Here is a 206,909-nt window from a genome sequence, read left to right as displayed (position 1 = left end):
ATGCTGGAATCCTGAAATCTGGGAGCGGTTTCCGATGGTGACAGTATTATGTGTGGTCCTGGGGGGAGTCACTGGCTGAGGTTGCGGGGCAGGACTTCCTCACTGGCTCTGAAGAAGTCCAGACCAGGGAGGTTGGGAGGTTGGCGCGGAGAGGGCCTCTTGAATTCCCAGAAGGATGGTGGTAATGGGGGAGGGGCTGAAAACCGTGAGGGAGGAGCCTAAGGCTTTATTCCTGATGGGGAACATCTAAAAGTGGGAGGTGAAGCCAAGAGGAGTGATTGAAGAGGATGGCAGAGCAGTCAGTGTGAACTTAATGGGGCAGGACTTTTACATGAAGAGTGAAGAGTGATGGGGAAACCATAAAGAAATACACATAAGAGAAATTATGGCCATGTTGAGTTCATGTATTATTTTACCATCTCATTCCAAAAAAGAGACTTGAGACAGGGCTTATTAGCCAGTGCTGTGACACTCTCTGTGGACGTTCACCAGATGGCAAAGGGCCCCCCTCTGCTGCTCCTGGCCTGTCATACAGGGCTGATCAGAGGCTGCCCAGCTGGCTTCAACAGTGGGGTCAGTGGACCTGGGTTCACCATCCCAGTTCACCACTTTGGCTGTGTTATCTTGGACATCCGTCTGTTTCCTGTGAGCGACAGCTTCCTCATCTGTAAAACAGGGATAATCAGAGTTCCTCCATCTTGGGGTTTTCCCAGAGATGAAGTTACCATGTGCCTATAAACTGACTTAACACAGAGCCTGGCACAGGCCACACCCTTAACAGATGGCTGCCTGTGTCTCCCTCCCCAGCTGCTTGGACAGGTCCCCCAAGGGGCGGCCAGGCCCGGTTCTCATGTGATTGCTGGATGCTTGGGCCTCTGGCTGTGAGAGCCCTGGCCTGGCCTGCTGCACCCTGTGGGGGTAGAGTGCTGTGCAGAGGAGGAAGCCAGGGCTACATCCAGGAACAACACAGTCCTCACCTTGGTTCCCTCTCTGCTCCCCTCTGTCTAGTGACACCCTCTATCTCCCTCCTTCCTCCACTGATGGAAGCTTGGCACTGGCTTAGCCTCTGCCAGAGTGTCTGACAGTAACTGTGTCTGGTGTGCACAGAGCTTGGTGAAGTAGGTGCCTGTTTAATCCAAGAAACATTTCTTGACAACTGGTGCTCATTCAGCCAAATATTAACAGATGCTTCATTGTCAAGATGTTCACTGCACAGATTTGTGGGTCATTACAAGAGCCATGAAACCCTCCTGGCCTTAACCAAGCCCCTCTCACTCTCTTATTTTTAATAGCTGAGTAATATTCCACTGTATATATGCACCATGTCTTTATCTATTACTCTCAGTGGACATTCAGGTTGCTTCCATGACCTGGCTGTTGTAAATAATGCAGCGATGAACATTGAGGTGCAGGTATCGTTTTTTTTTTTTTTGTAGCCCTAGGTTATTTTTATTTATTTATGTTTGCTTCTTTTTAAAAAATTATTTATTTTTATTTTTTATTTTAATTGGAGGCTAATTACAATTGAATTCGGAGAAGGCAATGGCACCCCACTCCAGTACTTTTGCCTAGAAAATCCCATGGACGGAGGAGCCTGGTAGGCTGCAGTCCATGGGGTCGCTAGAGTCGGACACGACTGAGCGACTTCACTTTCACTTTTCACTTTCATGCATTGGAGAAGGAAATGGCAACCCACTCCAGTGTTCTTGCCTGGAGAATCCCAGGGACGGGGAAGCCTGGTGGGCTGCCGTCTATGGGGTCTCACAGAGTCAGACACGACTGAGGTGACTTAGCAGTAGCAGCAGTAGCAGGATTGTTGGATCATATGACAGTTCTGTTTTTAGTTTTAAAAAACCTCTATGCTGTTCTCCATAATGATTATACCAATTTACATTCTTACCAACAATGTGGGGGAGTTCCCTTTTCTTTACACCTTCCCTAGCATTTATTTCTTGTAAATTCTTTGATAATGTCCATTTTGACCTTCTGACTGGCGTGAGGTGATACCTCATTGTAGTTTTGATTTGCATTTCTCTAATAATTAGTGGTCTTGAGTGTGTTTTCATGTGCTTTTTGGCCACCTATATGTCTTCTTTGAACAAAGGTCTATTTAGATCTTCTGCCCACTTTGATTGTTTTTTGTTTGTTTGTTTGTTTTGACAATGAGCTACATGAACTGTTCGTATAGTTTAGAAATTAATCTCCTGTTGGTTGCTTCATTTGCAAATATTTCCCCTCATTCTTTATGTTGTGTTTTTGTTTGGTTTATGGTTTCCTTTGCTGTGCAGAGCTGTGAAGTTAAATTAGATCTCATTTGTTAATTTTTGTTTTTATTTTCATTGTTCTAGGAGGTGAATTGAAAAAGATTGGTTCAACTTATGTCAGAGTGTCCTGCCTATTTTCCTCTAAGAGTTTTATAGTATCCAGCCTTAAATTTATGTTTATAATCCATTTTGAGTTTAATTTTGTGTATTAGAGAGTATTCTGATTTTATTCTCTTACATGTAGATATCTACTTTCCCAGCACCACTTAATAAAGAGACTGTCTTTTCTCCATTGTGTATTCTTGCCTCCTTTGTCATAGATTAATTGACTATAGGTGCAAATCTTCATGTTTTAATCTTCCAGTATCCACAGGCTTCCCTGGTTCTTGAGTTAGACAGGCCCCGCAGTCATGTGGCTATGACTCTTTAGAATGGGCCTTTGTGGTGCCAAATTAGAATTTTAAAATGGGGGACCATGTAGTAACCTCTAATACATTCTTTCCTAGAGCATTAATTGCAGAGTGAAAGCTCACAGTTCTAATCTGGAGAACAGATGCGTTTGCTAGTCCTACACAGGTGTTTTTTTTAAAGAAAATTATCTGCTAGCATTTGAAACCTAATGACTTTTTACGTGAATAAAGGTCTTGGCAGAGGGAGCATTGGTGGGAATGCTATAAGCTAGTTGAGAATCTAGCAGGAGCTGCACAGGTGCTTGAAGCAGGCAGCCTAGGTAAGGCCTCACCAGGAAGTTCCTGAGTGGAGGATGGAAACTGTCTAGGGGAGAGCCGTCTGAGGATGGCACATGCATAGAAGGTACAGCCATTCTGGAGGCTGATGGATTAGAAAGTGAATGGAAAGACAAAGACACCTGCCAAGAGGAACATTTGGCAGGAGTTGCACGAGTGAAAGAATATCCATTCTGTGGTAAGACCTGGAAGGCTATGCATGAGTGTAGGGAGCATCTAACCTACAGAAGACTTCTAAACTGTGCAGGCATCAGGGCAAAACAGCATGATGATGTAGTCAACACAAAGTGTAGTAGTGGTGGATGTAGTTAACCTTGGGCTTCAGTAGTTGTGGTACATGGGCTTAGTTGCCCTGTGGCATGTGGAATCTTCCTGGACCAGGGATTGAACCTGTGTCTTCTGCATTGGCAGGTGGATTCTTAACCACTGGACCACCAGGGAAGCCTTTGCACAAGGTTCTTGAGTGGAGGGTGTAGATACCCTTCAGTAAGGTCCTCCAGGAAATGCCAGGGAGGAAGGACTATTCAGAGGAGTAAGACTCAGTAGGACATAAACAGTGGCTGGAACATCAACCCAAGGGGAAGATGCAGAAGGAAGTGTGTGGAAAGGCATAGCACTTAGTCAATGGGAGGAGTGGACAGGAGGGTGCATGGGTGAAATAGCCCTCCTAGGCAAGGATCCTGTAAGATTGTGTAAGTCAAGGATTCAGACAGCCTGAGGGAACAGTCAGCAAGAGAGGTGTTAGAGGGGAGTGTACAGAGAAGCTGGGGGCTCTGATAGGGAATGTGTGGTCTGTAGGGCCATGCAGCTCAGGGGTGTTCTCAGAAGGAGGTTCCTGAGTAGCAGGCTGTAATAATTTAAAAACTATTTTTTTTAATATTTTTCCAATTGCTGATCAACATCTTGGAATCCTTAGGCTGTGCCAGTGGCCCCAGGTAGTTGACATCTCACCTCCCCAGGGCTTTTGTGAGCGTGAAGGAATCTTATTACAAGTCTTCAACCACAAGCTGCAGCCTGTTTCACTTCCTGCCCAGTAGGAGTGTCCCCCTCTAGTTACTTCTCACTTATGAAGTGATAACAGTCCCAGGTCCTCTCTTACTCTCTCTCAACTTCTCCCTGAACATGACATTGTGTGCCATCGGGCCTCCTGTTCACTGGGGAACTCTGAGTACATGTCTTTTTCAAAAGGGAGTTGTCTCCATGTCTGTTCCCTTACCAAAATGTGATCAAAACAAACCTTGAGTGTATTTTAAAACAGATGGTACAGTGAGCAGGTTGATATGGTGACAGGGGTAACGTGGTGTTTGGGTTTACTAACTGAATTCATCAGATGGCAGATACTGTGTGGAAAGGCACTGCTGGCTGTTGGCCAGCTTGTGCTTCAGTGGCTTTGTGTTGCGTTGTGTTGGTCTGGTATCTCTCTGGTTCTTCAGTTTGTGTTGTAGCAGAGGTCAGAAAGCTGAGTCGTCCCTGAGCAGCTCCCTAGCTCAGGATGCTGTGGTCTGGGCAGAGTGGTCTTCAGTTGGCTCCTCAACTCTCTTTTCTTAGTTTATTTTTTATCGAAGTAGAAGGCAAAGAAGAACTAAAGAGCCTCCTGATGAAAGTGAAAGAAGAGAGGGAACAAGTTGGCTTAAAGCTCAACATTCAGAAAACTAAGATCATGGCATCCGGTCCCATCACTTCATGGCAAATAGATGGGGAAACAGTGGAAACAGTGACAGGCTTTAATTTTTGGGGGGCTCCAAACTGTCAGGAGTGAACAAGAAATTGAGATAGAGAGTTGAAGTTTCATAAGGGTAGAAATGGGCTTCTCTGGTGGCTCAGATGGTAAAGATTCTGCCTGCAATGCAGGAGACCTGGGTTCGATCCCTGGCTCAGGAAGATCCCCTGGAGAAGAAAATGGCAACCCACTCCAGTATTCTTTCCTGGAGAATTTCATGAACAGAGGAGCTAGAAATACAAACCATCTTAAAGGACTTTGTACAGAGCCTTCAGGAAAAGGGCACATACTGGCTTAGTAAGAGTCTTTACTACAGGCCCCACACTCTGGCTCATAGTCTAAGAAATGAGGCAGTCAGTGGGAATAACTAGAGGTCCTCAGGTTCTCTGAGATAAGTTTTGACTTCAAGTTGGACTCCTCACCTCTCTAGATAGATTCGCCCCTGTACTCAGCACACCTGTCAAATAGATAAAAGTGCCACTGGTCAGCCAGATCAGAAGAGCTCCTAGAAAATGACTGTGTGAAATGAACCTCTGCTATTACTACAGTGGACTTTTATAGCCTGGGAATGGGCTCACTCTAGCATAGCCACAATCCCTGATGACCAATGATAAATGGCAAACAGCAGAAGAAGGCAAAGCATTATTACACAAAATTGGCATGGTTGGGTGGCTTTATTACTTTGTCGAAAACTCTGACCCTGCAGATCATAAAGCCATTTCAAATCCAGAGTCTGCCCTCCTTGACCCACAATCCAAGGAACTTATCCCCTCTTGGAAAGCTGCCTTTCTTTCTCTCATGGCTAAGCCCACACAGTTCAGGAAGCCTGGGAGGGAATAGCTGTCCCAGTTGACTTGAGAGCAGCTAACCCACCAACAAGCAAGTTTTAGTTGATCAGAGCCTGGACTGGCTTGACCCGCTATGCCAGTTTTTCCTCTGGGCAACCTCCTCTGCTTCCTGAGCGTCTCCCTCAGGGACCCCCATCTGCATCTCTCTTTGGGTATCAGTGAGTAATGGTAGTTCACCAAGATCTCATAGCTGGATGGCCAGTTCAAAAACTGAAACTCCAGAAAGGAAGCATTTCTTTTCTTTTTTAAGAAAAATTACTTTATTGAAGTACAGTTGATTTCCACTGTTGTGTTAATTTCTGCTGTACAGCAGAGTGATTCAGTTATACACATACATACATTCATTCTCATATTCTCTCCACTATGGTTTATCACAGGATATTGAATATAGTTCCCTGTGCTATACAGTAGGATATTATTGTTTATCCATCCTATATATAATAGTTCACATATGCTAATCCCAAAGTCCCACTCCATCCTTCTCCCACACCTCTTCCCACCTTGGCAACCACAAGTCTGTTTTCTGTTTGTGAGTCTGTTTTTCAGATAGGTTCACTTGTGTTATATTTCAGATTCCACATATAAGTGGTATCATGCAGTATTTGTCTTTCTCTTTCTGAATTATTTCACTTAGTCTGATCATCTCAAAGTCCATCCATGTTATTCCCATTGGTATTATTTCATTCTTTTTATGGCTGAGTAATATTCCATCGTATATGTGTATCACATCTTCCTTATCCATTCATCTGTTGAGGGACATTTAGATTGTCTCCATGTCTTGGCTATTGTGAATAGTGCTGATATGAACCTTGGGGTGAATGTATCTTTTTGAATTGTAATTTTGTTCTGTTATATATGCCCAGGAGTGGGATCGCTGGATCATATGCTAACTCTATTTTTAGTTTCTTGGGGAACCTCCATTCTGTTTTCTATAGTGGCTGCACCAATTTACATGCCCATCAACAGTGTAGAAGGGTTTCTTTTCCTAGGAAAGGAGGCATTTTCTTTTCTTTTTTTTTTTCCTTTTTGGGCTGTGCTGCACAGCTTATGGGATCTTAGTTCCACAACCAGAGATTGAACCCAGGCCCACGGCAGTGAAAGCACTGAGTCTTAACCACTGGACCACCAGGGAATTCTCAAGGAGGCATTTCTTAATTTAGGACCTTTTCCTAATTCACAGTCAGCTTCTGCAGAGAAACCTTGAGCCTCTCAAGTATCGTCCCCAGACAATCCTATCTATTGGCAACTTGTTCCATCTATAAAATTCAACAATTAAAAAAACCTGCTAGATGTCTTAGGCACTCACATAGGAATGAGTTCCCTTTGTTGGATGGATAGAGGAGGCCACACTCAACCAGAGGGAGACACCATCATTTCCTAGTTCTAGGGCCCCTTATGTCCCACTCCCTGCTCTCACCTGACCTTCTGCAGTAGCAGTCACCTAAGTACCTCCCCTAGAATGATGGCAACTCTCTGGAGCTTGTCCCACTGCCTAGGGCTTGTCACACATAAACTGCTCTGAGGGACCACTGGATCCTGTAAAATAACCAACTTTCCTGGCCCTTTTTGATACTGGGATCATAGTTATTCCTCCCATTTCAAAAACTAATGTGACTCAGTTAAATCAAGGGCATATCAAATGTGGGGTACATAGGTCCCACTTGATGTTATGATCAGGTCTATCATATTAACTACATTTCCAATGCTAGTCACCACCTCTGTCTCTGGTCCGTCTAGTCATAGGTATGGACACCATTATGGGAAGTTTCTTAAAGTGGAACAAGGGAAAATCGGCAGTACTTCCATTGGGACTTGCTTGCTGGGAGCCTGTGGACTTTCCACCTCATTAAGATTATCAGTATGCCTCAGGACAAGCTACAGCTAGGTCTGGCTGGAGATAGGCCGCCGTTACTTCAGGTCTTTTTAAGGCTGACACTGTGGTTCCTATCATCTGCCCTGTTAATAGCCCTGTCTGGCCAGAGTTAATGGCAGACAAATTAAGATGTATGACTACTCATTCTAGATGACCTACATCTCAATGCAGTTGTTCTGTTCATCAAGGCACCTTTTTTTTTTTAATCATTGTTGCAATTATGAATGACATGAAGACTACATATAGTGATCCCTCCACAGGGCAGACAGGAAGACTAGTTGGAGTGGGCATTGTGAAGGGGGCAAAGAAGAACCTTTCGCCCTCAGTGTAGTGGAGCAACGACATGATGTGAACAGGGCAAGGAGGATGACTGGCCATCCATCAGTGCACTGGTTTATCCTGGCAGTGAAAATGAATAGGGGACGTGCCCCATGAGTGCAGTGGGGTAAGAAAGAAAGCAATATGTATGAACAGGACAAAGAGGAGTCGTGGCAATTAGTGCCCTGGGGCTCGTGCCCCATGAGTGCAGTGGGGTAAGAAAGAAAGCAATATGTATGAACGGGACAAAGAGGAGTCGTTGCAATTAGTGCCCTGGGGCTCGTTGGTAGATGTGACTGGGAGAAATGGAGCTTGCACAATCAGTGTACTGGTTTTGTAGTTAAAGGATGCAAACAGAGCAAAGAAAGGAGCTGTGTGTTGCAAGGGAGACGGAATGTGAACAAGGCCAAGAGGAGGTGCCCCATGGGGAGAGAGCAGGCCCGTGCTTTCAGTCCCAGAGGAGGAACTAGGTAGGAGCACGTGACCAGGCCAATGAGGAGGACTCCCTGCACTGTCAGAGCATTAATGGGGCAGATTGTGAATGAGGCGAAAAGAAATTGAACAGGGTATATGAGCAAGGCAGTGAAGATGGGTCTCTCATATCCCTGCAGTGATGCACTTGGCTGGGGATATAAAAAGGGCCAAGGAAAAGGGGCTCCCATCGTCAGTTCATTGGAGCAACTGGACAGAGGCTACGCATGCAGTCAGTAGGAGTAGTACTGTTCCGTAAATACAATGGGTCTCCAGCCTGGGCGTGTGTGTGAGTAGGATAGAGAGGAGAAGCCCCACCCCAGATGCATTGGTGAAGTGAATCCACGGAGAGGTGCTTCCCTGATTGTTTGGAGAACTGCACCTGGGCAGGAGGAGAGATGATCGGGCCAGTCAGTAAGATGCCTGTACTGTCAATGCAATGGAGTAACTGCAGAGGATGTGGACAGGCAAGGAGGAAGAACCCTGCTCTGTCAGAGCAGTGAGGTGATGGGGAATGGAGGAGGGTCTGCAATTAATCAGTGATGCGATGTCACTTGAGAAACTTTCTGAAAGGGAAAGAGATGAGAAGCCCCAAATATGGGCGTGGCATCAGGGACACCTGCACCATATCAGTTCCTGGATGGAAGAGGTGTACAGGAAGTGAGACACATGCTCATACCAGCAGTATGGGGGTGACTCTGAACAGGGAACGTGACCATGGCAAAGAAAACAGGCCCAGCATCATCCGTGTGGTGGTGTAAGTGATGAAGCATGTGATGGGCACAAGGAGAATGAAGCTCCCTCTCCCATCAGTACTGAATACTGTGCAGAGTGTGCTAACGGGGTCATGGAGAAGAACTCTGGATCACTGCATCAGTGCGATGGTGTAAATGCACAGGATATGGGATTGGGGCAAAGCGAATAGGGCCTGCAGCTACAGACGATGATGCAAGTTTATAGGCGATGTGAGAAAGACCCAGCATCTCTCACAAGAGGGGAGTGGGAACAGGGCCCAGGGCACAGCAGTGTGAGCTGGGCATAGAGGATGAGCCCCGACCCATAACCAGTGGTGTGACTTGGCCAAGAATATTAATGAGGCAATAGAGGAACCCCTACCCACTGTAGAGGGTTAGCTGGACCGGGGATGTGACCTGGGGATGTGATGCATTCTGGCTTCATCAGTACAGTGATGTCATTGAGCAGAGTATTCTCATGGAGCAAAGAAGGAGCCCTGCCCCATCCCTGTGCTGCTGTAACTCACCAGAGTTTTCTGTGTAAAGAACAGTAGCCCTGTATACTATAACTGTAATAGCATCAGTGGACAGAGGAAGTGAACAGGACAAAGACGATCAGGAACCACCCACGAGTACCATGAAGTACCTGGGCAGGAATGTGAACATGGCAAATAGAAAGAGCCCCACACACTTGGTGCAGTGGGATGACTGAACTACAAAAGTGAACAGGGAAAGAGAATGATCTCTGGTCTGTCAGTGCAGAAATGGGACACACGAGGGAAGTGAGAACGGCAGAGAGGAGAAGAGGAGGTCCTCGCTTCCTCTGTGAGGATGTGAACAGACCACACAGGAGAATCTTCACACCCTTAGTACCAAGGTGGAAGTTGACAGGCTCTGAACAGAGCAAACCACGAGTTCACTGATGAAATGGGGCAGGGCTGTGTGAACGAGGTCAGGAGGAGGAGCCCTGCAAACCTAGCACACTGGTTTCACTACACGGGCTGTAAGCAGGAGAAAACCAGTGTGTAGTGTTTCCTGGGCTGGTGATGTGAACAGGGTGGAGGAAAGCATGGCCACTGCCACGGGGTGAGTGCCCAGTTGGTCCCATTAAGCAAAGAGCAATCCTCCCAGCATCATCACCTTGGAGTGCTCAGACGGGGTGTAGGAACGAAGGAGGTGCTCCACACTTCAGTGTAACTGGCCGGGGTGTGAACAGGTAAGAGGAGACCCTGGCACACAGGGAAGGGAGGCTAGGATAAGCATCCCCATGTCCTCTGAGCAACTGTGTGAATGAATGAGCAAGGAGTGTGAAGAGAGCAAAGGGCGAGAGCCCGCCCCCCACCAACTCAGGCACTGGGCTTAGTCAGAAGGGAGACCAGGGCATGACCAGCCCTGATTGCGATGGTGGGTCCAGACCTGGTGTGATCAGGGCACAGAGGATGGGGTGCCCTCAGTGCACGGGGGACCAATCCTGGGTAAAACCCGCACAACCGCTGCCCTTAAGTACCACCCTGGGGCGTGAGTGAGGTGCACGTGAGGAGGTGGACCACCAGGGCTGTGTGTAACTTCGGAGGGGAGGTGACAGTGCAAAGAGGAGGACCTGGAGGCATCAATGCCGGGGTCTTGACAGGGAACACTTACGGGGCAATAGGAGCGCCTTAATGTCAGTACCATGGGGAGACAGGGCTGGGTATGGAAGCAAGCAGCCAGGAGGAGCCCCACCTGTCTGCGCATGCGGAGGAGTCACTGGGAGGCACCTACCCACCCGCTCTGACCTGCCGGATCCTGCCCTTGGACCCCCAGACTCCTGGGAGGAAGCCGGGATATGAGGCTGATGCAGGCAGGGCAATCCCCTCCTGATTCAGTAAGGGCTGCAGTGCTGCTCTGTGGTTCCCCCCAGGAATTACAAGTTCGCCTTCCAGACGGTGAGATTTACAGTCACACTGTCAGAAAGCGTTTCATCTGCAGGTGATCTGACCTACACCACTGAGATAGTTCATGAAAACCATTCTCCTGCCGCCCTGCTCAGAGCCTGTCATGAATCTCCTAACGTATAGCACTGAACACTCTGAAAGCTGAGCTCTTAAATCGTCAAACCTGGGAACTGTCCAAGATACATACCCTGATACAAACAAGCACCATGGTTACACTCTGGAATACTAGGTAACTAACGTGGGAACCAAGTCAGTGACCCACAGCTAATCCAGCCAAGTGATAAAGCTCCATCCTGGACTTTCTGGCAGCCTTGACAAACTGCTTCAGCAGAAAAGAGACTGGATCACCAGGCAACTCTGCCCACAGCTGGCACCTTACTGACATTTCTGCAGCTGTGGCCAGGAACTCAATGGGCTGTGAACACGGATTATCCCCTCACCCCAGAAGCGATCCCTGTGGGCCGAGCTGCAGGAGGTTAGCGGAATGATACGTGGAAAGTACCCCATTCCTGGCTGCTGCTCCATGTGCTGTGGGGCTGGAGTGGCTGCCTTGAGGTCAAGGTTGTGGACCTGACACTGGGGAGAAGCACCGCATTCTCCATGGAGCCCGCTCTTTGGCCAGCTGTCTGGCCAGCTGTACTGAGAGTACATGGCTGTGCTACATTAAATGTGCCAAAGTTAAATTGGAAAGAATAAGCCAAATCAATTGCAGTGCCTGGAAACGCTAATCTTTTAAACATATTTCCAGGGTGGGGGAAGTTCAGTGAGGAAAGGAGAATTAGTTTGGGGGATGGAGTGGGTTAACTCTAAGGAGTGTGGGCAGGGCCCCCTGGAACAGTTGTGCAGTTTGTGGGCTTCACAGAGTGGTCGGTCATGGGGGTGAGGTGGGGACACTGACATCTACCCTTGATGCTCCTCTCCTCGTGCAAACCCCCCCAGCCCCCCTGCATGTGCCTGAGTGGACACTGCTTTCTGAGTCCTCTTCTCATGAGGGGAAATGCTGTTGAGTGAGGTGGGAGCTTTTCCTGTTCATTCTTCTACAGACAAGATGCTTAGGCACCGAAACAGAGGCTGGGCTGGCCCTTCAGCTGTCTGCTCCAGCTGCCCTCCCTGGGTCCTCCCACCATGACCACCTCTCACTGAGGCCACAGGGAGCCACGTGCACCCCAACCCTGCAAAACAGCAGCCTCTCACCTCTGGGCTTCTGCCCATGCCTACCCCTGTGGGCTCTGTGACATCACCGGCCCTTGAGGACGTTCTGTAGTAGCAGAGCCCACTCCATGCGGTCAGGCATCTGGAGAGCTGGAGGGGTTGGTCCTGGGCAGCTGCCCTCAGCCGTCCCCGGGCAGAGAGACCTCCAAGGTGCCCACGCCACACTGGCTCCCTGGGGTCCCAGCGGGACGGAGCTCTGTAGCTTCGTGGTCCATCCTCATGTGGCTGGTCACGTTCAGTCAAAAACTGCAGGAGGTACACTCCTCCTTCTGGTGCACAGCCATCCTGGTGGTCCTGGCACCCTGAAGGGCCACACTCAACAACCCCACAAAACGAGGAGCGCTGGCTTCAGAGGTCTTCCCAGGGCAGAAGGCTGGTCACACTCTCAGGGAACAACTCTCTTCGAACAACTGCTCTCTGCAGCCCACTGACGTCTGTGTACAAACCCATCATGATCAGACAGAGACTTCTCTCTCATCAGTGCTTTTCAGTCCCACTCTTCAGGCCTGACAGACTTGAGGAACTTAAATAAAAGCCAGACCAGGAAACACTACTTAGAGAGAAGTTGACCTTCACCTGTGTATACTTTGCCTCATGACTTCCCTTTCATCCTTTAAGTAAGTTGAGTTACTTTTCCCCCCAACTCATCTTATTGTCTGTCTAATTACAGGTACAGTCAGTTCACACTACAGAACCGCTTCCAGAAGACTTTGGATTTCGTAAGAGGTACCACCAGTGGGGACCTTTGGGAAACTTGTAATTTCCCAGGTAAGTTCTATTCATTTATAAATTGATAGTACAAACATGTGTGAAGTATTTAATATGTACCAGGCACTGTTCAAGGTATCATGCATGATTCACAGACACAATCCCTTTATGAAGTTTATACTCAGGTAAGAGTTAGACCTTAATAAATAACTCTACTTGCGTCACAGTGCACATCATAAATTAGAGAAATAAAGTTAAAATCTCAACTTGATGAAAGATCCTTGATGTTTTACTGCAAACCACAGTCAACCTTTTCAAATGTTTGTTTTCAGCATATATTTGGAAAGGAGGGACTGTTGAACCAAAGTATTTTTTTAAATTATTTTTCAAAACTGAAATACGTTGAAATTTGAATTGCTAACGTTTGCAGTATTTTTAAACCATATCTACAGTAATTATTCAGATTTACTTATATTTAGTTGATTTCCACATTCACCTTCAGGAATTCTACTATGTACTTCTATTTCAAAGGTTTTATTTTGATTAAATTTTTGAATGTTGATGAGTCCTTTCAGAGAGGGTGGAATCTTCAGAGTGTATATATAATTAAATTGATTTCTGTGGCTTTCACATAAGACTTGATATGGAGTTACTGAGTCAAACACAACTTTTTCCCTTTACCGGTATTACGTTCTATTCTTTTATTTCCTGTTACTCTGACTTTCAGGAGAAGCCTGATTTTGTGCCTTTAAGGCAAATACTCTCTTTTCTTCCCTGAAAGTCCATGGCATTCTTAATGTTTGAAATTCAAAATGCCAACCATTCATATTCAGATATTGAACAAGTTTTGTTAATTTTGTTTTGATCCTGACAAGACCTTTTCATCTGAAGATTAACATTTTTCTTCAGCTTCTGAAAACTCTATTGTCTTCTCTAAATATTGCTGTTACATTTGTTCAGGAATTTTCTTTCAAGCATGCCAATAATCCATATATTAGATCTCCATTATCTGTATTTAATGTCTTTAAGACTCTCATGCTCTACTGACTGAGGTAGCCGTGCGGCTTGTATGTAATAGCTTTAATTCTCTGCTTTTACTATCTGGTTTTTGTTTTCTGCTACTGCATAGCTTATAGGATAAACATGTGTGTTTATACTTTGAATAGTCACGTGTATGCTATGAAGATAGCCATGGTGCATCACTGCTCAGTGAAATTTCTTGCCTTTGTTCAAGATTTCTTCAGTTGATAAATGGCTCACAAGAATGACTCTTTGAAGTACAGTGAGTGCCCTGGTAAAAGCAGGAGTATCCAAAGCAGTTAATGTGATGAGCAGCCATCTTTCCCTCCTTCCTCATGTGCAATCCCAGAAAAATTTGGGCACCTCAGAAAAAGAGACAATGTTTCCTAGTTCTCTTATTTTGTACAACTATGGCAGTGCCAACCAAATTTCCTTTGATGTGAAACTAAGTTGCTTCCGATGGAGATGGCTGAGCATAAAGCTGCTGTGGAAAGTGAATAAGTTACTGAAAGTAAAATACTTGGGACAAAGCCTGATGCCTGATGAGCACTCTGCGTTCTCAGAAGGCAGATTCTCCATCCTGTCACAATGGGTAGACTTTGTGGGAAGCACTTGATGACTGTGAAGCATGGAAAACCAGAGAACGCTTCATTCATGTCATGGCTTGGGCCTGCAGGGTGAGGGCCAAACCGCCTGAGTGTTGTCCCCTCTAAGTCACTTTCTGACTGTGTGGCCCCGGGGAGGTTAGTTGTCATGTCTGGACTCTGTATGAACCCAGAGGCTTCATACACATGGATCTGCTCTGTAAACCTGAGTTCTCATTCTCAAGTTCCTGTGGTTCCAAATCCTCTTCCATGAGAACTTGCTACCCTGTAGTCCACGACCTTGACCCTGCCTGACAGATGAGCTGTGGTTCTCGCAGGCAGCACTTGAAAGAGGGCCTTTTTGAATTGTGACCTCGTGGTCATGAACTGTGTGAGTCCTGTAGCGACCAGGTGTCAGGTTTACATGGAGGTGCTCTTGCAAGCACAGGAGTGGGGCAGTTCTCATCAGGTGCCAGCTTGTTACAGGTGCTCGGGCCTGGTGGTGACATGATAACTTAGGGGCCATCTGGTCACTGCAGGGACATAGCAGCAGTACACCCGCCTCATCCAAGTTCTTTCAGCCTACTTTTTGTTTTTAAACTAATAGACTTTATTCTTTTGAACAGATTGAGATTTACAGATAAATTGAGCAGAAAGTAGAGTCCCATATACCCTCCTAACACAATCCTCAGTTTCCTTAAACGGTGTGCATTGATGCGGTACATTTGTTAAAATTGATAAGCCAATATTGATGCATTATTAGCTAAATCCATAGTTTACACTAGGGTTGTCTTTATGTGCAAAATTCTCTGCATTTTGACAGATGTATAATGACATGTGTCTACCATTATATTATCTTACAGAATAGTTTCATTGCCTTAAAAATCCTTGGCGCTCTGCCTTTTTATCCCACCCCTGGATGAACTTTTTTTTTTTTTTTGGCTATCTCCATAGTTTTGTGTTTTCTACAGTGTCATTTAGTTGGAATAATTCAGTACATAGCCTTTTCAGATTATTTTTTCACTATATACAATAATATATGTTTAAGCTTCCTCCATGTCTTTTCATGGCTTGATCACTCATTTCCTTTTTTGCTGAATAATACTCCATCCAAACTGTGGACACACCACAGTTTATTCATACATTTCATTTATTAAAGGAAATCTTGATTACTTTGAAGTGTGCAGTACCGTATTATTTGTAGGCACTATGTGATAAATAGCCTCGATGAATAAGTTCTAGAGATCTATTGTACATCTTAGCAATGTCTTTTGCAGGGTGCTCAAACTCTAGGGTGGTACTTATCAGGAGCTAGAGGAGGACGCAAAAGGGAGTTGCTCAATGAGTATAGCGTTTCACTTTTTTAAGATAAAAAATTTCCGGATGTCTGTTCCACAACAGTATAGATTTAACACTACTGAATTGTACACTTAAAACAGGTTAAGATGGTTAACTTCATGATATATTTTACCACAATAAAAGTAAACTTGCCAGAATTGCATTGAATCTGTAAATCAAATTGGAAAGAGCTAATATCTTGACAGTATCAAGTGTTCCTTCTCATATACCTACGTTTTTCCATTTGCTTAGATCTTCTTTATCACGGATTTGTAGTTTTCCTCACATAGATCTTGTACACATTTTGTTAAATTTATACTTAAGCATTTATTTTTATTTCATGCTAAAATAAAAATCTTGCATCCTGAAACCTTATTCTAATCACTTAATACTTCCAGGAGTTTTTGTTGTTTTTGATTCTTTGGAATTTTTTACATAGAAAAGCATGTCATCTACAAATAGTCACAGTTATCTCTTCCCAAATCTATACAATTTTATTGTGTTGGCTTCCCTGGTGGCTCAGTGGTAAAGAACCTGCCTGCAGTTCAGGAGATGCAGGGGGTTCAATCCCTGGGTGGGGAAGATTCCCTGGAGGAGGAAATGGCAACCCACTCCAGTATTCTTGCCTGGGAAATCCCATGGACAGAGGAGCCTGGCGGGCTACAGTCCATGCATGGGGTCACAAAGAGTTGGATACGACTTAGGGACTGAAAAACAACATTCCAACGTTAAGAGTGCCTTTTCATGTTTTATTCTAGCGTGATCTATGACTTCTAGTACAATGATCAATAGGAGTAATAAAAGTAGACCTTCTTGCCTTGATGCTTGATCTTAGTTGGGAAGCAACTAGTTTCTCACCACTCAGTGTCCTGTTAGTTGTAGTTTTTAATAGATGATATCTTTAAAGCTAGACAATATTAGTTTTCAGAGGTTTTTTTTTTTTTTCATCAAGAGGGTGTTGAGGTTTTGTCAGATGCTTTTTCTGCATCTATTGATACAATCATATAATTTTTCTTCTTGAGCCTCTTGATTTAGTGAATTATGTTAACTACTTATTGAGCAGAGATGTATCAACATGTCTTTTGTTACCTGAACATTATTGACCAGAGACTTTTCAGTATTAACTTATGTAGGAAATCACTGGCCACAGGCATTAGTTTCTACAAAAATCCCACAGTCAACAATGTGTTACAGATTATCAAATATTGAACCAGCCTTGTATACCAGGAGTAAGTTCTACTTAGTCATGGTGTATAACACTTTTTATTCATTGTTGGATTTGATTTGCTAGTGTTTTGTAGAGGAACTTTGAATGTACATTCATGAGAGAGATTAGATTATAGTTATTCCTTTCTTGTAATATCTTTGCTTTTATCTTTTTATCTTTTAGGATAATTCTGGCATCAGAATGAGTTACAAAGCATTTCCTCTGTTTCTATCTTCTGAAAAGGGCTTTTAGAGACTTGGAATAATTTCTTCCTTAAATGTTTGTTACGATTCATCAATGAAACCATCTGGCTCTAGTGCTTTCTGTTTGGGAAGGTTATTGATTGATTATTATTGATTCCTTTTCTTATACAAACACACACACACACACACATATAACTATTCAGATTATATGTTTCTCTTTGTGTGAATTTTGGTGGATTGTGTCTTCCAAGAAATTTTTGCATATCACCTAGGCTATCAAATTTGTGGGTATAAAATTGTTCATAATATTCTTAACTATCCTTTTAATGTTCATAAGATCAATAATGATGTCATCTATTTACTTTTTAATAATAGGAATTTGTATCTTATCTTTTTTCTTAGTCAATCGGTCTAAAGTGTTATTAATCTTAGTGATCTTTTCAAATATTAATAGATGGTCATCTTCTCACTGAGTCCTCACAATGGTGGAAGGTCTGAGGGAGATCTCTGTGATCTGTTTTATAAAGGCCCTGATCTCATTTATGAAAGATTCATCCTCGTGATCTAATCACCCCTAAGGCCCTTTGTTGTTCATTTGTCAAGTCATGTTTGACTCTCTGAGACCTCATGGACTGTAGCCCTCCAGGTTACTGTCCTTCACTATCTCCCAGGGTTTGGTCAAACTCATGTCCATTGAGTTGAAGGCCCTACATGCTAATAACTGTCACTTTAGGGCTCAGGATTTCAACATATGAATATGGGGATATTATAAGCATTCAGTCTGTAATAGGGGGTTTCCAGCTATCTTTCTGTTATTGATTTCTAGCCTAATTCCATTATGATCTGATAGCATACTTCGTATAGTTTTTAGTCTTTTAAATTTGTTCAGGTGTTTATGCAATCAAATGCATCTTGATGAGTGTTCTATGTGATTGAGAGGAATATATAAAGGCATACCTCATCTTATTGTGCTTTGCTTTATTGTACTTCCTATATATTGCATGTATTACAAACTGATGGTTTGTACCAGCCCTGTGTTATGCAAGTCTATCATTTTTCCAATAACATTTGCTCACTGTATGTCAGTGTCACATACTGGTATTCTCACAAGATTTCCTATGTTTTTGTTATATGTTATGGTAATCTGGGATCTTTGATATTACTGTTGCAAAAAGATTTTGACTTACTGAAGGCTAAGATAATGGTTAGCATTTTTTATCAATAAAGCATTTTTAAATCAGGGTACGTACATTATTCTGACATAATACTATTGCACACTTATTAATAGATTACAGTATATTGTAAACATAACTTTTATGTGCACTGGGAAACCAAAAAATTAATGTGACTCATTTTCTTAAGATATTCATTTTATTTTGGTGGTTTGATTCTGAATCCACGGTATCTCCAAGGTATGCCGGAGATTTGCTGTTGCTGGATGAAGTATTGTATAAATGTCAGTCAGATCCAGTGTATTAATGAAGTTGTGCACGTCATTAATTATTGTGTGTCTTCCTGGTGGACCTGTCCATTTCTGATAGAGTAGTATTGAAGTCTCCAACTATAATTGTGGATTCATGTATTTCTCCTTGCAGTTCTATCATTTTCTTTGCCTCATGTGTTTTGATGCTCTGTTGTTAGGCAGATATTTATATATTTTTGTAGAACTGAGTCCTTTATCAATGTGTGAAAGTGAAGTTGCCCAGTCGTGTCTGACTCTTTGTGACCCCATGGACTGTAGCCTGCCAGGCTCCTCTGTCCACGGGATTCTCCAGGCAAGAATACTGGAGTGGGGTGCCAATTCTTTCTCCGGGGATCTTTCAGACCCGACTCTAATGCCTCTCTTTATCCCTCATAACATCCCTTACTCTTGCGAAGACTAGCAAAGTAATCTTCTCCCTTCTCGGCTCGGCTCGGCTCGGCTCGGCCCCGCCCCGCCCCGCCCGGCCCGGCCCCGCCCCGCCCGGCCCCGCCCCGCCCCTCTCGGCCCCGCCCGGCCCCGCCCGGCCCCGCCCGGCCCCTCTGGGCCCCGCCCCTCGGCCCCGCTCGGCCCCTCTGGGCCCCGCTCGGCCCCGCCCCTCGGCCCCGCTCGGCCCCGCCCTTCGGTCCCGCCCCGCGGCCCAACTCGGCCCCGCCCCGCTCGGCCGCGCTTCGGCCCGGCCTCTCTCGGCCCCGCTCGTCTCGGCCCCGCCCCGCCCCTCTCGGCCCGGCCCCGCCCCGCCCCTCTCCGCCCGGCCCCGCCCGGCCCCGCTCGGTTCGGCCTCTCTCGGCCCCGCCCCGCCCCACCCCGCCCCCCCCCGCTCGGCCCGGCTCGGCCCCGCCCGGCCCCGCCCCTCTCGGCCCCCGCCGGGCCCGGCCCCGCTCGGCCCCTCTGGACCCCGGTCGGCTCGGCCCCGGTCGGCTCGGCCCCGCTCGGCCCCGCTCGGCCTCTCTCGGCCCGGCCCGGCTCGGCCCGGTTCGGCTTCTCTCGGCCCCGCCCCGCTCGGCCCCGCTCGGCCTTTCTCGGCCCCGCCCCGCCTCTCTCGGCCCCGCCCCGCCTCTCTCGGCCCCGCTCGGCCTCTCTCGGCCCCGCCCCTCCCGGCCCCGCCCCGCCCCGCTCGGCCCGGCCCCGCTCGGTTCGGCCTCTCTCGGCCCCGCCCCGCTCGTCTCGGCCCCGCTCGGCCCCGCCCGGCCCCGCCCGGCCCCGCTCGGCCCCTCTGGACCCCGGTCGGCTCGGCCCCGCCCCGCTCGGCCCCGCTCGGCCCCGCCCCGCTCGGCCCCGCTCGGCCTCTCTCGGCCCTGCCCCGCCCGGCCCGGCCCGGCCCGGCTTCTCTCGGCCTCGCTCGGCCTTTCTCGGCCCCGCCCCGCCGCTCGGCCCCGCTCGGCCTCTCTCGGCCCCGCCCCACCCGGCCCCGCCCCGCCCCGCTCGGCCCCGCCCCGCTCGGTTCGGCCTCTCTCGGCCCCGCCCCGCTCGTCTCGGCCCCGCTCGGCCCCGCCCGGCCTTTCTCGGCCCGGCCCGGCCCCGCTCGGCCCCGCTCGGCCCCGCTCGGCCCCGCTGGGCCCCGCTCGGCCCCGCTCGGCCTCTCTCGGCCCCGCCCCGCCCGGCCCCGCCCAGCCCCGCCCAGCCCCGCCCGGCCCCGCCCAGCCCCGCCCGGCCCCTCTAGGCCCCGCCCCGCTCGGCCCCGCTCGGCCCCTCTAGGCCCCGCTCCTCGGCCCCGCTCGGCCCCGCCCCGCCTCTCTCGGCCTCTCTCGGCCCGGCCCCGTTCGGCCCGGCTCGGCCTCTCTCGGCCCCGCCCCTCTAGGCCCCGCCCGACCCGGCCCCGCCCGGCCCCTCTAGGCCCCGCCCCGCTCGGCCCCGCTCGGCCCCGCTCGGCCCCGCTCGGCCCCGCTCGGCCCCGCCCGGCCCCGCCCGGCCCCGCCCCTCTCGGGCCCTCTTGGCCCCTCTTGACCCCTCAAGAAAATTCAAATGCTAGACCACTAAGCTAAGGAAACAGGGACCTTAGTGAACACGATAAACTTATAGTCGTTACAGGAGTAGTTTAGAAAAGTCACTATACATACTATAAACCACTATAAATGTGAAGTTGCTCAGTCGTGTCCGACTCTTTGCGACCTCATGGACTGTCGCCTACCAGGCTTCTCTGTCCATGGGGTTTTCCAGGCAAGAGTTCTGGAGTGGTTTGCCATTTCCTTCTCCAGGGAATCTTCCCATCCCAGGGATCGAACCCAGGTCTCACGCATTGTAAGCAGATGCTTTACCATCTGAGCCACCAGGGATGATCCCATAAATCACTATGCTGCTGCTGCTGCTAAGTCGCTTCAGTCGTGTCCGACTCTGTGCAACACTGTGGACTGCAGCCTGCCAGGCTCCTCTGTCCATGGAATTCTCCCGGTGAGAATACTGGAGCGGGTTGCCATGCCCTTCTCCAGGTGATCTCCCGACCCAGGCATAGAACTCAGATCTCTTACATCTAGCTTCATTGGCAGGCGTTAGCAGGTGGGTTCTTTACCACTAACTAGCACCACCTGGGAAGCCCATATATGTGTGCTTAGTCACTCAGTCGTGTCTGACTCTGTGACCCCATGGACAGCAGCCCGCCAGGGTCCTCTGTCCATGGGATTCTCCAGGCAAGAATACTGGAATGGGTTGCCATGCCCTTTTCCAGGGGATCTTCCCAACCCAGGGATTGAACCCAGGTCTCCCATATTGCAGGTGGATCCTTTGCTGTCTGAGCCACCAGGGAAGCCCAAATACTAATTTTTTAAAAATAGTGCTCGATCATTTAAAATCTTTAAGAATCCATAAGTAATTTCAAAATTGGTAAAAGTTGCCTAATCAATATATTAAAATGTGCCAGAAGTTATCTTCTGTCAACTCAAACAGATATCCAGTGTTAGATATGTTTGATATATCATGTATATCAAATTGGAGAAGGCAATGGCACCCCACTCCAGTACTCTTGCCTGGAAAATCCCATGGACGGAGGAGCCTGGAAGGCTGCAGTCCATGGGGTCGCTGAGGGTCGGACACGACTTCACTTTCACTTTCACTTTTCACTTTCATGCATTGGAGAAGAAAATGGCAACCCACTCCAGTGTTCTTGCCTGGAGAATCCCAGGGACGGGGGAGCCTGGTGGGCTGCCGTCTATGGGGTCGCCCAGAGTCAGACATGACTGAAGTGACTTAGTAGTAGTAGTAGTATATCAAATGATTCATAAAGCACAGATATTAATAGAGTTTCCTGAAGAACCTGAAACACCAAGAAACATGAAGAAATCTAACAAATATTTTATCCCTGTTATGAGCCTAAAAAATAAAACTGTCCCAGTTTTAAATGGATATGCATAAAAATTCTAAAATGGTGATGATTATGTGCCACATGAAAAACAAGCAGTTTGGTTAATAATAACAGCAAAAATAAGTCACACATAAAATAGTATGTACATGGATCACAACAATACAATAAGCTACATGCATTTCTCTTAAAACTAGAAAAGAATAGACAACTGTCATTCTTATAAAATGATGCTTTTACAGTATCACCAAAAAATAAAAAAAATTAAAGTAAATGAGTAGTAAAGTTTTTCCGGGTTTCAGAGACAAAAATTTTGATATTTTCGTATCTTATGGAAATTTTTTTTGGCCATGCCACAGGCTTGTGGAATCTTAGTTCCCTGACCAGGGACTAAACCCAGGCCACGGCAGTGAAAGCTCTGAGTCCCAACCACTGGACTGCCAAGGAATTCTCTTATGGGATTTTGAAAACTTATGTTCAATAAAATGCTCCATTGATGCAGATATAAACTATGCAATTCATTCAGATACCAGTTACTAATTTCTGACTACGTGCCAAGCACTTTTACCTATGGAAATGCAAGTAGAAAGATGAGTAAGATATGGACTCTGTATGATAAAATTTTAATGATCTTAAAAAGCAGTTATACAACAGAAAGTAATTATTTGAAGGATAAAGAATTTAGCCTTATGCTTGAAGATGGTAGAATGCTAATTCTCTATCAAATGTTTAATAAAAACTCAAGTACGTCTGGTCCTATTTAAATCATTTGGAGATATTATGTTTGTTTTACCTCCAGGTCACAAAGAATAAGCTTTTATATAGTGTATTGCTCCTATAATAGTTTAAACTTCAAGTTGTTCCTACTTGAACAACTGCATGGTGGGGTCACAGTATAATAAACCAAGAGGAAGAGAAGGCTGCTCTTCGACAGAAGTTGGGAGATGGTATTATTCCTTTGCAGATTTAAAAGCTCATGCAGCTGATTACATTGTTATTATCAGTGTAACCAAGACAGACTATCTTGTGTTTGGCTTATTTTTGTTATCACTTCATTATATAATTATATGTATTAGTATTTCCCTAAGGAGAAATGAATACAATGCTCCCCAAACCCACTGTACCTTTTTCATGGTTATATTGTCAGCAACTGCTATGATTCCCAGTATATAATTCAGTAACTACTCACTGAATGAATAGCAAGTCAGTAATAAAATTCAGAATCCTGCCTCAATGTTTCACACTATATTTTCTGGGGGAAAATAGTGTAGTCAAGTGAAGAGTAGAAGTAATGTAAAATACTCATATTTTAAAAGCCCATATATAGTAGTATGTATATGTTAATCCCAACCTCCTAATTTATCCCTCCCACTCTCCTTTCCCTTTGGTTGCCACAAAGGAAAACATCACCACCTGTCCCAACACTGCAAGAACACCAGCTGTTTGGGCCAGTTTATCCAGTTACTCTTTTAGGACTTGACTTCCCGTTTAGATGCTGTGACACATGACACAATTGGGTGAGAGATAGTTGGCCTCTTTGCTCTACCCCAGCCCCATTTGTATGAACTCAGTTAACAGAGAAGGGGGAATCAGTGAATGGTCATCGGCGATATCATAAAGAATGGTATTAACTAAGGAGATGTTAGCCAAGAGATGTCTTTCGGCTCTAAGATGCTGTTTTCATTCAGCTGTTGTCTGCTTCACTGATCATGTGGTAGACCCTTTTGGGCCCTTTGGCATCCTGTTAAGAATGTTGCTTCATGACATTCAGGAGCAACAAAGCAGACATAGGACCCACTGACAGGCTAGGAGGCACAAGTAGATTACTCCTATCAGCTTCATTTCTACTGTTAGCATAGGCCCCTTGCTCTTTTTGCCAGAGTTGCATGAATAATTTTGCTTTACTTAACCACAGTGAAAAACCTCCTGGTTTTATTTTTTTAACTATATAATAATTTTAATTATTTATTTTTAATTGGAGGATAATTACTTTACAATGTTGGGTTGGTTCTTGATGAAAGCAAAAGAGGAGAGTGAAAAAGTTGGTTTAAAACTCAGCATTCAGAAAACTAAGATCATGGCATCTGGTCCCATCACTTCATGGCAAATAGATGTGGGAAAAATGGAAACAGTGACAGACTTTATTTTTGGGGGCTCCAAAACCACTGCAGATGGTGACTGCAGCCATGAAATTAAAAGACGCTTGCTCCTTCAAAGAAAAGTTATGACCAACCTAGACAGCATATTATAATGCAGAGACATTACTGTACCAACAAAGGTCTGTCTAGTCAAAGCTATGGTTTTTCCAGTGGTCATGTATGAATGTGACAGTTGGACTATAAAGAAAGCTGAGTGCCGAAGAATTGATATTTTTGAACTGTAGTGTTGGAGAAGACTTTTGGGAGTCCCTTGGACTGCAAGGAGATCCAACCAGTCAATCATAAAGGAAATCATTCCTGAATATTCATTGGAAGGACCACTGCTGAAGCTGAAACTCCAGTACTTTGACCACCTGATGCAAAGAACTGAGTCATTGAAAAAGACCCTGATGCTGGGAAAGATTGAAGGCGGGAGAAGGGGATGACAGGATGAGATGGTTGGATGGCGTCACTGACTCAATGGACATGAGTTTGAGTGAACTCCGGGAGTTGGTGATGGACAGGGAAGCCTGGTGTGCTGCAGTCCATGGGGTCGCAAAGAGTCGGACGTGACTGAGTGACTGAACTGAACTGATTGTGTTGGTTTCAGCCATATATCAACATGAATCAACCATAGGTATATGCATGTCCCCTCCGTCTTGAACCTCCCTCCCACCTCCCACCCCTCTGTGTTGTTACAGAGCATCGGGTTTGAGCTCCCTGCGTCCTACAGCAAATTTCCACTGGCTGTCTAATATTATACATGGTAATGCATATGTTTCAGTGCTACTCTCTCAATTCGTCCCACCCTCTCCTTCCCCCACTGAGTCTACAAGTCTCTTCTCTGTCTGCCTCTCCATTGCTGTCTTGCAGATAAATTAATCAGTGCCGTCTTTCTAGATTCCATATATATATATACACATACATACATACATACACACACGTTAATATGCAATATTTGTCTTTCTCTTTCTGACTTGCTTCTCTGTGTATAGTAGGCTTTAGGTTCATCCACCTCATTAGAACTGACTCAGATACATTCCTTTTTATGACTGAGTAGTATTCCAATGTGTATATGTATCACAACTTCCTTATACATTCATTTGTTGATAGACATCTACATTGCTTCCTTGTCCTGGCTATTGTAAATAGTGCTGCAATGAACAAGTGTCTCACTGGTAAAGAACACACATGCTAATGCAGGAGGTGCAGGAGACACAGGTTTGATCCCTGAGTCAGCAAGATCTCCTGGAGGAGGAAATGGCAACCCACTCCAGTATTCTTGCTTGGGGAATGGCATAGACAGAGGAGTGTGGTGGGCTACAGCCCATGGGATCACAGAGAATCAAACAGGACTGAGCACACACACATGCACACACACAGACACAGAAAATTGGGGTACACGTGTCTTTTTAAATTATCATTTCCTTGGTATATGCTCAGTAGCAGGATTGTTGGGTAGTATGGTAGTTTAATTCCTAGTTTTTTAAGGAATCTCCATACTCTTCTCCATGGTGACCATGTCAATTTGCATTCTCATCAACATTGCAAGAGGGTTCCCTTTCTTCCACACCCTCTCCAGCATTTGTTGTTTCTGACTGATTTTTTTAAATGTACTATTCACTGTTAAAAAAAAAAAAATGTACTATTCAAATTAGGTTTAAAGAAAAGGCAGAGTGCATATTTGCCAAAATCTGCAACAGATGAATGATAGATAATGGATGATGTTTATGAAGTCTGTGTTATGTGTGTGAATCTTCACTTGTGCCAATATAGTTTCCACTTTGCACATTCCTTAATTGCCTGTCTTGTGTGGCATAGCAAACCAATAGAAGGTAAGAGGCTAGTAACATATGTACTTTTAAAAACCTGACAATATTAACTGTGTAGACAGTAAGACTGTAGAAATTTTGCTTCAGATTAGGACAAACTTCCAATATTTGTGTGATTTCATTTCTTGGAGCCATTTTATTAATAGAGTATGTCTCTAGGACCCACAGTGCTTTTTCAGAACTCATTAGCCAAAGAAGAATGCATTTCACTCACAGCCCTAGGGAATCCTGTCTGTGTTCTGTGACACTTCAAGTGCATTATTGTCCTGTCACCTTAGGTGTCTGTTGCCAAATTCCTTAATCTTCAATTGATCAATTGCTGAAGAAAAAAAATGTGTTACGCAGGCCCTGTGGTTGAGGAATGGAGACATTAGATCAGACAGAAGCAGTGTGTTTGAAATGTTGTTTTCTTTGTTCAGAAATTTTAAATGCCAATTCCAGAAACAAAATGAAGTGAAGTCAAAGAAAATTAAACCATGATGCTCGTGATGTAACTTGGGGCGTTTTGAGCCCATGATCCTGTGATATGGCCTTGTTTTATGAGTCCAACTGCATTGATACTACCATGCTGCTGCTTTCAAAAACCACTCTTTCTTTTCCTTTATAATTGTAGCATATTGAGACCTAAGGTGAGGAGTATACGGGTTTAAGGTATAATTTTACACAGGTGAGCCTCCTGCTTTTTCCTTTTTGGCCTACTGGTTTGCTACATTTTCCTTTTAATTAATTTACAGATTTCAAGATGTGTTTTGTTTATTAGCAACAGATCCCAATTTGTATTGTGTACCCTACAGGCCAACAGTCCAGTGCAAACCAGTACAAGGGCCTGTAATTCATTCCACCTCTTATTGTGCTCATGTCCTGCGTGGCTGTGTCTAGAGTCCTTTAGCACCAACGCAACTCATCTACACTGTCCACTAACACAAGTGCACCAGCCTCTTCTCCCTGCTAATGTATCAGCCCCAAGGACAGGTGAATTCTAATTAAGTTGAACATTCCTTCCTAGCATGAGCCTCTAAATCCTCCAGCACAGAAGCTGAGGCATGAAATAGACAGAAGTGATGAAATAGACAGGTGGTTTAATGTGGTCCACTGGAGAAGGGAATGGCAAACCACTTCAGTGTTCTTGCCTTGAGAACCCCATGAACAGTATGAAAAGGCAAAATGATAGGATACTGAAAGAGAAACTCCCCAGGTCAGTAGGTGCCCAATATGCTACTGGAGATCAGTGGAGAAATAACTCCAGAAAGAATGAAGGGATGCAGCCAAAGCAAAAAAATACCCAGCTGTGGATGTGACTGGTGATAGAAGCAAGGTCTGATGCTGTAAAGAGCAATATTGCATAGGAACCTAGAATGTCAGGTCCATGAATCAAGGCAAATTGGAAGTGGTCAAACAAGAGAGGGCAAGAGTGAATGTTGACATTCTAGGAATCAGCGAACTGAAATGGACTGGAATGGGTGAATTTAACTCAGATGACCATTATATCTACTACTGCGGGCAGGAATCCCTCAGAAGAAATGGAGTGGCCATTATGGTCAACAAAAGAGTCTGAAATGCAGTACTTGGATGCAGTCTCAAAAACGACAGAATGATCTCTGTTCGTTTCCAAGGCAAACCATTCAGTATCACAGTAATCCAAGTCTATGGCCCAACCAGTAACACTGAAGAAGCTGACGTTGAACAGTTCTATGAAGACCTACAAGACCTTTTAGAACTAACACCCAAAATAGATGTCCTTTTCATTATAGGGGACTGGAATGCAAAAGTACGAAGTCAAGAAACACCTGGAGTAACAGGCAAATTTGGCCTTGGAATACAGAATGAAGCAGGGCAAAGACTAATAGAGTTTTGCCAAGAAAATGCACTGGTCATAATAAACACCCTCTTCCAACAACACAAGAGAAGACTCTATACATGGACATCACCAGATGGTCAACACCGAAATCAGATTGATTATATTCTTTGCAGCCAAAGATAGAGAAGCTCTATACAGTCAGCAAAAACAAGACCAGGAGCTGACTGTGGCTCAGACCATGAACTCCTTATTGCCAAATTCAGACTTAAATTGAAGAAAGTGGAGAAAACCACTAGACCATTCAGGTATCACCTAAATCAAATCCCTTGTGATTATACAGTGGAAGTGAGAAATAGATTTAAGGGCCTAGATCTGATAGATAAAGTGCCTGATGAACTATGGATTGAGGTTCGTGACATTGTACAGGAGACAGGGATCAAGACCATTCCCATAGAAAAGAAATGCAAAAAAAGCAAAATGGCTGTCTGGGGAGGCCTTACAAATAGCTGTGAAAAGAAGAGAAGCGAAAAGCAAAGGAGAAAAGGAAAGATATAAACATCTGAATGCAGAGTTCCAAAGAATAGCAAGGAGAGATAAGAAAGCCTTCTTCAGAGATCAGTGCAAAGAAATAGAGGAAAACAACAGAATGGGAAAGACTAGGGATCTCTTCAAGAAAATCAGAGATACCAAAGGAACATTTCATGCAAAGATGGGCTTGATAAAGGACAGAAATGGTATGGACCTAACAGAAGCAGAAGATATTAAGAAGAGATGGCAAGAATACACAGAAGAACTGTACAAAAAAGATCTTCACGACCCAGATAATCACGATGGTGTGATCACTGACCTAGAACCAGACATCCTGGAATGTGAAGTCAAGTGGGCCTTAGAAAGCATCACTACGAACAAAGCTAGTGGAGGTGATGGAATTCCAGTTGAGCTATTTCAAATCCTGAAAGATGATGCTGTGAAAGTGCTGCATTCAATATGCCAGCAAATTTGGAAAACTCAGCAGTGGCCACAGGACTGGAAGAAGTCAGTTTTCATTCCAATTCCAAAGAAAGGCAATGCCAAAGAATGCTCAAACTACCGCACAATTGCACTCATCTCACACGCTAGTAAAGTAATGCTCAAAATTATCCAAGCCAGGCTTCAGCAATATGTGAACCGTGAACTTCCTGATGTTCAAGCTGGTTTTAGAAAAGGCAGAGGAACCAGAGATCATATTGCCAACATCTGCTGGATCATAGAAAAAGCAAGAGAGTTCCAGATAAACATCTATTTCTGCTTTATTGACTATGCCAAAGCCTTTGACTGTGTGGATCACAATAAACTGTGGAAATTTCTGAAAGAGATGGGAATACCAGACCACCTGATCTGCCTCTTGAGAAATGTGTATGCAGGTCAGGAAGCAACAGTTAGAACTGGACATGGAACAATAGACTGGTTCCAAATAGAAAAAGGAGTTTGTCAAGGCTGTATATTGTCACTCTGTTTATTTAACTTCTATGCAGAGTACATCATGAGAAACACTGGACTGGAAGAAGCACAAGCTGGAATCAAGATTGCCCGGAGAAATATCAATAACCTCAGATATGCAGATGACACCACCCTTATGGCAGAAAGTGAAGAGGAACTTAAAAGCCTCCTGATGAAAGTGAAAGTGGAGAGTGAAAAAGTTGGCTTAAAGCTCAACATTCAGAAAACAAAGATCATGGCATCCGGTCCCACCACTTCATGGGAAATAGATGGGGAAACAGTGGAAACAGTGTCAGACTTAATTTTCTGGGCTCCAAAATCACTACAGATGGTGACTGCAGCCATGAAATTAAAAGACGCTTACTCCTTGGAAGGAAAGTTATGACCAACCTAGACAGTATATTCAAAAGCAGAGACATTACTTTGCCAACAAAGGTTCATCTAGTCAAGGCTATGGTTTTTCCTGTGGTCATGTATGGATGTGAGAGTTGGACTGTGAAGAAGGCTGAGTGCCAAAGAATTGATTCTTTTGAACTGTGGTATTGGAGAAGACTCTTGAGAGTCCCTTGGACTGCAAGGAGATGCAACCAGTCCATTCTGAAGGAGATCAGCCCTGGGATTTCTTTGGAAGGAATGATGCTAAAGCTGACATTCCAGTACTTTGGCCACCTCATGCGAAGAGTTGACTCATTGGAAAAGACTCTGATGCTTGGAGGGACTGGGAGCAAGAGGAGAAGGGGACGACAGAGGATGAGATGGCTGGATGGCATCGCTGACTCGATGGATGTGAGTCTGGATGAACTCCGGGAGTTGGTGATGGACAGGGAGCCCTGGTGTGCTGCGATTCATGGGGTCGCAAAGAGTTGGACACGACTGAGTGACTGATCTGATCTGATCTTATATGCTAAGCTGTGTGCAACTCTTGTGACCCCATGGACTGTGGCCCACCAGGCTCCTCAGTCCATGAGATTTTCCAGGCAAGGATATTGGAGTGGGCTGCCATTTCCTTCTCCTGGGGATCTTTCCCACCCAGGGACCGATCCTGCATCTCCTGCATTGCGGGTAGTCTATAGCATTGCAAATGGATTCTTTACTGCTGAGCCACCTGGGAAGCCCATGATACATATTGTTGACCAAATATCTAAGCTGGGAAATACGGCAGTTGTATTGATCCCAAGAACTTGAGTAAGGTGTTCTTAGTGGTTTGTGACTGTAGGACAGAGAATAAGTGTTAATTGTCATTTGTTTGCTGAAGATTTATCTTGAACAACAACATTAGAGTGAGGGAGAGCAGCTTACTATGCTTTTCATTGATCTGCATAATAAATATCAAGTATAAGCAGTTTGAATGGTTTTTGGATAGTACAGAACTCTGATTTAGTCTTAAAATTATTCTTCTTGCTGTTAATATTGAGTAAATCAGGTATTACATTCCCCTGTTACTATCTCTTGCCCAGTCCTAGATTCCATTTGAACCATTTGTCATATCCATGATCTAAGTGACCCTTCTTTGCATTTCAAGTGCGAACATTTTCATAGGGTTTTAAGGCTCTACCCTTCCCCTATGAAGAGCTGCTAGACAGTGGCAATTAATTAGTCTCTGAACATCAAGCGTCCTGAAAACAGGATGCAGTCTTCGTGCAATTCCTGGTAAATGCAGAGTTAGAAAGGCCAAACTGCTTGACCTCAAAGCACTTTCTGTGGCCTTGTGGCTCCAGCTAAATAGACAGTCCCCATTTGTAAAGCACAAGCTGAGGGTAAAACCTCCAGTCACTGTTTCAGTTGCTTAGACATCAAGCACTGCAATATGGGCCTGATTCTCTTCTACTTTTAGTAGGTGTCAGCACCAAAGAGACCTCTGACACCCTTCCCCAGACCCCTGCAATCACAGCAGAGAATTTAGTTGTTGTTTCCGTATCTAAGTAGAAAACCCATGGAGACCTACAAATCAGGGATAGAGAAACTCTCTAAGTGGAGCCTTCCTTCCTGCATTTTTACCCGAGTCAAGACAGTAGGAGTGATTGAGGCAAACCATACACACTCATTCAGAATGTTCTCCCAATTTTGTAGTTTCAGTGTTTAATGTCAGTCCAGAGGTGTGGCTTAACTGTTTGATTAAAAAGAACATAAAGTTTTAACAATTACAAATCAAAAGAAGAGTGATTAGCTTAAGCTGTTCCAATGGTACTGACAGATGACAGTATATAAAAATGGATTTATGACTTCCAGTTTTGGTTGTAGGTCTTTAGTGATTTCTCTTCAATTCAGTTAGTAGCACTAAAACCCTCTTTTGTGTACAAGCCAGATGCTATCCTTGTCACTTCCCCACTAGTTGACAAGTTCCCTTTAACAGTGAAGCCTGTACTTGGTGACATTTCCCAATAATTCCCCATTAAAGCCAGCTGACACCTGTCTTTTTTTCCCTTAGATTTGACTGTTGGTTGTCTTTAGAACTGTGCTGCATTTGCGCTCTGTCTGGTTGGTGGTCCATTTATAATGCAAAGCAATGTTCTTGACTTTCTATGAAGCATGAATATAAAGAGGGAGAAGATGCTGTGAAGAGGCTGAGAGGAAAGAGAGGAAGTAGCTTTCAGGGAGAGAGAAGCTGGGGATCCTGCTTGCTTGAAGCCCTATGGCTCTGAACTTCCTGAAGCAAATGTACAGCATATAATCAAGTGTGATTTCTCCCGATTCTCTCAGAAGTAATTAGGCAGTACCTCCTTACCCAAGACCTCTACTTAATTATAGAAGTGTCTGGTAAGGAGGTATTTGCATATCTTCAGGTCATATTATGTCATGAGGACATTTGAACTGATGAAAACTGACATTTACTAGGAAATAAAAATGCATCACATTGAAACCAGGAGTCATGAGAAACTCACAGCTGCAAGTTTGGGCACCTATTTTAATTGATGAGACACAGCGGCTCTGCCTTGTGAAGCAAATCAGAGTGTGAAGTAGGAATATAAATATGCAGAGGTCAGAACATCGCCGCAGAGGCAAAGCTCCCGACACTGGTTCAGGTCCCCTGACTGCCGGCTCCAGATTTTGTCTTCTCTTTACTCTTCTCTCATCCCTCGGGATTTATGAATCAGGATTTAGAGGAAAAGACTTCTTTCACTATCTGTCTCTTGCTCTCTTGCTCTTCGCTGTTTTACTTTTGCTGTGTCACTTCTGTTACTAGAGAAGTACCACCAAGTGGTTACAGTGGCAGTGATTTTTGGACAGAAGAGAGGCACAGAGAAAGAAGCCATGGTGCAATTCTCAGGAACATACTATCATTTCACGTGACTGTGTTTGCCTTCCAGTAATTAGTAAGAGTAGCTGTTACAATTACAGTAATAACCGCTGTTCACTGTACGCCAAGCATTGTCCTGTGCCCTTGACATGAGTTCATTCATCTGATCCTTACAGAAATGCTCTGAAGTAGATGCTCTTTTTATGTCCATATTAATGCTTAGGGAACAGGGCCTAAGTGATGGAATAAGTTGTTCAAGATTACCCAGTTTGTAAATCGAATTCAGAGTTTGAAATTAACCAACCTAATTGCAGAGGCTGAGCTCTAAAGAGTGAACTTTTGTTGTTGTTACTTCTCCTTTATGTTATTTGTGCACACATTATCATAAATCTGTACCATTATATGTGTTTCTTTGGTGGTGGTGAATTTAAAGTGTCTCTAGTCAATAAATAAGGCAATGGCAACCCACTCCAGTACTCTTGCCTGGAAAATCTCATGGACGGAGGAGCCTGGTAGGCTGCAGTCCATGGGGTCGCTAAGAGTCAGGCACGACTGAGCGACTTCACTTTGACTTTTCACTTTCATGCATTGGAGAAGGAAATGGCAACCCACTCCAGTGTTCTTACCTGGAGAATCCCAGGGACGGGGGAGCCTGGTGGGCTGCTGTCTATGGAGTCACACAGAGTCGGACACGACTGAACCGACTTAGCAACAGCAGCAGTCAATAAATAAAAGTAACTATAAATTTCTCTGGGATAAAGATGGGTACAGTTAGTAATTTAAATTAAACATCACAAAGAACCTTTTCCTACTGTTCTCTCTACTTTTATTGGTCATATGTAAAGTGTTTTTAAGTGTTCCGATTTAGAGCTCCGGGCTTCCCAGGTGGCACTAGTGGTAAAGAACCTGCCTGCCAGTGCAGGAGACAGAGATGTGGGTTCAGTCCCTGGGTTGGGAAGACCCCTGAAGAAGGAAATGGCAACCCACTCCAGTATTTTGCCTAGAAATTCCCATGAACAGAGGAGCCTGCTGGGTTACAGTCCATGGGGTTGCAAAGAGTGAGACATGACTGAGCAACTAACAGTTTTCCATTGTCAACTTTCCTTTTGGATTCTAACCATCTGTATGTCACAGTAGTGTCCAGAACAGGTGCATGAAAGATATGCTTTCCTGCAGTGCTGATGAGAGTCATACAGCCTATCTGGACTGGGAAGAGCAGCCAGCCAGGAAAACACCCACCATTTGCTGCTTAAACTACTGCACAATTGCATTCATCTCACACACTAGTAAAGTAATGCTTAAAATTCTCCAAGCCAGGCTTCAGCAATATGTGAACTGTGAACTTCCTGATGTTCAAGCTGGTTTTAGAAAAGGCAAAGGAACCAGAGATCAAATTGCCAACATCTGCTGGACCATCGAAAAAGCAAGAGAGTTCCAGAAAAACATGTATTTCTGCTTTATTGACTATGCCAAAGCCTTTGACTGTGTGGATCACCAGAAACTGTGGAAATTTCTGAAAGAGATGGGAATACCAGACCACCTGACCTGCCTCTTGAGAAATTTGTATGCAGGTCAGGAAGCAACAGTTAGAACTGGACATGGAACAACAGACTGGTTCCAAATAGGAAAAGGAGTTCGTCAAGGCTGTATATTGTCACCCTGTTTATTTAACTTATATGCAGAGCACATCATGAGAAACGCTGGGCTGGAAGAAACACAAGCTGGAATCAAGATTGCCGGGAGAAATATCAATAACCTCAGATACGCAGATGACACCACCCTTATGGCAGAAAGTGAAGAGGAAGTAAAAAGCCTCTTGATGAAGGTGAAAGTGGAGAGTGAAAAAGTTGGCTTAAAGCTCAACATTCGGAAAACAAAGATCATGGCATCCGGTCCCATCACTTCATGGGAAATAGATGGGGAAACAGTGTCAAACTTTATTTTTCTGGCCTCCAAAATCACTGCAGATGGTGACTGCAGCCATGAAATTAAAAGACGCTTACTCCTTGGAAGGAAAGTTATGACCAACCTAGATAGCATATTCAAAAGCAGAGACATTACTTTGCCAACAAAGGTTCATCTAGTCAAAGCTATGGTTTTTCCTGTGGTCATGTATGGATGTGAGAGTTGGACTGTGAAGAAGGCTGAGCGCCGAACTATTGATGCTTTTGAACTGTGGTGTTGGAGAAGACTCTTGAGAGTCCCTTGGACTGCAAGGAGATGCAACCAGTCCATTCTGAAGGAGATCAGCCCTGGGATTTCTTTGGAAGGAGTGATGCTAAAGCTGAAACTCCAGTACTTTGGCCACCTCATGTGAAGAGTTGACTCATTGGAAAAGACTCTGATGCTGGGAGGGATTGGGGGCAGGAGGAGAAGGGGACGACAGAGGATGAGATGGCTGGATGGCATCACTGACTCAATGGACGTGAGTCTGAGTGAACTCCGGGAGTTGGTGATGGACAGGGAGGCCTGGTGTGCTGCGATTCATGGGGTCGCAAAGAGTCGGACACGACTGAGTGACTGATCTGATCAGCATTTCCCTACATGTCCCAGCAGTCACCCTCTTCCTCTGTTGTATTTGCACATGCAGACGTATACATTTTCTCCAGGTGTATCCAGCTAATTTGCATGGTGACTTTTCCAAATTGTCTTCTCTGCGTTAATGTTAACTGGTGCAAAGGGTTCTTTGAGAATCCGTCCCATGTGTGATCAAATTTCTCTTTGGGGGGACATACCTACATTAAGATGCCTGGCAAAGGAAGAAGGTGAATAAGCCTTGGGCAAACACGTTAGTAACTAGTGACATTCATGGATCAAGCTTTTGGTAGTTTTAAAAATATTCAATTTAATGTCAAAGACAAATGTCCAGTTTCTTGCTAATCTTAACTGTGACTATGTGAATAAAAAACCTTACTTTTTCTTTAAAAATAGACTTTAAAATCAATTTTACGTTCATAGCAAGATTGAGCAGAAGGTAGAGTTTTCCTATATACTCAGATTTCCACAAATGCAGAGCCTCCTCATTGTCAACATGCCCCAGCAGAGGGGCACATGATGAACTTACATTGACACATCATCATCCAGAGTTTATAGTTTACATTAGCATTTGCTCCTTGTGTTGTGAATTCTATAAATTTGCACAAGTGAATTATGAATCCACCATTATAGCATCATGCCAAGTAGTTTCATGGCCTTAACCTAAAAATTTTCAGTGCTCTGCCTTTTCAATATTTTCTCCCTCCTAAACCCTGGCAACCACTGATCATTTTACTGTCTCTACTTTTGTGTCTTTTCCAGCATGTCAGAGTTGGAATCATACAGTATGTACCCTGCTCAGAGTGACTTCTTTCACTTAGCAATTGGCAGCTAAGGTTCTTCCTTGTCTTCCTGGATTGATAACTCATTGCTTTTCAGTACTGAATCATATTCCATTATTGGTGATGCAGCACAGTATCCATTCACCTGCTGAAGGACATCTTTATTGTTTTCCAAGTTTGGGTAATTATGTATAAAACTGTTATATCCATGTATGTGTAGTCTTTTGTATGAACAAGATTTTTCAGCAACTTTGGGTAAATACTAAGGAATGTGATTGCTGGATCCTGTGGTAAGATATGTTTAATTTTGTAAGAAACTGCCAAACTGTCTTCCAACAGCAATGAATGAGAGCTACTGTTTTGTTCCATATCCTCCCAAGCATCAGTTCAGTCTCAGTTGTGTCCGACTCTTTGTGACCCCATGGACTGCAGCACTCCAGGCCTCCTTGTCCATCACCAACTCCCGGAGTTTACTCAGACTCATGTCCATTGAATCCATGATGCCATCCAACCATCTCATCCTCTGTCATCTCCTGCTTCTCCCACCTTCAATCTTTCTCAGCATCAGGGTCTTTTCTAATGAGTCAGTTCTTTGCATCAGGTTGCCAAAGTATTGGAGTTTAAGCTTCAGCATCAGTTCTTCCAGTGAATATTCTGGACTGATTTCCTTTAGGATGGACTGGCTGGATCTCTTTGCAGTCCAAGGGACTCTCAAGAGTCTTCTCCAGCACCACCATTCAAAAGCTTCAATTCTTCTGCACTCAGCTTTCTTTATAGTCCAACTCTCACATGCATACATGACTACTGGAAAAACCATAGCTTTGACTAGACAGACCTTTGTTGGCAAAGTCATGTCTCTGGTTTTTAATAGGCTGTCTAGGTTGGTCATAGCTTTCCTTCCAAGGAGTAAGCGTCTTTTCATTTCATGGCGGCAATCACCATCTGCAGTGATTTTTGGAGCTCAAAAAAATAAAGTCTGTCATAACTATAAATATTTTAGTTATGATAAAATATATATAACATTCAGTTTACCAACTTAATCATTTAAGTATGCAGTTGAGTGGTGTTAAGTGTACGTTCATTTTGTGAGTTAATTACAGTTAATGTCCAACACTCTTTCATCTTGTAAAACTAAAAAATCTGTATCTTTCTTTCCTTGATTCTGGTTTAATTTCATTGTGGTTTGAGAGCAGGTATTGGTTTCTATTTTTAAAACTTTGTTATGGTGTGTTTTGTGACTGAGAATGTGGTGTATTTTGGTGACTATTCAGTTTGAGCTTGAGAAGGTGATTCTTCTGTTGTCGGATCTGTAGTAATCTGTGGATGTCCCTGCTGTGCATTTGACTGATGGTGTTTGTTGAGTTAACCATGTCCTCACTGCTTTTCTGCCTGTTGGATTGGCCAGTTCTAGTGCAGGGGTGTAGAAATGTCGGATTAGAACCATAGTGTCATCTATTTCTCCTTGTAGTTCTATCAGTTTTTGCTTTCTGTATTTTGATGCAGTGTGCTCTTGTTAGGGCATAGACACCAATGGTTGTTATGTCTTTTGGGAGAATTGCCCCCTTAATCATTATTAGTGCCCCTCTATAGCCCTGATAACTTTGTTCTGAAGCCTGCTCTTTCTGAAACTAGTACAGCTCTTCCCATTTTGTTTTGATTAGTAGCTGCATGGTATATCTTTCTCCATCGATTTCTTTTTTCTGCCCAGCTTTATTACGATATGACTGGAAAATAAAAACATAAAGTTATGTATATTTAAGGCATATGGAATGACATCAACAAGATGATGAAATAGGAAGCACTTTACTCGTGTTCTCCCACAGCAGCAATAATTTGGCAGCCAGAGACAGGCGCACTGACTTCAGCCTGATTGTAGAGTCTGTGGTAGCCCTGTGGCTTGGTTCCAGCCCTGCCCAGCTATGTTCTAGGAGCAGTCCTGCCCACCCAGGGACCTGAGGGGAGACATGTCTGTCAGTGCCCCTAGGAGTCGGCTCACTGACCTCCCATTACAGCTGCGGAGCCTGAAGTGGCTCTGGGACTTCACTTGGGCCTGTCTCAACTACAGTGTGGGAGCAGCCCTGCTGTCCCAGGGTCTGGATGGGAGACAAGCCTCTCTAGGCTTCCGGAGGCAGGGGTACCTGTTAGGTCTCCCTGCAGATCCTGACGAGCCTTGTGTTCTGGCTCCATCTCACTGAACAGTGCGATGGTCAGCCCTGCCCAGCCACGAACCTAGTAGGAGGCATGTGTGTCTATGCGACTGGGAGCAGGCCTGCCCGTCTCTGCCCCAGCTGTGGATCCTGCAGCAGCCCTGTGACTTGGTTCCAGCCCCTGTAGTCCAGGCTGGTCCTGTCTCCCTGAGGACATGCTCAGTTCTCCAGAGGGAGCCCCTCAGGGCACCAGTGAGAGACATATATTATTCACACACCTGGTAACAGGCCTGTCATCTGCAGACACCACTGTGGGTCCTGAACAGGACACTGTCCCAGTGCCAGCTCTTCTGACCAAGTTTCTGCAGGGAGAGCTGCTTGCATTGGGGCCAGGCAAGATCCCCATAAGCGGAAGTCCCTAGTTACAGGCCCACTAGTGGTGGATCCCACTATAGGCTAAGTGAACCAGCTCCAGTCCCATTCGACTGTGATCCTGGAACCAGGTTCGATACCCCAGGGTCCAATAAGAGAAGGTCTTTACCTACTGGAACCAGTCTGTACATTCTAGAAGAGATGATTGCAACTTCAGATGCACACATAACAATGTGAGACTACACGGATCAAAAAGAAACAGGTAGACATGACTACAGTCGAGCTAATTAACATATCCATCATGTCATATGGTTATCATCTCTTTTCTTTTGTAGTGAGGACACCTGAGATCTACTTTCTTAGAAAATTTCACTTATACAGTACAGTACTATTATTTATATCCATTATGCTCCACAGTAGATCTTCAGAAGCTAGCATCCTTCATAACTGAAACTTTAAATCCTTTGCCTGACATCTCACCATCTCTCCCACTGCTAGACCCTGGCATCTGTCCATTTACTTTTATTGAACATGTGTCTTTATATTTAAAGTAGGTTTCCTGTAGCCAAAATATAGTTGAATCTTGTTTCTTCTTCTGCTCTGACATCTGTCTTTTAATTGATACATTTAGACGTGGATATTCAAAGAGATTGATTTAATTGCACACTTATCACCTACTTACTTGCTACTGTCTCCTATTTTTGCCTTCTACTGTTTTTCTGCCCTTTGTGGTTTTAATGGAGCATTTTATGTGATTCCAGTTTCTCCCCTTTGTTAGCATATCAGCTTTACTTCTTTTACTTTTTTAAAGTGGGTTTCCTAGACTTTGAAGTGTATGTTTACAATTAATTTATATCCACTTTCAAATAATATCATACCATTTCATGGGTGGTTTGCGTACCTTATAAAAACACGAAAATCCTAATTCCTCCCTACCGTCCTGAGTATCATTGCTGTCAATTCAGTTTACTTATGTAGAAGCCTACATACTCAGAGACATTGTTGCTCTTGTTATTTTGAACAAATTGTTACTTATTAGCACAACTAAGGATAATAAAACTTGAAATTTTAATTTTACCTTCACTTATTCCTTCTCTGATGTTCTTCCTTTTTTATGTAGATCTGAGTTTTTGCCCTGTGTTACTGTTATTCTCCTTCTCTCTAAAGAACTTCTTTAATATTTCTTGGAAGGCAACAGATGCCCTCAGGTTTTGTTTGTTTGAAAAAATCTTTATTTTCTTCACTTTTGAAGGATGTTTTCTCAGGGTACAACATTCTAGGTTGATGAGTTTGTTTTTTTTTTTTTTTTCTATAAACACTTTAAATATTTCACCCTACTCTTTTCCTTGTTTGCACAGTTTCTGAGAAGAAGTCAGATATAACTCATATTTTTGTTCCTCTGGAGGCAAAGATATTTTCATCACCTCTGGATTCCTTGAGGACTTTTTTCTTTATTTTTTATTTTCTGTAGTTAAAGATACACATAAAGGGGTTGTGAATTTAGCAGAAAATGTCATCCAGCAAAAATCCCTCATGATGACTATATCATGTCTTTTTACCAGTATCTGCTCTGTAGTCTCTACTTTCATAAAAAAACTAATTTGTGTTTTCTCTGCTAAAAACACATGCCTATACGTTTTAAAATTACATTGCTGGCCAGGCATTTTTAATATTCTTTCATTTATTCAATCAGTGTTTATTATACAGTTTCGTATTCCTAGATGAAGGGTAAACCTTGCCCTTTATTTCCCACTCTGGGGTGTAAAGTCAAGAGACAGTGGATTTTTATACCAAGATATACTCCTTAGAGTTATTTAGGCCAGAAGTGTTCAATAAATATTCTCTTAATGAATAAATATACCAAAATCTATTCTGATCACAGGAAACATTCTAATTTTTTCCTAAATTTATGTAATCCATATCCTGTTTAAGTAGACTTCCTCAAATATAATTCATAATTCAGAGACTTTCTTACATATAAATAGGGGATTCTAACTGAACTCAGGAAATAACAAATAGAAATGAGAATGAAATGTTGCCAAGATTTTCTTTGAATTGAGATGTCTGAAGAGGTAGACATTAACTTAGTCAGGTGCTGAATACTTTAGAAAAGGGAATAAAGTCTCTAAAGTGTGTTGAGTTTCATTGTCCCCTAAAGAATAAAAACTTTATATTCTCTCTTCCTGTACTTCTCCTGCCATTTGCAACTTGGTGGTTTCTAACACTGATTAGTGTAGCAGAGAGGACTAAGCACTCATAATTGTTTAAACAGTTAGAATGGCCCAGCAGATGTGATTAGTGTGTGGACACAATTTCCTTTGTTAACAGTTTTGCAAAGAGTTCCAGTGGCTCTCAGGGTGCTGGCACTCCATCTTCCTAATTAACAAGGGCCAGCAGCCTAATGTCTCACATGACAATAGGAAGGCCTGGTGAAATATGCTAGGTTTTCTACTAATCAGCATTTTAGACAAAAAATAAAATGGTAATAGAGAATGTTTCACTGGTTTATTCTAAAGGTGTATATTAATATTTGTAATAAGATAATCAGACCCTTTGGAAAGATAAAGCCACAATAAACAGTGCTGGAAATTGAAGCCACTTCCAAAACAGTATGGTAGTCAAGATGCAGTTATGTTTCTTGGGGAAAAGTGCAAGCTTTAAGGAATAATGTAAAATTGTTTTAAAAATTGTATTAAGGGAAATCAATGTTGAGTAGGTAAAGCCGAGATTGTTCATGAAAAAGAGGTGCAGCCTAAACTGTTGTTCAAACTACCCAGTGTGAAAGAGGTCACATCAGACCTCCAGCTCACCTGAGATATATGTGTGCTTCCTCAAATTAAACACCTCCCCAAACAAAAGCTATAAATAAAAAAGCTTTCAGGATATGTATTGCAGGAGCATGGCAGTGGAATTTGATCTTTTCTATTTGAAGTGTGTGCACTTTCACATACACGAGCTATTTGAGGAAAGGCATTTTACACTAGATCTGTTTAAACTGCCCTTGCCTTCTACAATCCATTAGACCTGAATTACATAGGCTTTCAATCATTTGATGACTGAGTTTTGTATGAGGAAATGGCTGATGTCAAAAGGAGAGTGATAGGGACAGTTTTTATAACCTGTTTTAGAAGAAGAAATGTGGTTAATTTGAAGCTGCAAAAAGACTTCCTCTGACAGAGTGCAAATTGCATCCAATTGAAGTAAATACCCTGTATACACAGTGAAAAAGGAAAGTAAATGGGAAATTGTAGCCTGGGCACTTAACCGTATCCAAAAGAAACCACCAGTCTTTAGAAAGAGCTATTTAGTCAAGCAATTCCAAAGGCTGTAATTTTCTTCTTGTTTTGTTTGCTACCTTTAGCTAAGATCCTCTGGAAAATAAACGAAAGGGAATTTTAGAGAGCACTTCCCTAGGTGTTCCTAAGAGAAGAACTACCTTCTCTAAGTTCTCTGTAAACATCATAGAATAAAGCATATGTCTTTTCATCATCTCAGAATGATGTTCAATTTGATCTTTTCTGTCTTTATTAAAACTGTGTGATATTTGCCATCACTGTGTAGGTCTGGTCATGTGAGGTTCACACCTCAGAAATGGTTTATTTACTTTCAAATACCGTATCCATGGGGCTTCACTGGTGGCTCAGATGGTAAAGACTCTGCCCACAATACGGGAGGCTCGGGTTTGATCCCTGGGTCAGGAAGATCTCCTGGAGGAGGAAATGGCAAACCACTCCAGTATTCTTGCCTGGGAAATCCCATGGACAGAGAAGCTTGGTGGGCTACAATCCATGGGGTCGCTAAGAGTTGGACATAACTGAGCAAATAGCATACACACATACAGTATCTATAATTTAAGGAGCTGAGTGGAATTAGTGCCTCAGTAAACTAAGATTTCTGTATCATCTAGTAGAACCTAATTCAGTCAATCATGCTTTTTAGTACTCATTATAAAAATATTGAATGCATAATGTTCATCTCTCCTGGGCTGCCCTGAGGTCCTTCATCAGTTTTACCCCCTTCTCCCACACATGAGCCAGATGTACAGTGGAGCAGTTCCCTCTGAAAGAGATCTAGAAACTAGCCGAAAACCTACACATAGGCCACTGAGGAAATACCCACGCTGAAATGGATAAGAAAGGCTGACATAAACTCTGGCCATAAACCCCACCTCCTGCACATGCCATACAATCAGAGGGAACCCCTAACTCCCAGCTTCTACCTGAGAAGCAATGAATTTGGACCCCACATGTAGCCCTCCACCTTTTTAGACTGCTGCCTAAAGGCTGCGCCCTCAAAACACCCAGTTCTGAAAGTGAATGGAGCTTGTGTCCATGAGACTGCAAGGCTATACCCAATAATGAAGCAGTTCTTAGTGGCCGAGAGAACACTCACCATGTTTCTGTCTTTGGGGCACAGTGCAGAGGGAGCAGACAAAAAAAAGCCTATCTCCCAGTCTTTGCCTGAAAGAAATAAAGGCTGCTGCCTGAGTGTCAGACTTCTTATTTAGCATTCATCTAGGAGCTAGCCATGATCTTTCATGGAGACCAGAGAAGCCCCGGACACATCCCCTACCTTCTTGCTCCAGCCCACTTCAAATTACCAAAGTTTGTACCCTACCTTTTGTATCTACTGCCCAAAGGGTGAGTCCCTGTATCACTTGGCTCTGATCGCCAAGCTGGCTTGCATTTAAGAGTCCCACAGGACAGTAGCAAATAAGAAGTTCTTAATGGGTGAAGGAGACACCCCCACCCATGTCTATAAACCTAGGCAGAGAACAGAAGGAACAGGCAAAAAAACCCATCTCCCAGTGTCTCCCTGGAAGGGGGTGACTTTCATACTTTCCCAGCTGCTGCTTGAGAGTCTTGCTTCTAATCAACCTGTATCTAGGTGCTGACTCTGATCCCCTCCTTTGAGGTGCTAACAAGCCTTGGCACAGCATCAGCTATAAGAAACCACCACAACCAAGAAGGTGGCTGGTACAGTCACAAGGGTTGGGACTGGAATTCTATCACCTCTACCAGCTTTGTTTGTAGTGATGCTTTCTACAAAGACACAAAGCTGTGTTCTCGGGCTGAGCTGATTGATCAAGTTCATCTTCTACATGAGACCATGCTGGCAAGACTATTTTATCTAATGCACAGAAACCAACAAAGAATGAAAACGAAGGGATGGAAAAAAAATATTTCATCCAAGTGAAAATCAAAAGAATGCAGAAATAGCTATACTTACATCAAATAATATAGACTTTAAGTCTCAGACTGTAACAACAGACAAAGAGTGTCATTATTGTGATAAAGAGATCAGTTTGTCAAGAGGATATAAAATTTTAAAATATTTATGCTGTGTACCAAACAGGTGGCTCAGATGGTAAAGAATCCACCTGCTGTGCGGGAGACCTGAGTTCAATCCCTGGGTTGGGAAAGTCCCCTGGAGAAGGGAATGGCAACACACTCCAGTATTCTTGCCTGGAGAATCGCATGGACAGAGGAGTCTGGTGGGCTACAATCCATGGGATTGCAAAGAGTTGGGCACAACTGAGCAACTAACACAAATATAGAAACAAGTATATTAAGCAAATATTAACAGATCCTAAGGGAAAAAGATGTCCTTTTCATTATAGGGGACTGGAATGCAAAAGTAGGAAGTCAAGAAACACCTGGAATAACAGGCAAATTTGGCGTTTGGAGTACAGAATGAAGGAGGGCAAAAGCTAATACCATTCTGCCAAGAGAATGGACTGGTCATAGCAAACACCCTCTTCCAACAACACAAGAGAAGACTCTACACATGAACATCACCAGATAGTCGACACTGAAATCAGATTGATTATATTCTTTGCAGCCAAAGATGGAGAAGCTCTATACAGTCAGCAAAAACAAGATCGGGAGTTGATTGTGGCTCAGATCATGAATTCCTTATTGCCAAATTCAGACTGAAATTGAAGAAAGTAGAGAAAACCACTAGACCATTCAGGTATGACCTAAATCAAATCCTTTATGATTATACAGTGGAAGTAAGAAATACATTTAAGGGACTAGATCTGATAGAGTGCTTGATGAACTATGGACAGAGGTTCGTGACATTGTACATGAGACAGGAATCAAGACAATCCCCAAGAAAAAGAAATGCAAAAAAGCAAAATGGCTGTCTGAGGCCATTTTCACAAATAGCTGTGAAAACAAGGGAAGCAGAAAGCAAATGGGAAAAGGAAAGATATACCCATTTGAATGCAGAGTTCCAAAGGATAGCAAGGAGAGATAAGAAAGCCTTTCTCAGCAATCAATGCAAAGAAATAGAGGAAAACAACAGAATGGGAAAGACTAGAGATCTCTTCAAGAAAACTAGAGATACCAAGGGAACATTTTATGCCAAAATGGGCTCAATAAAGGACAGAAATGGTAGGGACCTAACAGAAGCAGAAGATATTAAGAAGAGGTGGCAAGAATACATAGAAGAACTGTACAAAAAAGATCTTCATGACCAAGATAAGCACGATGGTGTGATCACTCACCTAGAGCCAGACATCCTGGAGTGTGAAGTCAAGTGGGCCTTAGAAAGCATCACTACAAACAAAGCTGGTAGAGGTGATGGAATTCCATTTGAACTATTTCAAATCCTAAAAGATAATGCTGTGAAAGTGTTACACTCAGTATGCCAGCAAATTTGGAAAAGTCAGCAGTGGCCACAGGACTGGAAAAAGGTCAGTTTTCATTCCAATCCCAAAGAAAGGCAATGCCAAAGAATGCTCAAACTACTGCACAGTTGCACTCATCTCACATGCTAGTAAAGTAATGCTTAAAATTCTCCAAGCCAGGCTTCAGCAATATGTGAACTGTGAACTTCCAGATGTTCAAGCTGGTTTTAGAAAAGGCAGAGGAACCAGAGATCATATTGCCAACATCCTCTGGATCATCGAAAAAGCAAGAGAGTTCCAGAAAAACATCTATCTCTGCTTTATTGACTATGCCTAAGCCTTTGACTGTGTGGATCACAATAAACTGTGGAAAATTCTGAAAGAGATGGGCATACCAGACCACCTGATCTGCTTCCTGAGAAATGTGTATGCAGGTCAGGAACAGATCAGAAACAGTTAGAACTGGACATGGAACAACAGACTGGTTCCAAATAGGGAAAGGTGTACGTCAAGGCTGTATATCGTCACCCTGCTTATTTAACTTCTATGCAGAGTACATCATGAGAAATGTGTATGCAGGTCAGGAACAGGTCAGAAACAGTTAGAACTGGACATGGAACAACAGACTGGTTCCAAATAGGGAAAGGTGTACGTCAAGGCTGTATATCGTCACCCTGCTTATTTAACTTATATGCAGAGTACATCATGAGAAACACTGGGCTGGAAGAAGCACAAGCTGGAATCAAGATTGCCCGGAGAAATATCAATAACCTCAGATATGCAGATGACACCACCCTTATGGCAGAAAGTGAAGAAGAACTAAAGAGCCTCTTGATGAAAGTGAAAGAGAAGAGTGAAAAAGTTGGCTTAAAGCTCAACATTCAGAAAACGAAGATCATGGCATCCGGTCCCATCACTTCATGGCAAGTAGATGAGGAAACAGTGGAAACAATGGCTGACTTTATTTTTCTGGGCTCCAAAATCACTGCAGATGGTGACTGCAGCCATGAAATTAGAAGACACTTACTCCTTGGAAGGAAAGTTGTGAGCAACCTAGACAGCATATTGGAGAAGGGAATGGCACCCCACTCCAGTACTCTTGTCTGGAAAATCCCATGGATGGAGGAGCCTGGTAGGCTGCAGTCCATGAGGTCGCTAAGAGTCGGACACGACTGAGATACTTCACTTTGACTTTTCACATTCATGCATTGGAGAAGGAAATGACAATCCACTCCAGTATTCTTGCCTAGAGAATCCCAGAGACAGGGGAGCCTGGTGGGCTGCCGTCTATGGGGTCGCACAGAGTCAGACACAACTGAACCGGCTTAGCAGCAGCAGCAGCAGCATACAGCATATTAAAAACCAGAGACGTTACTTTGACAACAAAAGTCCGTCTAGTCACGGCTATGGCTTTTCCAGTAGTCATGTATGGATGTGAGAATTGATCTATAAAGAAAGCTGAGCACAGAAGAATTGATGCTTTTAAACTGTGGTGTTGGAGAAGACTCTTAAAAGTCCCTCAGACTGTGAGGAGATCCAACCAGTCCATTCTAAAGGAGATCAGCCCTGGGTATTCTTTGGAAGGAATGATGCTAAAGCTGAAACTCCAATACTTTGGCCACCTGATGCAAAGAGCTGACTCATTGGGAAAGACCCTGATGCTGGGAAAGATTGAGGGCAGGAGGAGAAGGGGACGACAGAGGATGAGATGGTTGGATGGCATCACCGACTCAATGGACATGGCTTTGGGTGGACTCCGGGAGTTGATGATGGACAGGGGAGGCCTGACATGCTGTGACTCATTGGGTCGCAAAGAGTCAGACACGACTGAGTGACTGAACTAAACTGAAGGGAAAAATAGACAGCAATACAGTAATAGCAAGGGAATTCAGTATCCTACTTTCAACAATGGATAGATCGTCTAAACAAAAGAACAAATAAATGTACAAAAATAGATTTAAAAAAAAATTGATATATAGTTGGTATATATTATTATGTAAGTTACAAGTATACAACATAGTGGTTCACAATTTTTGAAGGTTACATTCCATTTATAATTATTATAAACTATTACTATAGTCCCTTTTTTGGTACAGTATATCCTTGCAGCTTATCTGTTTTAGACATAATAGTTTGTACCTCTTAATCTCTTACCCCTCTATATTACCTCCCTCCCTTCCTTCTCTCCATTGGTAAGCTCTAGTTTGTACTCTATATCTGTGAACCTGTTTCCTTTTTGTTATATTTACTAGTTTGTTTTATTTTTTATATGCCACATGTTCATGATATCATATAGTATGTGTCTTTGTCTGAGTTATTTCACTTAGCATAATGCCGTCCATAATGCAATCCATCTGTGTTGCTGCAGATGGCAAACTTTCATTCTTTTTTTGGTAGAGTAGTATTCCATTATGTGTGAGTCTGTGTGTACTGTGAGTCTAGCAATCAGTTTCAAAACACTAACTGGAAAATTCACAAATATGGGGAAATTAAATAACAGACTCCTGAATAGTCAATGAATCAATAAAGAGCTCAATAATCAAAAGTTATCAGACAAATGGAAAAACAAAAGACCAAAATTTGTGCTGTATAGCAATTAGCAGCAGGAAGGAAATTATCAGGATCAGAGCAGAAATAAATGAAATAGAGACTAATAATGCAATAGAAAAGATTATGAAAACTAAGAGACAGTTTTAAAAAATATAGATAAAATTTGCAAACTTTTAGCTGGACTTACCAAGGAAAATAGAGAACTCAAAATTATAAATGCATTTCATTTTTAATTGAAGTATAGTAGATTTACAGTGTTTCAGGCGTACTACAAGGTGATTCTGCTGCTGCTGCTGCTAAGTCGCTTCAGTCGTGTCCGACTCTGTGTGACCCCATAGAGCAGCCCACCAGGCTCGTCTGTCCCTGGGATTCTCCAGGCAAGAACACTGGAGTGGGTTGCCATTTCCTTCTCCAATGCGTGAAAGTGAAAAGTGAAAGTGAAGTCGCTCAGTCGTGTCCGACTCTTCATGACCCCATGGACTGCAGCCCACCAGGCTCCTCGGTCCATGGGATTTTCCAGGCAACAGTACTGGAGTGGGGTGACATTGCCTTCTCCATGAGGATAGAGACTGTACCTTTTTTGTTTTTTTTTTACTTTACAATATTGTATTGGTTTTGCCATACATCAACATGGATCTGCCACGGGTGTACACATGTTCCCTATCCTGAACCCCCCTCCCACCTCCCTCCCCATACCATCCCTCTGGGTCATCCCAGTGCACCAGCCCCAAGCTTCCTGTACCTTTTTTCCTGTTTCCCTGGTTTGCAATAACAACAGCATTCTGGTGGGGAAAGCAGACCAGTTTTGGCAGCCCTGGTGGGAAAGGTGGATCTTGCATTTACCTGGGTCGGGGGCGGGAGGCTCTGGAGGGAATGCTAAACGGGTATACATGAGTGAGACAGGAGGCTCTGGGTTCACACACCCCCGTGACAACAGGGCAAACTGGGCTGGGGGCCCTGCCCTTGAGTTTCTGAAGCCCCAGGGCTCTTGGTGCCTGGAGTGTGGGCTGTGATTATTCAGGCACACAGTCTTCCTTCCCAGGCCCGGGGTGTCCAGAAGACCAGCTGTAAAATGCCAGTGGGGAAGGGTGAGGGGGCCTGGCTGGGGAGCTTATGCTCCACAGCGAATTGTCCGGAAGCCATGCAGCGTGGCTTTTCCGAGCAGGTAGATGTCCTTGTCTGTGCCGAGGTTGAGGCGCTTCACCATGTTCTTCTCAAAGAGGAGTGGGTGTTAGGCGCCCATTGTGCAGGCACTGTCAAAATACCTCTGATAGTAGTTGCATACATCAGTCTTGCGCTTGGATGAGAGGAACTTGTAAATAACCACTTGGTCACACAGTAACATCATAATGACAATGCCGAGCATCCGGAGGACAGGGGGTTTGGCTGGATCTGCTCTGAGGAGATTTCTTGAATGATGTCCCACAGCTCCCAAGGCATCTGGGACTTGAGGATGTAAAAGGGCTGATCAGGATGCAGCTTACGATAGCTCTTGAAGTTATTGAAGAAACTGTAGTCGGGATTCCTGTACCACTTTGGGATATCTGAATGGTAAACAGATGGGTCCCACACAATTAGGATTCCTTCATTGTACAAACTGTCTTTCAGGAAGCCCGCTTCTGTGGTGACCAACTGAGAGTTTACCAGACGAATGGTGGTTTTCGTGCCCACGTCTTGTTGGAATTTGACTGTGGGTGCCCCATTAAACCTCTGGACTGCATCATGATCATCTATTTCTCGACCTAGCCGGGAGGACTTCAGAGATCCTGCTGGAGAGACACACCTGCCCCACTGCCTTGGTCCTAATGTCCTCCTGAGGCAGGTAACCCTCCCAATCAGAGGTGTTGAAGGGAAAATCTGTGGTCTCTATCATTGAAATGTTCACGTGGTCCCAGAGGTAGCAAAGCAGGGCCTCTGCACTGTACTTAACCCTGGCCCCTGGCCCCTTGTATATCACTTTGTACTTGTTCATGTTCAGATAATTCTTCCGGATAGTTTGCAGCCTGGAGATAAGGTTTTTGGAGGAGCAAGGTGACTCAGTTATACTGAATTATTTTCCATTGTAGTTTATTACAAAGTATTGAATATAGTTCTCAGTGCTATACAATAGGTTCTTGTTGTTTATCTATTTTATATTTAGTAGTGTGTATCTAATAATCTCAAATTCCCAATTTATTGCTCATTCCCCTTTCTCTGTTGGTTAAGTTTGCTTTCTATGTTTGTTGAGTCTGTTTCTGTTTTGTATATAAGTTCATCTTATCAATTTTTGTTTCCAAATATAAATGATATCATATGATATTTGTCTTTATCTGTTTGACTGCACTAGGTATGACAATCTCTAGGTCCACCCATGTTGCTGCAAATGGCATTATTCCATTCTTTTTGATAGCTGAGTAATATTCCACTGTGTATATTAATATGTACCATATCTTGTTTATCCATTCCTCTGTTGATGGACATTTAAGTTGATTCCATGTCTTGGCTATTGTAAATAATATTGCTATGAACATTAGGTTGCATATATCCTTTTTTTAAACATTTAGAATTTATTTTTTAATTGAAGTATAATTGCTTTACAATGTTATATTAGTTTCTGCTGTACAGCAATGTGAATCAGCTACATGTATACATATATCCACTCCCTCTTGAGCCTCCCTCCCACCCTTTCCCTATCCCACCACTCTAGGTCATCACAGAGCACCGAGCTGAGCTCCCTGTGCTGTACAGCAGCTTCCCCCTAGCTCTCTTTACACATGGTAGTGTGTATATGTCAGTGCTACTCTCTCAATTCTTCCCACCCTCTCCTTCCCCCACTGGGTCCACAAGTTCATTCTCTACGTCTGAGTCTCTATTCTTGCCCTGCACATTCTTTGGATGTATGCCCAGAACTGGGATTGCTGGATCATATGGTAGCTCTAGTTTTAGTTAACTTCAAGGAACCTCCATACTGTTCTCCATCGTGGCTGCACCAATTTACGTGGCCACCAACAATGTAGGAAGGTTCCCTTTTCTCCACACCCTCTCAACATTTATTATTTGTAGACATTTTGATGATGGCCATTCTGACCAGTGTGATGTGGTATGTAAATATGTTTCTATACACAAATATTGAAGTATCTGAAAGAGAAAAAAATTCCATTTATAACTGCATCCAAAAGAATATGAAATACCAAGTAATCAATTTAACTAAGGAGGTAAAAGATTTAAACAATTTAAACTCTAAGACATTAATGAAAGAAATTCAAGGAGGTATGGATAAATGCAAACATATTTCACTTTGGGTTTTGGATTTAGAACTGTCTTTATATTCAGTATTGATCTCTTGAAGATTATTTTAATCTTAATCAGTCTTGATTCTCTGAATGTAGGTGATTTTAGCTACATGAGACCCTCATTTTCCATCTCTTACCCAAAGATACTTTGGGGGATTTTATAAAGTCTCTTAAAGAGTTTGGTAGACTGTCTTTCTTTGTTCTTCTCTACCTCTGTCAGTCTAGTAAGGAAGATTCCTGTCAAAATAAAAAAGGTGATTTTGCCTTGACTTATTTTGTAATTCATAGTGGTTGTTGGTGAGTACTGTTCCATGTATAAATTCTCATTAAAGGCCATTTTAGGGATTACTGTATCTTAAGAAATGATTGTCCTTCCTCCCTTTTTTGCAGAAAAGAATGACACACAGAAAATTGCATGGCAGGGGCATCGAGTAGTAAAGATATGGGAACACTGATACAGTTGTATGCCTTTAAAGTGAAATTGGAAAAAAAAAAGAAAGTGAAATTGAATCATGGTAGAGTGGAAAGAATGCCAAATTTGTAGTCAGAAGCTCCTATGTTTGAAGCTTGGTGCTTGGCAAGAGAGAATGAGGGCATCAGTGTTCAACCTGCAGTGCCCTTGTAAGAATTAGAAGACATGCATGTATGGGTTTCCACAGGATTTGGCATTTAATAAGTACTCAGCTCTTTTATTATTAAATGGTTGGGAAAGTGGAGTGAAAGGGTGAAGGAGAAACACCTAGATTAAAAGAGCATGAGTAACACTTAGATATTTATTAAACAAAATGTACAAACAATGATGATATCTGAAACAATAGTAATTTTGAACACCAGTTGAACATATGGTGACATAAGCTTATTTTAGGTTTGGAAACAGTGTCATAACTTGACTTTTAAAGTTTCTTTTAGAGATGCAAACTGAAGAATACACAGATTAGAGGGCAGGTTAACGGGGTATATATGGGGCAGGATTGTCCATGAAGTGGAGGTTTTTAGGGCTATAGGGTATGGATCTCTGTCACTGTATGTGTTTGTGTAAAAAAAACAAAATTTTTGTTATACACAGTTACATGGTTCTCAAAAAAGGAGATGGGAAAAAGACAGTTATAGGTCATAGCTTAAGACATTAAGCTACCCCAGAATTCAGAATCATAGATAAGAGCACGGGGAACTTGAAGAGTGCCACAAATACATATAAGTTTGTTAAGGAGAAGCAGTAGATTCCAAAGAATGGCCTTATTTGTGCCACAAATGTCCCTGGAGCTAGGCTCGTAAACACACAGTAATCATGAATGTCACACCAGTTAATAATGTAGATGTTTAATGTCAAAATCACAGGTCTCTTTCTGAATTCTGACTCTTCATTAACTCCTTCAGATCTTTGTCTCAGTTCATCTCCATAATCAGCTCATAGGTTTGTTTATGGCTTTTCTTGATGTTGAGTATTGACTATATTTCTCCTTGTTTTTGAACAACCTCTGCTTCATTCAGTGCTTTATTTATGCTTCTGGAATATGTTTACCAATATGAAATTGCTCTTTTCCCCCTCAGGACATGCACAATGAAGAATATAAACCTTTTGCCTAACTTTTGTTATTTTATCTTAGTCATGTATACTTTAATTTTCTGCAGAATAAAAATTCATTAAAATGATACTGAGGCTTATACAGTATGACAGAATTGACCAGAAACACAGTTGAGATCATTATTTTACTTACAGAAAGTCTCAGTTGTCAAACTATCAAATAGATGATAACATAATTGATCATAATTGCTTATTAAAATGAAAGCATCAGCTGGCAAGATGGCACCTTGATTCAGAATCATTTTAATGACTGAATCAGAGCACTGCATGTTTCAAATTTGAGGAATTAGCTGCTACTGAGGCTGAAAAAGAAATGTACCTGCTGTTGAAGGATATAGCTTTTTAAAATAGTTTTATGTATTTGTATATATTTAGCTGTGCTAGGTCTTCATTGCTGGGCAGGCTTTCTCTAGTTGTGATGAGTGAGGGCCAGTCTCTAGTTGTGTTGTACAGGCTTCTCATTGTGGTGGCTTCTCTTGTTGTGGAGCACAGGCTCTAGGGTGTGCGGGCTTGAAGAGTTGTGGCACATGGGCTCAGTAGTTGCAGCTCCTGGGCTCTAGAGCCCAGGCTTAATAGTTATGGCACATGGGCTTAGTTGCTCTGTGGCATATGGGATCTTCCCAGATCAGGGATCAAACCCATGTCTCCTTCATTGCCAGGCAGATTCTTTACCACTGAGCCACCAGGGAAACCCTGAAGGATATAGCTTTTATATATGACGTACGTCAGAAATAACAGAGGGAGATAGTTGAAACAAATATATTCATTTTACTAGATAACTCTTCTACCACACATTGATGTTTACAGAGCATTGCACTTGTGGCCCAGTTTTGTCTCCACAAAATAATACTGACTATGATTCTTATTTTATGTTGAGACACTGTTTCTCAAGGAATTCAATTGAAATGACTTACCCTAAGTCATTTGCCTGATGAGTACTGAAGTTCTGACTCAAGGCTCATCTCTGAATTGAGTGTTTTTTCCCCTTGTTCCTCCACTGGCACCCACAGATAAGAAGTTTTTCCAAAGTTATATTATTCTAAAAATGAATGCATTAAATTCACTTCTATTGTGAAACCTCAATCATAACTTCATAGTTATCCTTGGAAAGGATGACCAATTTTCTGCCATTATAAATTAGTAGAGGTGTACAACCAACTCACAGTTCTATTGGCGATTTCAGTGGAAAGTCTCCCAAATTATACTTTATGACCATTTTGAAACCAGTGTAAGGAAGGTTGAGTTAGGCTTTATGTCAAAGAATTTTACCTTATCAGGTGGAGACTCCATTGCTTTCACCCGCATCAGGAAACCATAGCTATTCTTGAGACTGTTTCTGGTTGTCAGCTGTCCAGATGTTTTTTCTATAGCCATTTTTGTTGTAACTTTTCATAGATAATTCTCATAGTTTCTTATCAGTTTGCATGAAAGCCTTTGTTTCATTATTTCCTAGTTGAACCATTAATACGAAATTAGTTTCACACATGATTATAGTCACTATTTTGATGGTTTGATTCCCGAGCTGCTCACAAAATATTCTACTGTATATTTTAAGGATTTAAGATTCCTTATACATGTTCATTATATTTATTTCAGTAACTATATCTTTCTCAGGGGAGGAAACATTAATTTCCCTGACAGTGTGTATTAAGCTATTAAATGTTTATGATGGTGACTGTATCTTCGTGGGAGTGAGAGAGTGTATTGACGGGGTGATGGTTTGGAAGCAGAAATACTACCTTAAGGCCCAGAAGACACAGGCCCCTTCCTAGCCTCTGACCAGGCTCCTGGTGGGACCGCTAGCAATCCACTTCCAGCCCCTACTCTGGGTACTCATGTCTCAGGATTCCCTTCTCTAATGGCCCTCAGTCCCCTTCCAGGGCTGTGTGGGTCTCTTGGGCCCATTATACTGAGTGCAGACCTGCCTCATTTGTGTACAGTCCTGGGCCCAAGGGGTAACCAAGTGGTAGATATCAGTAGTGAGGTGTGAATGAGGTTTTAACCTGTGTTTGGTGGTGTCCACATGAATGCACAGTCCCTCTCAGGGTGGGAAGATGCAGAGCAGGCAGAAGTGAAGGAGAAAGGACCTCTCTAGCCCAGTGATAGACTTTGTCTGCGCGGCTACCTTCTAACCTATAAGTCCACAGTCTGAGAGTTCAGAATCAGAACGCACTCTTCTAGGTGAGTAAGGTATCTTGTCAAGCTAGGAGCACAGAACACTTTTACTTACCCTTTTCTGCATGTTATTTTTGACTTGTGAACACACAGATATATGATGCGTGAGCCTCTCTTTGTTCTCTTATCACAAGCCCCACAAATGCTACAGGTGGCCTGAGCCAGGGTTGCATTATCAGATAGGGAGTTTGCATCTACTTTGCTAGCATACACCAGCAACATCAAATGTAATAGCCTAATGTTAGCAGAGAATGCCGTGCTGACCATCAGAGCCTTGATTATGTCTCCTGAAATTGAAATAGCTTTCCAGATTTTCTCTGGTAGATACCCTAAAAGTACCACACTGTGAAGTCCCTGTGCAAAGTCACTAACTAAATATTCAGACTCTCCTAAAGTACTCCTGACATGACAGTTCAGGGCAGTTCCATCTAAAAATTATTTGTCCATTCAGTAAACATCTATCAGTCATCTACTGTGTAAATGGAAGGCATTTTGAAAGAATATGTTAGGGGTGTAAAAGATGAATTATGCTCAGTTCTCATTTTCTGGTCTAACAATGAAGATCTCATAATCTTTTAATAACTGTAAGATAGGTCAATAAGTAGTATATTCATGACAGATAGAGTCATGATTCTTTGGGAGTTTCTGTGTAGGCAGTTGTGCATTTCATGCACTGCTTAAATTATACCATCTGCGTTTGAATCTCCGAAGCTTGCTGCCTCTGCCTCCTTCTGCTTACCTCATTCTTTTTTCTAGCTAAATCCTAGTTAGTTTTTGAAAGTCAGCTCAGATTACAGCCTCTGCAAGGTACATTTCCCAAGACTGTTCTCCCTTGCCTGGGGTAGGTTGCATTATCCCTTGAGTTCCCAGAGTACCTCGCTTCACTGGATTCTAAGTTTGTACATCTGTCTGTCCCCGAGAATTGGGCTCCTTTAGGGTACAATGGTGGAGAAGGCAATGGCACCCCACTCCAGTACTCTTGCATGGAAAATCCCATGGATGGAGGAGCCTGGTGGGCTGCAGTCCATGGGGTCGCAAAGAGTCAGACACGACTGAGGGACTTCACTTTCACTTTTCACTTTCATGCATTGGAGAAGGCAATGGCAACCCACTCCAGTGTTCTTGCCTGGAGAATCCCAGGGATGGGGGAGCCTGGTGGGCTGCCGTCTATGGGGTCGCACAGAGTTGGACACCACTGAAGCGACTTAGCAGCAGCAGAAGCAGCAGGGTACAATGGCATCTTCCACATCTGTAAGTCCTCTACTCCACACAATGTCTAGGACGTGCTGGGAATGCTCTAATGGCCTGCTGAATGGCTGAGGATCACAGGAGTATAATAACTATGTTGTAGAATACTAAGGCAGAATGTAAAGAGGAAGAAAAGGGGGGGGGTAACTGATTGAAGTAAATGAAATATCATGAGCAAAACACAAGTGAGACACTGATATAGAGGAAAAAAGCGAAGAGTGTAGCTGAGCTCTCTTGTGGGTTTTCTGGAACAAAGATTTGGAAACTCATGCAGAATAATAAAGCTTTTGAATATTAGACTAAGGTGTCTTCATCTTTTTTGTTAAAAATATAGTTCCAGTGAGCATTTTTAACCAGTAGAGTTTTGTGAATGGAGGTCTACTTTAAGAATTAACATCATGGTTTGCAAAGATGCCTAGGAGGAGACACAGGGACCTGCAGATGAACTAAGAAACTCTTCACTTACCAGCCATTTCTGGATAGTTTATTAGTTCACAGTTCCTGTCCTGGGATCTGGAGACACTGAGGCACATAAGTCTTTAAAGTCCCACAGTCTGACATGGGAGACTGACCTTTAAAGAAGGAGGAATGATCCTGGAAGATATTTTAGAGCTTCTATGAAGGGACCTTTCTATATACCCAGAGGAGCATAAGGAGTCATGGTTGGCTATGGTTGGAAACTGATATTTGCCTGGAGGGAAGAATTATTGACTACTCATATCAGAATGCAAAAGAAGGGTTTTTTTTTTAATTGTAGGATAGTTGCTTTACACTGTTGTGTTAGTTTCTGCCATACAATAACTCAAATCAGCAGAACGAGATAAAAAAAAAAATATATATATATATATATATATATATATATATCTCCTCCTTCTTCAGTCTCCCTCCCACCCCATCCCCCCAGGAGGGGTTGTTTAAGAGGTTTAATCATTTTGAGCCTATTGCTTTTTGGGGATTACAAGCAGACATAACAACACAAGTACCGAACAGATTGTGCCTCATGAATCTCCCAACTTAATTTCTGCAACTACCCCCACTATGCAGCATAAGGAATCACTAATGTTATACTGGAAGGAAGGCAGCCTCTTGTGTATTGTGTTGCACAGAGTATAAGATAGTGGGGCACAGAGTATGAGATAGTGAAAAAGAGACAATGTAACTGTTGAGAAGATAATGTGAAAAGCTAAGGCTTAGACATGCAGGAGCAGAAACCAATTTAGATCACACATTGATAAATATCCAGGAAACTGCTGAGCATGAAACAACTTTGGGTTGAGGTAGTCCTCTCTACAAACCCATACACCTTGCTGTGATGTATTTCTGGAAAGCTATTGTAACAAGGGCTGTTACGTTTCCTTTAAAATAACAACTTTCCACTCCTGATGAGTATACTTTCAGTTGGAGGAAAAATTTTCGAATAGGAAAGCAATAGGGCAGGAGTCCTTTACTTTTAAAGTAGAAAGGACTTTTTTTGTCACATCTTTCTATTCACAGAGGCCAGTATCAGCAGAATCATTAAACTCTTGGTGCTTCTAGTCCTGGCCCCTATTCCCAGCTGCAAACAAGTCTGCCAATCACTGTTACTTTCGTCAGAAAATTTTGTGCCATGAATGCCTGGAATGAGTTGAGTAATGAGGTTCTCATAGACTGTTGAGAATCTGTTGGAGAAATGACCCCATGGGGGTCATCACAGAGACTTGCAGTCTGTCTATATCCAAGGCAGTGACCTTGGGAGGGAAGATCAGAATCTTTACATGTCCTATTAAAGATGGGCCAGATGAACGTGTGTGATAATTACACCTATTATACTTAAAGACAGGGAAACAAATAAGCAACAAACCAGGAAGGAACCAACTCAAGAAATCTATGGCCTCAGTTAGACTTCCAATACAGCCTACCTTATCTTGAACGCCAGTTTCATTAATACATCTTTTGTACCTGGAAAGTGACTGAATTAGGTCACTCTAGATTGTGCTCCCGTAGAAGGCTGTGGCAACCCACTCCAGTACTGTGGAAAATCCCATGATGGAGGAGCTTGGTAGGCTGCAGTCCATGGGGTTGCACAGAGTTGGACACAACTGAAGCGATTTAGCAGCAGCAGATTGTGCTCCAGGAATAAAACAATCTCAAAATCTCAGTGCCTTAAAACAAAAATAGTTTGTATTGTGGGTTCTGCTGAGGAACAATAGATGCTCCAATCTGGAATTAAAAAAAAAAAAATAGAGGCTGGTTTTTAGGAAGAATTTGGCATAAAGGAGATTATCACAGGGCTGGACTTGAGCATATGGGCTTGGAAGAGGGGAGGAATTTCTCCATGTGCACCCCAGAGCCTCCCTGTTCCTTTCATAGACTCCACTTCCTCAGTGCTTGTGATCTGAAGGTTAAGATCTGAGGGCGGGGCCTCAGTGATTCCTGATACCACTGCATTCTGCTGTATTTCTCTATGAAATTTTCTTTTTCTACTAAAGGTTTTGATTACAGCAGGACCCATGCCATTAAATAGAGATGAATTTATATTAGTTAAGTAGCATTGAAAATTAAAATTTCAGTGGTTCACTACGAGGCCAGGTGTAAATAGTACTTTAAGTATGTGTTTATCTAGGCACCTTGATCCAGTTTTATAAATTTTCTAACTATATTAAATTTTAGAAAATACTTAATTCCTTTGCCCATAAGATGGTTTGGAAAAAATGATAAACTTTTAAATAATAAATGTGTGGCATTTAAAATAACGTCTAATATATTATAAGCTTAAAGGAGGAGGGGGAATCTAGTTAGCTAAGTGATTATCAACAGCTAATACACTATCTTTGAGAAATCTAGTGGCCCAACAGGACCCAAGCCCATCTGGTGACTTCTGCTGGAATTGCATAGAGTGTTGGAGGGATAAACTCAACATAGATGTGACCTTAGAGATGTCAGGAAGTCCTGGCAGAAGCCAGGAGTGGCTTCTGATTCACTTTGTGGGTTTTAAGCCCTTGTATCCGAGCCTCATTACATTATTATCTTAGCTCGGTGCTTTGATACACATGCAAGATTTCCTGAAAGTAAGACATGTTTTTTGTTCAATTTCCCTGACACTAACAAAAGACATTTTCTTTTTCTGGGCATCATGCTCCAAGGGTTCCAAGAAACTGTAGCTGTGGTCCTCCGAGTGCAGGCTTGTTCTTTCTCCTGCATACTCCTGACCACACTGATTCCTGGGTATTATTGTAACATTCATCCAGTTTTCAGTAAATTAATTGTGTCTTTTTGTTTGGTTGGTTCTGAAGAGGTTTTCAGTGAGGAGTCTGAACTCAATACTGAGGGTGCCGGTGCAGTTAAGATGGTTTCTCCTGTGCTCCAGGGCTCTCTCCTCTCCAGACACCCCCACATCCCCCACCTCCTCCCCATGTCCTTAGATGCTGCGTCCTCATCACTTTAGAGCACTCTGTGATATTTGCTCTGAGACGGCCTCACCTCAGAGTAAATGGGCCGTCTGATCCGGACAATATGCTCCTTTAAGATGAGAACTGTGACTGCCCGTCTGCTCACACCCAGCTCTGCTCAGTGCATAAAGAATGAATTCATCAACTGAAGGAACAACCCACAAGCTTCGGGCTGTCTGGATTCTAGCCTTGCCTTCACTCCAACCTCCACGTTTATAAGAAGGCAAGAAAAACCACACTCCTGAGGGGTTGATCATCTTGATCATTACTCTATGGAATCAGGGGAATACCCATCTCCAGGGTTCTTCAAGCTCTGAAAGTCTACATCCCTAAAAACGGAGGCTGTGTTCTTGTGTCCACTTTACTGTCTGCCACTGACCCTTCCTATGAGGAGAGCGCAGACAGCCTGCTTTCTCCAGCATGTGTCATCCTCCTGGCCTGCCTTGACAACCAAGTTCTGACATCATGTCCCCCACTCAAACTGGCTGATGTGCAATTTATCACGTGTTTCATTTGGTCATTTTTCATTCAAGACAATAATAACAGTACAATTACCTTTCAAAACATCTAAAATATACCACTGAAATAAACAATGGAAAAATTATTTCCCTCTGGTAGGAGTTTTTCATGCTCAATATAGAGAAGAGTGACAGCTATTCATGAATAAGTGTTTTAGATACAGAGATTCTAGATGATAAAGTCTCTACTTACCTCTATAAATGGTAAAACTAAAAATACCAAAGCAGCATATGAGGACTTGCTGTTAATATTTTCACTGAAAAATAAAATTGGAGCATTTTAGTTAATAAAAAGTATTTGAACCCATCTGTTATTCTAGCATGTGTTTATATATGACACTGCCTTGAAATTCCACATTTGTGATCAAGACTGGTGTAAAACTACTCAAAAAACTTGGTCCATTATTAAGAATCAGGCTGATTTTATATATTCACAAGAACAAACTGCCGTGTTTTCTTAAAAATAAAGGAAAACAATGTACATAAATTTTTATGTCCACAACAGACTGTCATTACACAAAGAATTTTTGAGGCACCACCAGGGGCAGTGATCAACTAGGGGATCATTCACAGGAATAAGATGTGGTTCTTGTCATGATGATGATGAAAATTAATGATTAAAGCACTGACTCTTGCAGCTTAAATTTGCAGTATTCACACCACTCATTGATTTATGAAAATAGTTTACTCATGTGCCAACAAATATATCAGGTGAACGATGGGGACTTATTTTTTCATCCGTCCACAAGGCTACAATCTCTGAGACTTCTGTCTTGTTTGTGGCTGTAACTCCAGTGTCCAGAGCAGTGCCTGGCACAGAGTAAGCAAAATAGACATCTACTGACAGAAAGAATGAATTCACTTCGGAAATAGTTCAGTTCCCCCATATTCGAAACCTGTGACAGTCTGTAAGATGAACGCATGTGGTCACTGCACACTGGAGGTTTGGAGCAGCCAGCAGCCTCTGGAGTCACACCCGGATTCAAATTCCAGCCTGAACTCTCCAGCTGTGTGACCTTGCGTGAGTTTCATGGGTTCTGATCTTCAGTCTGTCCTCATGTCCCTTGGGAGTGGTCCTCGTCAATCTCTTTCTGGCAGGACTGCGAGAGGTGAAATCGTCTAAGGAGCAATCTGTGCTCACCGTGATGCCTGAGTATGAAAACCACTGGCCTTGTTTGAAGCTTTTCTCCCCATTTCATAACTTTCAGTTCATCTGCATGAACTCACATCTTTAAAACCATGTGAAAATACCAAGGAAGATGAAAAGTTCAAAGGATATGATGTCAGAACACAGCCAAGCACCTGAGGCTCAGCACATGACAAACTAGTCCATGGCAACAACAGAGGACCCGAGAAACCTGCATCCCAGTGTCAGTGGGCCTGCTGCAACTTGCTCCTCATCTCCGGCTCATCCTCTGCTTTCCTAGCACGTGTCCTGCGGTCAGACCAAGAGCAGCCAGCTGTTCTCCTTTCTGAGAGGCACAATGACACAGATGGTCGCGAACCTGTGCCGGGCTTACATTCACACAGAAATGTATAATTGAATGTTTGGAAAGGTTTAATTAATGATAGCCAAAAACTGGAAACAACCAGATGTCCTTTAATAGGTTAATGAATAAACAAACTGTGATATATCTATACCATGAAATAATTCTCTGCAATCAAAAGGAGGAAAGTATTTATTTTTGTCTGTGCTGGGTCTTTGTTGCTTTGCGTGGGTTTTCTCTAGTGGGGAGCGGGGGTTTCTCATTGTGGTGCATAGGCTTCTCATTGCCACGGCTTCTCTTGTTGCAGAGCACAAGCTCTAGGCACTTGGGCTTCAGTATTGCAGCATGCAGACTCAGTAGTTGTGTCTCAGGGGCTCAGTTGTTCTGCGGCATGTGGGATCTTCCTGGAACAGGGATCAAACCCGTGTCCCCTGCATTGGCAGGCAGATTCTTTACCAGTGAGTCACCAGGGAAGTCCCAGGAGGACAGTATTGATGCAGCAACCTAAGTGAGTCTCCAGAGAATTATACTGAGTGCAAAAAGCCAATCAAAATTGGTTACATACTTTATAATCCCATTTATGTAACATTCTTTAAATGACAGAATTAAAGAAAGGAACAAATTACTGGTTTCCATGGATGAATGAGGGGACGAAACTGGTGTGGTGACTGAAATGTCCCTTATTTTAACTTTATCATTTCCAATATCCTGGCTGTGATACTGTACCACACTTTGGCAAGATATTATTGTTGGGGAAAACTTGGTAAAAGGTACATAGGATTTCTCTATATTATGTCTTACAAGTAAATGTTAATACATAAATATTTCAAAATTAAAAGTTTAAGAAAAATGAAGTAACAGCAAACTATAAACAAATGAAATATGATAATATCAACTTGAGATTTCAGTCATAAAGAATCAACTGGCATTACTTCTTTGGTAAAAATTGCAAAATACAGTGGAGAAATAATGGTCATGAATGTGTATGTGCCAAATTGCATAACAGAGTATAGGAATTAAATTCTAAGATAAATAAGCAGAATATTAAAATAATACAAAATTTGAAAAGTTTTTTGTGTTGGCCTTTACTGTAATGAATAAATTTAAAACTCATTTGTTAGCTGTTACAGACTGCATTGTGTTCCCCCACCCAAACCAAGCCTCTGCAGAGGGTGATGAAGGTTAAATGTGTTGATATGAGTGGGCCCCAATACAAAATAACTGGTTTCTATAAGAAGAGAAAGATACCAGGGATGTGTATGCTGTGTGAGAACACAGCGAAAACGCAGCCATCTCCAAGCCAAGGAGAGAGGCCTCAGAAGAAACCAAACCTGCTGACGCCTGGATCCTGGACTTCCAGCCTCCAGAATGATGAGAAAACACATTTCTGTTGTTTAACCACCCATAGTCCCAGATCCCACAGTTGCATGAGTGAGTGCTAACAGCCCAGGCCCCCACTGCTTGTGGACCCCGATCTGGTCCCGACTCCTTCACTGGCCTATACTGCCACACGCGCCTACTGGTAGCCACTGCACAGCACTGACCTCAGCTCCCATGGCTTGCCTTGCCTGCTGTGTGCTCCTCTTCTGCTAGGCCCTGCGGCCACATGAGTGCATGCTGACAACCAAGGCCCCACAGATGCTCATGGACTCAGATCTGGCCATGACATACGTCACTGGCCTGCAAAGCCACCTGTGCTTGAGAGTAGAGCTTCCACATTCTCACCAGTACAACAGCAACAAAATGGTATTTTGTAAGGAGAAGGATGCACTAACCTTATTACAGTGACCATTTTGCAATATACACCTGTATATTATCTCATTGTACGCCTTAACCTTACACAATGTTATATGTTAATTATATCAGTAAAGCTTGAAAAAAAAAATTCAGTGAACCACTAATCTAGCCAGAGCTCCTCATATTTAATGTACAGACAAGATAGCCTTGGGAATCTTTTAGAAACAGAGATATGTTGATTCTGATTTGGCAAGCCTGAAGTGAGGTCTAAGACCGCTGATCCTCAGGCCACGGTGGGCATAGCAGGGCCCTAGCCAGCCTCCCTGTCTCAGGGATTGGAGCAGAATTGTGAACTCTCTGAACTGGAAAATTGAAAACAGAACAACAGCCAGAGTGCAATCTCTCATCCCTGTGCTGTTCAGGCAAGGAGACGAGGAAAAAGAACTTGGGTTAAGTGCTGGGCAGAATATGAGCTCTGGTTAAATTGAAAAGTGATACTGGAGAAGGGACAGGAAGATTTCTAAGGAGCCTGACTGGAGATGTGAGGCGCAGTAGGCACGAGAGAAGAATGGGTCAGAAGAACAAATGAGAAGAATGGGAGGAAGAAGAAAGACCAGACCAGTATAAGCATGCTTTTCTGGTCTGTATTTCACTGGCTGAACACACCGCCAAAGTCCAGCTTTTCTGTGCTCCTAAGCAATGTGAAGTCCTCAAAAAATTTTCTTATAAAAAGAATTTGAGGATGTAAAAGATAGTCTGATAATTGGGAAAACATGGATCCAGTTTCAGCACAACATACCGATTCTTTTCTGCTTGTCTCCATACTCCCTGTTGCTATGCCACATTGGTAAGTTTTGTTTTGGAGAGTATTCAAACTGATAGTAAAAGTATTATATACACTGGAAAAAATAGAACTATAAAAAATTCCAGCCTACACAGAAATATATTTAATGGATTTTGGTTTACTGGAGCTAGAATAATTTCCAATGTTTTCCTTTTCAAAGGCTGCTTACCACTTGTTCTGTTTGTTTAGTTAATACAGATATTTTGGCAAGAGTGTGAGGATTGGTCATTTTAACTATATTCTTAAAGCAAACCTGAAGCACTCATGTATATTCCCTGGTTATAAGTAAGCAGGTTGAGACAAACTGGTAAGTGAGGTACTTTGTAGCTGCCACAATCATTAGGTGCTAATAGATCAGTGTTTCTTCTGGTCCCATGACACATTCAACAAAAGAAAACAAAACCAAATGAAAAATAATATATTTTTAGTTGACTAACTTGAATTAGGGGGCTTCCCAGGTGGCACTAGTGGTAAAGAACCTGCGTGACAGTACAGGAGACGTAAGAGACTTGGGTCCCATCCCTGGATTGGAAAGATCCCCTGGAGGAGGGCATGGCAAACCACCACAGTATTCTTGCCTGGAGAATTCCATGGACAGAAGAGCCTGGTGGGCTATGGTCCATAGGGTCGCAAAGACTTGAACATGACTGAAGCGACTTAGTACAGGACAACTGAATTAAAGAAAAAAGAATACTTTTATTCTCATCTTTAAAAATATTTTACAGTGGTTCTGTTTATAAAAGACTGCAGGTTATTTCAGAGTTCACTTAGCATTTTGAAAGCTGAGAAATGAATTTGACTTTAAGCAACATACTTGATTGTGTTAGCAGATTGGTCATGAGGACCCCTTCCTGGGTCCTAACCCAGCAGAGACTCTCTGCCTTACCAGGGAACGTTCTATTTCCTTTGGGTTTGTGCATCCAAAAACAAAACAGAAACTGAAGCTGAGATGGATGTAGTACAAGGTTTGTTCAATGGCTAGAGAATAGAGAAGCTCACACTTAGTTCACAAATCAACTTCTTTCCTAATAGTGGAAGAAGCTTTATTTTTAAGGCATAAGAATAATAAGGGGAGAGGGGCATATGCATTAATTTTCTGGGAAAAGGTGGGGATCTTTTCCTGGAAATGGCATGCCACCCTTTCTCTGTCCTTATTTGGTCTGCAACTTCTGATCATGGCCACTGTGGAAGTGTCATTTAGCATGCTAATGTGGTGATATTAACATATAGTGAAACTCAAGGTTTGCTGGAGGTTGTCACTATCTTGTTTTCAGCTGGTTTCCTCTGATTTCTTGTTTTCTGTCTCTCTTGGCTTCCTTCATTTGTGTCCAACCCTGTGACCTAAAGGCATAGGTTAGTTCATTTTGCAGGGATGGACTGGACAATGTCGGAGCAAAATTGTGGCTGCAGACCTGGTGTCAATTGCTATAAAATGAAAAGCTGTACAAAAATTCAAACCCCAACTATTAATACCATTTACTGGGTAAATCTATGTCCTGCTTTACTTTTAACAATAATTTTCCCAGTTCAGTTCAGTTGCTCAGTCGTGTCTGACTCTTTGTGACCCCATGAATCACAAAACACCAGGCCTCCCTGTCCATCACCAACTCCCAGAGTCCACTCAAACTCCGTGTGTAGATGTATGATTTTGGTTTTGTACAGGAAATGAGTGGGTGGGGATAGGTGGGAGCCAAGGAACACAGAGAATATGCTTATTATTCATTATGGTTCAGTGGAGAAAATTCCTAAAGGAATTGGTATGTAGCCAGAACAATGAACAACAATTCTTTGTTGTGAGGGTCCAATCATACATGAGACCTCATATTCTTGAGACTTTACTATGAAACACAAAATGGAATTTCAACATCAAAGGACATCACCACTTAGCAGAAATTTGTATTATGGAACATGTTTATTAGAAGTACCTTACTAAATTTTATTAATGAATATATAGCTTAGTTATTTAAGCAGCCATTGCTTTCCTTTTTATTGTAACTACATAAACTCTTAGCTATACCAGAGAAACAGTTTGGTTTTTTTTAAACAGCTTTATTCAGGTATAATTGATACACAAAAAACTGCATATATTTAATGCATATACTTAGATGAGGGTAGACATATGCAAACATCCCTGGTAATACCATAATCTAGGTGGTAGACATATTCAGTACTTCCAAGATTTTCTTATGTTCCTTGTTTTTTTGTGTGTAAGAACACTTGATATGCAATCTACTCTTAAATTTTGAAATGTACAATATCTTGTTGTTAACTGTAGGTGCTATGTTGTACAGCAGGTTCCTAGAACTTATTCATTTTGTATAACAGAACTTTACGCCATTTAATAACAACTCACTTCCCCCCCCACCTCCTGTCCTTTGGAAACCACTATTGTATTCGCTGTTTATATGAGATTGACTGTTTTATATATCTCATGGAAGTTGAATCATGCAGTAATTTTTTGCTGTGACTGGCTTACTTACTTAGCATAATTTCCTCTAAGTTCATCCATCTTGTCACATGTCACAGATTTTCCTTCTTTTTTATAGGTGACTGATATTCCATTCTGTGAACATACCAAATTTTCCTTATCCACTCATTGATCCATCAATAGACACTTAGGTTTCTTCCATTCTTGCCTATTGTGAATAGGACTGCAATGAAAATGGTAGTCTCAATATATCTTCAAGGTCCTAATTTCAATTAATTTGGATATATAGAGAGAAGTGGGATTATTAGACCATACATTAATTCTGTTTTTAATTTTTGGGGAAATATCCTTACTATTTCTGCTGCTGTACTATTTTATATTCCTACTAACATGGTAAATAATAAGCAGGGTGACAATATACACCCTTGACGTACTCCTTTTCCTATTTGGAACCAGTCTGTTGTTCCATGTCCAGTTCTTAACTGTTGCTTCCTGACGTGCATATAGGTTTCTCAAGAGGCAGGTCAGGTGGTCTGGTATTCTCATCTCTTGAAGAATTTTCCACAGTTTATTGTGATCCACACAGTCAAAGGCTTTGGCATAGTCAATAAAGCAGAAATAGATGTTTTCCTGGAACTCTCTTGCTTTTTCGATGATCCAGCGGATGTTGGCAATTTGATCTCTGGTTCCTCTGCCTTTCCTAAAACCAGCTTGAACATCTGGAAGTTCAGGGTTCACATATTGCTGAAGCCCGGCTTGGAGAATTTTGAGCATTACTTTACAAGCATGTAAGATGAGTGCAATTGTGCGGTAGTTTGAGCATTCTTTGGCATTGCCTTTCTTTGGGATTGGAATGAAAACTGACCTTTTCCAGTCCTGTGGCCACTGCTGAGTTTTCCAAATTTGCTGGCATATTGTGTGCAGCACTTTCACAGCATCATCTTTCAGGATTTGAAATAGATCAACTGGAATTCCATCACCTCTACTAGCTTTGTTCATAGTGATGCTTTCTAAGGCCCACTTGACTTCACATTCCAGGATGTCTGGCTCTAGGTGAGTGATCATACCATCATGATTATCTTGGTTGTGAAGACCTTTCTTGTACAGTTCTTCTGTGTATTCTTGCCACCTCTTCTTAATATCTTCTGCTTCTGTTAGGTCCATACAATTTCTGTCCTTTATCGAGCCCATCTTTGCATGAAATGTTCCCTTGGTATCTCTAATTTTCTTGAAGAGATCTCTAGTCCTTCCCATTCTGTTGTTTTCCTCTATTTCTTTGCATTGATCACTGAGAAAGGCTTAGAAATGCTGGGCTGGAAGAAGCACAAGCTGGAATCAAGATTGCCAGGAGAAATATCAATAACCTCAGATATGCAGATGACACCACCCTTTATGGCAGAAAGTGAAGAAGAACTAAAAAGCCTCTTGATGAAAGTGAAAGAGGAGAGTGAAAAAGTTGGCTTAAAGCTCAACATTCAGAAAACGAAGATCATGGCATCTGGTCCCATCACTTCATGGGAAATAGATGGGGAAATAGTGGAAACAGTGTCAGACTTTATTTTGGGGGGCTGCAAAATCACTGCAGATGGTGGCTGCACCATGAAATTAAAAGATGCTTACTCCTGGAAGAAAAGTTATGACCAACCTAGATAGCATATGCAAAAGCAGAGACATCACTTTACCAACAAAGGTCCATCTAGTCAAGGCTATGGTTTTTGCAGTGGCCATGAATGGATGTGAGAGTTGGACTGTGAAGAAAGCTGAGCACCAAAGAATTGATGCTTTTGAACTGTGGTGTTGAAGACTCTTGAGAGTCCCTTGGACCGCAAGGAAATCCAACCAGTCCATTCTGAAGGAGATAAGCCCTGGGTGTTCTTTGGAAGGAATGATGCTAAAGCTGAAACTCCAGTACTTTGGCCACCTCATGCAAAGAGTTGACTCATTGGAAAATACTCTGATTCTGGGTGGGATTGGGGGCAGTAGGAAAAGGGGATGACAGAGGCTGAGATGGCTGGAATGCATCACCGACTCAGTGGACGTGAGTTTGAGTCAATTCCAGGAGATGGTGATGGACAGGGAGGCCTGGAGTGCTGCGATTCACAGGGTCGGAGAGAGTCGGACACGACTGAGCAAGTGAACTGAACTGAACATGGTAAAACGCTTCCAGTTTCTCTACAACGTTGCCAACACTTAGTATCTTTTTAAAAGTACAGTCATCCTAAAAGGTGTTATGTGACATCTCATTGTGGTTTTGATTTACATTTGCCTGATAATTAGTGATGTGGAGCATGTATTCATGTTATTTGTTTTAAAATGGCTAGCTTGAGTTATGTGAATTCCCATTGAGATTATTTTGAATTAGCCCTTGGAGGCTAATAAAAAAAATAGTGGATTAGCTTTTGCATGGAATAATAAGGCTTGGCCTTAGATATTGATCTTTAGAAAGATAGTACCACTGTGAGACATTGTGAAAGCAAAAAGTCATTAGGATTTAAAGATCTCATCTGGAAGCAATAGAATTTCATACTATAGTGACTTAGAAGTCAAAGTATTAATAATTATAACAGAAAATAGTGAAATTCCAGTGAAGAACTTAGTTGCTTTTCTGTTATTATTTTGGAACTTACAGCATTATATTGGCCTGCAGCCAGGGTAATTCTTGGAGTGTCTGAGACAAAAGAGTGTCAATTATACTTTGATAATTTTTGGTAAACTTTTTGATTTAAAAAATCTATAACATAGCATGCTGCTGTTGCTGCTAAGTCACTTCAGTCGTGTCCAACTCTGTGCGACCCCATAGACGGCAGCCCACCAGGCTCCCCCATCCCTGGGATTCTCCAGGCAAGAACACTGGAGTGGGTTGCCACTTCCTTCTCCAATGCATGAAAGTGAAAAGTGAAAGTGAAGTCACTCAGCCGTGTCCGACTCTTCACCACCCCATGGACTGCAGCCTACCAGGCTGCTCCATCCATGGGACTTATTAATTCCCAACAGTAAAAACACAGGTGTTCTATTTCTCTCTGTAATTTTCTGATTTGTTTTTCATTTTTCGAAAGAAAATAAGGAAAGTAAAGTAAATGAGTCTATTAAGAAACTAGAGCACAAGGAAGAATAGGTTAGCTTGTTTCAAGTTAGGGGAATGATGAGACTATATGTCTATAAGGGGAAATTGCTACAGAGTGTGCATTAATTCTGGCTGCCATAACAAAATACCCCAAACTAGGTGGCTTCAACAGCCAAAATTTCTTTTCTCAAGTTTTAGAGGTTGGAAGTTCAAGATCAGTGTACCATAATGGCTGGGTTCTGGTGAGATCTCTCTTTCTTGTTTGCAGCCACCTGCCTTGTCACTGTATCTTAGATGATGGAGAGCAAGCTATCTGGTTTCTCCTTTCCCTCTTATAAAGACACAAATCCCATCAGATTAGGGCCTTACCTTTATTACTTAATTTTAATTTTAATTACTTCCACAAAAGGCCCTATCTCAAAATAGTCATACTGGAGGTTTGGCTTCAAGAGAAGAATTTTGGCGGGACAAAAATTTTCAGTATATAACAAGTATACGAAAATAAAAGAAGAAAAAGAAGATAGTGGACAGAGATTAAATCACTGTTTAAACAGTGTTGCATGAGCACTTAGATGGCATAGAATTAGAAGCTCCAGTAGATCTGACAGGAATGTGGGAATTCTTTTATAGAGAAGAAGAAGAACTAAAATACACAGAGACACTTACAGGCAATGAGTAAGGGAGGTAATTAGAGAGAGGGTTTTCTAATTACATGGTCTTATTCTTTCAACTAGTTTGTAAATGTATTCATTTATCAAGAGTAAAAGACGCTGTGATTAAATTATACCCCAAGGAGTGCATGAAGAGTTTGAAATGGCTTCTATGGTCATTATAATAGAAATTCAACAAGAAGTGTTTTTTAATTGTCAGGGAGCATTGAAGGAGTACTTGGGGTTAGAAAACATTAATTTGTAGTGAATTGTCAAAGCAAATGATCATAATTTTCTTCAGATCAAATCTTGACAGCAAAACTGTGGTAATTGGCAAGGCCAGCTAGTGGTTTAGAGCATAAATGTTTCATCGTGTGAAACAAAATAAGAGCCCTGAGAGATGATAGCTTGTATTAATAGTTGATCTAGTTCTTTCTACCTAAACCATGGTGTTCTTCTGTTGAAGATGAAATCACAGAGTATCATCATCAGATAAGGATTTCCCATGACCATGACTGAATAGAACAAGAACAAACCCACTCTGTAATCATACAGTCATACAACACAAGTAACCAAATATCTCCCTCTTTCAGCTAATATCCATAATTGCTGCTTCTTTCCCAATGATGACTTTTGCCCCACTCCTTTCCTCCTACCACCTAGACAATAATTACGATGACCGAAGATCTGAAAGAGTCAGACACAATTGAGTGATTGACACACATACAGTCCTCAAGTTACTCCTACTTTCTGACAACATGGACTCCAGAACAGATATATACTTTCTTGGAGCCTTCCTAAAATCAGTTAGCATAAACCCAAATCCTCGAATAATCCCCCAACTCCTTATCAGAATGCCCCACTCTTCGCCATGATTTAGCTTCCCTTGTTGCAACAGTAAACTTAATTTCATTGACAGTAAGGTCCCTGGTGGTCTCTCTCTGGAGGGTGTCGATGTAGGGCATAAAATGTGGCCTTTGTCTTTAACACAGCTTCTCATGGGGTCCAAGCTAGGAAGGCATAGGTGAGACTAGAGCGGAGCTGACGGACTGATGGATGTGGTACCCAGAGACAGAGTACTCACATCAATGGTGGAGGATTGGTTTAGTGTGTGAGAGACTGGACAAGAAACAAAAGCGGGGACAGACTTCACACTGATGAAGATGACCTGTACGGAACACTTGTATTTACAGCCCCAAGCACAGCTTCTTATACTCAGTAGACTGTACTCTGATTAAAAACTAGTCTTTATTTTAAAAGTGGAGCTTAGAGCTCCTTCTCTTCTTCTGTCTCAAGATGAGTAGATATTTGCACATCAACTCAGATTCACAAAGTATGTCAGAAGCACAAGGAGCCTATAATATTCTCTCTCTTTCTTACTGACTTGGTAGGGAGGCAAATAGGAACTCTTTCCATAGATGGAAACCCACTCTTGTGGCAGAGTAAATTAGCACACAATAAAATGTGAATATTTATTTTGTCATTCAAAGACCCCCTTCCCCACCAGCTTCTCAATGGAGAAAGAAATATCACTACATATGCAATTGGGTATAAACTTTATATGATTCAAAAATGTTGAGAATCATTCAGAACTGTAGGTGATCGGAGTTTGAAGAAAATATTTAATCTTTCAGAGAGCCTTCCCTTCCCCTTGCTTCTGTCTCTAAGGTGGTGTTAGGGTAGATGGACCGAAGTGTTTCAAGGATCTCCCAGTCTTGAGAAAGAGCCAAGGATCTCAGATACAATGCCCTCTCTTTCTGTCATCTCTGGGACAAGGTTCCTTGTAAACATGAGTGTGGAAAACCTTGCTAACCATGTGGCTGAAACTTCTGATTGGTTCAGTTAATGATCTGGTCTCTTTTAACTTGGTCAGAATAATCGAAGATCAGCTTGGTTTCCATCAGAGGCAAGTTACTGATTGTAACTCATCTCCCGTCATACCTGCTAGCTTCAGAGCTTCAGAGACCCCCCCACCCCACCCTTATCAAGCCAGTCAGAGTTCTGTGCCATATGGGAGTAGGGTTGGCTTATCAAAGGAAAATTTCAGGTGCCTTTGTAAGGCCAAGTTCTTAAGAGTTTTGTTCAAGGTTGTTGGGAGAGGGGTGGCCCAAGAACTGACCTCTTCCTACATCTCTCAGTGCAGAATAAAAGAAATAGCCTCCTTCTCAGCCATTAATGTTATTCTTGTTTGTCAAAAGTATCTCCTTCTTGGCAGGGGAACCCTTCTATAACATTGGTGGGAATGCAAATTTGTGCAGCCTCTATGGAAAATACTATGCTGTTCAGTTCCTAGGTCATGTCTGACTCTGTGACACCATGGACTGCAGCATGCCAGGTCCCCTGTCCTTCACCATCTCCCAGAGTTTGCTCAAGTTCATGTCTATTGAGTCCATGATGCCATCCAACCATCTCATCCTTTGTCACCCCTTCTCTTCCTGTCCTCCATCTTTCCCAGCATCAGGGTCTTTTCCAGTGAGTCAGCTCTTCACGTGAGGCCAAAGTACTGGAGCTTCAGCATCAGTCCTTCCAGTGAATATCCAGGGTTGATTTCCTTTCGGAGGAACTGGTTTCATCTGCTTGCTGTCCAAAGGACTCTCAGTCTTTTTGGTTCAATTCTCACATCCATACATGACTACTGGCAAATCCATAGCTTTGACTATATGGACCTTTGTAGGTAAAGTCATATCTCTGCTTTTTAATATGCTGTCAACATTCTCAAAGCTTTTCTTCCAAGGAGCAAGTGTCTTTTAATTTTCTGGCTGCAGTCACCATATGCAGTGATTAGGGGCCCAAGAAAATAAAATCTGTCACTGTTTCTACTTTTTCCCCCATCTATTTGCCATGAAGTGATGGGATCAGATGCCATGATCTTAGTTTTTTTGAATGTTGAGTTTTAAGCCAGATTTTTCACTCTCCTCTTTCACCCTCATCAAGAGGCTCTTTGCTTCCTACCATTAGAGTGGTATCATCCGTGTATCTGAAGTTGTTGATATTTCTACCAGAAGTCCTGAATCCCCATTTGTGTGTCATCCAGCCGAGCATTTCGCATGATGTACTCTGCATGTGAAGTGAAGTGAAAGTCGCTCAGTCGTGTCCAACCCTTTGCGACCCCATGGTCTATACAGTCCATGGAATTCTCCAGACCAGAATACTGGAATGGGTAGCCTTCCCTTCTCCAGGGGAATCTTCCCAACTCAGGGATCGAACCCAGGTCTCCCGCATTGCAGGCGGATTCTTTACCAGCTGAACCACAAGAAAAGCACACTCTGCATAGAAGTTAAGTAAGCATGGTGGCAATATACAGTCTTAACGTACTCTTTTCACAGTTTTGAACCAGTCCATTGTTCCATGTCTGGTTCTAACTGTTGCTTCTTGTCCTGCGTACAGATTTCTCAGGAGGCAGGTAAGGTGGTCTGGTATTCCCATTTCGTTAAGAATTTTCCATGGTTTGAAATGATTCACACAGTTAAAGGCTTTTGTGTAGTCAGTGAAGCAGAAGTAGATTTATTTTTTAATTCTCTAATTTTTTCTATGATCCAACAGATACTGGCAGTTTGATCTCTGGTTCCTATGCCTTTTCTAAATCCAACTTGTACATCTGGAAGTTCTTGGTTTCCATACTGTTGAAGTCTAGCTTGAAAGGTTTTGAGCATTTCCTTGCTAGCATGTTAAATGAGCACAAAATCACTGCAGATGGTGACTGCAGCCATGAAATTAAAAGACGCTTACTCCTTGGAAGGAAAGTTATGACCAACCTAGACAGCATATTGAAAAGCAGAGACATTACTTTGTCAACAAAGATCTGTCTAGTCAAGGCTATGGTTTTTCCACTGGTCATGTATGGATGTGACAGTTGGATTATAAAGAAAGCTGGGTTCATGGGGTTGCAGAGTCGGACATGACTGAGTGACTGAACTGAACTGAACTGATATAGTAGTTTGAACATTCTTCAGAAAATAGTATAGAGATTCCTTCAGTTCAGTTCAGTTTAGTCGCTCAGTCGTGTCCGACTCTTTGTGACCCCATGAATCGCAGCACACCAGGCCTCCCTGTCCATCACCAACTCCTGCAGTTCACTCAGACTCACGTCCATCGTGTCAGTGATGCCATCCAGCCATCTCATCCTCTGTCATCCCCTTTTCCTCCTGCCCCCAAACCCTCCCAGCATCAGAGTCTTTTCCAATGAGTCAACTCTTCGCATTAGGTGGCCAAAGTATTGGAGTTTCAGCTTCAACATCAGTCCTACCAAAGAACACCCAGGACTGATCTCCTTTAGGATGGACTGGTTGGATCTCCTTGCAGTCCAAGAGACTCTCAAGAGTCTTCTCCAACACCACAGTTCAAAAGCATCAATTAATTCTTCAGCGCTCAGCTTTCTTCACAGTCCAACTCTCACATCCATAACATGACCACTGGAAAAACCATAGCCTTCACTAGACGGACCTTAGTTGGCAAAGTAACGTCTCTGCTTTTGCATATGCTATCTAGGTTGGTCATAACTTTTCTTCCAAGGAGTAAGCGTCTTTTAATTTCATGGCTGTAGTCACCATCTGCAGTGATTTTGCTGCTGCTGCTGCTGCTAAGTCGCTTCAGTCGTGTCCGACTCTGTGCGACCCCATAGACGGCAGCCCACCAGGCTCCCCTGTCCCTGGGATTCTCCAGGCAAGAACACTGGAGTGGGTTGCCATTTCCTTCTCCAATGCATGAAAGTGAAAAGTGGAAGTGAAGTTGCGCAGTCGTGTACGACACTTCGTGACCCCATGGACTGCAGCCTACCAGGCTCCTCCATCCATGGGATTTTCCAAGCAAGAGTACTGGAGTGGGATGCCATTGCCTTCTCCGGCAGTGATTTTGGAGCCCCCCAAAATAAAGTCTGACACTGTTTCCACTGTTTCCCCATCTATTTCCCATGAAGTGATGGGACCAGATGCCATGATCTTCATTTTTTAATGTTGAGTTTTAAGCCAACTTTTTCACTCTCCTCTTTCACCTTCATCAAGAGGCTTTTTAGTTCCTCTTCACTTTCTGCCATAAGGGTAGTGTCATCTGCATATCTGAGGTTATTGATATTTCTCCCGGCAATCTTGATTCCAGCTTGTGCTTCTTCCAGTCCAGCGTTTCTCATGATGTACTCTGTATATAAGTTAAATAAGCAGGGTGACAATATACAGCCTTGACATACTCCTTTTCCTATTTGGAACCAGTCTGTTGTTCCATGTCTAGTTCTAGCTGTTGCTTCCTGACGTGCATATAGGTTTCTCAAGAGGCAGGTCAGGTGGTCTGGTATTCCCATCTCTTTCAGAATTTTCCACAGTTTATTGTGATCCACACAGTCAAAGGCTTTGGCATAGTCAATAAAGCAGAAAAAGATGTTTTTCTGGAACTCTCTTGCCTTTTTGGTGATCCAGCAGATGTTGACAATTTGATCTCTGGTTCCTGTGCCTTTTCTAAAACCAGCTAGAACATCTGGAAGTTCGTGGTTCACGTACTGCTGAAGCCTGGCTTGGAGAATTTTGAGCATTACTTTACTAGCATGTGAGATGAGTGCAATTGTGTGGTAGTTTGAGCATTCTTTGGCATTGCCTTTCTTTGGGATTGGAATGAAAACTGACCTTTTCCAGTCCTGTGGCCACTGCTGAGTTTTCCAAATTTGTTGGCATATTGAGTGCAGCACTTTCACAGCATCATCTTTCAGGATTTGAAATAGCTCAACTAAAAATAGAGTTACAATATGAATTAGCAGTCCTGGACATATATCCAGAAAATATGAAGACTCTAATTTGAAAAGATGTATTCACCCCAGTGTTCATAGCAGCACTCTTCACAACAGCCAAGGCACAGAAGCAACTTGAATGCCCATCAACAGATGAATGGATTAAAAAGATATGGTATATATGTGTCTCTATGTGTATATAGGTGCTTCCCAAGTGGCACAGTGGTAAAGAATCCACCTGCCAATGCACAGGATGTGCAGGAGACATGGGTTCAATCCCTGGCTTGGGAAGAGCCCCTGGAGAAGCAAATGGGAACCAACTTCAGTATTCTTACCTGGAAAATTCCATGGACAGAGGAATCTGGTTTGGGCTTAAGTCCATGAGGTCACAAAGGTTTGGGCACAGATGAATGAATGAGCATTCACAATGGAATACTACTCAGCCATAAAAAAAGAATGAAATATCACTGTTTGTGACAACTTGGATGGACCTAGAGATTATCATTATAAGTGATATAAGCCAGATAAAGACAAATATAATATCATATCACTTATATGTAGAATCGTAATAAATAATACAAATCAATTTATTTACAAAACAGAAACAGTCTCACAGACAGAAAACAAATTTATGGTTGCCAAAGGGGAAAGAGAACACGAGGGGAAATTAGAGAATGGGAATAACATATACACACTGCTATGTATAAAATAAACAGCAAAGACCTATGTATAGCACAGAGAACTATCAGTGTCTTGTAGTAGCATATAATGGAAAAGAATCTGAAGCTCTACACTTGAAACTAACATAACATTGTAAATCAACTATAGTTAAATTTTTTAAGAAGTACCTGCTTTCCATAATTTGCAGTCCAAAGCTGGGAAATTTGTAACTGCTTCCTTCTTTTCCTCTTTTTCTTTTCCTACTCTTTCTATCATTTCTTAGCCAGAGCAGGGCAGCATTTCCCTAAACTTTGCCTGTGCTCTGGTTTCCTTGGACTATTGAGAAGTAAGCTTAAGGACCTAAAGTAGGAAAAGGAGTAACTATAAATTAACTTTGTACGGCTGATGCTTCATAGCCTATAATTTGGAGAATACTCCAAGATAATACCAGTCTTGTAAGGCTGCCACCTAGTGTCATAATCCAATTTAGAAAATGAATGAATATTACCAACTTCTTTCCTAACCTGCCGGGGAACAGCCCCGGCTGATCCAGGGTATTCGAAGCGGGGACGGCATCGGTGACCTATTTATTTAAATATTTTATCAAAGATATAAAGAGTAATAGGATGAGGATAGCTCAGTGAGGAAATTCAGTGGAGAAAAGAGGCTGAATAAACTTCCAAAGCAGGGAATTTACGTCACCTACAAAGGCCGCAGGCATCCTCCCGTTCTCCCAAAGGAGAGGAGACACTAAGGCCTCCCCGGTCAGATCTTAGAAGCCCAGGCAAAATTAGTAGGCTTGACGAGCTTCCCCGCCTCAGAGGAAAAATTCAGCTAGAAGGTGAAAGAAAGAACAACATGGGGAGACCAAGTTTCAGTGAACAAGGCCCGCACTTTATTTTCCAAAATAGTTTTTTATACCTTAAGTTGTGTATAGAGGATAATGGGGGAAGGGGTGGAGTCATGCAAGGACAGCAGTTCCTGGTCCTAATCGAAGCCAGGCTTTTAAACTTATCGTATGCAAAAGTTCAGGTGATTTACATCATCTTCTTGCCAGGAGGCCTGTTAACATTTTAAGGAACTTATTTTTCTCTAAAGGTGATTATTCCAAAGTCAGGCACCAGCCTCCAAAAAAGCATTGGACAAAGCTGCATTTGCCCTATAGGGCAAAGGTGAGGTGGGCTCAATCAAGAAAAGAATTAACTCAAGGGTCCAAGGTTACAAACATTGAGCTACTACTTACATTTCTATACACCCATTATATCAATCAATACACTGCCAAGGACACAGTAGGTAAGGGGTATGGAGACTTAGCAGCAAACATTGGCTCAATAAGTGAAAAACCCTTCACCAATACAATTTCTTTCTTTCTTTTTTTTTTTTTTTTTGCTGTCTCGTATACAGGGTTATCATTACCATCTTTCTAAATTCCATATATATGCGTTAGTATACTGTATTTATGTTTTTCCTTCTGGCTTACTTCACTCTGTATAATAGGCTCCAGTTTCATCCACCTCATTAGAACTGATTCAAATGTATTCTTTTTAATGGCTGAGTAATACTCCATTGTGTATATGTACCACAGCTTTCTTATCCATTCATCTGCTAATGGACATCTAGAAGCTACCAACAGTATTCTTCACAGAGCTAGAACAAATAATTTCACAATTTGTATGGAAATACAAAAAACCTCGAATAGCCAAAGCGATCTTGAGAAAGAAAAATGGAACTGGAGGAATCAACCTACCTGACTTCAGGCTCTACTACAAAGCCACAGTTATCAAGACAGTATGGTACTGGCACAAAGACAGAAATATAGATCAATGGAACAAAATAGAAAGCCCAGAGATAAATCCACGCACATATGGACACCTTATCTTTGACAAAGGAGGCAAGAATATACAATGGATTAAAGACAATCTCTTTAACAAGTGGTGCTGGGAAATCTGGTCAACCACTTGTAAAAGAATGAAACTAGAACACTTTCTAACACCATATACAAAAATAAACTCAAAATGGATTAAAGATCTCAACGTAAGACCAGAAACTATAAAACTCCTAGAGGAGAACATAGGCAAAACACTCTCTGACATACATCACAGCAGGATCCTCTATGACCCACCTCCCAGAATATTGGAAATAAAAGTAAAAATAAACAAATGGGACCTAATTAAACTTAAAAGCTTCTGCACATCAAAGGAAACTATTAGCAAGGTGAAAAGACAGCCTTCAGAATGGGAGAAAATAATAGCAAATGAAGCAACCGACAAACAACTAATCTCAAAAATATACAAGCAACTCCTACAGCTCAACTCCAGAAAAATAAATGACCCAATCAAAAAATGGGCCAAAGATCTAAATAGACATTTCTCCAAAGAAGACATACAGATGGCTAACAAACACATGAAAAGATGCTCAACATCACTCATTATCACAGAAATGCAAATCAAAACCACTATGAGGTACCATTTCACACCAGTCAGAATGGCTGCGATCCAAAAGTCTACAAATAATAAATGCTGGAGAGGGTGTGGAGAAAAGGGAACCCTCTTACACTGTTGGTGGGAATGCAAACTAGTACAGCCACTATGGAGAAGAGTGTGGAGATTCCTTAAAAAACTGGAAATAGAACTGCCTTATGATCCAGCAATCCCACTGCTGGGCATACACACTGAGCAAACCAGAAGGGAAAGAGACACGTGTACCCCAATGTTCATTGCAGCACTGTTTATAATAACCAATACAATTTCTAATCAATCTTTTAACTACTCAAAGGAATCTGTTTAGACAGTTTAGAACATCTCCTGCCTCTCACAGTTGGGAGGCTCTGAACAATCACATGTGGCCGGAAAAACCTATTCAGGCAGGCTAGAGGATTTCCAAAGGAGTTTGTAGGTTAAACACTGTCACACCCAGGAATTATTAACTGGAGCTGTAAGCTAACTCTTTTTTCAGAGAGAGGTAGTGGGGGACAGCCCCCCGTAAAGTCAGAGGTGTAGGTGAAAGCACAAAGCAGAAAGTAGGCAGACTTTGGTTTTGGGGGTAGATGCTCGAGAATTTCCAGGGGGACTCCTGTGGCTTGATCCCGCCTTTGCGTATGCCGAGCCTCCTTCCTCATGACCTTTGCCACAGGCGGAGCTCGCTCCCCACAGTAACCAGTTGCATTCACCTCTCAGATATATAGATCCTGGGAAGTACTGAGTTAATCTTAGTTTACAGAGGAAGCCATAAAAAGACTAGCTTGTTAATTCAGGGGAAAGTGATTGATAAAGAAATAGTGAAACGGTATCAATTTGTGATAGCAAAACACAACCAGTAAGAATACTTTGGTTTCTGACATGGTGCGCTGTATTATGTTCTATTCGAACTGAGTGTTTGAGCTGAGGGTGGGGGTCTTCTGATTGTTTTCATTGCTAGAAGAACATTTTGGGACTTTCCTGGCAGTCCAGTGGTTAAGACTCCCCACTTCGAATGCAGGGGATGTGGGTTAGATCCCTGGTCAGGAAACTAAGATCCCATAAGCCACGCAGTCAAAAAAATAAGTTTAACTGTTAACTTTGAGATAGAAAGCAGTGTACAATGACTTTGCATTCCTGGAGACTTAATTTATCTTTTATAGTCAAAGAACAAAACAAATGGTGATAACATATGTTTTATATGTATATTTTTGGATTTATTCAAATTCCTGGTCTGTAGTCATGCTATTGAATAATTCTATTTTCACAATCAGCAATCTGATTCATTTGCTCTATAATTCTTTGTTGTAACTATTCTAGAACTATGAGGGACATACCAGGTATAAGATGTGAGCATTTCCCTAATAAGAGCAGAGAAATGAAAATTTTAATAAGCCTACTTAAAATGCTCTAGGGTCCTTAATAAAAATTCTAACATAACACAAAGTATACTGTTAAACATATTTGCATACTAAATATTCCCTGATGTTGTGCAAGTGTTACCAGAAACTGGTTTACATTCCATATTATTAAAATCTCATTTTTCCCACTTCATAAATTATTTCAAATGCAATTTTCACCAACAAATGACTATAAAGCACTAGTATTTTTTTGAAATTTATTTCAAAGTTTAACACAGTGGGAAGTTTTTCTTCTGTTAATAATTATATATAGCTGTGCTAGGCAAATGAATTCAAATTTTGTTTCATATTGAATGCATTAATGTCTCCAGTTTTATTGTGATATAATTGACAAATAAAGTTGTATATATTAAAGATACACAACCTGATATTTTGATGTGCATATCTAGTGAAATAACCACTACAGTCAACCTAATTATCATATTGATTACCTCACATAGTTCCCATTTTCTTTGTGGTAAGAGCAGTGAAGATCTAACCATTTAGAAAATTTCACATAGTCAGTAGACAGTGAAAGTGAAGTCACTCAGTCGTGTCCGACTCTTTGCGACCCCATGGACTGTAGCCTACCAGGCTCCTCTGTCCATGGGATTTTCCAGGCAAGAGTACTGGAGTGGGCTGCCATTTCCTTCTCCAGGGGATCTTCCCAAACCAGGGATTGAACCCAGGTCTCCCGCATTGTAGACAGATGCTTTACCATTTGAGCCACCACGTAGTCAATACCATATTGTTAATTTTAGTCACATTGCTATAAATTAAATTATTTAATTAAATTTATAAATTTAATAATAAATTTATATATTTATAAATAAATTTAATTGAATTTATAAATTTAATAAATTATTTAATTAAATCTATAAATTAAATTATAGATTCATAACTTGAGCATCTTACATGACTGAAAATTTGTACCTTCTGACCATTACCTCTCCATTTCTCCCTTCCTCCAGCCTCTGTCATCCACCATTTTATTCTGTTTCTATGAGTTTGACAATCTTTTTTTAATTTTATTTTTAAACTTTACAGTATTGTATTAGTTTTGTCAAATATCGAAATGAATCCGCCACAGGTATACCTGTGTTCCCCATCCTGAACCCTCTTCCCTCCTCCCTCCCCTACCCTCCCTCTGGGTCGTCCCAGTGCACCAGCCCCAAGCATCCAGTATCGTGCATCGAACCTGGACTGGCGACTCGTTTCATACATGGTATTATACGTTTCAATGCCATTCTCCCAAATCTCCCCACCCTCTCCCTCTCCCACAGAGTCCATAAGACTGATCTCTATATCAGTGTCTCTTTTGCTGTCTCGTACACAGGGTTATTGTTACCAACTTTCTAAATTCCATATATATGCGTTAGTATACTGTATTGGTGTTTTTCTTTCTGGCTTACTTCACTCTGTATAATAGGCTCCAGTTTCATCCACCTCATTAGAACTGATTCAAATGTATTCTTTTTAATGGCTGAGTAATACTCTATTGTGTATATGTACTACAGCTTTCTTATCCATTCATCTGCTGATGGACATCTAGGTTGCTTCCATGTCTTGGCTATTATAAACAATGTTTCGATGAACATTGGGGTACATGTGTCTCTTTCCCTTCTGGTTTCCTCAGTGTGTATGCCCAGCAGTGGGATTGCTGGATCATAAGGCAGTTCTATTTCCAGTTTTTTAAGGAATCTCCACACTCTTCTCCATAGTGGCTGTACTAGTTTGCATTCCCACCAGCAGTGTAAGAGGGTTCCCTTTTCTCCACACCCTCTCCAGCATTTATTGCTTGTAGACTTTTGGATCGCAGCCATTCTGACTGGCGTGAAATGGTACCTCATAGTGGTTTTGATTTGCATTTCTGTGATAATGAGTGATGTTGAGCATCTTTTCATGTGTTTGTTAGCCATCTGTATGTCTTCTTTGGAGAAATGTCTATTTAGATCTTTGGCCCATTTTTTGATTGGGTCATTTATTTTTCTGGAGTTGAGCTGTAGGAGTTGCTTGTATATTTTTGAGATTAGTTGTTTGTCATTTGCTTCATTTGCTATTATTTTCTCCCATTCTGAAGGCTGCCTTTTCACCTTGCTAATAGTTTCCTTTGTTGTGCAGAAGCTTTTAAGTTTAATTAGGTCCCATTTGTTTATTTTTACTTTTATTTCCAATATTCTGGGAGGTGGGTCATAGAGGATCCTGCTGTGATGTATGTTGGAGAGTGTTTTGCCTATGTTCTCCTCTAGGAGTTTTATAGTTTCTGGTCTTACATTGAGATCTTTAATCCATTCTAGCAATCAGAATCCAACAACACATTAAAAAGATCATACACCATGACTATTTTTATTTTACATATAAATGAGATCATGCAGTTATGTGTCTTTCTCTGTCTGGTTTATTAAACTTAGTAAAATGTCCTCTAGATTCATTTAGATTTCATTTAGGTTTCTTCTGTATCTTGGTGTTGTGAATAGAGCTACAGTGACCACTGGGCTGCTGATATCTCTTTGATATACTGATTTCATTTCCTTTAAATATATACCCAGATGTGGGATTGCTGGATTAGAGGGAAGTTTTTTCTTTAATTTTTTGAGGATCCTCCATAGTATGTTTTATAATGATTGGAACCACGTTCATTACCACCAACTGTGCAAAAGGGTTCCTTCCCTTTTCTCTACATCCTGACCAACACTTAACCTTTTGTCTTTTCAGTAATCATCATTCTAATAGGTGTGAGGTGATAGCTCATTGTGGTTTTGATTTGCCTTTCCCTGATTTTCCTGGGGTTATTTACTTATTTATTGTTATTGAGTTGTTTGAGTTACTCTTATATTTTGGTTCTTAACCTTTTATCCGATATATTATCTGCTAATATTTTCTCCTGTTCTGGAAGTTACTGTTTTACTCGATTGTTTCCTTGGTTATGCGGAGGCTTTTTAGTTTGGTGCAATTTGACTTGTTTATTTTGTGTGTGTGTTGCCTGTGCTTTGGTGTCATGTCCAAAAAATCATTGCCCATTCCAGTCAATGTCAAGAAGCTTTTCCCCTAAGTTTTCTTCTAGTAGTATTATGGTTTCAGGCCTTATGTTTAATTAATTCTTTAATGTATTTTAAATAGATGTTTGCATATGATATATGTTAAGAGTCTACCTGCATTCTTCTGTATGTGACTATCTAGTTTTCCCAACATAATTTGTTGAAGAGACTATCTTTCCCCATTTTGTGTTCATAGCACCCTTGTCGAAGGTCAGTTGACCATAGATGCATGGATTTATTTCTGGGCTTTTTATTATCTATTGGTCCACGTGTCTGTCTTTTTGTTAGTACCGTATAGCTTTGTAAAGTATTTTGAACTCAGTGAGTGTGATGTCCACAGCTTTGTTCTTCTTACTCAAGACTGTTTCGGCTCTTTGTCATCTCTTGTGATTCAATATGAATTTTAGGATTGTCTTCTGTTAAGAATTCCACTGGGATTTTAATAGATTGTGTTGAATCTTAGTTAACTTAAGGTAGTACAGATATTTAAAAATTAATTCTAAAGTCTTTGAACATGAGATGTCTTTCCACTTATCTGTGTTTTTAATTTTCTTTATTAGTGTTGACTAAAGCCAATTAAATCCCACAAAGCCAAATGAATCAGGTAGGCTGTTAACCTGATTTAAAATGTGTAGTTTACTGGTTAAAAAACACTCTTGTTTCAAATAACACATTAAATTAGATTAACAAAGAGGATAATCACCTGGTATTATATTTTTCATTACTTCTCTAACTGTAGAAATATTTAGGGTCTTACATTTACTAATGACAAATTTGTATTATTGAAAGTTTTCAAAGTTTTGGGACTTCCCTGCTGGTCCAGTGGCTAAGATTCTGCACTCAATGCAGGGGGCCCAGGTTCGATCCCTAGGAACTAGGAACTAGATCCAACACATTGTAAGTAAGACCTGACACAGCCAAATTAAAAAAAAAAAGTTTTCAAGGTTTCAAATTTCAAAGAGCAAAGAGTACTGTTCCAGACAGCAACTTCTTGGAAGCCTGGTCATAAAGGGACAGTAGTTAGAAAGGTAACTCTGTTGACTCTCCTGTGGTCTCTCAAGACTATAGGCACTCAAACCTTTTGATTCTTGGAACCATGCTATGAATACATTGATCTTTGTTCAGAACCTCTTCAACCAGACAGATTGACAATTAGATCAAATTTAAAATCAACTTAGTTCACTTAGTATAGCCTTGGTCTTCCATGAGTCTTCTTGTCTTTAGGCGTCAGTTGAGAGTAGCACCTCATGGACTAAAAGCAGTAGAATAATGGACAAACTTCCAGAAATTTGCATTTATTCTGGAAACCAACTTATCCAGACTCTTTTAGCCCTACCAAAGCCCTGCCATTAGCAACACAGAGTGAAAGCTCTTATTAATCCAGGCATAGCCTATTGTCCCCTGAAGCACAAGAAAGTCAAGATAGAACTCAGCAGTGTTGTCTTAGGACGGAGCACAATGACAGCAGATAGAAAGCTGTAGGTCATTTTGCTGTGTGCTGTGTGGCGATGTAGTTAGGAAGGGCATAGGCTCTGAAGAAGCATGCCAGAAGCCTAGTAAGAAATGGAGGAACCTTAAGCAAGAGAAAGGTAGTCATCCCAAACTTGTACACAAGTTTCAGTATCTTAGAGGCAAGATGAGTTTCTGGTTTTAAAACATACTGAAAAGTATTTGACACTGTTCCCACCAAGAGTTGAAGTCTCATTTCCCACCTCATGCCCTTTTGAATGTGGACTAGCCTTAGTTAATAGTGTCTAATAAAGAGAATCCAGCTATAGTGATGGTGTATAACTTCTGAGGCTAGTTTAGAAAAGACCATATGGCTTCTGGCTGGCTCTGTTAGGACACTTGCCTGTGGAATAAAGCTGATATGGTGCATGGAAGCCCGATCCACATAGAGAGGCCTGGTGTAGGTATTTCTGTTGATAGTTCCTGCTGAGGTCCCAACCAACATCATCCACCAGACATGTGAGTAAGAAAGGCTCTGAGGTGGTTCCAGCTCCAGACATTGTTGGAGTGCAACATCATGAAAGACTCCAAGTGAAATCCAACAAGCTGAGCTCAGTCCACCCCTAACACTGTAAAGATACAAAAACTAAAAAGTGTTCTCATTTTATGCTACTCAATACAGATTGGATTATTAATCAGTAAGATTATATATATATATTTTTCTTGTTTAGATTCTTTTCTGTTACAGGGTATTACACAATACTAAGTATAGTTCCCTGTGCTATGCAGTAGGTCTTTGTTGGTTATCTACTGCATATATAGTGGTGTGTATATTTCAGTCCCAAACTCCTAATTTATCCCTCCCCTCACTGCCTTTCTCCTTTGGTAATTATAAGTCTGTTTTCAATGTGAAACTATTTCTATTTTGTAAATAAATTCATTTATTTCACTTTTTAGATTCCACATATAAGTGATATCATATATTTCTCTTTGTTTGACTTTATAATCTCTAGGTCTATCCATGTTGCTGCAAATGGAATTATTTCATTCTTTTTTGTGGCTAAGTAATATCCCATTGGGTATATATACCACATTTTCTTTACCTGTTCATCTGTTGATGGAATCGTTGGTTGCTTCCACATCTTGGTTTTTGTAAATAGTGCTTATGTGAACATTGGGGTATATGTATCTTTTCAAATTAGTTTTCTCCAGAGATATGTCCTTGAGTGGGATTGCAGGATGATGCAGTAGCTCTATTTTTAGTTTTTTAAGGAACATCCATACTGTTCTCCATAGTGGCTGTGCCAATTTACATCCCCACAATGTAGAAGGGTTCCCTTTACTTTGCACCCTCTCCAGCATTCATTTGTAGACTTTTTGATGGTGGTCATTCTGATCTGTGTGAGGATACCTCATTGTAGTTTGGATTTGTATTTCTCTAATAATTAGTGATGTTGGACATCTTTTCATGTGCCTGTTAGCCATTTGTATGTCTTTTTTGAAAAAATGTCTACTTACACTTGCTATTTTTTTTTATTGCATTGTTCTTTGTTTTGTGTTTTTAATATTGAGCTGTATGAACTCTTTGTGTATTTTGGAGATTAATCCCTTGTTGGCTGCATCATTTGCAAATATTTTCTCCCACTTTGTGGGTTGTCTTCTTTTGTTTATGGTTTCCTTTGCTGTGCAAAAGCTTTTAAGTTTAATTAGGTACCATTTGTTTATTTTTGTTTTGAGTTCTGTTACTCGAGGAGACAGATTCAAAAAAAATATTGCTGCAACTTACGTCAAAGAGGGTTTACCTATGCTTTCCTCTAAGAGTTTTATTGTATCCAGTCTCACATTTAGGTCTTTAATACATCTTGAGTTTATTTTTGTATATGGTGTTAGAGTGTTCTAATTTAATTCTTTCATATGTATCTGTCCAGTTTTCCCAGCACAACTTGTGGAAGACTATCTTTTCTCCATTGTATATTCTTGCCTCCTTTGCAGTAGTTTTAATTGACCATAAATCAGTTTGGTTCAGTAGCTCAGTCATGTATGACTCTTTGTGACCCCATGGACTTCAGCATGCCAGGCTTCCCTGTTTATCACTAACTCCTGGAGCTTACCCAAACTCATGTCCATCGAGTCAGTGACGCCATCCAACTATGTCGTCCCCTTCTCCTCCCGTCTTCAATCTTTCCCAGCATCAGGGTGTTTTCCAATGAGTCAGTTTTTTGCATCAGATGGCCAAAGTATTGGAGTTTCAGCACCAGTCCTTCCAATGAATATTCAGGACTGATTTCCTTTAGGATTGACTGGTTGGATCTCCTTGCAGTCCAAGGGACTCTCAAGAGTCTTCTCCAACACCACAGTTCAAAACCATCAATTCTTCAGCACTCAGCTTTCTTTATGGTCCAACTTTCACATGCATATGTGACTACTAGAAAAACCATAGCTTTGACTACCCAGACCTTTGTTAGCAAAGTAATGTCTCTGCTTTTTAATGTGCTGTCTGTGTTGGTCATAGCTTCTCTTCCAAGGAGCAAGTGTGTTTTAATTTCATGGCTGCAGTCACCATCTGCAGTGATTTTGGAGCCCAAGAAAATAAATTCTGTCACTGTTTCCATTGTTTCCCCATCTGTTTGCCATGAAGTGATGGGACCAGATGCCATGATCTTAGTTTTCTGAATGTTGAGTTTTAAGCCAACTTTTTCACTCTCCTCTTTCACTTTCATTTAGAGGCTCTTGACTATAAGTGCCTGCATTTATTTCTGGGCTTTCTATCCTGTTTCATTGATTTGTACATCTATTTTTATACCACTACCATTCTAAACGTTTTTCTGTCTATGTAGGAAATTTACAACTTTCCAGCAGATTACCTGAAATACAGAGTTTGCTTAAGAGTATGTGAGAAAATATTTGAATTGCATCAGGAAGATTTTAAGTACTTATGCTAAATTTTAACATTTTATTTTTTCTCTTCCATGTTTTTGCCATAGGAAAAGTCAGGGAGAAAGGCTTTCCATGGTGGAAAGTATGATGTTGTTGCCATATCCTGAACAATAGAAGTTATTTCAAATCTAGAAAAATGTCTGAAACTTGAATGGTGGGGATAGAGTTGGGGAGGTTCATGCAAAAAAAAAGATGATAAAGGATGTCTTAAGCTAAGGCTCCTCTATCATTTTGCTCATATTAAAGATAAGATGTAAGTAGCCAGGTTTTTGTGACAAAATCCCCTACATTATTGCTATTGGATATGCTTTCGAAGTAGATGAAATACATGAGGTGAATTATCACTGCAAATCCTGAATTCTACACCCTTGTCTCTGTCTCAATTCTGCACAGAATCCAGCCTACTAAAAACTTTGGCTTGCCAGAAATAAAATATTAAAAAGAAGGAAACTATGTTACTTAAGTGAACTATGTAATAAGCACTAACAGCTCTGCCACAAATATGACAATTAGAACACTCTGCATTTTGAGTAATCACATCCATTTCAAAAGGAAACATGAGCAAGGCTCTTCATTGATGAGCCAAACCCATTTCCTGAGGGGCATATCTATTGACTAATTTTAGGATTTCAAAATAAAACCAAGTTGGCGTCTTTTTATTTTGTGCAAGCGGAAAGTGAACAGAGGGAAATAGGAATACATGGAAGTTACTGAAGGACTGGTGGCTGTGGTGGGGCCACTTTGTGCTGGGCATTTGATATTCCCAAGAGACCCATCATGTTGCAGTGGCGTCTCACGTCCGCTCGCTTCCTCACACCTCTATATTCATGTAAGGTGATGCCACAGTCTGGCAAGACCACATCTCTCCTCCACTCGCCGCTGTTATTCTGGCTCTTTAGAAATATGTCCTTGTTGCTGCGGTGATCTCAAGATGAGTCGGGAATGTTGATTTTTCAGTGTGTGTTCTTCCAAACCAGCCGTTTCTTTGGCAGTCTAATTCAGTGAAGGCCGTAAGAACAAGTCATGTTATCCAAACAGAGAGAAATAAAACCACAGCTAGGCGTTATGTTGGCAGCAGGCGTCTCATGGCGAGCTTTCCCATACAGTCTGGCCGACTGTTCCCTCAATTGCTTAAGGTGAGAAACTCGTCACCAGATATCACTGCACGTAGGATGAGAGGACTTCCTGACCTGGGGCTCTTCAGAGATGCGTCTCAGCATGGCCCTAGAAGGCTCCTTCCCTGGACTTCACCTCGCTCAGAGCTGGACTTGGTGACACGTCCACCTTTATCCTCCTCCCCAAGGAAATAACATCCTTCTCCCACCTCGCCTGAGACTCTGGAAACACAGGTGAGTGGGGTGTTGATCGGCTCCCACCGGCCACACACTCAGGCAGCGTGTTAGCATGTAGACAGTTAGGCTGCTGTTCTGAAAACAGATCAGTAATAGAATATCTCAGCCCTGACTGAGGAGCTGAGCTTGACAAGAGCAGCAGAAAGTGAGGGAAAATCTGGGAGTGGGCAGGACAGAGAGAAGGGCCATCCCGTCTCACTAGGATGACAGGCCCACTCATGGGACTGCTACTTTCTATTTCCGTAATGTCACCACCCTCACTGTGGCATATCTTGCTCTACAGCTTGAGCTCCTGTTCAAAATATGTGATTCTTGTGGTCTTCTCGAGCAAGAGAACGTGTTTGTCATTTAGTCGGGCTCACATGACTCATAAGATGTTTGATGGAGGGGAAAAAATACCATGATTTTACCACTTTCACTTTACTCTGTGCAGCTGTCTCACCACATTTCATTCGTTTGATTAAAATAAATATTTGGGCAAAGACAGTTGCGTGTGCCTCTCTCAAAATAATAGTGTTTTGTTGTTGTTACAAAATCATTGCCTGTGAAAGTCTCTGCCACAGAGTTGTGGATTTGGGGGCTGAGAAGAAGACAGGGGTTTCCACAGAAGTAGAGCCCACAGGCCAGTTCAAACTGTCTCCACTTTTCCGCAGAGCTTCTGAACTCCAAACCAGGCCTACAGCCTGGTTTATGCCCCAGGGCCCATAATGGGAAGGCCGACTTGAAACTTCTTTCTGATTCATTTACACTCGATGGAAAGAGCCCACGCAGCCTATGTTGCTGCTGCTGCTACTGCTGCTAAGTCGCTTCAGTCGTGTCCGACTCTGCGCGACCCCATAGACGGCAGCCCACCAGGCTCCCCCATCCCTGGGATTCTCCAGGCAAGAACACTGGAGTGGGTTGCCATTTCCTTCTCCAATGCATGCAAGTGAAAAGTGAAAGTGAAGTCGCTCAGTCGTATCCGACTCTTAGCGACCCCACGGACTGCAGCCCACCAGGCTCCTCCATCCATGGGATTTTCCAGGCAAGAATGCTGGAGTGGGGTGCCATTGCCTTCTCTGCAGCCTATGTTACCTGACATTTATTATGCCCTCTCTGACCTCCCCACCGTGCAGCCCTCCCATCAAGGGGCAAGACAGCTGCACCCCAGCTACCCCGTACCTCCTACTCAGAGTGGGTGCCAGTCACTTAGGCACAGCCCAGACTCCCCAGGCTCTCTGAACTCTCCAAACTGTAACAGCCTTCACTTACTCAACTCTCTCTCCTGCAGCCCCACATCCTTTACTCATTGCTATTTGTCTCTGCTTTTTTTTTTTTTTTTTTTTTTCCCATTTTAAACTGTTTTTCAGTTCCAGGCTTTGAACTTTTCGAAACACATCCATATACATTGACCCCTCTAATCATCACATTGTACTCCTTAAGCTGAAGTTTTATAAAGGCTGACAATAACTAGAAATTCTCTAGTGCCAGAAATACCATGAGATGGAAAAAAAACCCGGCTTGAAATTGGACAAAACCGAATTTAGATGTATTAACCATTTTGTCCATATAAATACAAAAATAGCAAGAAGCACCTGTTAAGCACTGTTTATGGGCTAAGAACCATGGCAGGTAGAGTGGTGGATCCATCAGTATTGTGGCATGAAGCAAATGCCACACTCAGAAAGGGGTGATTGAGGTTGAGTGAAAGGCAGAGTTAAGGGAAACTGATAGGGTTTTCTGAAGGATCCCAGTGCTAGCATCATGGATCAGAAATAGCAGCTAGGTGTGAAGGGACGTGGGGAGTCAGCCACTGGAACCCCAAGAGAACTGATAGGTGCAAGTGAGAGTCACCCAGTGGAAACTCAAGTCCTTGGGAAAGAAAGCAGCCAGTACAAAATTCTGGCCCAAGAGACAGGAGGGTGAAAGGATGTGTATCCTGGTCTCCTGTTGCTGTCTTCCTTTTCCTAAACCCAACCAGGAGGAGAGCTCAAAGGGACCCAGCTGATAATAATCTGTTGACTTGAGGGTAGCCTCCCAGAGCACAGACATGATGGTATGGATAAGAAGTGGTGTTCTAAAGGAACTTGCCATCTCCATACCTGTTGGGAAAGTTTAATGCTGATGACAGGGGAGGTGAGAGATTCTTTGGGCAATGAGTTAGAAAGCTCAGTAACCTTTCTTTTGAGGTTTATTTGGATATGGCTAATCATGAGAGTGAAAAGCCACTTCTGATTTCCACTGCAATAACTGTGGAGATCCGTATTACTCCAAGGTAGACTATCGTGTCGCAGATGCTGTAGCAGTTTTGGAAAACAACTTGGAAACCTTAGTGAATATGTCTGCAAGCCATAAAGCTCCAGACCAAGCCCAGAGAACAAGAAAGAAGATAATAGATGTTGCTTTAAAATAATTTCCCTTTTTCTTTGGTATGAAACTAAGGTAATAAGGAAAGATTATTTTATAATAGTGATTGACTAGAACTGTGAGAAAGGGCACCTCTCATGGCAAGGGAGGCTTGAAAGAAAGTACTTTAGCTGAAATACTAAAGAAGCAAGTACTTTAGCTGAGCATGTTGTCTGGACAACATCATGGTTATGTTAGTAAAGAAGAGAGGAAAATAGACCGTAGGTGGGCACCTACCAGATAATGCCCATCTTTCCATTGCGCATACCAAGAATAAGCCTCTGCCATTTTAAGCTCCTTTCCCAAGTCAGATAATAAGTGGAAGAGATGACATTTTAACGCAGGGCTGATGGGTTGAAAACACTTTTTTCTTCAAATCAGACCAAAAGAGCAAAAATACACCCCTTTGTTCACCTAATGAATCACTTCTTGAAAGCTGAATAATTGGTTCATTATTAAAATCACATAATTAGTGGAAAAGCCATACTAACTCATGATTTTCCAGATTTCTCCTTTTGATTTCTTTTTTTACTTAAAAATTACTGCTTAAAATGTATATATTTCAGAAACAACATTGGTGAATACCTGCAATTGATTCCTTTAATGTATTAGTTACTTGCAGATGTTCTTCTGTAGAATCCAATGATTCTCTTGAGGTTATGGATACCTCATTTGATTTTTCAGTCTAACATCGTATGTGGTTTATAGCTCATATGCATGAGGTCATCTGTAAGCTTATTCTACTTCCTGTCTTTCTCCTCCTTTCTATCTCATTTTTTTGTTATTTGTATTATATATTATTTCAGAACATAGAGTATTTAAACCTTAACTCTGGCATGCTGTTTCAAGCCATTATTTTATCTTAAATGTACAGTTACATATGTTCATCAGCAGTCTTTTTGCCAAAAGTTTTCCTGATCATTACTAGTTGACTAAAGCTATGTTTAGGTTTTTCTCTAGGTTATTCCCCAGGAAAGGCACATGAAATGATAGCAGCCTGCTTACTGAATGTTTTAAACTCTTGAAGGACAGCTTGCTTGGATACAAGATCATTGGCTCTAACTTTTTTTTTTCCTCTTAAGAAATTTCTTGCAGTCGTACTTCAGTGTCTTCTGTCATTTAATGGTACTATTGAAAAAGATCTAATACCAACTCAGTTTCTTGTACCTTTTCACTTTTACCTGGATGGCCATAGAATTCTTTCTTCCTCTTAAAAATCCAATGATTTTACCAGAATATGTCTTGAGATTTACTATCCTGGATCATTTTCATCAGGTACACAGTGTTGGCATTCAAATGTAGATTCAAGTCTTCCTTTATTTCAGGAGCATTTTCTGAAATAATAGATTTGAATATTTGTTTTGTTGGCTTCCTTTGAGCTTTTTTGAGGAGTCAAATTATGTGCATTTTTTCAAACTTTTGTCTGAATGATTTTTTATAATTTTGTGCGGGGTTTTTTTTGGCATTGGATTCAAATAGAGTTTGAGGAATCTCTACTTTGGAAAATACATAAAAGACATCTACAAAAATCACATCAGTGGCTTAAAAGAGGAAAACAATAACATCTCTATAGAAGCAGAAGATTTTTTACAAAGCTCAGCACAAGTTTGTGATAAAAACATAGACGGTAAGGGAATTTCCTTAATCTAAAGAAAATTTCTCAAAAATGTCATTCAGGAGCATTCCTTTTATTAGCAAGTCTAGAAATATCTTAATGTTTTATTATTAGAAATCATAAAAATAAGATAGAGAAAAAAATAATAGACATCAATATTGTTTCATCGATAAACCTACCCACTTTCTTAACAAACATCCGAACCATTCTCCACCATACCCTTTTGATTATTTTGAAGTAGGTCCCAGTCATCATATTACTCCATTTGTAGGTATTTCTGAATGTATCTCTAAATGAAAAAGACTCTTTAAAAAATAGAAATATCAGTATCACCTCTATGTAGTAAATACAGCTTAATATAATCTAATAGCTGGTTAGTGTTTACATTTCTGCAGTTTGTACATATTTTGTTATCATTTGAATTATCTTCCAAATAAAGCCTGTATGTTGCAATAGATTATGTCCCTTGATTCTTTTTATTGGTAAAATGCTTCTCTTTCCTTTATTTTTTGGGAAAAAAAAAAAAAAACAAAAACGAATGGAATGGTTTCTTCTGTATGGTTACACACAATCTGGATTTTGCTAATTGAATCCCTGTAGTTTAGTTTAACATGCTTCCCTGTCTCTTGTATTTTATGTAGATTGTTGATTCAGTTCAGTCACTCAGTTGTGTCCAACTCTTTGAGACCCCATGGACTGCAGCACGCCAGACTTCCCTGTCCATCACCAACTCCCGGAGCTTACTCAAACTCATGTCCATTGAGTCGGTGATGCCATCCAACCATCTCATCCTCTGTCATCCCCTTCTCCTGCTTTCAATCTTTCCCAACATCAGGGTCTTTTCCAGTGAGTCAGTTCTTCGCATCAGATGGCCAAAGTATTGGAGTTTCAGCTTCAGCAGTGGTCCTTCCAATGAATATTCAGGACTGGTTTCTTTTAGGATTGACTGGTTGGATCTTTTTGCAGTCTAAAGGACTCTCAAGAGTCTTCTCCAACACCACAGTTCAAAAGCATCAATTCTTCAGCACTCAGTTTTCTGTATAGTCCAACTTTCACATGCATACATGACTACTAGAAAAACCATAGCTTTGACTAGACAGGCCTTTGTTGGCAAAGTAATGTCTCTGCATTTTAATATGCTGTCTAGGTTGGTCCTAGCTTTTCTTCAAAGGAGCAAGCGTGTTTTAATTTCATGGCTGAAGTCACCATCTGCAGTAATTTTGGAGCCAAAAAAAAAAGTCTGTCACTGTTTCCATTGTTTCCCCATCTATTTGCCATGAAGTGATGGGACCAGATGCCATGATCTTAGTTTTCTGAATGTTGAATTTTAAGTCAACTTTTTCACTCTCCTCTTTCACTTTCATCAAGAGGCTCTTCATTTATTCTTCACTTTCTGCCATAAGGGTGGTGTCATCTGCATATCAGACATTGTTGATTAGATCTACAATTTTCATTAGATTCTGATTTGCATTTTTAACAAAGCTGCTTCATAAGTGGCATAGTGTACTTTCATTAGAAGGCACTGTATTACTGATGCTCTGTCTGTTAGAGTAACAGCCATTGCTAGGCATTGCTTTGCTCCATTATTTCAGTAATTGCTGCAAATTGATGATATTCCAGTCTTTTTTAAAAATTTGTTTAATAGCTAGAATGTTTCTATAAAGAAGTACCTGAAGTTACAGTTAGTTAAGTCCTGGAATGGCAAGATAAGTATTTAATTCTTTCCTTTTATTTATTTTCTAAAACCTTTGCATTCCTTAAAGTCAATCAGTGGTATAATGGGGTGTGTGAGAGAGAGACAAAGAGAGAGAAGGGGGTACTAATGGATTTAAAGATGTTAAAAAACTTATTTATGCTTTCCATTCTTTGCAGTTATTATCCATACCCTAAATGTCTTGTTGCTGGCAAAGTATAAGTCTTCTCTCGTTGGTGCTCATGATTCAAATATTATTTAATAATCTCCTGGTTTTCTAGTATGAACAGATATTCTAGGCTCACTTTCCATGTTTTTATCCTCAGGTGTATAATCAGCCATTTTTATGAGGAGACTTGCTTTTAATGTGTTAAATCACTTCTTTTTACTTATGTTTCCATAAACTTTAAACTTTGGTCTTCATTTATTTCTTCTCTGTCCTTTACTGTGCTGTGCTTTCTGTAGTGGTTATTCTGTGTTCCTTGTACTTTCGTCTTCATTTGAAATATTTTTTAAGTTCGTGTCCTAAATTCTGTTGATTCACATTTCATATCATCCTATTTTTAGGCCATCACTTCCTGTTTCCTGACCACCTTTTAAGTACTTACATTTGTATTTCTATGATATTCCTGCATAACTATAGTTGCTTTTTGAAGCATTTGCTTTTGTTTTCTATTTTCTTTTCTCTAAAAACTTTTTTTTGTTGGTGTAATGTTAAATTATGGGCTTCTCTGGTGTCTCAGATGGTAGAGAATCTGCCTGCAATATAGGAGAGCAAGATTTGATCCCTGAGTCAGAAAGGTAACCTGGAGAAGGGAATGGCTACCCACTCTAGTATTCTTGGCTGGAGAATTCCATGGACAGAGGAGTCCAATTTTTATCTACTTGATCATAACCATTTTTAGATGAGCTTTCCTATCATCTATAGGAATTAATGTTACTGTCATTCCCACTTTATTCTGGAGTACCTTTCTGTGTTGGCAGAGTTTACTCCTTTCCTGTTGCTTTCATTTAAATGAGATGGATTTTCCTGGACTTCTAGTAGGGACATAGTGTGAGGAATACAAGGATGTTCCAGGATATCATTTCCAATTCACAGCTCTCACCCTCCTCCTCTGTCACTACAGTATGCATCTTAAAATATGACCAACTCTGTAGCCAGCCCCACTCTGACTCTCTGAGTGCAGCCTCAGTCAAGTGAGCTTCTCCTGCCAGCCCTGGGTTTCCTAGTTCCCTCCTTGGCCCTTTCTTCCACCATCACGCACTCTCAGACACTGTTTCTTGCTGGCATGTTCTGCTCTCTGCCTCCTCTGGGCATCTCAACTCTTTCTGAACTTGGCTTTCTGAACTTGTCTGTCCTTCCCCAGTGCTCTGGAGGTTCTTAGTCTCAGTTATACTCCTATAGTTCCCGCTCAGGTGGGAGGCCTCATTTGAGAAGCAGCTATTGGCTGGAGATGTCAGAGATCCCAGAGCTCTCTGAAGCCCTCTGCTGCCCCCTCAGTGCTCTCATAGTCACCTCCTTCTGTCTGGCTTCACCTTTGATGTAATCTATATGCAGCTAAGTCTGTGAGTTTTTTCTGTCTCCTAGTTTCACTGACACTTATTCCTTGGAAGGAAAGTTATGACCAACCTGGATAGCATATTTAAAAGCAGAGACATTACTTTGCCAACAAAGGTCCGTCTAGTCAAGGCTATGGTTTTTCCAGTAGTCATGTATGCATGTGAGAGTTGGACTGTGAAGAAAGCTGAGTGCCGAAGAATTGATGCTTTTGAACTGTGGTATTGGAGAAGACTCTTGAGAGTCCCTTGGACTGCAAGGAGATCCAACCAGTCCATCCTAAAGGAGATCAGTCCTGGGTGTTCTTTGGAAGGAATGATGCTAAAGCTGAAACTCCAATACTTTGGCCACCTCATGCAAAGAGTTGACTCATTGGAAAAGATTCTGATGCTGGGAGGGATTGGGGGCAGGAGGAAAAGGGGACGACAGAGGATGAGATGGCTAGATGGCATCACCGACTCGATGGACGTGAGTTTGAGTGAACTCTGGGAGTTGGTGATGGACAGGGAGGCCTGGAGTGCTGCGATCCATGGAGTCGCAAAGAGTCAGACACAAGTGAGCGACTGAACTGAACTGAACTGAGTTTCACTGAAAGCACCAAGTTTTTTTTGTTTATTTCTCCATTTTTCTATACATCTGCACAGGACTTCCAGAAGAAAGGAGGTAGCTCAAAATAGGTTGCATGACTATAAAACTCTTGATTATAAACCATTTGGTTATGCAGTTTGATTTTCAGACTTTTCTAAATAATTAGAAAAGTATCATTTGCTAAGGATTGCTAAGGCCCAGGTTCAGCACCATTTACTATACATGTAATTAACTCATTTTGTTACCAAACACAAGCTCACATTCCCAAATCACTTTGGGTGTTGTGTACATATTAACAATATCATATATTTCAATCCATGTACACAGGATGTTATCCCATTTATCTGTATCTTCTTAAATTTCTTTCATCAAAGTTTTATAATTTTCAGTGTTCAAAACTTATACATTTTTGGTTATTTTTCTGTCTTTTATTTAGCGTTTTTGTTGCTCTTGTGAATGGGATTGTTTTCTCAATTTCTTGTTTAGATAGTTCATTATTACTGTAAACAAGCGTGATTGATTTTTGTTTCCTGTAATTTCACTGAATTCATTCATTTTAAAACATTTTTTATTGATTCCTTAGTGTTTTCTGCATGTATGATCATGTCATCAGCAAACAGGTCACTTTGCTTCTTCCTTTCTAATTTAGATGCCTTTTATTTCTTCCTTTGTAATTACTCTTGGTAGAATTTCCACTACTTTGTTGAATAAAAGTGGTCAGAGTGGACATCTTTGTCTTCTACTGGATATTAGAGGGAAAGCTTTGAGTTTTCTCTCATTGCTTATGATATTGGCTGTGTGCTTTTCATATAGGGACTTTATTGTGTTGAGGTAAGTTCCTTCTATTTCTGCCTTATGAAGAGTTTTAATCATGCATGCATGTTGAACTTTATCAAATGCCTTTTCTGTATCTAGGCCAGGGATCACGTGGTTCTTTTTCTTTCATTTTGATCTGGGGTGTCATTTTGATGGAGGAGGGTAGTATGGAGTCCAAACTGCACCATCAACTTTAACCTGCAGGGGGCTTCAGTGACAAAAACTTCAGGGGTCTGCAGTGGTGATCCCCGGAGTCCTCTTGTTCTCTTCCACCCATGCATGGTTGCAGCTAAGGAGATTTCTCTTGATGCTGAGTTTTGATGGAATGGAGGATTAGCTGACAAAAGAAAAAATATGCTTCCTATGCCTTTCAGTGCAACTGATCCTGTTTTTTTGTCTTCTACAAATTTTTTGCAGCTTTCTTCTTTCACTCCAGAAGTCTCCCAGAGCTAGTTTTATCAGTTATTTAGTCATTGTTTTTATTGTTTTGGTGGGCTGAGATGGGCGTTGAGCCCTCTTAGTCCGCCGTCTTGCGAACATCACTGACCTCTATTACTTCTGATGTCACCCGTTAACCTTATGGGGTTCGCTCAAATGAGTCATTTTTTTTTTGTCTTGCTATGTTCAGAAGTCTCTCTTTGGCGTTCAACATTTTGACTCTAATGAACTCTTTGTATTATAGTTCCTGAAGTTTATTGAACTCTTTGGATTTGTAAATTGCTATTTCTTTCCCTGCTCTTGTGTTTCAAATTGTTTTGTTTTGTTTTGTTTTTTTGTCATTTTCTCTTGCTTTTCTTCAAGGGCTCCCATTATGTGTATCTTGGTGTGATTAATGGCTTCCTATATTTCCCTGGCTCTTTTTTTTTTCTTCTTTTTTTCCCTCTTTTCTTTAGATTGCATTATCTCTATCAATCTGTATTTTATTTCATTGATTCTTTCTTCTGCCAGTTTAAACTACTGTTGGAGCCTCTAATGAGTTCTTAATATCAATTATTATATGTTTCAACTTCAGATGTTCCATTTGTTCTTTTGAAAAAGTCTGTATCTTTAGTTATATTCTCTTTTGAATGAAACAGCATCATCATACGTTTAATTCTTTACGTATGTGTTCCTTTATTTTTTTAATATACTTATAAGCTACTTTGAAATTTTTATCTAATAAATCCATCATCACAGACCCTTTATAGACAGTTTCTATTGCTAGCTTATTTCCCCTGCGTATGTCACACTTTGCTGTTTCTTTGTATGTTTCATAATTTTTTTTTGAGCTAGACATTTATATAGTTTATTGTAGCAACTCTGGATTTTGACCTCTCCTCAGAGGTGACTTTTGTTGTTTTTACTTGCTTGTTTAGTGGCTTGACTTAGCTATTTCTGCAAAATATTTTTCCCCCTCAGTGTTAGAGCCTCTAAGTTATTTTTCCTGTTGTTTTTATCTTTTAAATTATTGGCTACCCAGAGTTACCTTATGCTGTCATAAAGCACTTATTGGTCAAAGGCTATGTTTAAGAACCCTTGTGTGCATGCATGCTAAGTCCCAAAGTTTGACTCTTTGCAACCCTCTGGACTGTAGCCTACCAGGCTCCTCATTCCATGGGATTCTCCAGGCAAGGACCTTAGCCAGTTAGATTTTTAATCTTTACCATGGGATGTTTGTTTGGTTTGAAGGCTACTATCAAAGTTCATGGAATTTACATTTTTGTCCCACATTCAGCTGGGTCCTAGTGGGTTTAACGTTTTCCTCTGATAACTCTAAACAGAGTGCAACCTTTGGCATGTATACAGTCTTCCAGACTACTCAGATGATGATGGTATTATTTGTAAGCCTTTCTTTGGTGTCACATCTGGTTGAAGTAGCTCGTTAGGTAGTCAGTGTTTTGTCATGGGTTTGTTGAAGCCTCTTGTGCTGGTAAGGCTTCTGCCCTATATTAATGGGTCTGTGTCGCTCTGTTTCATGTTCTGCTCTAATTGCTTTTGTGGATGCAACATAATGCATATGCACAGCCTTTACAAAGTCTAGGACTGGCTGTGATCCTTGGAGGGCTTTTCATCATGCTCTGCTTCCCTGGTCCTCACTATTAAACTTCTGACTGTTCTGACAATTTATATCTGAACTACATCTCTAGTCCAGTAAGATCCCTGTTGTCAACAACACTTTCTGGCATGAGTTCTCCACTCACTGATTCAAATAATGTCCATCTGTCCTCTCAGGCAGAGCTGAGGGCATTTTGTCCAATAAATCTCACCTTTATTCCTGGAAGAATACCTGTTGCCACTGCACTGGAACTGAGGGTGAGGCCCCACTTTTCCAAAGCAACAACCTCCTTATAACATTGGGCACTGGGAGATAGAAGCATTGGCCCTGGTCTTTTCTGCTTGTCCCTCCAGACCTCTACTCCATCACTGGTCTGAGGCCAGGCTTCCTGCTTTCTAGCACCTGAGGTAGAGTTTTCACCTAATGAGGAAAGACTGAATGTGAGGACGGAGACCATTCCTCTCTTCTGCCCATTCAGGATAGAGGTTTTGCACTTTGAGAATGAGACGAGTGAGAAAAACCAGCAATCTGACCCTCCTGAGATGAAAATATAACCCCAGACTGGGAGCTGGAGTGAGAGAGACCCACCACAGTCTTTGCTTTACATGCCTGGTAGACTGCATGTGAGACAGAACTGGGAATGGGTGACTAACGGGCCAGGCTGCAGCTCGGATGCTGTAGACTCACACAGTTCTTACCATGATGCAGTAGATTTTCTTTAATAAACATCTGTCCTATGCTATATGGTTTTAGGAAAATTTCCAGAGATTTTAATAGATTTTTTTAAAATTCTGTAATTTTTACTGGATAAATAGGTTTGCTAGGCAGGGGATTTGCCATGCCTCACACTCCATCATTCCAGAAGTTTCACCTCTAGTAAGTACTTCATATTCTTTGTACTCAGAGTTTCTACCCCATTATCTTCATGTTTCTCATCTTTGTTGTCTTCCTCTTTGTTGATGCTAAAATAATGAATGAAATTCTCAGGAAGTTGGCTGACAAGCTCCTTAGAATGGTGGTTCTATGTCCTGCACACCTGTTTTCCTTCCCCTGCTTTATGTTGGGAAGAGGAGCATTATTTCTGTTTAGAAGAAAGGCTTTATGTTATTTCCCTCTTTCATTCTACATTGTATTTCTAGTATCTGGAGACTTTAAAAATCACCCATAAATTTTACTCAGAAATCCTTAGGTAAATTGGGCCTTGATGATCTCCCATATGCTATCCCAGAGTTAGTAACATAGATAGGAAATATGTTGTGTCACTGGTTCATACATCTAGTAAGCTAATATATTTTTTTAATTTATTCAAGTCTAGTTGCTTTACACTGTTGTTCATTTCTACTGTATAGTGAAGTGATTCACTTATACGTATATGCACTTTCTTGTTCATATTCTTTTCCATTCTGGTTTATCACAGGATATTGAATATAGTTCCCTGTGCTATACAGTAGGATGTTGTTGTCTATCCATCCTTTATATAATAGTTGCATCCACTAATGCCAAATTGTTCCATCCTCCCCCCACCTCCCCTCCCCCCCAGCAACCACCAGGCTGTTCTCTGTCTGTGAGTCTGCTGCTGCTGCTACTGCTAAGTTGCTTCAGTCGTGTCCGACTCTGTGTGACCCCAGAGATGGCAGCCCACCAGGCTCCTCTGTCCCTGGGATTCTCCAGGCAATAACACTGGAGTGGGTTGCCATTTCCTTCTCCAGTCTGTGAGTCTAGTTCTGTTTGATAGATAGATTCATTTGTGTCATATTTTAGATTTCACATGTAAGTGATATCACATGCTATTTGTCTTTCTCTACCTGACTTGTTTCACTCATTACAATAATCTCTAGATTCATCCAAGTTTCTGCCAATGGCATTGTTTCATTCTTTTTTATGACTGAGTAATATTCCATTGTATATATGTTATTGTTGTTTAGTTTGCTAAGTTTTGCCCAACTCTTTGCAGCCCCATGGACTCATGGATTTACCAGGCAAGAACACTGGAGTGGGTTGCCATTTCCTTCTCCAGACGATCTATCTGATGCAGAGATCAAACCCATGTCTCCTGTATTGGCAGGAGGATTCTTTAGTGTTGAACCACCAGGGAAACCCATTGTGTGTATGTGTGTGTACACACCATATCTTTATCAGTTCATCTGTCAATGGATATTTAGGGTGTTTCCATATTTTCGCTATTGTAAATAGTTCTACAATGAATGCTGAGGTGTGTCATAGTCCAGGCATGGAATATTTCAGACAGGAGTTAATTTATTAAGAACAAAGAACAGAGATAATCAGGGTGCTACAAGCTCAGAGAGCCCACCTCCTGACAGACAAGGGAACGCTGATTGTTAGGGCACTGGGCTGGCTCAGAGGTGAGCCAAGGCTGTGTTAGTCACTCCATCATGTCCGACTCTTTGTGACCCCGTGGAATGTAGCCTACCAGGCTCCTCTGTCCATGGGATTCTCCAGGCAAGAATATTGGAGAGGTTTGCCTCTCCTTTCTCCAGGGAATCTTCCCAAACCAGGGATTGAACCCGGGTCTGCTGCATTGCTTTACTCTCTGAGCTACCGGGGAATCCCTTTGTGGGCTAGTAGCCAAGTTTTATAGCTTCAAGACAAAGAAAATTCCTACTGGAAGGATAACATCAGGTGATTGGTTAGCGTGCTATAGGGTGAGTAATAGGGTGGGATATTTTTACCTAATGTGAGGTCAAGGAGCTGGCTGATTTAGATTGGAGTGGTGGGGAGGAGGGATTGGCTCATTGGCAATGGTTGCTATGGGGCTTGCTAGATATCCTTGGTACAGTATGCTGCATCTGTGCCCTTGGTATAGGGTTCCACAGGGGGCTTGTATCATTTTGAATTATAGTTTTGTCCAGATATATGCCCAAGAGTGGGATTGCAGAATCATATGGCACCTCTATTTTTAGTTTTTTTGAGGAACCTACATACTGTTCTCCATAGTGGCTGCACCAATTTATATTCCCACCAGCAGTGTAGGAGGGTTACCTTTTCTGCATACATTCTGCAGCATTTATTTCTTGAAAAATTTTTGATGATGGTCATTCTGACAGTGTGAGGTGATATCTCATTGTAGTTCTCATTTGCATTTCTCTAATAATTAGTGCTATTGAGCATCTTTTCATGTGCCTATAGGCCATCTTTATGTCTTCTTTGAAGAAATGTCTATTTAGGTCTTCTGTGTATATTTTGATTGGGTTGTTTGCTTTCTTGTTATTGAGTTGTTAAAATGATTTTTACTTTCTGGTAAAACAAAATGATTTACATCAAATTATTTTTTCCATGAGTTCCAAGAGTCTTTAGAAGAATGTAACTGGTGTTACTGAAATCTTCTTTACACTTGACTAAAAACTGAAATTAAAAAGTACTGTCAAAGAATTCTTTACATCATTATTATCTATTACTTAACATTGGGGTACACTGAGGATGAATTCAGGGAAGTGGTTTCTGATCAGTAAGGTGGGACTCTTCCTTCCTGTGAACTGAACACTACTTTTAATACAGCCCTCAATGGAGGCAGATAGTATGTGATATTAAACTTTGCCAGATGTTTCTTGGCTTATATTCTGAGAGTCATCACTGTAACGATTCTAAATGGAAACATATCTATTAATAGCTAAGATGCAGTTCTAATAATTCACAGTTCCTATGTGCCTTTAGAGTTCTCTATTTTCACCACAAAACATTTCCAGTCATGGCAGGTGACTCCCTGGTTTATGTCTTGGGTCTGAGAAAATAGTTCTGCTTTCTCTCATATCAAACAGTGATCATCTTTTAGCTTATAATCTCTAAAAGTTTTTTCTTTCCATTTCCCCTTATACAGAGGATCTTGGTTCAGTTTTATTTTTATATGACCCAGTGTTTTTCTTTTTATATCTGTTATCATTTTCATTCTCTAAAGGATGTCTGAACAGGCTCTTAGGACATAATGCCCTTGGAAAAAAATAGAGTTAATCATTCCTTAAAACAGTAATTCTCTTAGCTATAAGCAATGTGAAAACACATATAGAAAACGTACTGACTTCAAAGGGTTGTAAATAACACAAATGTAGATACCAGGAAACTGAGTCAGCAGGGGTTAGGTGGGCATTTTCTCCTGGAAATGTATTCAAACTGCACTTAACTAGTGGTGTCAGAGGCCTTGAAATATTGTTACCAGTGAGTCTACATCTAAACTCACTGGAGGAAGTGATGGAGGCAGGGGACAAGTGGGATTGGAGAGCAAAGTGTGTATTTCTACAGAATGTTTATTTATCTGTCTCCAGAGGACACATAACTCCGTTAGTTAGTTATTTCTCACTTTGTTGACCTGGAAATTACTATTTTTGATACCAGTGTCAAACAAAACAGCTGTTTATGTGCTCATAATATTTTGCTTCAGAAGCATCTATGGTCTTTGTATTTCATGCCTAGGATGAAAATAATATTTATATGAACAATAGGACTGCTAAATCATTAAGCTAACATGTTTTCTAATTCTTATCTGCTACCTTCCCTATTGGCTCAGATGGGAAAGAATCCACCTACAGTGCAGGAGACTGGGGTTCGATCCCTGGATTGGGAAGATCCCCTGGAGAAGGAAATAGCAACCCACTCCAGTATTCTTGCCTGGATAATCCCATGACAGTGGAACCTGGCGGGCTACAGTCCATGGGATCGAAAAGAGTTGGACATGACTGACTGAGTGACGAACACTTTCACTTCACCAACATGCTTTGGTGGAATTCCAATGTCTGAATACCTCAGTGCTGTTAAATACAGTGTGGGAACCATCAAAATCTGTTTTTTCTGTTGCCCACATTTTCTGATTACAGCTTAAGTATGAGCTAAATTTACATGTTTGAATATTTAAAAATTATAGTCCATCCTGAGGATTAATAATGTACACAGTTTAAAATGAAAAATAATTATATCTTCCAGCAGAATAAAACACAAACATAAATGCCATGTTTTTTCATTTAAACAGAATTGTAGATTTTAAAAAAATGTTTTTAAAGGATGATTCTATTTATTTTTGGCTGTGTGGGGTCATCGTTGCATGTGGCTTTCTCTAGTTACAGGGAGCAGGGGCTACTCTCTATTTGCGGTGCATGGGCCACAGTGGCTTCTGTTGCCGAGCATGAGCTCTAGAGCACATGGACTTCAGTAGTTGTAGCACATGGATTTAGTTGCTCTGAGACATGTGGGATCCTCCGGGACCAGAAATCAAACTGGGTCCCCTTGATTGGCAGGTGACTTCTTAACCAATGGACCAATAGGGACATCCAAAATCATAATTTTTGTTATTAAAATGGGCCTACAATTTTTTACTATCCCCATGTGTATACATTGTTATTTAAGGAATTTTGCATAATCTACAACCACATTTTTATTTATAAACTATTGGAGCTTCTTAGGTGGCTCAGTGGTAAAGAATCCACTAGACAATGCAGCAGATACGAGAGATGCATGTGGGTTAAATTCCTGGATTGGGAAGATGCCCTGGAGAATGAAAAGGCAACTCACTCCAGTATTCTGGCCTGGAAATCCCATGGACAGAGGAGCCTGGTGGGCTACAGTCCATTTGGTCACAAAGAGTCGGACATGGCTTAGCTACTGAACATGCCAGCATGCTCACATATATAATTTTGTTGTATAAATATAATAAAAAATATATAAATAATTGTTCTCAAAATATTTAATTGGAAAAACTTTCAAAATCTAAAAGCCAATACTTTGTTAAAGTATAAGATTTCAAAATTTGTTTTTCCAAAGTAATCATAACACTGACAATCTGACTGTATGTGTGTGTGTGTGTTTACATAATTGTTTCACTCTTTGCAAACAATAGCATACTTTGGAATTTGTTCAGTCTGGCATTATTTGAAGAGTAATGAATATTTAGAGACATAGTTTCTACAATAGTAATATTTTTATAGAGAGTTAAGTATAATCTTTTCCAACAAAAGCTACAATAATTTGTGTAATTTTAGTAAACCAACTTAAATCATGCTTTTTATCCTACTTGACTATATATATGAAATTTCTAAGTGAAGTGTGAAAATAAGCTACTAAAAATACTGATGGGAGATGTGCTTTATTTTATCTAACTACTTTCCATTCCTTTTGCTCTAAGCTAGGATAGTGGTTGTCCTAGGACAGCCAAAAGAATTCAGAATGTAGATGTTATATGATTTTAAATTAGCCTAAGTAACTTGTTTGGATAATAATATATTTGAATCTTTATTAAATTTTACTCAGTACCAAATGTGATACTCATTTTCCTTCAAGGTCAATTAAAAAATTCGCAGTTGTGTCTGACTGTTTGCAACCCCATGTACTATAGCCTGCCAGGCTCCTCTGTCCATGGAATTTCCCAGATAAGAATACTGGAGTGGGTTGCCATTTCCTTCTTTAGGGGATCTCCCCGACCTAGGAATCGAATCCAGGTCTCCTGTGTCTCCTGCAGTGGCAGACGGGTTCTTTACCACTAGCGCTACCTGGGAAGCCCCAATTAACTATATAGTGACAAGTTATTCTTGCATGTCTTTGTCTCATGGGTGTCAGTTCACATTCTCCAGGGTCATTATTTTTCTGTAGATGTTTACAAAATCATATGAAATTATTTGTGCCAACTGTATGCTGTATTGCTTTAAAATAATGAAAATTTTATTTTTGCATTTTCTTCTGTCCAGTAATGAAGTGGTACTTGTTTTTTATCTTAATAAAAACCAAAAAGTGTTTTCATTCTTGAAAGTGCCTGATTTTGCAGGGTGTGTCAGAAGATGGAATAATTGGAGGGCAAGTCAAGAAAAAAAAAAAAAAAATGGGAGTTCAGTCATTACCTGGAACATACCAGGATGCTACTTAAGAAGAATTAAATAAATCTATGTGAGTTCCCTGGTGGCTCAGATGGTAAAGCATCTGCCTGCAATGCAGGAGACCTGGGTTTGATCCCTGGGTTGGGAAGATCCCTTGGAAGGAAATGGCCACCCACTCCAGTATTCTTGCCTGGAGAATTCCATGGACAGAGGAGCCTGGCGAACTCTAGTCCATGGGGTCATGAAGAGTAGAAAACGACTGAGCAACTAACACTTGCAAGTAAATTTACCTTCTTCTGGGTATTTCTTTCTATCATTTATTCAGTCAAATAGCCATTGTACATGGCTAAGCAGAAATGAAGAGAGGAGGACGTAAAAATAATCAGAATTTGGCTTTTAAATTTCAAATGTCTAAGATCAGAACAAGGTATAATGTATATTAAGAAATATATTCAGTATTAATGAGGAGTTATGTTAAGTAGAAAAAACATTCCCCAATTTGGTGAGAAAGGTGATAGTGTGAGTATGAAAAGTAAGAAAATTCTGCCAGGGCATAAGATTTAGGACAGAGGAGCCTGGCAGGATGCAGTCCATGGGGTCATAAAGAGTTGGGCATGACTGAGCAACTGAGCACACACACAACAGTAGAAAACATCAACAAAACTAAAAGCTGAATAAATTATCAGCAAACCATGATCAGCAGTTTGTTATTAAAATTACATGATCAGATCAGATCAGTCGCTCAGTCGTGTCCGACTCTTTGCGACCCCATGAATCGCAGCACACCAGGCCTCCCTGTCCATCACCAACTCCCAGGGTTCACTCAGATTCACGTCCATGGAGTCAGTGATGCCATCCAGCCATCTCATCCTCTGTCGGCCCCTTCTCCTCTTGCCCCCAATCCCTCCCAGCATCAGAGTCTTTTCCAATGAGTCAACTCTTCGCATGAGGTGGCCAAAGTACTGGAGTTTCAGCTTTAGCATCATTCCTTCCAAAGAAATCCCAGGGCTGATCTCCTTCAGAATGGACTGGTTGCATCTCCTTGCAGTCCAAGGGACTCTCAAGAGTCTTCTCCAACACCACAGTTGAAAAGCATCGATTCTTCGGTGCTCAGCCTTCTTCACAGTCCAACTCTCACATCCATACATGACCACAGGAAGAACCATAGCCTTGACTAGACGGACCTTTGTTGGCAAAGTAAAGTCTCTGCTTTTCAATATGCTATCTAGGTTGGTCATAACTTTCCTCCCAGGAGTAAGGGTCTTTTAATTTCATGGCTGCAGTCACCATCTGCAGTGATTTTGGAGCCCAGAAAAATAAAGTCAGCCACTGTTTCCACTGTTTCCCCATCTGTTTCCCATGAAGTGATGGGAACAGATGCCATGATCTTCGTTTTCTGAATGTTGAGCTTTAAGCCAACTTTTTCACTCTCCACTTTCACTTTCATCAAGAGGCTTTTGAGTTCCTCTTCACTTTCTGCCATAAGGGTGGTGTCATCTGCATTTCTGAGGTTATTGATATTTCTCCCAGCAATGCTTGTGTTTCTTCCAGTCCAGCGTTTCTCATAATGTACTCTGCATATAAGTTAAATAAACAGGGTGACAATATACAGCCCTGACGTACTCCTTTTCCTCTTTGGAACCAGTCTGTTGTTCCATGTCCAGTTCTAACTGTTGCTTTCTGACCTGCATACAGATTTCTCAAGAGGCAGATCAGGTGGTCTGGTATTCCCATCTCTTTCAGAATTTTCCAGTTTATTGTGATCCACACAGTCAAAAGCTTTGGCATAGTCAATAAAGCAGAAATAGATGTTTTTCTGGAACTCTCTTGCTTTTTCCATGATCCAGCAGATGTTGACAGTTTGATCTCTGGTTCCTCTGCCTTTTCTAAAAGCAGCTTGAACATCAGGAAGTTCACAGTTCACGTATTGCTGAAGCCTGGCTTGGAGAATTTTGAGCATTACTTTACTAGCGTGTGAGATGAGTGCAATTGTGTTGTAGTTTGAGCATTCTTTGGCATTGCCTTTCTTTGGGATTGGAATGAAAACTGACCTCAACATTGTAAGAGTAGTAATATATTAGATAATTTATTTAAGTAATTCTATAAAATAAATGAGAGAAATATTTCATTAACAGTAATTGTCGTATTATAGAAAAAAAATGTAGTAGCAACTAATGATAACTGTTTTTGGCAAAGTCAACTTTCATATGTCTATCTACCAGACACCTATAATAAACACACACACACACACAAATATATATATATATATACACACACACACACACACCCCATAAGATGCAAGAAAACTTAAGAATACTTAACTTCAAGGCAGGGGGAAAAAAAACCTCTTATAAAAACAATATTGTGCTCAAAATCCTACCCATTACAATAAAACAAGAGAAAAAATATGGATCATAAATGTAAAAGTTAGAGACAATTTATAAAAATAATACAACAGATTTCCCCCTCTATCTGCAAGTAGGGCGTTTCTGTGAAACATTTGGTAAACCAAAATGGCATAAAGTCAAGGATCAATTACCTTAGGACATTTCTTGCTGATGGATGCACAAAATAAACTGGGATAAAGCAGAGATGCTCACAGACAAAATTCATTGCCAGTATGGCTTAATGCTGAGAAGCTGAGTGTTGTTTCCAGGGAAGGAGCTTTTGGAGAGGATACTTTCTATGTTTGGGGTGTGCTCTGCCCCTTTAACAGCTCACTGTGAAACAGATGCAGAACACTATTTTCACCATTCACCTTTTTTCCTAAATGCAGAAATCCTTTCAAATTCCCTTCAGTTAGCAAAAATAAGTCATGTTAATAATGTAGGCCTTTTGTAAAAATGAAGTGGCATGAAAACAAACAGAGATAATTTCATATATGAAACAGTTCAGACAACTGACTAAACTTAGGACTAAAGGAAACATTCACCATGGAACATGAATTTACACTGACAGCTATCCATAGTATTATGCTCTTTTACTGCCATTATCCTTAGTACACCACATGTAAGAATGGAGACGGAAACCTGTTGAATTGGCTTATATGATTGGTTTGTCAGTTGTATGTGGTTAAAAAACGAAATTTAATGATATTATGGGAACTTGTTCGAAGATAGTTGAGAAAGTCATTGAGATCTGACTTTTATTTTTAGACTTAATGTTTAAACCTAAACGTACTAGATCATTGTCAACGACATTTCCAACTCTATGCTGTGCAGATGTAGCTTACATGTGATTTTCACTAAGAAAGTAAAGTTTAAATGTACAGACATCCTTCCTTGATTTGCTTTTAATATACTCGTCTCAAAGAGTCAGTTGAACATCTCTTAGAAAAAGCAAGCTTAGTTTCCTTAGTGGAATAAAGTATTCTGACTAATCAAAATAATGTGTTTCAGATCTTTTATTCAGATGAATATAGTTTAGTTAAAGGATGATAAGGAGAGATGAAACTATGTTCAATGCAAAGCAAAGCTAGCATTGGGACTTCTCCAATAGACCAGTGGTTAAGATTCTGAGCTTCCACTGCAGGGGGCCCAAGGAACTAAGATCTTTCAAGCCAAGTGGTATGGCCCAAAAAAGCTAGCATCATTAGAGATGCTACTTCAAGAATAATGTGTAACCTTTATTTCCCTGTTCACACATAGTTATAACAATACATAGACATTGCTTTGAGTTGTTAATAGCATTCTATCAGTTCCAAAATGTATCATGTACTTTCTTGATTTAATATACACATGAATAAAAAGATACCAAAGCAAAACTCATTTTTCATACAGAAATGAAAAGGAATGAACAAGCAGAGATAACTACATGTGGTTTGCTCAACCCTGCTGCAATGAATTGTACCTCATTGAAAACATTTCTATTAGATTTTAAACCTGTTGATTGATGAGTTATTTTTAATATTCTTTCTGTTGGAGATGCACCGGGTATGCACACACAGAAAGCAATTCATTTCTCATACACAAAGCCACTTAAAGTTGAATAAAAACAAACAGCTTTCTAATCTCATGACATTTGGAAAACAGCATGTGGAAAAGAAATTAGAGTATGGATTTGGCAGTAAAATAAAATGGCATAATTAGATTCCCTCATCTATTCTTTCCCAGCTTGAGGAAGATCTAAATTAAGAAGGTGGTAAAGAAGGTAAAATGAGCCAATCATAAATGAAGCCATCTCTTTGAAAAATATTTCATTTTTAAATGTGCCAATGATTTTTATAATTTATATATTACTCCAGCACTTTTCTTTAACTTGTAATTTTTAAAAATTTGCCTTTGTGATCAGTTATCAATAGTGAACTAATCTCTTTCAATTTTTGATAATCAAGTCTACTCAAAGTGGCCTACTCAAAATTTCTAACTTGGGCTTTTGAAAGCTAGTGAGCTGTTACCAAAAGTGCAATCCTGTCTCTTCCTTAATACTAGAGTCCCCAGCCTCTGGAATCTAATGCAAATGATCCGAGGTGGAGCTAACATAATCATAATAGAAATAAAATGCACAATAAATATAATGTACTTGAATCATCCTGAAACCATCCCCCTGCTCCCCCGGTCTGTGGAAAAATTACCTTCCACGAAACCAGTCCCTGGTGCCAAAAAGTCTGGAGACCACTGCCTTAATAGACTAGAAGTCTTCAATGCAACAGTGCTAATAATCAGATTTTGAAAGCAATTGTAACCCTCCAAGTCAAGCAGTGACTTACAGCAGTGATCCTACTTCAGTGTCAGTCAGTTCAGTCGTTCAGTTGTGTCCAACTCTTTGTGACCCCATGGACTGCAGCACGCCAGGCTTCCCTGTCCATCAGCAACTCCCCGAGCTTACTTAAACTCATGTCCATCGAGTCAGTGAAGCCATCCAACCATCTCATCCTCTGTCATCCCCTTCTCCTTCCACCTTCAATCTTTCCCAGCATCAGTGTCTTTTCCAATGAGTCATTTTTTCACGTCAGGTTGCCAAAGTATTGGAGCTTCAGCAGTGGTCCTTCCAATGAATATTCAGGACTGATTTCCTTTAGGATTGACTTGTTGGATCTCCTTGCAGCCCAAGGGACTCTCAAGAGTCTTTTCCAACACCACAGTTCAAAACCATCAATTCTTCAGCGCTTAACTTTCTTTATAGTCCAATTCTCACATCTATACATGACTACTGGAAAAACCATAGGTTCGACTAGATGGACCTTTGTTGGCAAAGTAATGTCTCTGCTTTTATAATATGCTGTCTAGATTGGTCATAGCTTTTCTTCCAAGGAGCAAGCGTGTTTTAATTTCATGGCTGCAGTCACCATCTGCAGTGATTTTGGAGCCCAAAAGAATAAAGTCTGTCACTGTTTTCATTGTTTCCTCATCTATTTGCCGTGAAGTGATGGGACCATATGCCATGATCTTAGTTTTCTGAATGTTGAGTTTTAAGCCAACTTTTTCACTCTCCTCTTTCACTCTCATCAAGAGGCTCTTTAGTTCTTCTTCACTTTCTCCCATAAGGGTGGTGTCATCTGCATGAAAAGTGAAAGTGAAAGTCACTCAGTCCTGTCAGACTCTTTGCAACCCCAGGGACTATACAGTCCATGGAATTCTGCAGGCCAGAATCCTGGAGTGGGGAGTCTTTCCCTCCTCCAGGGGATCTGCCCAACCCAGGGATCAAACCCAGGTCTCCTACATCGCAGGCAGATTCTTTACCAACTGAGCTATCAGGGAGGCATATCAGTCATATGCATATCTGAGGTTATTGATACTTCTCTTGGCAATCTTGATTCTAGCTTGTGCTTCATCCAACCCTGCATTTTGCATGATGTACTCTGCAAATACATTAAATAAGCAGGGTGACAATATACAGCCTTGATATACTCCTTTCCCAATTTGGAACCCGTCTATTGTTTCATGTCCAGTTCTAACTGTTGCTTCTTGACCTGCATACAGATTTCTCAGGAGGCAGGTCAAGGGGTCTGGTATTCTCATCTCTTGAAGAATTGTCCACAGTTTGTTGTGATCCACACAGTCAAAAGCTTTGGCGTAGTTAGTAAAGCAGAAGTAGAGGTTTTTCTGGAACTCTCTTGCTTTTTTAATGATCCAGAGGATGTTGGCAATTTGATCTTTGGTTCCTCTGCCTTTTCTAAATCCAGCTTGAGCATCTGAAGGTTTGTGGTTCATGTACTGTTGAAGCCTGGCTTGGAGAATTTTGAGCATTAATGCATCAGTGAGTATACATTAATATATCATTTCTTGAGATTTCAGAAATAATAGCTTTATTTCCCTATAAACATAAAAGTAGTGAAGTCAACTTTTGTTTTGAATTGCTAAATTATTTCATCTCTACATATTTTGTAAAGTAATATTTACAAAGTAAATAGAAAGTAATTTAAAAAGTAATATTTAGAAATAGATACTTGGGAACTACTTAAATGTGTTAGGTTAATTCTCTGTAAGTCCTAACTAAGTTCATGTGACCAGATGCATTTTTTTAATCAATCATCATTCAAAAGTGTTCCTTTTGATAGGATACTTAAATGAGACCCACTTTGTAAGCTGAGCCTTCCCTTGTGGCTCAGATGGTAAAGGATCTGCCTTCAGTGTAGGACACCCAGGTCCAATCCCTGAATCAGAAAGATCCCCTGGAGAAGGGAATGGCAATCCGCTCCAGTTCTCTTGCCGAGAGAATTCCATGGACAGTTGCAAAGAGTCAAACTCCGCTGAGTGACTGCACTTTCACTTTCTTTTGTAAGCTGACATTAAACTAATTTTTAACATTCTTTGAATAAAAACAGAGATTGATTAGATATTTCTTGCTATACCCAGAAAGTAAATGATTTCTATATTTAATGTATTAACTTGGAAAGATTTAAAAAAAAAGAAAAAGCACATTGTCAGTTATTGCCTCCATCTAGTGCTGAATGCCTGTCAGAGCATGGGTGAAATGCTGTTGGAAATACAGAGGAAACAGAATACAGAGCCACCTAGTGATTATTGTAGCACTTCAAAGCAGACATATCCAGTAGGAGGGGTCAATTTTGCTTAGATGTTTCATAAATCTAAAATAGTTCCAGTTTTCAAATAGCATCAAATTTTATTTCATCCTATGGCTCTTGATCCTCTCTAAAACAAAGGTTAGTAAACCATGGCCTATGGGCCAAATTCTGCTTACCACCAATTTTTGTACAGCATATGAGTTAACAGTGGTTTTTACATGTTTGCATAGTTGGGAAAAAAAAAAAAAACGAAAATTTTGTGACATGAAGATTTTGGTGCCCATAAAGTTTCATGGAAACATGACCATGCCTGTTTGTTTATATGTTGTGTGTGATTGCTTTAGAGCTGTGACAAAACAGCTGAGTAGTCAAAGCTGTATGTAGCACACAAAACCTAAAATATTTATTATTTGGCTCTTTACAGAAAAAAAAATTGTTGACCCCTTGCTCTAAAATAATGGGCTTCCCCGGTGGCTTAGTAGTAAAGAATCCACCTGCCAATGTGGGAGATTCCAGAGACACTGGTTAGATCCCTAGGTCAGGAATATCCCTTGGAGGAGAAAATGGAAACCCACTCCAGTATTCTTACCTGGAGAATCCCATGGACAGAGGATCTTGGTGGGCTACAGTCTGTAGGGTCCCAAACAATCTGACACACAACTTAATGACTAGACATTCTTTGGTATGCATATGTTCTAAAATATTTTGGATTTTGGAAAACAACCCAAGATAAAACAATACATTCATGTATTCTATTTAATATGTGCAATATATGTATTTATATGTCTCTGTATATCTATAGGCCTATTTCTAGTTTCTGTAATACATCTACATGTTGTGGTATTTATTCAGTTCCAATAAAACATGACTTTCCATAAATACAGGATACCATTCTTTTGCATAGTTTCACCCTCAGTGAGTCTAGGATACAGGCTTCCTGTTAAAGCTCCACTATTTTTCCCTTTATCCTTTTGTTCATGGATGCTCCACACCTGCGCCTAAGGGTCCAGAGCCTGCAAAACATTCCTACTGCCCAGAGCCTTGCATCCTGCATGGTTCCAGGTGTTTCACACCATCTGGGTGATTTCTTTACAAAGGCCCTGCAGGGGTGAGGAATTGTAAATCACCACTTGGCTTTTCCAAAGGGTTTACAAAAGGTATGGAAATCCTATTAGCATTGCCTGAGAACTGGCCAGCCCCCATCTTTCCTGTCTGGAGATTTTGATAGCATAATGTCTCTATAAAATGGAAACAGGCCCAAAAGGAAGATAAAGATGCAATGGTAAAGGTTAGAAAATGCCAATAAAATTAGTCTAAGAAATATGCAGACATTATGGCTGCCTTTGACATGCAAAGAAGGAAGAATGGAAAATTTCAGGAAGGAGATGAATTAATGTAGCATTTGCTGCTCTGGACATTAGGCTCTTATGCTTGCAACAAAATGATTGTCAAACATACTTGAGATTTGTCTGGTACTTATCTTCTCAGACTTACCTGATTTCTAGAATTCATTTGTATTTGGTTTGTAAAGTATTGAGACATAGCAAAATACCTTTTAAGAGGCATTGCTTTTGCTGATAATCATTTAAGTTTTTATTCTTCCTTTTGTTTTACAACCTTAGTATCACTAATACCTGTGATTTGTGAGGATAATACAAAAAAATTTTTATGTACATAGAGTATCTTATGGAAATTTTGTCAGGGCCTCTGCTCTAACTTCTCTGGCCCAATGGAAGATAGTCTTCATCAATATTCCTGTCAGTACTGTCAACTGAAAAAAAAAAAAAAAAGCAGAATGTGAGAGTTGTGAGTTAAGTTTTATTTGGGGCCTAATGAGGTCTATGAAGGCACGAGGAAAAGGAGACGACAGAAGATGAGAGGGTTGGATGGCATCGTCGACTCAATGGACATGATTTTGCGTAAACTCTGGGAGTTGGAGAGGGTCAGGGAGGCCTGGCGTGCTGCAGTCCATGGGGTTGCAAAGTGTAGGACATGACTGAGCGACTGAAGTGAACTGAACTGACGTCTATCACCCAGGAGACAGTGTCAACTAAGAAACGATGTACAACTTGAGAGTTAAGTTTTATTTGGGGCAAAATGAATTACACCTTCTAAGCCCCATGAGTGGGCTGTTGTCCTAACATTGGATATGAACAACACAAGTGCTAACAAAGCAAAAGACTACTGGCAAAGGGTGCCTAGGCTGAGAGCAGCAGGGTAAGGGAACCCAGAACTGCTCTGCCATGTGGCTCACAGTCTCAGGTTTTACAGTAATGATGTTAGCTTTCCGGGTTGTCTCTGGCCAGTCATCTTGCTGGATTCTAGTGTGAAGATTTCTGGGAGGTTGGCAGGACATATTATCTCCTCATTCTTCCTTTTGGCCCCTCTAAAATTCTTCCAGGTTAGTGTTGCAAGACAAATTGTGGACTGGTGTCTCCTCCCTCCTTTTGGCTCCTCACACATTCTCCTTGGTAGTTTTCTACATGCTTTATCAGGACCCACTGTTGTGAGACAACTCAGGCAAGTGGTTATTATTTTGCCTGACCAAGAGGGGGCGATTTCAGTCAACCGTCTTGGGAATCAAATGATTCCCAAGGAACATACATAAGGATACAGAAATAAACAGGTCCTGTCAAACTGGAAAAAAAAAATGAATGAGTTTGCTCAAATTCATGCCCCTTGAGTTGATGATGCCATCCACCCTTATCCTCTGTCACCCCTTCTCAACCTGCCTTCAATCTTTTCCAGCATTGGGGTCTTTTCCAGTGAGTCCACTCTTTGCATCAGGTGGCCAAAGTATCAGAATTTCAGCTTCAGCAACAGTCCTTCCAGTGAAGTTTCAGGACTGATTTCCTATAGGATGGACTGGTTGGATCTCTTTGCTGTACAAAGGACTCTCAAGAGTTTTCTCCAACAAAACATTCCGAAAGCATCAATTCTTTGGTGCTCAGGCTTCATTATGGTCCAACTGTTGCAGGAAGGGGGGCCCCTTCCAGGGCCTGAAACTGGGCTCTTGTCTAACACTCGGAAATGAATTGTCCAAGGAGACACATGTGCTGACAAAGCAAGAGATTTTATTGGGAAAGGGCACCCAGGTGGAGAGCAGTAGGGTAAGGGAACCCAGGAGAACTGCTCTGCTGCATGACTCACAGTCTCGGGTTTTATGGTGATGGGATTAGTTTCCGGGTGGTCTTTGGCCAATCATTCTAATTCACAGTCTTTCCTGGTGGCACACTGTTGGAGTTTTCCCTCCGGGACTTGGAAATGGCGAACCTGAAAGAACAACACTTGGACAGTCTCTGCAAGGACTGACAAGTTTATTTTTGCAGTCGAGCCTTTTTATAGGAACAAGGAACAAAGAGCTTAGAGCATACGGCCAGCAGAGCATGTACGAGGCTAAGACATAATCAGTAAAAGATACTTCAAGGAACAGTGCATTCTTAACGACCCATGTGTTTATTCATGACTCATTTTCTCAAGCAACGTCTTTAATGTTTAACTGTTAAATCTTGGCACCGAGCATAGCCAAAGGCAGGAAATGTTTTTCAGCTATCGGTACATAATGCCTGGGTACTTCTGGCCCTTCGCCATTTTCCCATGGACCTTCTCCTTCAAGGCTATTTTGCACTGTTCCTCCCAACACACATGCATCACTCAGCCAAGATGGATGCTAGTGAGAGGGATTCTGGGAAGTGGACAGACACCCGGTGTCTCCTTTCAACTTTTCCCAAACTCTTCCCATTGGTGGTGGCTTATTAGTCTTACTAGATGCAGACCTCCATTAACTGGGATTTAACATTTTTTGAAATATCTTTTTTTCCCTAAGGTTATCCTCATTTTTATCAAATATAATCAAATTAAGGGTGGTTTGTTTGCAAAATAGGTCTGTTCTCACTAATTTTGGTCTGATGGTTTATATAACCATAATTGATTATAGACTTTTTATCTTGCTGAAACATTTATAGAGTCTCAGACTGAACTTTTAAAATAAAACAAGGCTGAGAAACTCACACCAAAGTCTTACACAGATTTTGCCTAACAAATCTAGGTGAATTCTTCCCTTTTTAAGGTCTCAAAAATTTCTTGAGATTTTTGTACCCATGAGATAACCTTCCTAACTCATTTGATAAACTTACTGGAAACCTAAGAATTTCCAATTTTTGAAGGAGTCAGATAGAAAATATAATTGTTTTGCTTATAATGTTTAATTTTACCAAAGTATTGTCATAATTAGTTTGAGAGGAAGGTTTTCCCTACTCCCTGAAAACCCGTAATTTTTCAGATAGAAACCATTTCATTCAGTCCTTTTGTTAACTTTTGTGAAGTCATCAGGTTTTCCATTAGAATACCAGGACATATCAGAATGTTAAGAACTCCATATAATTTCTAGGATATCTGTATTAGTAATTTTACCATACATTATAATATGAGCAGATTTATTACTCATTTGATAATGTTTTTCATGTAATTTAACCAACCAGATAAACACAGTTTAATATCTCTCTTTGGGATGTTTCAGGGGCCCTCTGAAGCACCCCAAAGTTAGCTAGAGGTCAAAAGAACTTCAAAAGAATTCTATTTAGGAAGTTTTATCAAAAAGATCAATTAAAAGGGTTTAGAACATTTGGTCAGATATAGTCAATGTTGATGGGTGTATCATTTAGCTTGTTGATATGGCACAATAGGCCTAAATACCAAGGCCCAAGGTCTACTGAAAGTCTGCTCCACCATCTTGGACCTAGTTGACTCTAACCACTTTTCTTATGGCTGTGTCCTTTCTAACAAAATCGATTTATCTAATTGTAATCCAACTTTAGAAAATCCTGATCATGCATAACTCTTTTTAGTATTTTTTTCATACCTTTTTCTTTCTTTCTTTTTTTTTTTTTTACTGAAAACATACTTCCTACTTTCCTTTAGCAATCAAGAACTAACTTAGCATTTTCTAAATCAGTGAGCATAAATACCACTGTTAATTTCTAAAACCCTTGCTTTCTTAGAACATTTTAGGATGGCATCAAACATTATTCATTTATAGTCCCAAATCTCTTTAGTTTCTCTGTAAAAGGAAATTAGTGTTTAGTAGTAAATGTTTCAAAATCTTATTTTATTTGGAAATGACCTAACTATTCAATAGACTTCCAACACTTAGCACACTTGGCACAACCCTTAGAAATTTAAGTTATGCCAATCTGGAGAGACTATTTTAGACAGATATTTCTAAAGAATAATTATTCTTAATAGAGTTTATATAAAAGCTCATATCTCATTTACATTTTTTAGAAGTTTCCTCATTTGAGGTAATTTCCTTGTTGACAAACTTGTAACAGATATAATATTTAACTTATATCAAACCTAGGTACAATGAAAATATTCTACTTAATGTTAATTACTCTAAAACATGTCTATATTAGATAGGTCAACAAACATTAATATCAGGTATTTAATACTGAATATTTCCCAGTTCACATGAACCTGGAATTTATTGTTTAATTTAGAATTATTTGATTTGTAAGCGCTTACCTTTTTTTAAGCCAAATAAATAGAGCCCATTTACAAATTAACCTCAAAAATATTACCCAGAGACAAAGACATACCAAGACATATTTAGACAGACACAGTGCAAGATCTAGCTTCATTTTCTAAGTTTAGTCATGAATTAGATATTACAATATAAAATTTACTAGTTTATTAAAAAAAAAAGTTGAAATAAATAAAATTTTTAAAGTCTTTTCCCCTCAGTCTCAGGAGTTAGAGATGGTCTAGATAAGTGTTCCTGAGAGCCCTGGTCTCAAGGCACAGGTAGAGACAGCAAAAGAGACACTGATGTATAGAACAGTCTTATGGACTCTGTGGGAGAGGGAGAGGGTGGGAAGATTTGGGAGAATGACATTGTAACATGTAAAATATCATGTAAGAAACGAGTTGCCAGTCCAGGTTCGATGCACGATACTGGATGCTTGGGGCTAGTGCACTGGGACGACCCAGAGGGATGGTATGGGGAGGGAGGAGGGAGGAGGGTTCAGGATGGGGAACACATGTATACCTGTGGTGGATTCATTTTGATGTTTGGCAAAACTAATACAATTATGTAAAGTTTAAAAATAAAATAAAATTAAAAAAAAAAAAAAAAAAAAAAAAAGAAAATCAAGTTCTAACAAAATGGCAGCAGGTCTAAACCAAATGGTGGCCAGACAAAGCAAAATGGCCATCAAAGATCATAACACAGAACACAGTGTTAAAACACACACATATAAACCTGGCAGTCCTCATCAGACACTCCCTTAAATACAAGAATACAGTCTCTCAGAAAACCTCCTATAGAGACACAGAACTTCAGATCCAAGTACTAACATCAAAGATTTCAAAGCGAGGAAAGGAAGCCAGGTTGAAAGAAGAAGGGGCAGGAGGCGGGAGAAGGGGGTGAAAGGGGTGGCCTTACAGACGTCTCCTGCCACCTACAGATACCCAGGCATTATAGGACTTTACCCTGGGCCTCCAGAGAAGGGAGGACTGGAACTCGGCCCTACCAGAAATCAGAACCAGAATTCGAGTTCTCTGCCAAGAGGAGGTGATCAGTCTCCAATCCTCAGCTCAGGCTGAGGCCCTTCGACCAGATTCCTGTGTCCAGGACTGGGGGACTAGAAAAACGGGGAAGGATAGGAAGGGTTAAGGAGAGGAAAGAGAGAGGGAAGGGGAGAGAGGTCAATAGTCTCTTGTTGCTTACCGGTCAGGGCGCTCTGGACAGTTGTCCACATCAGGAGGAGACCAGGGACAAAGGGTCCCAGTTGTGGCTGCTGGGTCTGGTCCATCAGCAGGCAAGCTGGCCCCTGAGTACCCCGAAGAGGGATTTGGCCAAGCTGACTTCTGGACCCCCGCATCGTGCTACCCAGAATTAAGCAGTAACATTTCACACAAAGTGAAAACCCACTTCATTTCAACCTTTGCCCAACCCCATCCCCTTCACTTTTTCCCCAGATCAACCCCAATCATGATTTTCAGGCCATGTTTTGATACTTTAACTCTGCTCAGGCATCCACACTCACCAGGGCCCCAGACCACGCCCCACCCAACATTGTTTTACTAGGGGAGGATTGATTTTGTGTTTTCCATGGTCCCATGGAACACCTTCCCTCTCCATCAGTGGAGATCCTAAGCTGCATGTGGACAGGGCCTGGGTAGCTGGAGAGACTCTTGTACACCTGTTTGAAAGTTTAAAAGTGAGAGATTTGCACATACAAATTAGAGACGTTTATTTATGCATCAACTATTAACTTTATTTGAAGAACCAATAACTTTATGTGAAGAACTGCCAAAACTGCAAGAAAAAAACTTCAGTGAAGTTTTTCTGCAAGGGCAATACTGCAGACTTCATGGCAGGCAGGGTGACCTTGGGCAGTCACCCGGGACTCAGGGGAAAGTCCAGTCTAGGATCAGTCCTCCTTGTCGCCGTCGCCCAAGGTGAGCTTGTCAGAGAAGTACCCTGCCAGGCTGCCTTCCGGGGACCCCACGTTGCTCAGCTTGCTGACATGGTCTCCCAGCTCCTTGATGAACTTGACCTGCTGGTCCAGGTAGCCGGTCTCCAGGAAGTCGCACAGATGGGCGTCGCTGCTGTCGGTGGCCAGCTTGTGCAGGTCGAGCAGGCTCTGGTTGACGCACTTCTCCAGGTGCAGGGTGTCTTGCATGGCCTGGAGTGCACTCTCCCACTGCTGGGTCTCGGGCTTTCTGATGTCGAGGAAGGAGACGCGGCCCCCACGCCGGTTCTGCAGGAACATCAGGCTCTCGGCTGTTTTGCTGTGCTCGTGAGAGCGGAGCAGGAAGAAGCGGTGGAAGTGCTTCAAGGCCACATCATCACGGTCGAGGTAGAAGGCCAGGGCCAGGCACTGGAAGGAGGCGTGGAACTCCAGGGCGGCGTGGCTGTTGAGCGCGGCCTCACACTCGAGGCGGTAGTTCTGACGAACCTGTGAGGGCGGTATGGGCATCATGGCCGGCGGCTCCAAGGCCCAGGGAATGACGGCTCGGTCGGCGGGGGCGCGGGGCTGGCATCGGCGGGGGCGCGAGCGCCAGCGGCCTCCTCGGAGCCTTCCCATGGTGGACGATGTGGGTGGCCGGAGGCGGGCTCCAGGCCAGACGACAGGTGGCTGTGTGCAGGCTCTGGGATGGATGGGTAATGGCGTCCGTTGGGCCGGGTCAGTGCCTGAGCTTGAGATTGGTTAAGGAAGAGGTCACGTGGGTGGGCGGGATCCGTGGGCAGGCGGGGTCTATGGTCTTGACCCTCCTTCTTTCTGCGTGGTGACGTAATGTCTGTTGCGAGGGGACTGTAAGGCAATTTCAACAATCAGCTCCTGGGAAATAACCCAGAAAAACTCCACTCCTTATCTCTCTCCAGGTCCTTCTCACCTCTCTACTTTCTGATTCAAGTGAAATAGTCAGACTACAGTGTGTAGAAGCTAGTCTCCTGAGGGGCTGATGAGAGGCTGGTAACATGTCATTTACGTGTGGAAGAAGCCCCTTCGGGGTGGGCTTTGACCAATGAGAAGAGGGGCTGGAGAGAGCCTGTAAGATAAATACCAATGCCACCCTCTTCCACACTGCCAAGTGACCTGAGGAATGCTTTCAGATTCTAAACCTTTAGACAAGCCTGTTCAGTGAGTGATCTGCTGAGTCACTGTGGCTCATTGGGAAGCAGTGGCCAGCGTGATAAACACATAGGATTACATTTCTTCACATCTTTCCGTGCCTGATGTTTCCTTTTTCTCATCCTTATTGCTGTGAGTTCACACATTCTAACAAAATCAGCATCTTAACAGCATTTAAGCTGAGTCTCAGTCTGTGTTTTCTAAAAATCAAGGCTCAAACTCCTGTGTTCGTCATTCTGGGAATTTCCCTATCTGTTATATGCCTTATTACATATTATTTTATTTTCTCATATATTTTCTACATATTAGTACTTTGAGAATTTCCTCTCTCTTCCTATACTAGCTGGTTGCTATTTCTGTCCTCCCTTGGTCCTATTGTATTGCAGCAGAATTGCTTTGATTACTTAACCATCACTCTAATTTCCTATTCATCAGTGCCTATTCTATTATTTTATTTATTGGACTTTTTATTCCAACAATTAGTGTTTTCATTTTCATGATCTCTGCTGCTGCTACTGCTAAGTCGCTTCAGTCGTGTCCGACTCTGTGCAACCCCATAGACGGCAGCCCACCAGGCTCCCCCGTCCCTGGGATTCTCCAGGCAAGAACACTGGAGTGGGTTGCCATTTCCTTCTCCAATGCATGAAAGTGAAAAGTAAAAGTGAAGTCACTCAGTTGTGTCAGACTCTTAGCGACCCCATGGACTGCAGCCCACCAGGCTCCTCAGTCCATGGGCTTTTCCATGTAAGAGTACTGGAGTCGGTTGCAATTGCCTTCTCCATTCATGATCTCTAGTTTATTTTTATTGATGAAATATATATATATATATATATATATATTTTTTTTTTTTTTTTACTGCCTGAGTATATTAAGAGTATTTATTCTGAAGTTTTGGTCTTACTCTACTAGTGCTTTATCTTTGAGTGTTAGTAAGGTTTTTGTTATGTATTTTTATTTTGAAATATTCTCAAAGTTTCAGAAAAGTTGCAAGGATAGTGCAAAGAACTTGTAGTTTCTGAACCATTGGAGAATAAGTCGTTGACCTGATGTTTCATCAGCTGAAATACATTAGTGTCTAATTTGTGAAAATATGGAAATTCTCCTGTAGCTACAACAGGCAAAATTGAGGAATGAACAGTGATGCATTACTACCATCGAATAGTCAGATGCCATTCAAGGTTTTCCCAGTTATCCCCCAAATGCTTATGCAGTAAAAAGACCCAATTAGAATCTCATGCTACATTTAGTTATCATGACTGTTAGCTTCCTTCAGTCTGGCGTAATTCTTGAGTCTCTCCTTGTCTTGCATGCCTTGCCACTTTTCAGAATCATAAGCCGGTTATTTTGTAGAATGTTTCTGACTTTCAGCTTGTGTAATATTTTAAGTATAAGGACTCTTTTTTTTCATTTATTCAGTTTGATATTTCTTCTTGATAGTTTATTTTTTCAAGGTTTTCTTCAAACATTTCATGATTTTTAATTCATGATTGGTTTGTAGATTCCTTTTTAAACATTCAGCTATGTGAATTTAGAAAGCTGGGGAGATAAGAGGGGGGACAACTTCTACTCTGGCCGGTCATTAGTGAAATTGGAGAGAATCAACTCATATTTTTGATGAACTGCTGGATTTGGATTTTCCTTGTTCTTCCCGGGTTTTTCTACTCACCTGTGGGTACTGTCCCAACCTGTGACAGAAGCTTCCACACATCCTGCTCTGATCTAAAAGCATTTACCCCCGCTCTTGCTACTGCTCGGTGTGGGGACTAGGAAGCAGCTGTGGGCAACCGTATGTGTACTTCCTGTGATATCCAGCTAATCACCTTCTTACATGTGTCCAGGCTCAAGGCTGAAGTACCCTATGCATAATTGGAGATAGTAGAGCCAAGCATATTCTATCTAATTAATCAGTTCAGAACCTGCCTAGTAACATTTGGAAGTGGGTTATGTTCCCAGTGAGTTTGTATTGCTGAGGAGGGCCCAGCAACATTTATATACAGCATTCATATGGCTTCTTCCTTTCTTTGAACAAGCATGACAGGAAAAATAATCAGAGATGAGGGCCAAAAGCCACAATCCAAACTCCAAAAACTTCCTTGTGTTGAGAACATAAAACAGAAATATCTGCAAGTTGGGGCATTCACAGAGAGGTGGTTGGTGATCTAGAAGTTGTTCAAAAACTTAAGAGCCACCTCATCAACTTGAATGTTCTAGGGAAAATGGATGGACCATCACAGAAGTCACTTAAAATCTTTAATTTCTTCATCTAAAAAAATAAGATTAAAAAACTCAAACTTCTGGCCAAAATAAATATGTAGAACACATGCAAATTGGGAAGTTCCATACAAAAAGTATTCTATTGAAATTGTCACAGGGGAAGGCAGAGGATACATCACTAAAATGCATTGTCTAAACTGTGTAATACCATGGCCAATTAATTTTACTAACTATTAAAGATGAATAACTTGGGAAAGAGGAAGTCAAAGGTTGGTTGCATCTTGCTTAGTTCAGTTCAGTTACTCAGTCATGTCCGAATCTTTGCAGCCCCATGAATCGCAGCACCCCAGGCCTCGCTGTCTATCACCAACTCCTGCAGTTCACTCAGACTCACGTCCATAGAGTCAGTGATGCCATCCAGCCATCTCATCCTCTGTCATCCCCTTCTCCTCCTGCCCCCAATCCCTCCCAGCATCAGAGTCTTTTCCAATGAGTCAACTCTTCGCATCAGGTGGCCAAAGTATTGGAGTTTCAGCTTTGGCATCATTCCTTCCAAAGAAATTCCAGGGCTAATCTCCTTCAGAATGGACTGGTTGGATCTCCTTGCAGTCCAAGAGACTCTCAAGAGTCTTCTCCAATGCTACAGTTGAAAAGCATCAATTCTTCGGTGCTCAGCTTTCTTCACAGTCCAACTCTCACATCCATACATGACCACTGGAAAAACCATAGCCTTGACTAGACGGACCGTTGTTGGCAAAGTAACGTCTCTGCTTTTGCGTATGCTATCTAGGTTGGTCATAACTTTTCTTCCAAGGAGTAAGCGTCTTTTAATTTGATGGCTGCAGTCACCATCTGCCGTGATTTTGGAGCCCAAAAAAATAAAGTCTGACACTGTTTCCACTGTTCCACCATCTGTTTCCCATGAAGTGATGGGAACAGATGCCATGATCTTCGTTTTCTGAATGTTGACTTTTAAGCCAACTTTTTCACTCTCCTCTTTCACCTTCATCAAGAGGCTTTTTAGTTCCTCTTCACTTTCTGCCATAAGGTTGGTGTCATCTACAGATCTGTTATTGATATTTCTCCTGGCAATCTTGATTCCAGCTTGTGCTTCCTTCAGCCCAGAATTTCTCATGATGTACTCTGCATATAAGTTAAATAAGCGGGGTGACAATATACAGCCTTGACCTACTCCTTTTCCTATGTGGAACCAGTCTGTTGTTCCATGTCCAGTTCTAACTGTTGCTTCCTGACCTGCATACATATTTCTCAAGAGGCAGATCAGGTGGTCTGGTATTCCCATCTCTTGAAGAAAATTCCACAGTTTATTGTGATCAACACAGTCAAAGGCTTTGGCATAGTCAATAAAGCAGAAATAGATGTTTTTCTGGAACTTTCTTGCTTTTTCGGTGATCTAGCAGATGTTGGCAATTTGGTCTCTGGTTCCTCTGCCTTTCCTAAAAGCAACTTGAACATCAGCAAGTTCACGGTTCACGTATTGCTGAAGCCTGGCTTGGAGAATTTTGAGCATTACTTTACTAGCGTGTGAGATGAGTGCAATTGTGTGGTAGTTTCAGCATTCTTTGGCAAGACTAGAGATCTATTCAAGAAAATTAGAGATACCAAGGGAACATTTCATGCAAAGATAGGCTCGATAAAGGACAGAAATGGTATGGACCTAACAGAAGCAGAAGATATTAAGAAGAGGTGGCAAGAATACACAGAAGAACTGTACAAAAAAGATCTTCATGACCCAGATAATCACGATGGTATGATCACTCACCTAGAGCCAGACATCCTGGAATGTGAAGTCAAGTGGGCCTTAGAAAGCATCACTACGAACAAAGCTAGTGGAGGTGATGGAATTCCAGTTGAGCTATTTCAAATCCTGAAAGATGATGCGGTGAAAGTGCTGCACTCAATATGCAAGCATCTTGCTTAAAATAACCATAAATACTATTTGTGCAAGGTGGCATAATTGATATAAAGTAAATTGATATAAATTGATATAAAGTAAATTGATACAATTTATCAATAAATATATCAATATATTAATTGATATAAAGTCTTATAATTTGTACTCAGGACACTTGAATGGAGCTTAATCAAGTAGGAAGGGATTGGTAGCTGTCTTGGTGGACATTGTCTCTCCTACTTACTGACTTTGTAGAATAAACCCAGTAACAGGCTACATGTAAATAAATGGTCATGGGTCAATTCCAGTAAAATTTTATTACAAAAGCAGATGGTAAAAATCACAGCAAGTTATTTTGTGGATATCACTAAAATTATTCTAAAATTAGTAAGCAGAAGCAAACAGAAAAAACGAAATAGAAGAGCAAATACACTATTAAAGGAGAACAATAAAATTGGAAAACTGACATTACTCGACCTCAAGACTTACTATAAAGCAATGGTAGTTGAGACAGCATGATATTGGGGAAAGAATAGCCAGATAGTTCAATGAATAAACTAGGGAATAGGTAAAGAATCTGCCTGCAATGCAGGAGACATTGGTTGGATCCCTGGGGTGGGAAGATACCTTGGAGACAGGAATGGCAGCCCATTCCAGTATTCTTGCCTAAAGAATTCCATGAACAGAGGAGCAGTCCATGGGGTTGCAAAGAGTCAGACACGACTGAACACACACACTTTATCTCCAAGCAGTGTTAGGACCCCCAAATGGATATACTAAACCACCACCAGGGAGTCCAGAAATACAACCATATAAATATGATGAAGTGATCTTAAGCAAAGAAGAAAGGGCAATACAATGGAGCAAAGATAGTATTTTCAAGAAATGGTGCTGAAAGAACTGGACATGCACATGCAAAGAAAGGACACACACTGTACATCATTTATAAAATTTAATTTAAAATGGATCATAGACCTAAATGTAAAATGTCAAGTTATAAAGCTTCCAGAAAAGAACAGTGGAGAAAGCTCAGATGACCTTGGGTATGTAATTGACCAACTGTATTTGATTAAAATTAAAAACTTCTGCCCTGTGAAAGACAATATTAAAAGAATGAGAAGACAAGGCACAGACTGGGAGAAAATATTTGCAGAAGACACATGATCAAGGACTGTTATCCAAAATAGACAAATAACTCTTAAAACCTAACAATAAGAAAACAAGCAGTGTAGTTTAAAATGGGACAGAGACCTTAAGTGCTCATCAAAGAAGATACACAAATGACAAACAAGCATATGAAAAGATGCTCATATCGTATGTCATCAGGGACGGTAACACAAAAACCTGCATGCAGATGTTTGTAGCAGCTTTATTCACAATACCAAGGTGTCCTTCCATACGTGTAGAGATAAAACAAATTTTGATACAATCAGACAGTGGAATACTAATCAGCACTAAAGAGAAATGAGGTATCAAGATATGGAAAGATATGGAGAAGACATAAATTCATCTTACTAAGTGAAAGAAGCCAATCTAGGAAGGCTATATATACTGTATGATTCCAAATGTATCACAATCTAGAAGAGACAAAAGTATGGAACATTAACGAGAACAGTATGGTATTGGCATAAAAACGGACACACAGATCAATGGTGGAAAATAGAGCCCAGAAATAAACCCAATTTAATTAGTTTATGCAAGGAGCCAGAAATATACATAGAAAAAAGACAATCTCTGCAGTAAATGGTATTGGGGAAACAGGATGTCCACATGGAAAACAATGAATCTGGACCGCTATTTTACACCATACACCAAAATCAACACAAAATGGATTAAAGACTTGAACGTAAGACTGCAGCCATAACGGTTGTAGGAGAAAATAGAAGCATTAGTAAACTCCTTGACATTAGTCTCGGAGGTGAGGTTTTGTATTTGACACCCAAGTGAAGGCAAGAAAAGCAAAAATAAATAGGTGGGACTACATGAAACTAAAAGACTCCTGCATGGCAAAGTAAAACTATCAACAAAATAAAAAGGCATGAATGGGAGAAAATATTGGCAAATGATAAATGTGATAACGCAGCAGCGGTCCCTAGTCTTTTGGCACCAGGGACCAGTTTTGGGGAAGACAATTTTTTCATGGACTGGGTGTGAGGGGATGGCTTCAGGATGATTCAAGCATGTTACATCTTTGTGAACTTTATTTCTAATCTAATGCTGCTGCTGATCTGACTGGAGGTTTGGGACCTCTGTGATAAGGGGTTAATCTCCAAAACAGCATTAAAAAAAAAAAAGAAAAAAGTTGAGTACTAAAACTGAGAGAAGATCTGAATCAATGTTTCTGCAAAGAAGACATACAGATGGCTAAGGGTTATATAAAAAGTATTCAGCATCACTTATCATCAGTTCAGTTCAGTCACTCAGTCATGTCCGACGCTTTGCAACCCCATGAATCGCAGCACGCCAGGCTTCCCTGTCCATCACCAACTCCCAGAGTTTACCCAAACCCATGTCCATCGAGTCAGTGATGCCATTCAGCCATCTCATCCTCTGTCGGCCCCTTCTCCCCCTGGCCCCAATCCCTCCCAGCATCAGGGTCTTTTCCAATGAGTCAGTTCTTCTCATGAAGTGGCCAAAGTACTGGAGTTTCAGCTTCAGCATCAGTCCTTCCAATGAACACCCAGGACTGATCTCCTTTAGGATGGACTGGTTGGATCTCCTTGCAGTCCAAGGGACTCTCAAGAGTCTTCTCCAACACCACAGTTCAAAAGCATCAATTCTTCGGCACTCAGCTTTCTTCACAGTCCAACTCTCACATCCATACATGACCACTGGGAAAACCATAGCCTTGACTAGACGGACCTTTGTTGGCAAAGCAATATCTCTGCTTTTCAATATGCTATCTAGGTTGGTCATAACTTTTCTTCCAAGGAGTAAGTGTCTTTTAATTTCATGGCTGCAATCACCATCTGCAGTGATTTTGGAGCCCCCAAAAATAAAGTCTGACACTGTTTCCCCATGTATTTGCCATGAAGTGATGGCACCAGATGCTATGATCTTAGTTTTCTGAGTGTTGGCCTTTAAGCCAACTTTTTCACTCTCCTCTTTCACTTTCATCAAGAGGCTTTTTAGTTCCTCTTCACTTTCTGCCATAAGGGTGGTGTCATCTGCATATCTGAGGTTATTGATATTTCTCCTGGAAATCTTGCTTCCAGCTTGTGCTTCTTCCAGCCCAGCATTTCTCATGATGTACTCTGCATAGAAGTTCTGTAAGCAAGGTGACAATATACAGCCTTGATGTACTCCTTTTCCTATTTGGAACCAGTCTGTTGTTCCATGTCCAGTTCTAACTGTTGCTTCCTGACCTGCATACAGTTTTCTCAAGAGGCGGGTCAGGTGGTCTGGTATTCCTATCTCTTCCAGATTTTTCCACAGTTTATTATGATCCACATAGTCAAAGGCTTTGGCATAGTCAATAAAGCATAAATTGTTGTTTTTCTGGAATTCTCTTGCATTTTCAATGATCCAGGGGATGTTGGCAATTTGATCTCTGGTTCCTCTGCCTTTTCTAAAACCAGCTTAAACATCTAGAAGTTCATGGTTCATGTATTGCTGAAGCCTGGCTTGGAGAATTTTGAGCATTACTTTACTAGTGCGTGAGATGAGTGCAATTGCGTGGTAGTTTGAGCATTCTTTGGCATTGCCTTTCTTTGGGATTGGAATGAAAACTGACCTTTTCCGGTCCTGTGGCCACTGCTGAGTTTTCCAAATTTGTTGGCATATTGAGTGCAGCACTTTCACAGCATTATCTTTTAGGATTTGAAATTCCTCAAATGGAAGGCATTAGGCTAAATGAAATAAGTCAGACTAAGAAAGACAGATACTGTATATGTATCTGTATATGTATACATATCTCCTTTATATGTGAGATCTAAAACAAGAAGAAAAACCAAAACTCGTAGAGGACAGATTGGTAATTGCCAGAGCAAAGGTGAGGGCATCAAAGTGAGCAAAATGGGTTAAGGAAGCAGAAGACAAAATCTTCAGGTTATAAGTCATGGGTTATAATGTATGGCATGGTGCCTGTCATTAATAACACTATTGTATATTTGCAAGTTCCTAGTATAGTAAGCCTAAAAAGTTCTTGTCACAACTAAAACATTTGTAACTATTGTATGGTAATGGATGTCAACTACTTGGGATCTTTTCACAACATATACAGATATCTAACCATTATGTTATATACCTGAAATCATTGGTGTATGTCAATTATATCTCAATGTAAGAAATATGGAGACAGTAAAAAGATTAGTGGTTGAGAGGGGAGGAGTAAAGAATAGGTGAAGAGGATATTTTTTAGGGCACTGAAAACTCTGTACATGACTATAATCAGGAGTACATGTCCCTATACATTTGTCCAAGCCCATAGAATGTACACCACCAATAAGGAGTCCTAACATAAACCATGGCCTTTGGGTGATTATGATGTATCATTGTAGGTTCATCAGTTGTATCAAATTTACCACTCTGCTGCCAGATGTTGAGTGTGGCATACATTATGCATATGTGGGGCCAGGGAATATGTGGCCTGGGAATATCTCGGTTCCTTTCTCTCAATTTTGCTATCAGCGTAAAACTTCTCTTAAAAGTGTTGTTGTTTAGTCAGTAAGTCATGTCCAACTCTTTGCGACCCCATGGATTGTAGTATGTCAGGCTCCTCTTTCCTCCCACTGTCTCCCAGAGCTTGCTTAAATTCATGACCATTGAGTCAGTGATGCCATCCAACCATCTCTTCCTCTGTTGTCCCCTTCTCCTTTTGCTTTCCATCTTTCCCAGCATCAGGGTGTTTTCCAGTGAGTCAGTTCTCTGCATCAAGTGGCCAGAATATTGGAGTTTCAGAAATAGTCCTTAAAATGAATATCCAGGGTTGATTTCCTTTAGAATCAGACTGGTCTGATCTCCTTGCAGTTGAATGGACTCTTAAAAAACATCATCTTTAACAAATTAAAAAAGTAACATAATAGATGGTGGGCGGGATTTGGCTTGCAGGCCATAGTTTGACAACCCATGGTATAAAACAAAGCAGTCTGTGATGAAACAAATAGGTAAATGTGTGTGTGTCTATGTCACTTGATGCGTCTGGTTAACCGTGCGTCTGTTACCAAGAAAGGCTCACTGCCTGATGTGCATAGAACCCCGTACTATAGCATTGGCTTTTGAGAAAAGGAAGTTTTCTTGTGAGGTCAGCTGACAAAGAGACAGGAGGCAAGGCTCTCAAATCTGGTTCTTCACCCCAAGGTTGAAGGAGAAATTTAAGGGGTTCGAGGAATCAGCTGATTGGCCAGTCTCAAATCAGCCCATTTGAACTACTTGTGCTGCTGGAAGCCATGGTTTCCTTTTCTCTTGGGAGGGTGGAATGTATTGCTTTACAATGTTGTGTTTGTTTCTGCTATAGAACAAAGTGAATCAGCTATATGCATCCATATATCCCCTCCCTTCAGCCTCCCTCCCACACCACATCCCACTCCTCTAAGCCATCCCAGAGCCCCAAGCTGAGCTCCCTGTGCTACAGCAGCTTGCCACTAGCTGTCTATTTTACACATGGTAGTGTATATATGTCTGTGCTACTTTCTCAGTTGGCACCCTCCCTCTTCCCCCTCTTGTACACATGTCCATTCTTTATGACTGCATTTCTATTTCTGCCCTGCAATGGGTTCAGCAGTACCATTTTCCTAGATTCCATATATATGCATTAATAGACCATGATTTTTTTCTCTTTCAGACTTACTTCACTCTGTATGACAGACTCTAGGTCCATCCCCATCACTTCAAATGTCCTAATTGTATTTCTTTTTGTGGGTGAGTAATATTCCAGTGTATATATGTAGATCTTGTTTATCTGTTTTTGTGTCACTGGACATTTAGGCTGCTTCCATGTCTTGGCTATTGTGAATAGACCTGCATTGAACATTGGGGTACATGTGTCTTTGAATTATGGTTTTCTCAGGGTATATGCCCAGTAGTGGGGTTTCTGAGTCTATGGTGGTTCTATTTTTAGTTTTTTAAGGAACCTCCATACTGTTCTCCATTGTGGCTGCACCAATTTACATTCCCACCAACAGTGCAAGAGGGTTCTCTTTTCTCCACACGCTCTCCACCATTTATTGTTTATAGAATTTTTTGATGATAGCCATTCTGACCAGTGTGAGGTGATACATCGTTGTAGTTTTGATTTGCATTTCTCTAATTATTACCGACATTGAGCATGTTTTCATGAGCTTTTTGCCCATCTGTATGTCTTCTCTGGAGAAATGTCTGTTTATTTGTTTATTTTGGCTGTGCTGGGTCTTTCTTGCTGTGTGAGGGCTTTCTCTATTTGTGCTGCATGGGAGCTACTCTCCAGCTGTGGTGTGGTGGGTTTCTCATTTCGGTGGCTTCTCTTGTTGCAGAGCATGGGCTCTCGGCACGTGGGTTTCAGTAGTTGTGGCTCGCGGGCCTAGTTGCTCTGCAGCATGTGAGATCTTCGCAAACCAGGGATTGAACCAGTGTCCCCTGCATTACAAGGCATATTCTTAACTACTGGGTCACTAGGGAAGCCCTCATGGTAAGTTTCAATTTGTATTGCTCTACTAATTAGTGATGTTGAGCATAACATCCCCATTCATCTGCTCTCTAGGTCCATGACTGAATACTGAGGCTTAAACAGCAATAGGTCCACACGTGGGATGAGTGCTAGGGTTTTAGGACCTGGGGTTTTGGTTCTGGCTGATTTTCTGTGGCCTGACAGACCAAATTATTTCCCAGGTGATGCTAGTGGTAAAGAACCCGCCTGCCAGCTCAGGAGACACGAGAGAGGTGCATTTGATCCCTGGGTCGGGAGGATCCCTGGAGGACGAAATGGCAATCCACTCCAGTGTTCTTGCCTGGGACATCCCATGGACAGAGGAGCCTGGGAGGCTACAGTCCATGGGGTTGCAGACAGTTGGATACGACTGAGTGACTTACCATGCATGCATGATGGGCCAAATTATTTCCATTAGTTATATTACTATCCATCTTTTGGTGGCCTGGGGAGTGAGTGAGGGCTGGTTCTTCCAACATTCTAACAGAGTCTAGTAAGTCCTGGATCTCCTCTGTGTATTTCTTTCCTTCCTGATGTTCATAGACCTCTCTTTTCATATAGCCCCATATACCTGTACCACAGAGAAGGTGTACTTAGAATGAGTAGCAGGAGTTGCCTTTTTCTTAGCTCCAAGGTGCAGGGCTCTCATGCAGGTTATTAGCTCTGCCTTCTGGGCAGACATACCTGGAGGAGGAGTTCTGCTTCTAGGACTTCCTGATGAGTTACTGCTGCATACCAAAGAGTCCCCCATCCATGAAGCTCCTCCGATTTGTAAGCATTTCTGTATCTGTATTGTCAGGTCAGGTCTGCTAGAATGGACTTGAGTGAATTGTACAGAAAGGCCTTATGGCATTCTGCAGTCTATCTTAGTGGCTCATTGTTATTTCCTTTAAGAGCGTCACATAGGGGTTTACCATGATCCCAAACTTAGGGATCCAAATATAACAAAGCCCAGCCATTCCTAACAATCCTCAGGATTGCCTTTTGGTGGTTGATGCCGTCACTCTAATGCGTCCCTTCCATTTGGAATATGTTTCTTTGTCATAAATATTTTACAGTTGGTTGAGAAGTTTTCACTTTTCCCATGGACACTTTATATCCCCAGTCTGCCAGAAAGTTGAAAGTAAGGATTGTATTTTGGCCTGAAGCTTCCTTCGTTTTACTGGCCATTAGGTATATTATTCATATATTGCAGTACAATTCTTTGATTTAATTGGCGGTCCCTTAAGTCCTTGGCTAAGGCTTGCCGAGAAGATGGTGGGGGCATTCTTCGATCCTTGTGGGAGCACCATCCAACAATAGAGTTCTTTCATATTAGTCTCTGGATCATCTCATTCAAAGGCAACAGTTCCTAGGCCTCAGGACTGAGTGGTATGCAGTAAAAGGGATTTTTTAGGTCCAGAATTGTAAACCAGCAAAAGTCTCCAAATAAGATTGTAAGTAAAAGTATAAGAATTTGGCACTGTGGAACATACATCGTGTACAATTTAGTCAATGAGTCTCAGATCCCATGCAAACAATAATCTCTGGCCCCTGGCTTTTGTACCGGCAGTATTGGAGTATTTTATTGATATTGATAAGTTTGATAAGGGGCTTCCCTGGAACCTCAGATGGTAGGTAGAGAATCTGCCTGCAATGCAGGAGACCCAGGTTGGATCCCTGGGTAAGGAAGATCTTCTGGAAAAGGGAATGGCTACCTACTCCAGTATCCCTGCATGGAGAATCCCATGGACAGAGGAGCCTGGTGGGCTACAGTCCATGAGGTCGTAAAGAATGGGACATCACTGAACCACTAACGCTACACTACTGACGTTGGGTTACTTGGCATTTAATAAAGGTGGTTCTCAGAGGCTTTATACTTCACATGCCTCTTTAAAGCTTATTGCTTTTTCAGTTCTGACACTTCGCACCGGGCTGGAGTTTCCTCCTACTGGGTTGGCAGTCCTGGCTCTTCCTGGCCTCCCCACAACTCAAGCATCAGCTCTTACCTTTTGTAGAATTTCTTCAGGGACTTCTGGTTCAAGTTTGTCTCGCCATTGTCATAGCACAACTTGGAGAGGGCAGGCTTGACCTAGGAGTACTTTAGTGTCTACTTTTTCTGGTGAGAAAGTCACTTAGGCATTTAACTTTGTTAGATCTTCCCCCAGTAAGGGAATAGGGCATTCAGGCAGATACAGAAAGATGTGACCTACATATTCTCCCCTCGCTGCCAATTATATCAGATCTGAGGTAGAGAGTATACATGTATGAATGCCCTAGGTTGACCTTGGTCATCTAGCCCTTTGGGAACTTGTTTCATTTGATACTGCCCTGCCTGAGGGCAATTGAAAAGATACAAATTTTCAATATGTTTAAATTGAAATTAAACATTTTCAATATAATAAACAATCTACTCTTTTAAGCCATAGTTTTTTGATCCCTATTTTACATATCAGAAAACAGAGGCACAGAGAAGTTAATTCACATTCCCCAATGCCTTCAATTTAGTAAGTGGCTAGAATGGCATTTGAACCCAGGCCATCTGTGGGGAAGAATCCACGACACCAAACTGTTTCTCCAAAACTGGAGAGCAAGAAGGATCTTTAGGCTACCCTGGTGGCTCAGTGGTAAAGAATCCTTCTGCCAAACAGGAGACCTGGGTTTGATCCCTGATCCAGGAAGATCTCACATTTCGCAGAGCACCTCAGCCTGCGCATCACAACTACTGAACCTGTGCTCTAGAGCCGGGGAACCACGACTGCTGAGCCCATGTGCCACAACTACTGAAGTCCAAGCGCCTCGTGCCCGTGGTGTGCAACAGGCAAAGCCACCACACTAAGGAACCCACACACCGCAACTAGAGAAGAGCCTGTGCAGTAATGAAGCCCTAGCACAACCTAAAAGTCAATTTCTAGTTATAGAGATGAACAGCTACTCACCTGGTGCTTGCTTCTATCTAGAGGAGAACAGTTAATTGACATATGTAGGATCTGAGACATTGTCAGAGAGAGGAAAATGAAAGTGTTAGTCACTCGGTTGAGTGCGACCATTTGCGACCCCATGGATTGGAGCCTGCTAGGCTACTCTGTTCATGGAATTCTCCAGGCAAGAACACTGGAGTGGGTGGACATTCCCTTCTCCCAGGGATCTCCCTGACCCTGGGACTAAACCAGGGTCATGTCTAAGCTACAGGGAGGAATATTTGTAAATATTTGAATATTTGTAAATATTCAAAGCAGTTTGCAAACTTTAGGGAGACTCAGACTGACCATGTGTCAATCTGAGGACCATGTCTTATCAAGGACCATAAGACAGGCAAGATCTGTACAATTTTACCTTTTGCCTTATTAACCACACCTAGGCACAGAAGAAACATATTTTGAGTGTTTTTATTAGGATATTACGGTTTACATGTGTAGAGACTTCATCTGATCAAATAGAGTTGACCGAGAGGCTGAATTTTTAAAGGGGAAGAGGAAAAAAATAAAGATTTTTTTTTTTTTTTTTTGCTGTCCTTTGTCTGTGTTGCTGCGCATGGCCTTAGTTCTTCTGAGGCATGTGGGATCATAATTCCCGGACCAGAGATCGAACCCATATCCCCTGTGTTGGAAGGCAGTTTCTTAACTACTGGACCAACAGGCAAGTCCTTATCATTTTCTTAAGAAATCTTTTTTTTTTTAAACTGGAAAATTTATTTCTGCATAGTTACAAGAAGATAAAAAGTTCAGTCTTCTCCCCATTCTGAAAGCAGATCCCAGGAGGCCACAGTGAGGTCACAAACAGGCTGATTTGGGGCCACGGGGTGTGGGCACAGGTGGGCACAGTCTGCAGTGAGCTAATGGTCAAGGTGAGGTCAGCACCCCTCTGGCGTTTCATCACCTCAGCCCTGCTTCTACATGTTCGTTACCCAGGGCTTAGGCTCTGCCACACTCCTAGTCCGCTCTCCAGTGAGGTTTTCCACTCCCATGACCACACACAATCTATATAGGGATCATGATATTTCCCATAGGTCTATTTCTAAAGCTGACATCTACATCCACTCTGAACTCCAGATTCATTTTTCTGGCTACCTGCATGACAGTTCCACTTGGATGTCTAATATGCATCTCAGATTTTACATGACATGCCTTCTCCAACCTTCCATCCCAGCTGTGCCCCTGGCAAAAGACCTCAAATTGATAAAATGGCACCACCATCAACCCAGGCTAAATTAGATTAATTTCTTCATATCTCACTCTTCATCTCTGGCCCACGAAGAAACCTTGCTGATGTATCCCAATCCATCTGCAATGTGTCTACATCTCTTCATTTCTTCATCCTCCACTCCAGTGCAACCACCATTGTCTTTCACCTGGACCAGCTGTGATACCTCCCAGCTTCAACCCTTCCCACCACTACATTCCTCAATACAGCCAGTACCAGTGACTTCATATTCAGGGGGATTCATTTTACTTTATATTCAGTATCACAAATTGGCCTTCATTCAAGAGCTTATATTTTTCACCCTAGAAGGGCTATATAGATTAACCGTCAATAGAATTGAGGTAAATTTTGAGTGGTGCCATGTTACTTTATCGCAGGGTGGTACAGTTAAAAAAAAATCGCACATGGGTATTTTGTAAAGGGAGCATCCATGCTCAACAGTGGTGACCACAAGAAGTGTGTCTCTAGGAAAGCCAGGCCTGCTACCCTTAGATTGTCACTGTAGCCCAGGGTGAGCTTGTCAGAGAGGGACTCTGCTATGCCAGCATCCAGGGCTACCATCTTGCTACCCAGAAGTCTGCTTCAAATAAAATCAAGACCCCTTTATTTCATTCCCTTCCCAATCCCATTCCCTTCACTGTTTCTGGAGATCTATACCAATCATGATTTTCAGGCCATATTTTTATAGCTCATCTATTCACAGTCACCCACATTCACCAGAGCCTCACCTCACCCACGCCCACCCCATGTACCACGTTGTTTATTAGGGGAAGGTACATTTTGTATTGTTCAGGATCCTATGGGTCCCCTTCTTCCCTCCCTCTGTGCAAATCTTGAGCTGCCTGTGGACAGGGCATTGGTAGCTCAAGAGACTCCTGGATACCTGTTTTAAAACTTGAAAGGTTAAGGGTTTGCACGCATGAATCAACAAGGGACCTTTATTTCTTTATGAAGCAATTTATTGGAAGAACTGTCAAAAGTGAAATAAGGAAAATTTAAGTGAACTTCTTCTGGTGACCTTGGGCAGTCACCTAGGACTCGGGGGAAAGTCCAGTCCCGGCTCAGTCCTTCTTGTCGCCGTCACCCAGGGTGAGCTTGTCAAAGAAGTCCTCTTCCAGGGCACCTTCCGGGGACCCCATGTTGCTCAGGTTGCTGACATGGTCCCCCAGCTCCTTGATGAACCTGACCTGCTGGTCCAGGTAGCCAGTCCCCAGGAAGTGGCACAGGTTGGCATCGCTGCTGTCGGTGGCCAGCTGGTGCAGGTTGAGCAGGCTCTGGTTGACGTACTTCTCCCAGTGCAGGCTATCTTGCATGGCCTGGAGTCCGCTCTTCCACTGTTGGGTCTCAGGCTTTCCGATGTTGAGGAAGCAGATGCGGCCCCCGCGCTGGATCTGTAGGAACATCAGGCTCTCGGCTGTCCTGCTGTGCTCCTGGGAGCGGAGCAGGAAGAAGTGGGAGAAATGCTTCAAGCCCACATCATCATGGTCGAGGTATAAGGCCACGGCCAGGCACTGGAAGGAGGCGTGAAACTCCAGGGTGGCATGATTGTTGATTGCGGCTTCGCACTCGGGGCGGTAGTTCTGACGCTCCTGTGAGGGCAATGTGGGCAGCATGGCGGGCCACTCCCCGACCCAGGGAATGGCGGCTGGGACAAAGCGTCTCCGGGGCAGGAATCGGCGGGGGTGGGGGCGGGGTGGCCGGGGCCAGTGGCCTCCTCCGAACCTTTCCAGGGTGGACAATGTGGGTGGCCGGAGGCGGGCTCCGGGCCAGATGGCTGGTAGCTGGGCAGGGTCTCTGGGATGGATTGTTAGAGGTGTCTGTTGGGCGGGGTCAGTACCCGGGCTTGTGATTGGTTAAGGAAGAGGTCACGTGGGTGGGCGGGAGCCGTGTGCAGGAGCCGTGAGCTGGGCGAGACCACTGTCTATCCAAGCCAGGGTGTGGCCAGGGCGAGACCACTGTCTATCAAAGCCAGGGTGAGGCAGAGCTGCTTTGAGCTGAATACTTGGCATCCACAAAGTGTTTAATTTTGCCATAATACTTTTCCCAAGACTTTTTCTTATTCTCTAATAGCTCCCTTTTATAGTACTCTGTTCCCATTTTATAAACCCACTATCATCTTTACAGTTCTGACAATATGAATTTGGATTTTTTTGTGATGTTCTCTTCTATTTCCTGTAGTATATTTGTTTTTTCCTCCAGAAATTGTTCTGTTTACGCATCATGATCTCTTCCACTTCTGTCAAATATCTGGTAAGCATTTGTCTATCCATATTTGGGCATAAAGGACTCATTTGATTAGCCTTGAAATTTACCATGGATCTGAGCTACAGTTATGACATCCATTCCACTATTTGTCTCCTATGAATGGGAGTGTAGAGTGTGTCAGGGAGTGGTCTTCTCTCTTTGGGATACATGGTTTGGAGCTTGCAGGTAAGATAAGGACCATCTCAAATGCCAAAAACTTGGTGTTTTCTGAAATTGGAAGACTTTCCTGTATCCCGATTGATTATGTCTTTGTGTTTTGTTTCTTTCTCTTCTGTGGAGCAGGTCCACAGTTACATCAGAGCTTCTCTCATATAATTTCCCTTCCTGAGCCTTTGAATGACATAAGGAGACTCTAGCCCCATCCTCTGCCCCACCAGTGTGCACTGGGTCTTGTAAGAACAGAAAGTAAAACCGTACTGTGTTAAGCTAATAAGACTCAGAATATTTGTTGTAGCAGTTAGCCTACTCTGACTAGTTAGCCAGGAAGGAAGTTCTGGATGACTACAGGTTATAAGTTATTGTAAGCCTACAGCATTTTCTCTTGGTGCAAACACAGATTCAGAAGTTAATCCCTTGGAGAAGGGAATGGCTCCCCACTCCAGTATTCTGGCCTGGAGAATCCCATGGACCGAGGAGCCTGGCAGGCTACAGTCCATGGGGTCACAAAGAGTTGGACACGTCTGAATGAGTAACACTTCCAGTTTTTTGTGATTTAACCCCCTCCCCTTGCTGTTCTGCAGTGATTTTGGAGCCCAAGATATAAAATCTGTTGCTGTGAGTCCCAGGGGTTCCCCAAGTGGCCACAGGAGGAGGAAGCAGCAGAAGGGGTGCTACTCTCCAGCCAGGGGCTGAGCGTGGGGGAAGCCACATCCTCTTGTCCTTTGGAAAGGCTTTTGACATCAAGGTTAGCCCTAAAGCTACCATTTCCATGTTATCAAGGAGGCATCGTGTGTGCGTGCTGAGCTTTCTCTTGAGAGGCATCTCTAACCCTGGGCATTGCAGGAACTTATGTTTGAAGTAGTAACAGATGGGGGCTGCTTATGAACTCAGTTCCTCAAAGAGCCCAAGAGGATGCCAAAAGCTGGTGCTCAAAGGAAGTATACAGGCCTGCTGCTGGGGGTAGGTGCTTAGTCCAAAACCTCAAAGGAAACCAGGTAGACTCCTTCCTGTTTGGTCCAGAGACTCCAGGAGGCATAGTCTTGTGTGACCAATGACTTGATAGGGCATATGGAGCCAGTGGGGAATAAAGGGAAGACTTGCTGGAATGCATCCAGGGCACTTTCCAAAGCATATTTGTTGGCCTTAGCCCCATTGGAAGGCCGCCAACTTGTATGTGATTGCATGTATAACAGGGCAAAGAAACAGTGAGATGTGAGGGATGTGTTGCCTCCAGAACAGGAAAAGGCCTAATATGTGTTGTGCTTGTCTGAGTGTACTGGATGGTTTCATGGTGAGTAATTGATGTTTGGGGCTTCCCAGGTGACTCAGTGGTCAAGTACCTGCCTGAAATGCAGAAGACCTGTGTTTGACCCCTGGGTTGAGAAGATCCCCTGGGGAAGGAAATGGCAACCCACTCAGTATTCTTGCTTGGAAAATCCCATGAACAGAGGAGCCTGGCAGGCTACAGTCCTACAGTCCATGGGATCACAAAGAGTCAGAAATAACTGAACAACTAAACAACACATTTGATGGTTGACTGTTGGGGAAATTTCTCAGCCCTTAGAGCAGATGTCCCCAACCTTTTTGGCACCAAGGACCAGTTTTAGGGAAGAAAATTTTTCCATAGACCAGGGGTGCAGGATTAGTTTTGGGATGATTCAATGGCATTACATTTATTGTGCTCTTTATTTCTATTATTACTACATCAGCTCCACCTCAGATCATCAGGCAGTAGATACCAAGCTTGGGAACCTCTGCCCTATAGGACTAGTTGATGACCAGAAATATGACAGACAAGGCTAAGCCTTGGATCTTGAGGTCTAGGTGGTGTGTGAGGGTGTGCAGGTCTACTTGTACTGCTTTCAGAGGGACCCCTGAGCATAATGGCATCAATATAATGCCCAAAATGACACCTTTCCAACTATAACGTATTTAAATCCTGGTGGCAGAGGCTACATGTGATTGCAGGGCTATTTAAATATTCCATTGAGAACTGCATAAATGTATAATCAGCCCCTTAAAAGCAAAAACAAAGAGAGCCTGGGACTCATCAAAGATGAGATCGAGTGGAACATGTTAGTAGGTCAGTGAACACAAAGGACACTTGTTCGGCCAACTATACATCCGTAGTCAGTTCTATAATAGGAATTGAAGCCTTGCCTGAGCACTAAGGTTTTGATCACCCATGCCATCCTTTGGTTGCTGGCTGAAATACCTGCCAAATGGGACTATTAACAAGGGAGACAGTGACTTCATGACTCAGGTCTTAAGCATATCTTTAATGACAGGGCACCCTATTTAAGTTGATAATGCAAGATGTTTAGTATGTTGACCAGGAGAGGAAGTGTCCCTCATGTCCAGTAGAGAGTTCCACCAGGAAGGCAAAGAACATGGGCTTATTCCATGTGGAATGGTCCCATTGGAACCACCACCAGAGGAATCTGTTTGAGGTGAAGGATCCTAATAGTGACAACCAAATGGGTTTGTGCAGCTTTGATTGTTTTCCCAGCAATGCCCTGTAGGTATGATCTCAGTGAGGCAGCACTGAGTGGCAGCATGAAGCAAGATCTTAATTACCTGCCCAGGAATTCAGTTCAGTTCAGTTCAGTCGCTCAGTTGTGTCTGACTCTTTGTGACCCCATGAATCGCAGCATGCCAGGCCTCCCTGTCCATCACCAACTCCTGGAGTTTACTCAAACTCATGTCCATCAAGTCAGTGATGCCATGCAGCCATCTCATCCTCTGTCGGCCCCTTATCCTTCTGCCCCCAATCCCTCCCAGCATCAGGATCTTTTCCAATGAGTCAGCTCTTCGCATGAGGTGGCCAAAGTATTGGAGTTTCAGCTTTAGCATCATTCCTTCCAAAGAAATCCCAGGGCTGATCTCCCTCAGAATGGACTGGTTGGATCTCCTTGCAGTCCAAGGGACTCTCAAGAGTCTTCTCCAACACCACAGTTCAAAAGCATCAATTCTTCGGTGCTCAGCCTTCTTCACAGTCCAACTCTCACATCCATACATGACCACTGGAAAAACCATAGCCTTGAGTAGACGGACGGTTTGTTGGCAAAGTAATGTCTCTGCTTTTTAATATGCTGTCTAGGTGAGTCATAACTTTCCTTCCAAGGAGTAAGCGTCTTTTATTTATTTTTTTTAAAGAGCATTTAAACGCCGAGTAAATTCCACAAAACAACTTCTGAATGCCGGCAGAGGACATCAGGCACCCAGAAAAGCAACCCAACTCTTCGAAAGGAGGTAGGAAAAAATATAAAAGACAAAAAAAAGAGACAAAAGAGGGAGGGACGGAGTTCCGTCCCAGGAAGGGAGTCTTAAAAAGAGAGAAGTTTCTAAACACCAGGAAACCTTCTCACTGTCGAATCTGTGCCGAGCTTTGGAAGCACAGAGGGCAACATAACAGGGAGAAAAAAATAAACAAGTAAGCGTCTTTTAATTTCATGGCTGCAATCACCATCTGCAGTTATTTTGAAGCCCCCCAAAATAAAGTCTGCCACTGTTTCCACTGTTTCCCCATCTATTTCCCATGAAGTGATGGGACCAGTGGCCATGATCTTCGTTTTCTGAATGTCGAGCTTTAAGCCAACTTTTTCACTCTCCTCTTTCACTTTCATCAAGAGGCTTTTTAGTTCCTCTTCACTTTCTGCCTTAAGGGTGGTGTCATCTGCATATCTGAGGTTATTGATATTTCTTCCGGCAATCTTGATTCCAGCTTGTGCTTCCTCCAGCCCAGCGTTTCTCATGATGTACTCTGCAGGGTGACAATATACAGCCTTGACGAACTCCTTTTCCTATTTGGAACCAGTCTGTTGTTCCATGTCCAGTTCTAACTGTTGCTTCCTGACCTGCATACAAATTTCTCAAGAGGCAGGTCAGGTGGTCTGGTATTCCCATCTCTTTCACAATTTTCCACAGTTTATTAAACCTAGGTAACCTGGATGAGAACCAGGAATCCTAGCCACCAGACCAGCAAGGGCAAGAGGCTAGAAGCTATTTTTCCCTGGATCTTTGCCCCTAGTGAAAAATGCATTTATCATGGAGGCAGAAACTATAAATGCAGGTATAAAGTTTATTATTAGAGACATAACACAAAAACAAGTTGGAGAGTACACAGAGATAGGTTTGTTTAGTTAAGATAGAAGTAAGACAGAGATGCATATCTGGAGAGAAAGGGTGTTGTTGACCTAAAAAATTATCACAACCTTAAAGTTGAGAGTTGTGTTTTACTTGTTGTGAATTTTTAGGACTGTAAGCCTGGGAGACAGCATCTCATATAATCATGAGATTGCTCTGAGGAGGCTAGGGGTGGGGGTGCAGGGAAGTCAGGTTTTACAGAAGTTTGCAACAAAGGGCAGGTAGTCTGAACATCAGAAGTATTTTTGTGAGTTAAAGAAACCAAATATCCTAAGTTAAGGAATTCAGTGCTTTTCTGTGTATAGAAAGATGCAGAAGTGTGGGCTCACTGAAATAATTCCTTTCATATGCGTCTCAGCTGTCTGAGGCCAGTAACCTATGTTTTTTCTACATCCTGAGTTCGTTCCTCTGTGCTCACCATAGGGAGTGGCTGCAGCCACATGGCTGCAGGATTTCAGGTATTATTCTCCTTTCTGACTGTCCTTAGGATCCACATTTGGAAGGCCGAAATCACTAATGACTGTGACATCTTTACTTATAATTGCAGGAATACTCCATTTCTCAGTGTGGACGTTCTGCCAAGTGAGGAGGAGGACAGTAAAGAGGCAGTTAAGTCATTTATATAGGTATAGGCCAGTTCTTCTGGGTCTTTGTTTCAGTTCAGTTCAGTTCAGTCGCTCAGTCATGTCTGACTCTTTGTGACCCCATAAATTGCAGCATGCCAGGCCTCCCTGTCCATCACCAACTTCCGGAGTTCATTCAAACTCAGATCCATCAAGTCGGTGATGCCATCCAACCATCTCATCCTCTGTCATCCCCTTCTCCTCCTACCTTCAATCTTTCCAAGCATCACGGTCTTTTCAAATGAGTCAGCTCTCTGCATCAGGTGGCCAAAGTACTGGAGTTTCAGCTTCAACATCAGTCCCTCCAATGAACACCCAGGATTGATCTCCTTTAGGATGGACTGGTTGGATCTCCTTGCAGTCCAAGGGACTCTCAAGAGTCTTCTCCAACACCACAGTTTGAAAGCATCAATTCATACAATTCAGTGTTTTTTATGGTATTCACAAGGCTGTTAAACCATCACCAGTATATAATTCAAGAGTATTTTCCTCACCCTGGAAGGAAACCATGTACCCATTAAGCAGTCACTCCATTATCCTGTTCCCAGCAAACTAACTTACTTTCTACCTCTATGGATGTATCATGGGCCTTCCACATGAATAGAGTTATGTAATATGTGGCCTTTTGAATCTGGGTTTTTACTTAGTATAACACTTTCAAGGTTGTTCCATGTTGTAGAATGTTTTAGTGCTTTATTCTTTTTATGGCTTAATAATATTCCATTGTGTGTGTGCGTGTGTGTGTGTACACACCTTAGTATAATGGTTTCAATGTTGATCCATGTCGTAGAATGTATTAGTACTTCATTGTTTTCATGGCTTAATAATATTCCAGTGTGTGTGTGTGTTTGTGTGTGTACACAACACATTTTGTGTACCCATTCTTTAGTTTGTAAATGTTTCCACATTGGGGCTATTATGAATAATGTTGCTGTTAACATTTATGTCCAAGTTTTTATGTGAACATATGCTTATAGTTTCTTGTGTATATACCTCGAAGTGAAATTACTAGGTAATATGGTAAAACTCTGTCTAAATTATTTTAAGGAACTGACAAAATATTTCCTATAGGGGCTTTACCCTTAAGACGTATGAGTGGTCCGATTTCTCTACCTCCTCACCAACACTTCTTATCTGTTTTTTTAAAATTGTAATCATAGGAGTGAGGTGGTACATCATTGTGGTTTTGACTTATATTTCCCCAATGATTAATGATGCCAGGCATCTTTTCTTGTGTTTATTAGCCATTTGTGTATCTTCTTTAATGTATTCATGCCTTTTGCCCATTTTTTTTCAATTGAGTTTTTAATCTTTTTTGTCCTTGAGTGGTAGGAGGTCATTATATATCCTAGATTCTAGGATTTTTTTTACCCACAGTTTGGGCCATCTTTTGACTTTTTTAGCCTTTTGGTGAATAAAATATTTCATTTAGGTGAAGTACAATATTTAAAAAACTGTAATCTCCCTGGTGACTCAGATAGTAAAGAATATGCCTGTAATGTGGGAGACCAGGGTTTGATCCCTCAGTTGGAAAGATCCCTGGAGAAGGGAATCACAACCCACTCCAGTATTCTTGCCTAGAGTAGTCTATGGAAGAGGATCCTGACAAGGCTACAGTCCATGGGGTCACAAAGAGTCAGATACAACTGAGCAACAAACAATCTAATATTGTTGCAGAAACCAGTACTCAAGAAACCAAGCGCCACACTTGGAGAGTTGGAGAACTCAAGTTTCTTACTGTGGCGGGCCCAGAGGAGTTAACACTCCAAGCTCTGAGCCCGGAACAAAGGGATAACAGAGTTTTCATAGACAGACTGTAGTGAGCAACACTAGCTGTTGATAGGCTGGTTTAAACTAAGGGGTTTTGCATGCTTGGGAACAGTGGTCAAGATTGGGAGGGGGCTGCCTGGCCTGGACAGATATGGGGCTGGGCGATTACAAAGAGCAGGACAAGGGTGAATGAGATAAACTCATTCCTAGTATTACAAATCCCCAGTTTCTGAGACTACATGACCTACGTGATCTAGACTTTGCAAGGGACAAGCTGAGTTACAGATGCAGAAGGAGAAGGAGGTTATGTAAAATTTTAACTTCTTCATTCCACACTCTTGATGCTTCTATTTCTCGTTGTAGAAAGCATCATCGCATGTTTTGGTAGGACATTCAGAGCTCCCCATTGTTTAGGGGGCTGTATTGAACTATTACCATTTGTAACTTTATGGATTCAACTAAGAGGTTATGAACTGGGTAATAGCATTGAGAATACAAGGTCCAAACAAGAGTGCTGCAAAGAGCATGAAGAGAGGACCTGTTAAAGGGAGAAGCCATGATGCCCAGCTCCAGATATTGCTCCAATTACCCCAGAAATTAGCTGCTTTTTCCCTCCTTTTATGATTTGTTCCCTTAGCTGTTGGGCCATGTCCCTGACTATTTCTGATTGGTTTATATAAGAGCAGCATTCTTCATTCAAGAAGAGGCTGAGTCCTCCCTTTTCAGCTGTCAATAGGTCTAGCCCTTTCCTATTTTGTAAAACCACTTCAGACAGGGAGTCTAGTTTGTCTTATAAGGCTGCTAAAGATGTGGATACTCTCTCAATGTCGTCTGTGAAGTCTTCAGATAGTGTATGGTAAAAGTGGTTGATGAAGCAATTCCTGCTATTCCCATACCTATCCCAGCCGTGATTCCCAGACCGACTAGTAGGGGTATAAACTCTATGGCTCTTTTTGACTGTGTATGTGTTGCCAGCGGTATGGTGAGCGTCTGGTTGTTAGGAACAATAGTCATCTGGGGAGTGAGGAAAACTAAGGTGCAGATACCCATCTAATTGACTGGTAGACATTTTACTTCTTCAGTTCACTTCAGTTCCTCAGTCATGTCTGACTCTTTGCGACCCTATGAATCGCAGCACTCCAGGCCTCCCTGTCCGTCACCAACTCCGGGAGTTCACTCAGACTCACGTCCAGTGAGTCAGTGATGCCATCCAGCCATCTCATCCTCTGTCATCCCCTTCTCCTCCTGCCCCCAATCCCTCCCAGCATCAGAGACTTTTCCAATGACTCAACTCTTTGCATCAGGTGGCCAAACTACTGGAGTTTGAGCTTTAGCATCATTCCTTCCAAAGAAATCCCAGGGCTGATCTCCTTCAGAATGGACTGGTTGCATCTCCTTGCAGTCCAAGGGACTCTCAAGAGTCTTCTCCAACACCACAGTTCAAAAGCATCAATTCTTTGGCACTCAGCCTTCTTCACAGTCCAACTCTCACATCCATACATGACCACAGGAAAAACCATAGCCTTGACTAGACGGACCTTTGTTGGCAAAGTAATGTCTCTGCTTTTCAATATGCTGTCTAGGTTGGTCATAACTTTCCTTCCAAGGAGTAAGCGTCTTTTAATTTCATGGCTGCAGTCACCATCTGCAGTGATTTTGGAGCCCAAAAAAATAAATTCTGGCACGGTTTCCACTGTTTCCCCATCTTTTTCCCATGAAGTGATGGGACCATATGCCATGATCTTCGTTTTCTGAATGTTGAGCTTTAAGCCAACTTTTTCACTCTCCACTTTCACTTTCATCAAGAGGCTTTTGAGTTCCTCTTCACTTTCTGCCATAAGGGTGGTGTCATCTGCATTTCTGAGGTTATTGATATTTCTCCCGGCAATCTTGATTCCATTTTGTGTTTCTTCCAGTCCAGCTTTTCTCATGATGTACTCTGCATAGAAGTTAAATAAACAGGGTGACAATATACAGCCTTGACGTACTCCTTTTCCTATGTGGAACTAGTCTGTTATCCCATATCCAGTTCTAACTGTTACTTCCTGAGCTGCAGACAGGTTTCTCAAGAGGCAGATCAGGTGGTCTGATATTCCCATCTCTTTCAGAATTTTCCACAGTTTATTGTGATCCACACAGTACCCAATTACTTGAATAGAGCTTTTAGTATAGTGTTAAATAGAAGTGGCAAGAGAAGACATTTTTTTCTTGTTCACAAGTGTGATGTTAGTTGTCTATTTTTCAAATACCCTTTGTCAGGTTGAGGAGGTTCCATTCTGCTACATATTTCTGGAGTGTTTTATCATTCAAGAGTTGTGGGTTTTGTTAAATGCTTTTCTGTGTGCATTGAGATAATCATGTGGGCATTTCTTTCTTTTCTCTATTAATGCAATGTATAATATTGATAGATTTTCATAGATAGAACTATTCTTGCTCTCCTGGGATAAATCTCATTTGAACAGGGAGTTCAGTTCAGTTTCTCAGTCATGTCCGACTCTTTGCAACCCCATGAACCGCAGCACGCCAGGCCTCCCTGTCCATCATGAACTCATGAAGTCCACCCAAACCCATGTCCATTGAGTCAGTGATGCCATCCAGCCATCTCATCCTCTGTCGTCCCCTTCTCCTCCTGCCCTCAATCTTTCCCAGCATCAGGGTCTTTTCCCGTGAGTCAGATCTTCAAATGAGGTGGCCAAAGTGTTGGAGTTTCAGCTTCAACATCAGTCCTTCCAATGAACACCCAGGACTGATCTCCTTCAGAATGGACTGGTTGGATCTCCTGGCAGTCCAAGGGACTCTCAAGAGTCTTCTCCAACACCACAGTTCAAAAGCATCAATTCTTTGGCACTCAGCTTTCTTCACAGTCCAACTCTCACATCTATACATGACCACTGGAAAAACCATAGCCTTGACTAGACGGACCTTTGTTGGCAAAGTAATGTCTCTGCTTTTTAATATGCTGTCTAGGTGAGTCATAACTTTCCTTCCAAGGAGTAAGCATCTTTTAATTTCATGACTGCAGTCACCATCTGCAGTGATTGGAGCCCAGAAAAATAAAGTCTGCCACTGTTTCCACTGTTTCCCTATCTATTTCCCATGAAGTGATGGGACCATATGCCATGATCTTCGTTTTCTGAATGTTGAGCTTTAAGCCAACTTTTTCACTCTCCTCTTTCACTTTCATCAAGAGGCTCTTTAGTTCTTTTTCACTTTCTGCCGTAAGGGTGGTGTCATCTGCATATCAGAGGTTATTGATATTTCTCCTGGCAGTCTTGATCCAGCTTGTGCTTCCTCCAGCCCAGTGTTTCTCATGATGTACTCTGCATATAAGTTAAATAAGCAGGGTGACAATATACAGTCTTGACATAGTCCTTTTCCTATGTGGAACCAGTCTGTTCTTCCATGTTCAGTTCTAACTGTTGCTTCCTGAGCTGCATACAGGTTTCTCAAGAGGCAGGTCGGGTGGTCTGGTATTCCCTTCTCTTTCAGAATTTTCCACAGTTTATTGTGATCCACACAGTCCAAGGCTTTGGCATAGTCAGTAAAGCAGAAATAGATGTTTTTCTGGAACTCTGTTGATTTTTTGATGATCCATTGGATGTTGGCCATTTGATCTCTGGTTCCTGTGCCTTTTCTAAAACCAGCTTGAATATCTGGAAGTTCATGGTTCACATATTGCTGAAGCCTGGCTTGGAGAATTTTGAACATTACTTTACTAGCATGTGGGATGAGTGCAATTGTGTGGTATTTTGAGCATTCTTTGGCATTGCCTTTCTTTGGGATTGGAATGAAACTGACCTTTTCCAGTCCTGTGGCCACTGCTGAGTTTTCCAAATTTGCTGGCTTAGTGAGTACAGCACTTTCACAGCATCATCTTTCGGGATTTGAATTAGCTCAACTGGAATTCCATCTCCTCCACTAGCTTTGTTCATAGTGATGCTTCCTAAGGCCCACTTGACTTCACATTCCAGGATGTCTGGCTCTAGGTGAGTGATCACACCATCCTGATTATCTGGATTGTGAAGATCTTTTTTGTACAGTTCTTCTGTGTATTCTTGCCACCTCTTCTTAATATCTTTTGCTTCTCTTAGGTCCCTACCATTTCTGTCCTTTATTGAGCCCATCTTTGCATGAAATGTTCCCTTGGTATCTCTAATTTTCTTGAAGAGATCTCTAGTCTTTCCCATTCTGTTGTTTTCCTCTATTTCTTTCCATTGATTGCTGAGGAAGGCTTTCTTATCTCTCCTTGCTATTCTTTGGGATTGTGCATTCAAATGGGTTTATCTTTCCTTTTCACCTTTGCTTTTCGCTTCCCTTCTTTTCACAGGGTGTATAGTCCTTTTTTGGGGGGCCTTCCCTGGTGGCTCAGATGTTAGAGCATCTGCCTGGAATGCAGGAGACCTGGGTTCGACCCCTGGGTTGGGAAGATCCCCTGGAGAAGGAAGTGGCAACCCACTCCAGTACTCTTGCCTGGAGAATCCCATGGAGGGAGGAGCCTGGTGGGCTGCAGTCCATGGGGTTGCAAAGAGTTGGACACGACTGAGCGACTTTACTTCACTTCACTTCATAGTCCTTTTAATATGTTGCTGGGTTCAGCTTAGTTATATTTTGTTGTTTTTTTTTTTTTTTACATCTGTAGACATAAGTGATATATTTCTGTGGTTTCCTTGTGATACCTTTGTCTGGGTTTTTTTTTTTTTTTTATCAAGTAACACTGGCCTTATAGAATTAGTTAAGAAGTGTTCCCTTCTCTTCTGTTTTTTGGAAGAGTTTGAGAGCCATTAGTTTAAAATCTTCAGTGTCTGGTAGAATTCATCAGTAAAGCCATATGGTGTTGGGTTTTTCTTGTCATTGTATACCTTGTAACCTTTGAGTTTAAACCTCTTTACTTGTTACGGACTTTTCCAATTTTCTGTCGCTTCATAAGTCAGGTTTGGTAGTTTGTATTTATAAGAACTTGTCCTTTCCATTTATGTTATATTATCTGTTAACATATAATACCTCATAATATTCTGCTTCAGTTCTTTTTATTTTTGTAATGTTGGGAGTAATATCTGACTTTTAACTCCTGGTATTAGAAATACAACTTTCCTCTCATTTTTCTAAGGTTTGTCCATTTTTTTTTTTTCATTTGTTCAAAGGACCAATTTTGATTTTGTTGGTTATCTGCATTATTTTATATTCCTTATTCAGTTTATCTCCACCTTAATTTTTGTCATCCTTTCTTATACTTCTTTTGAGTTTAGTTTGGTCTTTTTTTTTAGTTTCTTAAGGTGGCAAGTTACATTATTGTTTTGAGATCTTTATTCTTCTTTAATGTAGAAACTATACATTTCACTCTGAACCTTACTTTCAGTATATCCCATTAGTTTTGGTTTGTTGGTTTTCAGTTTTTATCTCAGAGTGTTTTCTAATCTGTTATATACCTTGTCTCAGGTAGCCTGGTCTAGAATATTTGTATTAAACGCTTTGATCACTGCCTACTGGGAGGCCAGTCCAGGTGTGATAAAAATTCATGGAGGGAAGAACAAAATCAAGGCCTTGAACTAACCCTTCAGAGAGCCATTGTCAGGACAAAATTTGAATTTTTTGAGAATAAATTTTGTATGGCCGCCTGTGGCATCTGACTTCCCTGGTGGCTCAGACGGTAAAGCTTCTGCTTGCAATGCAGGAGACCTGGGTTCGATCCCTGGGTTGGGAAGATCCCCTGGAGAAGCAAATGGCAACCCACTCCAGTACTCTTGCCTGGAAAATCCCATGGACAGAGGAGCCTGGTAGACTACAGTCCATGGGCTCACAAGGACTCGAACATGACTGAGCGACTTCACTTTCTTCCTCTGGCATCTGCAATCAACACTCAGAACCACTAGTAATCTGTTGTCCATGGTGTGCAGCAAGTTGAAGTGGGAGCTCAACTCCTTGACTGGGAATCAAACCTGGGCTTATGGTGATGAGAGTACCCTATCCTAACCTCTAGACCACCAGCGACTAGAGGCTGGAAGCAGAGCCCTGACTCTTATTTTCTTTGAAGAAAGAATTTTAGCAAAGTGATGGAAATTTTGTAAAGCGGATAGAACATTTAGTAGGAGCAAAGTACATGTGGAAAGACACATGGATGCACTCAGAGGGAGGTGAGCGCTTTTGCAGTATTTGAAATCATTTATATGAGGACAGTTTTCCAGGTTCCCTTTGGCCAGTCATCTTGCTCTCTTTGGCTCTGTGTCCATATTTGGTCTGACTCAGGGCCCTTCCTGATGTGCATGTGCATCTTTTAGCCAAGATGGAGTCCAGCTCCTGAGGGTCTCTAGGAGGCTGCCAGGACATAAGGACACCCTCTGCCTTCTCTGACCCCTGAGGAACTTTTCTGTGCATGTGTAGTTTGGGAGATCTCCTTGACCTCAAGAGTGAGAAATATATAGCCACCTTCTCTTTTTACCCAGTCAGGGCTCAGCTCCTCTCTGTTTCTGCCATTATTTTTATCCTGAACTCTCCTGTCCTTAAGGGGCAAATTCCAACCTGTGGCCTCACTAGTACTATGCAGGTGAAAGAGACCTTGAAGAATTTTCTTCCTCTTATACAGTATTTGTTCAAATTTGTGTACAATATATCTGACCTTGGTAGTTATGAAAATGTTTCCTTTCCAATTCTGTCCTTTTAATTCTGTAAAGTACTGTGGCTTCAGTGATCACTCAGTCCCCAATAGCTTTGACAGTGCTGGCACATAATAGGTGTTCATTGAGTACCTATCAATTAAGTCTTTTATATTTAAGATAGAGGAACTAAGATGCTAAAAAACTGATGTGACTTGCAGTGGTTTGGACAGTACTTAGCAGGGAAACCTAGTTTAAACCTCAGAGTTTCCCATAGGAATCTAACTAGTTTGCATTTGAATCCTTCCTTGCACCCTGAGTGACTAACACTTTCACTTTTGCTTTCACTTTGCTACTTTGAGGACACAGACCATGTATTGAACTTCCAGAAGATTGTGTTAGTTTCTCTCTGTGACCAACCCCAACCCCCGGGCTTAAGGATAGTCCCAAAAGAGGTCTATAAGAAATACGTGGGCTACTTTATTCTAAATATTTTGTGTTAAAAATTATTTCAGGGAAAAAAATTATTTTATGGGTGAGTCCTAACTGCTGTACAGCAAATTGTTCACCTACCATTTCTCAGGTTCCTACAAATCTCAGGGCTCTGTAGAGAGGACAGGGTAACAGTTTCTGTCTACTGTTTGTCACTTCATCCAAAAGAACATCTGTGCCTTTAATTGTCCATTTAAATAGCTTTCAGCTCCTGGAAATTCAGTAATATAAAAACCTTTGTAGTGAAAGTTACCAGGTGACAATGCAGCACCCTAGCAGGGAAGAAAGTACAAAGAGTAAAGCACATGAACCTAAGAGACAAAGTCAGTGACACGGATTTGCTGGGTTTTATAGAATCAAGAGGAAAATTATCCATTTCCTTTATTGTGAATAACACCTTCCAGAATACGATCATTCTAAAATACTAATTCTTACTCAGTGCCCTCAGGTTTTTCCCTAATCCCCTATTGGAGCAAGTCTCTCTGACAGTGTGCAGTATTTCAGTTACCAGCAGGTGAGGTGAATAAAACTGATAAACAAGAGTCCTTCAGCCCTTGGCCAGGGAAACAATAAATGACTTCAACAGATCTGTAGTTACCAGGCCTTCCAGCAAGAATCCTGAGCCCAATCAGGAAATTAAGTTCCAGTGTGCCTCAGTGTGTCCCCAGCAGATGAAAAGCACAGACGAAAGAGGGAACCAAGATAAAACCATGAAGGCCCCCGAATTCAGCAAGAGGCTTAGTGCACACTAATCGTATCGATCTGTTCAGGTCAAATACTAACATTTCTCTGCCCTTTGACGTCTTCTTAGATCCAGCCAAAAACTGTAGGCACTGTCAAAGAGGAAAGTCTTAATGCAGGAGGTGGGGAGATAGTATAGAAAGAAAAGACAGACCATCCTATGGCCAGCACTCCGTGTTTTGTTTCATAGGACGTAAAATTTACTTCTGGCTTCTGAGAATTGTTTTTCAGCCATAAAGCTTTCAAAAATCCGGTGTACCTAATTCAAAGCTCTTAAAATTTATGTTATAAAATTTATTACTTTGCCTTACATAAATCATCACTTGGTAGTAACAAATGGTCTGAAAAAGCTGTATATTAAAAAGACAAAGCAGAATTTAATAGTGAAGATAGAGGTGTTTTCAAATCAGACAGCCAAAGCACTCAGTAATGGAAACATTTGTAAATGGGACACTGATTTACAGCAGGGCTCTTAGTTGGAGTGCGTAAATCCCATGCAAGTTTTTGTATCTAGCAGCTGTGACCTTAGGTCCATTGCTTATAAATCAAGAAGTTAATGAAGAGTCAGGGATCTGTAAAACCAGACACTAAATTAGAAATTTGTGGCTTTTGATTTATGTTACTCCAAGAATTACATATATAAATAAGCAAGAAAAAATGCATTTAAAATCAGGTGAAGGTTAACATTTAGAAATCCATGCTGAACATGAAAAGATTGGCAATACCAGCTCAACCAGTTCAGTGCTCTGCATTTCAGAAGACTGTGTCAGGAATGTACAGAAGCAAAATGCCAGCAACTGAGCAACTTCAGTGAAATAGTTACCTAGTTCTTACCTATTAATTTTGGGCTTCCCTGATAGCTCAGTTGGTAAAGAATCTGCCTGCAATGCAGGAGACCCCGGTTCTATTCCTGGTCGGGAAGATCTGCTGGAGAAGGGATTGGCTACCCACTCCGGTATTCTTGGGCTTTCCTTGTGGCTCAGCTGGTAAAGAATCTGCCTGCAATGCAGGAGACCTGGGTTCGATCCCTGGGTTGGGAGGATCCCCTGGAGAAGGGAACGGCTACCCACTCCAGTATTCTGGCTTGAAGAATTCCATGGACTGTATAGTCCATCGGGTCCCAAACAGCTGGACATGACTGAGTGACTTTCACTTCACTACCTGTTAATTTTAATAGGTTAAATTTTTAAAAAAATATGATATTGACAGTAAAATACTTTTTTGCTCTATCGAGAAAGGATCCCCAAAATAGTTATATGGCAAATCCTAACCTGAAAAGAGACTGTCTAGTTAACATACATGAAGTTCAAAGATCTTCCTTTTCCATTGACACATACACACACACGTGATACCATCTAAGGACACTTCTCTCTCCTCCTTTGCCTCCTGACTCTGCCTCAGTGCACAGACACACACACACACACACACACACACACACAATCCCATGTAAGGACACTTCTCACTCCACCTTTGCTTCCTGACTCCACCTCACGGTTGAATCCTGGACAAGCTCACACATACAGACACACACAGACGTGATTCCATGTAAGGACACTTATCTTTCGTGCTTTGCCTCCTGATTCCACCTCACAGTCGAATCCTGAGGACACACACAAGGACACTTCTCTCTTCTCCTTTGCTTCCTGACTCCACCTCAGGTTCGAATCCTAGTCAAGTGCACACACACACACACACACACACACACGGTCCCATGTAAGGACACTTCTCTCTTCTCCTTTGCTTCCTGACTCCACCTCAGGTTCGAATCCTAGTCAAGTGCACAGGCACACACACACACGCACACACACACACACACACACACACACACACACACACACACACGGTCCCATGTAAGGACACTTCTCTCTCCTCCTTTGCTTCCTGACTCCACCTCACGTTCGAATCCTAGTCAAGTGCACAGGCGCACACACACACACACGCACACACACACACACACACACACACGGTCCCATGTAAGGACACTTCTCTCTCCTCCTTTGCCTCCTGACTCCACTTCAGTGTTGAATCCTAGACGAGCACAGACCATTTCAGGGGCGAGCTGCTCAAGCCCCGCGTGGTTGTTTTACACAAGCCACACAGGATGTCACTGAGGCACGTGAATTTGGGAGACCCTCACAGACCTCCTGTTTGTTTATCCCCGAATATCTCCTGAGAGGAGGAAGAACAAAAGTGAAGGAGTGAAGAGGAATCAAGGGAGCACAGGCAGTTTAGGAGCACAGGGCTAGGACCCCCGATAGGAGACTGTCTCAGAGGTGAGGCTGAACTAGGCACGTGTGCCTCACCCTGGCTCTGTCCAACAGAGACCCCACTGCTGGGCTTGGACTGTTCCCTCGGGAGTTACACCCCCACAGAGAGCTGTACCCATCAGAGTTTGGGGATTCATCCTGTGGAAGCTCCTCTGGGTCCTTTATCTGCACACCCCATCTCGCTTGAGAGTCAGGTGCCTTCTCCCACTGCTCCGAGGCTGAGGTGGAACACCTTGCCTCCCTGTCCTGCCAGCAGCCCCCCTGCCTTCTGCCCTCTTCCCTCCCAGCCGCACTAGTTGAGTCTCACCATCGATGAAATCGTTCACGCTCCAGATTTGAAGGGTTGCTGATCTGTGGCCCCATGTGGGCTGACACCTTGCCGTGTGAATAGGGACCTTCAGGTGCTCTTCCCCTGGGTGGGGGCAAAATAATCTGGGACTTCATAGAGGCAGAGGGGAGGGTATTGAGGGGTGGGAATGAGGGACAGTTTCTGTGTCTGAGGGTTTCTGGAAATGGGGACATGTGCTCTAGAATCACCCAGATGACACCTCCTAAGCCCCTGCTTAGCATTCTGACTCTGGTGGGATTAACTCAGATCTCAGCAGCCCACTGCATGGTGAGCACTCAGGACTTGAATAGAGTATCCCCCTCTTCCCTCCTCTGTTCTCACTGACTCGGTATCCCTGGATGCGAACACCCCGGACTCCCCCATGTGCCTCTCTCACAAGGTCTGCCGTGAAAGCATCTTGAGACAGACATGGTGGAGATGGAGGAGATGCATGAGCCTCAGGTCTCATGTTCTTACTGCTCACCAGAGACTGTGTCTGCCTCGAAGTGTCGTTTGTTTTTCTTCGCTTCCCCAAGTTCACGTTTGTGGACTGTGTGCTTGTGTCCATTCCCCACCTTTCAGTGTGGCCGCTGTGCGGCTCTTCAGAGTGTGGCCCTCCCTGGGGGAAACCACGTGAAATCTGAATGTTGACTGTGTCCTCATCTCCTGCTACAGAGAGAGCCGCTAGTCCTGTGATACCCTGCAGATCCCTCAGGAGTCTCCTAGTATCATTTGTCAGATTTTATAAAGCACAAGCTAAGGATACATGCATCTCGATGCTTAATAAAAAGTGTTCTAGTGTTATAAAGCAAATTCGTACTTCAGAAATCGATGGGATGAAATTAAAGGGCACAGATCCTAAAACTTGGAGTTTGAAGGTAAATTCTTTCCTCACTTAATATTTACTCTCAGGTTTATTTAACATCAGTCCTCGGGTTAGATCTGATGTGGTATTTCAGACTCATTGTACCCTTCTGCACTCTGCTGGGAATTTTAGCAAGCTGGGCATGGCAACAGATTATTGGGTTCGTAACAAAGTGGAAAATCAGAGAGAGTGGTGACATAATTTAGATACAGAAAATCCTCCAACATGCCGTTCAAGCAGCTCCATTAGGCCCAAAACAAAGAAATAAAGCCTATGAGACTGTAGAATGTGGTATTTTGCTTTATAAGCATTTGATCATGTTTTGTGTATTGTTTGGAAGGAAAAAAAAAAGAGCCATTAGTCAGGAAACAGATATGCACATACACACCAGTGTATAAAAGTATATTGACTCTTATAAAGAATAAAATTCGGGATTTCTACTCCCCATGCTTTCATTTGCTAAACTAATGCTAGTTGTAAAGATCCAAACGCTTCAGTGTATCCCCATTATAAATTCATCAACATTAAACATGTGTTATCCAGGTTGTAATTCTTCTAATATCATCTACTTCAGGTGGACTATCAAATCTATGTCACTGATAAAACTTTATTTTCTGCAAGAAAATATGGTACTAGCTTCTAGCTAGTCACCCAAGAAAAACCAGCATTTTTCAGTTATTGTAAAGATACTGGCTGATGTGCAAAGTGGATACTCTGCTGGTGATATACCAGAGAACAGGTGCAAGCAGAGACAGAAATAACAGCTGTTTAAATAAATGCATAATCACACATATAAATGACAGCTAGAACCTGTCCCTCTGAGAAAAGAACAACCAAATCCTGCTTTGGGGTCTGGGGGGGCAGGTATGTGCTGTCTGCCCCTAGATCTCCTGAGAGCCACTCTCTGCTCTTCCCTGGGCCCCAGGGGGTTGCTCCCTGCAGTGGGCATCTCTAGGCCCCTCTGTACTCTGCCTCTGCCAGGAGGTGTCAGCAGGCTCTTGGAGGGCAGAAGACAGCGAGGTCATGAGTGTATTTCTCTCACCTCCTCCTGGCTTGGGCAGTGATGATGCTCCTCCACAGCTATGGCTCTGCCCATGGCCCCTTCCTGCAAAGCTCCAGCCCTCAACCAGCTGTCAGGACACCTTCCGCTTCAGGTATGGTAAAGGCTTCTGTTTCTGCAGGTCCCTAGGTGCCTCAACAGCCCCTGGGCTTCCCTGACCCCGTCTCACTCTGTGAATGCTGCTGCTAAGTCGCTTCAGTCGTGTCCGACTCTGTGTGACCCCAGAGACAGCAGCCCACCAGGCTCCCCCGTCCCTGGGATTCTCCAGGCAAGAGTACTGGAGTGGGTTGCCATTGCCTTCTCCATAGCCCTACACTAAAAGAAGCGTCCTAAGAGATCATCATGTCAACCACTTTCCTTGGTTTTTAACAGATAAAATTAGTCAGACATCATACAACCGTTGTTAAATTAGGATTAGAATTTGCCTCTGGACCCCCAGTCTAGGCATTACCCTACACCCCTCTGCCGTATTTCCATATGGAAAGAGACTCGGGAGCAGAGTAATAGTAGCAAGAGGTAAGGCAATGGAGCATCTGTAATGAGAAAGGATGAAGGGGCAGGAAGAGAGGGATGGTCTGTGCACCTGCATGGGGTCAGCAGCACAGTGTTGAAGGCTGTACCCCTTAGATGTGGAGAAATGCAGTCTTCCACGGAAAAGCACTCATGCAGCTTCCATGCCTCCTCCCACAAAGGTCAAAGTCCACCTTCTTTTTGAAGACTTTCTGGAACTGAAGCCACCAAACAAAATTAAATTCCCATAGACTTTATTGCTCCTAATGTTGTTGTTAGGATCAAGTGAGATAATGCATGTTTGTAGAAAGTGACAGATTTATGGTATTATTAATGAGAACCATCAATTACAGATGAGAATGCTTACCTCTGAGATGTGGTGTCTGTTTTGACAAGAAAGGAAATGTGTAAAAGATGCTGCTATCTGTAATCTGCTGTAAGCTGTAATTAATACTCCTCACCCTTCCTCAAAGGGCTCCTTGAATGAAGGGGCTTGCTGAAGAAGGAGTAAATAAATTGCCTTAGACTGTCATCACAACATTGGCTTTGGTGTCTGTTTTCATCTTGATTTATACATCTTGACCACAGTCTGTGGTACAGAATTTTCTTTTATAAAACAGAGGATGAGGTGGTCTCATAAGACTCCTAGAGGGTCTGTGCAACAGGCCGGGACAGAGTCTTTCTGACTGCTGAATTCCAGAGATTAACTACAGCCTTTGCTGAGTTGTCAGTGTTGGATGGATTACATCATTGCCAGGAGATTTTCAACAGCCCTCCAATAAAACAGCTCCCATAAAAATGAGGATTTACTCAATGATAACTTTTCAGGGAATCACTTGACTCATAACTGGCAGAGTCAGCTCTGAGAGTGAGAGAACAGATCTTCCCTGAGCTGTGCTTTACCCAGAAGCAGCTGGTGAGAACTTTGAAACTCTGCCTCACAGAGTGTGGCTTCCACAGCCTGAACGAGATGCCGGGTCCCTCAAACCAGTAACTACACAGAGTTCCCAGTACTCAGGCAGTGCTTTCCATCTGAGCTGAGGACCCTGAAGCAACTTAGAGAAGCAGTGTGCACAGTGGAGAAGGAAGCCCCGGGTTCAGGGAAGTCCACTTTCCCCTCTAGAGCCTTGAGAAGAAATACAGGCTGCAGAGACAGCCCACTCGCTATCAGGATTTACTCTCAGGAAGTCCTGCCAGTTCACGGAGTGAGAGTGGATGAGATCATCTGCAAGGCACTCTCTGGAAACAGATTGGTTACATTGAAGACGAAGTCCTCTCCATCAAGTCCTTGCCCCAGGACATGGGCACGGCTCTCAGACAGAGCTTTGCAGGCTGCTCCTAGACAGAGCACACCTGCAGGCCGAGGTGGGCACCGCATGTGCTCAGCGGCTACAGCCACTCCCGGCTGCCCGTGGGGACGAGCCTGTGGGTCTCCATCCACAGAAAGCTGCAGCAACGTCAGCGTGTTTGCCAGGAAGCTGTCAGCCTAGGTGGGTTCAGGATGGGGAACACATGTACACCCGTGGTGGATGCATGTTGATGTATGGCAAAACCAATACAATATTGTAAAGTAAAAAAAATAAAAGAAAAAAAAGAAAAGACCCCCAAAGCAATTGACTTTTATTCAAAGGCCACCAAACTGCAATGCTGATCTAACTCGAATGAGGGAGTGGAGCACTTTAGTTTGGAGGCGGGCTTTTAGGGAAGTCAGTCTTGTTGCTGGTATGTGTGAGTGAGTTCTGTGAAGTTGGCAGCGGGCACCAGTCAGTGGAAGAAAGGCCATGGGTTACACATTAAGGAAACATTTGCCTTTGGAGCAACAAAGTTTTACAGGCTGTTAGAGGAAGCCTATCAGAGATGATTTGGTCAGTTGCCTGCTGACCATATGGTAACCTCGTGTCACTCTTAGAAGGGTTAGGTCAGGGACCTTAGCTTGTGCTCTCCCCCCGCCCCCATCCCAGATTGATTGTTCCAAGGAACTCGACACCATCAAGATATGTCTGACCTCAGGGTCTTAGCTGAAATCACCAGATCTCAAGAAGGTCTTCCTAAAGAGCTTGCCCTGCAGCTTTCAAGTCAGCATATGCTGTGGCCCACACCCCTCATGTGCCCCTCCACTCCTTTCATTGGCAGTGAGTCTCTGAAAGGTCTGTTTGCATTTGGGCTGCATCTCTCCTCAACTTGCCATGTAGGTGAATGGCCCCCATACACACGTCTGTCACCGTACTGGAACATGACACTGTGACTCTGTTTATGGGGACAGTCCCTAATGTTGGAAAGGATCCTGGAAGGCAGGCCCAGGCATGCTGCCTTGGTTGCTGAATGGATCATATGGTAAGTGAGGGGGGATGTCTAGGGTAGTGACAAACAGGAGGTCTGGGGGCTTAGGGAAGTGGCTGATAATCAGCTGGCACTCTAAAAGCTCAATATAGTGATAATAGTCTGCCCCTCTCTTGGGCCCTCGAAGTCCAAGATCCTCAAGGAAGAGCTTTGATGACAAAAAGTAGCTCTGTCCAGTCGTAGCAGTTTGGTCTGTATAAAGAGCACAGCATCATCATTAGAATACACAGTTCTGGCCAAGCCACTTGCAGGCTGTGTCTCTGGCCCATTGCTTATTCTCTGCAAGCCCTGGCCCTTCAGTCATGAAATGTAATGGTGACACCTACTTCACAGGGTGTTTTGAAGATCAAAGGTATGGGAAAACACTCAGCCTAATGACTTCTACATAGAAACCATGCAATTATCCCTGGAATACTGTTGTGTGGAAGGGACCTGGATTAGATCTCAGCCGATTCCCTGGGACATATGAGAAAGCTGAGGTCCTGGGATGTTGTCACTTCCTTGTGATCACCCAGGAGTTTAATCACAAGCCCAGAAGAGGAACACAGGTTTCCTGGCTCCCAGTGGAATGCTTTTCATTCTACATTACACTGCCTCTCTTATCCTTTTACAAATGATGATATACCATAGCTTTGCCCCTGTGGTATGTGGTATGTTAATGTGTTCATGTTAGTAACATTTTCCTGTAGAACAACAAACAGCAAAAAGTAAGTATAAAATGAGATTTTACTCATAAAGGATAAAACCTATAGAGGAATGCTTAATGAAGGGCCTGGGCATGTGGCGTGGGGGATTCACACATACAGGCCATGAATTCACTTCTTTCCAGAATGACAAGTCAGTGTGATGCTCGCTGTCTATTGTCCTCACAAAGACTTCCCAGTTATTCTCTACGCTGACTCTCTGGAAGCTCAGGTAGGGACTATCCTCTGACAGAACACAGATGGTCCTCCCCTGGGAACCGTTGCCTGGAAGTCTGCCAAGAATCTGCATTTCTGTCTCTCTCTGGCAGTTTCACGATGATGTTTAGAAGCAGCGATGTGAAGTGAATAGCCACAGAGTGGAGAGTTCTTCCATCAAGTTAGCATGACCCCTGACAGCTGGGAACAGCAAACTCGCTTTTAAAGAAAACTGCCAAAGGGTCACCCTGCTCTAGCTTTTCTTTAGTTACCCAACACCAGCACACGGGTTCGTGTGTGGAGACAGCAAAGGAAACACGCCCCAGGCCCAGACTTTAGCTGCCTTCCCTTTCCCTGCCTCCTCCCCAACCTGCAGACCTGTAAGCAAGCAGCTCCGCTGAGGGAAGATGCAATGTGGTTCTGTGGTTCACTGGTTGGTGTGTGTCTGTGTGTATGTGTGATTTTTCCAGAGACACAAACTCTCCACAGTCACTAAGGCAGCAGAACATGTTCTAACTTCCAAGATGCAGAAGAAGCAGTCACAATCTGTCAGAAAACAACTGTTCGCCAAAGAACGCTCCCAGAAGCACTAACCTTAGTTTAATATGTTATTGATTTTCTAAACTGTTAACTATGGTTTATAATAGCATTATCCTACATGATACTACACATTACATCAATTATTACCTAGTTTATTAAAGCATTAATGTTGCCTTCAGCAGTTAGCTGAAAAACTGATAGTACGTGTGAGACTTAAAATAAGGGATTTCCCAATGTACATTCGTTAAGTATTTTAAATGGCTTATAGGAGCTCTTCAGTACATTCCAGACTCTTTTTGTCTTTCTCTTATCTCCCCTACCCCCCAAAAAAGAGCCTGTACTGTGCAAGTGTGAAGCACCAGTGGGTTTAGTGAGGTGATCCACAATTATCCATTAGAAGATATTTGCATAGTTAATTAAATATCACTACTGATTGAAAGGTGTGTGTGCATGAGCACATGCATGCAGATGGAGAACTTAGGAATAAAGTAAAGGGTTTTAAACTATTTAAAAGCAGTGGGTATTGTCCCATTGTTGGTGCAAGGCAAGATTCTCGTCTTTTCTTTTACAGGTAGTGTATTAGTCTGCTAGGGCTGCTATGATAAAATACCACAGACTGGGTGGCTTAAACAACATAAGTTTATTTTCTCACAGTTCTGGCAGATGAAGGTCCAAGATCAAGGTGCCATCAGGGTTTGCTCCTGGTGAGGCCTATCTACCTGGCTGCCTTCTCACTGTGGCTTCACATGGTTTTCCCCCTGGGTGTGTGTACAGAGAGGGAGAGAATTCTGGCATCCCCTCCCCTTCTCATGAGGATGCCATGCCTACTAGATTAGGACCCCGCCCTCACAACCTCATTTATCCTTAGTTCTCTCCTTAAAGGCCCTATCTCCACACTTAGTCATATTGGGGATGGGGCTTCAACATACCAATTTGGTAGGGACACAGTTCAGTCCATAGCAGGAAAGCAGCATGTCTAAGTGGAACATCTTGGACATTGGAATCCATTTGACCTGGTTTGGGGTTCCATTGATGCCAGCTGTGTGGCTTTGGGCAAATTATGTCATCTTTCTGTGCCTCAGTTTCCTCATCTGCCTACCTTTCAGGTTGCTAGCCTTCAGTAGATATAAACTATAGTTATTTTCATTGCTTATTTCATGCAATTACTTGTTGAGGACTCTGCCTTACTCTTTGTATAACTTGTTTTAAAAAAAAACCTTATAAGAGGATTCTTTTTCACTCTCTGAATGTGTTTTTTTGTGTTCTTACATGTAGGGGGTGGTGGTTTGCTTCCAGTTTGAGTAGAAGTTCTTTGAGGGCAGGGAACATTCCATCTTATATTTCTTTTTATCTGGCACCTCACTTAGTATATTTTACATAGCAAATACTCAAGATAGTCATGATATTTTTGTTGGTTAGAAAGTTATTGCACCTGCCTTCTTGATTTTCGGGGCCACTTTTTTTTCTCTATCCCTGCTGCTGCTGCTGCTAAGTTGCTTCAGTGGTGTCCGACTCTTTGCGACCCCATAGACGGCAGCCCACCAGGCTCCCCCATGCCTGGGATTCTCCAGGCAAGAACACTGGAGTGGGTTGCCATTTCCTTCTCCAATGCATGAAAGTGAAAAGTGAAAGTGAAGTCGCTCAGTCGTGTCCGACTCTTTGCAACCCCATGGACTGCAGCCCACCATGCTCCTCTGTCCATGGGATTTTCCAGGCAAGAGTACTGGAGTGGGGTGCCATTGCCTTCTCCGTCTCTATCCCTACCTCTCCTTTAACATGGCCCTGTTAATGAATTTTAGCACATTATATGGGATTGTTGAAGTCCTGAAATTAGTAACTAATTGTTGATGTTTATGCCTTATTTTCTACCTCATTCTAGAAAGTAACTGTCAGTATATGGTAAGTCCTGAAATGAAAGGATCCACTTGTGTCGATGTCAGCTATTGAACTGAAGTCAATCAATTTCTGACAAAGTTCCCCTCTAAAGAGCAGAGGCAGACTATTAGCAATTAAGTTTAAGTTATTGTTTATGTTAGTTCCTACATGGTAGTAATTTTTCCTGTTTTTATGAAGGGTCTGTGTAATATATTTCAAGCTCCTATTATTAATATTTATAAATTTTCTCTAAGGTTGTGATTTTCAGAATAGGAATATGTTGACTTACTGTGTGTGGTTAATAGTTTGAACAAATAGTCAACTATGTCTGTTTGGGCTAAAATGAAGTAGAAGACATTTTAGTTCAAGGAGCTTATGGCCCAATATGAGACATAATCTATGGTGATATAACAAATGAAAATATAATACTCTAATCAAGATTCAGATGAGAATGCTGTTTGAGCTCATCAAGATTATAAGTCATTACAGAGAATGATCAACTTATATTTCCTTATATCTTCACCATAACTGTTTTGGTGCCAGATAGAATTAACATTCATAGACATTCCATGAATAACCATTTTCTTGACATATGCTGCGGCTGCTGCTAAGCCGCTTCAGTCGTGTCCGACTCTGTGCGACCCCATAGACGGCAGCCCACCAGGCTCCCCCATCCCTGGGATTCTCCAGGCAAGAACACTGGAGTGGATTGCCATTTCCTTCTCCAGTGCATGAAAGTGAAAAGTGAAAGTGAAGTCGCTCAGTCGTGTCTGACCCTCAGCGACCCCATGAACTGCAGTCTTCTAGGCTCCTCCATCCATGGGATTTTCCAGGCAACAGTACTGGAGTGGGGTGCCATTGCCTTCTCCTTATTGACATATAGTTGATTTATAATCTTGTATTAGTTTAAGATATGGCATAGTGATTCAGTATTTGTGTAGATTATACTACATTCAAAGTTATTGCAAAAAATGGCTATAATTGCTTGTGCTGTACAATATATTATTGCTTTTTATTTTATACATTGTATTCTGTATCTCTTAATCCTCTACCCATATTGTGCCCTTTCCCCCATTCTTCTCCTCACTGGTAACCACTAATTTGTTTTCTGTATCTGTGAGTCAGTTTCTCTTTTGCTATATATATTCCTTTGTTGTATATTTTTAGATTCCTCATGTAAGTGATATCATACATAATTTGTCTTTCTCTGTCTATTTCACTCAGTGTAATATTCTCTCAGTCCACCCATGAGCTCACAAGTATTTTGACCTACACTGGAAAGTTTTCTGACAAATCTTCAGTCTCTGTCATTTTTTCTTCACAACTCTAGATGACAAAGACTGTGAATATAATAAAAGAACATATAAATGACTTGCCTTGTGGCAGCCAAAATGGCTGCACATAGGCGACTTGAGCAAAGGTTGGGGTGAGCCCTCACTTGGCTGATGAAGACCGGAGGAGGCAACGACTGCTGGGAGAAGAGTGTAAGGCTCAAGATGGAAAATCATGAACCAGATGGTACTATCAAGGAGAACTTAATTGATATCATAGCCAGAAAAATTAACGAACTTCTAGAAGCAGAAAGAAATCTGCTTGAAAATGGATTAACATATTGGACTTAATGCTGCTCTCTGTTGCCTAATAGGAAACAGTCTTTTTCGATGCATCTTACATGTGACACAGGCTGCTGGCTTACCAGTGGCGTTGATCCCATTTTTGACAGCAAACATATCTTACAAACGTTTTGTAAGTTTACCTTTGAATACAGGTGATCTGCATTGTGAAACCTGTACCATAACACAAGGTGGATTGGTTGGTCTTGTTTTCGGTGGCCTGTACCCTGTTTTCTTAGCTGTCCCTGTGAATGGTGGTCTGGCAGCTAGGTATTATTCAGCTCTGCTACCAGAGAAAGGAAACATCTTAAATTACTGGATTAGGACTTTTAAGCCTGTCGTTAGAAAGATGTTATTTCTCATTTTGCTCCAGACTGGGTTTGCTGCATACATTGGGTCTAGACAATATAAACTACTTATAAAGGCTCTTTAGTTACCCAGAAGTTGAGTGATTGTTAAGCAGATCTGTACACAAAAATAAAACTAACCTACATCTAAGTATAAATAAACAGACTTGTATATAAAAATAAAATGACTTGCCGTTTTAAAGCTAATATGTACTTAGGTGTGTATTTCCATGCATGAGTCAACAAGATATACCTGCTTTATTAATAATGCAATAACAGTGATGTTTTTATGCATAATCAAATTAATTGTTTCACCGCATTGCTGCTGCTGCTGCTGCTAAGTCACTTCAGTCGTGTCCGACTCTGTGCAACCCCATAGACTACAACCTTCCAGGCTCCTCGTTCCATGGGATTTTCCAGGCAAGAGTACTGGAGAGGGATGCCATTGCCTTCTCCAGTTTCACTGCATTACTCAGTTCTAAACCTCTCTCTAGCCTCCAGCTTAGTGTATCTCCTTAAAATCTGAGTGTAGACTGCTGCATTGTGAAGTCCTAGGGTTCTATCAGGAGCTGATATTGGGTTATTTCACACCAGAACATGCCCCTCCGAGGGCTTTTTCTCTAGGTTTCCTCTTTCTTTGAATGATACTGCCAGTGTCCTGTCCCAGTCTCACCTGCACAAGTCATCAATATCATTCATCTTTTACGTCTGCCTTTTCCCTGTCCTCATCCCTCAACTGCAAGCAGTGATTAAGATACGAGCCTTCTAGGAGTTCCAAGTCTGGCCCCATCTTTCTTTGTTTCAGTTTCCATTGCTTTTAGTTCAAGTTATCATTATCTCTTGCTTCTCTGGAAGTGATTGTCCAGTCAGCAGTTTCTCTTTGCTCCCGTTATTAGTGTGGATCTCTCTGTCACTCAGTGTCTATATAAATATGAGCTTGATTCCACCTCAGTAGTGGGCTGCTGTTACCTCCATTCATACCCCACCAATCTATTGCTTACATTATGCACATACTGGCATGCCCTACTTCTCCCCATATCCATACATCTAAGGTTTGTTCCTTCTTTAATCCTATCAAAACTCTCTATTTCCACAAAGCATTTCCCTTTCCATTAAACCATAATACCTCAACTGTAACCTTTGGCTGACATTCATCACAGACTCCCTATTTCAGTGATTACTGGTATACTTAAAATTCTTTCCGGTTAGAAGCTGTAATTAATTTATATAGTATCTAATCTTAGGCTACATGTCTAAATTTCATCCTCACTGTCTTATACCTAAAGAATATGAAAAGAAGGAAAGTTTAAACCATACTAGGTTTGTGGAAGAAATAAAATAAATAAACCAATGAAATAGAGTTTGGGAACATGAGAAATTTGGAACAAAACCAGGCAAAATCATGTATTAGAGTATCAGACAAATTCATGCATTATTTCTTAAATAGAAAGAGTCTTAAACTTTCCTTTAAAAATCACAATTATTAGACAAACTCTTAAATATAGATAAATCGTAGAAAGAAAAATGGAGATAATATGTATTCATCAAACCATTTTATTGCCCCACACCCTTTGCATTTAAAATATTATTAACTGCTAATAGGGGAATTCAGCAGGGATGGCTTGAAACAATGGCTGCATTGTGAGATGGACTACATAATTTTCACTTCAAATCCCAATTTAATTGAATTTATACATATCAGCATCTAGAAATTACCTTGGAAAAACATTTTTGTCATCATGAAAGCATTGTATTAAGATAGTATGCTATTTTTGTTTCTGTTTATCAGGAATACTACCACATACCAATTATAAAAAAATTATAAGTAATTGTCTGTAGCGTATGTGATACCAAACAGAAGAATTGGAATTAATTGCTTTCTTTTTAAAAACAATTTTATTTATTTATTCATTTATTTGCTTGTGCTGGGTCTTAGTTGCAGCATACAGGATCTTGTTCCCTGATCAGGGATCGAACCCAGGTGCCCTATAATGGGAGCACAAAGTTTTAGCCAGTGGGCCACCAGGGAAGTCCTCAATTACTCCCTTTAAGCAGCATTTTTAATGACTTACATTGAAAAGCCATGTAGATCATGCAGAATAATGACAATTATGTATTTATGCCCATGTACTTTAAGAATCAAAAAGTCATGATGGTTAGTAAAGTGGTTAGAATGTTAGTCTCTGGTTACACTGTTAGCCCATTCCTGGTGGATGTTAACATATTTATAGTGTTATCTCACAAAGTTTTTGTTCCAGGACACTAGACTCACAAGATGCTCCAAGATTAAAAGAGTTCATGTGAACATAGTTGAATTGTCATAGTTAAATAATTCAACTAAGTAATTGAATTAACAAATAAATTGGGGAGAAAGTTTACCCCTTCTTTAATTTAGAGAGCAATTCTAATAAGTGAAGAAGGATTGAAGGTAATAGAAAAATCATTTGGGGCAAACATGACAGAAAAAACTGGTGCGTAAAGAACTGTTGGTTGATAGTAAAACTAGTGGATGAAAGTACGGAAAGCAACGAGATATTTGCATAGTGTCAAAAGCTGTGCACATAAGACATTTATTAATTACAAAAGGAAAAGCAGTAACTTTATGTTGGAGAAATTCAGCAGAGACCACTGTCAGGGAGGAAGAAAACTTTCCTCTAACCTTCTAGATTCTTCTGGCTTGTCTAAGAATTAAATTGACATGAGACAGATTAACAGAAGAAAATCTAATTGAATGCCACACATACAGAAACCCATCTTACATGAATGGTTCTGAGTCAGAAAGGTGTAATGAGGTATACATGCCATCCCAATTTAAGTAATGGGATTAAGGGATGGAATTTCAGAGAGGGTGGGAGGGTAAGTCACAGCACAATAAGAAGGACATATTTAGTAATTAGATGTTTGTCCTGCCATAGAAATGGGTCATAAAAAGTTATTTCTAGTATTGTCTATTATTTCGGCACTGCCCTCAATTTTAATTATTTAAAGAAAAGGTAAAAGTTTATCTTGGGCCCGTAGCATCTAGATTGCCTGTGGCTGAAAATAATTTGCATGCCAAAATGGCATATTTTCAGGAAGGCTGTTCTGAACCCCTGCACCACACAAGCAAGTGATCAAATTTAACACCATCTCTAAGAAGACACTTTAGCATCATCAATCCATGATATGATGTACTCAGGGCTAATTAAATTGCATGAACTCACTCTAATTGTGGGGAAACACAAAACATTCAAACTGGGGAACATTCTACAAGATATCGAATCAGTACTGTTAAAAAGTGTGTGTATCATGAAGTACAAAGAACAACATAGGAGGGACTTTCCTGGTGGTCCAATGGTTAAGAATCCGCCTTGCAATGCCAGGGACGTGGGTTCAATCCCTGGTCAGAGAATTAAGATCCCACATGCCATGAAGCAGCTAAGCCCACGTGCTACAATTAGACACTCTGCGTGCCACAAGGAAAGATCCCATGTGACGCAACAAAGGAGACCCTGCATGCTTCAACTAAGACCCCATACAGCCAAATAAATATATTAAAAAGAACAACTGAGGGGCAGTCATAAAATAATAAGACATAACACATGAACATAACGTGGGTACCTGTGTTGGCTAGTGGACTAAAAAAAAATGTCATTAGTGCGAAGATTAGCAAAATTCCACAAAGATCTACAGTTTAGTTACTTGTATCATTGTTAATGTTCTGAATTTGATCATTTACATCTTGGTTATATAAGGTGTTTCCATTAGGACATGTTCAATGGAAGTTATACATGAACTATCTGTATTAATTGTTACAGCTTTTCTGTAAATCTAAAATTTATTTAGAAATTATTTCAAAATTTAAAGAAATTAAAACCAAGAACTAGTTAGAAGGGACTCCACATGGCCAAACTTGGGGCAATTCAGGCCTCAAAAAAGTGTGATGGTAGTAATGGATTTTAACACCTTGAATACAGAAATATCCAAAAATTTTGTTTAGCCATATGCAGCTACATGGAAAAGGGCTGATTATGTAATGGTGAAGTGAAGGGGGGGGGGGCGAATTTTGCCACCGCCAAAATATACTAGAGAACAAAACGACATGAGAAACTAATGTATTATACTTAAAGAGCCCAAACACACTTTTTACATTTGCTCATCCTGAAGTTTCACATTTTAGTGAATAGCTTTCTGTATTTAAACTTTACAAATTGGACTTTACATACTACCTTCCTAAAAGGGAAATTCAGCCTTGTTAAATTTCAACTTTGTTTTTCTTCTTTCGGTTGTAGGTGAAATCATGAACAAGTTAGCTTTCTTGCTCCTGGGATTGTCTATCTTTTTCTTCAAAAATAAAAATGGTCATTTATTTCAACACCGTATATTAGTCAAAAGATATTTATGTGAGACTACAAAGAATTATCTAGTAGATGATAGTTTGATGTAAGTGAAATTTTCTGTTTTATTACATATCCTTGGCATACACTATGTAAGTTTCAGGTGTACAACATAGTGATTTGGTATTTTCAGTCACTCAGTCCTGTCTGACTCTGCGATCCCAGGGATTGCGGCACGCCAGGCCTCCCTGTCCATCACTAACTCACAGAATTTACTCAAATTCATGTCCATTGAATCCATCATGTCATCCAACCATGTCATCCTCTGTCAACCCCTTCTCCTCCTGCCTTCAATCTTTCCCAGCATCAGGGTCTTTTCAAATGATACAGTTCTTCGCATCAGGTGGCTAAACTACTGGAGTTTCAGCTTCAGCATCAGTCTTTCCAATGAATATTCAGGCTGATTTCCTTTAGGATGGACTGGTTGGGTCTCTTTGCAGTCCAAAGGACTCTCAAGAGTCTTTTCCAACAGCACACAGTTCAAAAGCATGAATTCTTCAGCACTCAGCTTTCCTTATAGTCCAACTCTCACATGCATACATGACTAATGGAAAAATCATAGCCTTGACTAGATGAACCTTTGTTGACAAAGTAACGTCTCTGCTTTTTAGCATGCTGTCTAGGTTGGTCATAACTTTTCTCCCAAGGAGTAAGCATCTTTTAATTTCATGGCTGCAGTGATTTTGGAGCCCAGAAAAATAAAGTCTGCCACTGTTTCCACTGTTTCCCCATATAATTTGCCATGAAGTGATGTGACTGGATGCCATGATCTTAGTTTTTTGAATGTTGAGCTTTAAGCCAACTTTTTCACTCTCCTCTTTCACATTCATCAAGAGGCTAGTTATTATTCGCTTTCTGCCATAAGGGTGGTGTCTTCTGCATATCTGAAGTTATTGATATTTCTCCCAGCAATCTTGATTCCAGCTTGTGCTTCCTCCAGCCCAGCATTTCTCATAATGTACTCTGCATATAAAATAAGCAGGGTGACAGTATACAGCCTTGATGTACTCCTTTCCCTATTTGGAACCAGTCTATTGTTCCATGTTCAGTTCTAACTGTTGCTTCCTGACCTGCACACACGTTTCTCAAGAGGCAGGTCAGGTGGTGCGGTATTCCCATCTCTTTCAGAATTTTCCACAGTTTGTTGTGATCCACACAGTCAAAGGTTTTGGCATAGTCAATAAAGCAGAAATAGATGTTTATCTGGAACTCTCTTGCATTTTTGATGATCCAATGGATGTTGGCAATTTGATCTCTGGTTCCTGTGCCTTTTCTAAAACCAGCTTGAACATCTGGAAGTTCACGGTTCACATACTGTTGAAGCCTGGCTTGAAGAAATTAGAGCATTACTTTTATTAGCGTGTGAGATGAGTGCAATTGTGCAGTAGTTTGAGCATTCTTTGACATTGCCTTTCTTTGGGTTTGGAATGAAAACTGACCTTTTCCAGTCCTGTGACCACTGCTGAGTTTTCCAAATTTGCTGGCATATTGAGTGCAGCACTTTGACAGTGTCATCTTTCAGGATTTGAAATAGCTCAGCTGGAATTCCATCAGCTCCACTAGCTTTGTTTGTAGTGATGTTTCCTTCAGCCCATCTGACTTCACATTCCAGTATGTCTGGCTCTAGGTGAGTGATCATACCATCGTGATTATCTAGGTCATGAAGGTCTTTTTTGTATAGTTCTTCTGTGTATTCTTGCCACCTCTTTTTAATATCTTCTGCTTCTATTAGATCCATACCATTTCTGTCCTTTATTGAGCCCATCTTTGCATGAAATGTCCCCTTGGTATCTCTAATTTTCTTGAAGAGATCTCTAGTCTTTCCTATTCTATTGGTTTTCTCTATTTCTTTGCATTGATTGCTGAGGAAGGCTTTCTTATCTCTCCTTGCTATTCTTTGGAACTCTGCATTCAAATGAGTATATCTCTCCTTTTCTCTTTTGCTTTTTGCTTCTCTTCTTTTCCCAGCTATTTGTAAGGCCTTCCCAGATAGCCATTTTGCTTTTTTGCATTTCTTTTCCATTGGGATGGTCTTGATCCCTGTCTCCTGTACAGTGTCACGAACCTCCATCCGTAGTTCATTCAGGCACTCTGTCTATTGGAGCTAGTCCCTTATCTATTTCTCACTTCCACTGTATAATCATAAGGGATTTGATTTAGGTCATACCTGAATGGTCTAGTGGTTTTCACCACTTTCTTCAATTTCAGTCTGAATTTAGCAATAAGGAGTTCATGATCTGAGCCACAGTCAGCTCTGGGTCTTGTATTTGCTGACTGTATAGAGCTTCTCCATCTTTGGCTGCAAAGAATATAATCAGTCTGATTTCGGTGTTGACCATCTGGTGATGTCCATGTGTAGAATCTTCTCTTGTGTTGTTGGAAGAGGGTGTTTGCTGTGACCAGTGTGTTCTTTTGGCAAAACTCTATTAGCCTTTGCCATGCTTCTTTCTGTACTCCAAGGCCAAATTTGCCTGTTATTTCAGGTGCTTCTTGACTTCCTACTTTTGCATTCCAGTCACCTATAATGAAAAGGACATCTCTTTGGGGTGTTCATTCTAGAAGGTTTTGTAGGTCTTCACAGAACCATTCAACCTCAGCTTCTTCAGAATTACTGGTTGGGAATAGACTTGGATTGCTGTGATATTGAATGGTTTGCCTTGGACACAAACAGATCATTCTGTCATCTGAGATTGCATCCAAGTGCTTAATTTTGGACTCTTTTGTTGACTATGATTGCTACTCCATTTCTTCTAAGGGATTCTTGCCTACAGTAGTAGATATAATGGTGATCTGAGTTAAATTCACCCATTCCAGTCCATTTCAGTTCGCTGATTCCTAAAACGTCGACATTCACTCTTGCCATCTCCTGTTTTACCACTTCCAATTTGCCTTGATTCATGGACCTAACAGGTTCCTATGCAATATTTCTCTTTACAGCATCAGACTTTACTTCCATCACCCTTCACATCCACAACTGGATGTTGTTCTTGCTTTGGCTCCATGTCTGCATTCTTTCTTATGTTATTTCTCCACTGATCTCCAATAGCATATTTGGCACCTACTGACCTGGGGAGTTCATCTTTGAGTGTCTTATCTTTTTGCCTTTTCATTACTGTTCATGGGGTTTTCAAGGCAAGAATACTGAAGTGGTATGCCATTCCCTTCTCTAGTGGACCACATTTTGTCGTAACTCTCCACCATGACCATCTTGGGTGTCCCTACATGGCATGGCTCATAGTTCCACTGAGTTAGAGAAGGCTGTGGTCCCTGTGATCAGATTGGTTAGTTTTCTGTGATTGTGGTTTTCAGTCTGTCTGCCCCCTGATGAATAAGGATAAGAGGCTCATGGAAGTTTCCTGATGGGGGAGACTGACTGAAGGGGAAACTGCGTCTGTTTCTGATGGCGGGGCCATGCTCAGTAGATCTTTAATCTGATTTTCTGTTGATGGGTGGAGCTATGTTTTCTCCCTGCTATTTACCTGGGGCCAAACTACGGTGGGGTGGCTTCCCTGGTGGCTCAGAGGTTAAAGCATCTGCCTGGAATGAGGGAGACCCAGGTTCGATCCCTGGGTTGGGAAGATCCCCTGGAGAAGTAAATGGCAACCCATTCCAGTACTCTTGCCTGGAGAATCCCATGGAGGGAGGAGCCTGGTAGGCTACAGTCCATGGGATTGGAAAGAGTCGGATACGACTGAGCAACTTCACTTTCAAACTATGGTGGAGGTAATGGCGACGTCCTTCAAAGGATCCCATGCATGTACTGCTACACTTACTGCCCTCAATCCTTCAGGAGACCACCACCAACCCATGCCTCCACTGGAGACTCCTGGGCAAGTCTGGGTCAGTCTCTTGTGGGGTCACTTCTCCTTTTTCCTGGGTCCTGGTGCACACAAGGTTCTGTTTGTGCCCTTCAAGTATCTATTCCCAGTCCTATGTAAGTTCTGGCAGCTATATGGTGTGGTTAATGGCAACCTCCTCCAAGAGGGTTGTGCCATACCCACGTCTGCTGCACCCAGAGCCCCTGTCCCTGTGGCAGTCCACTGGTGACCTCTACCTCCACAGGAGACACTGAAAGACAATTCTGTCTCAGTCTCTGTGGGATCCCTGTGTCCTGGTGCACACAAGGTTTGTTTGAGCCCTCTGAGCATTGCTGGTGGGAATGGGGTTTGATTCTAAATGCAAATTTGCCCCTCCTACCATCTTGCTGGGGCTTGCCCTTTGACCTGTATACAGATTTCTCAAGAGGCAGGTCAGGTGTTCTGGTATTCCCATCTCTTTAAGAATTTTCCACAGTTTGCTGTGATCCACACCGTCAAAAGCTTTAGCATAGTCAATGAAGCAGAAATAGATGTTTTTCTTAAATTCTCTTGCTTTTTCTGTGTTCCAATGAATGATGGCAATTTGATCTCTGGTTCCTCTGAGTTTTCTAAATCAACTTGAACATCTGGAAATTCTACATTGTTTTGGGACTTCTTGGCAGTCCAGTGATTAAGACTCAGAGCTTACAGTGCAGAGGGCAAGGTTTTGATCCCTGGTGAGGGAACTAAGATCCCACATGCCAAGCAGTGCAGGATAAAACAAAGAAAAGCTAGATTGTTGTGGGGGAAACAGTCTTCAACAAACAGTGCTCAGAAAACTGGATACTAACATTGCCAAAGAATGAAGCTGAACCGATACCTCACATCATATGAAAATTTATTCAAAACGATTCAAGGACCTAAGTGTAGGAACTAAAACTGTAAAACTCACAGGAAAACAGAGGTAGAAGCATGGAAACAGTCATTGTGGACTGACCATTGGATGCTTAATGTATCATATCATATGAAATATGCATTTCAATAACTAAGAAAAATGTAAATTCATTACTATCCTGATCATTCTTTTTTTTCTTTTTTTTTTTTTTTTTGCTGTGGATTAGTCATATATGGCCTATATTACACTGAGGTAAGTTCCATCTCTGCCCACTTTCTAGAGAGTTTTTTTTTTTTTATCATACACAGGTGTTGAATTTTGCTTTTTGTGCATCTGTTATGGTAATCATATGGTTTATTCTTCAGTTTGTTGATGTGGTGTATCACACTGATTGATTTATGGATACTGAAAAAATTTTGTATCTCTGGGATTAATCCCACTTGATTATGATATATGATCCTTTTAAACCATTTTTGGATTTGGATTACAAACATTTTGTTGAGGATTTTTCATCTATGTTTATCCGTCACATTGGTCTGTAATGTTTTTGTGTATTTGTGTGCTATCTTTGTCTGCTTCTGGTATCAGAGTAATAGTGGCCTCAGAGAATGAGTTTGGGCATGTTTCTTCCTCTGCAATTTTTAGAAATAGTTTTAGAAGGATAGGTGTTAACTCTTCTCTAAATGATTGATAGAATTAACCAGTGTAGACATCTGGCCCTGGACTTTTGTTTGTCAACAATTTTTAAATCACAGTGTCAATTCCAGTGCTTGTGATTGGTCTGTTAATATTTTCTATTTCTTCATGGTTCTATCTTGGGAGATTATACCTTTCTAAGAATTTCTTCTAGATTGTCCATTTTATTGTGTATAGTTGCTTGTAGTAGTCTCCCTTCCTGGGGGCTCTGCATGCTTCCCCCCACACTCTGAAGGTGAGTCTGCCAGATGGCGGGCTGGGAATGGGGTTGTGGGCAGCTACAGTGATGCTGATCCCACCATAGACCTTGGTCACTGGTCCCGCACTGAGCTCTGCTATGGTGCTGCCCTACTTACGTGATCACCCCCTCTCCACCATCCTTCCCTGTTTCTTGGAAGCTGCACTCAGCAGGAACGGTCTTTAGTCAGCATCCCGGTGACATCAGGGTCCAGCTCTGGCTCCTGGCTGGAAAGGCTCATGCCTACTCTGCCCCGATCCCTTGCTCCTGTAGATATTTCCCCCACCAGTATCTCAAATAAATGGATTTGTAAAAATGTTTTTGCTTATTCCACTTGGCATAGTTTGCAAGGCATATTCAACTTGTATCACATATCAGAACTGAATTTCTTTTTAAGATTGAAAAATATCCCATTGCACGTGTGATACATTTATGTCACATTTGTTAAACCTTTCACCTGTCAGTGTACATTTGGGTTGTTTCTACCTTTTAGCTCTTGAGAATCTTGCTTATTTGAACAGTGGATTAGAAATATCTGATAAAATTCTTGATTTTACCTATTTGGGGTATATAGCTAGAGTGTAATCGTTCCATCATATGATAATTCCATTTTTAATATTTTGAAGATTTATGATTGATATGTTTTCTGCAGCAACTACATCATTTTTTCTCTCACACCAGCAATGTACAATGATCCTATTTCTCCATATCCTCACCTACACTTATTATTTTAATTTTTGACCACACCCCAAGGCATATGGGATCTTAGTTCCTGGGCTAGGGCTCAAACCCCCACCCCCTGCATTGGAAGGGTGAGTCTTAACCACTGGACCACAGAGGAAGTCCCTATTCTGTTTCTGTATCCTAACCATCCTAATGGATGAGATGTGGTACCTGGTAGTTTCATCTATATCTGTTATGATTAGTGACGTTGAGCATTTTTTTTAATGTTCTTATGGGCCGTTTGTGTTTCTTTGGTGAAATGACTATTCAAGTTCTTTTCCCATTTTTAACCTGGGTATATTTGTTATTGTTGAGTTTAGGTGTTCTGTATATGTTCTCGATATTAGTAGCTTATTAGATATATGATTTGGAAATATTTATTGCATTCAGTAGGTTGCCTTTTCACTCTTTGGATACTGTCCTTTGATGTGCAAAGGCTTTTAATTTTAATGAACTACAATTTATCGACTTTTCCATTTGTTCCTAGAGCTTTTGGTATTGTATTCAAGAAATTATTGCCATGATTGTCATGTAACTTCCCCCTATGTTTTCTTCTGATTCTTACAGATTTGGTATTTGAATTTAGGTGTTAGGATCATTTTCAGTTAATTTTTTATGTGATGTAGCTTATTGATCCAGCTCCATTGTGTTGCATGTGAATATTCAGTTTTCCCTGCATCTTTTGTTGAAAAGATTATTCTTTCCTAGAACTATGTAATTTTGAATTATATAGTTCATTACTAATCTTAATGACTTTTGCGAAGTCATGAGGAAGGGGTTCTACATAATAAAGAGAAAAGTCTTTATGTCTGGCTTGTCTCATCAGAATCCACGTTTATCCTCTCTTCACTCTTTGTCAGTCTCATCCTTTCCTCCTCTCTCCATCTGCTCATTCAGTGGATTCCATCCATAGGGCTCTAAATCCTTGCTACTCAAAGTAAGGTCCCTAGACACCAGAAATATTGGTATCATTTGGTAGTTTGCTAGAAATGTAGGTTCCAAGCCAAACCTCAGACCAACTGTATCAGCATCTGTACTTTAATTGGATCCCTAGTGATTCATGTACAAGGTCAAGTTTGAGAAGCACTGATCTGCAGAATCTTCTCGGGTCTCTCTAGGCTCAACTTCTACTAAAAGTAACCATACCACAGCAGCTGGTAAGAGAATAAAAATTCACCATTTTGTACCCTATTTTTCAACACATTACCTGCTGACAAGTGTGCGTGTGGGCTACATTGCCTCAGTCGTGTCTGACCCTGTGGGACTCTGTGGACTGTAGCCCGCCAGGCTGCTCTGTACATGGGGAGTCTCCAGGCAAGAGTACTGGAGTGGGTTCCCATGTGCTCCTCTAGAGGATTTTCCTGACACAGGAATTGAACCCGCACCTCTTGTTTCTCCTGCATTGGCATACAGGTTCTTTACCACTACTGCCACCTGGGGTGACCAGTACAAAGGTGTTTATTTCATGTCAACTTATTAGCAAGTTCTATTTGACACAGATCTAGGTCCCTATTACTATGGCGAGAGAGCTTTGTTGTTTTAGCTGTCATCAGTGTATTCTAGACTCAGTTCTTCTCAAGCACCCTGTTTTTTTATGCTTGTACTTCCAAGATCTTTGATTTTCCTTGCATCTCATGCTTACGATGTGCTAACAGGTGGATGAAGATAAAACATAATGTCTTTCCAAGAACAACTCAAATAACCCCCCCACCTTTAAGATTCTGAGGGAAATTGTACTTCTACAATGGTAGTGTGAGGAGTTTGGGGAAATCTTATGCTTGGAGATGCATCTCTTGAGCTGGTGAAATTTTCATTCAAAGTCTTTGATGGGTAAAGATTCGTTGGTGGGCATCCAACAAAGTGAAAAGCATTTATTTAAGAAAATCTATGAAAACTAGACAAGACTGATGGGAATCCATGGCATTTTTTTTTTAATTGGAGGCTAATTACTTTACAATATTGTAGTGGTTTTTGCCATACATTGACGTGAATCAGCCATGGGTGTCCATGTATTCCTCATCCTGAACCCCCCTCCCACCTCCCTCCCCATCCCATCCCTCTGGGTCATCCCAGTGCACCAGCCCTGAGCACCCTGTCTCATGCATCCAACCTGGACTGGCGATCTGTTTCACATATGATAATATACATGGTTCAATGCTATTCTCTCAGATCATACCACCCTCACCTTTTCCCACAGAGTCCAAAAGACTTCATGTATCTGTGTCTCTTTTGCTGTCTTGCATATAGGGTTATTGTTACCATATTTCTAAATTCCATATTAGAATTTAGTAACTGTATTGGTGTTTTACTTTCTGGCTTACTTCACTCTGTATAATAGGATCCAGTTTCATCCACCTCATTAGAACTGATTCAAATGTGTTCTTTTTAATGGCTGAGTACACAATGAAATATTACTCAGCCATGGCATTCTAACTAGAGATAGTCCTCAGGCATCAGCAGTTCTGTCTTGCAAAAGAGCTGTTCCAGTGGACTCAGTGGCTGCTGGCAACTCCTGTTTTTCGTATTAAGGTGCAAAGCAAAGTTGGTTATAGATTAAATTTATAAAGGCTTGATTTATATGACAACTTGGTAGGTCATGTGAAAAATAAAAGAGGAATAAACCTTATTGATTGCTAGAGTTGACAGTTAAAGACAAGGCAATAGCCCTTATAGGGAGCAGTTTTTCGTGGCTGGCATAGAAGCAGAGTGTTGAAGAGCAGAGTCATTTTTTTAAAGCTATTGCTTGGAGTTAAAAAAAAAAAAAGCTAGAATTTCTTATAACTCAGTATCCTTTTTTGACATGATGTCACAAATTTTAGAAAAGAAACGAAAATGAAGTGAATCATGAACACATTCAGATAAGTATATTTCCCTCAATATAATCTTCTCCTCAATACCTACTGAAATAAATTTTTTAATGGTTTGAATGTTTTTACCAATTCACTGTCACTTTTGTTTCAGTCTTGGAACACTGATTTGGCCATATGTTTTAAGATTTTGAATGTGGCTCCTAGGGGGCCACATTGTCTTCCATAAACTGAATTGATTAATTAATACTAGTGAGTATCCTGGAATTCTTTTTTTTAATGCCACAGACAGGCTTCATTTTAAGAGAAAGAAGCAAAATGCACATACAGAAAAACCAAGTTTGGTTTTCATTTACTGCTCAAGTTTCTGAGTTCAATTTAAAATATTGTAATAGCAAATAAAGAGGTAAAGCATTTCCTTTAAAATACTTTATAAAATATTTTAAGTTATTCCATGCTTCCTAATCCCACATTCATTTATGATATATTTTAAGTTTGTGGCTGCTGCTGCTAAGTCGCTTTAGTCGTGTCCGACCCTGTGCGACCCCATAGACAGCAGCCCACCAGGCTCCTGCGTCCCTGGGATTCTCCAGGCAAGAACACTGGAGTGGGTTGCCATTTCCTCCTCCTTTAAGTTTGTTATCGTTCCTACTTTCATTTATTCAATATTTACTCATAAGCCCCTCTGTGAAATAGAGAAGGAGGGAGGAAAGGAGAGGGAAAGGAAAAGAACAGAAAAAAAGGCATTTAAAAATAAAGTAGACAAAATTACTTTTTCTTATTTTAAAAATTCTTTTTCTCTTGCATTTTGTTTGTTTCTCTCATATATAGTCTCCTATATGCCACTTAAAAAGTGTTTTCGGAATAAGAAAGCAGTAACTCACGTTTTCCGAAAACAGACATACAACTCATTCAACCTTTTTCTTCCCCTATGATTAGGAATTCCTTTCTCTCCAACTTGAGACTAAACCTTTCAGTCTCTGCTATCTTTAAAAAAAAAAAAAAAAAGATGCACACCAGGCTTACATTCTGTATCAGTTCAGTTCAGTTCAGTTCAGTCTCTCAGTCGTGTCCGAGTCTTTGTGACCCTATGAACTGCAGCACACCAGGCCTCCCTCTCCCTCATCAACTCCTGGAGTCCACCCAAACTCATTTCCTTTGAGTTGGTGATGCCATCCAACCATCTTATCCTCTGTCATCCCCTTCTCCTCCTGCCCTCAATCTTTCCCAGCATCAGGGTCTTTTCAAATGAGTCAGCTATTCTCATAAGGTGGCCAAAGTATTGGAGTTTCAGCTTCAACATTAGTCCTTCCAATGAACACCCAGGACTGTCTCCTTTAGGATGGACTGGTTGGATCTCCTTGCAGTCCAAGGGACTCTCAAGAGTCTTCTCTTCTCCAACACCACAGTTCAAAAGCATCAATTCTTCAGCACTCAGCCTTCTTTATGGTCCAACTCTCACATCCATACATAACCACTGGAGAAACCATAGCCTTGACTAGACAGACCTTTGTTGGCAAAGTAACGTCTGTGCTTTTAAATATGCTGTCTAGGTTGGTCATAGCTTTCCTTCCAAGGCATAAGCGTCTTTTAATTTCATGGCTGAAATCACCATCTGCCCAGAAAAATAAAGTCAGCCACTGTTTCCACTATTACCCCATCTATTTGCCATGAAGTGATGGGACTGGATGCCATGAACTTAGTTTTCTGAATGTTGAGCTTTAAGCCAACTTTTTCACTCTCCTCTTTTCACCTTCATCAAGAGGCTCTTTAGTTCCTCTTCACTTTCTGCCATAACGGTGGTATCATCTGCATATCTGAGGTTAGTGATATTTCTCCCAGCAATCTTGATTCCAGCTTGTGCTTCTTCCAGCCCAGCATTTCTCATGATGTACTCTGCATATAAGTTAAATAAGCAGGGTGACAATATACAGCCTTGAAGTACTCCTTTTCCTATTTAGAACCAATCTGTTGTTCCATGTCCAGTTCTAACTGTTGCTTCCTGAGCTGCATACAGGTTTCTCAAGAGGCAGGTCAGGTGGTCTGGTATTCCCATCTCTTTCAGAATTTTCCATAGTTTATTGTGATCCACAGAGTCAAAGGCTTTGGCATAGTCAATAAAGCAGAAATAGATGTTTTTCTGGAACTCTCTTGTTTTTTGATGATCCAGCAGATGTTGGCAATTTGACCTCTGTTTCCTCTGCCTTTTCTAAAACCAGCTTGAACATCTGGAAGTTCACGGTTCACATATTGCTGAAGCCTGGCTTGGAAAATTTTGAGCATTACTTTACTACCGTGTGAGATAAGTGCAGTTGTGCAGTAGTTTGAGCATTCTTTCCATTGCCTTTCTTTGGGATTTGAATGAAAACTGAACTTTTCCAGTCCTGTGGCCACTGCTGACTTTTCCAAATTTGCTGACATATTGAATGTGGCACTTTCACAGTATTATCTTCCAAGATTTGAAATAGCTCAGCTGGAATTCCATCACCTTCACTAGCTTTGTTCATAGTGATGCTTCCTAAGGCCCACTTGACTTCACATTCCAGAATGTCTGGCTCTAGGTGAGTGATCACACCATCGTGATTATCTTGGTCGTGAAGATCTTTTTTGTACAGTTCTTCTGTGTATTCTTGCCACCTCTTCTTAATATCTTCTGCTTCTGTTAGGTCCCTACCATTTCTGTCCTTTATTGAGCCCATCTTTGCATGAAATGTTCCCTTGGTATCTCTAATTTTCTTGAAGAGATCTCTAGTCTTTCCCATTCTATTGTTTTCCTCTATTTCTTTGCATTGATTGAAGTCTTTCTTATCTCTCCTTGCTATTCTTTGGAACTCTGCATTCAAATGGATATATCTTTCCTTTTCCCCTTTGCTTTTCGCCTCCCTTCTTTTCATAGCTATTTGTAAGTCCTCCTCAGACAGCCATTTTGCTTTTTTGCATTTCTTTTTTTTGGGGATGGTCTTGATTACTGTCTCCTGTACAATATCACGAACCTCCATCCATAGTTCATCAGGCACTCTGTCTGTCAGATCTAGTCCCTTAAATCTATTTCTCACTTCCACTGTATAGTCATAGGGATTTGATTTAGGTCATACCTGAATGGTATGAATACTAAACAAACACATATAATATAAGGATAGTATATTAACTAGAGGTGAGTGAAGACATCTGTCATGCGGGATATTTTTAAACTTTATTTTTGTTCTGGTCACTTTAAAAATGTCATCTCTCTTGGACATTTGCTTGTCAGAAAAGTAATCTTGTTTTAAAGAAAAAAAAGAAGCCTTTTACTTTGGATGGACTACAATAAGAAACTTAGGCTTATGTAGTCAAGAGAGAGCAAGGTGTTTCAAAATATATGTAGTGGTCTTGAAGTGCACTATGAATGTGGTTTCCTCTCCCATTTCTTCAAATGACCCCAAGGAATCCCAGGCGATTCCCTCATCTACGACATTCCTTCCATGGGTATAGTTTATCTCACTGTTGGACAAGGATGAACAAACCAGTTCACCTAATGTATAAGTGCTCTCCACTGTCTGTATACAGGGAGCCAGCATATGTAAAGGGCACACTTAAGACGCAGGGTTGGTGGGGTGCTCTGTTGTATAGGTCCGTATAGTCAAAGCTGTGGTCTTTCCAGTAGTCATGTACAGATATGGGAGTTGGACCATAAAGAAAGCTGAGTGCTAAAGAATTGATGCTTTAAAATTGTGGTGCTAGAGAAGAGTCTTGAGTGTTACTTGGACAGCAAGGAGATCAAACCAGTCAATCCTAAAGGAAATCAACCCTGAATGTTCATTGGGAGGACTGATGCTGAAGCTGAAGCTCCAGTACTTTGGTCACCTAACATGAAGAGCTGACTCATTAGAAAAGACCCTGATGCTAGGAAAGATTGAAAGCAGGAAAAGGAGGGGATGACAGAGGATGAGATGGTTGGATGGCATCACCGACTCAATGGACATGAGTTTGAGCAAACTCGGGGAGATGGTGAAAAACAGGGAAGCCCGGAGTTCTTGGGGTTGCAAAAAGTCGAACACGACTTAGAGACTGAACAACAAAACAAACAACAAGCTGTGTATCTTAGGATATTCTTCATACTACTTGACATGTCCTAATAGTTGAATAATTAAAGCAATAGTTAAAGCAAACAGGTTAAGAGAGTAGCTAATATAAAAACTAAGTTAACGTACCTTGGTGTGATTCTGTAAAAGTTAGAGAAGACATTATCAAAGTACATGTGGGAGGAACTATGTTAACACTTACCATCATCTGAAAGAAATTGACATGGACTCTAAATCCAGTTGACTCTTTAGTATCTTGAGTTTATTTTCTAATTAAAAACAATCAGTCAATTTAAATAGGCCAGTATTTTATTAAGGAAGATAAATCAATAATTAATCAACTTTCAAGATAGAATGACCCTGGTTCAAATGGATTCACTGATGAATTCTACCATGTTATTTAACAACAGATTGTATTAATGCTTTTTCAGTCTCTTCCAGAAGATATAAGCTAAAGGAATACTTCCTAACTCATGCTAAGAGGCCAGCAGTATCCTAATGCCAAAAGCAGACAGGGACATTATAAGAAAACAGCAGACCAACATCTCTCATGAACATACATGAAAAAGTCCTCAACAAATATTAGCAGATCCAATACAACTATGTATAAAAACAGATACATGTCAAAATCTATTTTGTTGAGGTAGGCCCTTACAGAGTGGTGCGTCCAAAGTCCTTTCAAATGATGTCCTTCAGTCTAGAGAAGCAAGTCCACCTCAGACAGTTCACATCTAAGCAAACTGCTGGCCCTAAAATAAATTTGTTTCACAATCACATTTTATATAGTGAAAAACAGCACAGTTATAAAAGGCATATATCTGTTGTTCTTGTTCAGTCACTCTCATTTCCAACTCTTTGCAACCCCATGGACTGGAGCACACCAGGCCCCTGTCCTCTACTATCTCCCAGAGTTTGCTCAAATTCATGTCCACTTAATTGGTGATGCCATCCAATGGTCTTATCCGCTATCTTCCCCTTCTTCTCCTGCCCTGTCTTTCCTAGCATCAGGGTCTTTTCCAATGAGTCAGTTCTTTGAGTTAGGTGTCCAAAGTTTTGGAGCTTCAACAACAGTCCTCCAGTGAATATTCAGGGTTGATTTTCGTTAGGATTGACTGGTTTGATTTCCTTGCTCTCCAAGACACTCTCAAGAGTCTTCTCCAACAACACAGTTCAAAAGCACCAGTTCTTTGGCTCTCAGCCTTTTTTTTTTAATATAAATTTATTTATTTTAATTGGAGGCTAATTACTTCACAATATTGTTTTGGTTTTGCCATACATTGACATGAATCCGCCACAGGTATACATGTGTTCCCCATCCTGAACCCTGTCCCACCTCCGATCCCCATCCCATCCCTCTGGGTCATCCCAGTACACCAGCCCCAAGCGTCCTGTATCATGTATGGAACCTGGACTGGCGATTCGTTTCACATATGATAATATACATGTTTCAGTGCCATTCTCCCAAATCATTCCACCCTCGCCTTCTCCCACAGAGTCCAAAAGACTATTCTATACATTTGTGTCTCTTTTGCTGTCTCGCATACAAGGTTATCGTTACCATCTTTCTAAATTCCATATATATGTGTTATTATATTGTATTGGTGTTTTTTCTTTCTGGCTTACTTCACTCTGTACAATAGGTTACAGTTTCATCCACCTCATTAGAACTGATTCAAATGTATTCTTTTTAATGGCTGAGAAATACTCCATTGTGTATATGTACCACAGCTTTCTTATCCATTCATCTGCTGATGGACAACTAGGTTGCTTCCATGTCCTGGCTATTATAAACAGTGCTGCGATGAACATTGGGGTACACATGTCTCTTTCAATTCTGGTTTCCTTGGTGTGTGTGCCCAGCAGTGGGATTGCTGGGTCATATGGCAGTTCTATTTCCATTTTTTTAAGGAATCTCCACACTATTCTCCATAGTGGCTGTACTAGTTTGCATTCCCACTAACAGTGTAAGAGAATTCCCTTTTCTCCACACCCTCTCCAGCATTTATTGCTTGTAGACTTTTGGATAGCAGCCATTCTGACTTGCATGAAATGGTACCTCATTGTGGTTTTGATTTGCATTTCTGTGATAATGAGTGATGTTGAGCATCTTTTCATGTGTTTGTTAGCCATCTGTATGTCTTCTTTGGAGAAATGTCTATTTAGTTCTTTGGCCCATTTTTTGATTGGGTCATTTATTTTTCTGGAATTGAGCTGCAGGAGTTGCTTGTATATTTTTGAGATTAGTTGTTTGTCAGTTGTTTCATTTGCTATTATTTTCTCCCATTCTGAAGGCTGTCTTTTCACCTTGCTTATAGTTTCCTTTGTTGTGCAGAAGGTTTTAATTTTAATTAGGTCCCATTTGTTTATTTTTGCTTTTATTTCCATTACTCTGGGAGGTGGGCCTTAGAGGATCCTGCTGTGATTTATATCAGCCTTCTTTATAGTCCCAACTCTCACATCCATACATGAGTACTGGAAAAACCGTAGCTTTGACTATATGGACCTTTGTCAACAAAGCAATGTCTCTGCTTTTTGACAATTAAATGAGTGGTCATGTACATGGCACCAAATTTAGAGCTCAGAGTTCCCTATACACTCCTCCCGACCTCCCCTTTCTCTCTTCAGTCTGGAAATACATGCAGTCCAAATCCATATACTTATTCTCTTGCTTTCACCTTACATGTTGTAAACATGAACAGTGTTACAATTTTAGCTCATTTAGTAGTATATGTATACTATATATATATAGTATATGTATATAAAAAGAGCCTGTCTTTTTCTGTGAAGCTTTTTTAAACTTAATACTGATGCATGCAGCTGCCGTGGGCTTCCCAGTTGGCTCAAATGGTAAAGAATCTGCTGCCAATGCAGGAGCCGCAGTTTTGATCCCTAAGTGGGGAAGATCCCCTAGAGGGGGAAATGGCAAACCACTCCAGTATTCTTGCCTGGGAAATCCCATGGACAGAGGAGCCTGGCAGGCTACTGTCCATGAGGTGCAAACAGTCGGACATGACTGAAACAACTGAGTATGCATGTTTGCAGTAATGCAGCTGCTGTACTTTCATTCTTCTGTTGTGTAATATCCCTGTGCATCTTCCTCCACTGAGTAAATTAGGCACTTCTCCAATGGAAGGTCATTTGGGCTGATTCCAGTTTATGCCATTAGGAGGGTTGCTGCTCAGGAAATTGTGTAAGCATTGCTTCGTGCTTGTGGATGAGCATCATGTGCTAAATAAACACTGGAACTGTGGGTCATCGACTAGGCTCTTGTTCATTTTATGGGACATAACAAAGTGTTCTCCTGTGTCTAATTCTGTAGCACTGTGTGAAATAGAATTTGTGCTATTCCATCCATTCCTGAACACTTGGTATGTTGCAGAATGTTTACACTTTTTTTTTTTAATGTTTAGCATCTATCCTGGCATATTGGGACTGGGAGACTGTCGGAATAGTGATGTTATAACATCATCCTATTTCTGGTTACTAAGCAGAGCCCTTATTTTGGCCTCATTTCACACTTGCAGCACTGCTTTCAACCTGGAAAGTGACACGAGTGAATCTGTTTGGAAATACCAAATTATCTGATGCTAGTACAGCCTGTTTCATTGAATATTCCCAGCTGAATGGACCACTGCCAGATGACAGCATAAATATTCTACACAGGAGCGAGAATAAATGTTTAGAGACACTGTCCTAATTAAGGATTGTAGCGAGTTCTTTGAAATTATCCTGCAAAATCCAATTTAATGTTTCTCTAACTGACTTATATTCTCACAGAGCTCTATTGTGTTCTAACAACTGGATGTCTTAGAAAATTGAAATATTTTCTTCCCATCTGTATTAATACTTGTAAGTAGAATTTTTAAAAGATGAAAATTCGGTGTTTCAGTCTGGCATGAAAAAAATAAAATTCTCATTTCAGTTGATCTTTTTCAATGGTAAGTAGCTATTTTATTGCCACTTTAATGTAAAGAAACTGTGATAAATATGCTGCTAATATTTAAGGACTTTTCTATAATAAGTTATTACAAAAAGTGCTTTGATCGTATTCAAGAGACAGCTGACTGATGTTTGCAGTGTCTTTTTATTAATTCCTTATAACAGATCCACAGCATGTTATTAGAACCTGTTTCAAGCATAGAGAAGGTAAACAAAATTAAGTCTCCTATGACTGACTTAGAATCTGTGTTCTCCTTATTCAGGTTTCTTTAATCATTGATACATGTTACCTCAATCAAAAACACAACATCCATTTCTCATTGAGATTTGTCCTCCAGTAGGACTAGAACAATTGTGCAGCACTCAACCCGGAGTGAGCAGCAGAATTCCTCCTTCCTGATCTCTACCCTGAACTCTTTTCAGAATGTGTTGAAGGTCATCAAGTACAGTAGATAATGACCTAATCCTTATAGAACTACATGGCAAGTGACGATTTTTGGTTGGAAGGTCCCTTTCATGATCATAAATTTGACCATGGTTTGGCAGGCATTTCATGACCATTTTGTCCCATGGTGCTAGGAATGCTTATTCCCAGGTGAAGTGATGATTTTGTTGATAGATCATTCAATGGGCTAGTCCTGTACTGGGAAAAAAAAGTGAAAGTGTTAGTCACTCAGTGGTGACTGACTCTTTGTGACCTCATGAACTATAGCCCACCAGACTCCTCTGTCCATGGAATTCTCCATGCAAGAAGCCATTCCCTTCTTCAGGGGATCATCCCAACCCAGGGATCAATGCACGTCTTCTGCATTGCAAGCAGATTCTTTATAGTCTGAGTCACCTTAACAGTAGCGAAAAGTCTCTGGACCACCTATCTTACTAGTCTTTCATGGTCTAGAAAATGATTCCTCCTTGTTGCTTCTTCCCACATTCAGAGTTAAACTATTGCAATCATTGATCTCAAATAGGACTGTATACCTGATCAACCTCTTCAAGCCACCTAGTTATTATTTTTATCATTGGTTTGGTCACACATTTGGTAATACCAGAAACAATGATATTGAAAAACAGGCAGAATACAAGTAATATAGTGAGTTGTACTAGTAAGATCATACATAACAATTTAAGTCAAAAATTTCCATCAGCTTTGGCCCACTGTATGCCAAGGTCATCTGATTTAGTCTCTTCTTTACCAACTCTTATCTTTAAAGGAAATTTTTTATTGTCCTTATTCATAAGGCATGCATCCCAGTTTCCTAGTGTAATTAATCTGATTATTCTTAGTATGGTTTAATTATCCCCAACATAAAGAGGCCTTAAATGATCATAGTCTGCTGTTAGCCATATTAATCCATCCCACAACTGAGGGAGACTGTAATCTTCAGCTAAAATTTTGCTTGTTGCTTTGGTTAAGCCTGAGTAACTTTAGAAGAAAATTCATATATATGGTTGTGATCAAAGATTAGTGGGCTTCCCTGATAGCTCAATTGGTAATCTTCCTGCAATGCAGGAGACCTGGGTGCAATCCTTGGGTTGGGAAGATCCCGTGGAGAAGGGAATGGCTACCTACTCCAGTATTCTGGACTGGAGAATTCCGTGGACTGTATAGTCCATGGGGTCGCAAAGAGTCGGACACAACTGAATGACTTTCTCTTTCACTTGCTATCATGTATAAAAAGAATTTTAGTAAACAGCACTTCTCTATCACTTCCTCTTTATTATAATCTGTACAACCTATTCACTTATTTCTTAAAATGTGTAAATTTGATTAAAAAGCGCCTACTGAATCTATAATATATTTAATCATATTCACCGAGTGGTTGGTACTGACAGTGTTTATATGCCACTAGTGCAGCACATATTGTCTGTCTACCATCTCAGTGGCCCTTGCACAGAAGATTTATGTAATTTATACAGTGACTAGTACACATTTAGTAATAAGTATTCTGGGTGATATATTAATAGTTTCAAATTTAGAAGCCATATTCTTCACCATGGCAGTCACACAATCAGCTGTGTGGAGATATGTGAAGGCAACGGTGGTGTAGATTAGACCTGCAGTTTTGGGCCTTGCCCCCATGAACTTCCCTCTGAGTGACCTTACATAGCTGTGATACATGGGATTATTAGATTTAGATGTTCCATTTGATGATCACATGGAAAAAGGTATTTCAGGTAGTTGATACCTGTACTTACTCAAAAAAGTTCATATATGCATTGTCTTCTAGGAATTTTATTCTAGAATTCTCATGCTCCTAATAGACACTTCTCTCATTAGAAAAGTTGTATCTATTTTCTGACACCTCTTCCCTAACAGGTCCGTTTTCTTATATCTAATATGTGTACTTTGTCCCCAATTTCATAAATGTTTCTAGATTTATGAAAATAACTGTTATTCATTGCTGTTCTTCGATCTAGTCTTCCTAAACTATCGAGTGATTTCCTTACGATGTCAACTGGATCATGTCACCTTCTCCCCAGAATGCTTCATGGATTTCCCATTATACTAAAAATATTATCTCACGTCCTTCAGGAGCTGACCTCTGTCTTCCTCCACAAACTCCTTGCCCTGCATCGTCCTGCTAACGTCCTCCCTGTGCTTCTCACACCTGGCCTTCTTTCATTCCCTCAACCACCCAGAGTTCTTACCTCAGGCCCTTTGTCCATCTTCCTCCTTGTCCATCCCGTGCCCAGCTTCTTCTCATCCTTGAAGACATGCTGTGCATGATTATGTCTCACAGAGGCCTTCCTTAAGTTTTCAACTGAAATTAGGTTTCCTGCACTTAAACTTTTTAAAGTTTTATAGCTTTAACAAAAACTTACACTCTATACAGCACTCATCATAGCTGTTAACTTGCCTATTTATAGGATAACTTGTCTCCCTAGAGAATAAATTATGCAAGTGCATGGGCTTTTGCTGTTTCATCCAAAACAACATCCTGAGAGCCTAGCACAGTGCCAACATACCTCAGAATGAATGCATCATTGCTGTCCCATTTCACCTTTAGATGGCCTCAAAAAATTGCTTTACTTTATCTGCAACGAATAACTTTCTCCTATTTTTAGGACTTCCTGTCTTCATAGTTCTTGGCACTGAAAAGGTATCAATAGCATTTTGTTGTTGCTGTTGCAGTTGAGGTGAATATCTCTGTAACTAGATTTTGGGGAAATAGCTATGGGGAAGCATCATTGTGTTCAGTGTAATACAGTGAGATGACTCAGCAAAATGTCAAGAAGCCCTTTGGGGAAAATCTCTTCTGACAAGGTGCTAAGAGACAAATAGATCTCATTGAATTGGAACAACTTGCTATTTCGTAGTTAGATAGGTTTTTCAGCAGAATTCTGTCTAAACACATTGTCTGTATTCGCACTTGCTTCAGGCCAAAGAAAAGAGCACTGTGTACCATATTAAGCACAGAAGGAAGTTGGAGATGAAGGAGCAATTCTGAGACATGGGCCAGAAGATAAGAATACAGTGAAGGGAGGAAATCAGAAGCATGACTGGCCATTAGAAATGCCCTCCATACCAGGAATTTGCAGAAATACTTGTGGAATATTGATCTACCTACAGAGGGTTGAAACCAATCTTAATTCTGAAAGAAATCACTTTTACTGCCTATGCCAATGGGCTTTGGGATGCTAAACTTAAAGTGAATACAAAAGTTGACTCAAGATTTGAAGTATAATTCCTTAGAAATGATCTTCAGGCATTATATCAGGGTTATTGTCTAACAATTACAACACTGGCATTTCTGACCCCAAGATATTCTATGTTGTCCTGAAACTACATGAAGAAAAAAATCTCTAACAAGTCATTTTAACTTCTTGTTGTTTTATAATTTTGTATGTTCCAAGAAAGCTTTGTCCAGTATATGATATAGGGTTTTACATATATATATATTTGATAAAATAGTAGATATAATGAGAAAGGCAATATTTTGATGGGAACATTATCATTTCATTCTCAATTTAATATTTTACATGTAGAGACAATAGAAAAGTTAGGTTATTTAGTCATTTAGGGTAAAATCCAGTTATTTAATGCTCTAATTTTTTTCTTTTTCAAAAATTCTTTTCATTTAATTAATTTCTGTTTATTTTTGGCTGTGCTGGGTCTTCATTGCTGTGCAGGCTTTTCTCTAGTTGTAGCGAGCAGGGGCTGCTCTCTAGTCCTGGTGTGCAGGCTTCTCATTGCAGTGGCTTTTCTTTTTGCAGAGCATGGGCTGTAGGGTGCCCCGGCTTCGGTAGTTGTGGCACACAGGCTTAGTTGCTCTGTGGCGTGTGGGATCTTTCCAGACCAGGGATCGAACCCATGTCTCCTGCATTGGCAGGTGTATTCTTTACTACCGAGCCACCAGGGAAGCCCTCTAAAATTTTCTCAGTATTTCCCAAATGTATTTTTTGCGCTCTTAAATTTATGAGAGATACATAACTACATTGCAGGAAATTAGAAATACTGAAAAGTGTTCAGTTGAGTTCAGTCTCTCAGTCGTCTCCGACTCTTTGCGACCCCATGAATCGTAGCACACCAGGCCTCCCTGTCCATTACCAACTCCCGGAGTTCACTCAAACTCATGTCCATCAAGTCGGTAATGCCATCCAGCCATCTCATCCTCTGTCGTCCCGTTCTCCTTTTGCCCCCAATCCTTCCCACCATCAGAGTCTTTTCCAATGAGTCAAATGTTCGCATAAAGTGGCCAAAATATTGGAGTTTCAGCTTTAGCATCAGTCCTTCCATTGAACACCCAGGACTGATTTCCTTTAGAATGGACTGGTTGGATCTCCTTGCAGTCCAAGAGACTGTCAAGAGTCTTCTCCAACACCACAATTCAAAAGCATCAATTCTTCGGCACTCAGCTTTCTTCACGGTCCAACTCTCACATCCATACATGACCACTGGAAAAACCATAGCCTTGACTAGAGGGACCTTTGTTGGCAAAGTAATGTCTCTGCTTTTGAATATGCTATCTAGGTTGGTCATAACTTTCCTCCCAAGGAGTAAGCGTCTTTTAATTTCATGGCTGCAATCACCATCTGCAGTACATAAGGGTAAATCCTTCTTGTTTTTCAGAGTTTCTCCCCTGTTTGCTGTTTCTGAAAATAAGGAACAGCTTGCTGCTGCTGCTGCTGCTAAGTCGCTTCAGTCATGTCCGACTCTGTGCCACCCCATAGACGGCAGCCCACCAGGCTCCCCCGTCCCTGGGATTCTCCAGGCAAGAACACTGGAGTGGGTTGCCATTTCCTTCTCCAATGCATGAAAGTGAAAAGTGAAAGGGAAGTCGCTCAGTCCTGTCTGACTCCTAGCGACCCCATGGACTGCAACCTACCAGGCTCCTCCATCCATGGGATTCTCCAAGCAAGATTACTGGAGTGGGTTGCCATTGCCTTCTCCGTAAAGTAATGAATATGCCAGAGACATATTCTGGGGTGGTAAACTCTGTTCTCGTACAATGTATACATGTGAGATACTCAGGACAACTAAGTAACTTCCTGAAATAATAGCTAAAGTCACTGCCTTAAATACCATCTGAAGACAAAAGATATTGAAGGTGGGGGAGACACTTAGGGGAGGTGATCAGGAAAAACACAATAAACAAAGCTAAGGTTGTCATGCAAATTTTAAGTTGGTACCTTGTCCATACATAAGAGTTTACAGACATTTAGTCATCCTCCCATTCCTATTATAGAGAGGGAGACATACCAAGTGGATATTTTCTTTATGAATGTAAATGTACGTGTCTTACCAAATGTTTTCAGAGCTTCTCCTGTGTCTGCTGTTCCTTAAATATGCTCAGCTCTAGATAAGCCTTATGCCCAAGAGGCAGACCTTGGGGTAGCATATTCTGTTCCCCTTCACCTAACAGCTGGGAGTGAGTTTAATTTTAGTGTAGGTTGATCTGTTCCTCTAGTATATTGGTGTCTGTCTGCATATATGGTCTGTTCTCTTGCAAAACTTCTAAGGAGCCATTTAAACTTGAATTTTTATGGGAATTCACAGGAAGTTATATTCCCTTCCAACAACCTGAGCTCTTATTTGTTTTACAAATAAGCAGAATTAATTTAGGCCAAAGAATCTTCTTCCCTAATATCCTAACTAGGAGAAAACAAAGGAACTTCCCTCTGATTTGATTAACATTCAAGAGAGGAAGGAGGGAGTAGGGATTGGGAAGTTAACAAAACAGTACTCACTGCTACTCCCCTGCTCAGCTCCTTGCTTGCTTGTCCTGGGTGGGGCCTTTGGTTGGGCAGATTTGGAAAAGTAGCATGGTAAATAATGAAACAGGATGGCTAAATTTGCTCTATATTGGAAACAGCAGAGAGTAAGTGGTGAAGAGAAAGAATGGATTGGATGGCTTCACGGGTCATTTGTCCACCTGGGATGTCAGAATGTTTGTCCAGCACAACATGGATGATCTGTGACCTGTGTTCTCTGTTCTAATAAACTAACACAGAAGAGATAATGTTTGTCTTCATGCTTCTGGATGATCTATTTCTGCTGCAAAGCTTGCAGCAAGACTGCTAATCAAGAGGAAAATGCAGCTGTGTCTTGGTGATAAAAATTGCTTTCCAGTGACTGACTGTGTTCGTCGGTCTTCTGCAAGGGAAATCAAGAGTAAAGGATGGCCAAAGTTTCCATCACACTGCTGCACACACAGAGAGAAGTTACTCAAATGGCCAAAACAAGGGTTAGAGTCATAGAAATAGATTCAGCATGGAGTCAAAATGAACCCTTCCTCTTTACATAAACTGTACTTGAAATTCTGAATTTGGATCTTGTCCTAGGCTAGCAATATGCCCTGTGTCCTCTCTTGTGATGCTGGCCCATGGCTTCCAGGCAATCACAGGGTTTTTAGGGGAAGCACACTGACTGAAGCTGCCCACCCTGGGTAGGCTCTCTAGTAACCGTTTGCATGAGTTGTTTTATGACAGGAGGTCCTGATAAGGAACATGGAACTAATAAGCCATCGCCAATCAAAAGAGTTTGGGAAAGGTCAAAAGGAGACACCACGTGTCCATCTACCTCCCAGAATCCCTCTCGCTAGCATGCATCTTGGCTGAGTGATGTGTGCGCCACTAGGAAGGACTGAGTCAGAATGATTGGCCAAAGACAACCCGGAAACTAATTCCATCAACACAAAACCTGAGACTGCGAGCCACGTGGCAGAGCAGTTCTCCTGGGTTCACTTACCCTGCTGCTCTCTGCCCACGTGCCCTCTTCTAATAAAGTCTCTTGCTTTGTCAGCACGTGTCTCCTTGGACAATTCTTTTCTGAGTGTTAGACACGAGCCCACTCTTCAGGCCCTCGAGGGGGCCCCCCTTCCTACAACAGGATCATGAAGGTAAACAACCAATGCACTTAAAGCACCCTGTCCCTGCACAAGCATTCTGTTTTTCACTTTCAGTTTAGTGTTCAGTAAATATCATGAGATATTTAACACTTTTGTATAAACAGGCCTTGTGTTAGAGTATTTTCCCCAATAGTAGGCTACGTGGGTGTTCTTATTGCATTTAAGGAAGCCTACATTAAGCTATGATGCTCATGTTGATAGTCAGGTATTTAGCATTCATTTTTTATTTAGAGTATTTTCAATTCATGAAGGATTTATTGGGATGGAACCCCATGACAAATTGAGGAAGATCTGTGCATAAAATGTATTTCCCTGTTTCATCTGAATATGGTACACATTCATGAATTTAGCCACTGTCCCTAAAAAAAAATGCAGATGAAAGGCAGGAGGGAGAAGAGGTATAGTTTCCTCTGTGTGGAAGGGCAGAGTGTGTCAGTTATTCAGTGACCTTCTCCTTTGGGGAATGCATGGCATGGAGAACTCAGGTAGGCTAAGGACACTCACTGTTGCCAAGATAAAGATGTTATTTCAGACATAGGAAGGCAAATGTTTTCCCCTTGGAGGTAGCTGTGTCCTGATGTTTCCCTTCTGTACAGGTCTGCAATTTTCTTAACCTCATTCAGTGTCTTTGGAGTGCAAGTTTGGGGAGATGAAAGGTGGTCAAATGGCACAGGTCCTTGTGCCCAGTATAGGTAGGAGGCAGGGCAGGGCAGGCTGACATGCGTGCTGTTCCCAGAGTAGCTCTTCATCTCACTGCTGACCTACAATCACCCATGTGCTGCAGTTTCTTTTGTTCTCATCTAGAGTGTTTCTTAATGTGATGGAGTTTTCTGTTATAGATGAAGTGGTATACTATGTCCATAGTCAGTGTTGTCATATCAGCTTTCCACAAAACTGATCTATCTATTCAGCACAATTTGAATAAAAATCCAAGCACTAGACAAGTTAATGTTTAACCTAATATACAATGGCAAGAAAAGTAAATATCTGAAAAAAATCTTTAAAAACTTTGAAAACTCACACCATCAAATTTGAACCTTACTATAAAATCAGTGTATTTACAACTGTATGATGATGAAAAAAGTTTCACATAAATGAATGTACCTGAAACATAGATGAGTAGAACCGAAATAAGCCCACATCTCTGTGGGCAATTAAACTCTGACAAAGATGAAAGGCCATTCAATAAGGAAAGATATTCTTTTTAGCAAATGCTGTTGGAACAATCACAATATTAATACATCTGCAAAAAATAAAAAGTGAGAAACCTTACCTCATTCCTTTTAGGACAGAAAAATTAACTGAGCATATATAAAGCAAATAAAAACGAAACTATGAAAGTTCCCAAGAAAATGTAGGAGGCAATCTCTGAGACTTGGGGTGAGAGAGGTTCTGTGGCCTGTTAGGAATGGATCAACACAGCAGAGAGTGAGTGAGCAGGTAAATCTTCACCTGTATTGACACTAAAGTTATTAGTTGATGCATCAATAAAGGTCTCTGATTCACGTGTGCAAATCTCTCACCTTTTAAGTTTTAAAACAAGGATCCAGGCATCTCTCCAGGTACCCAGGCAACATCCACATGCAGCTCAGGATCTCCAGAGAGGGAGGGAGAAGGTAATCCATGGGAGCCTGGAAAACACAAAATCCATCTTCCCCTCATAAACAAACTAGGTAAGAGGGTAGGGTGGGCCATCTGAGCCCCTAGTGTATTTGGGTACCTGTGCCTGGTAAAAAGATATATATAAAAATCTTAGCACATGTGCATGTGTGCTCAATTGCTTCAGGTGTGTAGGACTCTTTGTGACCCAGTAGACTAATTTGTGACCAGTGGCTATGATGGAACCAACCTCTAACAAATCCCCGCACAGCACCCAAGTGAGCATGAATTGCAAGACTCCTTACCCCAGGACAGATCAGGGGTCAGGTCTCATCACAGTTTCTGGAAGTGGTCCTTTTGGATCCTTAAGGATCTGCGGTGGCAGAATTTAGATGAAATTTCCATCTTGACAGGAGGAAAATGCCACATGTGGTTGGAATTTTCTACATCTCTGATGACAAGTAAAATTCATTTCCAAGCAAGTTTTAGCATCAGTACATTAATTTGAAAGGTGGAGCAGAAAATTATCTGTCAGAAACTTGGTTACACTACATCTCATACTTAAAATCTGTCTAAAATTAATACCAGATCATTCTAGGCTTCAGTGACACGTACTGCTCTAGGAATTTTGTTACCACTGCCCCTGACAGTTCTATGCCTGCTGCTCACTCCGGGTTAAGTGTTGCACATTTGTTCTAGTCCTACTTGAGGGCAAATCTGAATGAGAAATGGAAGATGTGTTTTAAATTGAGGTAACATGTATGAATGATTTAAGAAACTTGAATAATGAGAACACAGATTCTAAGAGATTCATAGGAGCCTTAATTATTTTTGTCTACCTTCTCCATGTTTGAAGCAGGTGCTAATAATGTGCTGTGGACCTGTTCTAAAGCATTTATTAACAGACCCTACAGGGACTTCCCTGGTGGTCCAGTGGATAAGACTCTGCACTCCCAATACAGGGGGCCCAGGTTCAATCCCTGGTCAAGGAACTAGATTCCACGTGCTGCAACTAAAGATATTGAATGTTGCAACTAAGACCCGGCACAGCCAAATCAAAAAAAAAAAAACAACAGAAAAGGGGTACTGCAAAGATCATTCACATGTCTCTTGAATGGGATAAATACACTTTTGAAATAAATTATTGTAGAAGAGGCCTTAACTGTTAGTAGCATATTTATCAACCTTTCTTTACATTAAAGTGGCAAAAAAGTTATTTAATATTGAAAAGACTCAACTGAAACCTTTTTATTTTTTCCAGACCAGACTGAAACACATTTTCGTCTTTTAACATTCTCCTTACAGGTATTAATATAGGTGAGAAGAACATGTTTGAATTTTATGAGACATCCAGCTTTTAGAATACAATTGAGCTCTGTCTTAAAACTAGATTGTGCAGGATAATATTAAAGCACTCTCTACAATCTTTGACCAGGACAGTGTTACTAAATATTTATTCCCGCTTCTGGATAGTGTATTTATGCTGTCTTCTGGCAATGGTCCCTTCAGGTAGGAATATTCAATGTAACATGCTGTAACATGTTCAGTCGCTAAATTGCATCTGACGCTCTGCAACCCCATGGCCTGTAGCCCTCCAGGCTTCTCGGTCCATGGGATTTTCCAGGCAGGAATACTGGAGTGGGTTGCCATGCCTTTCTCCAGGGGATCTTCTCAATCCAGGGATCAAACCTGTGTCACCTGCTTGGCAGGTGGATTCGTTACCACTGAGCTACCAGGGAACCCCAATAGGCTGTACTAGCCTCAGATAATTTCGTATTTCCACACAGACTCACTCTCTGTCACTTTCTAGGTTGAAAGCTGTGCTGCTGTATATATGGAATGAGTCCCAAATTTTCACGGCTCTGCTGAGTAAACAGAAATAGAATGATGTTACAATATCACTATTCTGACAGTCTGCTGGTTTCACTATGCCAGGCTATATGCTAAACATTCACAGAAAACTGTAAAAATTAAACATTTGGAAAATACCAAGTGTTCATGAAGCACTGGAGTAACTCATACTCAACTTCACACAGCATCGGGGGAGAACAGTTTGGTATGTTCAATAAAATAAACAAGAGCCTAGTTAATAACCCACAGTTCCAGTATTTCGCATGTAATGGTCACAAAGAAGCACTAAACCATGCTTACAGAATGTCCTGAGCAGCATTGCTCCTAAAAGCAAAAACTAGAATCGGCCCAAGGGGCTTCCATGGGAGAAAGGACTAATTTATTCATTGGAAGAAGATGCACTGGAATCTTATACAACAGAAAAACAGTACAGCAGCTGCATGCATCAGTATGAAGTTCAAAAAACACACACAGAAAAATATGTTGGAGGAGTATTATATTCATACACTACTAAATAAGCTAAAATGAAAAACAGGTAATTGATGTTAAACATATAGAGTGAGAGCAAGAGAATAAGTAATATGCATTTGCACTGTGAGTAATTCTAGATTGATTAGAGGAAGGGGAGGTCAGGCACGAGTGTTCAGGTGACTCTGAGGTACTGATAATTTGTTATTGTTCAATCGTGTCTCATTCTGGCAACCCCATGGATTGCAGCATGCCAGGCTTCCCTGTCCTGCGTCATCTCTCAGAGTTTGCTCAAACTCATGTCCATTGACTTGGTGATGCGATCCAGCCATCTTATCCTCTGTCATCCCCTTCTCCTCCTGCCCTCAATCTTTCCCAGCATCAGGGTCTTTTCAAATGAGTCAGCTCTTCACATCAGATGGCCAAAGTATTGGAGTTTCAGCTTCAACATCAGTCTTTCCAATGAACACCCAGGACTGATCTCCTTTAGGATGGACTTGTTGGATCTCTTTGCAGTCCAAGGGACTGTCAAGAGTCTTCTCCAGCAACATAGTTCAAAAGCATCAATTCTTCAGTGCTTAGCCTTCTTTATGGTACAGCTCCCACATCTATACATGACTACTGGAAAAAGCATTTTTTACTATACAGACCTCTGTTGGCAAAGTAATGTCTTTGCTTTTAAATACACTGTCTAGCTTTGTCATAGCTTTTCTTCCAAGGAGGAAGCGTCTTTTAATTTCATGGTTGCAGTCACCATCTGCAGTGATTTTGGAGCCCCAAAAATTAAAAGATAAAGTCACTGTTTCCATTGTTTCCCCATCTACTTGCCATGAAGTGATGGGACAGATACCATGATCTTCGCTTTTTGAATGTTGAGGTTTTAGCCAGCTTTTTCACTCTCTTCTTTCACAGTCATCAAGAGTCTGTTTAGTTCCTCTTTGCTTTCTGACATAAGGGTGGTGGCATCTGCATATTTGAGGGTATCAAATCAGATCAGTCACTCAGTTGTGTCCAACTCTTTGCAACCCCATGAATCGCAGCACGCCAGGCCTCCCTGTCCATCAACTCCTGGAGTTCACTCAGACTCACATCCATCGAGTCAGTGATGCCATCCAGCCATCTCATCCTCTGTCGTCCCCTTCTCCTCTTGCCCCCAATCCCTCCCAGCATCAGAGTCTTTTCCAATGAGTCAACTCTTCGCATGAGGTGGCCAAAGTACTGGAGTTTCAGCTTTAGCATCAGTCCTTCCAAAGAAATCCCAGGGCTGATCTCCTTCAGAATGGACTGGTTGCATCTCCTTGTAGTCCAAGGGACTCTCAAGAGTCTTCTCCAACACCACAGTTCAAAAGCATCAATTCTTCGGCGCTCAGCCTTCTTCACAGTCCAACTCTCACATCCATACATGACCACAGGAAAAACCATAGCCTTGACTAGACGAACCTTTATTGGCGAAGTAACGTCTCTGCTTTTGAATATGCTATCTAGGTTGGTCATAACTTTCCTTCCAAGGAGTAAGCGTCTTTCAATTTCATGGGTGCAGTCACCATCTGCAGTGATTTTGAAGCCCAGAAAAATAAAGTCTGACACTGTTTCCCCATCTATTTCCCATGAAGTGATGGGACCGGATGCCATGATCTTCGTTTTCTGAATGTTGAGCTTTAAGCCAACTTTTTCACTCTCCACTTTCACTTTCATCAAGAGGCTTTTTAGTTCCTCTTCACTTTCTGCCATAAGGGTGGTATCATCTGCATATCTGAGGTTATTTATATTTCTCCTGTCAATCTTGATTCCAGCTTGTGTTTCTTCCAGTCCAGCATTTCTCATGATGTACTCTGCATATAAGTTAAATAAACAGGGTGACAATATACAGCCTTGATGTACTCCTTTTCCTATTTGGAACCAGTCTGTTGTTCCATGTCCAGTTCTAACTGTTGCTTCCTGACGTGCATATAGGTTTCTCAAGAGGCAGATCAGGTGGTCTGGTATTCCCATCTCTTTCAGAATTTTCCACATTTTATTGTGATCCACACAGTCAGTATACTCTGTTCTAAATTAGGTGCCAAACATGCAAATGCTCACTGAATTATCATTGTTTATACTGGTATATGCCTTTCATAAGTGTGCTGTTTTTCACATTAAAAAATGTGGTCATGAAACTATTTTAGGGTTAGCAATTTGCTCGGATGTGAACTCTATCTGATATGGGCTTGCTTCTCTAGAGTGGAGGACATCGTTTCCAATACTGAAGTTGATTTGGGCCTATCACTGTATAAGGGCCTACCTCTACAAAATAAGTTTTGACATATAAGGTTTCTTTTTAATATGTTGTTGTATTTGATCTGCTAATATTTGTTGGGAATTTTTGCCTGTATGTTCATGAGGGATGTTAGTCTGTTGTTTTCTTTTAATGTCCTTGTTTGATTTTGGCATTAGGATACTCCTGCCCTCATAGCATGAGTTAGGAAGTATTCCCTCAGCTTCTGTCTTCTCGAATAGATTGTAGAAACATTGATACAATCTGTTCTTAAAAACTTGGTAGAATTCATCCCATTTAGAATTCTGGTAGAATTCTGAACTCATTTAGACCTGGGGCATTCTGTCTTGAAAGGTGATTAACTATTGGTCCTTTTTTCCTTAGTAGATATTGGCCTATTCAGATTATCTGTTTGATTAATTTTAATTAGAAAATAAACTCAAGATACTAAGGAGTCACCCTGGGTGTAGCCTCCACCTAGATTTCTTTTGAATTATTTATAAACGTTAACATTGCTCTTCTCACTTTTAGTTTGATGATGTTTCCTCTCACCTTTATGGAATCACAACAAAGCACACAACTCAGTTTTCATATGAGCTACTCTCTCTTATACTGTTTGTATTGCTTTAACTGGAAATTAAATTATCCAGCTATCTGAACTTGTCAAGTAGTGTTAGGAATATCGTAAAGAACACAGGTTATTCTTGGTGTACACATTCATCTCCCAATGAGAAAGGAACTACAACAGAGCAGCCCACCAGCCCTGAGTCTTGAGTGTGCGTTCAGATCACCTGACTCCGTGTACAGAGACAGTAGAGCGCACCTGTTAATTAGGTGAACTGGTTGAGTAGACCTCGGTTTGTTAAATGAGCTCATGACACATTAGATACCATAGGAGCTGTTTCATTGCAAAAGAAATCTGCTTAGAAAGCATGGGTGGCCTGATACTTATGATCTCTCCATCTCCCAAGACTTCCCTCATCATCTCGTACAATAGTGAGTGTAACTGGACATAGGGAAGGGCTGTCCTCAATAAGGGCATCCCTTCAGGTTCCTTGAGATCAGTTGAGTAAAAGGGAGAGGAAACCGCATTCATAGTGCATTTCAAGACCTCTGCATATATTACATAACACAGAGATCTGTCTACACCACACACATCTAAGGTCCTTATTTTAATCCTTGCAAATTAAAAAGCTCCTTCTGTAAAGCAAGATTATTTTTACCACACCACAGATGGCCCAGACAAATGATATTTTTCCAGTAATTATAACAAAATACAGTTTAAAAATATCCTACAAGCCAGATGTCTTTACTCAACCCTGGTTAATATAGTAGTCTTATATTATACATGTTTTTATTATTATTACTGAGATAATAATACAAAATGTGAGCCTGGTGTGTGTTTTTTTTTGTAAAGATTGTGACGTCTTAAAGGTTAAGTTTCAAGGTGGAGAGACAGGAATTCCTAATGGCAGAGGAAGAAAAAGATTGAAGGAAGTATGTGTCTGTTTTCAGAAAATGTGAGTCACTGCTTTCTTACTCTGAAAACAGTTTGTAATTGGCTTATGTAGGTGACTATGTATGAGAGAATCAAACAAAAAGTGAGATGAAAGCAATCTTTAAATAAGTAAAAGTAATCATGTCTACTTTATATCAAAATTCCTGTTTTTTCTTTCTGTTGTTTTCCTCTTCCTCCTTTCTCCCTCTCTATTTTATAGAGGGGCTTAGAAATAAACATTGAATAAATGAAATTAGAAAAGACCATAAACTTAAAATATAAATGACTACAGAATTGGGAAGCATGGAATAGCTTATTTTATAAATTATTTTAAAGGAAACCTTTTATCTATCTGTTTTGTCTTACAATATTTTATACTGAACTCCGAAAATTGAGCAGTGAAAACTCAACTAGGTTTTTCTCTATGTGCATTTTGCTTCTCTCTCTTAAAATGGAGCCCATCCTTAACAAAAAACAAAACTAAAAGGATATTCCAGTACAGCCATGAGCATTGGTGCTACACATCAGGTCGGTTTATGGCAGTCGATTTGGCTCCCTCAGAAGCACACACAAAATCTTAAATCTATGACCGAATGAGTTTTCCAAGACTGAAAAAATAACAATGAATTGGGAAGAAACTCAAAGCATTTAAAAATTATTTCAGTAGATAGTGAAAAGAAGGATATATTGAAGGAATATACATATTTGAATGTGTTCATGATTTACTTCATCCTTTTGCTCTATTAAAATTCCTGACATTTTGTCAAATAATGTTAATGAATTATAAGAAAGTCCAGTTTCTGCCTTTTTAACTCAAAGATAATGGTAAAAATAAACAAACACAGAAAGATTCTGGTGTCCATCACCCTCATTCGATGCCAGCTGTGAACAACTGCTTCCTATTGAAATATCCCCTTGTCTTTCAGTCTTAACCATCATCCCTAATAATCAGTGATGCTTATTTTTCTCTTATTTTTTATGTGACCTATCAATGGTTCATATAAATCGAGCCAGTATAACTTTAGAAAAATATTGGAGTGTAGTTAATTTACAATGTTGTGTTCGTTTCAAGTGTATTGTATAAGTTTTATAAAGCAAGCTTTGCTTTTATTTTAATTCTCTCTTGTTGTTCAGTCAGTAAGTCATGTCCCACTCTTTGCAACCCCGTGAACTGCAGCACTCCAGGCTTCCCTGTCTTTTACTATCTCCCAGATTCTCTCTGCCTTGTTCAGTTATCTGGATTCCATTCAGAATAGCTCCATAAATGGATTGCAGATGTGGGATCTGCCCTCATCTTCAGCATTCACTGAGACAACTTGTATGCAGGCAGAACTGCAGATCATCTGTTCCAACTTCCCCAGCTTAGTCTATGTAAGTCCATGGGTAAGATTTTCCCACACTCCTCACATCACCATTCTGAAAGTCCAGCCTCCCTCAGAACCTTAAGAGTGGGTATTTGAGGTGCCTTGGAAAGACATCGTTATTTATCTTCATCCATCAGTTAACCCATCACCACATATATGAGCGCCAAGGAGAATAAGAGTTCTGAGAATTAGGAGCATAATAATAATAACAATAAATAACGTGGTTGAGAGCCAAAAAGTCTAGAATACACTGATGGTAGCTAAAACAAACGAAGCTGACTCATAATTGCCAACTGGACCAATTCAGTGGCAAATAGAGCCTGCTGATGAGTTGACAGGAACACTGTTTTCCTGGTCACCAGGTGATGTGTTGAAGAGTAAGGTACACAGTGGTGAATTTTTACTCTCTTAGAAACTGTTTTGGTACAGCTACTTTTAGTAGAAGTTGAGCCTGGAGAGAGCTGAGAAGATTCTGTAGATCAGTGCTTCTCAAACTTTACCTTGTACATGAATCACTAGGGATTCCATTCAAGTACAGATTCTGATTCACTTGGTCTGGGGTCTGGCTAAGAATCTGCCTTTCTAGCAAACTCCCAAATGAAGCCAGTATTCTTGGTGTTAGGGAGCTTACTTTGAGTAGCAAGAATTTGGAGCCCTTGGCATGGAATCCACTGGATGAGCAGATGGAGAGATGAGGAACGGATGGGACTGTGAGAAGAGAGGACAGGTGTGGATCTTGTTGAGACAAGCAAGATGTGGAAGACTTTCCTCCTTATCATGTAGAATCCCTTCCTCTAGACTTGGGAAGTTGTTGAGATTGTTGTTCAGTTGCTAAGGCATGTCCAACTCTGCAACCCCGTGGCCTGCAGCAGGCCAGGCTTCCCTGTCCTTCACTATCTCCCGGAGTTTGCTTAAACTCATATCCATTGAGTCAGTGACACCATCCAACCACGTCATCCTCTGTCGCCCCCTTTTCTTCTTGCCCTCAGCCTTTCCTAGCATCAGGGTCTTTTCCAGTGAGTCACCTCTTCGCATCAGGTAGCCAAAATGTTGGAGCTTCAGCATCAGTCCTTCCAGTGAATATTCGGGACTGATTTTCCTTAGGATTGACTGGTTTGATCTCTTTGCTGTCCAAGGGACTATCAAGAATCTTCTCCTGCACCACAGTTTGAAAGCATGAATTCTTCAGCATTCAGCCTGCTTTATGGTTCAACTCTCACATCCATACATGTCTACTGCAAAGACCATAGCTTTGACTATAGACACCTGTACTACAGAGCAACCCACGTAGCCCTGCATCACATAAGCTGCTTCCTGTACACAGACAGTGGGCAGCACTTGTTAATTAGATGAACTGGCTAAGTAGGCCTAGGTTGGTTAAATGAGCTCATGACACATTAGATACCATATAAACTACTTCAGTACCAAAGATATCTAACTAGAAAGCCTAGGTGGCCTGACCTTTGTGATCTGTCACTTAATCTTCCAGGACTCTGCTTATCTTCTTGTCCAGTAGTTAGTTTATCCAGTCCTGTGAGTCCAGCACTCTCAAGAAGATGTTGGCTCCCCTATGTTTATTTTCAGTACTGTTATCTCACCTTGTTACTCAACCACCCTGGGGTTGACTCCCCCAAAACACAGTGAAACCAATCTACTGGCACAGGTTGCATAAGGGAGAGTAAAACCTTTGTTGCAGGCCAGGCAAAGAGAACCAGCAGCTCATGCTGAGAAGACCCCAGCTCTCCAGCTGCTTTCACCAGAAGGTTTTTAACAACAGTGTGAGGCTAAGGGTCTCAGGGTGCATGATCACCTTGTGCTCAATTCTCTGATCCATTGACGGTGAGGTAACAGGGTGATGTTTTCAGGAATCTCAGTCATGAGCCTTCTGGTTTCAGCAGGTCTGGGTTATACATTCTTGTGGCCAGCATGTAGTTAACTTTTTCTACATGGTGGGGTTTTAGTAACTGCAAGACAAGTCAAGGACATATTTCAGAATATTATATAAAGCCCTTGAGAAGAAACTGAAGGTGTTTTAATGGCTAAACCATTATTTGTTCTTTTCTGTTTTCATTTGTTTCTGTATATTCTGATTTCTTTGATTAAATTTGCTGTAAGCTTCCTTAAAATCAAGAGGTGGGAGGGCACACCAAGATCTAGCCCCAGAAATGCCCCTCAGAGCAGTGCTTGACTTCCACATGAGCTTCAATTTCAGTTTTCTGGCTGCCTGCTTGGTATTTCCACTTGCACATCTAATAGGCGTCTGAGACTTACATGACATGCCTTTCCACATCCTTTTCATCTCCCCGCGAATGTCCCCAGATTAATTAATAGCAACACTTCAACCCAGGTGATTAAGTGAAAAAACTGGAATGGAGATTATTTCCCACCATTTCCCATTTTTCTCCTCTATCCCATAAGCAAATCTTGTCTCCTTGTCCAAAATCCATCCGGAACGTGCAAAGGTCTCTTCCTCAGTGACCACTCTATTTCCAGCCACCACTGTCTCTCTGCCCTGCTACCATGTCTCCTAACTTGTCTCCCAGCCTCAACTCACCCTCACTCACCTACTTTCTTTAAAGGAGCTGAAATCACTGGCTTAACATTTGGGGAGTCTTATTTTAT

At 41.5% G+C, this 206,909-nt stretch overlaps 1 non-coding gene and 4 pseudogenes across 1 annotated transcript; 2 read left to right on the top strand and 3 right to left on the bottom strand.

Moving 5' to 3' along the window:
• Positions 1–48,571: 48,571 nt before the first annotated feature.
• Positions 48,572–116,961, bottom strand: LOC786303 (beta-galactoside alpha-2,6-sialyltransferase 1-like; annotated as a pseudogene).
• A 3,677-nt stretch (positions 116,962–120,638) lies between these two features.
• On the bottom strand, positions 120,639–121,609 carry LOC618304 (ferritin heavy chain; annotated as a pseudogene).
• Positions 121,610–138,003: 16,394 nt separating this feature from the next.
• Positions 138,004–138,555, bottom strand: LOC516667 (ferritin heavy chain; annotated as a pseudogene).
• Positions 138,556–165,822: 27,267 nt separating this feature from the next.
• Positions 165,823–166,503, top strand: LOC785792 (transmembrane protein 126A-like; annotated as a pseudogene).
• Positions 166,504–197,771: 31,268 nt separating this feature from the next.
• TRNAG-CCC (transfer RNA glycine (anticodon CCC)) lies at positions 197,772–197,844 on the top strand. Its single transcript has one exon. It is a non-coding gene; the product is annotated as a tRNA-Gly (tRNA).
• The last annotated feature ends 9,065 nt before the right edge of the window (positions 197,845–206,909 follow it).

The sequence above is a fragment of the Bos taurus genome, chromosome X (assembly GCF_002263795.3).
Source record: "Bos taurus isolate L1 Dominette 01449 registration number 42190680 breed Hereford chromosome X, ARS-UCD2.0, whole genome shotgun sequence".
NCBI lineage: Eukaryota > Metazoa > Chordata > Mammalia > Artiodactyla > Bovidae > Bos > Bos taurus.
This window is presented reverse-complemented; position numbering and strand designations above follow the sequence as displayed.